The sequence below is a fragment of the Giraffa tippelskirchi genome, chromosome 3 (genome assembly GCF_054371585.1).
Source record: "Giraffa tippelskirchi isolate mGirTip1 chromosome 3, T2T-mGirTip1v1.2.pri, whole genome shotgun sequence".
Taxonomy (NCBI): Eukaryota; Metazoa; Chordata; class Mammalia; order Artiodactyla; family Giraffidae; genus Giraffa; species Giraffa tippelskirchi.
The window spans coordinates 163,134,713-163,423,070 of record NC_137277.1 but is presented as its reverse complement, the minus strand read 5'-3'; the positions used below and the strand labels follow the sequence as shown (position 1 = coordinate 163,423,070).

Genomic DNA, 288,358 nt, shown 5'->3' with positions numbered 1-288,358 from the left:
ATTTTTCAGCAAAGACACGAATGCTGTTCAATGGGGAAAGGAAGGAAGGTCTTTTCAGTGAGTGGTACTAGAACAACTAAATATTAATATGGAGGATAAAAGAGAAACTCTAGCCCCAAGTGTATAAGGTACATACAAGTTAATTTGAAATGAGTCATAGACTTAAATGCAGAAATGAAAACATTAAAACCTTTAGTTGATAACATAAAAGAATACCTGTGGGGTGGGGGGAAGCCAAATTATCTAGGCCACAAAGTCACAAACTATAAAAAAATGGTAAACTGGATCTCATCAAAACTCAAAAACAAATTTCTGTTCATCACAAGATAATATTAAGAAAGTAAAAAGACAAGTTATAGTATGGGTGAAACTATTTGCCAAAAGACTAGTATCCAGAATATACAAAACAAAGTACCCAATTAAAAAATGTATACTTATTTGTAAAAAACCCAAACTATCAAATTAAAAAATGTGCACAAGATTGAACAGGATTTCCACAAACACAAATATTCAAGTGGTCAGTATGTTGCTCAATATTATTAGACATCAGGGCACTGTAATATAAATGACTAGAGGTACTACTGGATACATGTTAAAATGGCTAAGTTTAGAATGACTGGCAATATGAAGTGTTGGTGAGAGTGTAGAACATCTGGAACTCTCATAGCTGCTGATTGTAGGGCAAATGCTGCAACTCATTTTAAAAACCAGCCTTTTCTTATAGATAACAATATGCACCTACTCTCTGATCCAAGAATGCTGTCCTAAGCATTTATCCAAGAGAGATGAAAATATATGTTTAAGAAAGATTTGCACAGGAATGTTCAATAGCAGGTTTATTAGCAAAAGCCATAAATTGTAAACACTCCAAATGTGTCTCAACAGGAGATCAGGTCAACAAGTTATAGTACATTAATAACATGGAGTACTATTTAGTAAAATTCATTGATATAGACAATATACAGGATTCTCAGCGGTGACAGAAGTCAGTCACAAAGACTCTACATTGGATGATTCTATTTATATGAAGTCTGAAAGCAGCCAAAATGAATCTATGATGATAAACAAAAATGTAATTATCTCAGTGAAGGAGGAAAGATGCTATTGATGGGGCTGGGGTACATATATGCTGACCAGTTATCTGTTGTCAAGTAACAAATTATTCTCAAACTGGTGACTTAAAGCTATTGCTTTATTGTGTTCCACAATTTTGTGGGTCAGGAATTCAGGTAGGGTTTGACTAAGTGATTCTTCTCTTTCGTGTGGCGTTGATGTGTAGGCTAACTTTGAGAGCCCAAGATGGCTGACTTTGTGAGTTCAGGATGGCTTCCTTGCATATCTGACACCTTGGTTGGAAGGCTGGACTCAGCTGAACTGCTGACTGGAATATCTGCATATGGCCTCTGCACCACAGTGACTTCAGGCGGTCAGACTTTACACTTGGGCTCAGGATGTTGAGAATGAGTGTTCAGAGAATAAGACAGAACCTGCATGGCCCTTGCTGGCGTAGCCTTGGTGGTCACACTGTGTCACTCCTGCTGGATTCCGTGTCAAGGCAGTCACAAGCTTGCCCAGATTTCAGAGAAATGTGGATCCCATGTCTCAGTGGCAGACGGGTCAAAGAATTTGCAACCATGCTTTAAAATTGCCCTAGGAACTTTCTGGGGTTAATGGGAATATTCTATATTTTGATCTGAGTGGTGTGGTGGTTACATGAGTGTGTACAAAATTATTGAGCTGTATACTTAAGCTTTTCCCACTTTATGTAAATTACACTGCAGTTTAAAAATATCTGCAGAGTTTTTTACATACACCACTCTCATTATCTTCATAACAATCTTATGAGTCAAAAATTATTATCCCTTTTTACAGATATATGATTATCCTTATTAGCTTGGCTGATGCCAGACAGTATCAGGTTTCAAATCCAAATTTGTCTGATCCCAAAGTGTCTTGTCTTTCCACTAATATCATGTTACAGGGATGAAATAGTTCATTCATTCATTCATTTATTCTTCAATTAATGTCTACTAAGAACCTACTGTATGTTGGGTATCAGGCTAAGAACTAGGGATTAAAAGGGGAATAACATATCTTTGCCTTCAAAGGGCTCATGACCTAAAGGAGGAGACAGATCTGTATATAAATGTCAATCTATAATGTGATTTATATTATACTGAATCCATTTTCTGAACTCCCATTTTTTGGTACCCATGGACAGAAAAGGATAGAATACTTGAAATCAGAACTTGTTCTAGAAAATATGTGGTCACAGTAGACTAGCACATTTACCAAATGCTAATGGGGCTCAGAAAAAAGAGGCCTGGAGGGAGAACAACTTTTTCAGGACACCACTTGCCTAGAACTAGATTCTGACTGTCTTCGCTTAGTTACATCTATAATCTTTTTACTTTATATTGCAGAAATGCTCTTTGTCTTGTTAATTCTTGCATGTAAATTTTATTTCCTTAGATGATTTTCTCTTAAAACACTTCTTTTTCTTTGGCTTTAGGGTTTGGATTTGATTTTACCCCTTACTTTCTTATTCTTTCTGCTTTTTTGTCATTTTAAGCACATTTGAGATGGACTTGGTCCAGCATTGAGCTGTCACACCTTCCTCTTCTGTGACCACACAGGGCCATCTGCTCTGAGACCTCAGTCTCTGTGATTGCTGTTGTGGGATCCATCTTTCATGCCTTTTTCTTGTTTGGCATTCCAGGCTGCCGGAGTTAGCTAGCTTTGACTAACAGGTGTTGATGTGTTGATCTCTTGAAAACAGTTTTTTCTTCCTTGTCAGCTCCCCGATGTGTCTCGCCATTGTCACCAGCCACCCTGAGATACGGGGGCCTTGGCTAGAGATGATGGAGTGTCAGCTCTCTGGAAAGTGTCTAGGGCCCCATCAGTCGGCAGTTAGCTTGGAGGGCCTGCGGTGTCCAACTGGCCCGAGTTTACAGAGAGAGGGTGATGGGCGGCTGCTGGGGCTAGCACACACGGTGGGTTATTTCTTCCAGGAGTGGGCAGGGTGCTGATTTTCTAGTTTTTCTGGTCACTTGGATGGATTTGCCTCATCAATTTTCTGCTGAGGCTCTCCCAGGACCTAAATAAAGATAACTGGGAGACAGCCATTGAGGTGGGAGCAGATGGGCTCATCCATGGACTGACCCATGATACTGGCAGCCTGATCTTGCTGTTTCACCACAATTATTGAGTCTTTACTAAATGCCAAGTGCTCTGCCAAGTGCTTCAACAACATTGCTTCATTCAATTCTTTTTATTTAATTTTTGAAAAATATCAAAACTTTTCAATTATCCCAAACTAAACACAAATTATAAAATAAAATTAATTCCTCATCAGTAATAAGTTAACTTATTACAGTAATATGTTTTATTATTTTTTCTTTCTTTAAAAACCTTTTTATTTTGTGTTGGCGTATAGTTGACTAACGTGGCTTCCCTGGTAGCTCCGCTGGTAGAGAATCTGCCTGCAATGCAGAAAACCCCAATTTGATTCCTGGGTGGGGAAGTTCCCCTGGAGAAGGGCTAGGCTACCCACTCCAGTATTCTTGGGCTTCCCTGATGGCTTAGATGGCAAAGAATCTGCCTGCAATGTGGGAGACCTGAGTTTGATCCCTGGGTCAGGAAGATCCCTTGGAGGAGGGCATGACAACCTACTTCAGTATTCTTGCTTGGAGAATTCCCACAGACAGAGGAACCTGGTGGGCTACAGTCCATGGGGTCGCAGAGTTGGGCATGACTGAGCGACTAAGCACAGTATAGCACATAGCTGATTAAAAATGTTGTGATAATTTCGGGTGGACAGCAAAGACAGTCATACATATACATCTATCCACTCTCCCTCAAACTCCCCTCCCATCGAGGCTTCCACAAAACATTGAGCAGAGTTCCCTATGCCATACAGTACATCCTTGTTGGTTATCCATTTTAAAAAGAGCAGGTGTACATGTCCATCCCAAACTCTGTAACTATCCCCTCATCCTCCCCCTACTACTCTCCTCCCTCTCCCTAGAACCGTAAGTTCATTCTCTAAGTCTGTGAGTCTGTTTCTGTTTTGTAAATAACTCATCTATGTCATATCTTTTTAGATTCCGCATATAGGAATAAAAAATAATTTAAAAAAAGTTTGGCCTCACCCAGGGGCATGTGGGATCTTAGTTCCCTGACCAGGGATCAAACCCACACCCTCTGCATTGGATTCATGGAGTCTTAACCACTGAGCACCAGGAAAGTCCCTGCTTCATTCAATTCTGATGACAACTCTGAGGAAGAAGCTAGGCCTTGGAGAGATTAAATAACTTTTTCACGGTCACATCGCAATTAAGTATGTGAGTCAGAATTGGAACCAGGATTGCTTTATTCCAGACAACGTATTCTCCTGACCTCTTGCTGTGCTTTCCTGACTCTCTGAGGATACAACAATTTAACCATCAGTTAGTAATACCTATCTATGTGCTAGACGTAGGGCTAGGAGCATGTGAATACATGAGATAGATCCGTGCCTTGGAGAAGTTCTGAGTCTAGTGAATGAGACGCAGATTTGAACATAAATAATTCTAATCAGGGCATCAGTGGGAGTTCAGAAGTTGACGTGAATCGAGAAGGGCATAGACCTCTGTGTTTGGGGATGGAGTGAAACCAGTGATCCTTCCTAAAAGGGGACAGGTTGGTGGGGGAATGTCTGGGCAGGGTCTGAAGGGTACACTGTGTACAGAGACTCTGTCTTTATGGAGACAGAGAAAGCCCATAAACCACTCTTAACCTCCAGGTTCTCTTCCATGTCCCTTCTCAGGGAGAGATGCCAAGAATGTGCCTCCCTGGAGCCTATGAGTCACACCTGCTTCTGTTCCTGTTACCCAAGACTCTGAATGTCCCTGGCCAAATGGCCCTGAGCCTTTCTGTTCTCCCAAGGATGGACTGAACAGCCATGGCACACATCCTTGGTCCCAGAGGTGGCCAAGGAGAGGGTATATGTATGGTCAGGGGGCTGTGGCTTGAACTTGAAAGAGCAGCCCACCACGTCCACGTGTAGTCTATGTAGGTCTCCTTATTGTATAGGAATGAGCTGAAGGAGAAAAGAGGTGAGAGGTGAGTCACTGGCCAGAGTCCAGAGGCTGGGGCCCAGATACTAATGAAGACTTCTAAATTCAAACCTGGCCTTTGAGATCATTATGAAGGTTTTTTTTTCTTTTTAATTTTGAAAGAGTTTTACAGTAGTTATAAACATAGTACAGAGAGATCCTGTATATCTTAATCAGTTGCCCCTAATATTGATTATTATCTTATACAACCATAATACCATTGCCAAAATAAATCAACATTAGATAATACCGTTAACTAAATGACAGACTGAGAAATGGTAACTAATGCCTAAGCCAGAAAGGCCCTCATCTCTGAGGGGGTGACTGAACCTTCCAAAGCTAGAGCCGGGGCCCTGGAATTTGGGATTTTCAGGCACCCAAGAGGGTGCATCTTGTCAGCATACTTACCATCCTGGGAAGCCAGAGGCCCGAGTGTGGGAGCTTAGAGGATCACCCTAGAGGCCAAGCCTTAGCCTGGTGACAATCTGATACCCTTCAGTGCTCTGATTCCACCATTTATGATCTGATGAGGCAGAAAACAGTGTCCTCTTGGTCTGAAATACACTTCATGGGAAGCCCCCAGGGTCTAAGAATCAGGGCTCTGTGAATATCAGGTCCTGTTATATTTTAGAATATTAGATGATATTAAATGATATAGGTGTTTGAAGGAGCCAAACACCACATGCAGATGTGCATACATGAAAATTCTCATCTTGGTCTTAATTCCCCTCTCTTCACCCTTCTCTCTACTTGTTGAGGAGTGGAGAGCGCTAGGCTGGAGTCGGGAGGGCCTGGTTCTCTGCTCTGAGCTGAGTGATTTGGGGTAAATATTAATAACTTCACTGCTGCAGTTCCTGCTAGATACTGAAGAGGAAGCTGACCTCTATGATCTTTAAGACTTTGTTCTTCCTTCTCTGTACGTGGTTTTTCCTCTGCTCATCTTCCCACAGCCCACATTCTTCTCATTTCCCTCCGTTCTTCCCTCTCTCATTTTTCTGCTCTTTCCCCTCCCCCCCATTCTTTTTCCACCTCCCTCCTTGTTCCTCTCACCCCAATCCCTTTTTCTCCCCTCTTCCTCCACCCTTCTTTCCCTGTTTCTTGGTTTTCTCTTTCTCTTCCTTATCTCCCCCCACATCCTGTCCCTCCATCTAGGTATGATCCGTGTTACCCAAGGGCCTCCATGGCCCACAAAATGCTTGTGGCAATTTTTTTTCTAGTGAAGGGGGAAAAAGAAGGAATTAAATCATAGTATTGGCAGCTGGCAATCTGCTTCAATCTCAGAAGAATGTCCCCGGCTTCACTGAATATATTGAAACATTGATGAAGAACAGATTTTCCCTGGCCATGTGAATTCCCCTCTGTCTGAGTTTGGCAGAGGGACTGCCTTGCTTGATATTATTATAGGCATTTCGATGCATTCCCTGTTTAGCAAAGTTGGAATGCATTTTAACCAACCCCTGTATTGATGTAACACTATTTTTATTTGTAATGAGGGTGTATTAAAAAATATATATATTTCCACTGATTTCTGGCTCTGGGGAGGCTGGGATCTCAGGCTGTCCAGGCAGAAAGGTCTGGGTTTTTCCACCCTCTCTCCATGGGGAGAGTGCTGGAATTCAGGCATTCTTGCTTGTCCCCACCCCCTTGTTAGATTTCACCGATTTTAATAAACATTTTCCTTTCTTTGGTTTCCTCAGTGACTTAGAATCATATGTGTCAGTTAGATGGGGTCTTCCAGAGGTCACCTCTCTATGCCCTGCACATTTGGACAAAGGGTCTGAGTGAGGGTGTGTGTGTGTGTGTGTGTGTGTGTGTGTGTGTATGTGTGTGTGTGTGTGTTTGTGTGTGAGACTCAGTCATGTCCGACTTTTTGCAACCCCATGGACTGTAGCTCACCAGGTTCCTCTGTCCATGGAATTCTCCAGGCAAGAATACTGGAGTGGGTTGCCATTCTCTTCTCCAGAGGATCTTCTTAACCTAGGAATCGAACCCAGATCTCTTGCATTGCAGGCAGATTCTTTACCCTCTGAGCCACCAGGGAAACCCCAAGTGAGGGATTAGGGAGGACACAAAGAAAAGGAGAGTTAAGGACTTGCTTGATGGTACAGTGGATAGGAATCTGCCTGCCAATGCAGGGAACACGAGTTTGATTCCTGGTCCGGGAAGATCCCACATGCTATGGAGCAACTAAGCCCATGTACCTCAACTACTGAGCCTGTGTGCTGCAACTACTGAAGCCTGTGCCTAGAGCCTGTGCTCTGCAACAAGAGAAGCCAAGGAAATGAGAAGACCAGACACTGAAACCAAGAGTAGCTCCTGCTCACCCAGCTAGAGAAAGCCCACACTCAGCAATGAAGATCCAGTGCAGCCAATAAATAAATAAATGAATAATAAAAAAGAAAAGAGGAGTTAGACACATGAAGAACATGTACGGATACAGATATGCAGTTATTTGCCCCTGTACAGAAGGACACGGAGTGAGTGGGTAATGAGAGAAAGGGCAGAGAGGCCAGCCTGCACAGCTGGTGGAAGGAGCTGTGAAAAGGGCAGGGATGGTTCGATAGTGAGGAGCACAGGGACCCTGGAAAGGCCAGGAACAATGACTACTCACAGGGGGCTTTTTGTTTTTAGAAAAACTTTTAGTGCTTTTTCCATCCTCTTATCAGCAGGCAACTGCCCCATTCAAGCACACATGGATGCAAGCTCTTTGGATCATAGAATTCCAGAGTTCACTGAGATCTTAGAAAAGATGATCTAGTACTGGGGTCCTAAGGTGGAATTTACAAGAGTTCTGAGAATGCCCTTAAATGAAAGAAAGTGGCATTGGTGTCCTATTTTTTCTGCCCCCTGGAGCATGGGAGCCAGGTATAGCTTTCATCACACCTGAAAGAGACTGTGATCCAAATGTCCTCAAACCACTGGTCCAGTTCATTCTACATATTGACCATCTGGGGGAATTGAGGACCAGCAAAGTGATGTGGCTTAACCAAGGCCTCTTTGAGGATTTTTATAATACTTTCCATCTACAGGTGATGAAATAAGCCTGGGGAACTGTAGTGACTCAGCCAGCCAGCAGCAGAGTCAGGCTGATAGCTGGTGGCCGGGCTATTGCCTCCTCAGCCTTGTTATCCTAGTTGGGCAGCAGTGATGGCTGTCTGTCCCAGACTTCACTCCTGACTTCAGAGAATTGACAGAGATACCTAGAAAGGTGTTTGAATGGAGCTGGTATTCACTGTGATCTTATTTAAAGTCAGCATTCTAACACCCATTGTAGTGACCCCAGTGTCTTTGGTTTAGAGGAGCCTGATGGATAGAAACTCTGAGGCCTGACTTCATAGCGTGTGATGCAGCCCCACTAATCTCCACTTACTATTGCTAGAACTCATGCTCCATTTGATCCAAAGCAAATTCACTTTCAGAATCAGGAGGGGACTTCGCTGGTGGTCCAGTGGCCAAGACTCTGAGCTTCCAATGCAGGGGACCGAGGTTTGATCCCTGGTCGGGGAACTAGATCCCACATGCCACAGCTAAGTGTTTGCATGCAGTAACTAAAGATCCCCCTTGCTGCAATAAAGATCAAAAATCCTGAGTGCCACAAATAAGACCTGGTACAACCAAATAAATAAATAAATATCTAAAAGAAGTCGTTCTGTGGGAGGATAACACAAGGATCAGAAGGGCTTGGAACAGTCTGGTTAAATCCTTTGAGCTTTGTCACTTTTCACCAGGGCCTCTGAACTCCAACTCTCCCAACAGTTTTCTGTTCTTTGAATTCTCCACTCTCTTCCATGCTTTTGGTGTAAGCTTGAAATACCCTTCCTTATGTTTTTGAGTGCTTCAGTGCTCAGTCGTGTCTGACTCTTTGTGACCCCATGGACTCTGTGGAGCCCACCAGGCTCCTCTGTCCGTGGGATTTCCCAGGCAAGAATACTGGAATGGGTTGCCATTCCCTTCTCCAGGAGATCTTCCCGACCCAAGGGATTGAAACTGGGTCTCCTGTGTCTCCTGCACTCACAGGCAGATTCTTTAACGCTAACCCTTCAGGGAAGCCTGACTTGCCCCCAAAGCACCCCCACTGTGAAGCTTTTTCTGACTCTCGTTGGCAGAGCTGGGTCTCCCTCTTTCTTGTTCATGGTCCTGTTAGAGAACTTATCATGGGGTTTGGTGAGTATCGGTGTAGGGGTTGATGTCCCAGCTGGACTGTGAGCTCCTGGAGGATGGGGACTGTATAGAAGACTAAAGGGCAGTGATTCTTACTGAGGACCATTTTGTCCTGCAGTCCCTGAAAGGGAGGGAAGGAGTGCTAGTGGCCTCTAGTAGACAGATTTCAGAGATGCTGCTAAATATCCTATAAATTCCAGGACAATAAAGAATTTGGGGGCCCCAACTATCAATAATACCACTGTTGAGGGATGTGCCATAGAAGATAAATAACCTGTGGTCATATTCCTCCAATAGCTGGTGCAAATGTGTGAAGGGTTAATTCAGTCTGAGGAGAGGATTAACTGTTTCCACCTCCAAGTGGACAGACAGAGGTGTGGCCTTGGACAACAAACACTTCAGAGAAAGTTTTGAAAACTTGGTTTGTGTTCTAAGAATTTTTTGTGACTGTCAGCCCTCGGAGAAGATGGCATTGAGGTTTCCTTACAAATCTGGTATTCTAGAATTTAGTGCCCATTAAATATGTCTTTGAAAGGCAGGGATTGAGGCTGCTGGCTCTTTGTTGAGAGACCTCCTTTAGGAAGACTGCATTTTTATGAAACTCTTCTCATGCTATCAAAGGCACTAAAGTTCTTTAAATGAAGAGTTTCTAAAGTCCTGTTTGAGAACTTATTGCAAGATAAGAGACAGACTAGAGGTAGAATTTTAGGCATATTCCACCTAATCAGCCTTATTCTTGTTTATCTTGGAACAAACACATGGCTGAAGCATCCTTAAATAGTCAGTGTATAAGCCAAGATATTTTTTGTAGGTCCTCTGAGGCATACTTGTTAAGAAGGCTAAGGCAGAGATGGTGCCCACGTGAGAGTCCATTCAGGAGGAGCTGGAGCTGGGGTGCTGGGAGGGAAGAGATGTGTAAGTTATTGGCAAGAAAGGGATGTAGAGGGAAGGAAGGTTAAAAAAAAGAGTGTTGTTTGGTGAACCAAAAAGGTCAAGGGGCAAGAGAATGTTGTATGGGTGCTATAAAGAGACTGGCTTAACAATACGGTCTTGGATGAGTTGAGTTGTTTGGGGAGAATACACAGCCATGGGAAAATGTTGCTATATCTTTAAGTTCCCAAACCTAGCTACTCACCACAGTCACCTGAGCACCTTTAAAAATATTCAGACTCCAAGGCCCCATCCCTGAAGGTTCTTATTTTATAGGTTCGAGGTAAGATCCAGGAATCTGCAGCTCACAAGAAATCTCCAGTGATTCTGATACTCATGAAGGTTTGGGCATCAGCGCCGAAGGTTAGGCAAACCTGAGGAGGTGCTGATGGCTGAGGAGTTACAAGGATACTGATCACTTAGTCAAGGAAACTGACTAGATTTGGAACGACAACAGGTGTTGGGAAAGGTTAAGACATGGGGTTCTCTATCTTTTAGAAGCATGTAAAGGGATTCAGAAAAGGCAATGGTTACAAATGAAAAGAAATGACTGAGCAAATATTACATGAGGGCCTTGTAAGTGGCAAATAAGTGATTATTGTGGCTGGGGTGGTCAGAGCCTGTCAGGACAGGGGTGGTAGATGTCAGCCCTTCTGGAATGATGGGTATGATTTCAATGGGGAGGGACTCAACCAAAGGAGGAGGAAGGAGGTTATGGGGTGAAGGTGTGATGTATCCAGAGTTTGGACAATTGCCTTGGTTTTGGAGTCAGGCAGGATGAGCACAGTCCGCAGTTTTTTGGGAAACACAGCAGAGGGATGCTAGGCATTGCTGGGGAATCTCGCATCTCCTCCTTTTCTCAGGGCTGTGCTGTTATCTTTGTCAAACAGAAATCTTCTCTACACCAGATTATGTGGTTGCAACTCCCCAGAGACTTGGTGGGTACGTCTGCCACTGAGGAAAGCCCCTGGACAGGAGAGTTTAGGAGCCCTGGGGATCACTGCTGATGTCCACACTGTAGCCATTCTTCTAAGAGAGTGATCACATGTGTCCACAATCTTTATGCCCCTGTTTACAAGTCTTTCTCTTCCCTTAAAAAAAAAACCACCACCAACAAAATGAATTAGAGGATTTCACATTTTAAGAATGGGCTTATAGAAAAAAGCTTGCATTTACTGAGCATTTATTTGATACCAGACTCATAGCCAAAAGGCTTCAGTCACATTATCTTATTTAATCTTGATATAAGCTCTTGAAATAACACTGTATTAGGTTTCTCTAGAGAAGGAGAATCAATAGGGTCTCTCTCATCTATCTATCTATCTATCTATCTATCATCTAATGATATAGATTTACTATAAGGAATTGGCTCCTACAATTATGGAGGCCGAAAAAGAAAGTGAAAGTTGCTCAGTCGTGTCTGACTCTTTGTGACCCCTTGGACTATACAGTCCATGGAATTCTCCAGGCCAGAATACAGGAGTGGGTAGCCATTCCTTTCTCCATGGGATCTTCCCAACCCAGGTCTCCTGCATTGCAGGCAGATTCTTTACCAGCTGAGCCACCAGGGAAGCCCAAGAATACTGGAGTAGGTAGCCTATCCCTTCTCCAGCAGATCTCCCCAACCCAGGAATCAAACCAGGGTCTCCTGCATTGCAAGCAGATTCTTTACCAGCTGAGCCACCAGGGAAGTCTAAAATCTGCAGAGCTGGTACCCCAGCTCAAGTTCCAAACCCAGCAGGCTGCTATAGACTCAGAAAGAGTTGATGTCCCAATTCAAAGACTATCAGGCAGAAGACTCCTCTCTTCTTGGAGGAGGGGTCAGGTTTTGTTCTACTTAAGTCTTCCTTCAACTGATTGGATGAGGCCCACCTACATAATGAAGGGCATTCTGCTTTACTCAGTCTACTGATTTAAATGTTAATGTGCTCTAAAACACCCTCAAACAGACACACTGAATAATAATAATGTTTTTAAGTACCTGGGCCCCCTGTGGCCTAGCCAAGCATACACATAAAGTTAACCATCATAAGTACTATGAGAATCAGCGTCCTTATTTTGTAGAAGAGGCAGGGAGGCATGGATGAGAAAAGTTGTGTCCATAAGGTCACACAGCTGTAGATGACAGAACTGAGTTTCAGATCAAGCAGCTACTGCCTGACCTTCTTAAGCTCTGGCCTTACTATCTGTCTCATGAAGGCAAACTAAAAAAATTTCTCTTGATGTGATTCAGTATATCAGAGTACACATCTCAGATTTCTGAATGTCTCTGCTACCACTTTGCTCATTGCCTGGAGTTCCTCTAGAAAGTGAAATCTTTTTCAGGTTGCTTCTTTGTTTCCTGGGGCAGAGGATGTGTGTCTTCCATCAGCTTGTCAGTCAGGAAGCCTAATTCTGTCTGACTTATCTAGCAATACTGCATCCTCATGGGCCAAAGGATGGAGAGCTGGATAAGTAAATTCTGCTGGAGCAACCTTGCTCTTCTGTCCCTGAGTGTCCCTGTGGGGGTATCCTGACCAGTCCAAGAGCAGCAGAAAGACAGTGGACTTCAAGAGAAAGTAACAGGCTTCTGAAAGGAATCGTGTTTCATTAATATTTCTAGTAGTGAGGAACCCACCACCTCACAAAGTAATCCAATATGTTTTTAAGCATAAAGGAAATTTTTGCTTGAATTGAAATCTGCTTTCCTTTACTCTGGAGTAACAGAATAAATCATCTCTTTCTTATGTGAGCACTTTTCAAATATTTGAAAACGGGGATCGTATCCCCTTGAAACATTTCTTCTCCAGGCTAAGTGCTTCCAGTTCCTTCATTCTTTTTGTGATTCTGTTTATAGACCCTTTTTTTGCTTTGTCTTTCCCTCTCTATGGTTGATGCCCTTCTTAAAAGATCTTAAGTGTTCTAGTTCTTGTCAGACTAATGAATCTAGTAGAGTGGAAATATCACTTCCAATGTTTGGAAATATCATTGGAAATATCATATCCAATATTGGAAATATCATTCCAATATCACTTTGAATATTAGGTATTTTTCAATGTTTGTAGGTTGCGTTAACTACCTTGATAACATTTATCATTTTATATTGAGCCTGAAGTCAAATTGGGTCTCACCATATTATACTTCTGCACTTGGTTTTTGGATTTGAAATTTAGAATTTTACAGTAATTCTTGTTGATAGGTATCTTTGTTATTTAACCTATATTTCAGCCTGACTCTGCCATCTTACATTTCCCTGCTGATTTGTGGTGAGGGGAGAAAATGGAGGGACATCAAAGAGAAGGTCCTTTTAGCTGGCACCTCTGTCCACTGCTGTTCTGCTGGTGGAAGAAGAACTTCAGATAGTTGGAGCTACCTGGGGAGTCAGGGGATCCATGAGGTTAGGATCCAGACAGAAACGCTGACAGCAAGTTCCTAAAATGGAAAAAGAACACTGTGCTTCATTTTCATTTTCCATTTTCACTTGTCCCAGGGACCTGAGAACAAGGACGCACCCAGGGACTAAGATCTGGATGGAAAGGCCTTGTGCAAAGGAGCCTGTTGCTAGTCAAAGCTTTCATATGGACCTGTTAGGCTTCCTTGGGGGCTCAGTTTAATTAGCTTTCTGAGTCTTGGTCCAGAAGCAAGATGCAGTCCTTGCCCCCAGAAAGAAGCCTATGATGGTTTGGGGAAGGAGACTTGCATGGGCGAAGCCACAGTAAACTTGCTAGGAATGAAGACAAATTTGTAATAAGTAGCCTAGAGCTGATCACAGCCCACACAGGGGTCTACGGACAAGGAGGAGGTAGGAGGAGGATGAATCCACTAAGAAGTGTTCCAGAGGAAGTGGGAATGGAGCTAAATTTGGAAGGATTTGAAAGGAGAAGAAAGAAGGAAAGACTACAGGGTAAGGAAGGGCGTGAACAAAATGGGTGGTAGTGACAATAACTCCGCAGGAACTCAGAGAAGGAAAACAGACTTGTTCTTCCCCAGGCGATGGAAAAGCTCACCAATAGTAAGTGCCTTGTGACAAAGACTTTTCAAAGACCCCATGCTTGGATTTGGCCCAGTTTTGCCATTTCTCCTACCACCAGCTCAATCCAAGCTCTCTTCTTCTTATTTCCAGCTTTTTTTTAAGCCTCTCTTTGCTGGTCTGCTTGCTTCTAATGTCCTAAACTCTCACCCAAGACACATATTAACTTTTCCCCAAACATCGGGGGTGAGAAAGATATTAATACAAACAGACACATTAATGTGGTCCCAATTTCAAATATTCTGCCCAACTCTCCCTATTTGCTGATCTCCCCCATAGCCTTTGCCTCTCAGTTTTTCACTCAGAATATACAATAATAATATTATTAATAATGAATAATAGCTGCTGACATCCACAGTGAAACAGCGAGGTTTTAAAACCACAGCGAGGTTTTAAATATGCCATGTGTTTTAAATATCACCTGATAAGGTAGGTGCTATGATCATCCCTGTTTTAAAGGTGAGAAAATTGAGGTGCATAAAGGTTAAGTCAATTGCCCAAAGACATATAGACAGTAATTGGCAGCACTGGGATACGCACAGGCCATCTGACTCCAGGTTCTGCCCTATTTTCTACATACCACTTCTTCATTCTAGCGATACAGTGTTATAGTGTTTCAGGACAAGGAATGGAAAGAAAGGCAGTTTTTATTGACACTTAGTATGTGCCACTCCTTGCACTAAGACACCGGACACGTGTCATCTCAATTAATCCTTACCCCACTCCAAAGACATATTATTTCTCCTATTTTACAAAAGAAGGAGATGCACGGGAAATGAAGTAGCTGGTTGTGGGCACACAGCTGGTCCCATGAGTTGTTGTTATTGTTCAGTCACTCAGTCGTATCCAACTCTTTGCGACCCCATGGACAGCGGCACGCCAGGCTTCCCTGGTCTAATGGGTAATCAGATTAAAACTGAATTCCGTCTTTCCTCCAGAGGCCAAGTATTTCCGCTGCATATGTGAACTGGATCCCAAGTGGCTGGGATAAAGGAGGGTGAGAATGCGCCACATGTGAGCAGCAAGAGCCTAAGAAAACTTTCCTAAACATGAAAAAGCACAGCAGTCCATGGGACACAGCTGGGCACAGCTGGAAGATAGCATTTAGGCAGTCTTTGTGGCCAACATGTTGTTGATTCATGCATTTGAGAACAAAGGGTCTGGGCTGATCTTCTGTGTTTATGTGCAAAGAATCTGAGCGAGTAGCAGGCATAGCAAGCACCAGCTACTGAATGCATCACAAAGCACTTGTCCCTTTTGCACAGTATAGCAAGGGACTATCCACTCACAATGACCTCTTTAGCCTAAGCCACCACACAGGAGGTAAATGCCACCTGCAGAGTTATCTTTGGATGACCTTGGGGGGAGGAACCCCATTTCTGCTGTTTTGGAAAATCTGGATGCTCTGTTCTCTTATCTGGTTCCCTTCAGGATGGGATCGATATTGGCAGGAAAAAGGGAGAGAGAGATAGAAAGAGAGAAAGAGAGAGAGAGAGAGAGAGAGAGAGAGAGAGGTGCTTCTCATTGGACACATAGCTTCTGAGGTTTAGGACCAGTATTTCTGCAACTTCCCTGTGTGTCAGAATCACCCAGGAGGGAGTGCAAAAACTGAGATGTTCAATGACTTTGTAAAGTTAAATCTTATTTAAACTGAGGCCGTGGGACCCACTTCCAGAGATTCTGAATCACTAGGGCTCAGATCACCATACATTTGCATTTCTACCTAGTCCTCAGGTAGTGCAATGCTGCTGGTTCAGGGAGCACATGTGACCTCCTCAGGATGAACAGCCACCTCTTCTCTTTTTTTAACCTCCATACTTGTGCTGAACACACTGGGTACCTCAGTTGGAATCCTGGCAAGAACCATCTCAGAGGGTTCAAACAAGTCTCTGACAAAGGGGCTGCTTCCAAGGGTGTGGGCAGGATGTTAAAGGGGCACACAGGGAAGCAGAGGTGCCTGGAGACCCCACAGCAGGAGCAGTGACCATCTTAGGGCTTCAAAAATCCACCTTCAGTGGATTCAGAAGGCAGGGGACAGTGTTTCCAGGGCTTGGTGAGGACTGTCTGGGGAAGCTAGGGCCGGGGAGGGACATGGCAGAAATGCAGCAGGAGAGACCTTGGCACCTTTGCTCTCTAGCTGCCTCCTGGACTGCCCCATTGACTGACTCCTGCTGGGTGCCAGGAAGCAGTGCATTTGTGCTAAGTCGCTTCAGTCATGTCTGACTCTTTGTGATCTCATGGACTGTAGCTGGCCAGCCTCCTCTGTCCATGGATTTCCCAGGCAAGAATAGTGGAGTGGATTGCCAAGTCCTCCTTCAGGGGATCTTTCTCATCCAGGGATCTAACTCCTGTCTCTTATGTCTCCTGCATTGGCAGGTGGGCTCTTTACCACTCATGCCACCTGGGAAGCCCCTGCCAGGAAGCAGTGGGTGGAGTCATTTCCAGGGGCTCCAGGGCACAGAACAAAGCAGAATATGGATCTGGGGTGGGTGGAAGGCGAATGGAGAATGGCCAACACACTGGCCAAGATCCTATTCCTCTTCCTCACGATGCCCCATCTCTTGTCTACCTTTGCTTCTTCTAGGAGATTACTAGATGCCCACTGGCCCAAGAAAACAGAGGCACAACATCAGTCCTTGGGGCCCTGGACTCTGCCTCAGCAGTGCCTTGGGGACCACCGGACTACCAGATAGGCTGTAGGCAGAGCTGTGTCTCCCTGCCAGTGCTCACCCTCCTAACAAACCACTCCCCCTGATCCCAGTTTCAGATAGGATGGCAATATTTCCACTGGCCTGCTCTGGCTTGCACATGGTCAGGGCAGATTGGAAAAAGGCTCACTGCTGCTGCACGGCCTTCACAGGGCTCTGATAGGAGTCGGGGGGATAGTGGGGAGTGTTTGGCTGGCGGGGGGTGGGTGGTGAGGAAGAGAGTTTCAAGTTCTTTCCAAACCAAACCGTAAGGAACACACAGTGCTTGGCGTCGGCTCAGAAAGAGCTCCCTTTCCGTCTATGGAACAGTGAAGATGACAACTCAATCCTTTGGAAAGAAAACAGAGAGAGGGGAAAACAAGAGGCAAAGGAGAGCTGTTAAGAGGCGAGGACTGCCAGGCCGAGGGCCGTGTTGCAGCTGGCCCCTGCGGACCTGAGTTTGTGTCTCAATTTCCCTTTCTGTGGCTGTCGGAATAATTTTCTGAGCTATACAGCGAGATCTATGTGTCAGATAACCCCTCTGTGGTAAGATAATCTGAGATCATATTTAGGGAAACTGTTTGGGCTAGTCGGCTGTTTTATACCTTGACATGGAAGCTGGTGGGTGGCAGACAAGCTTGGAGGCTCTCACACCCTCAGGACAAGGAGGCTCGGGTTTCTCTGGGAGCAGGGAGGGGCCTCCTGGGCAAAGGGTGGCATGGTGAAGTGGTCCAGTTTCTCCAAGGATGGATTAAAAGAGTCTCTTCTCAGCTAAGCTTCTAGTTCCTTTTCTCCTTGAGATAAAAACAAAAGAAACTGAAGCCAGAATCTATCAAGGGGTCCCAAGCCTTGAAAAGGGGGCTGTTTTTGAATTAGGAACAGAAAGCTCTGGCTGGAGATGGAGAAATGGGTTCCCTGTGGATGGATGGACTTCCCTCCATGGGTCTTCATTCTCTTAGTGCCCTGGGTGGAGACTTTGTCTTCCCCCATCTTACTCCACAAACACAAACTCAACCCTTGAATTCACCCCTTGCCCAAACAAACAGAGTCTTTGTTCTGTCTCCTTTGACTCAGATGACACAGAAACGATCGGGATGCAGACAAGCTTCTGCCATGTGTTTAAGATGTTGGTGTATTTGGAAGAGGACAGAAGGCTTCTTTGGCTGGGTCCTGTTGAAAAGGAGATGCTGGGGTGGGAGGAAGCCAGGCAGCCTGATGGGGAGGGAGGGACAGACTTCTTTCCCCGATAATGGTGAGTGCTGGGCCTCACCCCAATGAGTGTTACATTTCCCTGTAACAGCCATTCTATGACCCCCATGGCATCCCAGAGGTGGAAGGAACCTAAATGTGTTATCTGATCATCTGACCTGGGACACCTGGGGGCTGCTGGATAGCAGTTCATGCGACCTGGCGTTCAGCCCACCTTCTGCCACTGTCCAACTTGGGGGAGCTACTAAATTCCAAGAAGGGGTCTGGCTAGGTGAACTCGGAGATCCTGATGTTCCGGGCTTGGTAGTCTATGATGCTATAGCCTCTGAATGTATCTTGTATTCAGAGATATTTCTAGGAGTCACAGTTGTGCTTTAAAGAAGAAAATAGAGAATTGAGAATCCACCTTTGGGAAATACATCTTCCTGACATCACTTTTGTAGTTACAGAGGCTGGGCGCAGGCCACTGCACACCGTGATTTTTAGAGAAGCTCGACTGTTAGTGAGTTGGGGCCCTTTCCTGGTCCCTGAGCCTGGGGTGCTGTGGCTAACATTTCTATCCAGACACCACATCTTCTCCTGGCAGCTTCCACACCCATAGTCTCAGGCATGGGTCTGACCCAGATCTAGGGGTTATCGCTAGTCTTCCAAGATGGCTACAGTTCAGTTCTGTTCAGCTCAGTCGTGTCTGACTCTTTGCGACCCCGTGAACTGCAGCATGTCAGGCCTCCCTGTCCATCACCAACTCCTGGAGTTTACTCAAACTCATGTCCATTGAGTCGACGCTGTTTATTCCTTCTGCTCAGATTCAGGTCAGATGCTCAGATCAGAGCAGTGGCAGAGGAATACGGCAGGCATGGGTTGGACCAAGGTTGGTAGCAGAGACTCAGAGGATAGTAGGGCCCTGAAGCCCTGCCCTTGAAGGCTTTCATATCCAGGGCCCAACTTCTGTGACCTAGGGCTACTCACTTCATTTCCCTATACTGTTTCATCATCTGAGAAATGTGTACCCCCACTTAGCCTTTGGGGGTAGCTAGCAGGAAGCATTGAAAATATTTATGTAAAGCATTTCTCTCACGTCCCAGCTCAAGTTAGATAGTCTTTTCTTTGTAAATTGCCTTTTAAATCTCTGGGAATAAAGTGGAAGGAGAGAGAACGTCATTTTGGAGAGAAGCAAGGCAAGGCGTGCTTTGGAAGTGACTGTGACCTAAACTGGAAGGTGACTCATAGGTATGTACTTTGTGTCCTTCAGAAAAGAGAGCAGGTGTGACCACCACAGAGAGAAAATAATTTTGGGTAACCACAAACACACAGAGCTCAGGGAATGGGAGGCTAGTGGCAAAGATGACCTTCCCTAAGGAGTGGTCTTTCAGCTGATAGCTTGTCAGTGTTGGTTGGGCATCCAGGTGTTCCTTCTTCACTTGCCCTTCCTGCTGCTCTTCTGCACGTGTAGGTCTTCTCTCCGCCTCTCTCGGCTCCCCTCTTGAATTCTTCCAACCAGAGGAGCCCTCTGGTCCTCTGTAGAAGCGGGCTCTGCTCCTTCAGTTCTGAGCACAGCCCTGATCACATCCAGACCTTTTCTTTGCTAATACTGCTGCAGAAAATTACCTCAGAGAATTATTGTACCAAAGGAATCTCTTCCCAGACAGGTCAGGAGGGACAGTTGAGGGAGTGAGGGGCCCACCGATGATATTCTATATATTGAAAGATGCCCAGCAAACTTTTATGAGTCTCTATGGACTCATATCATCAAGTGCTGGAGGTCTGAAGGCCAGATATCAAGACTATTCTGATAACCAAAAAAAAGACTCCTTTTTAAGCAGATAGCCTATCAGGATCAGGGGGAAGGGGAGAGAAGCCCTCAGGGCATTTTCCTTTATTTTTAAACTTTAGTTATTTATGTATGCATTTTTTCCTTCAGGGCTCCACACCTCATTTCAGATAGGGCTGAGTGCAGTGGGAGCCCAGTGAGAGGGCAGCTGGACCACTCAGGTGGGGAGTGTCCTCACATCCGTCCCTCGACCCCCCAAGCCCCCGTGGGCCTGGATCTCTGCACACGTGGGCCCAGACCCAGATTCACAGCAGGGGTCCTCCCTCACCCATGTTCTGCAGAGACCCGCCTTTGTTCCGGTGCCCACTCCCAGCTTTCTCTGAGAACAAAGAGGAAGTCCAGTGACAAATGTCCTCGTGCAAAGTAATTAAGCTCATGGCATGGGGGCCAGTGCTCGAGGGGGAGGGTTGGAGTCCACCATGGGTCTGCCCCGAGGGACCTGCTGGTTCTCACGTCCTTCCATCCCCCTGTGGAGGTGGCGCTCCCACATGTGATGGTCCAAGTGATGACGCTGTGGGCACAGGGACCTCAGGATGTGTCCGGACTCTGCTGGCACCGTGTCCTGGTCACTGGAGGGGGGAGCGCTGAAGGCTCAGCCACACGTGGCCATGGAGGGCGCTTGAGGGAGGGCTTTGTTCTCTCAGAACCTATGAATCAGCTCATAAAAGAGAAGGTTGGATTGCCAAGGGCACGTACTGGGGGAGGAGGAAAAGAGAGGCATTGGCTAGGCTTTATGAAGTGGACAGGGGCCAAAAGTTCTCATTCTTTACTGAAGGAAGCAACAGAGACTGCAATAAAAAGAATTTAAGTTAGAAGTGAGCGCTACGATGTTTCAGCATCAGAAACAAAGAGGAAAGGGCTGGCTTTCTTTCCTGTGGGTATTTTTCTGGAAGGAAGAGGATATATAGTTGAGACTCTTAGCTGGAGGCAGGGAAAGGAACTCCCTGGCTGTGCATGATACTTACCAGAAGTGACAGATCTGAGATGGCCCAGTGAGCAGGACCGTGGCAGCTTCCAGGATCTCTGTGATGAGCTAGCAGTATTTCAGAGGTGTTTTCTCCAGAGGGCACACCCTGATCCCACAGAGAGGTTAGCACGAAGAAGGCTTTCATCAACTAGGAGGAGGAATATTTTCACCGTCAAAGACTGTCTAACAGTGGAGGGAACTGTTTTATTAAGGCAGTAAACTTAATAAAAAAAAAAACTTTTAGGGAGTATGTAAATCAAAGGTTCAAATCTGGAATCCTTTGGAGGGATTTGCTGCATTGGAAGGGTAGAATTGATGCTCTTTCAGGCTCCCTTAAGTGCTCAGATACTGTTTCTTATTCTTCTGTCTTTCTCTAAAAGTTAACAGATTTAGAACTGCAGTTCCTTTTGGTGGAAAGATGGCTCCGTCAGGCCAGAGTTTGTTCATTAATTTAATAACATGTCCTCAGAATACCTTCGCACCAGGCCTGGAGATATAAAAATGAAAAAGACACAGTGACTCTGTATTTGGGGAGTTTGTTGTATCTGAGGGAGGCAGACATGGACACAGATCGATTGCAAGTTTGAATGGCAAAGGCTAAACAGAAGTACCAAGAGCGAGCTGTGAACATGCAGAGGAGGGTATAAAAAGCTGATCTCCCTGGGGAAAGTGGGGAAGAGGCAACATTTCAGCTGGCAGCTAGCTCCCAATCCAATTCCATTCCAATCCAGTTCAGGTAGACTTACTGAGTGTCTGCTTTGTGTAGGGCAAAGGGATTGGATACATCAGGCATTTTTTTTTTAATTTTAAATTAGTTTATTTATCTATTTTTTAACTTTACAATATTGTATTTGTTTTGCCATACGTTGACATGAATACACCATGGGTGTACATGTGTTCCCCTTCCAGAACCCCCCTCCCACCTCCCTCCCCATCCCATCCCTCCAGGTCATCCCAGTGCACCAGCCTCGAGCACCCTGTATCATGCGTCGAACCTGAACTGGCAATTCGTTTCACATATGATAATTTACATGCTTCAATGCCATTCTCCCATATCATCCCGCCCTCACCCTCTCCCATAGAGTCCATAATACTGTTCTATTTATCTGTGTCTCTTTTGATGTCTCGCATACAGGGTTATCTTTATCGATTAACTAAATTCCATATATGTGTGTTAGTATACTGTATTGGTGTTTTTCTTTCTGTCTTACTTCACTCTGTATAATAGGCTCCAGTTTCATCCACCTCATTAGAACTGATTTGAATGTATTCTTTTTAATGGCTGAGTAATGTTCCATGAACAGTCAGAGAAGGCGATGGCACCCCACTCCAGTACTCTTGCCTGGAAAATCCCATGGATGGAGGAGCCTGGTAGTCTGCAGTCCATGGGGTCGCTAAGAGTTGGACACGACTGAGCAACTTCACTTTCACAATATTCCATTGTGTATATGTACCACAGCTTCCTTATCCATTTGTCTGCTGATGGGCATCTAGACTGCTTCCATGTCCTGGCTATTATAAACAGTGCTGCGATGAACATTGGGGTACACTTGTCTCTTTCAAGTCTGGTTTCCTCAGTGTGTATGACCAGCAGTGGGATTGCTGGGTCATATGGCAGTTCTATTTCCAGTTTCTTGAGGAATCTCCACACTGTTCTCTATAGTGGCTGTACTAGTTTGCATTGCCACCAACAGTGTAAGAGGGTTCCATTTTCTCCACACCCTCTCCAGCACTTATTGCTTGTAGTCTTTTGGATAGCAGCCATTCTGACGGGCGTGAAATGGTACCTCATTGTAGTTTTGATTTGCATTTCTCTGATAGTGAGTGATGTTGAGCATCTTTTCATGTGTTTGTTAGCCATCTGTATGTCTTCTTTGGAGAAGTGTCTGTTTAGTTCTTTGGCCCACTTTTTGATTGGGTCGTTTATTTTTCTGGAATTGAGCTGCAGGAGTTGCTTGTATATTTTTGAGATTAATTGTTCGTCCGTTGCTTCATTTGCTATTATTTTCTCCTATTCTGAAGGCTGTCTTTTCACCTTGCTTATAGTTTCCTTTGTTGTGCAAAAGCTTTTAAGTTTAATTAGGTCCCATTTGTTTATTTTTGCTTTTATTTCCAATATTCTGGGAGGTGGGTCATAGAGGATCCTGCTGTGGTTTATGTCAGAGAGTGTTTTGGCTATGTTTTCCTCTAGTTTTATAGTTTCTGGTCTTACATTTAGATCTTTAATCCATTTTGAGTTTATTTTTGTATATGGTGTTAGAAAGTGTTCTAGTTTCATTCTTTTATAAGTGGTTGACCAGTTTTCCCAGCACCGCTTGTTAAAGAGACTGTCTTTTCTCCATTGTATATTCTTGCCTCCTTTGTCAAAGATAAGGTGTCCATAGGTGCGTGGATTTATCTCTGGGCTTTCTATTTTGTTCCATTGATCTATATTTCTGTCCTTGTGCCAGTACCATACTGTCTTGATGACTGTGGCTTTGTAGTATAGCCTGAAGTCCGGCAGGTTGATTCCTCCAGTTCCATTCTTCTTTCTCAAGATTGCTTTGGCTATTCGAGGTTTTTTGTATTTCCATACAAATTGTGGAATTATTTGTTCTAGTTCTCTGAAGAATACCATTGGTAGCTTGATAGGGACAAAAATGAAAACACAACAACCCAAAACCTATCAGTTCAGTTCAGTTCAGTTGCTCAGTTGTGTCCGACTCTTTGCGACCCCATGAACTGCAGCATGCCAGGCCTCTCTGTCCATCACCAACTCCCGGAGTCTACCCAAACCCATGTCCATCGAGTCGGTGATGCCATCCAACCATCTCATCCTCTGTCGTCCCCTTCTCCTCCCACCCCCAATCCTACCCAGCATTAGGGTCTTTTCCAATGAGTCAACCTTTCGCATGAGGTGGCCAAAGTATTGGAGTTTCAGCCTCAACATCAGACCTTCCAATGAACACCCAGGATTGATCTCTTTTAGGATGGATTGATTGGATCTCCTTGCAGTCCAAGGGACTCTCAAGAGTCTTCTCCAACACCACAGTTCAAAAGCATCAATTCTGCGCCAAAACCTATGGGACACTGTAAAAGCAGTGCTAAGGGGAAGATTCATACAGAATACAGGCTCACCTCAAGAAACAAGAAAAAAGCCAAATAAATAACCTAACTCTATACCTAAAGCAACTAGAAAAAGAAGAAATGAAAAACCCCAGGGTTAGTAGAAGGAAAGAAATCTTAAAAATTAGGGCAGAAATAAATGCAAAAGAAACAAAAGAGACTATAACAAAAATCAACAAAGCCGAAAGCTGGTTCTTTGAGAAGATAAATAAAATTGACAAGCCGTTAGCCAGACTCATCAAGAAACAAAGGAAGAAAAATCAAATCAACAAAATTAGAAATGAAAACGGAGAGATCACAACAAACAACACAGAAATACAAAGGATCATAAGAGACTACTATCAGCAACTATATGCAAATAAAATGGACAACTTGGAAGAAATGGACAAATTCTTAGAAAAGTATGACTTCCCAAAACTGAACCAGGAAGAAATAGAAAATCTCAACAGACCCATCACAAGCACGGAAATTGAAACTGTAATCAGAAATCTTCCAGCAAACAAAAGCCCAGGACCAGATGGCTTCACAGCTGAATTCTACCAAAAATTTAGAGAAGAGCTAACACTTATCCTACTCAAACTCTTCCAGAAAATTGCAGAGAAAGGTAAACTTCCAAATTCATTCTATGAGGCCACCATCATCCTAATACCAAAACCTGACAAAAATGCCACAAAAAAAGAAAACTGCAGGCCAATATCACTGATGAACATAGATGAAAAAATCCTTAACAAAATCCTAGCAAACAGAACCCAACAACATACTAAAAAGATCATACATCATGACAAAGTGGGCTTTATCCCAGGGATGCAAGGATTCTTCAATACCCGCCAATCAATCAATGTAATACACCACATAAACAAATTGAAAAATAAAAACCATATTATTATTTCAATAGATGCAGAGAAAGTCTTTGACAAAATTCAACATCCACTTATGATAAAAACCCTCCAAAAAGCAGGAATAGAAGGAACATATCTCAACATAATAAAAGCTATATATGATAAACCCACAGCAAACATTATCCTAAATGGTGAAAAACTGAAAGCATTTCCCCTAAAGTCAGGAACAAGACAAGGGTGCCCACTCTCACCACTACTATTCAACATAGTTTTGGAAGTTTTGGCCACAGCAATCAGAGCGGAAAAAGAAATAAAAGGAATCTAGATAGGAAAAGAAGAAGTAAAACTCTCACTGTTTGCAGATGACATGATCCTCTACATAGAAAACCCTAGACTCCACCAGAAAATTGCTAGAGCTAATCAATGAATATAGTAAACTTGCAGGATATAAAATTAACACACAGAAATCCCTTGCATTCCTATACACTAACAATGAGAAAACAGAAAGAGAAATTAAGGAAACAATTCCATTTACCATCTCAACAAAAATGAAATACTTAGGAATATATCTACCTAAAGAAACAAAAGACCTATATATAGAAAACTATAAAACACTGGTGAAAGAAATCAAAGAGGACACAGATAGATGGAGAAATATACTGTGTTCATGGATTGGAAGAATCAATATAGTGAAAATGAGTATACTACCCAAAGCAATCTATAGATTCAATGCAATCCCTATCAAGCTACCAACGGTATTCATCAGGCATTCTTGAAAGAGCTGTACAGATGCAAGTTCATCTTGTGCTCTTGGAGTTGTGTGCCTTGGGAAGGAGGATACGTGGATGAACAAAACCTAGTCCTTAAGGAGTTTCCAGTCTTCCAGCAGCATCCCTTTTCCAGGATGTGTGTCCCTGGTTGTAGTGTAGAAGCTGGATTGGAGAGTGTGGTTGAATAGGATGGCCACTTGGAAGAACTGTCAGAGGGTGATGGTAGAGAATTCATTTCAATGGCTGACCTGTCTTTTCTTGAGGTAGAAGTGATATCTGATATGTAGCTGTCCAAAGCAATGACATCCTGGACACAGAGGACAAAACACACTCTGTTGAGTCCTCATTTTTCCAGTTTGCAACCCTAGATGAAGTTCATTGAATGCCAGCAGGAGGCAGGATGTGTTTTATGGTTGTTTCTTGTTTGGATGTGGGAAAATAGGGAGGGCAAGGCTGCTGGGGGGAGGGAGACAGAGGTCATCTCTTTTTTTCATTCTGTTATTGGTACCATTAAGATGACCGAAGAACTGCAGGCAGCTCCAGAGTCATGAGACAAAACACTGGTGTGGTTTCTAACAGAGGTCATTTAACCCAAAGAATTATTAGGCTCCATTGGACTGTCGAGATGTCAGACCAAGAAAGTTGACAAACGAAGTCAAGTTGACTTCTGAATTAATGTAATACCAGCGGTTGAAACAAACACCAACTAAAAAATGTATTATCTCTTAAATATAATTCTTTCTAGCTCTCACAAGCCCAATATGGGCATTTCTGTCACTGGGTAACTTTCTTCTAGGCAATAGTCGTGACAAAGTTCCTTCCATCTGTTACTCTTTAACTTCCGTACCTGGCTTCCAAGTTAGCATCCTTATCTGTGTCAAGTCAGCAAAAGAAGAAAGCTCATGTGTCCACATTCCATTAGCTAGAACTCAGGTGGACACATCTCACTGCAAGCCTGAGGACTGTAGCCCAGCTGTGTGCCCAGGAAGAAGAGAAAAAGAGGAAATAAAGAGCCAATTTCAGCCACATGTTCAGCAGGTCTTAAATAGGTTAGCCTTTCAGCAGTCCTTTCCTGTGAATACTGGCTGAGCTTAGTTCACTCCACAGGTGTGTGCAAGGAAATCGAGCCAGAGAAGGTGAGAAAGAGGGAAGAAATGTCCTAAGGAATCATAATTTGTTTTTTCACTTCAGTCAAACAAAGCCTTGTGTTCCCAGGGGTACTTTTCTTTTCAAGAAGGGAAAACAACAGAACTCAAAGAGTATGTAGGTTGCAAATGTGTTTCTCCCATTTTTGTTTGTCCTTTGACTTTGTTGATGGTGTCTTTTGCAACAAATGTTTTATATTTTAATATTGTAAAGTTTATTAATTTTTTGTTATGTATTTCCCCTTTCCTATTCCAAAGTCATAAACACATTCTGCCATATTTTCTTCCTCTACTTTCATGTGCAGATTGTTAAGGATTTTAAATCCATCTGGATTTCATTTTTGTGAATGACATGGCATAGAAATCTGATTTCATTTATTTATTTTTAACCAGATGACTAGCTAATTGTTTATCCTTTTCCAGTTATTTGAGATGATGCTTTTATCATATCTTAATTCCTTCATATACATGATATATTAGTTTCATATTGCTCTTATAACAAATTACACAGATTTAGTGGCTTAAAGCAACACAAATTTATTGTCTTACAGTTCTAGAGATCAGAGTCTGCAATGGTATTATGGAAATGACAGGGCTGCATTTTTGGAGGAGGCTCTAGGGGTGAATCTGTTTCCTTGCTCTTCCCAGCTGCTCACATTCCTTGGTACATGGCCCCTTTCTATTTTAGAGTCAGTAAAGCTGTGAAAAGAAGAGAAGCGAAAAGCAAAGGCGAAAAGGAAAGATATTCCCATCTGAATGCAGAGTTTCAAAGACTAGCAAGGAGAGATAAGAAAGCCTTCCTCAGCGATCAATGCAAAGAAATAGAGGAAAACGATAGAATGGGAAAGACTAGAGATCTCTTCAAGAAAATTAGAGATACCAAGGGAACCTTTCATGCAAAGATGGACTCGATAAAGGACAGAAATGGTATGGACCTAACAGAAGCAGAAGATACTAAGAAGAGGTGGCAAGAATACACGGAAGAACTGTACAAAAAAGATCTTCATGGCCCATATAATCACGATGGTGTGATCACTCACCTAGAGCCAGACATCCTGGAATTCAAAGTCAAGTGGGCCTTAGAAAGCATCACTATGAACAAAGCTAGTGGAGGTGATGGAATTCCAGTTGAGTTATTTCAAATCCTGAAAGATGATGCTGTGAAAGTGCTGCACTCAATATACCAGCAAATTTGGAAAACTCAGCAGTGGCCATAGGACTGGAAAAGGTCAGTTTTTGTTCCAATCCCAAAGAAAGGCAATGCCAAAGAATGCTCGAACTACTGCACAATTGTGCTCATTTCACACGCTAGCAAAGTAATGCTCAAAATTCTCCAAGCCAGGCTTCAGCAATACGTGAACTGTGAACTTTCAGATGTTCAAGCTGGTTTTAGAAAAGGCAGAGGAACCAGAGATCAAATTGGCAACATCCGCTGGATCATCAAAAAAGCAAGAGAGTTCCAGAAAAACATCTATTTCTGCTTTATTGACTATGCCAAAACCTTTGACTGTGTGGGTCACAATAAACTGTGGAAAATTCTGAAAGAGATGGGAATACCAGACCATTTGACCTGTCTCTTGAGAAACCTGTATGCAGGTCAGGAAGCAACAGTTAGAACTGGACATGGAACAACAGACTGGTTCCAAATAGAAAAGGAGTATGTCAAGGCTGTATATTGTCATTCTGCTTATTTAACTTCTATGCAGAGTACATCATGAGAAACGCTGGGATGGGAGAAACACATGCTGGAATCAAGATTGCTGGGAGAAATATCAATAACCTCAGATATGCAGATGACACCACCCTTATGGCAGAAAGTGAAGAGGAACTAAAAAGCCTCTTGATGAAAGTGAAAGAGGAGAGTGAAAAAGTTGGCTTAAAGCTCAACATTCAGAAAACAAAGATCATTACATCTGGTCCCATCACTTCATGGGAAATAGATGGGGAAACAGTGGAAACAGTGTCAGACTTTATTTTTGGGGGCTCCAAAATCACTGCCGATGGTGATTGCAGCCATGAAATTAAAAGACGCTTACTCCTTGGAAGGAAAGTTATGACCAACCTAGATAGCATATTAAAAAGCAGAGACATTACTTTGCCAACAAAGGTCTGTCTAGTCAAGACTATGGTTTTTCCAGTAGTCATGTATGGATGTGAGAGTTGGATGGTGAAGAAAGCTGAGCGCTGCAGAACTTATGCTTTTGAACTGTGGTGTTGTAGAAGACTCTTGAGAGTCCCTTGGAGTGCAAGGAGATCCAACCAGTCCATCTTAAAGGAGATCAGTCCTGGGTGTTCATTGAAAGGACTGATGTTGAAGCTGAAACTCCAATACTTTGGCTACCTCATGCGAAGAGTTGACTCATTGGAAAAGATCCTGATGCTGGGTAGGATTGGGGGCAGGAGGAGAAGGGGATGACAGAGGATGAGATGGCTGGATGGCATCACTGACTTGATGGACATGGGTTTGGGTAGACTGCAGGAGTTGGTGATGGACAGGGAGGCCTGGTGTCCTGCGATTCATGGGGTCGCAAAGAGTCGGACACGACTGAGTGACTGAACTGAATGGCCAATAAGGTCTTTCTCACATTACATCACTCTGAAGTTGACTCTCATGACCCCCTCTTTCACTTAGAAGGACACTTGTGATTACACTGGGCCTCCCTAGATAATCCAGGATAATCTCCTCAACTTGTTCAAGGTCAGCTGATTAATTCCATCTGCAACTTTAATTCCTGGATGTATTATAGGCTGATTCCTGCCTCCCCATAATTTATGTATGGGAGCTCTAACCCCTAATACCTTGAAGGGTGTGTCTGGAAAAGGTGCCTTTGCAGAGGTAATTAAGGTTAAACGAAGTCATATGAAGTGAAGTGAAGTCACTCAGTCGTGTCCGACTTTTTGTGACCTCATGGACTGTAGCATACCAGGCTTCTTTGTCCATGGGATTTTCCAGGCAAGGGTACTGGAGTGGGTTGCCATTTCCTTCTCCAGAGGATCTTCCTGACCCAGGGATCGAACCTGGGTCTCCCACATTGAGGGCAGATGCTTTTACCATCTGAGCCAAATATGAATGGACCCTAATACAATCTGATCAGTGTCTTTATAAGAAGAGGAAATTTGGACATACAAAGAGACACCAGGGATGCATGAGTACAGGGGAACAGACAAAGTGAAGAGGCATTAATAATTTGGCCATATGCACACAGAGGAGAGAGGCCTGAAAACCAACTCTGCTGGCACCTTGATCTTGACGTTTTAGCCTCTAGAACTATAAGAAGGTAAGTTTCTTTTGTCTAAGCCACCCAGTCTGGAGTGCTTTGTTATGGCAGCCCCTGTAAACTAATACACCATCTAATGTAACGTATTCACAGACTCCATCCAGGGATTAAAATATGGGTGGGGGCTTCTTTGGAAGACCATTATTCTGCCTACCATGCATTAGCTGATTTGTAGTTGTTCTACCCTGTTGCATTGGTCTATTCATCTATTCCTGAGTTAATGCCACATTCAAACATTTCTAGGGTATTATAATTATTTTACTTGATGGCATGAATTTCCTTTTGTGTTCTTCTTTGTCTTCATTTAGGCAATATTGTCTTGATTACTTTTATGCAGTTGTTTTCATATCAATTTTTGGGGCTTCCCTGGTGGCTCAGTCAATAAAGAATCTTACTGCAATGCAGGAGATCTGGGTTTGATCCCTGGGTTGGGAAGATACCCTGGAGGAGGGCATGGCAACCCACTCCAGTATTCTTGCCTGGAGAATCCAAAGGGCAGAGGAGCCTGGTGGGCTTCAGTCCATGTGGTTGAAAGAGTTGGACATGACTTTGCGACTAAGTCACCACCATCATTTTAGAATCATCTTGTTGAATTTCCTGAAGATTGTTTGTATTAAATTTATAGATCAATCTGGGACTTTAACCTGTGTTAAAAACAAATAAACAAACACAGCATTTTTGCATTTAATCATATATTCTCTATGCCTTTCTTCATAATGTGTTTTCACATCTCCTGGTAGTAGGTTTTTCGGACGAGCTTTTATAATTGTCATTGATACTGGAAGTAAGTTGAGTCTTCCTCCTTTACAGACCCAGGGAAGGATGGAACTTATCTAGGCCCAGGCTCTGGTGGAACACAGTCCTATAATTCCAAACACTCCTGTTCCTCCTTGGCCACATGAAGCCTCTAGGCCAGCTTCCATTAGATCCAGGATGAAGTGATCTGCTTTCAGTTCTGCCACTCAGTCATGTCTGACTTTTTGTAACACCATGGACTGCAGCATGCCAGGCTTCCCTGTCCATCACCAACTCCTGGAACTTGCTCAAACTCAAGTCCATTGAGTAGGTGGTGCCATTCAACCATCTCATCTTCATCTCATCCAACCATCTCAACCATGTCATCCCCTTCTCCTCCTGCCTTCAATCTTTCCCAGCGTCAGGGTCTTATCCAATGAGTCAGTTCTTTGCATCAGGTAGCCAAAGTATTGGAGCTTCAGCTTCAACATCAGTCCTTCCAATGAATATTCAAGACTGATTTCCTTTAGGATTGACTAGTTTGATCTCCTTGCTGTCCAAGGGACTCTCTAGAGTCTTCTCCAACACCACAGTTCAAAAGTATCAATTCTTTGGTCCTCAACCTTCTTCATGGTCCAACTTTCACATCTACACATGACTACTGGAAAAACCAAAGCTTTGACTACACAGACTTTTGTCGGTCAAGTAATGTCTCTCTGCCTTTTAATATTCTGTCTAGATTGATCATAGCTTTTCTTCCAAGGAGCAAATGTCTTTTAATTTCATGGCTGCAGTCACCATCTGCAGGGATTTTGGAGCCCAAGAAAATGAAGTCTCTCACTGTATCCATTATTTCCCCATCTATTTGCCATGAAGTGATGGGACCAGATGCCATGATCTTCGTTTTTTGAATGCTGAGTTTTAAAGCCAGCTTTTTCACTCTTTTCTTTCACTTTCATCAAGAGGCTCTTTAGTTCTTCTTTGCTTTCTGCCATAAGGGTGGTGTCATCTGCCTATCTGAGGTTATTGATACGGCAATCTTGATTCCAGCTTGTGCTTCATCCAGCCCAGCGTTTCACATGATGTAATCTGCATATAAGTTAAATAAGCAAGGTGGCAATATACAGTCTTGACATACTCCTTTCTCAATTTTGAACCAGTCCATTGTTCCATGTCCAGTTCTAACTGTTGCTTCTTAATCTGTATATAGATTTCTCAGGAGGCAGGTGAGGTGGTCTGGTAGTCCCATCTCTTGAAGGGTTTTCCACAGTTTGTTGTGATCTTCACAACAGGGTAGGCTTCAGCATAATCAATGAAGCAGAAGTAAGTGTTCTTCTGGAATTCTCTTGCTTTTTCTATGTGATCCAACGGATATTGGCATTTTGATCTCTGGCTCCTCTGCCCTTTTAAATCCAGCTTGAACTTCTGAAAGTTCTCAGCTCATGTACTGTTGAAGAATTAGCTTGGAGAATTTTGAGCATTACTTTGCTAGCATGTGAGATGAGTGTAATTGTGTGGTAGTTTGAACATTCTTTGGCATTGCCTTTCTTTGGTATTAGAATGAAAACTGACCTTCCAGTCCTGTGGTCACTGATGAGTTTTCCAAATTTGCTGGCATATTGAGTGCAACACTTTCACAGCATCATCTTTTAGGATTTGAAATAACTCAACTGGAATTTCATCACCTCCACTAGCTTTGTTCATAGTGATGCTTCCTAAGGCCCACTTGACTTCACATTCCAGGATGTCTGGCTCTAGGTGAGTGATCACACCATTGTGGTTATCTGGGTCATTAGGATCTTTTTTGTACAGTTCTTCTGTGTATTCTTGCCACCTCTTCTTAATATCTTCTGCTTCTGTTAGGTCCATACCATTTCTGTCCTTTATTGTGCCCATCTTTGCATATCTTTGGTATCTCTAATATTCTTGAAGAGTCTTTTCTATTTTACTGTTTTCCTCTATTTCTTTGCATTGATCACTTAGGAAGGCTTTTTTAAATCTCTCCTTGCTATTCTTTGGAACTCTCATTCAGATGGATATATCTTTCCTTTTCTGCTTTGCCTTTCACTTCTCTTCTTTTCTCAGCTATTTGTAAGGCCTCCTCAGACAACCATTTTGTCTTTTTGCATTTCTTTTTCTTGGGGGTGGTTTTGATCACCATCTCCTGTACAATGTTACAAACCTCTGCCCACAGTTTTTTAGGCACTCTGTCCAACAGATCTAATCCCTTGAGTCTATTGTCACTTCCACTTATACAATCATAAGGGATTTCATTTAGCTCATACCTGAATGGTCTGGTGGTTTTCCGTACTTTCTTTAAGTGTGAATTTTGCATTAAGGAGTTCTTGATCTGAGCCACAGTCAACTCCTGGTCTTGTTTTTTGCTGACTATATAGAACTTTTCCATCTTCAGCTGCAAAGAATATAGTCAATCTGATTTTGGTATTGACCATCTGGTGATGTCCATGTGTAGAGTCTTCTCTTGTGTTGTTGGAAGAGGGTGTTTGCTATGACCAGTGTGTTCTCTTGAGAAAACTCTGTTAGCCTTTGCCTTGCTTAATTTTGTATTCCAAGGCCAAACTTGTCTGTTACTCCAGGTATCTCTTGACTTCTTACTTTTGCATTCCAGTCCCCTATGGTGAAAAGGACATCTTTTTTTGGTGTTAGTTCTAGAAGGTCTTGTAGGTCTTCATAGAACCATTCAACTTCAGCTTCTTTGACATTAGTGGTTGGGGCATAGACTTGGATTACTGTGATACTGAATGGTTGATATTGAATGGTTGATTCAATTGATATTGAAACAACCAGAGATCATTCTGTAGTTTTTGAAATTGCACCCAAGTACTGCATTTTGGACTCTTTTGTTGACTATGAGGGCTGTTCCATTTCTTCTAAGGGATTCTTGCCCACAGTAGTAGATATAATGGTCATGTGAATTAAATTCACCCATTCCAGTCCATTTTAGTTCACTGATTCCTAAAATGTCGATGCTTACTCTTTTTAGATGCTCTGCTTTAGGCCAGTGCTCATGCAGCCACTAGAACAGTTCTGGACCATGGCTGGGAACAGGTTTCCTTCAAGCTCAGGATGGTTGAGCTGTCATATAAGAGTCTCTTCTATTTCATAGATGGAAACATCATAAGGTAGTGAGTGGGTGAGAAGTTTGAGAAGGAAGCAAGGGAGCATCTGTAGAATCACTTACTTTTCACCCTGGCTTATTAAGCAACTGTCACCAGGGAAGGAGTGTGTGCTCATAAAAAGCAATAACAAATAGAGTACTTGTTCACAATTCATAAGAAATAAAACCCAATTTGTGCTCAATAGGGAGCAGTAAATAGGCCCCAAAGCTCTTCATTAGGATGACTAAAATGATTAAGAATGGTAAAAGAGAGACGTTAAGTTAATTTGACCACGGAAGAGAATGTGTGCTATGGGCCAGAGATACCAAGGGTCAGGGAATATAGAGGGGAGTGATGAAAGACTGTGTTTCTCAGGTTGCTGAAATCACCTCCCTACATGGGCATCAGCTGCAGGAGCAGCAGCAGGCAGCAAGGGTGAGCTTGATCTTGGCTGTTGACCCAGATGCCCTGGGGCCCATTTCAGGAGCTGCCCAGTTTGGACTCCCCCAGGCTTAGGCAGAGGTCATAACCCATTGGTTACACTTGAGGATACTATGCTTGCAAATACTTTGAGGGATTGTCCAGATATCTTTCAGCAGCTGCATTTTCTAGATGGGTAATATCTAAGAATTAAAGAATATAGCTTATTCTCAAACAAATAGGGGCTTCTGAGATCCCTCTGTTCCATATGAAGATCTTAATTTTACAAACTAGAAAGTGGAGGCTTGAGGAGGAAGTGACTTGAATCAATGTTGTTAATTATCCTTAGAAGTCTTACTGCCTAGGGCTCAGGACAGTTCACCATTTAGGGAGTGGCTTTTCCCCTGTGATAGGATAGATTATGAACCATGAAAACTATAGAGACCAAGATGTCAATAGTGGTAAAGGTGTGTGCAGGCAGAAAGGGGACTTTGGAGGGAAGGGGAATAAGGTTCTTCAATTTTCCCAGAGGCAGAAGACTGCTGCTCTCTCACATGCACAGAGAAAACGTTCTAACAGGAAACTGAGTATTGGTTCATTCGTCCATCCATCCATTCATTCATTTATCCACCTATCCATCTATCCATGCATCTATACACCCATCCAATACACTCATGCATGCACTACATGAATAGTGTTTGAATGGGATGGAATTGTAAAATGCCTTGTTGAGAAATTTGGAGTTAATTCTAGAATCAGTGAAAAGCCATTGAAGATGCTGGATAAGGGAGTGGCTCGATGTGAGAAGGGATTTAGGGAGAGGAATGGCAACAAAAGAGAAATCTAAGGGGAAGAAGCAGGTCTCACAGGTGATTTTGAATTTGTCTCTTTTCTGTTTGGAGTCCTGAGCTAGGTTCTAGTCCTGACTGAAAAGGGATCAGACCAAAATGAGAATGTTGTAAAAATTGCCTAGAAGCCTGAGAACAAGATATCTGATGTGATGTGTTCAGTGGACTCGTCTGGAAAATAATCAGTTCAACAAATATTTGCTGGGTACACTCTCAATGTTCCCTGTTGCTTTCTTCCACCCTGTAGCCCAAGGGGACTTGTGCTTTCTGGCAGGACTATTAGGAAGGAAAGGGGGTAGGTCTGGGTCTTGGGGCTATAGTTTTTGCACATTTCCAGCTATTCCAGCAAAGTTAGTACTCTGGCACATGGAATGACTTTGGGAGTTGAAGAGGGTACATTGTATATGAAGAGACAGGGAGCAGATTGGGGAACAAGAATCAAGGGTAACATTGGTGACGGGTGGGTGGGAAAAGAGACTCTCCTTGTCCATCTTTAGCTAAACAGCTGCCTGTGCAATATCTGTGATGGGGGCCCTGCAGAGTACATTGCCAGCATGCTTGTCTCCCAAAGGATTACGGCAAGGGGTCGGGGAAGGAGCAAGAGATTTAGAGTCACACAGATCTGCTTACCAGCTGTGTGACCTGGGCCCTGCTTGTCTCAAGCTCTCTGAGCCTCAGTTTCTTCACCTGGAAAATGAGGTCGTAATATCACCTGACTCATGGGGTTCTTTTGAGGACTAAATACAATAATGTATGTGAGAATGACTGCAGAATGTCGATCACTATTTAAAGATTAAATATGATTAATATTATGAAGATTAAATGTGAATAATTATGAGGAAGTTTCCAATGTAATTTCTGTTGTCTTTAAATGCAAGCACATTAACCCCCTTTCTGGAGGGGCAAACATCCAGCAGGGAAAAGACCACCCCTTACTATATATAGATGAAGGCTGTGTTCTCAGCCACAAAGTGACCAGTGAGTGTATGGATGAAGCACTTTGCCTTTTTGGGAATGTGTACAGGTTTGTTTTTTTTTTTCCACATTTCATGACCCTTTATTGGTTTTTAACATATGATTTATTGTGTTATTATATCTAGTTGACCTCATGTTTGTGTGTGTGTGAGTGTTTATGTTTTGCTTTGTTTCATTTTGTGAATCAAATTTAGAAAATCAGACATTACTTCCAAATGGTTGGAGTCAGAGGAAGTAGGGGAGGAAACATGGCCCCAGGTTGAACCTAACAAGATGAGAGGCAGAACTCCATTGCTTTCTGGAAATGTGGCACCTTCCACTTTATCCTTGTCTGGAAAGAAAGCCTCGCCGCTTGTTGGTTTCAGGTACTGGCCTTCTTCTCCTCTGCCCTGGGGAGAGCCTCCCACTTGCTGACATCCATCTACAGCTGTAGCGAGGGCTGGGAGCGTGTCACTTTGTCCAGAGACAGGGAACACTGGCTGGGAGGAGGGTCAGCAGAGAGAAGCAGCTTTCCTGGCGCCGGGTCTTGCTCCTGGGGGAATGAGGATGTGAAAATTTTCTGTTTAGTTTTAGTTGTTCCTGTTCAGCAACTGATAATCTCCTCTTCTGTTGAAGGCATGGATTCAGTTAATGCTGGGGTTTTAGGCCTGTTAAATTGTGAAAATGCAAAATGACAACCCCTTTGCTGGTTAAGGATATTTATTTCAAGTCCTAAATCAATTTCAGTTCCCCCTGCTCTTTCTCTCACTACTTTTCTCCTCCTAGTGCACCCCTCCCCTTTGGAACTTGGGAAAATCCAATTTCCTTCCTGCCTTAATCTCTCTCCAGCGTTTGCACTGGCTCTGCACTGCCGGCACCTGCTCCTTCCAGCTGTGAGATTCCTTTTGGTAAAATACTTTGTGTCCTGCCAAGTTGTCGATGGACAAGACCCCCATGGCCGCTTCCTGGCTCCCTTAATGAACACAGTTGTTCAGTCCCACCGGGTCCCCAGGAGCTCCCTGTTTTCGATCTGTTAGCCAGCAGTGGTTTCCACATTTGGAATGAGACCCCTGCCCTGGGCCCCCAAGCGCCTGCTCTTGACTGAAGAAAGAATTTGAAAGCTAGTCCTCCCCGTGTTGGTATTAAGTGCTTTGAGCTTTACAGCCCCTACTCTGTATCATAGGAATGTCAGGCTAAGCAGAGAGACTCCAGATCTGCTGTCTCCTCTGCCTTAGGGCTAAACTATCATTATTAATGACAGCAATCACCACCCAGAACTCAGGTCATAAATAATAAGTGTCTTTCAGCAGTCACAAGAATGGCTGCAAACATTCATCATCTACACACCTCTTCAAATAGCCATGGGAATGAACAGCAGAACCATTATGGCCACTTTCTATCTCTATGTCAGTGCTAACAACTTAGTTTTGTTTGAAAAGAAAAGTTTAGAGCAGCATGAACTTCATGTGACAGAGATAGAGATTCAACAAAAAAAGATTCTATTGCCAAATAACTTTGGAAAACTCTTTGTTTATAAAAAATAAGTTAAATATATTTCTTTATAGAAATATTTCTCTGAATCTTTAATATGCTAATGTGCACTGGGAATTTCCAAGAGTGGTAAGTTGTGTTTTCCCAAAGTCTATTTGACCTTAACATTTCCCCCCGTTGGCATATATATATATATATATATATATATATATATATAGCATGTCACATCTTATAGGACACTTCGGTGGTGTGCTGGAAATATTTAACAACTGACTCTCCAGGAAGAGGTAAAAGCCCCCATTAGTAGTGTTCGCTGGTTTCCATGGTGTAAATATTCCCATTATGACTGATTTCAAGTTGTCAGTATGGAGTCATGAATGTGGTGTTGGCTTCTTCACTTGCAAATCTAAATTCTTGGGTCCTTGAGTCCCAGTTTCTCCTCCCCTCCCCTCCTTTCTTTTCTTCCTAGATGATTGGATCTATTCTCGTGGGTTTAAATACCATCATCATTCTGATGACTCCCAAAAATATAATTTGAAATCAGACCTCTTCTCTGAGCCCCACAGTTCTGTTGATGTAACCAACAGAAGACTTGGTATCTCTGTTTGGATGTCTTACAGGTTTCCTGACTTTAAATTGTGCAGAAAGGAACTTGATGTACCTTCTGCCCTGTTTCTCCCTCAGTCTCCCTTATCTCATAGAATTCCTTTGATCTGGTTGCCTGAGTCTCAAATCTAGGAATCATTCTTTTTTAAAATTTTTAAAAGCTGATTTATTTTTTAATTGAAGGATAATTGCCTTACAGAATTGTGTTGGTTTCTGCCAAACATCAACATGAATCAGTCATAGGTGTATATATGTCCCCTCCTCTTTTTTTTTTTTATGTCCCCTCCTCTTTAGCCCCCCTCCCACCTCCCTCCCCATCCCACCCCTCTGGGTTGTTACAGAGTCCCAGTAAGAATCATTCTTGAGTCAACTTTTTCCCCCTTATCTTCCATTTCCAATCTGTAAGTCTTGAATAAATGAATTTTCCTCTATTTCCCCCTTTTATCTTGAGTGTCATTATCTTGTATTACACTCAAGCTCTGAAACAGTCTACTGGGTCCATGTTCTTCTGCTTTGACTTACCAAGGAGAAAAATCTAGAAGATGGACTTCAGCTTAATTACTCTTTGATTTTCTTTTGACTCTTTTCCAGACCTGTAGACCAGCAAGTTCTCCAAAGTGTCGTCCCTGCCTAACAGATCCCCAGATGGGCTTCTCTTTATTCAACAGGTCCAAGTTAGCCTGGATCTCTCCCCATTTCCCTTATACGCAGTCACTGTCCCAGTGGCTTTTGCCATATCATGCCAACCCTGACTCCCAAACATAGATGGGAGGGCCAGTGGGATAAAGCACCTTGTGCTGTGCTGTGCTTAGTCATGTCTGACTCTTTGAGACCCCATGGACTGTAGCCTGCCAGGCTCCTCTGTCCACGGGGATTCTCCAGGCAAGAAAACTGAAATGGGTTGCCATGCCCTCCTCCAGGGGATCTTCCCAACCCAAAGATCAAACTCAGGTATCCCACATTGCAGGCAGATTCTTTACCTTCTGAGCCACCAGGGAAGCCCAAGAATACTGGAGTGGTTTGCCTATCCCTTCTCCAGGCAAACTTCCTGACCCAGGAATTGAACCAAAGTCTCCTACATTGCAGGAGGATTCTGATTTTCCAGGCAAGAATACTGAAGAGGGTTGTCATTCCTTTCTCCAGGGGATCTTCCTGACCCAGGGATTGAACCCCGGTTTCCTGCATTGCAGGCAGATTCTTTACCTTCTGAGGCACCAGGGAAGCCCCTATGGGGCCTTATGCTCATTTAATTTGGTGGCCCCCTTTAAGAAAAAGAATGCAAAATTCCATACAAAAGTGAACGTTCAGTTAGAATGAGAAAAGAAATCACAACAAGTTGCAACTTAAAGAATGCATACAAACTACCATGAACATTTCAGAATCCAAAAATATCATTAATCAATTAATTAGTAGACCATATCTATAATGCTTCTTTTTACATTATGACTGTGTATTCTTTTATGGTTTTTTCATATGTCAACAATTTGATAATATTTTCTACAGCAAGAATAATTATAGAAAGATAATTTAGTTTTTTTTTCTTTACCATGATTATAATGCACTTTAAAAATTATTTTTTCTTATCAGTTTTTACAACTTGCCATTGGCAATGTCATGTAATTTTGGGGGTTTTAAATACTAAATTTGGGAACATTTCAATCACTTTTTTTTATCATCTGTGAGCAGGGAGATTTAAAGTATTTTAAGTTTCCTTTTCTAGATTTAAAAAAATTTAATTATGGTAAAGTACATATAACATAAAATTTACCATCTTAACCATTTTTAAGTTTGCAGTTTAGTGTACTAAACTTTATATCTCTGAAACCACAATTCCCCTTCACTGCTGCCCTTAGCCATCATTCTACTTCCAATTTCTATGAATTTGACTACCCTATACCACATTTAAGTGAAATCATACAGTATTTGTCTTTTAGTGACTGGCTTATTTCACTCAGCATAATGTCCTCAAGCTTCATTTTTGTCGTAGCACATGTCAGAAACTTATTCTTTTTAAGGCTGGATAATATTCCATTGTATGCATCAACCACATGTTGCTTACCCATTCATCCATTGATGGACAGTGTGTTGTGTTCACCCTTTGGCTATTGTGAATAATGCTGCTGTGAACACAGGTGTACGGTCATTTCTTTGAAATCAAGCTTTGAGTTCTTTTGAGTACATACTCAAAAGTGGAATTGCTAGATATTAATAATAAATTAATTTTGCATTTTTTTGAGGAAACTCCATACTGTTTTTCATCATTTTGCATATCAATAGTACACAAAGTTTCCAAATTTTCCACATCCTTGACAAAAATACTTGTTTTTTTTTTTTGTAATAACCATCCTATAGAGTGCGAGATGGTACCTCATTGTGATTTTGATTTGTATTTCTCTAATGATTATTAATGATTTTCTTGTGCTTATTGGCCATATGTATTATTTCTTATTATCTTTTTTGAAGAAATGTCTAGTCAAGTCTTTTTCTCATTTTTCAATTGAATTTTTTGTTGTTTATTACTGATCAAGTTTCTTGGGCAGTGACTCATTTTAAATGCCCCTGAATTGATTGCACTCGTTATCCAATTTGCCTTTCATGGTGTTGTTATAGTAGCATATTGCGATTTTTGTTATTTTTTAGTGGTGCTACAATCAGTAAGAAGTTAAACTTTTCCCCATTATGTTTACATAGTTTTCTTGTCTTTTAAAATTGAGCTACCTCACCATCCAAGGGGCTTCCCTGGTGGCCCTCAGTTGTAAAGAATCTGCCTGCAGTGCCAGAGATGTGGGTTCTAATTCTGGGTCAGGGAGATCCCCTGGAGAAGGAAATGACAACCCAGTCTAGTATTCTTGCCTGGAGAATCCCAAGGACAGAGGAGCCTGGCAGGCTATAGTCCATGGAGTCGCAAAAGAGACGGACACGATTTAGTGGCTAAACGACCAGCACAACAACCATCCAAGAGTCTATTCATCACTCCTATTTAAAATGTATCTCTGTTAATGAATTACTGCTTTTGGAATGATCAAAAATTTTTTTTGTTATCATCATGTGTTGATGTCAGAGTTTTCTCTTCTGGTTTCACATAGATAACTATGAAAACTAATTTAGATGTATAATATGTTTGTAACTACATACATAGAGTCATCAAGTGCACTTCTGGTAAAAGAACATTCCCATTATGTTTAGGGACCAATGAGAACTGAACTTCCACGTAAGATTCAATGCTTCCTATGTTGGTGTAATTTTCTACAGCCTGGATTCTGGCTCCTTATTTCAAACCTTAATTCTTCTACATTATGCAGATACTTCCAATTCTAGTGCCATAGGATACACTTGCAGGATAGCATCTGTGGCTTAGCACTTTTATGCCATGATACTGGGTAAATCAGTAGAGTGAGTGGAGGAAGTGTTTCCCGGAGCCATTTCTGCAATGGGGCAGCTGAAACTATAAATAGAAGGACTATGAACCACATAAAATTACCCCACTGAACCAAAACTAAATGCACCCTAAATTCAATTTTCTTTTATCTAAATCCTCCCAAATACCAATACCGCTTGTTATTAGAGGATGTGTGACTGAGGGAAGAGTCAGAATGGAAAAAGACTGGTTTTAACCGATTGTGGCTAAAATATCCTTCTTTTGCAAATTTTGAAAAAAAAAAAAGAAAAGCTAGTACACCCTTTCTAGTATTTAGGTAATTCTAATTTCTTCTTTAAATATAATGCTTCTAAGTATCAATAATTGAAGCTAATTTTTGTATATAGTTCTTATTAACCAAGACAAATGCTGCATGAAAAAAAAAAAAAAGTTCACTATGTAAAACATCTCCAATACTCTTTCCATGGCCTTGAAACTGGCCTGTGAAAGTGAGGGGCCCTGAACTTTAAACTTCATTAGCTTCAGGGTAAATCTGGTCTGGGAGTAGGGTGGATAAATAAAGCCCTTCTCTTTTTTGAGGTGGGTGAGATGAGGCAAGTGAGGAAGTGCAATGATCTGGTCGATTTGTGTCTTGAGAACTCAGGTTCCCAGTTCAGGGTTCAGCACATTTTCTAGTCTTCCTGCCCTTCTGCAATCACACACCACATGCTCTGTGTTCTTGGAATGGCCCAGCTTGGCTGGGGACTGTGGATTTCCTGGTAAGATGTCAGCAAGCTGTGATATTTTTATTTTACTATCTCACCATTCTTCACCTACAACAAATGTCCCTTTAATTGCTTCAGCATGAACCCCAGCTGACATTCCCCATTCCTAAGGGTCTCTCAGTCCCAACCTCACAGTAAACTCAAGACATCCAAACGAGGCTGCCAGACGTGGCAGCTGGAATCCAGACATCACGACTGATTTGAGCAATTAGCTGAGCTCCCATCCTGGGCTGGCCTCATTAAGGGTGTCCAGATGTCCATTGCTGGAGCTGCCTTCCACCCCTGGGGGTGGGCTGTCTCCCCAGGTGAGGCCAAACTCATGTTTGTGGGAGGCATGTCAGGACTCAGAGAGCCCTAGCTCGTTTTCAGGGCTGTTAATTGAAGTGGACCAGAGGGAATTGCAGAGGTGCAGCCTGTGGTGATCTGGTCTCCCAGGCTCTCTGGTTTCCCTTGCATAATCACTGTCTGCACAAAGCTCTCCCCATCTGGGGGCAAGTCCAACTGCCACAGCTCAATGGATCGTGAAGGGTGTCCAGGCACAGTCACGCTGTTCGTCTGCTGGGCTCCCAGCATGACTAAATGGGAACATCTGGAAAAGGGCAGGGCTGGGGCGATGGGGAGCAGGGTGGGAGAGGATTAAAACTGCTCCCTCTTTATGGGAAGATTTTCTCTGGTAATAATGTGGGCCACCTCTTTCCCATGGTGTGGGAGGTGGGGAAAAGAGAATTTCATCCCAGAAAAACCTTAGGGACAGCCCGGTCAAAGATAACCAGCTGTTATAAGGGCTTCTAGCATACTCCACTAGGGAGATGGTTCACATTGTAGTCTATGGGAGTGGCGCCCCCTGTAGTTTCGAGGTGCCCTACAGGTGTGGCCATAAAGTACTAGCCCTGTAGGCTAGACACAGAAGGATGGGACCATGGGCTTGTCTTAGTTTGGCTGTTCCTAGAAGCAGACCCAGAGATAAGTTGTTTAGTTGAAAGGTGATACCAGGAAGTACCAGTGTGGGGGGTGGGTAAATGAGATGGGGAAGGGAGAAGGGAGGGAAGAGAGCTGTGGTAGTGAGTAGGTAGGTTTAGGATGACTAGCCATCCGGTTTGCTGGAGACTGAGTCTCACTAGGGATGTGGGATTCCCAGTGCTAAAGCTGGGAAAATCCCAAGAAAACCGGAACAAGTGGTAGCCCTAGTTGTTTTAGTAGTAAGGTCACTGCTGCAGGCAACATGGCTCTGTCTGTTTCACGGGGATCACCTGGATGGCTGTGTAGACCTTGCCTTAGAAATGTCCCACCGAGGGGCAAAGAAGCTGGAGTGTTTATCCATCGGCTCCTGTCCGCTGATGGTTGAAGGCTGCTCCCTAAGGTGTTAATTCTGTGAGGTCTCTGGCCTACCTGCCCAGAGACAAGCATGCTCCCATGGCCAGATGAAGGAAAGGAAAGGAACCCAGAGATGGATACAGTATATACTCTGCCTTCAAACAGCCTGGGGTAAGGGCATCTCAGAAGGGAAGATATCCTCCTGGAATATGTCTTCTCCCTGGGATCCTGGTGGATTGGGCTCTGTGGTAGGGAGAAAAATTCTACCCCCCTACCCCTGGACCCAGTCTTGTGAAAGAAGACAAAGGGAATTAAAGCTACTGAAGGAATTAAAGTTGTTAATCAGATGACCATGAAATAGGGCAATTAATCTGGATTATCCAATGAGTCCAATGTAATCACAAGGGTCCTTAAAAGTGGGAGAGAGAGTGGGACTTCCCTGGTGGTCCAGTGATTAAGAGCCTGCCAGTGCAGGGGACACAAGTTTGATCTCTAGTCTGGGAAGATCCCATATACTGGAGGCAGGGGCCAACTAGATCCCTGTACCACAACTAGGGAGCAGCCACCCCCCACCTCACCCTCTGCAACTAGAGAAAGCCCACATGTAGCAACAAAGACCCAGCACAGCCATCAATAAATAATAAATTAATTTAAAAAAAAGTGAAAGAGAGAGAGGAAGCTGCGCCTGTGGAAGAAAAATTAAAGAGATGCAATGTTGTTGGCTTTGAAGACAGAGAAAGGGAGCCACATGGGATCATTTCTAGAAGCTGGAAAAGGTGAGGAAAAGGATTCTCCCCTAGAGCCTCCAGAAAACAACACAGACCTGTTGACACCTTGATTTCAGTCCGGGAAGCCTGTGTTAGACTTCTAATCTCTGGGGCTGTAAGATAATAAATTTGTGTTGATTTAAGCTACTATGTGTGTGGGGATTTGTTGCAGCAGCAATTTAGCACACTAGCACAGACTTTGGCTTCACAAAACAAGCATTGTTTTGCTCTATTTTACTCATTTGTAAACGTCTTACTCCAAGTCAGGAGTTCTAGGGCTGAAAATCTGAAATCCAATGAACCAAGCCAATTCAGTCTCTGCCTTCTTGACATTGAGAGTCTTACAGGAGAAACTGAGAAAGGCACTTGCCGTGGGCTACATAGAAGGTTTTTTAGGAGCAGAGTTCTTCACCTGCCTGGGAATAACTATGCATGGGTGTGTGCTAAGTTGCTTCAGTCATGTCCAACTCTGTGACTCTATGGACTGAAGCCTGCTAGACTCCTCTGTCCACGGGAATCTCCAGGCAAGAATACTTGAGTGGGGTGCTGTGCCCTCCTCCAGGGGATCTTCCTGACCCAGGGATTGGATTCATGTTTCTTACATCTCCTGCACTGGCAGGTGGGTTCTTTACCACTAGTGCCACCTGGGAATAGCTATGGGTTTCTGGAATTGGAGCCTCACCTTCAAGGTCTGAGCCTGGGTTCATGCAGGAGAATGACTTCAAACGGCCACTCAATAGGGCCCTGGAAGTATCTGTTAAACTGAGTTTAGTTGAACTTAGGGAAGTAGGCTCTTAATTTACATTACAATATTCCCCTACACCCTGAGGAAGCCCCCTGTCTGATTTCGTCTGGGAAGACTGTTCATGGAGATGCTGTGAGTACTCCAAGACCTCTCTGGAGGAGGAGAGTCAGCATTGCTGTTGGGTTTATCTCTGACAAGCCTGGTTCTTTCTGTACACATCAGTCACACAATTCCCAAGACCCTTTCTCATGGTCACTGATATTTCTTCAGTGGCACTCGTGGTCTGAATTATTTGTTGAGCCCATGAATCCTCTGTCCTAGTGCCTTCTCTGCCCCAGCACAATATTTGCATGTCCACCAGAGCAACTGTCATATTATGCTGTGGTTTGTGTTGTTTTATCAAACTGTCCTGTTGGGCTGTGAGCAACCCAAAGGTCTAACTGTGTATCATTCAATTTTGTGGACTGGCAGTTTTTAGCAAAGTGCTGGGGGCCTGTTTACAAATAAATGAATGAATAAGCCTTTGTCTTGCCTTGCTCTCTAAGTTTGTGTTTCCTTTCATGGTAATACAAAGGTAGGAGTTGTTAATACTCACTTAGAGTGGACTCCTTTATGGAACACATAGCAGTTGAATTGATTCCTTAGAAAGGAGCAGAGAAGATGGCTAATGATGGTAGTGGTGGTGGTGGTTTTATTGCAGGCAAGGAGAAGAACAGCATGGGCCCAAGTGCTTCTGGACTAAGGACCAGACTGGAGTGACTGGAGCCCAAAGTGCATGGAGATGCTTAATGGGAATTCAGTTTAGGTTTGCAGATTGGGTACAGATCATGGTCGGCTTTCAAAGAAGTGCCAGATTTAGAATTAATTCTTTGGGCAATAGGAAGTCAGGGAAGGCTTCAGAGGTTATGAGAAAGTGGGTTTTGGTGGCAGTAGAAGTTGTAGGGATTTAGTGTAGACATTTTTCAAAATTTTCCCCAAACTCTAGTGGGCCTCAATCACCAATCTTTTAGGCATTTAAAAATAACCATAAGTTATCTTCCTGGGGATCTTTTAGGCATGGTTCTGTTTTGAGACCCTACGAAAGAGTCTATGGACATTCTCAGTTATCTCCAGCCCTAAGAAACTCTGGTCTGTGACTTGTCCTCTTAGGAGTCAGCCTGTTCCATCCTGGGAGAGGCTCTGGGGCTGGGTGTCTCTTTTGGAATTAGCTGGAAGTCTCCAGGCCTTCTGAGGATATTAATGATCAGTCCCGTGTAGTCTCTTGGGTGAAGGAGCAATGAATTACACCTGAAGTGTGTGCAGTACAGGACAACGTGGCTCAGATGTGTGACCTCTGTGCTTTTGTGACATTACCCAGGAGGAATTCATAATAATTTCTAGGAAACTTCCAGGAAGTATGCCAAGGAACTGTTGTGCAATTTTGAATTTTCTCTCCCTGCATCACCACAGTGTGCCTGGTGCAGGTGGAGAGGGATGCTCCGTGAAGAAGAGTCATCTTAATCCTGGGATCCTGGGATACTGGGTCACAGTCCCACATCTGAGTTGTTCTCCACTTAGTGTCCTGGCCTGCAGGCAGGCTTGGGACCTGGACTTCACGTCATCCTCCAGCTCTGGACAGCTTCCCTTCCCCACAGAACAAACAGGGCACAGGTGTTTTTACTGCACAGGGCTTGTTTAAGAGAGGATGACCTGCTGGTTTGGGGGCAGAGTAGAGCCTGGGAAAGCTCAGATGGGCCAAGGGGAACTGGCGGGGGTGGGCATTAGAGAAAACTGATGAAGACTGAGGTCACCTGTTCCTACTCACCAGGAAAAGATGAGGCTCAGAGTCTATGCCTGTGTGGATGACCCTCTAGCATCCCCCAATTTGTCCCACCTGCCTAATCCTTCTCTTTCTTGGACCATCTTGACAAACAAGTGTTTGCTAGAGCAGAGATGAAAGAGGAGAGTGAAAAAGCTGGCTTAAAACTCAACATTCAGAAAACTAAGATCATGGCATATGGTCCCATCACTTCATGGCAAATAGATGGGAAACAATGGAAACAGTGACAGATTTTATTTTCTTGGTCTCCAAAGTCACTTCAGACAGTGACTGCAGCCATGGAATAAAAGATGTTTGCTCCTTGGAAGAAAATCTATGACAAATCTAGACAATGTATTAAAAAGCAGAGACATTTCTTTGCCGACAAAGGTCCGTATAGTCAAAGCTATGGTTTTTCCAGTAGTCATGTATGGATCTGAGAGCTGGACCATAAAGAAAGCTGAGTGCTGAAGAATTGACGCTTTTAAACTGTGGTGTTGGAGAAGACTCTTGAGAGTCCGCTGGACAGCAAGAGATCAAACCAGTCAATCCTAAAGGAAATCAACCCTGAATATTCATCGGAAGGACTGATGCTGAAGCTGAAGCTTCGATAATTTGGTCACCTCATGAGAAGAGCCGATTCATTGGAAAAAACCTTGATGCTGGGAAAGATTGAAGGCACGAGGAGAAGGGGACGACAGAGGATGAAATGGTTGGATGGCATCACTGATTCAATGGACATGAGTTTGAACAAGCTCCAGGAGATGGTGAAGGACAGGAAAGCCTGGCATGCTGCTGTCCATGGGGTTGCAAAGAGTCAAACATGACTGAGAGACTGAACTGAACTGAACTGGAGTGGTTAAGGTGAGACTTATTCTTTTGGACTTTTCCTGGACCCAGGATAGGAAGGGGTGGGCAAAATGTCTGCCATGATTGGTGGCCATTCATCATAAGAATGTTTCCATTATCTTTGCAGAATCATATGTGCTGGGTTAAAAAATTATATCCTGTTTGATATGTTTGAGTATACCTAGGTTTCAGCTGATAAAATACTCTGCGAGATGTTGGTCAGTCCTGTCTTGTTTGCTGTCAAACCTTAGATCGTGGGGTCTCTGAGTCATAGAACCAGAAGGCAGGTTAGATAGAAATGATTTTGTCTTCCCTTGGTCAGACACGTGGAGTGTGTGAGGCCCTGAGCCCTTGGGCTTTCCCAGGTGGCATTGAGGGAGGCTCAGTTTCCACATGAGGCTGGGAACTGTGCTGACAGCATGCTGCATTGGCAGAAAGCTTTTTTTTTTTTTTTTTCCCCTGGCTGTATTTTTCCAAAAGCTGGAGATGAGAGGCTCATTTGAATGCTAGTCCTGCCGGAGGACAGGAAATAGGAACTGACTTTGGGAACAACCCTCTGGGAACACTCCTTTTGCTGAGAGCTATCACTTACCTGGCTCTGGAGCTCCTTCCACGCTCCGCTTGCTCACAGAACACTGCGTGCTGTGCTGAGTCTGTGCATCCGGGCTTAGGAAGCTGTCAGAAGACAGGACAGGGTTTACAGATGGCAGGAATGAGGGACTGCTTGGGACCCTGCGGAACTTCCCCACTCTCTGGGATTTGGGTCATCCTCATGGTGCTGTCTGTCTTCTCCATGCCCAATGTGACTAAGCAAGAATTTATATTAGAATATGGGGCTCCGCAGGGGGGTCAGTGGTAAAGATTCAGCCTGCCAACGCAGGAGGCTCAGGTTCAATCCCTGGGTTGGGAAGATCCCCTGGAGGAGGAAATGACTACTCATTCCAGTATTCTTGCTGGGAAAATTTCACGGAGAGAGAAGCGTGGCAGACTACAGTCCATGGGGTTGCAAATAGACTGGGAAAACTGGACACGATTGAGCACACATGCACCTACCTATTAAAATACAAGGGCCACAAAACAGAGGCCCTTCCCTCTCTTTGGGTTTGAGTCTTAGGTGTCCAGGAGTGGGGTCTGGCCTGGTTTCCACCGGAACCTAGTGGCCCTCAAGTTGAAAGGTGGGATATTATGCTTAGTTAGACCAGAGAAAGATTTAGCTCAAAATTCCTCTTATTTCTCCTCCCCCCTCTTGGTTCTGTGTTCCAACAGTTACTCTGGGAAAATTAATCTGTTAAATCAGATTTAGTTATCTGTGTTACAGGAGAATCTAGAATGCAGATTGTCTTTCAAATTTCCTCCTAAGGATGTTAGCATCGTTTTTCCATCTTAGTACTGCACACCCCCCCGCCTCTAGAGAAGTGGGACCAAAAAGGGAGATGAAAAAAATTCTCCTACTCTCCAGTTTTCACTCTATTGCTGATATTGTCGTCTCCCCAAACTTGGGTGACACACTTTAATGTCTAAGAGCCCAATGAGAGGCATTTGTTCAAAACAGTTTGCCTGAGCTGCCCTGGATTTTGCTCTGTGATGACTAGCCCAGGGTTGTTCTATCGCTCAGTCACAAGTACACACTGTGGTCTTGGGTGAGTAAGGGGGCTTCTTTGGATCTCTGTCTCCTCTGTGCTAAATGAAGGAGCTGCTTTAGATGCTCTCTACAGACCTTCTTCTTTGTGAATTCCAGCTCCATGTTCTCTCCTGGCCCCACCTTTCAGCCTTGGCCCCGCAGCACGCAGGCTTGCTAACACGTGGATTTATGTGGAGCACTGGCTTTCCCCAGCAGCTCGTTTCCGCTGCTTATTACCGAGGGACGGGAGTCATTTGCCTTGCTTTGCTTACTGAGCCTTCACTCTCGAGATTTTATGTAGTGATGGCAGCTTTAACCCCTAGGACTAACAGCAGCAAAATTTCTGGTTGCACTTTATTAATCCTAGAACTGAAAAATGACTTTAGGGAGCACTGGTGGGGGGAGGAGAACAGAATGCCTCAAACCTTTAATGACTGCTGATCTCAACTGGGTTGAGTAAGGGTAGGAGCATGTGGGGAAACGTGCAGCTGGGAAGGTGAATTGTGCCTCAGTTTCTTCTTCCACCTGGGGTTTGCATAGACAGGTGGTTATTAGCAGGGCATTAGTGGGGGAGTATCTATAACATTATGTGGATAGGAAGTGGATGGATCATGAATAAAAATTCTGTGGATGGGAGAGAATAGTAAGAAGGAAGGAGTCAAATTAGTTCTTGATGGTTAACCTCAGCCTTTCTCAGTTCTATTTCGTTTTTGTCTGTATTTGTTGTTTAGTTACTAAGTACCATCTGACTCTTCTGTGACCCTCTTTTGTAGCTCGTTAGGCTCCTCTGTCCATGGGATTCTCCAGGCAAGAATACTGGAGCGCGTTGCCATTTCCTTCTCCAGGGACTCTTCCACCTAGGGATCAAACCCATGTCTCCTGTATTAGCAGGCAGATTCTTTACCACTGAGCCACCAGGAAAGTCCTTCTTAGTTCTGTAGTACTCTAGATAGTAGATTTTTAATATTTTCCCAAGGGAAGAAGAATAAGGATGATTATATGCAATGATGGTATTTTTAACAGGGACCCAAAGATTCTGTAATTTAAGGTCTGAAGAGTAGGGAGAATTTCTTCCCCAAAGCTGGTATATTTAGAATTTCTACCACATCAGTAAGCACAGGAACTGAGTATTTTGTGTGGCATCAATCCTGTGAGATGCCCAGGGAAAAAAGAGTGTGTCCTAGTAAACTCCAAAAAAGTTTCAAACTCCTCTCTTGGAGAGTACTATTATACAATATCTCAGAAATACTACAGGGTAAGGGGAACTACCTAATTTTGCTTAATCTTTAAGCACCCAAGTGCATTTGAGAACAAAATCATTTAGTTTTTAATATCGCACACAACTAGTGTTCTATGGATCAGAGTTTGGGAAATGTTACCCTAGGGTGAACTCTGCCATTGCAAACTATTGGTCTGGATCTTCTTTGCTGCACAGATGCAGACCTTGTTCAGGGTCTATGGGAATGGGATTTTACTTTTTTCTAGATCCTGGGAAAGAAAAGTACATGGATTTATACCTTATTTTTGATAAATCCACCAAGGGAATCCTTAAAGTCCAAGTTCAAGGTATAAAACCAAAAACAAAACAAGTGGGGGAAAAAAAGGAATAGAAGTCATTGGTGTAACAGCTGGAGAGGTACACTACACCACTTCCACTCCTTCCTCACAATTTGAAGAAGGAGGAAATAGAACAGCTGGGCATTGGGAGGCATACTGCCTAAATTAATTCCTCCAGCTGCGGGGGAGAGAAACTATAAGGGCTGTTCCAGGCTAGAGTCCTTGCAATATAGAGCCTGAGGCAAGCATGCTAATATTTTTTTTGGAGAGTGCAATCCGAGGGTAGCGAGAGTAAGGGGTAAAGATCCTCCACAGGGAAGAAGGGAACGAAAATGCAAAGGGGTGCATGAGTTGGCCACAACCTAACAAGACGACAAGCAGGGAGTTGTCAGGGCACATGAGAAGTCTTTGGAGAGAATGTAAGGAATAGCCTTTGGAGACTCTGGAGAGCAGAGAGGAAGGAAGACTTTATAGGCTAGATCCTTTCCATCATTTACCTCTCATCATTCAGAGTTTACTCCTTTAGGTAGCTGCTGGGAAAGGCAGCACCTCCGTGAATCCAGCTGCATTAGACCTGGGTGCTGGAGGTGCCAAGGCTCCACCATCACCAGCACAATCACCCCAGGACAGACATGCTAGATGTCTGGGGGCAGGTGGAGCCAAACAAATCTGGGGAGAAAGTAAACTGAATCTGATTGTTGTTGTGTTTCAGTCGCTAAGTCATGTCTGACTCTTTTGCAACCAAATGGTCTGCAGCCCACCAGGCTCCTCTGTCCACGGAATTCTCCAGGCAAGAATACTGGTGTGGGTTGCCATGCCATCCTCCAGGGCATCTTCCTGACCCAGGGATCGAACCCATGTCTCTTGCATTGGCAGGCAGATTCTTTACCACTGAGTCACCAGGGAATCCCATACTGAAAAATAGAAATGGATATAATCCTTCTGGAGGGAGAACACAGTAAATTACTTTTTCCAGTGTCAGACCTTGGGACCCAGGCATGGTGATATAAGATGGACAAGACAGTGTAGTATTGTCTTGTCAACCTGTACACAATGTCAACCTATCAACCATCCACATCTGGCATTTTGGCAGAGGCCATATCTGTATGATGGAGGGTAGACATGAGTCATTTTAGACTCTCTCACCAAGCAGTGCCCTCTAGTCCTGCCCAGGAGATGGGCAGTCTTGTGTAAGAGGAGTTGGTTTTCCAGTCCCAGCATTCAGACTATGACAAGTTTATTTTGGTTCAACCTTGGATCATCTATTTCCAGAGACCCATGCCTCCTTTGTGCAGAAACTCTCCTTCTCTTTGTGGTCTCCAGTCTGACACTTGGCAGGCCTGCCCCAGCTGGGAGGCCATCTAGAGTTACATCTTCATAGGGACTCATAAAGCTTGTTTTCCCCAAGCTTCTCAAGTGTTTTGCAAAAGAAAAACAAAAGGAGAGAGAAAGAAAGGAAAACAACCCTTCCCCTTCTACTGCATAACTTGGGCCAGAACTCAGTGACTCTGAGTCTCTGACCTGCAGGGACAGGGCACTCCTTCTAGAAGGTTCAGTACTTAGTGGAGTACTTTAGAACCATGGGGCAAAGCGAGGCTGAGTGGGGATCAGAGGCCTGCACGTGGGCATGAAGTCTCAGGGTTGCAGCAAGTTGGATCCTGAGGTCCTCTCCAGTTGCCATTGCCATTTCCACATTTTAAGCTGCTGGACGGCTCAGGGTGGTTATGGAACTAGCTTAAAGTCACACAGCAACATGCAAAGCATTGGATTCAAACTTAGGGATGCCTAAATCCACAGTCTCTTTGAATCTCTCTTTTTTTTTTTATCCTGTAGGCTAATTTCCTCTCTTCAAGATTCTTAAACTCAGAGAGGAGGCTCTTTGAGGTCTGAGATTTCTTGCAGATTGATAGCAAATACTGTTTCTAGGCATGAACATTACTAAGTTAAGGTATGCTTAGAAAATGGGAAATGTCAATGTTTTCCCCATTGCTATCTTCTCCTTGTCTACCACAGAGACTGACCTTCCTAGCAACATAGAGACAATCCTTAGGGTAGTGCTGCCTTTGATTAGGGCAGCTACTGATCTGTGCGTGGGCATGACATCCATTTACTGTGAATGTGCACTTCAGAGGTCACTGAGGCCATGCCCCAGCTTCTGAGTATGATGGTTCCTGAAAGAAGACCATGAGAAAAAATTGTTCTTGCTTGTTCTTCTTCTGGTTAGTAATTGTGTGATTCATCAAAGTGCTGTCCATTAATGCATTCGGATATAAGTAGAACATGTGAAAAAAATGGCTTTCATTTTTATTTCACTTTGAAGGACCTTCCAGACAATTTATATCACTGCTTGACAGACAGTTAAGGCCATTTTTAGCTTGATTATTCTTACATTCAAAAGAAATAGGCTCCCAGAACCAAAGTTCTCTAAAGAAGGCCCTTGTTGTTGTTGTTCAGTTGCCCAGTCATGTCCAGCTCTTTGCAACCCCATGGACTACAGCACGGCACGCCTCTCTGTCCCTCACCATCTCCCGAAGTTTGCCCAAGTTCATGTCCATTGCATCGGTGATGCCGTCCAGATATCTCATCCTCTGACACCCTCTTCTCTTTCTGCCCTTGTACTAAAAGGACAGGAAGGCCCTTACCATCCTAAATATGCAACACAAACTAGAAAGGTCATGTGTGTCCCCTGGCTTTTTTTAGGTATTATTTTATTTCCGAGGCAGAGGGTCCTTATTTTTTCTTTTACAAAGGCAAATATCATTTTTCCCTTTGGAAAATGAAAAAATATATATATTTTTCAATAAAATGTTGACTCTTTTTCCAGCATCAGAACGTGGGACCCAGGCATGATGATATAAGATATGGACAAAACAGTCTAAGAAGTCAGAAAGCCAACCTGTCAATCATCCTACATCTTGGCAGAGGCCACATTTGTACAATGGAGGGTAGACATGAGCCGTTTTAGACTCTCTCTCCAAGCACTGATCTCTAGCCTGATCTTTTTCAGTGATTTTCAGCTATATTTCATGAAGACCTAGGTCCTCATGAAGGAGTTTCAGGGATACCACAAATGTTCATTGGATTCACATTTCATTCTGCAAAAAACTTTTTGAAAGCTCTAATAAAAGCAATAGATATTATATACCTCATTTTAATGCAGTCAAGAACTCCAAATAGCAAGTTTGCATTGCCAGGTGCTGGATTAATGCTAGCTGCTGTAGAATTTTACAGAATGGATCAAGTACATTAAAAGAACAAAGCCTAAACTTGGTATTTCTGTATGCTGGCAGCTGTCATTCAAGCAGACATGTTGGAACCCAGGTTCCTTCCATCTGTGGTCTGCCATCTCTTACCCAGGACGTTCAAGTTTTTGTGTTCCTCTGTATTGAACCAGCAGGAGGGCAAAGAACATGAAAGATTGGGTGTCAGAGATTTTGGGGGGTCTATGTGCATCCACCACTCACATGGTATTGGCTGGAAATTTGTCATCTGTGAGGAGCTCTAGGAAATACAGTCTACCAACTTAACCAGTCTCTGCCTTATCAGGTCACTCTTTTAGGTACATCCTGGAAATCACAACTGTTTATATGAAGAGGAACCATTTTTAAACTGTCTATCTGTGTGAATCTGAATTTTGAGACTGTGTAATGAAATTAAACATAGGTTTTTATTCATAGCTCTGGATATGATGTTTTGGTACTCATTAAACTATCCTCATCAGTCTATAGTTTGTATAAATATCAAGTAAACATGCATTTGAATTAGGAAATATTTTATGTTAATGAAATGCTACTTTGATCTGCTCTATACAGTGTAAAGTTCTATTGCTAAAAAACCTTGAAAAAAAATACCAATCAGGTGCAATTTCCTGATTTTATAGGAAACAGAGAGCCAGGGAGAATAGGATACTTGCCCAAGGTCATGCATTGATCAAGAAACAGCTGGTATTTGAACTCAGACTTCCTGGCTCTCAGACCAGTGCCTTTTCTTCTATTTCAACTTGCTCCAGGGCCTCATGACCCTCATAACTTGGATGTTTTTCAGCCCATTTTCATTTTCTTCGTCTGCTAGTAAGAGAACAGCTGAAACTTGAGGGCTGTTAATTCTGTCATTAAGATTTAATGTCTGGCATTTTTGGTCCAGCTGTTTCATGAATCAACATTCAGGAAGCATTTATTGAACATCTATTATATGCCACACATTGTGCTGGAAGCCAAGGATGCAGTCGTTCAACAGACACCTTTCCGTAAGAGGCTTGCAGTCTAGCAGAGTGGCCAGATGATACATAATGGAACAAAAGTGTAAATGTATGCATTTCCAAATTGATGCTTTGAGGGAGGGAAACAACAGGATGAGATAGAAACTGGGAAAGTGAGCTTTTTCAGATGAGATGATGGGGGGCCAATAGCCTCCTTGGCCTGAGCCTGGACACATTCCGAGGTTGGCCATGTCCCTGAGTCAGGATCCTGGAAGAAATGGCTTCCTTGCCTTCCCTTCCTTCCGTTCTTATTACAGTGAGATTCTTGGCGTGGGGATGTGGATTCTCTGTCAAAGCCTGCAGAATGTGCACAGATGTTAAAATAAGTAAAGATAATTAAAAGATGAAAGTGAGTCAAGATTCCTCCAAGAACTAAAGAAGAAAAGGGATTTCCCTGATGGCTGCTGAAGTAGCTAAGTAAAATATAAAAGACAAATAGTTTTTCCATTTTTTAAAGGAATAGGTTGAGAAAAATTGTTTATTAAGTATTCATTGGCATACTTGTGGCCTTTTCCTTCTTCCTGAGTTTTCACATTTGCAACCTGTTCCAGAACCTTCCTATGCAGGTGAAAGCGAAGACAGAGGAAGCAAGACCATGTTGGGATGGGACTGAAGTGGATATAGATCATGGGATAGTGAACACAGAAGTATGTATGTCGTATGTGTTAGGTGTGTGCGGTAAGTGCTGATGAAGTGTGTGCATATGGGGGTGTGTGTTTGTGAGGGATGTGTGGTGTGTGTGTGTGTGTGGTATATGTATGCGTGCACGCTTAGTCACTTCTGTCATGTCTGACTCTTTGCGACCCCATGGACTGTAGCCCGCCAGGCTCCTCTGTCCATGGGATTTTCCCGGCAAGAATACTGGAGTGGTTGCCACGCCCTTTTTCAGGGGATCTTCCCAGCCCAGGGATTGAACCCACATCTCCTGTATCTCCTGCATTGCAGGCAAATTCTTTACTGCTGAGTCACCAGGGAATCCCTGAGGTATGCGTGTAGGGAATGTGTATTGGGTTGAGCAGGGCTTCACAGATGGACCAGTGGTAAAGAATCTGCCTGCCAATGTGGGAGTCTCAGGAGACATGGGTTCAATCTCTGCGTGGCTAATTATAGAAAAGGAGTAGAGACTAAGATGTAGCTCAGTGTGACCACTGGAGCCTTGTGGCTGCAGATCGTGTGCTATCAGATAAAGACTGGGTGAAAAAGTGCAATTAGTTTTAAACATTTCAAGTTGAAATTATGACCCCGGTGAGAACCATATATGTATCCATGTATTATGGGTACAATGATATTTTTATTTATTTTAATGAGATTTCCTCTGTTTTTAAAAATTTTTTCTCTCAAAACATTTAAGTTTGTACAAAGAATCTGAGTTCATTCATTTTGGGTGAAGCCTAGAAATTTAACACAATATCTAGAGTCTTTGAAGAATCTATGTCACCTCTCTTTCCCCTACCCATCCTCCTGGCCTCAAGTACCATTTTCATGTGGGTGATTCCTAAATCCTTTTGTTGGTACCCTCAGTTGGGTATCCATCTTCACCTCTTTGTTCTATAGTAATCTCAAGGTCAACATCGTTCCTCTATCTTAGGCTGGGTTCTGCAGAAAGTAGAGCCTGAAACAGACATTTATGTGTTGTGTTAGGGTTCTTCATTTAGACAGAAAAAGATTTACTTTAAGGAATTAGTTGATGCCATTATGCAGATTGAAAAGTCCAAAATCGGCAGAGTGGGCCGTCAAACCCGGGAAGGGCTAATGTTGCTGTTCAAATCTGAGGGCCGTCTGCTGGCACAATTCCCTCTTGCTTGGGAGAGGGTAATCTTTTATTTTATTCCATATTGTCCTTCAGTTGATTGTATGAGGCCCACCTACACGATGGAGGGTAATATCTTTATACAAAGTCCATTGATTTAATATTAATTGCATCCCAAAACATCCCTATAGATGCATCCAGAAAAATGTTTGACTATATACCTGGGCATTGTAGCCCAACCAAATTTTGATATGTAAGATTAACGGTCACAAGTGTGAAGTTTATGTGGGAAAATGGATCCAAAGATGAATGAGGGAAAGGAGAATGAAACAAGGAGGAAGGCCTAGTACAGAGAGGGATCACCCATCTGGCTACCGAGATCCAGCCTCTGCAACCTTTTGAGAAGAGGAAGCATTTTTCATCGTCTTCCATCCTCTAATCGGGTGCCCACTGGGTGTTCATTCTCTCATGAGGTCATGTGAGCCCCCAGAGGTTGCCTTAGGCATGGAAGCCATTGCAGGCTAGAGAAGCCCAAGGCAAGGAGCCCCAGTGAAGGGGCACAGGCTGGAGGTGGGGTGTCTTCAGGTTACATCTGCTCAGAACTGGCAGCTGAAGACTAGGCTTCCATCAGAGGTGAGGCTGAGATGGAGCTCAAGAGGTGATGGTTGCTTTCTTCCCCTGACACCCCTGTTTTGAGAACTGACATTACATTATCCAGCTGCCAATCCTTGGAATCATTCTAGAGTCCCCCATTTCGCTCACCACTCATCCGATTAAAGCCAGTTCTTTCGTTTTTTCCCTCTCTTTTATATATCTCATATACATATTCCTCTTTTTAGACCCCTGTGTTGTCACTACTGCCCATTAAATCATCACCAACTCTTCTCAGGATTCTTGAAATAATTTTCCAGCTGGTCTCCCTGCCTCCAGCCTTGGACATCTCCCAGAGGGATCTCTCTACAATGCATGCTTGACTGTGGAATGTCCCTCACTTAAAATTCCTCAACAGCTCTGAAGATTGAAGACTACATTTCTTCCAACTCCTCACATTGGCATAGCCCTTTATAACCTGACCTCCATCAACCTTTCATTTCATCTCTTGCAACATTGTTGCTTAGAGGCTCTGCTCCTCTAGGGGAGAATCCTTGGAAGTCCCTCAGGGTGACATGCTCTGTCATGCTCTGATGCCTTTAGTTACATGGCACCCTCTGCCTGTAATGTTCTCCTTCCTCCCTAGGTCTCCAGCCCCAGCCTCAGTTTACCTAGTGGACATGTTCTCCTCTTTTAAGACTTGGCTCATACATCACCTTTACGATGAAATTTCCCTGCACCTTCTAGAAGTAGAGTTGACTATCTTTGATATCCTTTCTGCATCTTTACAGATGCCTTCCACTAGGTCCACATGCTACTGAATCGCACTTGCTAGTAACATGTCTGTCTTTCTCAAACAAACTGTAAGTGCCTTGCTAGCAAAGGTCCTTTTCCGGCCATCTCTTTGCATCCACACCATGTAATGCTCAGCCTGGCACAAAACAGATGGTCAGTTAGATGGCTGCAGGTGAGCTGATGGAGTTCACTAGGGATTATACTTAGACTGATGGTGGAAGGGCATCCTACCCAAGACATGGAGGCAGGAGGCTGGGGAATTATCACATTATATTCTCTGGCAAAAGTGTAAGAACAGGTGAGGGCCTTGTTCACTCAATTATGTTAGGGGCAGACCTGGCTCAATGAAGTTGGGGGATATATTTATGCCTGGGGAGCCCCCTCCCTTAGAGCCTGAATCTGAAGAAGCCGAATGTAGCTTAAGTAGAAGCTGAGTTCTTAAGGTCTCGCTGGTTGTGTTGGCCTGTCTCCCAAGAAGCCAGTGCTTCTAGGTTCTGAGAATTTGTTCCCTAATCTCTGCTTACAGGACTCCAAGCAGCTGGAGTCTGCATGAAAGGGGCCTTTGTCTGATATGGGGATGGCTTTGGGGGCTAATCTCTCCTTGGATGCATTTTAATTCACTTTAATGACTCTGCCTCCTGTCAGGCTTTTCTTCAGTGGGAGGAGGGGGTGGTGGTTTGTTAAAGTGATTAGAAGGAGTGAACCTGAGCCTCCCAATCCAGTCTTCCTTGGAGGGTGCTGATCTGGGGAAAACAATATTCTGCAAAATGTGTTAGGATGCTCTGAGAGTGAGTGGGGAGGGAGCGGAGTGGAGAGCAGGGAAATTATATCTCTAATAAATGCACACACGCATAAACACTCCACATGTCTTGACACCATATGCGTCCAGTCCACCAGCCCCTGCAACTTTCCCCATGCACCCTCTTCCTGCCGGCAGTGGTGGGAGTCTGAAGCAGACAAGACAGAATGATGTCATCCCTAGGACACTGTCCTTCCCCTCGCTCCCTCTCCTCGAGAGTTTTGTATAAACACAGCTGTTTGCGAGGAATGCTGGCTTGGGAAAACATAAAGCATCGGCATTAATGACCTTTCCTCCCCACCACACACCCCTTCCTACTGAATGTGGGAGACTGGAATGCTTTCAGCACGGCAGCCCCATTGTTCTCATGTTTGCAATACCAGGGCTTTCGGCTTTCTGGTTGGGGCCTGGGGTGCCTGGGATCAGGGACCAATCGTGCAAAGCCCTGCAGGCCAGACAGGAGCTCCGGTGGCAGGTGACACCTGAGATGACCTGTGGAAGATTCTGGAAGGGCACAGAGAGAGGAGGGGGGTTGCCTTCTTAGGTCGGGGGATGCCGGGTGGAGGTTGGCGGGGAGGAAGGAGTCTGTGTAGATGTAGGCTCTCGCTGATCTGTGTGCTTTGCCCACATAGCTGCCGGCCTCTGGGGAACTGAGGAGAGCAAAAAATAGTGGTGATGGACTTTTACCCCTGGCTTCACGGCCAAACTATTGAGGAGGGGTAACTCCATGCTCATGACAGCAGCCCATCCCCTTTCCAGTGCATTCACTGTCCCAATTTGGGACCGAAAGCCTTTTATCCTTTTAGGGAATAGAGGAGGGAGCCACTAAAGGGAGAGATGAAGCCTGAATTCATGTAGTCTAGCTTCTGTTGAAATCCAGTGGTGCAGCAGCCCAGGGCAACTCACTGGTGGTGATTTTCCATTTCCAGATGGCGACCTCTGGGCCTTAGGGGTTTTTCTTTTGGCTACTGAACTTGGCATCTTGATTGAGAACATGCTGGCTTCCTGGCCCTCTGCCCCATCCCAGTCTACTCTCTCAGTGCCCCCTTCTCCTGTGTGGTTTTGTGGTCACAACTGCAAAGGCAGGAGGAGAAGTATGGAGTGCTCTCTGAGACGCCCTGTCCAAGGGCTAGATCCCCTAGAACACGATCCAGAACAGATGTCATTGTGGAATAATGGGATTCAGTGCTAGAGAGATGGGGGTGAGTGGTCAGCCAGTGGTCTTAGTTGAGTCCTTTCTTGGGTTTCCATGGGGAGAGAAGACAAGCCTTTACCTACTTTTCCATGTTAAGCAGAAATCTCAGAGACCACACTCTCGGAGATACTGCAGCAACCTTCAGTGCCTCTGTTGCCTGCAGTTTGCCAAGGCAAATGTTGATCCACACCCTTATATTTCCTGGGTCCCTGCTGTGTGTCAGGTTGGGTGCTAGATGCTTTGTATCTGTTCCAGTTTTATCCTTGCAAAACCACAATGTTATTAAACAGTGTTATTTTATAATGAGCAATAAAGAAACTGAGATAAAGGTAATTAAAGTAGCAGTATCCAATGATAGTGATGGAGCCAGGGTTCACTTCCTTCAAATTTCAACGTCCATACATTCCAGGAATTCAGAATGAGATAGAAGGGGTAGGAACGACCAGAACCGATCTGATAGAGATGGCAATTGCCTATGTGAGGTGATTTGAGGAATAAAATTAACACCCCTTACCTCCCTAAATATTCCCCTTATAACCTGAAATCTTGCATTATAAAGCCATTCCTTTGAGCTAAGCAAAACTGTTTTTGAATGGAAATATTTCTGGGAGTGGAAGTCATTTAGCCATTAAAATGCTCTGTTAAAAACAAAACAAGACTCTCATTTTCTTTTGAAATGTTTTACTTTAAATTAATTGTGTTCCTTTGTAAAGTAATCCTTAGCAGAAAGTAGTTTCTATCAGAATAAATGTCTGGGAGGACACCTCTTAAGGGAGTTGAAAAGCATTAATCTTTGACATTTACTATTATAAGCACATTTTAAGTAATTCCTAGAAACTGATAAAAATCTGTTTGAAGAAAAGGATTTCTCTCTCTTTTGTTAAGTAGTAGAATATTTCACCATTTTGATCTGAAAAAAAGATAGACATGGGTGTTAGCTTTCTGGGATACACCTATAGAACTGAAATCTCTTGGGAGTCTGTTCAAAGAAGGAAAAAGAAGGAATGTGAAAGATAGTTTGAAAGCTTCAAATATTATAAAGTGAGAATGTATTTGTTAAAGCACTTGGAAAAACCCTAGAGTTAAATGAATAGAAGCTATTATTATTCCTCCTAGAAATTGCATTGACAACAAAGGAGTGAGAGAAATAATGTCCCAAAGCAGTATTTCCCAAGACTTTTCAGCAGATGACTAGACCTTATGTTGTCAATTTAGTGCTACATGAATGCAGAGTTTTCTGATTAAACGCATTTGGAAAACACCAGGTTAGACAAAGTTAAACATGTTTCTTTATAATATGAGTTATCAGAGCTTTTAATATATAATTTTGCATGAGAAGAATTACCTCTATATTGTACTGTACAATATAGAGGGTTTCTTAAACTCATTTGACCAATACATATTTTTTAGGGGTGCTGGTGGTGAAGGGGGTAACATTTAATAAGACCAGCATTCTGTGGAACACAGTTTGAGAAACACAGCTTAAAACAACAGTCAATATACAATATGATCTGGCAGTTCAGATGATCTGAATGTAAATCCTAGTTTCACCTCTTGAAAGAGATGCAATCTTGGGCAAGTTACTTAACTTCCCTACCCTCAGTTTCTTCCATCTGTAAAATGGGAGGAGTAACATTACCTGTTTAGTCTGCCATGAGGACTAAATCGAATACCTGCCATATAATAAGAGCTCAATAAATGTTAGTTACTGTTGGTATTGAGCTTCCCAAGTGGCTCTAGTGGTAAAGAACCTGCCTGCCAACGCAGGAGACATAAAAGATGTGGATTCGATCCCTGGATCACAAAGATCCCCTGGAGGAGGACATGGCAGCCCCCTCCAGTACTCTTGCCTGGAGAATCCCATGGATAGAGGAGTCTGGCAGGCTGCAGTTCATAGGGTCGCAAAGAGTCAGGCACTACTGAAGTGACTTAGCATGCACGCATACTCTATTGGTATGATTACTGACCTTCTGTCTCCATCTCTGTGCTTACACTGAGCTCCAGATAAAAGGGAAAACGTCTACATGTGTTTCTCTATCTACGTTCATGTCTTTTCCTCCACTTAGAAAGCCTTGTCCACCCCCAGCTACGTCTGCACAAACAACAGTAAGTATATCTCAATGCTACTTGTGCCATGAGAACTTTCTGGCTTCTCCCAGCTTTCCCTTTAAATTCCCAGGTTTTCTTCTGTAGATTTCTTAGACTTATAACAGTTGGCTTTGCTTTTTTTGTGTAATTTAACCTTGGAAAGATGTCTTATTTACCTTTGATTTCCTGATACCTGGTAGGGTACCTTCATTGCCAGGATCTCCCTTAGAGGTTGGCAGAATTGTTAAATTTCAGAGTCCACTACTTAGATGCATACACCCTTTAATAAGATCGTCTCTTAAGGCCTTACCTGTATGTGATCACCAAATTTTTTATTTTTTGGCAAGTGCTGCTGAAAATGGGCCTTTGGCTAGGCCAGGTGTAGGAATAAGGGAAGAATCCAGGAAGAAAGAAAAGGATTAATTGTGTACTATGATTGTATATCTTAGTATTTTTGTTCCTCAGGAACATTCCATTGAGAAATGGTGTTTTTTATTCTCCCTATCTATGTCCACCATGTGTCTGGATTTTTGCTTCTTTGGTTTTTCCAGTAGTCATGAATGGATGTGAGAGTTGGACCATAGAGAAAGCTGAATGCCAAAGAATTGATGATTTTGAACTGTGGTGCTCGAGAAGACTCTTGAGAATCCCTTGCACTGCAAAGGAGATCAAACCAGTCAATCCTAGAGGAAATCAATCCTGTATATTCATTGGAAGGACTGAAATGCTGAGGTTGAAGCTCCACTACTTTGGCTGATGAGAAGAGTCAACTCATTGGAAAAGACCCTGCTGCTGGAAAAGATTGAGGGCAGGAGGAGAAGGAGGTAATGGAGGATGAGATGGTCGGATGGTATCATTGAGTAAATGGATGTGAGTTTGAGCAAGCTCAGAGATATTGAAGGACAGGGAAGCCTGGCATGCTGCAGTCCATGGGGTAACAAAGAGTTGGACACGATTGAGTGACTGAAAAACAAATTGTATGGTTAGAAGAAAATCGGAGACCACTGCCTACTTTTTATACTAGTGATTTTAGAAACATGGCTACAAGTTTCTGTTGCCTCTGAGACGTATCGTAGCTGCTGTCAGCTCTCAGAGCTCTCAGCCCTTTGCACCTACCATGTACCACTGTTAGCAGTTTTGTCACCTTGGATAAGTCTGTCCCCTCGCTCTGGGCTTTGTGGGACCCATCCTGGTATCCCCTGACCCTTGACCCAGAGCCTGACATGTAGCAGGTACTCAGCATGTGGTAACTGGAGAAGTGAGAAGGATGCCTTTAAACAGAGGCTCAGAAATAGTCTTCCAGCTCCTCTGTGTCTGAAATCTGAAACCCCTTTCCCTGACCCTGACTTGAACTTTAGTCTGCTGGGCTGAACAGAGGGAAAAGTGTAGAATGGGAAGAGGTGCAGACTTTTTCTTAGCCTCATGGACCATCACCCCCGCTCTGGCCCATGCATTCCAAGGCTGATCAGGAGCCAGGTGGAAGCTGGCTGATGTGCACCCCAATCCCTGACAGGGAGCAGAAATGCCTGCTCGAGAGTCTACACAGCCCACAGCATGTGTGTGGGGCCTGCTGTGAACCCCGGCTGAACTGCCAAGGTCCTTTCTTAATACCTGCACAGATGCTCCAGGGGTGGAAGGCCTGGGGGAGGAGTGCCTGTGTGAAAGGCCAGACCTGGAGTGCTGGCAGAGGCTGCTCTTTGCAGGAGGAATACTTCTGGAGGACTGGGTTGTGTTTCCCAGCTGGTGAGACTTGTGGAAAGAGTTTCCGAAGTCCCTGAGAATACTGAGACTGGAGAGGAAACATGGAGGGAAGACCAGAGTGGGAAGTCAGCTGCTTTGTATACTCCCTGGAGGTAGAGGGGGTGAGCGAGAGAGAGAGAGAGACAGAGACAGAGACACACACACACAGAGAAACATCTGGAGACATCTCCATAGTATTCAAATATGAAAACAAGTCAGAAATGATTATACTTCATTTCTCCCATTTGCTCATCTCTTCTGATTCTGGGTAGGCCCTGGGAAACAGGTAGAGCTCCACAGGTAGAGCTGAGGACACTGAGGCCAGAAGGAAGTTCCTAGGCTCACATCTTAAATTCCAGGGGTCTCATGAATTCCTTCTCATGAATTCCTTTCTATGAGATGTTATAACCAAGAATATGTGGTCTGAAGTGACTTTGATGATTCTCTTTTAAAACCTCCTTGTTTTTCAGATAAGGCATCTCAATGCCATCGTATCTTGTCCCAAGGGAATGGAAAAATATTTGGGGATGGAATCCTTGCCTAGGGGGTGAGGTTGGTCAAAGAAAAGAGATTGCCTCACTCATCCTTGGTGAAGGAGGAGGTTTGTATAAGCCTTTCAGTCTCCATCATGCCATTTGTTGGCTCTGTCCTTACAAGGTTGTCTTTTGCGTTCATTTAGCCCAAAGGCCCCTGGCTGAGATGCTTAGAGATGGGGGAGGGAAGCAGGAGTTGCATCACTGCAATCTGATGTACTCCTCCCACTTAGGGGGATCCTATTCTCAGAATCTGGCCTGGTCTGTGCCTGGCAGAAGTTCTCAGGGAAGTATTGGAAGTGACTTGCTGAGTTTCAGCACCATTTTGGGATGGAATGTATGGAGTTCCAAAGGCCAAAAGGACTGACAGAGGACATGCACTAAGGATTGGAGCCCAAGGCCATTCTGCAAGGTGTCCCCAGGGAGTGGGCTGAGGCAGAAGGGTGATAGGTGATGGTTCTAGCACCACAACTTTTCATCCCAAACATATGATTCCCTCTACATATGATTTTACTCTTGGTTGAGATGATCAGGGGAACAAAGAGAGGATGAGTAGAAGAGAAATAGTTGAAGTTTTAGAAATGGCCCATGATGCATCAGGTGAACTCTAAAGGTCAATTTGATGAATATCTTTGACCTTGTTTTACAGGTGGAAACTGAGGGCTAGAGACTGTAATAAGTGATACACTAGGTCAAATTTCAACTCCTGGAGTTTGTTTCAGAGATACAAAGGAATGTGGGGTTACATGGAACGTGGTCTCTGCAGCAGCATGGTGCATGGGGCCCTATGCTCCCACGACCATGAAGAATGGTACTGGAGCACCTCTTAACCTCAATTCAGTTCAGTTCAGTTCAGTCACTCAGTCTATCCGACTCTTTGCGACCCCATGAATCGCAGCACGCCAGGCTTCCCTGTCCATCACCAACTCCCAGAGTCTACCCAAACCCATGCCCATCAAGTCGGTGATGCCATCCAGCCATCTCATCCTCTGTCATCCCCTTCTCCTCCTGCCCCCAATCCTTCCCAACATTAGGGTATTTTCCAATGAGTCAACTCTTTGCATGAGGTGGCCAAAGTGTTGGCATTTCAGCTTCAACATCAGTTCTTCCAATGAACACCCAGGACTGATCTCCTTTAGGATGGACTGGTTGGATCTCCTTGCAGTCCAAGGGACTCTCAAGAGTCTTCTCCAACACCACAGTTCAAAAGCATCAATTCTTCAGCGCTCAGCTTTCTTCACCGTCCAACTCTCACATCCATACATGACTACTGGAAAAACCATAGTCTTGACTAGACGGACCTTTGTTGGCAAAGTAATGTCTCTGCTTTTAAATATGTTATATAGGTTGGTCATAACTTCCCTTCCAAGGAGTAAGCGTCTTTTAATTTCGTGGCTGCAAGCACCATCTGCAGTGATTTTGGAGCCCCCCAAAATAAAGTCTGACACTGTTTCCACTGTTTCCCCATCTATTTGCCATGAAGGGATGGGACTGTATGCCATGATCTTAGTTTTCTGAATGTTGAGCTTTCAACCATGATTTCCAAGGATTGCCTTCTTCTATATGCATTTTCTCTTCCCTGATAGCTCTGTTGGTAAAGAATCCACCTACAATGCAGGAGACCCTAGTTCAATTTCTGGGTTGGGAAGATCTGCTGGACAAGGAATATACTACCCACTCCAGTATTTTTGGGCTTCCCTGGTGGCTCAGCTGGTAAAGAATCTACTTGCAATATGTGAGACCTGGGTTCGATCCATGGGTTGGGAATATCCCCTGGAGAAAGGAAAGGCTACCTACTCTAGTATTCTTGCCTGGAGAATTCCATGGACTGTATAGTCCAAGGGGTTGCAAAGAGTTGGACATGACTGAGCAACTTTCACATATGAGTTTTAATTGCTTGCATCTAGATAGCATATTTAAAAACAGAGACATTACTTTGCCAAGATTCACACTGTTCCATCTCTGAGGTCATTCCTACACTGAGCTTACATGTGGTTGCCTTTAACTGCTCCCCTCTTTCTGGCCAGGAAAGGTGGTAGGGTTGATTTTGATCTACACTTGAAGCATAAGCTATAGCAATATTTGCAAGAAATGATTGCATGAAACCATTTTCCTCCAAAGGGAGTCATATGATTGGTGGGCTCCTAAAAGCTTTACAATGGACCTGGGTTGAAAGGGTTAAGTCCCTTGACCAAGGTCATACACTGCTGGGTGTCAGAGCCTGCATTAGAAACAGATCTTGTAGCTCATACTCCAGTGCTCTTTACATAATACTGGGGAGATGTCATTGTGGTAGAAATGACATCAACCCTTTGGTAGCAAGGGTATGTGAAGAATGCAAATTTTGACTTTCGGCAAGTTCCTTAACTTCTCTAGGCCTCCATTTATTCACTATATAATAAAGGGACCTTATTAGATGATATTGAAAGTACCTTACAATTCTAAGAATCTGTGAATAGCTTTAGGTCATGGTTCTCTTCCAAAAACCTGACAACACTTGTTCTATTAGATCATTTAACTGTAGATTATTTGTTTAAATAGTTTCCCAGGAGAGACCCAAAACATCCTACATAATAAGCCAGTTGTTAAATCATAAACAATATGGGCAGGATTCATCATCATTACACTTCCCAACTGAACATCCCTGGGGTCTCCTAGTTACTTGGACATTCTGGCTAATGGAGTGTTGTCAGGGATTCCCTATGTGGATGACCATTTTTCCAAGAATTAGAAAGCAACAGACTGTAACAAATATTAGAGCTCTCCTGGAAAAATGTGCTTTTTTTTTGTTGAAATAAAACTGTGAAAAATCAAAGGGCTTTGTGTTCTTTCAATTTCCTTCTTATCTTGGTGTTCATGTTTACTACCCTACACTCTGTTATAATCAACCTCTGAGCATGGACCACTAATCCCCATTTAGCTAGACAAGGTTTAGAGTGTTAATGTTTCCTGGAACATTTGTAGGAAATCTTAAAGCCCACAGACCCAAAGGAATATATGCTAATGGGAGAATTTCTGGTCCTATGATAGTCCAGAATAAGAGATATTACAAGGACAAGAAAGTCTTCTTAGAGAATCTCAAAACATAGAACTTATTTTGTATCCCAGGAGGGATAACAGAATTCCAAAGTTTCAGGCTTCCTTCAGAATATTAGTTGGTGCTATAAGCAAGGTGTGCAGGAGAGGAAGAGGAAACATTATTTGAATTTCAGAGAATTTACATTCAGTGCTCTCTATTAATTCCCTTCACAACAACTCTATGATATCCTGATGAAGAGAAGAGAAATGACTTGCATATCAAAGATATAGTTTCTCCAGTAGTCATGTAAGGGTGTCAGAGTTGTACCGTAAAAAAGACTGAGCACTGAAGAACTGGTGCTTTCCAATTGTGGTTCTGGAAAAGACTCTTGGGAGTCCCTTGGATTGCAAGGAGATCAAACCAGTCAATCATAAAGGAAATCAACCCTGAATTTTCATTGGAAGGACTAATGCTGAAGCTGAAGCTCCAGTACTTTGGCCACATGTTGTGAAGAGCCGACTCATTGGAAAAGACTCTGATGCTGGGAGAGATTAAAGGCAAAAGGAGAAGGGGGCAGCAGAGAGTGAGATGGTTAAATAGCATCACTGACTCAATGGACATGAATTTGAGCAAACTCTGGGAGATAGTGAAGGACTGGAAGCCTGGCGCGCTGCAGTCCATGGGGTTGCAAAGAGTCAGACAAGGTTTAGCAACTGAACAACAACAAAGGAAAAAAAAAAGCAAAACAATAGCTAGAGTATGATTTTATTTGTGTCAGAATAGTCCGGGGCCATTCTTCAATAACATGTAAACATCAAATCTGGGATTTAACATTACCAAGTTTTATTTCTTGCTCATGTCACAGCCCAGTGTGGGTCAGTTGACTCTCTGGTATGGCTCTCTTCTAAGCAGGGACCTGGCACCCATGCTGCCTCCATTCTATAATCCCATAATCTCAGAATACTTTTAGCCATGGAGATGAAAAACAGGCAACATGAAGAAACTATTCCCAATCATAACTGCCTTGGACCAGTAGTGACACGTGACTTCTGCTCACATTCCCACTGGCTGTAATTCAGTCATATGTTCCTCACCTATTTGCAAGGGAAACTGGGAACTATTTTATCACTGTGTGGCTCAGAATTAAGTAAAGATGTGGTAAATACAAATTATGATACAAATTCTGCTACATTATTTATGTAAGAAAGAAAACATTAATAAAACTATGTATATGTATGTGCATGCATTTATATAAATACAAAGAAAAAAGTCTGGAAGGACAGTTACCTTCAGGGAAGGAAATGGGCTTGAGATAATAAGATAACATGTGACTAACGGGGTTTTTAGAGATTTATTCTTTTTTTTTTGTATTAAATTAAAAATTTGTATAATGATGTATTGATGAATTACCTGCATTATTAATATTAAACTAAAGCTCTCCTCCCCATGCATATAATTTGGTTTCACAGCAAGAGAAAATTGCCCAACTCCAAAATTCATGCTGTTTCATTCTTTAAGTCCATTCACTATGTCCTCCCACAGTTTCTGTGTTTAGGAGGATTTTTCTCTAGCTTTCTGTGGGCTAGTGTTGGTGACTCAGATAATTTAGTGATTGCCTTTGGGAAGGAAGAGGGAAGGGCTCAGTTTTCTCGCACAGAGAAGCTGGAAAAGATCTTGGAAACAGTATCAGCCCTCTTTGCTTCCAGCCCAGAGATGGAACGCTCAGAGGAAAAACCACTTAAGCTCTGGCTGGATCCAGACACTCAAACGATGACACTGAGAATCTGCCTCTCTCTGTCATTTTGCTCTGTTCTGCACTGGCTTCATCCTCTGAGAGTTTCCTCTCTATGGTGACGGAATGGATGAAGTTCTTAGCTTGGGTAATGGCAGCTGAACGCCCCAGTCTTTTTGCAACAGTTTCACCCAGAAGTTCGTGTTCTGAGTCCCTTTGGCGTATTTTGGGTCATGTGCTATGACCAAGACTTTGATTGGCTAGGTCAGGGTCATGGAGGTAAGGAGGACAGCAGAGTTGGGCAAATGACCCAAACACAGGACTAAGCGTGTAGGGAGGGATGGTTCAAGTGGCCTTTACAGATTGAAAAAGTGAAAGTGTTAGTTGCTCGGTCATGTATCCTTGTGACCCCATGGACTGTAGCCCCCCAGGCTCCTCTGTCCATGGGATTTCCCAAGCAAGATTACTGGAATGGGTTGCCATTCCCGCCTCCAGGGGATCTTCCCAACCCAGGGATCAAACCTGGGTTTCCTGAACTGCAGGCAGATTCTTTATCATCTGAGCCACCAGGCAAGCCATTACAAATTGAGAGAGGACTCTTTATCCCACTGTGACAGCCAGTGAGGAGGACAATTCCTACCAGGAAGGCCTTTCAGAACTTGTGGCATAATCCTAGGTCTCATGTGAGAGCAGCTTGCTCTCCCTTCTAAGGAGGGGCCCCAGAAAAGGTGAAGGTCCCTCAGTGTACATGGCGAGGTAGGTTAGGAGTGACTGGAAGGCCGGGGGAGTTCTGCTAGGATGGTGATATCTGTGTTGAATTGAGTTTAGGCTGCTTAGATGAAAACTCTGGCTCAGTCTGAGTCATTTTTGCACTTCCATCTCAGGAAGGTGGAGGAGGGCCCAGCAGGAGCCGGGATCTGTAAATAAAGCCGCCATCCGGTGAAACTCGCCCTCGCGGCATTTTGATGTGAGAGCATGGTGCCATGGGCATGCTGGCCTCCGGGTCACCATGGGGCTCCGGATTTGCCAATCCCTGCTGTCCGCTTTACCATAGCATATGTTGACCCACGCAGGCTGATAATGCACCCCAGCGGGTCTCCAAGAATCCTATAGAGGCTGTCCTTCTTCTGAGCCCTCCTGGTAGCTGGCTGCCTGTCCCTGCCCTCTTTTCCCAGTGCAGGGACCCTGGGATGTCACCTAAGATCCAACTTTGCTCTGAGGACACATGGAGACCTTCTTAGAGAGGTCCAAGACCACCCTGGCCCCCAGGCCTCTTCTAGATGGGATGGTGGAAATCAGACAGCTCCTAATTTCTGGGGGGAAACTCAGTGACTCTTACCTCCTCCCAGTGAGAAGGTAAGAAGATCTATCGGACACCAGGATCCAGAGTCAACACCCGTGGGTGGTCACTGAGCGTGAGTCACAGCGCCAAGGGGGGCATTCACTTTATGAAGGTCATATGGTTACTGAGTTCATTTGTTGTTTTTGGCTGATGGAGGTGACCAGAACTCAGAACTTTGTTCTGTCTTAGTGGTTATTTCCCTCTGTGACTCCATCTCCTTGATGATTTTCCCTGAATGAAGTGACAGAATGAAAACCAGACAAGGGCAGGAGGGAAGAAGAGCCTGGGGCTCTTGAAGAACATGGGCATGAGGCTGTGCCCATGTTTTAGGCTAACTGTGTTCATCTCTTTGTGCTTCTTTACTGTCATAGTGTTAGAAGGCCAGATCCCTGGGGCACCTTAGGGTTCCCCTTGTCTTCATTGCTTATTGAACTTTCTCCAGCAGAGCTGATGAGTGGAGTCACAGAGAAGGGGTGTCCAGTCACGGAGCTGAAGGGGGATGGAGGTCATGCTTATGCACACATTTCATTCTATAAAAGTCCAGAGGGCACTTCTCAGGCTCCTTGGAGGCAGTTTTGGTTCAGTCCATGGAGGGATGTTTAGTATCGAAATGAAGCAAGCTGTGTTGTGAACACCCTGCCAATGGAGGTAGTCGAGCAGACGGGACATCATGGAGGAGGCGGCTCCTGGGTGAGAGCGAGCTTTAAAGGCTGATGGAATTCCATGAGTCTGTGACTCAGCAGAATGAGATTCCCTTAGGCTCATGGCGGCTCCCTTGCTGTCCTTTCTCTGGGTCTGCTCGGGCTCAGATGCCTGGGCTGGCGTCCAGGAAGTGTGGGCACCAGGCCAGGCCAGGCGGTGCCTTGCGGAGTGCGTGAACCCGTGGGGACTTCCTCCCAGGTCTTCAGCAACAACTGCCTGAATTAGTCTCCAAGATGGGAAGCACACCAGCGTCCTCCTCCTCCAGAGCCATTTGTGCTACTCCCCAGATCCACAGAGCTATTTATTTTATTTTACCCTCAAAGAAGACAATGGTGAGGAGGAGGCTTTGACAGTCTGATGAGGGTCCTGAAGAGAGCACGCTTTCAAGTGGTAAAGTCAGAGAAGAGCATTTTTCATCTATTTTCTGTCTTCTGCCCCATTGGAGTGAACACTGGGTAGGGAGAACATGAGAGTGAGTGGTGAGGGGCAGGCAGGTTTTTGGCTTGTCTTGTGCCTGGATACCTCATCCCCAATCTAGAATAGAGCTGAGAATGGACATGGAGACAAGGCCACCAGATAAGAGAGACTGCGTGCAATTGAACTCCTTGGGGCTGTACCTGGGCTGTGCTGACCCCACACTCCAAGAGGAGCTGGTGCTGTTGAATGCATGACTGTTGGGGCCAGCAGTGAACTTGGAGAGCCATGAACCTCATGATCTGATTGGTTAGAGAAGAGCACTGAGGTCTGAAGAGACCCATAGAGGCTGATGGTGGTGCCCAGGCAGGCCTCCGAGTTTCCTGCCATCTTGTGCTTCTTCTGTCATGACAAGCTGGCAGGACACCCCAGCTCTTACCTGGAGGGGGTGAACAGGATCCAACATGACTGAGCTGCAGGAAACACCCCAAAATCATCTGTTCCTCCTCCTATTGTCCAGATGAGGAAACTGAGACATGGAGAAATAAAACACTTTAAGATGCTCAGGAAGTGACTCACTAACACATCACTCACTAACAGCATCAAAGGCAGGCTGGGGTCACCTGGCCCACCCCTGTTGTCTTCCTTATACAAGCTTAGAAGAGCCGATTCAAAGAATGCTAAAACAGCTAACCTTGCCCAGTTCCTTTTCATTTAAGTGTTTTTCACAACCTCGATCTCATTCCATTCTCCCCTCAGCTCTCCCAATGAGTGAAGGCTTCTAACAGCAGGGAGTAAAGCCTTCTGTTCTTAAAAGACCCCTGCCCCGGAGTACAGGCACTGGGTGTGTTGGCTCATCTCGTGAACAGGGCTAGCACCTCCTCATAGCCTGGGTGTCAACATGCTGGACATACTGGTGCTTCATTTTTGCCCTTTTTTTGGAGAGAATGTGGTCATTTGTTCATCTTCTGTGTCACCCGGCAAGTCACTGGCAGCATTTTCTATCCATCTCCCTGACTATCAGCTTCCCAGCCATGGAGTAGACAGGAGACCCTGAGGGACACAGTTCAGTTCAGTTCAGTTGCTCAGTCGTGTCTGACTTTTTGCGACCCCATGAACTGCAGCACACCAGGCCTCCCTGTCCATCACCAACTCCTGGAGTCCACCCAAACCCACGTCCATCGAGTCCATGATGCCATCCAACCATCTCATCCTCTGTTGTCCCCTTCTCCTCCTGACCACAATCTTTCCCAGCATCAGGGTCTTTGCCAGTGAGTCAGCTCTTCGCATGAGGTGGCCAAAGTATTGGAGTCTCAGCTTCAACGTCAGTCCTTCCAATGAACACCCAGGACTGATCTCCTTTAGGAAGGACTGGTTGGATCTCCTTGCAGTCCAAGGGACTCTCAAGAGTCTTCTCCAACACCACAGTTCAAAAGTATCAATTCTTCGGTGCTCAGCTTTCTTTATAGTCCAACTCTCACATCCATACATGACTGCTGGAAAAACCATAGCCTTGACTAGATGGACTTTGTTGGCAAAGTGATGTCTCTGCTTTTTAATATGCTGTCTAGGTTGGTCATAACTTTCCTTCCAAGGAGTAAGCATCTTTTAATTTCATGGCTGCAATCACCATCTGCAGTGATTTTGGAGCCCAGAAAAATAAAGTCAGCCACTGTTTCCACTGTTTCCCCATCTATTTCCCATGAACTGATGGGACCGGATGCCATGATCTTAGTTTTCTGAATGTTGAGCTTTAAGCCAACTTTTTCACTCTCCTCTTTCACTTTCATCAAGAGGCTCTTTAGTTCTTCTTCACTTTCTGCCATAAGGGTGGTGTCATCTGCATATCTGAGGTTATTGATATTTCTCCCGGCAAACTTGATTCCAGCTTGCGCTTCATCCAGCCCAGCGTTTCTCATGATGTACTCTGCATATAAGTTAAATAAGCAGGGTGACAGTATACAGCCTTGACGTACTCCTTTTCCTATTTGGAACCAGTCTGTTGTTCCATGTCCAGCTACCCCGCATCTGAGGGACACAGACCAATGGCAAATTCCTGGGGCTTCTGATGAAGCCCAGAAAGATCATTTTCTGCTGGCTCAGGAGGTTTCTCCTGCCAGGTGGCTACAGGCCCCTTAGGATGTGTGCTGTGACCTTTGACAGGTGTCAGGCGGGGCAGGATGGAGTGCACAGGGTGGCCCTGTTGTCGTGTTTGTATTTCGTCACTGTGGGTTCATGCTCAGTTGCTCAATCTGTGAGACCCTATGGACTGCAGCCCGCCAGGCTCCTCTGTCCATGGAATTTTCCAAGCAAGAATATAGGAGTGCGTTGCCATTTTCTACTCCAGGGGATTTTCCCGACCCAAGGATTGAAACTGTGTCTCTTTAGTCTCCTGCACTGGCAGGTGGGTTCTTTACCACTGAGCCACCTGGGAAGCCAGAATGTGATTGTAAAAGGACTATCGGGACACCAGTCTCCACAAGAGGTGTCCTCCTGAGGGCTCAGGGCTGGAAAGGGTTCTGGGCAGGGGTGTTGCAAACTCCTCTCTTGCCCGTGGCCCTGGCATGGTGTCTGGCACAGCTGGGCTCTCACAGTGCCCTGTGTTGATGCCTAACCTCCTCTTGCAGGTGACTGGGGCCCATTGTCCCTCTCTCCTGGGCACCATCCATTGCCTGCCATCCTCATGAGCCTAATGCACCCGCTGTCCAGGTATGCACACAAGACCTCGCATAAATCACCCCAACATATGGAAATTGATCCCACACTCCAGGAAGGCGACTCCCCGGTCCTCCCTGGGCACCTGTTCCCTCTCCTCTCCCACCTCACTGTCCGGAAATCCTTTGCTGCTGCTCACATCCCACAGGCTGAAGGTATTTCCTCTCTCTAACCCCTCAGCTGGGCAGCAGCATTGAGGGGGAAAGGAGAGCAGGAGAGATCCCAGACCTGGCAGCGTGCCTCCTGTCACCCGGGTCTATTCGTCCTCCCTGCGGGATGCTCACATTTGTTTCTACTACAAGTGCTTCTCCACCCACTGTTTCATTTGGTCTTTACTGCTGTGATGAATGCTGAGCAGGAATTCCTAAGGTGGAGATGACAATTCAGTGAAGGAACTGATGTTCCCAGAGGTTAAGGGACAGAAATGAGAGAGCCAAGGTCACAAAGCCAGTGAGTAGCAGAGTCGGGTTCTAGACTCTTAACTCCCCTTTGATGACATTTGCTGCTGAGCCTTTCTTTTCTCACTTTCCTGTGCAGCCTTTCAACTTTTCCTCAGGTCTTTTCCAGGCCTGCACCTTCGTGGTGTTTTTTAGTTTCCTGCCATGTTCCAACTCCCTCCCATTCCTGAATTTCATGTCACTGAGTAATACTGACACATCAGTTCATCTCAGCCATAGTGTAGACACACTCACACACACACACTACATACCCCCCCACACACACACTACGGCCCCCTCCCCCACACCCACACCCACCCACGCCAACACTCTCATCGGAGAGCTAATCAACAACACGAGGAAGAGATGGACAAAGAGAAAGACTCATAAGCAGAGAAACAAAGAGAAATAGAGAACAAAAGAGAGGTAAGTGAGAGGAGAGGAAAAGAAGACAGGGGATAATGAAGGAAGAACAAAGAAAGATTAGAGCTTTGGAGCTAGAAGCCCAGAATTCCAGCTTCATCACTTCTTGGCTGAGCCACTTGGGAAAGTCACTTAACCTCTTAGAGGCTCATTTTCTTACTATAAAATGGTCATTGTTTACTTAATTAATGTTAATCACATGTCACCTTCTAGGTGCCTCAGATACATCAAAAAACAGGATAATTAAAAAAAGCCTGCCTGCTTGTGGGTGGAGGTGGAAAATAAAATAAATAAAATAAATAGAGGATTTGGCATATTAGTAGATCAGTGTTTATAGGGTGTTAGTCTGGGTCTTCTAGAAGCAAACACCAAAGTCAGAACTGAACCTGCGAGGAGTGTTTTAGAGGAAATGCCTGGGTAAGAGGAAGTAGGGAGGCTGCCAGAGAAAGCTTGGCAGACCCACAGGACCGCTGTGCCAGTTTAGGGGCTGGGGGTGAAGCCTCCTGGTTTGACCAGATTTGACTCAAGCCAAAGCCAGACATCAGGAGTCCCGCTGTCTCCCTGACACACTTGGTCATTGGCTGGGGACCACCTGTGGAAGGTGTGGTCTCAGCACTAATGCAGCAATGGGTTTTGAGTCAGACACCTGAGGCCCTTGGCCAGCTGCCCCCAACCCGCATAGCTGGATATCTTCTGGGGGCATTCTCATGGTTGCTGCACAGGAGAAAAGAAAATGTGAAAAAATGGGGCAGCTTAAGGAAGAAGAGGAGTGCTGGGATGTGGACAGATTATAGTGTTCACAGGGTGGTCGGGACAGGCTTCACCAAGAAGGTGATGTTTGAGCAAACACTTGGGGGATATGTCGGGGAGTCATTTAGATGCCATCGCCACCCTCACGTTGATATCATCCAGCCGCTGGTCATGCGTGGGAAAGCACTTTGGAAACAGTAGACTCGGCCAACAGCAAGCAAACAAACAACCTGGCCATTTGTCTTCATGTCTCAAACTGACGTGTCCCCTAGAGAGGAGATGCTGGCCTCTGTCCCAGACCATGCTGGACTCCTCTGTTGGGAAGGAGCAGGCTGGAGGACCACGCTCCCACTGGGAAAGCAGGGTATTCTGTTTGCAGGACATGCCACTCCCAGGAGTCCAGAGCTCTCTGAAGACACAAAACAAATAGCCCTAAGATCCCCGGAGAATGGAGTCTTATTTTCAGCCTAACAATGGGAAATAAAACAAAATCCTCTTTTCTCAGGCAACTAGATGAATATGTCATTATCCCTGACAACTGAAGTTAAGGATAACTTCTGATAAGATTACATTTTTGTCTCCGTGGCATCCTGGCAGACAGAGTATCATTAGCAATTTCAGGGCAAGAAGGAAAGAGCTGAGGTCACTGAAGATCTGCTCTGTGCCAGGCTCTATGCTGGAAAGTCATTTATTTGCTTTTCATGAGTCTTCGAGTATTCAGTTCACATTACAAAACTAGGAAACTGAGGCCCACAGGAATCCACAGTTGGTAAGTAGTGGACTGGGGATTAAAACCTAAGACTATGTATTTCCAAAGGCCATGCTTTTTCCTCCCTGCTATACTGCTTTCCCTAATAGTCCATCCTATTTAACCATTTCTCTTCGTGTGTGCTAGTTAGGTCTCTCAGTCATGTCTGGCTCTTTGTGACCCCAGGCTCCTCTGTCCATGGGGATTCTCCAGGCAAGAATACTGGAGTGCGTTGCCATTTTCTACTACCGGGGATCTTCCTGACCCAAGGATTGAACCTGCATCTCTTGTGTCTCCTGCATTGGCTGGCAGGTTCTTTACTACTGTGCCACCTGGGAAGCTACTACTGAGTTGTATTTTATTTACTTGTCTGAGGGCCTGTCTTCCCTACTCTCTCATATCTACACACTGCATGCCCCTGAGAAAAGAGTGGGCCATATTGGTTTCTGCTCGGCCCACACGTGTATAATGGGCCATCCATTGATGGCCAAGCCCCACTCAACCAACTCTCTCTATCTTTCCACTGAGAGAGGGATGACCATATACTTTAGTACTCTTTGGAGCTAGTTTCTTAAATAGGAGTCTTTATCAGAATTATCTAAGAGAAGTTGTTAAAAATACAGATTCCCTGGTCTTTTCATTGAAAATTCTGATTTGGTAAGTTCAAAGTAGGCCTAAGAATCTACATGTAAAAAAAGATTTATTTATTTTTGGCTGTTGCTGGGTCTCCGTTGCTATGTGTGAGGTTTCTCTAGTTGTGACAAGCTGGGGCTACTCTTCATTGAGGTGTGTGGGCTCCTTGTTGAGGTGGCTTCTCTTGTTGTGGAGCAGAGGTTCTAGGCGTGTGGGCTTCAGTCGTTGCAGCAAGTGGGCTCAGTTGCTCCACAGCAGGTGGGTTCTTTCTAGACCAGAGGTTGAACCTGTGCCCCTGCACTGGCACGCAGATTCTTAACCACTAGACCACCAAGGGAGCTCAAGAATATGCATTTTAATAAGCACCACTACTGTGCAAGAACATACAGTGATTGTAGGTCACCATTAGGTTGGGTAAAGTTCCATTTGGTGGCATTCCTAGGGGAATGCATGCTATTTGTCCTCACGTCCTCTGGAAAAAGGCCAACGAGCAGATGACTCTGCTGATCCCTAGAAAATACCCAGTGACCTCTCCCTAGCTCCAATCATAGGGCAAGGACCTGGATCAAATCAGAAGGAAATCTGGAGATCTGTGGGGGGCTCATGCAGTTCCTTTCTGTGGTCGAGTTTCTGCAGCCTGCTCAGAAATGCCCCTGTAATCCCTCAGAGAAAGGTAAGCAAACTTGCTGAGAAACTGGCCCGGTCCCAGACATGTACTGTGTTAGCCAGTAGAAACCAGAGAGATTTTTCATCCCATTCTCCTGATTGGCAAATGGACAGCTGGTGCTAGAGAGTGGAACTGATGGTTTGTGGTCACATGACTAGTATTTGTGGAGCCAGTATCCTGATTCCCAGGTCAGTCCTCACTCCCCACTTCTCTGGAAGCCCATTGATGAGTGTTGCCTGCCTGTCCAGTGTCCAGCAGCCCAAGTCTCTCTGAAGATGTACAGGGAAGACAGTGGGCTTGAGTACTGAAGAACTATGTGAGTTGACACCCCTAATCCCCAAATCCTAAGTGTGCAGCTGGAGTAATGTCCATGTTACATCCCCCTCTCTCTCCACATTTGCTTCTGTTAATGGATTAAAACTCACCCTAAGTTTATTGTTTTCAGAAGTTTTGTGGTGTATGAGGTGATTTTGGATGGCAGCATACGTTTTAATAGCTAACAGGTATTTCTCAGTATATGACAGGCTCTAGGGGCTCTGGATGCATTAACTTTTTAAATTCTCACAACTACCTCATGAGGTGAGTACTCCCAGCGTCTGTATTTATGATGAGAAAACCAATGCCCAGAGAGGTTAAAACTTTCCCAAGGCTGTGGAGCAGGTGTGTGATGGAGGCAGGTTTCCAGGCCAGGCTCTCTGAGTCCAGGGCCTATACATTTATCTGCTGTTCACTGCTCCAGTTCTATTTTTATTTCATTATGTCTTAGAAAATAATAAATACAATTTGAATGCTAGTTGGGAGACTTGAACTACAGCGCCAACTTACTGTTGGAATTTAGATAAGACAAGGATATGTTTTAAAAGAAGAAGAACTTGAAAAAACTTTAAAGAACAGGTCCTGTACTTTCTAGATGAGGAAACTGAGGCTGCAAGAGCCAAAATCACAGCCCCATATGCTGTTGTGGTGAGTTAGTGGCTGACCTGGAGCTGGGATCCATCCTCCCAGTGCCAGTTCCATGTCAATTCCATTTCCCCTGAACGCTTATTTATGTAGATTTGATGGAAGTCAAGTCTTTGAAAATTTAAGTTGTTTAAACTTTCTACCAATAGTTTAAGTGTGGAGCCAGGTACACACCATGGCTTGTTTTCATGAGAAATTTTAAAATCAATTTTCCAAAGCTGTTTGGCTAATAACACAGTTTAACATCTGATGGGATTCTGCATAAACCATCATGAAAATATCTCAGGCCCATCACAGCTGATTTCTTAAGCTTGGTGTTGTTAAGTGCTACTGTTAAGTGTTACCAGCCTTTCATTCTCCTGCCCATCCTCTCTCCTTCCTAAGGCTCTTCTCTCCAAAGAGGCTGCTGCCATTTGCCTTTGTCCTCTCCTCTCTCCCCTGTCCAAGGACACTCACAGTCTGAAGCATGCTCTGCCAGGCTGCCACTTACAGATCTTTTTATTCTAAAGTCATCCCCTATACCTTAAGACCACCCATCTCAAATTCTTATCAGAATCTCCAATAATCTCACACCCTCATCCTGCACCCTAAATGGCAGAGCTAGGATTAATAATACCTTAGTTACTTTATTATCATTTACTTTTTTGGGGTTCTTCATGCTCTGGAATTGCCATGATCTCTTTTCCTTTTGTTGTGCTTCAGTTTCTTCATCTGTAAAATGATGATTGTATTTGATGGCCAAATTGACCAGATAGCCTATTATTGACCTGATAGTGTCAACACTGTAAAATCATTTCCCCTTGCCCCTCATTTGGTTTTCTCTCCTCCCCTGACTTGGCTGTCACAAGCATGCCATGCAATTTCTAATTCCCCAGGAAGTCCTCAAATAAAACTTATTTTTCAATGAGGGTGGGAGGAGCTGTACATTATTCTCTTTTCAAAATAATGACAGGAGTAGAAAAAAAAACCCTCCAACAAAAACAAACAAAAACAGAAGCGAATCAAAACAGGAAAATCCACCCTTGCTGGAGGAGGTGAGGGAAAAAGGTCAGCACCCACCACATTCCGAGGAGTCTTCAGCCCTGACTTTGTGGTTTTATATATTATTAGAGATTTTACAACAGATACATGAAGAAGAGAAGCTGGATGGTGCTGACAAGCAGGGCTCTGGTGGGAAGTTACTCTTGCCCAACAAAGGCTCTGTCTAAAAATACCCAGCCGGGACCTTGCTGTTTCCATAAACAGATGGACACCCCGGGCCTGGCGGAGGGGCAGAGGCAGTGGGAGGAAATTGTATCTGACAATGATAACAATCTGGCATCTTCCAGAGCTTCACATCCTGGACAAGTCCAGCTGGCTGTCCAGATCCCCTGCTTGTGCAAATGAAGTGGCTGGAAATAGAATTCTCCTGGCTCCCACAATGGCCACCCCTTATGGGGGCCCACAGAATCTCTCTTCTGCCTACTCCATCCCCCCAGTGGTGTATGCAAACAGGAGGCAGATGAAATGTAGAAGCTGCAGGTGGGCAGAGGAGAAAGTGGGACCCTGGAGGATTCCATGGCTGCCCTCAGTCCAAGTTGTGGGCCTCAGCAGATAACATGGGTTGTGTGTCTGTCCATGGGACTTCCAGGAAGTCTTGCTTCACTTCTTTGGACCTAACCTTCCAGATCTTTAAGAAGGCTGGGTATAAGAAGAATAAATCCAGAAGCAGTGTTTCAGTTCTGAGAGATACACATTAATAATCAAAGAGTAGAGTCAACTAGAGAGGGGGTCAGAGATGTGAACACTCTATGGAGACCCATCTAAAGAGAAGATAGGATTTGCTCTATATAGTTCCTGAGGGCAGACAGAGAATCAGGAGGTGAAAATAAAAATGTATGCCATTAAGGTCCTGAGGGAGAATGTTTTCATTGTCAGAGTTGCCTGGATTGAGTGGGGAGTTCCTCATCGCAGACATAGCTACAGAGATCAAGAGACCATCTCCAGGTGTGTAAGCATTAGATGGCAGAATAGGTCAGGTGACCTTGCCTCTAAGTTTCCCTACTGAACTCTGATTATGGGAACTGAACTTATTTTTCTCCTTCATGAAAGTTACCTCTAGAATGGTTGAGGAAATATGAAGAAACTTAGCATGATTAAGAGAGAAAACATATTGGCAAGAGGTCATTGAATACTGGTTTTTGGTAGATAAGAAATGAACTCATAGGATAATGATGAGCTTCCCCGATGGCTCAGTGGATAAAGACTTCATCTGCATTGCAGGAGACACAGGAGACGTGGGTTCATTCTTTGGGTTGGAAAGATCCCCTGGGGGAGGAAAAAGGCAACCCACTCTAGTATTTTTGCCTGAAAAATCTCGTGGACATGAACCTGACAGGCTACAGTCTAAAGGGTCACAAAGAGTCAGACATAACTGAGTGACTAAGCACAAACACACACAGGATAATGAGGGTGGTGGTTCACTGTTGGGGGTTCAAGGTGTTAACTGCCTCTTTCCGGAATCTCTTCAAGCAAAATAGAGATGGGGTAGTAGTTAAAGATATAGATTGGAGTAAGACTTCTTGGCCTTGAACCCTGCCCTACTCATGCAGTAAGCTATGCATTCCTAAGGAAATTACCTAATTTCTCTGAGCCATTGTTTCTTCATCTAAAATGGGAATAATGAACGTTTCTACTTTATAAATTTATTGTGAAGATTAGGTGACATAGTTCATATAAAGTTGGGCTGAATAACATCTCTTTGCACCTCCAGATTCATGAGCTCTCCTTCTCTACTCTGGAGGCTAAGGACCGTACAATGGGTTCTCATTTCCTCTGGTTTCCCATTGGCCTGGCTATGGGGGGACTCCCACCAGAAGATCAGAGTGAAAGGAAAGTGAACTGGGTATTTATTGCCCCAACTTTCTCTCTGAGGGTCCATGAGGGACCAACTCTGACTGAAGGTCACAACTTCTGTCAGATGGTCCTCTCCACATATTCTCTGTGGGATCTGATAACTGCTAACTTCCCTTGACCCTTCAAATTTAGGGGTAATAATGGTGCTTACACTCAGCCCACATCTTCATCAATAGTGTTTTTATTAAACCCATCTCAGATGATCCCAGTTTGATTGTGCCTTTTGTTTCCTGTTGGGAACTGGACTGATATACTGTGACTCCCACGCAGTGAACATTCCATTTATTAATTCAACAAATACTAGCAGGTGCCCAGTGTGTTCCAGGGACTGTTTTGATGGAAAACAAAGTAGAGATTTCTGTCCTCCTAGAGTATTCATTCTAGTGGTGACTTGATTGATATTTATTGAGCACTTACTATGTGGCAGGTACTGTTCAAAGTGCTTTATGCGCATTAACTTACATGGTCTTTACACCTACTCTGTGAGGCAGAGACTACGAGGGTATGTTCAAATGAGGCAGATTGGCCATAGAGGAGATGCTGCAACTGCTGGAGATGCTTCCCTAGGAAGCAGAGAGAGAAAGAAGGAGCAAGACCTGGAGTCTCATTTCTACCTTCTGTCTAATCTCAAAGTGCTTCATATTGAGATAAGTTCACTGGAAGCTAGTGAACAGAGGACTCTGGAAACAACCTGCAAAAGTCAATCTATGTGACCTAGTCAGACAGGAAATGGTGGGGAATGGATCTGAGGGCCAATGGGCCAAGAGTGGCCCAGGGATCATGTGTAGGGTGAGCCTGCCAGCAGGACTGGAGAATTGTGTATGTCCAATTTCAAGGCAGGGACTGAGAGTTGAGGTCCTCTACTGAGCAGCATGGGGCACCAGGGTCTGAACACCAAAGCTGAGCCTTGGGGGCCTCAGGGAAAGACCCCTATGTTCCTGTTATGAATACAGGGTCCTGCCTTTGAATGAATCTTAGTTGAGGTTGCATCCTTAGCCTGTTTCCTCAGCACCATCTTGGGAGCTCCTCCAAATGTGATGGGGATGGAATAAAATGTGAAATGTGGCAACATTTTGCACTCAACTTGTAGAATAAAAGTGATCCCTGCTACAAGAGTTACCAAAGTTTCCCACACCCTGTCTTCATAGCCCAATCTTCTGGCCTGATTGAACCCATATTTCTTCATGGGGGAAGAAGAGATCTCCAGCCAAAAAAATGGGTGACCTTGGGGAATTTACTTCATCTGAGAAGTCTATAAATTTTGTGCTGCTATTTGACATAGTGCAAAGAAGACAATAGGGGAATAAAACTTCACCAGTTTTCATTCCAGTGACCAAGGAGACCTTCACTTCTGCCCATTTACAATGAGGTACAGTGGTAACCAGTTTCCCTGAGGCTTGTCCTTAGGGAATGTCTTTGTGTTGGAAGTTCATTTCTATTCCTCCATACAGAGATGGACAACTCATATGATTAGAAGATTTAAATTCAATTTTATTAAAATCATTTTTTGTTGAATATTCATTAGGTGTCAGGTAGCATGGGAGACTCCCTGACGGGTACAAGTTGAAAAATGGAAGGTTCACTGGATGGCCATCAGAGAACATCTAAGGAAAGTCTCAACTCTTCCTCGGCAAAAGAGTAGTTATCTTCCTGAAGGCACTGTATGGATCCACCGTTGTTTCCTTGCCTCTTTGCAGTGGACTTAGAGATGCCCCCCTCACCCATAAAATTTCACAGATGCCTTAATCTTTCTGAGCTCTGTTTGGAAAAGCTAGGTTAGATATATGCATGGAGTGCCTCACCATCAGAGACTCAGAAAGGCATTTGCTTGGGCTGTAGTGTCTCCTTAATGAAAAGGGAAGCTGTTTACCAGCAGTGACTTTAGATGCAGCATGGAGGCAGAGTTTGCACAAGATGATCTCCAGAGCCTCTCAGCCTTCAGAACCTTTGGTCCTTTGAGATCATGTGTTCACCATTCCCTTCCTAATCTGGCTTGTCAGTTTCCAGACTGCTGCTTCTTCTGTTAATTTATATGGTGGCTGAATGGAAGAGAGAAGGAGGAGGCGTTCCTTTCCCGTTCTCACACAGCTGTGCTCCATGGAAACACATCTGTACTTACTGGAGGGCAAAGTCTGCCAGAATCCCTGTCCCCAGCAATGCTTCCAGCAGCTTCCACATGGGAGTCCAATCTGTGGTCTTAGAAATCTGACAAAGCAGCAATGGCAGCAAAAGAAGAGAGAAGCAGAGGGAGTTTAGAGGACCTGAGTGAAGTGGGTCTTCTGCCCACCCTTCTCTCATCCCATTTGTTCTGTCCCCTATAGGGATATTTTCAGAAATGTGCAAGTTTAGTATCTACTTGTGGAGAAAGAAGGTTATGTACATAGTGGCCAAATGAGCTGTGCCAAGGATTTTATGGGAAAGATCATCATTATCTGAGCGAGGTAGCATGAGGGCAGTAAGTCAGGATCTAAAAGTTTTACTAAGGACTATTGGGATTGTACATCCCTTCCTATAAGCTTCTATGACCACCATGGTTCCTAGACATCATTTAGCTTTGCATTCAACCCTTCTGTTGAATTAAACTCTGATGGAAAAGAGATGTCAGGCATCTCTTCCTGCACTTAACTGCTAATGCTGGCCTCCTATCCCACCTCTGCCACCTAACTGTTAGTTGAGTGACTTTGGGCAACTTAACCTCTTGGAGATTCAGTTTTATTACTTACAAGATACAGTTACCAAAAGTATCTTCCAAACATTATTTTCATGAAGATTAGTTAAGAAAACATATGTAGAGTGATCAACACAATCCTATTCTGTAGTAGTTTACTTAATAAACTTTGATCTTGCATTAGTCATACTCCCAGAAAGAAAAATATGGTATGTTAGGTTAGGCCCTTCTAGAAACTGATCCAGAAGCCAGGTTTTGAGTGAAAGTAGTTTTATTTATTAATTTTTTTTGTGAGGGTGAAGATGATCCCAGGTGAGATCATCTGGGGAAAGTGAGATAGAGAAGGGGAGGAAGCCAATATTGAGTGTGTTGATGAGCAGAATATCATGATGGGAAGTGGAGCTCAACCCTACTGGGAACGTCTGGGGCATGGTGTAGAACACATTTCAGAGTTGTCTTGAAGGTCTAGGAAGCTGGGCCATTTACTTATTAACCAACAGTCATTTATCATTTGTTGAAGACTGCTCTTGGGGGTATGAACCATTGTGTAGGCCAAGCATATTCTTGTGGCAGAGAGAGCATATAGACCTTGCTGCAAGAAGACACCCGTGGGAATAGTGTGTGCCTCGTGTATGTGAGCAGAGAACCAGCAGTATCTGCTACAGGTGATATATTCAAAAAGAGGAGCCCAAGTGAGTTTAATGACAAGTCTATTGACATTGCTGCAGATAGGTTAAGCGAAACCAGTGAGGGATGCTGAAGCACTGGCGTTACAGGGTAAGAAGTGGCTGATCCACAAGGTAAGGCACACCTTGGAGATATTGTGGGTTTGGTTCCAGACTGAAAGATAAGGCAAATATCACTATAGAGTCACATGAATTTTTGAGTTCCTAGTGCATATAAAAGTTATGATTACACTATGCTGTAGTCTATTAAGTGTGCAGTAAGAAAACCAATGCTCAAGTTTAATTAAAAATTACTTTGCTTCTAAAAAATGCTATCATTTGAGCCTTCAGTGAGTTGTAAGTTTCTTGCTGGTGTGGGAGTTCTTGCCTTGATATTGATGGCTGCTGACTGATCAGTGTGGTGGTTGCTAGAAGTTGGAGTGGCTGTGGCAATTTCTTAAAATAAGACAACAGTGAAGTTTGCCACATCCATTGACTCTTCCTTTTATGAACAATTTCTCTGTAGCATGCAATGCTGTTTGATAGCATTTTATGCACAGTAGAAACTTTTTCATAATTGGAGTTAACTCTCACAAACGCTATGCTATGCTATGCTACACTTAGTTGCTCAGTCCTGTCTGACTCTTTGTGACTCCACGGACTGTAGCCCTCCAGGCTCCTCTGTCCATGGGATTCTCCAGGCAAGAACACAAATGGGTTTCCATGCCCTCCTCCAGGGAATCTTCCCAACCCAGGGATCAAACCCAGGTCTCCCACATTGCAGGCAGCTTCTTTACCATCTGAGCCACGAAGGAAGCCCTCACAAACCCTACCACTGTTTTATTAACTAAGTTACTTCCTCCACTGCAGTCTTAAACCCCTCAAGGTCATCAGTGAGGGTTGAAATCAACTTATTCCAAATTCCTGTTAATATTGATATTTTGACCCCTTCCCATGAATCATGAGGGCTTCTCTTGTGGCTCAGTTGGTAAAGAACCCACCTATAATGTGGGAGACCTGGGTTTGATCCCTGGGTTGGGAAGATCCCTTGGAGAATGGAAAGGCTGCCCACTCCAGTATTCTGGCCCGGAGAATTCCACGGGCTATATAGTCCATGGGGTTGCAAAGAGTTGGACCCGACTGAGTGACATTCACTTTGCTTCACTTCATGAATCATGAGAGTTCTTAATGACCTTTAGTGGTGAATCCTTTCCTTTCAATTTACGTGGCTCAGCTCCACCAGAGGAATCAGTATCTATGGCAGCTATAGCTTTATGTATTGATATTTCATTTTTTTTGACTCTGCCATATGGTTCACAGGCTCTTAGTTCCCTGACCAGGGGTCAAACCCAGGCCCTGATAGTGAAACCACCAAGTCTTAACCACTGGACAGCCAGGGAATTCCTTGAAATATAATTCCTAAAGGCTAAGACTTGAAAGTCAAGATTACTCCTTGATCCATGGGCTACAGAAGGGATATTGTGTTAGCAGGCATGAGGAGTGGTACATCTCCATCAAAGCTCTTGGGTGAACAAGTGCATTGTCAATGAACTGTAGTATTTTGAAAGGAGTTTTTTTTCCAAGCAGTGGGTTAAAATATTTTGTAAACCATATTGTAAACAGATGTGCTATCATCCAGGCTTTGTTGTCCCATTGATAGAGTACAGATAGAGTAGATTTAACATAAATTCTTAAGGGCCCTAAGATTGCAAATGGTAAATTTGCACTGGATTCAAATTAAAATCGCCAGCACATTAGCCTTTAACAAGAGAGTCAATCTGTCCTTTGAAGCTTTGAAACCAGGCACTGGCTTCTCCTCTCTAGCTGTGAAAGTCCTAGGTGGCATCTTCCAGTAATATAAGACTGTTTCATCTACATTGAAATCTGTGGTTTAGTGTGGCCACTTTCATTAATTATCTTCTGGATAACTTGCTGCAGCTTCTGTATCCCCTCTTGCTGCTTCACCTTGTGCTTTTATGTTATAGAGATGGCTTCTTTCCTTAAACCTCATGAGCCAAACTCTGCTGTCTTCAAGCTATTCTTTTGCAGCTTCCTCATGTCTCAGCTTTTGTAGAATTGAAGAGAGTTAGAAATTTGCTCCAGATTAGGCTTTGGCTTAAGGGAACGTTGTGGCTGGTTTGTTCTTCTATACACACTGCTAAAATTTTCTCCACATCATCAATAAGGGTATTTCACTTTCTTGTTATCCATGTGTTCACTGGAGAAGCAGTTTTAATTTCCTTTAGGAATTTTTCCTTTGTATTCCCAACTTGGCTAATTGTTTGGTGCAAGGGGCCTCACTTTTGGTCTATCTTGGCTTTTGACATACTTTCCTCACTAAGCTTAATAATTTCTAGCTTTTGATTTAAAGTGAGAGATGTATGACTCTAATGGCTTCCCAGGTGGTGCGGTGGTAAATTATCCATCCGCCAATGTAAGAGACACAAGAGACGTGGGTTTGATCCCTGGTTTGAGAAGCTCTCCTAGAGTAGGAAATGGCAACCCACTCCAGTATTTTTGCCAGGAAAATTCTAGGGACAGAGAAGCCTGGCAGGCAACAGTCCATGCGACTGAAAAGAGTCGGTGGACATGACTGAGCACGCATGCTCCTGCCGCTGCCACACATATGACTCTTTCCTTTCACTTAAACACTTACAGGCCATGATAGGGTTATTAATTGGCCTAATTTCAATATTTTTCAGTCTCAAGGAATAGAGAGGGAGGAAGATGGGAGAATGTTAGTTGGTGGAGCAATCGGGACACACAGCATTTATCAGTAAAGTTTTCTGTTTTAGATGGGGGCAGTCAGTAATTACAGTCAGAAAACATTTACAGTAGTTACATCAGAGATTGCTGACCACCGTAACAAATATAATAATAACAAAGATAGTGTGAAATATTGATAAAATTATCAAAATTTGACACATAAATTAAGAAAATGCTGTTGCAAAAATGGCCCTACTAGACTTGCTCGATGCAGGGTTGCCATAAACCTTCATTTGTAAAAACTGTGATTATCTGCAAAGAGCAAGAAAGTGAAGCATAAAGCAATGAGGTCTGACTGTACTGGGGAGAGTGTAATTGCTGGGACCTGGTGAGATGGTGGCTGTGAGAGAAGGCTTCCAAACGGCAGCTCTGTCTCTAGATAGGAAAATGCAGCCACTGCCAACCCCCTGGACAGGAAGGGCGACCTGGGGGACAAATATCTAGGCTTGCACTGCCTGCCCTCCAGTCTCCTACTGTCAACTCCCAATAGTTGAACTCAAGGGAGCCAGAGGGACTGGGGTTCTTGCAATCTCGAGACATCATTCTCTAGAGCACAGTGCAGGGAACAGGTGGAGATTGGATCTAGGGGAACTAGAAGAGAGAAGCCAGGATATACACCATTTCTTCTCCCTTGCTTTATTTCAGGAATCATGTCTTTGCACTCCACAAAGAGATTTTAAGTCTACAGAAGATACAGTTTTGTCTCATTTGATGATCTTTCTCTTTCTAGCCTAGTACCTTGCACATATTGGAAACTTAAATAGTAGCTGACTGAATGGGAGTAAGGGGAGCCAAGGGCTGTTGGAGAGAAGTGAGAGACTTCTGGGTGGGCGGTGGTCTTTGATGCCTGAATGAGGGAGTGGGTGTGAAGTAGTCCTGGGAGAACCAGTCCTATCCGAGTCCAGTGAGGTCACCCAAGGAGTCACGAGTATCCCATGGGGGTAGTGCTATATGGCGCCTGCTGCATCCCTATCACCATCAACAGGACTGTTTGCTCTCAGTCCTGTGGTTAGTGAGGAGTTGAGGCCTCTGTAGTGCTCTCCTAAAGGAGAGTCAGGACTTCCCTCCCCCAGATCATTATACCAGCTCACATTCCAACTGTGATTCTGCTTCTCCTGTGTTTAATTTCAGTCCACTTATTCTAGCTATTATTATCTTGGTGATTATTTATGAAGTGCTGACAGAAGGCTTAGCAACACTGCTGATAAAGAGATGCTGCAATACGTGCCTTCCAGCTGTTGGGACTGCTCTCACCTCCTCCTTTTGTTCTGGAAGATTCTGAAAGACTGCTCATTCCCCTGCTTGGTCTTGGATAGGAGTTAGCACGGCAGTATTTCCAAGGAGGAAGAGCATGTGCCATTTATAACACAATCAGTTTTGGAGTTGTAAAAATAGATGCTGGGGCTCTGTTCCACATCTACTGAGCCAGAATCTGAGTGTACCTTGGGGCTCTGTTGTTTAACATGTTCCCCAGGAGGTTCTTAGGTCCATGGAGAAACCTATGGGTTTCTTGCTGTGAGAAACCCAGAGTGGAAAGGAAACTGAGTAAACAGGCAGGGAATAAACATGGTATCTGTCTCCTGGAACTGGCAGGCAAGTCACAGGGAGAAACTAGCAAGAAAGGTCTTATGAAGAAATGCTTTTTACCTTTGTTTTAAAACACTGACAAATGGAGTATATTATAAATGAGAAAGCTGTGTGCTTGATTTCCTCAGTTTTAGATTCCAAACCATTTAAAGCAAAGGGCTTTAAATGTGAGAGAGGTCTTAGTAATGATATCTTGTAAATAATCTTTATAAAGTAATAAAGTAATCATATTATGAGAATAGTAATCATAGTTTATTGAGTCCTATCAGCTGGACATTATTTTAAGTGCCTTCCACACATAGAACTCATTTAATCCTCTGTACAACCCCTAGAAGTCTGTGCTAATAGTATCCCACTTGGCAGATGAGGAAGCTGAGTCATAAAGAGTTTAAGTAAATTGCTCAAGATAAGAAAGCAGGCAAGTAGAGCTAAGATTCAATGCTAGATGTTCTGCCCTCCTGAGCATACTCTGTGCTGACTTCTAATGTGATAAAATGAGACTGTGTTTAATAAAAATGCTTTGTACTATTACACTCACTATTCACTGAAGAAAGTTGGAATTTCCTCTGTGTGCTAGGCAAATTTATATTACTAGGGATGTACAGGAACTCATAGCCTGGGGTCAGAATACATCCAGCTTGACTGTATTTCTTTCTTTGTGTTTAAATGCAACTTTTGGGATTGTATGCAAGATGCTAAAGTTGCTTAGGCAAGTGGGGGAGGTGTCATCACAGAGATGACATGGCAACTGATTCTTTCTAAAAAGTTTATTTACTTTTAATTGAAGGATAATTGCAATATTGTGCTGGTTTCTGCCATATATCAACATGGATCAGCCATAGGTATACATATACCCCTCCCTCTTAAGCCTCCCTTCCACTTCCCACCCCATCCCACCCCTCTAGGTTCCTGGTTTGAGTTCCTTGAGTCATACAGCAAATTCCCAATGGCTATCTACTTTACATGTGTTAATGTACATGTTTCCATGATTCTTGAAAGCCATGTAGAAGTGCTTTGGGCAGAGGAAGGGGAGAAGTGAACCCAGGGGAGTAAATGACACATGCAAACAAACACAACAGAACAGGAAAAAAAAAAAGGGATATTTTGCATGAACTGTGGCTGTCTGGTGGATTGCAACAGAGGGTCTGTGGTGTTCAGGAGAAGGAAGTGAAATTAGTAAGATGGTCTTGGGACCAAATTGTGCCAACCTTGAAAGCCAATGAGGACACCTGAGCTTCTACTATAGGTTTTTGGAAACCATGGGAGAGAGAGCATAGTCATAAGATGATGGTAGCAGTGAAAAAGAGTTGGGGTTAGAGGAAGAAGAGAAAGGAGTCCAGGAGACTAGCCTTAGTTGGTGGAGAAACACCTAGGTAAGAGTAATGGGGACCTGAACTCACTACAGTAGAAGTAGGGATGGAGAAGAAATGAAATTGAAAGCTATCTGGGAAGATGGGTCAGTAGTTTTCAAAAAACGATCGGTACTAGAGGCTGAGGGGCTTTCCTGGTGGCTCAGATGGTAAAGAATCCACCTGTAATGTGGGAGACCTGGGTCTGATCCCTGGGTTGGGAAGATCCCCTGGAGGAGGGCATGTCAACCCACTCCAGTATTCTTGCCTGGAGAATCCCCATGGTCAGAGGAGCCTGGTGGGCTACAGTCCACGGGGTCACAAAGAGTTGGGCACCACTGAGCGATGATGAGAAAGAAAAATACAGTCTGGCTCTTGGGTTTCAGGCTTCAGTTCAGTTCAGTTCAGTCACTCAGTCGTGTCTGACTCTCTGCGACCCCATGAATTGCAGTACACCAGGCCTCCCTGTCCATCACCAACTCCCTGAGTCCACCCAAACCCATGTCCATCAAGTCGGTGATGCCATCCAGCCATCTCATCCTCTGTCATCCCCTTCTCCTCCTGCCCTCAATCTTTCCCAGCATCCGGGTCTTTGCCAATGAGTCAGCTTTTCGCATCAGGTGGCCAAAGTATTGGAGTTTCAGCTTCAACATCAGACCTTCAAATGAACACCCAGGACTGATCTCCTTTAAGATGGACTGGTTGGATCTCCTTGCAGTCCAAGGGACTCTCAAGAGTCTTCTCCAACACCACAGTTCAAAAGCATCAATTCTTCGGTGCTCAGCTTTCTTTATAGTCCAACTCTCACATCCATACGTGACCACTGGAAAAACCGTAGCCTTGACTAGTCGGACCTTTGTTGGCAAAGTGATGTCTCTGCTTTTTAATATGCTGTCTAGGTTGGTCATAACTTTCCTTCCAAGGAGTAAGCATCTTTTAATTTCATGGCTGCAGTCACCATCTGCAGTGATTTTGGAGTCCAGAAAAATAAAGTCAGCCACTGTTTCCACTGTTTCCCCATCTATTTCCCATGAAGGGATGGGACCGGATGCCATGATCTTAGTTTTCTGAATGTTGAACTTTAAGCCAACTTTTTCACTCTCCACTTTCACTTTCATCAAGAGGCACTTTAGTTCTTCTTCACTTTCTGCCATAAGGGTGGTGTCATCTGCCTATCTGAGGTTATTGATATTTCTCCCAGAAATCTTGATTCCAGCTTGTGCTTCCTCCAGCCCAGCGTTTCTCATGATGTACTCTGCATAGTAGTTAAATAAGCAGGGTGACAATATACAGCCTTGACATACTCCTTTTCCTATTTGGAACCAGTGTGTTGTTCCATGTCCAGTTCTAACTGTTGCTTCCTGACCTGCATACAGGTTTCTCAAGAGGCAGATCAGGTGGTCTGGTATTCCCATCTCTTTCAGAATTTTCCACAGTTTATTGTGGGTTTCAGGCTTGGGAGACTGAAAAGACAGTAATGCTTACACTCAGGTGGAGGATATAGGAGTGGAGGTAGTTTTGGAAGAAGAATAAGAATTGGGGTTGTGCCACGTTGCCTTCAAATGACCAAGAACTTTGAGCAGAGATCAGGAGAGAGATCAAGGATGGTGATATAGAAACATGATTTACTTTTCATGATGGAAAATATGTTGCCATCTGATAGTTATATTTGAAATTTTTGGGTCCTCTCTCCTTATCCCCATCTGTAGAAGTTCCTAAAACATTTCTGCCTTACTAGCTGATAGAGAACATATACACCAGGCAAAAACATCACTCACTCAGATTTTTAGAAATGTAAATTTATTTATTTTTTTTTTTGAAATTGAACTCAGTCACCATTTTGCTGTTGTTGAAACTTTTTACCCTTCTCCTCAATGTAAATTAGTTACTTCTGGTTTAATATTTGGTCTATTCCAGGTTAATCTTTTTGAGGCAGAATTTGTTTTTCCATTATTAAAAAAAAATCTTCCCTTGCCTATATCTTTGCTGGTAGCATTTGAGCATAGGTACGCTTATAAGGGCTTCCCTGGTGGCTCAGCTGGTAAAGATTCTGCTTGCAATGCGGGAGACCTGGGTTTGATCCCTGGGTTGAGAAGATCCCCTGCAGAAGGGAAAGGCTACCCACTCCAGTATTCTGGTACAGTCCATGGGGTCACAAAGGGTCGGAGACGACTGAGTGACTTTCATTTTCACTTTCACTTTCATTTTTCAAGTTTACATAGTGGGTTTCCCCAGTGGCTCAGCTGTAAAGAATCTGCCTGCAATGCAGGAGATGCAGGTTCGATCCCTGGGTCAGGAAGATCCCCTGGAGGAGGGCATGGCAATCCACTCCAGTATTTTTGCCCGGAGAATCCCATGGACAGAGGAGCCTGGTGGGCTACAATCCATAGAGTCACAAAGTTGGACTTAACATGCACACACACAAGCTTATTTAGTATCTCAGAGGTACTGGGTGAGTATCTAAGCCATGTCTAGGAAACTTATTCACTTACCTCCTAGTGAGAGAAAATAATTTTGAAATGTTAATTTGCATTTGTTTTAATCTGTATTTCTACCTTTTCCAGTTTCAAAGAGGTAAATTTTGTGAAGTAGAGTTTATAACATGGATCACAGACTATAGAGACAGATTGGGTTTCAAACTCTACTTCTGCCACTGCCCACCTGTGTGCCTTTGAATAAAGAGTTATATGTATGTATTCTATATATATAAAATAAGTATGATTTAGTTTTCTGTACCATTAGAAACAATCACAACATTGTAAAGCAACTATACTCCAATAAAAATTAATTTTAAAAAAGTTAGCCTCTTTGTGCCTCACTTTCCTTGTCTGTAAAATGGGATGACCCTAGGACTCACTTCATGTTATTTTGTGAGAATTAAATGAGTGAACATATATGATGTGCTTAAAACAGTGCTTAACACATAAAAAGTCTATGTTAAGTTTTATCTTTTATTAATTCCTTTCCTTGCAGAATGGATTATAGAAGTCATATTGAAATCAAAGTCTCTATTTTTTGTAAATGAATAAAACCACCTGGAGATTTTCTCAGTGGAAGTGGGAGGCAAAAAGGAGGGAGGCAAATGTCTTAGACAGTGGCAGGCAGGGTGTAGACATCCACAGGTAAGCTGGGAAGGAGGGTCCTGGTGGTGTCCTGAGAAGAGGCTGTCTTGGAGGGAATGGTGGTCTGGGGACCTAGGGAGGCTGGAGTCGGGGCACAGTGGACTTTGGATCTATAGGAACTATCCAGGCTGGCACAAGGGACATCCCATCAGGTATCAGCTGAATCCATTATCTACAATCATATGGGCCTCTTCAGTGTTGGCGCAATTCTGGGGAGAAAACTCTTATGAGAATGGAAGCTGATTTTTTCCCCCACCTGGTAGGTTAGAGACTTGGAATATGATACAAATAGATTTTAAAAGAAGAAAACTGAGGCTACTTCTTGCCCATGTGAGAGTTGGTGGGCTCTTTGAACCCATAGCCATTTTCAGGTCAGAATATGAAATGGTGGCGCACGCTGATATGGTCTGTATGACCCTTGGTTTTTAATGAAAGAAAAATGCTCTTTCCCCTTCCTCCTTATACCTCCCCTAGGAGAGCTGGAAGCGAAAGTCCTCAGTGTCTGAGTTTAACCAGGCCCTCCGCAGAGCAGCCTCAGGCAGGAAGATTTAGCCCCGTTCCCCTCCACTTCCCTCCGACCTCTCCCTGAGACTGACTGCCCTTCTGCGTTTCACTTCCTGTCCCGGTCTTAAATGCTCCCCTGTGCAGCTGTTCCACAGCTGGTGGCCCTCCAGTCACCTCCTATCCCCCCATCACTTCCCCGTTAAAGGGGGCTTGGGGAGCATCAGAAGGTGCTACATCAATGTAAGACATTTCCTCCCCTGTCCCCTCAGCTGTGCAGCTCAGCTGTGTGTCCTCTGGCACCTACAAAATCAAACAGCTGCCTTCCAGATGTTTGCACCTACAGGCTGCAAGCTGACTGCAGCAAGTCCCTGAGCTCGGAGACAGATATTTAGCAGAGGGCAGCATTTAATGGAATTCTTGCCCCCCGAAAAGACTTGGAGGGGCCATCTTTTTTGTTTCTCTGCCTTCAGGAAGGATGAAGCTTAATTGAGTTCTTTATGCTTTAAAGACATTTAATGGAAGACTCCACGACTTCCCCTGGGCTCATTGTCAGGGGTTTTTCTTTATGAGCAAACATATTTCTTTCTAATTTTAAGAGAGGTAGGCTGATACCAAGCAGAGCTTATATGTAGTAATGAGTCTTCTTTTTCCCCAAAGTCATTACTGGGAGGAGAGGAAGCGTGGAGTGAGTACCGTCTTTGGATTCACATAAGCCTATGCTCAAATCTGCTGCTGCTGCTGCTGCTGCTAAGTCGCTTCAGTCGTGTCCGACTCTGTGCGACCCCATAGATGACAGCCCACCAGGCTCCCCCATCCCTGGGATCCTCCAGGCAAGAATACTGGAGTGGGTTGCCATTTCCTTCTCCATTGCATGAAAGTGAAAAGTGAAAGGAAAGTCACTCAGTCGTGTCTGACTCTTAGTGACCCCAGGGACTGCAGCCTACCAGGCTCCTCCGTCCATGGGATTTTCCAGGCAAGATTAGCCAAATACCAACTGAGATGTAAATCTGTCCGTAAGTTTCCATTTTGTCTTCTTTAAAATGTGGACAGTAGCATCTGTCCAGACAAGGTTTGAGAATTAAACGGATAATGTGTGCTAGCATCATTAATCCTCAGGCAAGCCATAGCTATTGTTATTATTACTATTATTGATATTCTGTTTCTTAATTTAGGCAAAAACACTTATGTTTAGAATGAACCACCCTCAGCCCACTTACGCTGAGAGCTTATTGATCTAACAGTGGTACTGTACTCAGCTGTGTTTGACTCTTTGCGACTCCATGGACAATAGTCCACCAGGCTCCTCTGTCCATGGGATTTTCCCGGCAAGAACTGGAGCTGGTTGCCATTTCCTCCTCCAGGGGATCTTCCCTCACCAGGGATCGAAACGGCGTCTGCTGATCTAAGTGTGTGTAAAACAAGGCAAACCTACTAACACTTTTCTTTTAGGTCAAGATTTCTTAAGGTGTGCTATGATCCACCTGTATCAGAATTACCTGTGGGCACTTGTTAAAACTGCAGAATCCTGGTGGGATGAATAGAGAGAGTAGGACTGAGACATATACGTTACTATATATAAAATAGATAGGCAATGGGAATTTGCTGTATGACACAGGGAGCTCAAACCTACAGGAGTGGGAGGGGTGAGAGGCAGGAGGTAGGTTCAAGAGGGAGGTGACATATGTATACCTATGGCTGAGTCATGTTGATGTATGGCAGAAACCAGCACAGTATTGTGCAACAATTGTCCTCCAATTAAAAATAAATAAATAAATTGCACCAGGAAAAAAAAAAACAACTCTGCAGAATCCTGTGCCCTAGCACACCTATTGATTCAGCATCTGTTAGCTAGGCCAGAGAATCAGCATTTTGTCAAGCACACACATAATTCTTATCACCTTAAAGTTTGAGAGCTACTTCTTAGTATGGTCGGTGGCTCATAGGTCAAAGAAAGCACATTGCTTGACGTTTCCTCATTCACAAAGCAGCTTTTTCACATGTCTCTTTGCTCTTCACAACAGCTGGCCATCAGCTGATGCTACTTTCCTAGAATCACAGGGGCACAGAATATTAGCATGTGAAACAGCCTCAAAGGTCACAACACCCAGTATCTCATCAGATACAAGAATCCCCTTTATAGAATCTTAGAGAGTTGACTGTAGGGTCTCCAGAGGCGTGGGGAAAGTGAGATAAAAGAGCAGGTGCCCAGGAGCAGAGAAACAGGAAGCATGGACAGGCCAAGTCCTGGACCAGCTGGCAGTATTTATGAGATGCTGGTTGTATGCAGATCCCAGCACTGGCTGTGGTGGGAAGGCACAGAGGAAGGACTAGACAGGGTTTGTAGTGTCTCCACCATGCTCAGCATCTGGACGGAAACTGAAAAATCTAGCCAATCATTCCAATGTTTCTAACTGACCAGATGTTAGATGTCAGATTTCTGAGAAGTTCAGGGTCCCTTTGGAGGACACAGTGGGGAGCAAAGAAAATGACAGGAAGAAAAGGAGAAAAAACCCCAATAAGATATAGGCTAGTGTTTGTTATTGAAGTAATGAATCCATTTATGGCATCTACTGGGTGTAAAATCTTAGCTGTACAAAGAGTAATTAGATGTAAATACTTCCCCCAAGGGGCAGCATAATGCGTGAGAGAAGTAAAGACACTGGAGCTAGACTCAAATTGGGTCTCACCACTTAGTAGCTCTGGGAACTTGGGAAGTGCCTTAAACTTACTCAGATTTCTCAACTGTAAACGGTGCAAGTAATACCAATCTTCTGGTTGTGGTGAGGACCCTAGATTAAATAACGTGTGAACAGTGTCTGGTAAAGTGCCTGTACACAGAAGTACTCAACCACTGTTACAATTCTTTTCTGGAAGAGGGAACGTCAGTCCTACCTAACCACTCAGGTGCAGTGGCCCCATTCATATCCAGTTAAGGTTGGTTTTGCTGTTCCCAGGGCAGGGTTTACCTGACTCTTGAAAATAGGAACACAGGTGAATAACTGCTATGTTTTAATAAACCAATAAACAATTCAGACACCCCAGAAGTGACTGCATTCTTTGTTAGTTCCATGAAGTTTTACTTAGAATTTAGTTAGAGTCCTTATCAAATAATCTTGAGTCATGCGACATGGGACCCCATTCTTCTGAAGGACAAATCCAGGTTAGGCAAATGTTTTGGCTGCTTTGTCTTATTATTTTTAGTTAGAAAAATATGGGAAAAATTAAAATATAATTTTTTTCCCATTTAAAAACATTACAGAAGAGTGTTCTTTTTTGGGTAAGATGGAGTAAGCACACTCTAGTCTGTGTCTCCCATTGAATGCAAAGCCTGGACAATATGTATACCTGTGGCTGATTTATGCTGATATATGGCAGAAACCAGCACAAAATTGTAAAGCAATTATCCTCCAACTAAAAATAAATACATTTTAATTTAAAATGGGTGAAGGGGATCAAAAGGTACCCACTTCCACTTATAAGATATATGTCATAGGGATGTAATGCACAGCATGGTGACTATGACTGTAGTTCATAATAGTGTATTGTACAATTGGAAGTTGTTAAGAGAGGAGATCTTAAAAGTTCTCATCACAAGAAAAAAAAACTTTAACTATATGAGCTAAAGAGTTTAACTAGATTTATTGTGGTCACCATTTTGCAATATTCACATATATGGAATCATTATGTTATACATCTGAAACAAATATAATCTTATATGTCAATTGTATCTCAATAAAAAAAGCTATTTTCACTAAAAAAAAAAAAAAGTAAAATTAAGAAATTCTAAAAAAAACCCTGCATGGGGCAGCTATTTGAGATAAAGTAGGTCTCATAGAAAAATTAATTGCTGGTGATAAAGAGACACATTACATTCATTATCACATAATGAAAAAATAATCAATTCATAAAGAAGGCATACCAATCCTAAGTGTTTTGCCTCTAACAACAGAGCTCCAAAATATATGAAGGAACAAACTGGCAGAACTTAAAAGAGAAATAGACAGCTCTACATATATAGCTGGAGACTTCACAAGTCCTCTCTCCATAATTGATGGAGCTAGTAGACAGAAAATCAGCAGGTATATAGAAGAACTGAACAACACCATCAACCAACTGGACACAATTGCCATTTACACACACTCCACCTAGTAACAGCAGAAAACACATTCTTTTCAAGAACACATGGAACATTCATCAAGATAGACCATATCCTGGATCATAAAACAAATCTTAACAGATTTAAAAGAACTGGAATCATACAAAGTATCTCCTCTGATCACAATGGAATTAACTAGATAACAGAAAAATTTCCAAAACACAGGAGGAAAAGGAAAACCTTTGTGACTTTGGGTTTGGTGGAAGTTTCTTAGCTATGACAGCAAAGCATGGTCCATAAAAGTACTAACTGATAAGTTCTATTTCATCAAAATGTAGACTCACACACTAGTAAAGTAATGCTCAAAATTCTCCAAGCCAGGCTTCAGCAATTCGTGAACCGTGAACTTCCAGATGTTCAAGATGGTTTTAGAAAAGGCAGAGGAACCAGAGATCAAATTGCCAACATCCGTTACATCATCAAAAAAATAAGAGGATTCCAGAAAAACATCTATTTCTGTTTTATTGACTATGCCAAAGCCTTTGACTGTGTGGATCACAATAAACTGTGGAGAATTCTGAAAGAGATGGGAATAGCAGACCACCTGACCTGCCTCTTGTGAAAGCTGTATGCAGGTCAGGAAACAACAGTCAGAACTGGACATGGAATAACAGACTGGTTCCAAACTGGGAAAGGAGTACATCAAGGCTGTATATTGTCACCCTGCTTATTTAACTTATATGCAGAAACGCTGGGCTGGAGGAAGCACAAACTGGAATCAAGATTGCCGGGAGAAATACCAATAACCTCAGATATGCAAATGACAGCACCCTTATGGCAGGAAGTGAAGAAGAACTAAAGAGCCTCTTGATGAAAGTGAAAGAGGAGAGTGAAAAAGTTGGCTTAACGCTCAGCATTCAGAAAACTAAGATCATGGCATCTAGTCCCATTACTTCATGACAAATAGATGGGGAAACAGTGGCTGACTTTATTTTTCTGGGCTCCAAAATCACTGCAGATGGTGACTGCAGCCATGAAATTAAAAGATGCTTACTTCTTGGAAGGAAACTTATGACCAACCTAGACAGCATATTAAAAAGCAGAGACATCACTTTGTCAACAAAGATCCATCTAGTCAAGGCTATGGTTTTTCCAGTGGTCATGTATGGATGTGAGAGTTAGACTATAGAGAAAGCTGAGTGCCGAAGAACTGATGCTTTTGAATTGTGGTGTTGGAGAAGACTCTTGAGAGTCCCTTGGACTGCAAGGAGATCCAACCAGTCCATCCTAAAGGAGATCAGTCCTGGACTGATGGTGAAGCTGAAACTCCAATACTTTGGCCACCTGATGCGAAGAGCTGACTCATTTGAAAAGACCCTGATGCTGGGAGAGATTGAAGGCAGAAGGAGAAGGGGACAACAGAGGATGAGATGGTTGGATAGCATCACTGACTCAATGGACATGGGTTTGGGTGGACTCTGGGAGTTGGAGATGGACAGGGAGGCTTGGTGCGCTGCGGTTCATGGCAAAGAGTCGGACATGACTGAGTGACTGAACTGAACTGAAATGATATAGAATATAAAGATCTCAAAACTTGATAATAATGAAATTAAAAATGGGCAAATAACTTGGACAATTCACCAAAAAAGATACACAGATTAAAAATAGCATGTGAAAATATGCTGAAATGACAACCCACTCCAGTGATGTTGCCTAAAGAATCCCATTGACAGAGGAACCTGGTGGGCTATAGTCCATGGGGTCGCAAGAATTGGACGTGACTTAGCGACTAAACCACTAATCACCACCATTAGTTGTTAGAGAAATGAAAAACCATAATAAGATACCCCTGCACTCCTATTAGAATGGCTAAAATTAGTAAAGACCAAGGATGGTCAGGGGTCCAGCTTGGCTCTAGGTGAGAAGAGGCAGGGAGTCTGTAGGGTTATACGGTGTGTGTGTGGTCAGGTCATGGTGAGTCCAAGATTCCAGGTCTTACAACCTCTAAGTTACTTCTCAGTGTTTGCTAGAGAAGGGTCAGAATGAATGAAGGTAATGAAATCTTACGTTTCCTTCAGGACCAACAGGGCTTCATTTTGAGATGATCACTTTCTCCTTTTTGAATTTTTCTAGACTCTTGTGAAGGAGGAGGTACAAGTTCCCAAGGCTCCTTATTCAGAAGATGAAGGGCTTGCAGTAAGGTGTTGCTTAAGTAATACGAGGGAGGTTGGAATTTCTCTTAAAAAAGGATGAAAAGAAATGTCCTTTCTTCTGCAGGGACAAAAATCTTTGGCCATACCACGTGGCTTATTCCCTTAAGCACTTACCCTTACCTCCTCTTTCTGGCCCAGTCCCACCCATCCCTGATCTGTCTCTTAAAGGGATCCGTTCCTTCTTTGGCTGTATAGACTGCTCCTGTACCCTCCTCCAAGTTTTGGAAGCTTATCTCTAGATTCCAAATCCTGGTAGCTGTTGGAATTTGGGAATTATTTTCCTTTTGTGCCTTGATTTCTCTTAATGCTGCACCTAGAATCTCTGAGTACAGATCCAAGCACTTGTGAAATACTCAGTAATTATTCTCTAAGTTGGTGTAGAGGGAGTTCTGGAAAAAATCTGCACACAGAGTTCAAAGCCTGAAGTTATGAAGGAAAGAGTTAAGCAATACTTACACAATACATTTATTCGTTCAAGAAATGTTTATGGAATACCTATCACTTTCCTGGTACTGTTTAAGTCTAGTAATGAACTATAAAGGAGGTTTCATTCTGGCTTGGGAAGAGAGACAAAAAAACCCCAAATCAATAACTATGTGTGCATGCGCACTAAATCATTTCAGTCATGTCTGACTCTTTGTGACCCTATGGACTGTAGCCCACCAGACTCCTCTGTCCATGGGATTCTCCAAGAAAGAATCCTGGAGTGGGTTGCTATGCCCTCCTCCAGGGCATCTTCCCAACCCAGGGATTGAACCCGTGGCATCTCTTACGTCTCCTGCATTGGCAGGTATATTCTTTACCACTAGCACCACCTGGGAAGCCCCATCAATAACTATATGGTATGTCAAATGATAAAATGGATTATGAAGACAATCAGAGCAGGGAAAGAGAAGCGAAGAGTGACAAGTGCAAGGGGATGAGAAGAGGTTGCCATTTTACAGGGGTAGTCAGGAAGTGCATCTCTGATTGGGTAACATTTGAAAAGAGACCTGAAGGAGGCAAGGAGGTGAGCTGAGCAGAAATCTGGGAGATGAGCATTCCAGGGAAATGGAAAAGGAGATGCAAGGACCCTGAGACAGGGTCCTGCTTAGAGTATTTGAGTCACAGCTAGGAGCTGAGTATGCCTGGAGCAGGCAGGGTCCAAGCAGGAAACAGAACTTGTCTTAGATGGCTCAGTGCAGAGATGCTATTGAAGGTGCTGCTTCAGAAGGTGAGGATAGGATTCCCTTTCTTAAAGGGAAGGACAAGGAATGTTGAGCTCCCACAGAGGAGCATCTGCGGGGCAGCTGCTTCCGTCCCCAGGACTGAGGACAAGGTGTGGGGCATGGTGTCCTTGGAGCCCTGTAGGAAGTGGGTAGGGAAATGAAGCTTCTTGGCAAGAGCTGTGGGAGGATATGGGTGCAGTCAGGTCCCCAGAAGCAGGCTGAAGCAGGAAGGTGGTATGGCAAGAAAATTCCTGATCTTTTGATCTCCTACCATTGTCCTCATTGTGGCTAAACCCAGCCACACACCCACTGTAAATGCTGTCTCTAGGGCCCAGCCTCTGAGAGCACAGAGCAGGGCAGAAATGCAGAGGATAGCTCTGGGTGGGCGTAGGGGTGGGGCAGAGATTGTCGCACATTGAGAACAACAAGAAGAGTGGCTACAAGGTAAAAGAACAAGAACAAGAACAAGAACAAGTAACTTTTAGCTCAGAGGCATCCAGTGAAGCTGCCAAATTAGACCATACTGCTGAAAGCAAGTCTTCTTTGGTGTTTCCTTGAACCATCTGGACATGTGGTCTCTGCAGGGGACTCTGATTAGCCTGTTTTGCAATGGTGTGCTGACCATCTCTGTGGTCTACAGAACAGTTTGCTGTCCCAGTTGGCTCTGTACAATGAGTAGAACATTAAGTTCTGGTATGCCATTTTAAATTAATCTATTATTCTGTTCCTTTTTTTTTTTTTTAAATTGGAAGATAACTACTTTACAATGTTGCGTTAGTTCCTGTTGTACAACAACATGAATAAGCTTTGTGTATACATATATCCTCTGCCTCTTGAACCTCCCTCCTATCCTACCTCCTCAATTCCCCCCCTCTATGTCACCACAGAGCACCAAGCTGAGCTCCTGGTGCTATACAGCAGCTTCCCACTAACTATCTATTTTACACATGTCACGCTACTCTCCCAATTCATCTCACCCTTCCCTTCCCCCATCCCATGTCTGTTCTCTATATCTGCATCTCTGTTCCTGCATTTCAGTAGTTTTTCTTCTGCCCAGGTTGCTTTCCTGCCCAAAGCTCTTTGAGAAGAATATCATTCTGTTCAGTTCAAGAGATAGCCTGGGATTGATTCTCAAATTTAGACAAGCTTAATCATGAGTATAGGAGCTTTTAAAAATAATGAGAGTTTAGAAATAATAGTCAGGTCTGCTCCCAGCCAGTAGCACACAGGAGGGATGCCATGTAGAAGTCCCCACCCACCCAGAAAGCTAGTGGTACCAATTCCCAACCAAGATCTCACCCGACACTCTCTCCAAATGCAGCTTCTCCTCCAAAGGTGGTGCTGCAGATTAAGGAGAGACTTCCTGGGGTAGCTGGTGCTCAGGCCGTCCGGAGAGTCACTCTGGCAGGTCTTCGGGGATCTTCTGACCCTGGAGCTCACCCTGGGAGTGCCAGCATCTCCTGCAGACCTCAGGCATTCTCCCCTTGCTCTTAGTCTGGTTCCTAGCAGGCTGAATTGGTCATGGAGGGAAGGAAGTTCCAGTGGCTCATCAGATTTGCACTCTTGGGTTGTAGGGGAAGGACTGAAGCTACAGTAGGAAAGGAGAGAGGACAGGAAAAGCAAATTTGGAATAGAACACACTCTCCAAGGCTTCTACCTCAAGAAAGCAAGCAAACGATAGCCTTCTGGTAAGGGAAAGTGAGTCACGGTTATCATGGATAGCTCATAGGGAAATTTGGGTTGTGTAAGAAGTTTGGCACTCAACACAGTAATATGCATGGAGACTACTATCCCTTTTCTAATTTGTGAGCTCAGTCATGACTGACTCTTTGCAATCTCATGGACAATAGCCTGCCAGGCTCCTCTGACCATGGAATTCTCCAAGCAAGAGTGCTGGAGTGGGTAGCTATTCCCTTCTCCAGGGGATCTTCCTGATCCAAGGATCGAACCAGAGTCTCCTGCACTGCAGGCAGAATCTTTACCATCTGAGCCACCAGGAAAGCCAGGGATGTTGGACTAGTGGGTGTGTTAAGAATGAGTGGAAAGATGTACTCTTCATTTATTCTTGCAACTTACTACAAGAGGAAGCAGAGGTACAGGAATGTAAGATGCTGCTGGTCCATCTATAAGAAGTCCCACATTCAGAATGTAAGTTGGTTTAGCCACAATGGAAAACAGCGTAGAGTTTCCTTAGAAAGCTAAAGGTGAAATTATCATATGATCCAGAAATCCCACTCCTAAGCATATACCTGAACAAAACTGCAGTTCAAGGAGATACACGCACCACTATATTCATAGCAGCACTATTCACAATGGCCAAAGCATGGAAACAACCTAAATGTCCATCAACAGATGAAAGGTTAAAGAAGATGTGGTACATGTATACAGTGGAATACTACTCAGCTGTAAAAAGAATGGGATAATGCCATTTTCAGCAATGTAGATGCAATTAGGGATTATCATACCAAGTGGAGTAAGTCAGAAAGAGAAAGACATACACCATATGACATCACTTGTATGTGGGATCTAAAATGTGGCACAAATGAACTTATCTACAAAACTGAAACAAACTCATAACATCAAAAACAGATTTGTTGTTGCCAAGGGGGAAGGGGTAGGAGAGGGAAAGATTGGGAGTTTGGGATTAGCACATGTAAACTATTACATATAGGATGGATAAACAAAAGGTCCTACTGTATAGCACAGGGAAGTATATTCAATATCCTATGATAACCCATGATGGGAAAAAATATAAAAAAGAATGTCTATTTGTGTATAACTGAATCACTTTGCTGTACAGAAGAGATTGGCACAGTATAGTAAATCAACTATATTTCAATAAAAAATAAAATTAAAGAAAATAACATGAAACTGTACTCAATGTTATGTGGCAGCCTGGATGGGAAAGGAGTTTGCAGGAGAATGGGTGCATGTACACTTATGGCTGAGTCCCTTTGCTGTTCATTTGAAACTATCACAACATTGTTAATAGGCTATTGTTGTTTAGTGGCTAAGTTGTGTCCAACTGTTTGTGACCGCATGGACTGGAGCCTGCCAGTTTCCTCTGTCCATGGGATTTCCCAGGCAAGAATAATGGAGTGGGTGGCCATTCTCCAGGGGACCTTCCTGACCCAGGGATCCAACTTGAGTCTCCTGAATTGGCAGGTGGATTTTTTGGATTGTTTACCGTTGAGCCACCAGGGAAGCCTGTTAATAGTCTATACCTCAATACAAAATAAAAAGTTAAAAAAAATTAAAAATAGATGGATATGATTAATTTACTTTACAAAAGAAAAGTCTTTTGCATAGCACTCCATATGGCCTGGAAAAGGAAATGGCAACCCACTCCAGTGTTCTTGCCTGGAGAATCCCAGGGACAGAGGAGCCTGGTGGGCTGCCGTCTATGGGGTCACACAGAGTCCGACGTGACTGAAGCGATTTAGCAGCAGCAGCAGCAGCCATATGGCCTAATATTGTTGTAACACGTTTTTATCCTTTATTAAAGAGAGACAAAAGAAGAAAAATAGAAATCCTACATTCAGTCATGGGTCCCTGGGTTGATTCCTGGGTTGAGAAGGAAATGGCAACCTTCTCCCCTGGAGGAGGAAATGGCAACCCACTCCAGTATCTTGCCTGGAGAATCCCACGGACAGAGGATCCTGGTGGGCTGCAGTCCATGGGGTCACAAAGAGTCGGATAAGACTGAGTGACTTCACTTTCTTTCTCTTAAATGATGGTTTAGGGCTCTCAAAATGAATTTTAGAGCTATCCAATGAAGAAAAGTGAGTGCTGAGTCAGTTTATTCTGTAACAAAAAATTTGTCTTTCAACTTTATCCAATACAAGGTTTGCAGTTTTCAGTGGAAATCTTTAAATTTCAGATTTCTTGTCTATAAAATGGGGTCAATATTATTACCACACTGGATGGCTGTTGGGAATAAAGAGAAAATGGAAAGAGAGGGTCCTCAACCAGAATTTGCAAAATAAGAATACATACTCACCATGTCCCATGTCAAGATCTTTCTAGGGAGGAGGACATGGGAAAATATCAGGAAGGAAATAAGCAAGATTCTTGGAATAAACATGCCTGAATGTTAATTTTTTTCTTTTCCAAAACAGTGAATTAGAGGTCAAGGCTAAAGTGAAAGGGACTAATAATGACCGGAAAGGCTGATAAAGGAAGATCTACTAGAAAAAAATCAGACACCAAATTTACTGCTGTTAAGGGGGGAAGAGTGATAAGCAAGTTAGCTGTGGCTTTTACAACTCCCCACTCACTCTGATCAAGAAAGAATCTTTATGTCAAATTTGTGCCTTTATGCCTTTGTATTGAGTTGGCCAAAAAGTTAGTTTGAGTTTCGCCATAATATTGTATGGATAAATCCAAATGAACTTTTTGGCCAACCCAATATTTATGACTATGTTTTTCACAACCAATTGTGGAGAAGCTGCTTGGATTTGCCAAATGTGATACAGGATGTATTGTTGTTGCTGTTTAGTTGCTGAGTCGTGTCCGACTCTTTGCGACAACATGGAATGTAGCCTGCCAGTTTCCTCTGTTCATGGGATTCTCCAGGCAAAAATATGGGAGTGGGTTGTCTTTTTCTCCTTCTGGGGATCTTCCTGACCCAGTAAGCGAACGTGTGTCTCCTGTTTGGCAGGTGGATTCTTTACCACTGAGCCAACTGGGAAGCCCCATAGGTTGCACACCCACATGCACATTTAATTCCATGTTAGGAAGCTGCTCGTAAGCAACAAATGGAGAAGCTGATAAGAGTTCTCAAGTAGAGGGTCTCTGTATTTGTTTTTTTAGATTAAAATTTTATTATTTTAAAATTCTTTGGAATTTTTCAAACATATGCAAAAGTGAAAAGAGCAGTACAAAGAGCCTTCATATACTAGTTCCAACAGTGATCAATTCATGGCCTTTCTGGTTTCTTCAGTGTCACTTTGCCTCCCTCTCTATTTTGTGTGAAACAATTTCAGACGTATAATTTCAGCTCTAAATATTTTGCATGTATCTAAATAGGGGCTTCCCTGGTAGCTCAGATGGTTAAGAATCTGCCTGCAATGCAGGAGACTCCAGTTCAATTCCTGGGTCGGGAAGATGCGCTGGAGAAGGGATAGGCTACCCACTTCAGTATTCTTGCCTGGAGAATTTCATGGACAGAGGAGCCTGGTGGGCTGCAGTCTGTGGGGTTGCAAAGAGTCAGACGTGGATAAGGACTCTTAAAAGACTCTCAGTACCATTATTAAATAAAAAATTAAAATTTAAGACCTTAATGTCATCAAATATATGGCCAATGTTCAAATTACTAATTTTACAAGTTCATCTTCATTGTTTAATCAATAAATTTATATCAACACAATATAATTAACTAGATATTAAATTTTTACTGGCTTTTGTATACACTCATTTTTCTTGTGTGTCTTTGTGGGTAATTCTATGATATTTTAGGGCTTCCCTGATAGCTCAGTTGGTAAAGAATCTGCCTGCAATGCAGGAGACTCCAGTTCAATTCCTGGGTCAGGAAGATGTGCTGGAGAAGGGATAGGCTACCCACGCCAGTATTCTTGGACTTCCCTTGTGGCTCAGCTGGTAAAGAATCCGCCTGCAATGCGGGAGACCTGGGTTCGATCCCTGGGCTGGGAAGGTCCCCTGGAGAAGAGAAAGGCTACCCACTCCAGTATTCTGGCCTGGAGAATTCCATGGACTGTATAGTTCATGGGGTCACAAAGAGTCAGACACGATTGAGTGACTTTCACATTCACTATAACATTTTATCCTACTAACAGTGCATATTGTCAAGATACAGAACTCTTGTCACCATGAAGCAATTCTCTCATGCTAGTCATGTCCCTTGAAAGTCACAGCCTCCCTTGCCTTCTCTAACTTCTGGAAACCACCGATCAGTCCTATGTCTTCGCAGTTTTGATTTTTTTAAAATGTCATATAAATAGAATCATATAGTATGTAACTTTTTGATTTCTCTGTATTTTCATTGCTTTTAAAGACATTTTTCATGTGAGCAGAGACTACGGAAATAATCATCTAAGAAAAGAAAATGCCTACCTGCCAATTTTAAACAAATGGATGTGTATCCATTCAACACATATTTACTGAGGCTCTATGATGTGCTTATAACTCAGTGATAAATTAAAAACAAACTGATTCCTTACAATAGTGTCTCATGTGTGTTGTTTGGTGTGGTTGTCAAAGCAGTATCTGCAGATCATACAAGCATTCACTCTCTCAGGAAGAAAGGTTTTGCTGGGGTCAGAAAATCTTTGTGTTTCCTTCTGGTATCATATCTGGGACTCTCTAACTCCACACAAAGGATTGGTCCTATCCCAGGCTTTTGAACCCATTTTTCCTTGAAACAGAAATGATGTCAAGAGATCTGAGCCAGAATCCTGGTATTTGGAAGACTGTTCCTTATTCTGCTCACTTTGCTTGGACTCTGTGCCCTGGTTCTGATAATCAGTCTGTGTGTTGAGTCCAAGCTGGTACTCGCTTTGTATACCATTCTTGATAAGTAGATTTCTAGCACCCGGTCACAGTTTTAGTCATATCTTTGTGTCCAAGTGCCTCTAGAGCTGTGTTCATGCTTTTCTGTGCCAGTTTAGAGTCCTGATTCTGATCCCAGCCTTGAGGGATGCAGAGATCACACTGGCCCCTTGTCAGACTGCCTGCTGGTCTGTAGGTCTTAATCTGCCCTGCTTCTAAATTCCTGGTCCCTATTACCCAGCCTGCCAATTGTCCCTCAACCTGCTTCCCTCTTACCTCCCTGAACTACCACTTCTCTCAAAGCTGGTTCCTCTGCAAACCAAATTCTTCTTGCCATTGTGGATACAACTTATACATCTTTGGCTAGCTCTCTTCCTATCCATGGAAGGATCTAGTTTCCAGATCTCAGCCCTCTGACCGGCCCTGTACCACATGACTGGGTCATAATCTGCTATGTCCCAAGATATGGCATGATTCTTTTTTCTTTACAAATGTCTGTCTATGAGCTGAAATGACAACAGAAGGGAAACCAGGCTAGGTCAATTCCTTCCTGAATAGCAGTGATGTGATGTAGGAAAAGAGGCACTTTTCATTGGTGGAATGAAAAGTATATTGAGAGTCAAAAGCCCCAGATTATAGTCTTAACCTGTCACCAAGTGGCTGGTGATTTTGGAATGACACTCCCTTTCTGGAGCTTAGAAGTATTTATCTGTATTACTCTGCCATTAAAAAGAATGCATTTGAATCAGTTCCAATAAGGTGGATGAAACTGGAGCCTATTATACAGAGTGAAGTAAGTCAGGAAGAGAAACACCAATACAGTATACTAATGCACATATGTGGAATTTAGAAAGATGGTAACGATGACCCTATATGCGAGACAGCGAAAGAGACACAGATGTAAAGAACAGTCTATTGGACTCTATGGGAGAAGGCGAGGGTGGGATGATTTGAGAGAATAGGACTGAAATATGTATATTATCATACGTGAAACAGATCATCAGCCCAGGTTCGATGCATGAGACAGGGTGCTCAGGGCTGGTGCACTGGGATGACCCTGAGGGATGGGATGGGGAGGGAGGTGGGAGGGGTTTCAGGATGGGGAACACATGTACACCCATGGCTGATTCATGTCAATGTATGGCAAAAACCACTACAATATTGTAATTAGCCTCCAATTAAAATAAATAAATCAATTTAAAAAAGAAGTATTTATCTGTAGAATAAGGGAATACTCTTTAGATCTACATCTGTTTATAGATCTAGTCTAGATCTATAGTCATTATGTCTCCTCAGGCTCCTCTTGGCTGTAACAGTTTCTCAGACTTTCTTTGTTTTTGGTGAACTTAATAATGTTGAAGCATGCTTGTCAGAAATTTTGTAGAATGTCCCTTAATTTGAGTTTGGCTTCCACACTTGTCATAGTTGGAATGGGGTTATGGGTTTTTGAGGGGAAGATTATGGAAGTGAAGTATCAGTCTCAACATATCATATCAAGAGGACATGCCATCAACTTATTGCTGATGTTGTTGACCTTGACCATCTGGTTTAAGTAGTGTTAGCCAGGCTTTTCCACTGTAAAGTTACTTTATTTTCCCCTTTCCATACTGTAATCTTTCTAAGCAAACCGCTAAGTACACCCCATACTTAAGGGATGGGGAATTCATTCTGCTCCTTGAGAGGGTAGTATTTACATAAATTATTTAGTATTCTTTTGTATGGGAAATTTATCTACACTCATATTTTTATATCTATATATATATATTGAGCAAAAGTTGCTCAGTCATATCAGACTGTTTGTGACCTCATGGACAATAGCCTGCCTGGCTCTTCTGTCCTTGGGATTTCCCAGGCAAGAATACTGGAGTGGGTAGCTGTTCCCTTCTCAGGGGATCTTCCCAACTCAGGGATTGAACCCAGGTCTCCCACACTGTAGGCAGATTCTTTACCATCTGAGCCACCAAGGAAGCCCAAGAATACTGGAGTGGGTAGCCTATCTCTTCTCCAGGGGAGCTTCCCAACTCAGGAATCGAACCGGGGTCTCCTGCATTGCAGGCGGATTCTTTACCATCTGAGCTACCAGGGAAGCCATATATATATACACACACACACACACACACATAAACATATGTATCTATATATTAGTATCTATATTAAGATAATCTAATATCCATTAGTATCTATATTAAGTCAAACATGAGTTCATACTGGGTATCTCTGACTATTCTAGTATTACTTTGTTCATTCTAGATTTACTCCCTTCCTTATATTTAACCTCTCACTCTGACAGTGAGAAATTTTGCTCCTACTATCTGAAATCCATTTACTTATTTGTTCAGCCTAGTACACATGTATGGTGGTTTCAGAATTGTTAATTCGCACCACCATGAACAACTTTACCAACCACGGCATAGGTACAGGGCTTATGCATAGTCCTCTTTTTAAAATTAAAAAAAAAATTATTTATTTAAAACAAAATTTTGGCAGTGCTGGGTCATCATTGCAGTGTGGGCTCTAGAATGCAGGCTCTCTAGTTGCAGTGCACGGGCTTAGTTGCTCCACGGGATGTAGGATCTTAGTTCCCTGACCAGGAATGGAACCCAGCATTAGAAGGTGGAGTCTTAACCATTGAACCACCAGGGTAGTCCCTAGTTCTCTTATATATATTTTAAGGTCAGATTATTTTTCCAAAGAATTTTTCCATCACTGGTAGGCATCTAATGGCTCCTTCTCGAAAATATTGTGAATGTACTCAATGCTACTGAATCATACACTTAAAAATGAGTAAAAAAAAGTCAATTTTATGTTATGTATATTTTACCCAACAAAAAATATTGCTTCATTTTCCTCTAGGTAGCCCAATGAATTCGTTTCCAAACCTAGGCTGATAATTGAAATCAAGATCTTTATAGTACAAGTCAATAATCTGTATTTTTAACAAGTTTCCCAGGTGACTGGCAGCCACTGGATTAATGGACTTTACCTTTTCCTGAATCTCCCCTGAGATCCATGCCTCCACCTCATGGCAGATGCAGGGGTGCTCTGGGACCTGTCAGCAGTGTCATTTGTCCTGCTGAATGATGATAAGGGGTGTGGCCTTCTCCACAGGATGGCCGGAGGACCTCAACCAAGACTGGCTCATCACCAGCCCAGCTCTCCTGCAGTCCTGACTTGGCTGCTGCAGTTTTGAGCTGCCTGGGCATCTCCCACAAAGGTTGTGCTGAGTTGCAAAACATTCAGAACTCTGCCTCCCCCACCTTCAGCGTGATTTAAGCATGTCAGAGTTGCCACATGAAAGAGAACTGCTTGTTTCTCAGAGCAGTTTGCCAATCGGATAACCAAGCGTCACCTCCCAGTCCATAATAAAACCCGCATTAAAACTTTTATTACATTTCCCAGTCTGTAGAGCAGGCTTGCCTTGGACCAAGGACTGCTGAAGGAGGTTCCAAGTGGGTCACCTGCCCCTTCCTCATGACTGTCAGCTCTGACTCCTTAGAGGGCAGCAGCCTGGCACTGGGCAGGGCTTTGATTCCAGAACCTGACCTGGCCTGTGTAATTAAGTGCTCTGGCCAGGCCCTATCTCATGTTTGAGTCAGCCAGGGGAGGTGTGGTCACCAGGTGTTGGGAAGTCTTGTGGTGAGAGCTTATGTCCACTGGGAAAGCACGTAGAGACCCATGCAACCATCTGGGTAATTTTAGGCCAAATCATTTTCACCTGCACAATCCAAACCTGAAGTAAGAGAACTTCGTTTTTGCCTGGATGAATCAATGAACTATCTTTCTTTTATAGGCCACTTCATGTGCTTGAGTGTTGGGCAGGTAAAGAAAAAGCTGTAATCTAAAGAGCTGACCCTTCACAGATGAGACAATGTTAGGGCAGCTGGGGACAAACTTGTGTGTTCTCACCTGTCAAAGGTCAAGATAGCCACCATAGGACTCTTAGGAGAGAACTCAGGGTCAGAAGACAGGTTGGCCCTTCATTTGGCACGAAGATCTTGGGAAAGTCTTTGATTTTCTCTTTCTTTGAAAAAAAATGGAGTTCAAAATATTGATGCAAAATGAGAGTGGGTAGACTGGTTTGGATAGATAGTATCAATCCACTTTCTCTAATGTGCTCTGTGCTTTTTGCCCCTGGTCCTTCTCTTTCCTGTGCAATTACGCTGAGTGGTCTTCATTCACTCCTTGTGGCACAAAGCACTCTCACGCTCTCCCCTTTTCATAATCTTTATAACAATCTCCTTCTCTAAAAATATGCCCCCAACTTAATCTCCTTCTTAATTTCACCCTATTAGCTACTTCTTCCCCAAATTCACTCATATGCCTCTTACAAACTTCATTCAGATTTTCCTGCACCACTGCCCACCCTCCAGAATGCCCTGTGCCCTTTGCTTTCCCCCAGAACAGCTTGTTTCAGAGCCATGTCCCACTTTGACCATACCCTGACTATTTCAGCTCTCAATGAGTCTCTCCCCTCTGAATACAACCCTTACACCACACTGTTATTTGCTGCTGTTCACATGTCTTAGCATAGTCTCACCATACAGTTGTATGGTCCAGCTGCCCAGAGCAGTGTGAGATCTATAGTACTTGCTCAATAAAACAGTATGTTGATGGGTTGCAATGCCATTGCTATAAGGCTCTTCTTCCAGACTTCGGGGTACAGCTTCTTTATCCAATGTCATCTCTGTTTCTCAGCTTTGATTGGTAATTCCACACCATTTCATAGACAGTGGACATTCTTCAGGTAGGTATCCTAGCTAACTTCTCTTGTCTCTTCCAGCACCTCAGCTCATCTCCCCCTTCCTCTTTCTGCCTATTGGCCTTCTTTCTGCTGTGGGTTCAGATGTCTGGGAGCTGAGTTTCCACATAGTTCCTAGGATTCAGTGTAGTAGAGAGACATCAGGATATAGTAACTTGGGCATCCTAGAAAATTCTCAGTGGTGTCTGAGCAGAAGGGTTTGAGAGATGTTGATTGGTGAGTAAATCAGGTAGATTATCACTATAATTCTACATAGATGTAATGTGTAACATCCTAGAAAAGAGTGAAAGCAGGGTTTGAAATCCTGCAAATGAATGGGGCAGACTATTAAAAGTTTATGAGCCAAGCCCAGTGCTTTCCCTCTTCTCTGAGATGTGACATCTGGAAACTTCCTCTACTCTCAGCAGGAGAGTGAGTGGGCCCCAGAGTCAAATTTATGATTTTCCAATCCTATCTCTGCCACTTAGCAGCTGCAGGATTAGGGGATATTTTCTTGACCTAATTAACCCTCAGTTTCTTCTGATGGATGATAGTTATGTTTATCTCAAGGGGTTAACTAAGCTTAACTCTGTTAGTGCACATAAGAAATGCTCGGTAACTGCAAACTATTATCACTATTACTGAGTAACTGGGGCCATTTCTTACTTTGCAAATGAGTCTGTGTCCTTAAAATACTTTGTTATCCTTTCTTATAACTCTGATCATCCCTCAATTTTTCTCCTTTCCTCCATGGCCAAATTTTTCAAAAAGCATAACACAATGTGAGATGATACCTCATTGTAGTTTTGATGTGCATTTCTCTAGTAATGAATGATATGGGACATCTTTTCATGTGTTAATTAGCCATCTATATGTCTTCTTTGGAGAAATGTCTTGTTTAAGTCTTCTTCCCGCTTTTTGATTGAGTTGTTTGCTTTTTTGGTATTGAGTTGCATGAACTCTTTGTATATTTTGGAGACTAATTCTTTGTTAGATATTTCATTTGCTGTTATTTCCTCTCATTTTGAGGGTTGTCTTTTCACCTCGCTTATAGTTTCCCTGTTTGTGAAAAAGCTTTTAAGTTTAATTAGGTCCCATTTGTTTATTTTTGCTTTTATTTCCATTACTCTAGGAGGTAAGTTATAGAGGATCTCGCTGTGATTTATGTCAGAGAGTGTTCTGCCTATGTTTCCTCTCAGAGTTCTATAGTTTCTGGCCTTACGTTTAGGTCTTTAATCTATTTTGAGTTTGCTTTTGTGTATGGTGCTCAGAGGTGTTCTGATTTCTTTCTTTTACATGTAGTTGACCAGTTTTCCCAGCACCACTTATTGAAGAGACTATCTTTTCTCCATTGTGTATTATTGTCATATAGATAAGGTGACCATTAGTGTATGGATTTATCTCTAGGCTTTCTATCTTGTTACATTGGTCTATATGTCTGTTTTTGTGCCACGACCATACTGTCGTGATGACTGTAGCTTTGTAATATAGGACTTTGTGAAGTCAGGAAGATTGAATCCTCCAGTTTCATTCTTCTTTCTCAAGACTTCTTTGGCTATTTGGGGTCTTTTGCGTTTCCATACAAACTGTGAAATTATTTGTTCTAGTTCTGTGACAAATATTGTGGGTAGTTCGATAGGGATTGCATTGAATCTATAGATTGCTTTGGGTAGTATAGTCATTTTCACTATATTGATTCTTCCAATCCAAGAACATGGTATATCTTTCCATCTTTTTGTGTCATCTTTTATTTTTTTCATCAATGTCTTACAGTTTTCTGCATATAGAGTTTCTTTCTCTTAAGGTAAATTTATTCCTAAGCACTTTATTCTTTTTGTTGCAATAGTGAATGGGATTGTTTCCTTAATTTCTCTTTTTGAGTTTTCATTGTTAGTATATAGGAATGCAAGGGATTTCTTTGTATTAATTTTATATCTTGTGGCTTTACTAAAATCATTGATTCAGTTCAGTTCAGGTGTTCAGTAGTGTATGACTCTTTGCGACCCCATGGACTGCAGCATGCCAGGCTTCTCTGTCTTTCACCAACTCCCAGAGTTTACCCAAACTCATGACCATCGAGTCAGTGATGCCATCTAACCATCTTATTCTCTGTCGTCCCCTTCTCCTCCTGCCGTCAATCTTTCCCAGCATCAGGGTCTTTTCAAATGAGTCAGTTCTTCATATCAGATTGCCAAAGTATTGGAGTTTCAGCTTCAGCATCAGTCCTTCCAATGAATATTCAGGACTGATTTCCTTTAGGATGGACTGGTTGGATTTCCTTGCAGTCCAAGGGACTCTCGAGTCTTCTTCAACACCGCAGTTCAAAAGCACAAATTCTTTGGTGCTCAGCTTTCTATATACTCCAACTCTCACATCCATACATGATGACTGGAAAAACCATAGCTTGACTAGATGGACCCTTTGTTGGCAAAGTAATGTCTCTGCTTTTTAATATGCTGTCTAGTTTGATCATAGCTTTTCTTCCAAGGAGCAAGTGTCTTTTAATCTCGTGGCTGCAGTCACCATCTGCAGTGATTTTGAAGCAACCCAAAATAAAGTGTCTAATTGTTTCCATTGTTTCCCCATCAATTTGCCATGAAGTGATGGGACCAGATGCCTTGATCTTAGTTTTATGAATGTTGAGTTTTAAGCCAACTTTTTCACTCTCCTCTTTCACTTTCATCAAGAGGCTCTTTAGTTCTTCGTTTTCTGCCATAAGGGTGGTGTCATCTTCATACCTGAGGTTATTGATATTTCTCCTGGCAATCTTGATTCCAGCTTGTGCTTCATCCAGCCAGCCATTTCACATGATGTACTCTACATATAAGTTAAATATACTGGGTGACAATATACAGCCTTGACGTAATCCTTTCCCAGTTTGGAACCAGCCCGTTGTTCCATGTTCAATTCTAACTATTGCTTCCTGACCTGCATACAGATTTCTCAAGAGGCAGGTCAGGTGGTCTGCTATTCCCATCTCTTTAAGAATTTTTCACAGTTTATTGTGATTCACACAGTCAAAGGCTTTGGCATAGTCAATAAAGCAGAAGTAGTTGTTTTCCTGGAACTCTCTTGCTTTTTCTATGATGCAGTGGATGTTGGCAATTTGATCTCTGGTTCCTCTGCCTTTTCTAAATCCAGCTTGAACATCTGGAAGTTCACGGTTCACGTATTGGAAAATTTTGAGCATTACTTTGCTAGCGTGTGAGATGAGTGCAGTTGTGCGGTAGTTTGAGCATTCTTTGGCATTGCCTTTCTTTGGGACTGGAATGAAAACTGACCTTTTCCAGTCCTGTGGCCACTGCTGAGTTTCCCAAATTTGCTGGCATATTGAGTGAAGCACTTTCACAGCATCATCTTTGAAGATTTGAAATAGCTCAACTGGAATTCCATCACCTCCACTAGCTTTGTTTGTAGTGATGCTTCCTAAGGCCCACTTGACTTCTTATTCCAGGATTTCTGGCTTTAGGTGGGTGATCACACTATCATTATTATCTGGGTCATGAAGATCTTTTCCGTATAGTTCTCCTGTGTATTCTTGCCACCTCTTCTTAATATCTTCTGCTTCTGTTAGGTCCATACCATTTCTGTCCTTTTTTGTGGCCGTTTTTGCTTGAAATTTTCCCTTGGTATCTTTAATTTTCTTGAAGAGATCTCTAGTCTTTCCCATTCTGTTGTTTTCCTCTATGTCTTTGCATTGATCACTGAGGAAGGCTTTCTTATTTCTCCTTGTTCTTCTTTGGAACTCTGTATTCAAATGGGTATGTCTTTCCTTTTCTCCTTTTGCCTTAGCTTCTCTTCTTTTCTCAGCCCTTTGTAAGGCCTCCTCAGACAACCATTTTGCCTTTTTGCATTTCTTTTTTTGAGGGGATTGTCTTGCTCACTGCCTCCTGTACAATGTCATGAGCCTCCCTGCATAGTTCTTCGGGGACTCTGTCTATCAGATCTAATCCCTTGAATCTGTCTGTCACTTCCACTGTATAATCATAAGGGATTTGACTTATGTCATACCTGAATGGTCTAGTGGTTTTTCCTAATTCAATTTAAGTCTGAATTTTGTAGTAAGGAGCTCATGATCTGAGCCACAGTCAGCTCTTGATCTTGTTTTTATTTTTCATTGATTAGCTAATATTCATCAATTAACTCTAGTAATTTCTGGTGGAATCTTTAGGGTTTTCTATGTAGAGAATCATGTCATTGCAATGAGAGGTTCACTTTTTCTTTTCCAATCTGAATTCCTTTTACTTCTTTATCCTCTCTGATTGCTATGGCTAGGACTTCCAAAACTATGTTGAATAATAGTGGTGAGATGGGAACCCTTTTCTTGTTCCTGATTTTAAAGGAAATGCTTTCAGTTTTTCACCGTTGAGAATAATCTTTGCTATGGGTTTGTTGTATATGGCCTTTATTATGTTGAGGTGTGTTCCTTCTATTTCTACTTTCTAGAGATTTATTTATTTATTTATTTTTTACCATAAATGGGTGTTGAATTTTGTCAAAGGCTTTCTCTCCATCTATTGAGATACTCATATTGTTTTTATCTTTCAATTTGTTAATATGGTATATCACACTGATTTGTGTATATTGAAGAATCCTTGCATCCCTGGAATAATGCCCACTTGATCATGATGTATAATCTTTGTAATGTGTTGTTGAATTCTGTTTGCTAGAATTTTGTTGGGGATTTTTATGTCTATGTTCAACAGTGACACTGTCCTGTAATTTTTTGTGTGTGTGTGTGGCGTCTTTGTCGCACTTGTTTTTGGTATCAGGGTGATAGTGGCCTCATAGAATGAGTTTGGAAGTTTTCCTTCCTCTGCAATTTTTCTGGAAGAGTTTGAGCAGGTTAAGTATTAGCTCTTCTCTAAACTTTTGGTAGAATTCACCTGTGAAGCCTTCTGGTCCTGGGGTTTTGTTTGTTGGAAGATTTTTGATTACAGTTTCAATTTCTGTACTTGTGATTGGTCTGTTCAGATATTCTATTTCTTCCTGGTTTGGGCTTCCCTGGTGGCTCAAATGGTAAAGATCTGCCTTCAATGTGGGAGACCTGGGTTCGATACTTGGGTTGGGAAGATCCCCTGGAGGAGGAAATGGTCACCCACACCAGTATTCCGGCCTGGAGAATTCCATGGACAGAGGAGCCTGGCAGCCCTATAGTCCATGGGGTTGGACATGATTGAGTGACTTTCACTTCACTTAGTTTTGGAAGGTTATACTTTTCTAAGAATTTGTCCATTCCTTCCAAGTTGTCCATTTTATCAACATATAGTTGCTCATAGTAGTCTCACTATCCTTTGTATTTCTGTGTTGTCTGGTATAACTTCTCCTTTTTTTGTCTCTACTTTCTTATTGCTCAAATCTGCACTTTCATAACTTGGCTTACCTTTTCATCATTCTTGGATGTTTCATGTTTTAACATGTTTAATAATATTCCAGTTTCAGATTCAAAAGATGACTTTGAAGTCTCTTTCTCTTTATAGAGTTTAACTCTGTTGAAGGTCCTCTCTTTCTCAATATTCTTCACTTCCTTGTTATTCCATGTTCTACATAATGCCTTAATCATCTCTTAATTCTCCTTCTTTGATTCTTCTTTGGCTCCTCCTCCTTTGATCAAATTTCTTTAGTTAGCTTCTGGCACTTTCCCACCCTCAGCACTTCTTGACCACTTGTCTCTCCATAAGCATTTCAAGGGCTTGAGGTCATTTCACTACACAGATAGGCCCATGGTGTCTAGCTCTGTATCGCATCAATTGCATGTTGAACAGGAAACATAATGTAGTTCATGCAGGTGGTTCTGGCCACCATTCTACTCCATCTACAGGTAATGGGAAATGGACATCTAGTGTTTCCCTTTTAACAGATCCCCAAGCACACACCTACTAATTCTTTTGGTGCCCTGATGACACTTGTTTCTGTAAGAATCATTGGCCCATGTGGCTGTCAGTCCCCCTAGGGGACTGGGACATTTTGACTCTGTTCAACATTCACCTTAAGTGCTAGCCTCAGAATCTGACCCCCAGATAAGTGGCATTGCACTGCTCCCCAACACAGATTTCTGCCTTGCCTCTTGGTGAGTAACTTTTCCTGGGCTCTAGACCCTTACATCAATCTGCAGATTCCACCTGTGTAAAAATAGTTTTGTCTCCATTTCACTCTCCCAGTTTTATGCTGTCTATGCTCTTTATTGGCACATCCTGGAAAGCCTTAAAATAATCTTTGATTTTTTAATCTCACTGCTTCTTTACTTTTTAGGATGCTGTTGATTTCTCTTCTGGACTCTGATAAGAATGTTCTAAGAAGTCTCCGCCACTCTCTCTTCTACCGTAGCTCTCCAGCTTTGCTACTTATCTTGGCCCAAAAGCTCTGTTTAAAGAAAAGGACCAGTTCTATTGCACCCTTGTCAAAAACACTTTTTTGACTCTACACTGACTACAAAATGAAGTCCCAAACCATCAACTTATTCCTTGAACAAAATGCCACTTTTGCCAAAGCTTTGTTCATGATGTTCACTCATTAAAGCTGAATATTCCTTCCCAGAATGCTAAAATTCATCTTAGTGTGAGGACACTAATTCAGATGGCACTTCATCTGTAAAGGCTTCTTGGATCCCTTTGATGCAGAATTAATGACTATCACTTGGGTTCTTGTTGCATTTTGTTTGTAATTTTGTGATGACACTTAGCACAGTCTCCAGGGGCTCCCTTCTAAGAGGCCATCTTCTGCACTAGGTGGAGAGCAGGGCATGATGTCACAGTGCATTTGTCATCTTTGGGTCCTGTCTTCTTTCTATCTCTTCCAAAACAGCTCAATGATTTGCACATGGAGATTCTCCACAAATATTTGCTGTTGGAGTGAATTTATTTTGAGTGTTATTGGATTAAAATATTTTCAAATGGCCAGTGTGTTTCCTTTGAGAAAGAACTCTAAGATCCTCATCCTGTTTTAAGGTAGAAGGTCTTAAAGGCTTTGAGGAGAGAAGACCCTGACTCTGTTTGATTGTGGTGTGCTTCACTCCTTCTCCAGGCTCACATTTCCCTTTGGAGTCATTTGTCGGAGTAACTGGATGCACAGCCCACACTCTCTGAACCCAAGCTACTAAGGGATCTGGATAAATACTAGCTAATAGCCAGCACAGAGAAGTTGTGTGAAATGCCCAGTGTCACACAGCAATCTACCAGGGAGGTATGGACTAGTTCTACAGTTCTCTCTGAGCTTATAACTAATGTTATGTATGTTTCCAGATCACAAATATCCTCTCCTCTGATATCACTTTTTTCTGCTCTGCTTGACCCCTGCTGTGCTTTGGGGGGTATGTAAGAGGTAAGAAAGAAACCCCTGGTGGCTCAGATGGTAAAGAAATGCCTGCAATACAGGAGACCCAGTTTGATCCTTGGGTCAGGAAGATCCCTAGAGAAGGGAATGGCTACCCATGCCAGTATTCTTGCCTGGAGAATTCCACGGACAGAAGAGACTTGTGGGCTACAGTCCATGGGGGTCACAAAGAATCGAACACGATTGAGGGACTAACACTTTCACTTTCTTTCAAGAAGAATGAAACCTAAATTCTTAAGAAATCTGCTTGATACAAATGATGATTTTCTCAGACTACCTCTGTTTAGCTTTTTATAGCTCCACTCCTTCTCAGTATTTCCTTCTTGATTCTCCCTTGTGACCCTCATCCTCTGCCTACCACTCAAACACTGGTATTCCCGGGCTCACTTGTCAAGCTCTTTTGCACTCCCATGGCTTGAGTTTGCATCTGTTGGCTAAGGACTCCCACACCTCTGACCCTGGTCCAGACACAATTCCTAATTTCCCAGATCCACAAAATCCACTCAGTTCTATCATTTCTTGAGTCTTAACTCCACTAAGGTGAGCTGAGCCAAAAGATTCTTATTTCCATTTTATAGGCAAATAATGCTGAGATTCAGACTCAAAGATAGGCTTGAAGTCCCACAGTGTGTCTGCCACCTGGTGATACCAGGACTTGGCCCCTTGCTCTCTGGGCAGGGCTGTGGGTTTGTAGACGTGACACAGGACTCTCACTCTCTCAGGGCCAGGCACGGAGCTCCTCTTCAGACCTAGCAGGCTGCATCTTAGAGTGGCTGTCTCCTCTGATCAGATGGAAGACTCTCCACACCTATTCCTTTCTCTTTGGTCCTATATAAATTGCTTTCTCCTTGACCTTTCTGTTGTCATGTGGAATCTATTTACTCATGAGAAACTCAGCTGGACTGTCTTATATGTTTTCTTGCTTTCTACTCCAGGATTCCCCACTGAGTGTGCAGGCAGGAGGAAGCTGAAGGACCTGTACAGTTGTTGTCATTGTATTTGGTGGTAGTGGTGGGGTGCGTGTATGTGTGTGAGAAAGAGAGGAAGGGAGAGACAATGAAAAGGTTGAGGGTTGTTTACTATTTCTACCTGGACCTTGAACACTCTAAGGCTTTTCTAGATGTGGGAGCCAGAGGGGTGGGTAGTAGCCTCAGCTTCCAGGCATCTCAGGACTCATTCCAAAAGTCCGCTTGTTCCCTTGCCCCATCCTCCATTCATTCCCTCTTCCACTAGGAGGAGATCTGAGTGGCTTGCTCTCTCAGTCAGCTTCTCTGAAGTGGAAGCACTTCATCCCCATCTGTTCCCAGCTCCTATTGGGCCAGGTTTTGGAGCCAAACCCGAATGGGGGATCTCTGCCTTTCTCGAACCTCTCCCCCATTCCTCAGAGCTCTTCGGGAGCAGGTACCCTGTCCGGCACTACCTTAGTTCTCTGGAATAATTTCTGTCCTCAGCCTGGGTGAACCAACAGCATATTCCTGTCTGAAGCTCAGTTCCCTTTGCTCTTTCCTTCAGCTTCTCCTTTCTCTCCTCCAAGGCCTGTGAGTACTGATGCTGTGTGAGTCCTGGTTGTATATGGGAAGGAACTCAGATCACACAAGAGGCAGAACTCGGACATTCTGACCCCAACGTGTTTTTTTATTTTTTCGTCCCCTCCATCCCCCTGCCAGAAGAACAAGGAGAGAATGATGAAATGATAGGAAGTAATTGTAAGAGAACCATACGTGGGATGGAACTTTTGGTGCTTTTAGTCCTTTCCCAGAAGATTGAAATCAGAGGTTCCCATCCAGAAGTTCCAACACCTCTCATGGATTTGCTGACACATGTGTGGTCAGTGACTACATATGATGGAAGCTTCTGGAAGGAAGAGAGTCCAGGAGAAAATGGGCTCTCTCTTGGGTTCTTCTCATTTATCCAGGGCCATTGCCTGTGTGGGTCAGCCAGCATCCCCCACCTAATACCCTGCAATGGGCAGATCAAGTGTAGAATGTACACCCTCTACACTGAGATAACTCATGGTTTTTTTGAGGAGATGGAAACTGTAAAGTGGCTAAAGTGTACAAGTCAGCATTAAAAACCAGTTGAATAGCCAGTTATCTCAAAGATGTACTCCTAAGAGGGTGAGGCAGACTTTGGGGGCCAAGCTCCCCTTGAAAAGAATCTATCTGCCCTCATGCCAACCACTGCCTTTGATGAATTTCCTCTCTGTCCAGTGGTATGCTTTGTTAGGAAGCAAAACATTTGGGGGAGAAAGTAAGAATGGATGGATGAGAAGAGAAGAGAAGAGATGGGAAGAGAGGGGATGGATGCCTGATGGATGGTGGAAGGCTCAGCCCAAAGGAAAAGGGACTGAACTTGGGGTGGACAGGGTGCCAGAAACAGCTGGTGCAACAGATGTGAAAGGCTCTACACTACTCAAGGGATGGAATTGTGTCTGAGACCATTCAAGCTCTATAGCAAAAGACCACAGGATTGACCTAAATGGGAAAGAAATCCCAAAGAGAGGGGATATACGTACACGTATAACTGATTCACTTTGCTTCACGGTAGAAACTAATACAATATTGTAAAGCAGCTACACTCCAATAAAATAATGTAAAAAAATCCACTAAATCATTGACAAAATAGTAATAAAAGTCCAAATACCACAGGCTGAGTAGATTATCAACAACAGAAATTTCTTTTTTTCCCAATTCTGAGGGCTGGAATTCCGAGATCAGGGTATCCATATGACTAGGTGAGGACCCTCTTCATATATGGATGTGAGTGTTGGACCATAAAGAAGACTAAGTGCTGAAGAATTAATACTTTCAAACTGTGGTGTTAGAAAAGACTTTAGAGTCCCTTGGACTGCAAAGTGGTCAAACAAGTCAATCCTAAAGGAGATCAATCCTGAATATTCATTGGGAGGACTGATGCTGAAGCTGAAGCTCCAGTACTTTGGCCACCTGATGCAAAGACTGTACTCATTAGAAAATACCCTGATGCTAGGAAAGGCTGAGGGCAGGAGGAGAAGGTGATGACAGAGGATGAGATGGTTGGATGGAATCACCAACTCAATGGACATGAGTTTGAGCAAACTCCGGGATATAGTGAAGGACAGGGAAGCCTGATGTGCTGCAGTCCATGGGGTCACAAAGAGTCAGACACAACTGAGTGGCTGAACAACTTTTCTAGGTCACAGTCTTCTCACTTATTTTTACCTGGTGAAAGAGGTAAAGGAGCTGTCTGGGGTCTCTTTTACAAGGACACTTACCTCATTCATGACCTGATCACCTCCCAAAGGCCCTACCTCCTAATACCATTACCTTGGGCATTAAGTTTTCAGTGAATGAATTTTGGGGGTGACACAAACATTCACACCATAGCAAATGGGAATTGCCTTTCCTTATAATAAATTTACTCTAGTAATAACATTCTTGTATGCTCAAGAAAATCCATGTCTAAGCCCCAACTTGCAGGAAGAGTAAAAAAACCCATTTTTGTGTCTCCCTTACATTTTTTTTTTGTATTTTATCTTATGCCAGGAAATAATGAATAGGCCTCTGGTCAGTAGTCTTTCAGGACTTATTCTGAAGATGGCCATTGGACAGGCCTCCATAGCCACTTAAATTCAGTTTTCTGGTTGCCAGTTCAGCCATAGGACCTTGCACCAGCTCCTAGGTGTCAATTTCCAATGCTTAGTCAGTAGCTAACTGTGCAGGAGCCCTATCAGTTTCATTCAGGATGTAGTCTTTGAAGAAAGGCACAGCTTCCTTCATGCTCTCCTGGAACTTGTCACTCCCTTATCCTTCCATTATGAGATTCCAACTCCTTCCTCTCTGAAACTGGGCCACTGTCTTCTTCCCTTGGACAGCAGCCTCTACCCCCTCCCTTCTCTTGGACAAACAGTCCGGAAATATTTCAGTTGACCTAGACAATAACACTACCAAAACCAAGGCCTTGAACCTGTGAACCATTTTCCCCACTCAAGGTTCTAGTAAGCATTGGCTCAAAGGGACTTAGGCAGTTCTTTCAAAGATGTTGAGTGCCCTCCATAATAATACTCATCTTTGTGGCTACTGAGCTCCAGATGACTGACTGAGTATTTCAAATGAACTTCATCATTCTCACTGATGGACCTGATATTGAATCAATGTTAAAAAATCTAAACAAAATGCAGAACTGATCTTCTGTTTTAACTATTGAAATTCTTCATAGAATTCTAGTCAAAGAAAATACAAACATGTTTGGAAGTCACTGGAGAAGGCAGCCAGATTGCTCCTAACTGGGGCAGCTTAGGGTTCAAAGCAGCTGTCCATATGCCAACTTCATGGACAACTGGGAGACCCCTGTCCCTTCTTACCCCTGACCAATCTTCCCTTAGCCTCCTTGCATCATGGCAAGGCAGAAATAAAGGGATGATGAAGCCAGCAGGAATTCAGGGTCAGTGAGATAATGTCTGCAGAAGAGCCTCTGCAGGGAACTCTGCTCTGCAAAGAAAAGGGGCACGCTTGTTATTGCTGGGCCTCCTGGAGCAGCCCAGGTAATTCGGCCCTTTCATCTTAATGGGCAGCTGATGCCGTGTCTAACTCCTTTCTCCTAGAGTTAAGGTTTTTCTTTAAAGAAATAATTAGCAGGTACTTTAAAACCTTTCCAGTGACTCATTCTTCTTTGAAATACTAACCTGAGGTAGTCTCCTTCAGAGAATAAAATAATGATGACAGCAATTTATTTCATAGCTAAAGCCAGGCCAATAAGCACATGCCCTATGCCTAGAACTTTAAAAGATCTCTAGTCTTTTTTAGCTCCAGTGTGTCCTGAAAGTCCATTACCAGGGCTTGTCCTTCGGATGCCCTTTGTTTGTGTTTCTGTAGTAGAGGAGGGGTCAGGAGACAGGGATCAGAGGTGGAGACTCTGCAGGCAGAATCTTGGAAGTCTAGTATATTTTGAACTTCTGCCCCTCCGGCAGACAGGAGGAAACCTGTGTAGGTCTCAAGAGTCCACTATCCATCCAAAAAGAAGATGGAAGAGGTTTTTTTTTTTTTTTTTATCATGGAATTTCACAGAGTGTTTCATCAGTCTTTATGAAGTCTCAAGGATGGTAGGAAGGCTGCATGGCTGCTGAAGACACAATGTTCTTTGTACTTGTAAATACAAAACCTTATTGATTTTCTTTTTAAGAACCCATTCTTTTCTTTCTCCCTTTACCAACTTTGATTTTCATTGCAGCTTCTGTGATATGTGTAAGGCAAAGGTCATCATCATCCAAGACCCAGAATGAGAGTAAGAGAGGACTCCTTAGAGACTGTTGTTTTTGTTGTTCAGTTGCTCAGTTGTGTCTGACTCTTTATGACCCCATGAACAGCAGCATGCCAGGCTTCCCTTTCCTTCACTGTCTCAGTTTTCTCAAATTCATGTCCACTGAGTCAATGATGCCATCCAACCATCTCATTCTCTGCCATCCTTTTCTCCTCCTGTCCTAAATCCTTCCCAGCATCAGGGTCTTTTCCAATGAATTGGCTCTTTGCATCAGGTGGCCAAAGTGTTGGAGCTTCAACTTCAGCATCAGTCCTTCCAATGAATATTCAGGGTTGATTTCCTTTAGGATTGACTGGTTTGATCTCCTTGCTGTCCAAGGAACTCTCAAGAGTCTTCTTCAGCACTGCACTTTGAAAACATCAATCCTTCTGCGCTCAGCCTTCTTTATGGTCCAACTCTCACATCTATGCATAACTACTGGAAAAACCATAGTTTTGACAAATTCTCCCATTTTACAGATGGGAAAATTGAGGTCCAGAGAGAAGATACAGTCACTTTGAAACGTGATTAGATGAGTTTTGGCAGAACTGAGATTAAACCCAAGAAGTCCCCTGACTTCTTTGCCATTCCATTGTGTAGCCTCAGATAGTAAAATTTTACTGTTTTTATAGGAACATGGGTCAGGTTTGAGAGTTACAGAGCCTATGATCTTGTAAAAGTATTTTGATTTCAGGTTAAGTTAAATCCTACTGTAATTTGGGTCCCCAGTCTCTAGTTCCATCCTTAATGGGAATGAAAAGTGGTTGTTGCAACATTTTGGTTAGTTTATAACCCCAGGACATGTTAATCACAATGGTTCCTTTCCCCAAGCTTCCTCTTTTTCTTCCAATGCAGGACAGACAGGACACAGAAATCTTGGGAAAGCTGAATTTTCAGTCTTTGGCAAAGTGCTCCCATGGCCAGAATTCTGAACTATTTCGTGAGTTGGAGATTAGACCAAGGTGGTCAGCTGTTTAGCCAAGAGAACCGAGTCCTGATACATACGAGTGGAGTTTTACTCCATGACATTTGTAACCAAAGGTAACCTCATGTTACCTTGACATTTATCTAACAGTATTATTTATCTATGTTCTGGCCTGCAATGCACTAAATTTGAACAAATTGCTTAAACTTGCTCATACACAGAGCAGCCTCAACTTTCTCAAATATGGAATGGGAGTAAAAATAATACCTACCTCCTAGGTTGTTAAGAGGAACAAATGAGATATGGCATACACAGCATAGCAAATATTTCACAACAAAAATTTTTATTGCTATTGTTTCTTGATATTGCTATTGGTTTCTTCTTTTTAAGAATTAATCCATGATTCATCTTGTGGGGTGGTTGGGTTGTGAATTAGGGGTCATATGTGGGGGGCTATGATTTTATGCTCTGTGTCTTTCTTTCTAATATCTGTTAACTAGCTTTCTAGGGCTTTTCCCTGGGCCTTTCATCTGTGCTGTCTTGTGCGAAGGATGGCCAGATTTATCTTCTCTCAGCTAGACAAGGACACTAGGCCAATCTTTCTCTCTTCGTGGCCAAGGCAGAAGAAATCCAATTGGAGGGGGACAGCTCACCATCTTCCATGCTTGTAAATGAGAGCTTTCTTCCCTCACCCCAGGCTACGTTATTCGGAGGTTGTAAAAAAGATCCCTGTCCACTTCAAAGGACTTTTTATCAGCTCATCCATACAGATCCTGTTCAACTCTTCTCATTTTCAAAGGCAGAACAAAACCCCCTTGGCTGAACTTCCAGTTAGGCTCTTACCTTCCTTAAAATATCTTTAACTTCAATTAAACTGATCCCTCTTGGCTCCTTTTAGTAAATAAGTTGTCTTCACAAAGAGTTCTCTGACAATCTCTCTCTACTCCACCTCCACCTCCAACCCAGTCCCTGATATGTCTTTCTTTTCTGCAGGTGAATTTCTTTAGAGTTGCGCAGTGTGACTCAGCTGGGACCTGATGCCTCCGGATCTTTAAAATTACTCTTGTTTCAGAACATAGTCCACCCTAAGCCCCTTCTGCACTTTTTGGAGGGGGAAGTAAATTAAGCATTGACTTGGCAATGAATAAGCGGGGGTTTTAGGTCTGCGTTCTGTCACATACATCCAAGTCTAGGTTTCATTTTTCAGTAAGTACAGTGGGGGAGGTAAGTGTAAGCATCGTGATGGTCTGCTACTTCCATGTAAGCCTGTTTCTAAGTCTGTCTGTCCAGTAGGGTGTGTCCCTCGATGGAAGGTTTTTCCATCTCTCTATACAAGTTTCTTGTATGTATGGATGTGAGAGTTGGGCTATAAAGAAAGCTGAGCACTGAAGAATTGATGCTTTTGAACTGTGGTATTGGAGAAGACTCTTGAGAGTCCTCTGGACTGCAAGGAGATCCAACCAGTCAATCCTAAAGGAAATCAGTCCTGAATATTCATTGGGAGGACTGATGCTGAAGCGGAAACTCCAATACTTTGGCCACCTGATGGGAAGAACTGACTCATTTGAAAACACCCTGATGCTGGGAAAGATTGAAGGCAGGGGGAGAAGGGGATGACAGAGGATGAGATGGTTGGATGGCATCACTGACTCAATGGACATGAGTTTGAGTAAACTCTGGGAGTTGGTGATGGACAGGGAGGCCTAGTGTGCTGCAGTCCATGGAGTCACAAAGAGTCAGACATGACTGAGCAACTGAACTGAACTGATACAAGTTTCTTGGAAAACATTTATTGAATGAAGGTGCTTGGGCTTTCTCCCGGTACACTTTCCATCCTATCCATTTCTCCCATCGGTGCCAGGCATGGCTTCTGTGCCACCTCAGTATCCCTCAGCTTTGTGATCTCCCAACCACTTAGCTGCCTGCCTCTGCCAGGGCAACAGGCTCCAGGTGACCCTGCACAATTCCATGGCAAGAGGTGGATCAACTGAATCCCAAAATCTCTAGCTTCCCACAACATCCAGGTTGGGTGCAGCACCATACGTCAAGTTGAAGGATCTGGCTTCCACAGTGGCTCTTGAAGGGTTCAGATGATGCAACCCTGAAGAGCAATCAAGATAACCCCCCTGGGGGTGAACTTTGTCCAGTGAGAAAAAGGAAATAGAAAGGTGTTTGCAGATAAATCCCTGTTTATTTTTTGTTCTCTCTAAGGCTCTAATTTTTTTCTGTACAATATGTGCAGTGATGTCCAGTGTGATAAATGATCCTTTGGGCTTCTCTGAAGCATGTAGAACTGTGGCTAGGTTGCTGTGGCTTGCAAGCATGTTCATTTGCTTTGGTCATGTCTGACTCTTTATGACTCTATGGACTGTAGCCTGTCAGGCTCTTCTGACCATGGGATTCTCCAGGCAAGAATACTGGAGTGGATTGTTATGTCCTCCTTCAGGGAATCTTCCCAACCCAGGGATGGAACTATGGCATCTCTTATGTCTCCTGCATTGGCAGCTGGGTTTTTTACCACTAGCACCAACCTGGGATGCCTAGGTTGCTGTGGCTTGCTATGGTCTAAATGTGTCCCCTCCCACTAATTCATACATTGAAATCTTAACCTTCAAAGATGAAGCCCCTTTTGGGTGGGGGCTTCGGGAAATGCTGAAGTCATTAGTCAATGGGATTTGTGCCTTATAAAGAGGCCCCAGAGCAATCCCTAGCCCCTTCTACCATGTGAGAACACAGTGAGAGAGCACTGGCTATGAACCACTAAGAAGGCCATCTTCAGAGGGTGACCATGCTGGCACCTTGGTCTTGGACTGCCAACTTTCAGAAGTGCAAGAAATAAATTTCTGTTATTTATAAGCTACCTAGCCTGTGGTGTTTTCTTTTAGTAGCCTTAATGGACTAAGACAATGATATATCACTTTTGCTTCTCATTCTTCCTTGTCTCAAGTCTCTATCCCCTCACTTTTGCTAACTTGGGATTACACCTTCCAGTAAACCATTAACATGTAAGTCTCTCCTCAGATCTTATTTTCTGGGGGAACCTAAGTTAAGATGCCATCTGCCCAAATCAATCTACCCAGATCCTATCATTCTTACAGGTTCATGGGAAGTTAGAACTAGAAAGAATAATGGTATCCATTTACTCACTTGAATGGATATTGAAACGAGGTCTAGAGAAAGGCAGTGACTTGCTCAGAGTTAGTGGTTGGACTAGTACTAAAATTCAAGGTCCCTAATTCCTACCCCAAAACCTAGGAACAGGAGCATGAAAAGGGAGCAACAAGCATTTTCTTCTTGCCTTGTGATTGATGCTTCAGTAAATGAAAGCTCCTTACAGTAGTGGCAGCAGCAGATGGAACTTGTTCTTAGCTGGTTCCTGGGCTAGATGATTTGTGGAGCATGTAGGGCAATGTAAGGGAAAATAGGACAAAAGATATTTTGTAAAGGAAGGATCCATCTGCTTTTGATCAGGAAAACAGAAACACCACCCTAAAAGGGAATGAGAGCTTAAAAATCTGCCATACACAAGGACTTAGGGAGCAAAGCAAAAGGAAATGGTATCTTCATTTTCTCATTTGGGCTGCACTGCTTTCCTGGTTAAAAGCGAGGGTCTGGGCAAGACCTTTGGAAGGGACTTTAAGAGCTAACAAGTGAGTCTTTGTGCGTGGCACCATCTGAGCTCCTTCCCCTTTTTCCCAGGGATAAGACTGACAATTGTCAGAACGAGGGTTCATCCACGTGACCTATGTCTGTTTCTAGGATAAGAGAAGCAAAGAGAACAAGGAGCTCATAGAAACCCAAAATAGAAGGGAGCTTGGGATTCTGTAGTTAACCCATCTTTCTTCATGCAAATGAAGAAACCACAGACTTGACCAGGGTCAAGCAGTGGTTAGGGGAAGATCTGGGATCTGAAATAGCTTAATTTTCTATTTGAGAAAGGTAATTTAGAAAAGAAACAAGTTTTCTAGAAGATTGGATAGAGTGGACTCTCTCCGGTCCTTTTTCCTCAATCCCAGGGCTGAAGACACATTCTGCTGTGTCATCCCTTTCTACCCCCTTTCATCCTCATGCTACATTTTAGCCAGTTTTGTAGTCTTGAATACCATGGCCATCCCTCCTTCTCTCGCCTTTTTCTGAGCTGTGTTGGGCAAAGAGAATAGGCTGAAGGATGCACTAGTGTGTTAGAGTGTTGTGGAAAGTGGCTCTGAATCCAAAGACAAGGGTCATCTTACTATCTTGGAGCTTGGGTGAGTCATGGAACTCTTCTCACTCTCTTATTTCTTATCTCTATAGTGAGGATAAGAATATTTGATTCACAGGATGTTAGAGAGGAAGAGGTGAGATAATGTATGTCTGTCTGAACATTTCAGTTAGGGATCTAGGAGAAACTAAATTAGAATAATTTGAGGAAATACACTCAACTTAAGACAATTGGAGGAGGATTTACGAAAGAAAAGATTCTTTATAAAAAGTATGGGCAGAATTTAGAGAAATCACACAGGCAGAGCTGACCCAGCATCAGGACCATGGAGGAGTGGGGGGTGAGGAAGGCCTGATATAGCTCCAAGGTGGAAGGGTGAGGGGGGAGAGTAGTTGGAAGAACCTGGAAGGAGAAAATCAATGTTCTGTGTGAGGGTTTTGGAGAGGAGCCACTGATTTTCAAGTTGGAGGAGGCATCCAACCCAAGTGGACCTTGTAGAGAAAGAGCCAGGAAGCCCCCCGCCCCCATGACTTAACTCCCTTCTCTCCCTTTCGTCTTCTGCCAGGCCTCTATTGGCTGAACCCAAGGGGGAGTTGAGGGGCATGGGAGACTACACATAGACGTGGATCTACACAGTCAGCCTCCCTGGGCAGAGAGCATCATGGACAAAGAGAGAGAGTGGATCTGGAGGGGCAAATAAAAGCTCTTTGGCACAGCACATTCTTGTTAAACTAAGAAGTATTTAACATAAGGTAGTGGATTGTGTCCTGTGCCATCCACAACCACCCCAACTGAAGCTTGTATTCCCCCAGAGGATGCCAGTGCTGTTGGCTGACCGCTTACCACTGAGTCCGTCTCAAGACTTGCCCTTGCATTTTAGGTCTCTTTTTTTCCCAAGGTCACACCCCTTCTCCAATGACAGCCTATATCTGTGACTAATCCACAGAGGTCCAGCCAACTTGCCAAAGTTCCAAGCAATTCAGAAGGGCCATGCCTACTTCATGGGCTTCCCTGGTGGCTCAGATGGTAAAGAATCTGCCTGCAATGCAGGAGACCCATGTTCAATCCCTGGGTCAGGAAGATCCCTTGGAGTAGGAAATGGCAACCTACTCTAGTATTCTTGCTGGAGAATTCCATGAACAGAGAAGCCTGATGGGTTACAGTCTCTGGAGTTACAAAGAGTAGCTCTACATGACAGTGTGACTAACACACATGCCTACTGCAGAACTCCCAAGAGAGTGGGCTGAGGCCTTTGTTACAATTGCATCACCGTTCAACTTCTCCTTCTGCCCAACACTGCTTCCTTTCCTCCTCCAGTTGTTGACCCTGAAGTTACAACCTTGAATGCAGATCTTCAGTTCTGATTCTGGTTCCTGGGGAACCTGTGACACAGGGCGATATACCATTATTGTTGACCTGTAGAATTTGAGCAATTTCTGCAAGCCTAGCCCTGCACTTCACCTATAGTTTGTGCAGGTTGTACCAGGTTGTACGGGAGCACCCAGTCAGGCAAGTCAAGTGAAGGCTGAAATCCACTCTGTACAACTCTCTGTATGCTGTTTGGCATAGTTTGGTGTCTACCTAACTTATGCTGTGTGGCCTTTCCTAACTTACACAATTTCTTTATAGGCTCTTGCAGCATTGGCTTTAGGCACTTTATTTACAATGAAGTGTTCCCAAGGATGAGAGAGAAAGGAAGAACAAATTGTCTGGGATGAATCCTCTAGGAAATTAAAGACAGATTGATTCTTTTTATAGACTCTAGGAAGATGGCATCAAGCGTGAGACAAACCTCCTCAATCAGCCCTAAGGAATCTAGTTTCTGTTTTCTTTTGATCCCAGCTGGTCTCATTCATCAGTGTGGCCAGTTAGAGGTAAGGGGTGGGATTTGCCTCTCATTCTGAATGAAATTCCCTTGAAAAAGAGATTTCTTTTTTAGGTTTAGTTTCCTGACCTCCAGTTCAATGCTCCTATTATGAACTCCATCAGGCTTCAGCCCCGTGGATGCACTTGTATCTTTTCTGGATGGTGAAGAAGTGTCCTACAAAGGAGACTAGGGAGGGGGAGACTGCAGTTTCCCTGCAGCCCCAGGTCACCCCTGTCTTGACAAGGAGATCACTTAACAGTGGATATGCTTTCTTCCCTCCTTGGCTCCAAGAAACTGCTGAACTCCTAGGGCAGGACTCATGGAGGCCACAGGGAGCAGACAGAACTGGGCCTTTGATGTAGCTCCAGAGAGATCAGTCTCCTTAACAGTGGCTGGGGTTCTGCTATAGACATTTCCTGTCTTTCTTTTTCTTAAAACATTCTTGCCAGAGATAAAGTTTTGCACATTTATAGCTTTGGTTTGCCAAGAACAGAGCTCATCTCTCCCCAAAACTACCTAATTTCATAAATCCCACCAAGCCTCCCTCCAGTAGCAAGTCATGGCCAGTCCTGCCAGACCTGGGCCAGAGCAGGTGACACTGATGGGCCAGTCTTGGGCCACTGGTAGAGCCACTCTGTATCCTTGGGAGCGTATGTCTCTTCATCCTTGCTGCCCTCTGAGTCACAACATTCCCAAGGTAGTCAACTATTACCTCCAGAAATAATTTATGTTCATTCTCTCTCTCCCTCTCCTTCTCCCCACCACACCCACGATTCCATCCTGGTTTGTCATTCTAAATTTACATGAAATGCAAGCTCTTTCTAGTCACTGGTTCAGAAATCTCAGGCCAGGCTCATGCCTCCCCACTCAAATCATAGTACTTAATATTTATAGATCAAAACTTGTCTTCTTAGTGAGCCACAAGACTTGGACAGATATTTTCCCATGCTAGTTGAATGTCTCTACCTTCCTTGAAGAGGAACAGGATTTTGGGGCCCTGAACAGATGGGAAGAGAGGAAGGCAGCTCTTGCTTCTCTTTCTACTCTCTTTTCTTTTGCCAGCATTTGGTTTCCTTAGAGACTGCAACTTCAAAGTTGTATTTAGTTGTAAGTACAATTGACATAATGTACTCTGATTCCAAAATATTTTCTTCTTTGGATGGTCTTTCTGGCCTGTCTTTTCCAGGTGTTCTTTCTCGAGCCATCCATCAACTTTATTTCTCTGGTTGTTACTGATGAGTCGTTAAGTTGTGTCCAGCTCTTTGCGACCCCATGGACTGTAGCCAGCCAGGCTTCTTTGTCCATGGGATTTCCCAGGTAAGAATACTGGCATGGGTTGCTACTTCCTTCTCCAGGGGATCTTCCTGACCCAGGGATTGAACCAACATCTCCTGCATTGGCAGGTGGATTCCTTACCGCTGAGCCACCAGGAAAGTCAATCATTTCTCTTGCTCCTGTCTACTTATTCTGAAGCTCCGCCTGCCCTCCTATGCTCTCTCTCCTTTTGCCTCATTCTCTTCCCTTTTAGTTTCTCCAGCTCATAGGGAAATAGGTATAGTAGAATGTAGTTAGCTGAGTTACTTTAGAGGTTAAGCCAGATACTCTCATGTCACAGAAGAGTCTGAGACAGGAGGGGAAAGAGTCTTGTCTACTGTATTTCAGACAGCAGATGCTGCAGACGTAGCAGATGCTATGAAAACCTCCCACAATGCCTTACTTGGCAATCAGTTCTCTTTCTATGACACCACATGGCTTCTCTTTTTCCCTTGTTTTCAGGAATTTCTCCCTAGTCACTGCTTTTTGCTCAAACTTCTATGTTGGTCTTTTTTGGCCTCTATCTGTATCCTAATCCTTGTGGGCCCTGAAGTGGAAGACAATGAGAGACATCCAGGGCCTCAAGTAGGAAGACTTTGCCTTGATCACTAAGGTAGGAGGTCTGAAGCTTAGGTTCCAAAACCAAGTCACATTTCTGATGTGATATACCACAAGTTTGGGTCCCGGATGCTTTAGCTGTCTGGGAGGATGAACAGTGATGAAATAACCTTGTCTGCCTGATGCCTGAAAGGAACAAATGCTAAGAAACATTCTTGGGATAAAGGGGAAAACAGACATTTTTTTCCTTTCTGAGGCATCCAAGGAGCACGGCTGGAACCTTTTTCTTGGAAAGGGTGGGGAGCTGGGGTGGGGGCAGCAAATGGGAGACTTCCAAGTAATCAGAGAGGCCATGATTCATCTCCTCCCTGGGAATGACACATGCCTTGTCTCTCCCTCTTTTTTTCTTAAGAAATAACATCTCCATCTGGGTACTGCTGTGCAGATCTGTATTCCTTCTAGGCAAGCTGAAAATGGCAGAGCTGAGAGAGAGACACCTATTGCCTGAGGACACAGGAAGCCAGTTGTGTGCTGATTTCCTCAAATAACTCGTATTCATCCCTAAGATCTCAGTGTTGATGTCCCTTTCTCTAGAGGGTTTTCCCTGGTCCTTCAGAACTCTCAGCTACCTCCCTATCTGCTGTCATTGCCAGCTCCAATTTTTGCTCTTACCACAACTATGATCAGATCACTTACCATATGATGCTCTTGAATGTTCATCTCCCCTTTCTTGAAGTTCGCCGCATGAGGGGTAGTGCTTATCTTTGTCATCCTGGTAACCCCAATATACGACAAAGTGCCTTGCCATTGTAGAAATTTACTGGATATTTATTGCAGACAAATGAATCAGAAAGTTTGAGTTTCACTGCAGGAGCCAAGTTATCACATTAGACAACAATGTTGGTCACCAGGCAATGACTGATATATTATCCAACCAGTGGAACAGTGGATAGAAGAAGAATGCTTTGAGTTCAGAGATGTAGAGGTCATTGTAAATTGGGAAGGCTTCCTGGCTGCAGATCATAAGCGGGCGTGGGCCCCTTCATTCCTCTCACATTCCAGTTCATCAGAGTTTAAATCTACTGACAACTCTGCCCAGATTCTTAGGATGTTTCCACAGGCCAGAATACCAACATGACTAAGCACTGCCACTGTCGTGCTAAGTTTATCCAACAGCAGATGCTGTGGTGTGTTGGCTGGGATTTGTTGATCTCTTATCATGGCAAGGTCCAAGTACATGTTCCAGCAACTGTTTTCCAGTATATTCTTAGGGTCATACTTCCTGGAGAGTGTTAATCCTCTTACAGCCTTACAGTGGGCAGCCAGAAGTTGGTGTGCCATCTTAGAAGCGTCTTGCCTCTGGAATAATCCATAATGCCTGAGGGAACATATTTTAGCACTTGATCCCTTTAGTCCTTTCCATGTCACTATAGATACTTAATATTAGGGCAGGTACCCGTGGAGCCCTGAGCACGGCTACCTTCTTTGGGGACAGGGACCAATAGTGGTCTGGGGTATATAAATGGAAGAGCAGATATGACCCCTGCCTGCAAAAAAAAAAAGGCGATCTAAAGTAGGAGGCAGAATATGTGAGAAAGTCTAGATCTCTTTGCTATCATCATATGGTTAGAGTGTACTGGAGTGCTATTTCACCTGCAACTATGAATAACTTTTTAATTCCTTAGCTGTATGAAAATTAGCATGGTGATTATTTTGTGTGTTCTTTTGTTCTTTTTAAAACTGATGTATAATTGACATACAACAAATTGCATGTTTAAGATCACAAATTGACAAGTTTGGACATATGTGTGTGCCCATGAAAGTATCACCACAATCAAGATAATCAATATCTGTACCTTTACCCTTTGCCTGTTACTGTCAATTCATCCTCAAGCAGCTGGGCTGCTTTCTGTCATTATGGGCAAGTTTTCACTTTTTAGAATTTTATACAGGTGAACTCTTACGGTATGCATTCTTTGTGGTCTGGCTTCTTTTACTTAACACTTTTTTGGGGGAGATTCATTCATGGTGATATGTATGTATAGCAATAGTTTATTCCTTTTTATTGCTGTGTAGTGGTTCATTGTATGGATATAGCTTCATCTGTTTGTCTTTTCATCAGTTGATTGATGTCTGGGTTGTTTCTGATTTTGGTTATTAGAAACAAAATTATTATGAACATTTGTGTCCATATGGTATTATATATGTCTTTATGGATACATGCTTTAATTTATCTTTGGTGAATATCTAAGAATAGAATGACTGAATCACGTATTTAATTTCCTAAGAAACTGCTAAACTTCTTTCCAAAACGATTGTACCATTTTACATTTCCACTAGCAGTGTATAAGTGTTCCAGTTGCTCCACCCTTTCACCAACACTTACATGGTCAATCTTTAATTTTAACCATGCTAATGAGTGTGAGTAGTATCTCATGATTTTAATTTTCATTCCCTAAAGACCAATGATGTTGGTCTTCTGTTTAATCACCTATTTGCCTTCTGCGTATCTTCTTCATTGAAGTGTTTCTCAAATCTTTTGCCTATTTAAAATTTGTCTCTTTCAATGAGTTTGAGAGTTCTCTACATAGCTAGATATGTGATTCCTTTGCCACATGTATGACTTGAAAATATTTTCTCCCGGTTTATGACTTGTTTTTGCCTTCTCTTAAAAGTGTCTTTCAAAGTACAGAAGTTTTGAATTTTGATGAAGTTAATATATCAATTCTTTCTTTCATGAAAATCACACTTTCAGTGTTGTATCTAAGAAGTCTTTGTCACAAAATTTTTTAATACATTTTCCTCTAAAAGCTTTATTATTCTAGACTTGTTCTATGATCCATAGATCTATGATCTATTTTAGGCTAAGTCTATGATCCATTTTAAGCTAATTTTTGCATATGAAATATGATATGAATTGAAGCCCCCCTTTTGGCATATGGATATCCAATTGCTTTAATTTTTTGAAAATGTTGCATTTTCTCTACCAAATTGATTCTGCATCTTGTCAAAAATCAGTTGTTCATGTATGTATGGGTCGACTTATGTTTCATTGATCCATGTGTCTATGCAAACAGTACGCTGTATTGATTATTTTGGGTTTATATTAAATCTTGAAGTCAGGAAGTGTTAGATCTCCAAGTTTGTTTTCTTTTTCTTTCTTTTTCTCATTTCTATATGAATTTTAGAATAAATTTGCCAATTTCTACAAAACAGGCTGCTAGGATTTTGACTTGGAATGCATTAAATCTATTGTCTGATTTGGGAGAGAATTGATATCTTAACAATATTCAAGCTTCTGACTCACGAACAAGGTATATAGCTCCATTTATTAAGGTTCTCTTTAATTTCTCTGAGCAATGTTTTGTACAATAGTTGAGATTTGACTGAGATTCTTTATTGAGTTGATTGAACTTTTTTATAGTCTGTCTGAACTGAACAGTGCTTTTGGCATCAACTAGACCTCACTGGGCATCTTTAGCAATTGTACATTTGTGAAGCAAGAGAGGACCAGGCAGGGCAATCTGGGTGTCTGAATGATTCCATTCATTCCATGGAAGCATTACCTCCTGCCTCACAGCCTGCCCCAAACCCCTTCCACTTCCTCCCTGGTTCTTCACGGCTCTGCAACTTCAGCCTTCCATTCCCCTGCTGCATGGGTTATTTCCAGTCTAAATTTATGTAGGCACAATCTCTTTCTTCATATACATGTATATGTTGGGTTTTTCACTGTGTTCAGCATCCTCTCTTGACCAGCTGCCTTTTCTATGAATGACAGCAAATGGACTCAAACAGGAAAGAAATAAGTCCTCTTCCATTCCTGTGGGAGCCACCTGCCACAGGCTCCAGAGCTCTCCTGTTCCATTCCGTTGATTTTGGGTAAACTGTGGAACTGGTTATGGTGGAACAGAATTTCAGAGTCATTTACCTGAACAGTTATATCCTTTGGATCTCTCCCAGCCAGCTTGCTGTATCTCAAGTAAGGTTCAAATTTTTATTCTGATCTCTTGTGGCTCATAAATTTTAGCTTATATGTGAGCTTTGTATCCACATTTCTTAGTTTGCTTTGACTCACATCAGAGAGGTAGTTAGAACTGATGAGTGACCCATTAAAGCAACCATTATGGGCGTTTAAAACATATATACACATTTCTATGTACACATACATTTATTTAAGCTTTTTCAGGGGCATTGACAAGGCAGAAAGAAGCACATATCCTGCACAGATAACCCTAGTTCATTCATTTATTCCTTCAAAAACCATTTCCAGTACAGCTAGCATCTTTGGGATGGTGCTAGTGGTAAAAAATCTGTCTTCCAATGAGGAGACATAAGAGACATGGGTTCAATTCTTGGGTCAAGAAGATTCCCTGGAGGAGGAAATGGCACCCTACTCCAGTATTCTTGCCAAGAGAATCCCACGTGCAGAGGAGCCTGGTGGACTATAGTCCATGGGGTTGCAAACAGTCAGACATGACTGAGCATCAGAGCATACAGTATTGTGGCCGTAAGGCTATAACACGAACTCATTCATTAACTCAGTCATGCACCAATTACATGTCAGTCTCTACTCAAAGTTCCAGGATGGCAAAAATAAACAAGACAGGAAAAGAATTCATGTTCTAGTGTATTCACACAAAATGTGAAGGAATGAAGGGGGAAAAGAGCTAACACTTGTGTTGGGCAATTGTATGTTAAATTCCAACTCGTTAAATTCTCACAAACATCCTATGAATTATTACTGATGCTTTTTTCCGTTCTTTTTTAAAAAATTATTTATTTTTAATTGAAGGATAATTCCTTTACAATATTATGTGAGTTTCTGCCATACATCAAGATGAATCAGCCTTAGGTATACATAAGTCTCCGCCCTCTTAAATTTCCACCTCCTACCCCATCCCACCCCTCTAACTTGTTATATCCAGTTTGAGTTCCCTGAGTCATACAACAAATTCTCCTGAGTCATACAACAAATTCCCATTGGCTATCTATTTTATGTACGGTAGTATTTAGTTCAGTTCAGTTCAGTTGCCCAGTCGTGTCTGACTCTGCGACCCTGCAGGACGCCAGGCCTCCCTGTCCATCACTAACTCCCAGAGTTTACCCAAACTCATGTCCATTGAGTTGGTGATGCGATCCAACCATCTCATTCTCTGTCATCCCCTTCTACTCCTGCCTTCAATCTTTCCCAACATCAGGGTCTTTTCAAATGAGTCAGATCTTTGCATCAGATGGCCAAAGTATTGGAGTTTTAGCTTCAGCATCACTCCTTCCAATGAACGCCCAGGACTGATTTCCTTTAGGATGGACTGGTTGGATCTTGCAGTCCAAGGGACTCTCAAGAGTCTTCTCCAACACCACAGTTCAAAAGCATCAATTCTTCAGTGCTTGGCTTTCTTTATACTCCAACTCTCACATCCATATATGACTACTGGAAAAACCATAGCCTTGACGAGATGGACCTTTGTTGGCAAAGTAATGTCTCTGCTTTTTAATATGCTGTCTAGGTTGGTCATAACTTTCCTTCCAAGGAGTAAGCGTCTTTTAATTTCATGGCTGCAATCACTATCTGCAGTGATTTTGGAGCCCAAAAAAATAAAGTCTGACACTGTTTCCACTATTTCCCATCTATTTCACATGAAGTGATGGGATCGGATGCCATGATCTTAAGTTTTCTGAATGTTGAGCTTTAAGCCAACTTTTTCACTCTCCTCTTTCACTTTCTTCAAGAGGCTCTTTAGTTCTTCACTTTCTGCCATAAGGGTGGTGTCATCTGCATATCTGAGGTTATTGATATTTCTTCCGGCAGTCTTGATTCCAGCTTGTGCTTCCTCCAGCCCAGCATTTCTCATGATGTACTCTGCATAGAAGTTAAATAAGCAGAGTGGCAATATACAGCCTTGACATACTCCTTTTCCTATTTGGAACCAGTCTGCTGTTCCATGTCCAATTCTAACTGTTGCTTCCTGACCTGCATACACATTTCTCAAGAGGCAGGTCAGATGGTCTGGTATTTCCATCTCTTTAAAATTTTCCACAGTTTATTGTGATCCACACAGTCAAGGGATCTGGCATAGTCAATAAACCAGGAATAGATGTTTTTCTTGAACTTTCTTGCTTTTTTGATCATCCAGCAGATGTTGGCAATTTGATCTCTGGTTCCTCTGCCTTTTCCAAAATCAGCCTGAACATCTGGAAGTTCACAATTCACATATTGCTGAAGCCTGGCTTGGAGAATTTTGAGCATCACTTTGCTAGAGTGTGAGATGAGTGCAATTGTGTGGTAGTTTGAGCATTCTTTGGCATTGCCTTTCTTTGGGATTGGAATGAAAACTAATCTTTTCCAGTCCTGTGGCCACTGCTAAGTTTTCCAAATTTGCTGACATATTGAGTGCAGCACTTTCACAGCATCATCTTTTAGGATTTGAAATAGCTCAACTGGAATTCCATCACCTCCACTAGCTTTCTTTGTAGTGATACTTCTTAAGGCCCACTTGACTTCACATTTAAGGATGTCTGGCTTTAGGTGAGTGATCACACCATCGTGATTATCTGGGTCATGAAGATCTTTTTTGTATAGTTCTTCTGTGTATTCTTGCCACCTCTTCTTAATATCTTCTGCTTCTGTTAGGTCCATACCATTTCTGTCCTTTATTGAGCCCATCTTTGCATGAAATGTTCCCTTGGTATCTCTAATTTTCTTGAAGAGATCTCTAGTCTTTCCCATTCTGTTGTTTTCCTCTATTTCTTTGCACTGATCGCTGAGGAAGGCTTTCTTATCTCTCCTTGCTATTCTTTGGAACTCTGCATTCAAATGGGTATGTCTTTCCTTTTCTCCTTTGCTTTTTGCTTCTCTTCTTTTCACAGCAATTTGTAAGGCCTCCTCAGACAGCCATTTTGCTTTTTGGCATTCCTTTTTCTTGGGGATGGTGTTGATCCCTGTCTCCTGTACAATGTCACGAACCTCCGTCTGTAGTTCATCAGACATTCTGTCTATCAAATCTAGTCCCTTAAATCTATTTCTCACTTCCACTGTATAATCAGAAGGGATTTGATTTAGGTCATACCTGAATGGTCTAGTGGTTTTCCCTACTTTCTTCAATTTAAATCTGAATTTGGCAATAAGGAGTTCATGATCTGAGCCACAGTCAGCTCCCGGTCTTGTTTTTGCTGACTGTATAGAGCTTCTCCATCTTTGGTTGCAAAGAATATAATCAATCTGATTTTGGTGTTGACCATCTGGTGATGTCCATTTGTAGAGTCTTCTCTTGTGTTGTTGGAAGAGGGTGTTTGCTATGACCATTGCACTCTCTTGGCAAAACTCTATTAGCCTTTGTCTTGCTTCATTCTGTACTCCAAGGCCAAATTTGCCTGTTACTCCAGGTATTTCTTGACATCCTACTTTCGCATTCCTGTCCCCTATAATGAAAAGGACATCATTTTTGGGTGTTAGTTCTGCAAGGTCTTGTAGGTCTTCATAGAACCATTCAACTTCAGCTTCTTCAGCGTTACTGGTTGGGGCATAGACTTGGATTACCGTGATATTGAATGGTTTGCCTTGGAAACGAACAGAGATCTTTCTGTCGTTTTTGAGATTGCATCCAAGTACTGCCTTTTGGACTCTTTTGTTGACCATGATGGCTACTCCATTTCTTCTAAGGGATTCTTGCCCACAGTAGTAGATATAATGGTCATCTGAGTTAAATTCACCCATTCCAGTCCATCTTAGTTCCCTTATTCCTAGAATGTCAATGTTCACTCTTGCCATCTCCTGTTTGACCACTTCCAATTTGCCTTTATTCATGGACCTAACATTCCAGGTTCCTATGTTATATTGGTCTTACAGCATCGGAATTTGCTACTATCACCAGTCCCATCCACAACTGGGTGTTGTTTTTGCTTTGGCTCCATTCCCTTCGTTCTTTCTGGAGTTATTTCTCTACTGATCTCCAGTAGAATATTGGGCACCTACTGACCTGGGGAGTTCATCTTTCAGTGTCCTATCTTTTTGCCTTTTCACAATTTGTAATAGTGTACATTACAAAGAGTGTTCCATTCATCCCACCTTCTCCTTCCTCCACCACTCCCCCATGTCCATAAATCTGTTCTCTGTGTCTGTTTCTCCTTTGCTGCCCTGCAAATAAGTTCACCAATGCCATATTTTTAGCTTCCCCATATATGCATTAATATATGATATTTGTTTTTCTCTTTCTGACTTACTTCACTCTGTATGACTCATCCACCTGTATAGGCTCATCCACCTCATTAAAACTGACTTGTTTAGTTCAGTTCAGTCGCTCAGTCGTGTCCGAGTCTTTGCTACCTCATGGACTGCAGCACGCCAGGCCTCCTTGTCCATCACCAACTTCCAGAGTTTACTCAAACTCATGTCCATTGAGTCGGTGATGCAAAATGCACTCCTTTTAATGGCTCATATGTTGTTTATAGGTACCAGAGCTTCTTTATCCATTCATCTGTTGATGGGCATCTAGGTTGCCTCCATGTCCTAGCTATAACAAACAGTGATGCAATGAACATTCGGGTACATGTATCTTTTTCAGTTTTGATTTCCTCATACTGATCCTTTTATATCACCTTCTCAAGACCCTCTAATTCTTCCACTTGATCCCTTTCTTGCTGCCTATTCCATAATGAAGTTCACATGTGTCACATGGATGACACAGATGGGCAATCAAATATCATGCAGTGAAATGTGCTGTATAGAAATATGGTCAAGATGCTAAGAGTGAGAAAAGAGAGGCAGGTAAAGAACCTCAGAGTTTATTGTGCATATGGACTACTTGGAAAGCTTGTTTAAGATTTTGATTTCTGGACTTCCATCTTAGACATTCTTATTCAGTATACCTAGGGTAGGAAACAGGGATCTGCATTTTAACAAATATTCTAAGCTATTCTAAAGAAGAGAAATTAATTGGATTGATGAACAGTGGTCTAGGAGGAGGTAAGACTCTTAGGTTGAACAGATGATTCTATCCGGGGTCCAGTGTAGCCACAATTATTTCTTACTGATATTCAATGTCATTACAAGGTGGATTTATTTATCCATTTCTTGATTTTTCCAATATCACTGTCATTGAACACTTTAATGTGAATTACATTATCAAGTGCACTGATCCTTGACAGGAGGAATGAAGGCAGTATAACACACAAAGTGAAGGCCATGAATAGTGGGGAGAGGCAAAGACTCCATTTCCAGGGCTCAGTTGAGAGATAAAGTGTCAGGCTTTGGTTGAGATCTTCTTATAAGTCACTGTTTCGTGGCTTCATCCAAAGAGGTCAAGTATGTGGAGACTAGCTCAGTTCCCTTTGCCTAGTTTCTTCTGCCTGAAACTTCTTTTATGCACCATTCCCTCTCTTCTTTTCTTGATTCTTCCCTCTTTGGTCAGAGAAGCCTCAGAATTCTGTCTCCCTGTAGCCTTCCCAGACTTACAGACATAACTTTACTTCTTCGCATAATCTCAGGAAATTCCTAGGCCTTTTGTCTGTAGGGCTGACCAATGTGCTCCTGAGTATGTTATTGATGTACATACATGACTCTTAGCCCTCTAACTCAGGTGTGCAAGAAACACTGCATTATTTTCTTCAAATCATGGTAAATACAACTCTTCACGTTGTTGGGAAACCAAATATGACATCTTGGATCTTCTTGGACTCCAGGGTTCCAGGGTCTTATAAGCACAAGAACTTTAAGAAGGCCCTTTTGGTTATGGATGATGATCCACACTGGTTAGGGCTGCTGATTGTCCCTTCACTGTGTTCCTTCAAGTCCAGTGGGTCTGCTTATATGTGTCACATGGAGAACATGGGGTCTGCTTATATGTGTTTGTGGAGGCTGGACGCTTGGTGCTCATGCACTAAGTCCTTTTCGTGCACACAAAGCTCTCCTTTCTGAGATTTTGCACTGTCTCCCCAAATGATGCTATCAAGAAGTGGGGTATGGGCCTTATTCACAGTGGGAGCTTGCACAATCTATTTAGTTTAAATTAAGCTTTGTTTAGAGGTGAAACTAAGAGTCAATTTATTTTACCTTTTGTATAAGTCACTAATGGAAGAAATACTGAGAAACTGGGTAGTTTTACACAGCTAGGAAAGAAGAAGAATGGATTTTTTTGACTTTTGCTTTGGAGAATGATATTGATATTGAAAACTTACTACGTATCAGGACATTGACTATGATATTCCATCTAATCCTTGTAACACATGTAGGGGGAGATATTAATATCAACCTCAAGATTTTGCAGTTATAGGGGAAGAAACAGAGACAGAGAGGGTAAGAGATTTGTCTGATACAAAAAAATAGGCTCAGAAAAGTGAAGTGACTTGCCAATGCTGAGAGTCAACATGGATCTCTTGAGTCTAAGACCAATATTTGTTTTCCCACATCATGTAGATCTGTCTGCTGTTGCTACAGATTTGACTAAAAGGATTATTCCTTAAAAGCTCCATTTCTTTCTTTGTGCTTTTAGGTTGTTAAGATATTTGACTATTTATAATGACAGCTATAAAATATATTTAATATTTAAAAAATAAAATTTTAGCAGAAGTCTAAAGCTTTTCTTTCAAGTCTTTTGTCATTTGCTTATAGGTATAATTAGTATGAGAAAATTGGCTTTTAAATGTTATATTCTAAATTGCCATAACCATTGAGTGTCACCCTCTTTCTATCCTTGACTCCTCTTCGTGAAGTAAAATGTATAATTTATTATAAAAAAGATGAAGTTCATCTTCATGTGCAAAGTGATCCTTCAGTTTTGATGAAAATCCTCCAGCATCCAAAGTCACTTTGGGAGGTTTAGATCACACATTCTAGTATACATTCTGTTCCCCAGTGACCTATGCCTAGATCAACCCAGACCCGTGGACAGCCTCCTTCAATTTCAAATTCTCCAGAGGAAGAAAACCTTCAACTTTCCTTTTTCCATGACTTTACACTCCTTTATCTTAGGCATGCTTTTCTACCTGTGCTGCTTATATCTTGCCCACTGTGATTTCAGTGACTTTTTTTTTTTTCTTGAAATGTCTTCTGAAAAGACGGAGAACAGCTGGCCTCTACTCTGCATGTAATAACCCCTCTGAGACTTGAATCCTGTTATTCATTTCCTTACCTTTAGTGGAAGAAATTTTTGCGGGATATTTTGGAAGGCCTACCGGATGCAGCTTTTAATAAAATATCCATAAGCTGAAATAAAGCCACTAGATAGGAGATGACCTCTCTTGGAACCAGAGCATCATCGGGACCATAAAATTCAAAGGCAGAACCCATATGGAGGAGTGTATGCTGCTGGGACAGCCATTGTTTTATTTGCTTGAATAAAACAACAAGGCAAGGTTTTATTCTAATCAGTGTGGTTAAAACTATTAGCCAATGACAAGAAATTGGCACCATTTATTTACTCTCAAATAATTAATTTAAGATTAAAGGGAGAGAAGTTATGATGTGAAGAAATCAGCACAAAGAAAGCAAAAGAAAATGTCAAAATGTAGGAGTCATTGTCTTTTATATTTTTGTTCTTGTAACTTCCAATATTGCATCATCATCTCATAATGATTTATTGAGTCCCATGATGTCCCAGGCACTATCACCATGGCTACAGTGATGACAAGAAAGAAGTCATGATAATTATTATTCCCTTAAAGTAAATATCAAATTCACTCAAACAATTCTTGTTAATCACAATCCTGGCCATTTAGGATTTTTAAACCAAGATAGAAACACTGATAAAAATTGATTCAAAGAAGGTGGAAGAAAATTAAAAAAAAAATAGAGGAATTGTAGGCAGCAAAATATTTAAGAATCTTAGAATGTATTGTAATAACACACTCTTAAAATTGGAGGATATCTGAGGCACCTTCATATGAGCAAAGGCCCTGAGGTCTTGATGTAATCAAGGAAAAGCAAGGGCAGTGTTCTAGGAACACTTGCAGAGACACAGAGAGAGAGAGAGAGAGAGAGAGAAATGGTATGAGACAATGTCAAAGAAAGAGTCAAAGGGCCTTGTAGACCAAGGTACAAACTTGGGAAGCTGTTGGAAGACTGAATGATAAGCAAGGATATTTAGAGTCTCTGAGATGGCAGAGATTTGGCTATATCCTCAGCTTACAGAACAATATCTGATGTGGAAAGAGATCAATAAGTATTTCTTAAATAGATGAATGGATTTGCTCTCATCATCCTGACCACACCCTCTCAGATGCCCTCTTCTTTGTCAGTAGCTTTCTTAAAGCAGGAAGGGGATTGAAATCACCTGTCTAGAGCTCTCAGGTCATTGGACAAGACTAGTGCTTCTTTCAAGGTACATTTTACATCTATCCCTACGGCCCTAAGACATTTGCTCTTCAAGGAGCTTCACCATGCTGCTCATCTTTGTGTAGTAAAATCAAATGCTAGACTCCCTATACTGAGCCAAAGATGAAGACTTAGGGGCTGCTCATCTCCCCATTACAGCCCCTTCCCATGACCAGCCTGAGCCAAGCTGCTCTAAAACCTTTCTACATAATTTTTGGTGTGAACCAAAATGTAGCACTTTACATTTATTGCCATTAAATTTCATCCTCTTGGTTTTATTCCTCACTTTCTGGGGAAGGCAGAACATAACTTGTCTTTAGAATGTGAGTGAGAGGCCATGTCATCTTCAAAGCAAAAGATTCAAAGTGTTTTCTTAGGACTCAGTTATGGTAAGAAGAGCATTTGGTGGGTAGACTGGAGCAGCAGGACACACTAGGAAAGGCAACAGCTGGATAAAAAGCAGACTTTGAAGTCAGGTCTGTTTACATTTAAATCCAAGACCTGCCACTTAACTGTGATTGGGCAAGTTAAATAATCTCTCTGAAACATAACATCAGTGAGCTGGGAACAGTAAACTTCAGAGTGTTATTTTGACCATAAAAAGGCAAAGAAGAGAATTGGTTAGTGGTGTAACACACAGCAGGTCCTGAATAAATGCTGTCATTACTTCTCTCTGTCTTTGGGCATTGTTTAGAGAGACTTTTAACACTCACAACATCCTTGTGCAGAAGACATTGTTATTCCCTTTCCTAGCTGTGGAAGCTGTGTAGTTAAGTAATCACTAGTACCTGGTTGAAGTGGGTTTGTCATTCATCCAGGCTTGTCACACTCTTAAACCTTGCCTTTTTGCTCTGATCATCCTGACTGAAGTTTTCAAGGGCTGGTAGATCTCAACCCTAAAAGCAATTTGGTAGAGGTGCACCACTCAGAATGGAAACAAAAATTGCAGACTTGAATCTCTCACTGGTATTGGGCTTATACAATGACCATGTTTTCCCAGGGCCAGTGTCAGAAGAAAGTGTCAGGGTGGAGAGGAGACACCTTGCAGGATACCAATGGGAAGATATAGGATATGTTCTGGTTGTTTTAAATGTTCAAATGCTTAAAGCAGGAGACTGGGTATGTATGTATGTTGCTTCTCAGCATGCCATTCGTGGTTTGTGGAAAATGAATGGTTTATTGAACTAGAAAGAGCAGACATAAGCACTACCATTTTCCTCACAAGTGCTTGATTGAAATCCAGGAACTTTAAGTTGGCTGTCCTCAGCCTCCCAATCGCCAGCTGATTGCTACATGTCTATGTCTATGTCTCATTCTCCTATCGGTGAGATATGGGGAGAGGAGGACTGTGAGATTAACATCAGGTGGGCCACTGGCGAGTTACAAGATGGAGGAAAGGGGAAGCAATAATCTACAGTTTTTGAGAAAACAGTTTTGCATTCAGGCCAGGCTCTCTCTAGGATTCCCAGGAGAGAAATCTTGGGGCTGAGTCCAGTAGAGTCCCCTGAGAGGGGACTTAGGGAGGATTATATAACAGGTATCTCTATTTCCCAGAAATCTATGGGCTCAGCTTCTGCAATTCTCTAAAAAGGCAAGCATGGAGTCTGCCCAAAGTTGAGGTTCTGTGGTCTGTTTGGGGGTTGGGGGTGCTAGGAGAGATTTTGTAACAGCAGGATGGTGGCCAAGTCTGAGAGAAGAGGCTGTAAGCCATGTGGTAGCCAGGGTCACGGGAATTCTATAAACAGGAATGCTTAGATGAGACCCTGGAAGCGGAGTTAGCACAGGGCTGGGCATATATAACTGCTCAGTAAATCGTAGAAAGTCGGAGCATCAGTTTGAGCTTGCAGTGACCTCAGGCTGTTATCTCAGAAAAATTTAATTAGCCCAGTTTATTCCTAAGGTTACCTGGAAATGGCTAGGGTCTCTTTGGGATAGACTTGCTCTGTTCAAAGGAGTGAAGAAAGAGTGAGAGGAAGTATTAATTATAATAAGTATGAAATCTTATGATGCACATTACATATGCATATTACATATGATTAGGCACATTACGTATGATCACATTTAACTCAGTTTCCTTGCATTAAATACTGGTTATGTGACCTGTCCGTGAGAGAGGTAGACTTGGAAATCTGACCCTAGACTATCTGATTCAGAAGCCCAGGTAAGGATGGTACAGCAAGGGAGAGGTTGTGTGGCCAGGTGCTTAGGTCATCGGTATACCCTTTGGCCAGCAAAGATCTTTTGCAAAGCAGGGCTAGAAATCACCTTTACAAATGGCTAGCCACTTAGAACGGAGAAGGCAATGGCACCCCACTCCAGTATTCTTGCCTGGAAAATCCCATGGATGGAGGAGCCTTGGTAGGCTACAGTCCATGGGGTCGCTAAGAGTCGGACACGACTGAGCGACTTCACTTTCACTTTTCCCTTTCATACACTGGAGAAGGAAATGGCAATCCACTCCTGTATTCTTGCCTGGAGAATCCCAGGAATGGCGGAGCCTGGTGGGCTGCCATCTAGGGGGTCGCACAGAGTCAGACAAGACTGACGCGACTTAGCAGCAGCAGCCGCTTAGAAGGTCTGGTGGGGACCAGGGCTTTGGATGAATCACTTGACTACTTTTTCCAATCAACATTCTCAAGCCCACTTGGGTAAAGTGTTCATATCTTGCATTTAGATTAGGCTGCTTGGACGGGTCAGGAAAGCATAAAAAAGCTGAATATAAAATTAATGATTTAGATTCTTTTTCAGAGAGAAAATGGGAGATCAACTCTTTGAGATAACACATTCCTTTTTTTTTTCAATGTTTGGGGGCTTGAGTTTTATTTTAACCACCGCATGTCTCATGGGGCTCTCACAGCTGATGTAGTAGCAGGGAATAATTTAGCAGGCTTTGAACAAAGTTATGCAGTGTGGTGGTGGTTGCCGGGGGTGGGGTGGAGTTTCTCTATTTCCTTGTTTTCAGTTCCAGAAGAATCAGACCTTCTGTGTCGGTGGCCTGACATAGGCCATGGCTTTGTCAGTGGCTCCTTAATTAACAAAGAGGTTTTTATTTACCCAGTGCAAAGCTTGTCTTACCTCACGTCTCCGGCCGCTAGACTAGCCATGCACATCCGCACGTACAGAAACCTCAAAGAAGTCCAATAGTGGACTTGAAAGAATCCTCACAGCCAGCAGAGGGGAGTTTAACAAGCCTGGTCTCTCCTTTTCTTCTTCTTGGATTCAATTTTTACTCGCAATGTGTTTGCTGCAGAAAAATGCTGGCATTCCCATAGGCAGTCAGATAATTGGGGTGATAGGTGTGCACCTGGAAGGTAAAAAGAAAAGTGACTTGGGCCACAGCCAGTGATGGGATAGTTTAGAATTTTAGCAGCCTCAAGCTCAGGGGAAAAACTTGGTGAGCTATAGTTTAAAGTATAGGCCTAGCTTGTTAGCCCCCAGGGCCTCCAAGTGCCTATGTTTACTTCCCCTGAAAGCCTCAGGCAGCTTTAATCTCTCATTCAGAAAGTCACAGGCTGGTGAGATGAACTGGATTTTCACCTGTAGGCTAGGGCCCCTCTCAACAGCTATGAGGCATCTTAAGCTGTCAGCCTCTTGGGAGCAGCCCCCACTCCTGGCAGACAGTACTAAAGCTGGCAGCAGAACTTATGTTGTAACTGGCGGGCTTCATACATTCCAGACAGGGAGGGCCTATGTTCTCCAGGAGATAGTGAGATGAGAGGGGTTGCCAGGTTTTCTGTGATTTTTGCTTCTCGACTGAGTTTGTGGGAGGGAATCAGCCACAAAGACACCATGATGGTGCCCTCAATCACCCCATCTGAAAACCACTCATTGGAGAGGGAGGGAAAAGGGTGAGTGGTAAGCCAAGTAGAGGATTGTTCCCAGGGCCAGCACTACTGGGCCTCTGTGCTTGAGTATCTTGTCTCAATGCCTCCCTTAGGACCTCCAGTTAAGCCTTAGAGTATAGCGAAAGGGGATCCAGAGCTTCCTGGCTGTCAGTGTGGTGAGACACCAGAATTCCCACCATTGAGTCCCTGCGGGTGGTGGAGACCTTCAGCGTTCATGTTCCCTTTGCAGTTGGATTGTAGCCCTATGAGAAGTTCTGGCCAGTGGCTGTGATCAGAAATGATCCATGATCATTTCTGGGCTATGATATGATCTGGGGTAATGCAGTGAAGAGCCATAGTGCCACCTCATCTCTCCTTCCTCTGATGGGGCAGCCTTGAAAGAAATCTGCAGAGATGAAATCCAATTAGACCTTTAGACCCCTGTGTCATTGGTTGGAGGAAGAATCCTACCAAGCCATATTGGACTTTCAGTGAGTGAGAATTACACTTCTGTTGTGCAAAGATGCTGTGTTAAGAGTTTGCCTGTGCCGATTACTAACAATAACTATCCTAATAGGATGGTGTTGAGCTGGTTGTTTCCAGGTAATGTCTTCTGGCATGCAACTGCTTCTCCAGAATTGGCTGATGGAGGCTCATTTCTGTCTGGTCCTACCAAAAGTCCACTATTTTTTGCAAGGTTCTTTTTGTGGGGTCCTTGAGTATTAATCCCCAAAGGACATCTTTGAATTGTTGAGATCCCTGGGGCTTGATGGTTGGGGAAAACTTCCTAGGTGTCTAGAGACCTCTTACTCATGTCAGTTTACTAATGTTCTGGCTGTACCAGCCATAATGAATGGATTTGGTTGCATTAATTTATTTGGCATATCTTTATTGGGTGCCTACAAAGGTCCAGACAGTTTTCTGGGAGTTGGGATGCCATGACTTTTGGCCTGTTCCATGGCCTTGCCCCCGTTGTCCTATGATGCTTGGTTATGTAACATGATGGAAGGTGCCCAGGAGCTGATTGTAGCAATGATCTTCTCCCAACTTCTCAAGAACCTCATTAGGTAAAAATTCTTCTGCTTTTTCTTATAGATAAAGGAGTCTGACTCCCAGGTCACAAGGCCAGGAAGCATAGAGCCTTCTCAGTTCCAACTCTGCAGCCTCTGTACTCTTTTTACTACATGTGGACATTTCCATATACCTTTCCAGTTAGTCACAGGAAAATGTAGGGATATTCTCTCCATGGTCAACTTTGTTCAGTAAGCAGAGACCTTTACTACTGGTAACAGGTCTGCTGATTCGGATCTACAGGAGAGGAGGTGTTTTCCGAGAATCAAAAATTGTGTACTTATTTCTAAGAGACATGAATATGCACCTTGTAGAATCTCTGACATAGGAGTCAACCTGGCCCAGACCCTTGACTCTTTCTGGGACTGTACCACGTCTTCTTGCTCTGCCTATTCCCCCGTTAGTGTATTTGTTGAGGAGGAGATAGATACATCTCTTTGGATGTCTATTTTCCAGGGTCTTCCTCCTTTGGGCTGGTGCAGAGGTTTTGTTTTCCATTCCAAGTTCATTTCCTTTGATTTAGACTTCAGTGTAGGAGAATAACCACAAATTAATCCATCAAAGGATCACTGTAAAATATATCTAAGGCCCTGGTGTGAAGATTTAATAATAATGATTACTAGATCGAAGATGGGGAGAAAGGCAGGAATTAGAAGAAGCTGTCCAAAGTCAAAACGCATATTCTTCAAGTCAGAAAGAGAGAAAGGAACAGACTCAAGATGCAAACTAAGGAGTCATCTTGTGCCAGAGCTAAAGAAACTGCCAACTCAGTAAAATATTGCCTTTGATGCTTTTGCTCTAGGGACTTTCTCTTTAATGGGGGGTAATTAATTATCATCATCCACTCTTACTTAGTAATAATCTTTTTACAGGCGCTTGCACATTCCACATGCATGCCGTTGTCTAATATCTAGGCTGGAGGGAAGTGGTTCTTGGGTGGATGAAAATTGCATCCCTGGAGAGCTTCTCCCTTGGGGCACATTCTCCCCACAACTCTGTGACTCACCACCTATATGGAACTTTGAAACCTGGACATTCTCTGCAAGACCTGTAGAATCCTGGATCCATACATGCAGGATGACCTAAGGGAGTAAGAAAGAGTAGACACAATCCAGTTCTTGCTCAGAATCAGGACAGTGAGCAAACTCTGGTTATTATTGGACAATTGCCCTTTTATTTTGAAAATTTTATTTTTTAGTTGCCCCATGCAGTTTTCAGGAACTTAGTTCCCCAATCAGGGATTGAACTCTGGGCCTTTGGCAGTGAAAGCGCAGAGTCCTAACCACTGGACTGCCAGGGAATTCCCTGGACAATCACTCTTGCTATACCAACCTTGGTTCTGTCTCTGTTCTATCTGAATGGTATGGGGCAAATCATTTAACTTCCTAAGTTGAACTCTCCAACCTGATCGAGGTCTATGCTTTTCCTCTTGACCTCACTCAGCTGTTCATGAAGATGACTGAGCTCATCTGGCAGCTGAAAGGGATGGGGCTTTTCAAGGACAGGTGCAAAATAAATACAAGCTGTGACGGTTGACTTCACGATGATTACATGCCTTGAACCAATGTTGCAGCAACCTGCATCTCTGCCCATGGCTTTCTCTCTGGTTACTCTTTGGCTGAGAGGTTGTTCTCTCTTGCAAAGGTGGGTGGTGAGGAGGAGGAAGGGGGAGAAGAGCTAGCATTTAGACATCATCTGAACTGGGCAAGTTCTTTCCTGAGCTATTTGTGTTTTCTTATTTAATCTTCACCATAACTCTTTGAACCACTCATTTTACAGACAGAGAAAGTGGGGCTCAGAGAAGTTAAGTGACATGCTCAAGGTCACAGAGCCAAAACCTGGTGTTGATGGGGCACAGAGGCTGGGCTCTTTTCACTCTGCAAGGCCTCCTCTTAGGTAGGAAAATAAGGGCAATCATGCCAAAGCCAGGAAGAGAGTGAAGCTAGATTCATGATTCATGCACTTTCCCGTCTTACGCCACTCTTTTAGTCTAACTGTTAAATTATGTCCATTTTGAGGGATCAGAAAAGGCAAAACAGCAGGGCTGACCTTATCCCATCCCATCCTGCATTCCTGATTATGACATCCCTGTTTCCTCACTCTGTACCTCCAGTTGTGTCTAGGCGAGATGTCTGCTCACCTCTCTACTCCAGGGCCAGAGCACATGCCTCCCCTCTCTCTGCTGCTGCCTCATCCAGAGCATCTCCCTGGCTCTCAGAGTTGCCAAGCTTCTGGCGACAGAGAAATCAGAGGAGGAACTTGGGCTGCCAGGCAGTGTCAGGTACCTGAGACTCATCTGGGAAGATAAGTGAAGTGTCCTGAACTTTTTCTGAGATTTCTGAACCACTGAGAAGATGGAATTCCAGAGATAAAGTTCCCTCCCTCTCCCAACCATTGACTGTTCCCTGCTGATTATTTAGTCTTTGGAACGGGGTGGAGAGAGATCTTCAGAAGGGCAGTGCTGTGGGTACTATGAGCTCCTCCTGCACAGGGCAGCCCAGGTGCCACCCTCACAGTCCTCAGTCCCGGAACTCCCCTTACTCTGCCTCTCCCTCTGTTTCTGCCACTCATATCATTTTCCCACCTAAAACGTGGTAAGAGAAACAGCAGCTAAGGATCCAGTACTGGATAGAAAGTGCTTTGATTCTAGGAAATTGATGATCTTGTTCCAGCTTTTATGAGTATTAAACTGAGATGAGACGTGTGGGAAGTGTATATGTGTGTGTGTGTGTGTGTGTAAGAGACAGGGAGAGAGTTCACTGAGAATTTCCAACTTGAGAGATGCGACAGCTGCTACCCCCAGTGATGGAAGAAAAGTAGAAAGTCATTTCTTTTTTTTAACCATTAAAGCAATTAAAGTATAGTTAATTTACAGTGTTGTGTTACCTTTAGATGAACAGCAAAGTGATACAGTTATATATAGATATATATGTAACATATATATGTGCAATAAATATATATGCAAAAAGAATCTTTTTCAGATGATTTTCATATATAGGTTATTACAGAATATTGAGTAGAGTTCCCTGTGCTATTTATTTTATATAGAGTAGTATATATATGTTAATCCCAAGCTTCTAATTTACTCCCTCCCCATCCCATTACCCCCTTTGGCAACCATACATTTGTTTCCTATGTCTGTCAGTCTATTTCTGTTTTGTAAATAAATTCATTTGCTTCATTTTCTAGATTCTACATGTAAGTGATATCATACGATATTTGTCTTTGTATGACTTACTTCACCTAATATGATAATCTCTAGATCCAGCCATGTTGCTGCCAGTGGCATTATTTTACTCCTTTTTATGGCTGAATAATATTCCACTGTGTGTGTATGTGTATATGTGTGAAGTGAAAGTTGCTCAGTTGTATCTGACTCTTTGCAACCCCATGGACTATAAAGTCCATGGAATTCTCCAGGCCAGAATACTGGAGTGGGTAGCTGTTCCCTTCTCCCGGGGATCTTCCCAACCCAGGGGTCAAACTCAGGTCTCTGGCAAACTCATGTCTGTCTACATTGCAGGCAGGCAGATTCTTACCAGCTGAGCCACCAGGGAAGCCCGTGTGTGTGTGTGTGTGACATCTTCTCAATCCATTTATCTGTCGATGAACTTTTAGTTTGCTTGCATGTCTCGGGTATTGTGAATAGTGATACTATGAACATTGAGGTGCATGTACCTTTTTGCATATTAAGAAACAGAGACATTACTTTGCTAACAAAGGTCCATCTAGTCAAAGCTATGGTTTTTCCAGTAGTCATGTATGGATGTGAGAGTTGGACTATAAAGAAAGCTGAGCGCCGAAGAATTGATGCTTTTGAACTGTGGTGTTGGAGAAGACTCTTGAGAGTCCCTTGGACTGCAAGGAGATCCAATCAGTCCATCCTAAAGGAAATCAGTCCTGAATATTCATTGGAAGGACTGATGCTGAAGCGGAAACTCCAATACTTTGGCCACCTGATGGGAAGAACTGACTCATTTGAAAACACCCTGATGCTAGGAAAGATTGAAGGTGGGAGAAGAAGGGGATGACAAAGGATGAGATGGTTGGATGGCATCACCGACTCAATGGACATGAGTTAGAGTAAACTCCGGGAGTTGGTGATGGACGGGGAGGCATGGTGTGCTGCAGTCCATGGGGTCTCAAAGAGTCGGACATGACTAAGCGACTGAACTGAACTGAACTGAACCTTTTTGAATTACAGTTTTCTCTGGATATATGCCCAGGAGTGGGGTTGCAAGATCAAATGATAACTCTAGTTTTTTGAGTAACTTCCATACTATTCTCCATACTGTACCACTATGCATTCCCACCAACAATGTAAGAGGGTTCCCTTTTCTCTGCATCCTCTCTAGCATTGATTATTTATAGACTTTTTAATGATGGCCATTCTGACTGTTTTTTCCAGTAGTCATGTATGGATGGACCATAAAGTCATGTGAGAGTTGGATCATAAAGAAGTCTAAGTGCCAAATAATTGATACTTTCAAACTGTGTTGCTGGAGAAGACTCTTGAGAGTCCCTTGGACAGCAAGAAGATAAAACTAGTCAATCGTAAAGGAAATCAACCCTGAATATTCACTGGAAGGACTGATGCTGAAGCTGCAGTTCCAATGCTTTGCACACCTGATGCAAAGAGCTGACTTATTGGAAAAGACCCTGAAGTTGGGAAAGATTGAGGGGAGGAGGAGAAGGAAGTAACAGGAGATAAGATGGTTGGATGACATCACCAACTCAATGGACACGAGTCTGAGCAAACTCCAGGAGACAGTGAAGGACAGGGAAGCCTGTCATGCTGCAGTTTGTGGGGTTGCAAAGAGTTGGACATGACTTAGAAACTGAACAACTATTCTGACTGGTGCAAGGTGATACCTCATTGTAGTTCTGGTTTATATTTCTCGACTAATTAGCAACATTGAGCATCTTTGCATGTGCCTGTTGGCTATTTCCATGTCTTCTTTGGAAAAATGTCTATTTAGATCTTCTGACCATTTTTTGGTTGAGTTGTTGGCCTTTTTTCACATTAAGCTGTATGAGTTGTTTTTATACTTTAGAAATTAATCCCTTGTCAGTAGCATCATTTGCAAATATTTTCTCCCAGGCTGTAGGTTGTCTTTTTATTTTGTTTATGGTTTCCTTTGCTGTGAAAAAGCTTTTGAGTTTAAGTAGGTCTCATTTGTTTATTTTTGTTTTTATTTCCACTGCTCTAGGAGACAGATCCAAAAATAATATTGCTGCAATTTATGTCAAAGGGTGTTTTGCTTATGTTTTCCTTTGGGAGTTTTACAGTATCCAGTCTTACATTTAGGTCTGTAATCCATCTTGTGTTTAGTTTTGTATATGGTGTTAGAGAATGTTATAATTTCATTCTTTTATGTGTAGCTGTCTCATTTTCCCAGCACCACTTATTAAAGAGACTGTCTTTTCTCCATTGTACATTTTTGCCTCTTTTGTTGTAGACTAATTGACCATAAGTGTGTGGGTTTATTTCTGGGCTTTGTATCCTGTTCCATTGATCTATATGTCTGTTTTTGTGCCAGTACCATATTGTTTTGATTACCGTTGGTTTGGAGTATAGTCAGAGGCCAGGGAGCATGATTCTTCCAGCTCCATTCTTCTTTCTCAAGATTGTTTTGGCTATTTGGAGTCTTTTATGTTCCATACAAGTTTTAAAGAGAAATTGTCCTAGTTTTGTGAAAAGTGCTGTTGGTAGTTTGATAGGGATTGCATTGAATCTGTAGATTGCTTTGGGTATTATGGTCTTTTTTTTTGCTTTAAAAAGTTTGTTTTTTTAATTGGGGTAAAGTTGGTTTATAAAGTTATATTAGGTTTTCCTGTACAACAAAGTGAATCAGCTACAAATATTGCCCTCCTCTTGAACCTCCCTTCCACGACTAACCCGCCTCACCCCTCTAGGTCACCACAGAGCGCCAAGTTGAGCTCCCTTTGCTATACAGCAACCTCCCATTAGCTATCTATTTTATGCATGATAGTGTATATATCAGTGTTACTCTCCCAGTTCATCCCACTCTCCCTTACCTGCCTCTGTCCCCATGTCTATTCTTTCTGTCTGCATCTCTGTTCCTGTACTGCAGATAGGTTCATCTGTACCATTTTTCTAGATTCCATGTATATGTGTTAATATATGATGTTTTTGTTATATTTCAGGTGCTCTACAGCTATTAATACATGTAGCTGGTGGCTACTGTATTGGACAGTGCAGATACAGAGCGTTTCTATCATTGCAGAAAGTCCTCTTAAATGGTATTGTTAGAGTCACATAACCAGTCTAATCTAGTTGAGAGCTGAGTCCTAGTCTGGATCTCCCTCTTCTTTTGATCAGACCCTGAAATTTTCTGCAGAGAGGCCTTAGTGAATTCCAGGGGCTCGAAGCATATCTCAAAGCCCAGAGCTTTCCTCTTCTTTTTGCCTGTGGATTTCAGTCTGCCTGACTCTCTGGCACCTCCAGGTGTGTGAAGGGCTTGGGTTGAAGGAAAGAGGAATGGCAGGCCCTGGGGTGCATGCTGGGGATAGGGAAGACCCAAGAGATAAACTTAGTTAGCAGCACTATGGGGTCAAACTTCAGAGTGGGGATAGACCCCCTCCTCCCACTCACTGCAGTAGAGACAGTTGTAACCAACATTCCTTTGGCTACAGTCTTAGCCTGTCAGGAGGCCTCCACCCCTACTCTTCAGCCTGGCAGCTCTAAGATGTCACCCCCCATCTTGTACAGGGTACCAAAGCCAAATTCCCTCCCTTCACAGGCCTTCTAAATCTGCAGACACCAGCATCCTCCTGTCCCCTTTATGCCCACACTGCTGCCCTTTTAGCTGTTACAGCAGAGAGAGAGAGCTGTCAGCACTCCCCCCATTCCATTGCCAGGTACAAATGAGGCCTCTATGGGCTTATGTCCGCTTGAAGGCTGAATGGCAGAGTCTTGGTTCTGCTCCACTCCCAACCCTGTATGAGACCTTGGCGAAGTTAGTTCACCTCTACAGACTTCAGTGTCTCAACAGCAAAATGAAGGTGGCATAGTTTGGGTCAGTGCTTTTCAAACTTTACACAGATCTCCTGGGAAACATTGTTAGAATGCAGATTCTGATTCTGTAGGTCTGGGTTGGGGCCTAGGATTCTGCGTTTCTTTTTTTTTTTTTTTTTTTTTATTTTAGTTGGAGGCTAATTACTTTACAATATTGTGGTGGTTTTTGCCATACATTGACATGAATCAGCCATGGGTTTACATGTGTTCCCCATCCTGAACCCCCCTCCCACCTCCCTCCCCATCCCATCCCTCTGGGTCATCCCATTGCCCCAGCCCCGAGCATTTGTCTCATGCATAGTGTTACATAAAGAAACATATTTTATCATTAGTAATGCCAGATCAGAATTTCACATGGGGATTTTTCAATTATGCTAATATTTATGTGGAACTGTTTTAAACTAATAGCTACTTTTGATTTTCTTTGTATGCTTTGGAAGATTTTAGTTTAATATAGCTTAAATGGATTTAGTTTGTATGTTTTCAAATTTAAAATTGCAATTTTGATTTACTCCATATTGAAGATTTAGTTTAAATTTAAATTTAATTCAAAATTCTTGTATATGTCTAGTGTTTTCAAACATAATATAACATTAAATGTTGAATTGCCAGGAATATAAAATTAAATCAGATATGCAGTTTGAAGAATTGGTGAATGCTACTGAAAGGTGCTTGATATTTAGAAAAATGGAAAATGACATCATAGTACAATAGAAATCACAAGTGTCTAAAAAAGTCCATACAGTGTCAGTTGTAGCATTCAATAAGGAGAAACTGAAATCTATTGATCTTGTGATTCTTATGACAAGTAATGCATATCTGGTAACAAAAGTGACATTGTCCCTTTTTGGTAAGCCAGCTAATCAAACTAGAAATATATTTTTAGATGTCAATTTTGGTTTTTGCCAATCTTCTTTCGTTTTTAGTATCTTTCAGATAGTTAACCTACCTTGGTTTATTATTTCCAGTCATTAGTAGCCACATTTCAAAATACAAGATGATTAATCCTGCTGCTTTCACATTGATTCTTCCTTGACTACATGCCTGATACTTGACACATGACTAGTGTGGGAAATCTCTTCTGGTCATACTCAAATCCCTTTCACTGCTTTGGTTGTGCCCTTTCCCCTTGGATGTTTCTGCAAACTGTTGCCAAGTGGATGTACATTTTAAATTAATGTTAAATTAAAATATGAATAAGTTAATTTTAAACAGTACTCAAAGCAGAATTTTATAATGTTAATTTGTAATTTAAAATTTAATTACTGATTCAAAACCATCCAAAAGGAATCAGAATTAGTTGGAAGGAAATTCTTGGTGAAAATCTGAAAGCATTTCTTCTAATGTAAAAAACAAGACAAGGATGTTAATTCTTGACACTTATTCAACATAATATCGAAAGTCTTAGCCACAGTGATCAGAAAAAAAAAGAAATGAAAGGAATCCAAAATTGAAAGAAAGAAGAAAGAAAGAAAATTGCTTGCAGATGACATAATATTATACATAGAAATTCCTAAAGACTGCCCCCCCTCAAAACTATTAGAACTCATCAACGATTTCAGTAAAGTTGCAGGGTAGCAAATCAATCTTTGCATTTCTGTACACTAACAATAAATTGCCAGAAAGAGAAATTAAGGGAAACAATCCCACTTACAATCACATCAAAAAGAATAAAATACCTAGGAATAAATCTAATTAAGGAGATTAAACACCTGTACTTGGAAAACTGTAAGACACTGATGAAAGACATAGAAGATGACACAGACAGATGGAAAAATATATACCACATTCATGAAAAAGAATTCATATTGTTAAAACAAGCATACTACCCAAGACAATCCACAGATTCAATGCAATTTCTATCAAAATACCAATGGCACTTTTTAAATAACTAGAGTAAATAATTCTAAAATTTGTGTGGCAACATGAAAGACCCTGAATAGCCAAAACAATCTTAAGAAAGAAGAACAAAGCTGGAGGTATCATGCATCCTGATTTCAAACTATATTACCAGTGAACAATAATCAAAACAGTATGGTGAACTGGCACAAAAACAGACACATAGATCAATGGAACAGAATAGAAAGCCCAGAAATGAACACACACTTATATGGGCAATTAATCAATGACAAAGGAGGCAAGAATATATAAAGGGGAAAAGACAGTCTTTCCCATAAATGGTGTTGGGAAAACTGGACAACTACATGCAAAAGAATCAAACTGGACTCCTTTCTCATACCATGCACAAAAATAAATTGCAAACAGATAAAGACTTAAATGTAAGATCTGAAACCATAAAACTTTTATAAATAAACATAGTATACTCTTTGATACCGGTCTTAGTGATTTTTTTTGGATGTGTCTCTTTAGTCAAGGGAAACAAGCAAAAATAAACAAATTGTACTATATTAAACTAAAAAAAGCTTTTGCACAGTGGATTCAGTTCAGTTCAGTAGCTCAGTTGTGTCCGACTCTTTGCGACCCCATGAATCGCAGCATGCCAGGCCTCCCTGTCCATCACCAACTCCCAGAGTTTACCCAAACCCACGTTCATCGAGTCAGTGATGCCATCCAACCATCTCATCCTCTGTCGTACCCTTTTCCTCCTGCCCCCAATCCTTCCCAGCATTAGGGTATTTTCCAATGAGTCAACTCTTCTCATGAGGTGGCCAAAGTATTGGAGTTTCAGCTTCAACCTCAGTCCTTCCAATGAACACCCAAGACTGATCTCCTTTAGGATGGACTGGTTGGATCTTCTGACAGTCCAAGGGACTCTCAAGAGTCTTCTCCAACACCACAGTTCAAACGCATCAATTCTTCGGCACTCAGCTTTCTTCACCGTCCAACTCTCACATCCATACATGACTACTGGAAAAACCATAGCCTTAACTAGATGGACCTTTGTTGGTAAAGCAATGTCTCTGCTTTTAAATATGCTATCTAGGTTGGTCATAACCTTCCTTCCAAGGAGTAAGCGTCTTTTAATTTCATGGCTGCAATCACCATCAGCAGTGATTTTGGAGCCCCCCAAAATAAAATCTGACACTGTTTCCACTGTTTCCTCATCTAATTGCCATGAAGTGATGGAACCAGATGCCATGATCTTAGTTTTCTGAACGTTGAGCTTTAAGCCAACTTTTTCACTCTCCTCTTTCACTTTCATCAAGAGGCTCTTTAGTTCTTCTTCACTTTCTGCCATAAGGGTGGTGTCGTCTGCATATCTGAGGTTATTGATATTTTTCCCGGCAATCTTGATTCCAGCTTATGCTTCTTCCAGCCCAGCATTTCTCATGATGTACTCTGCATAGAAGTTAAATAAGCAGGGTGACAATATACAGCCTTGATGCACTCCTTTTCCTATTTGGAACCAGTCTGTTGTTCCATGTCCTGTTCTAACTGTTGCTTCCTGACCTGCATACAGATTTCCCAAGAGACAGGTCAGATGGTCTGGTATTCCCAAGGAAGCTATTAAAAAAAAAGCCCAAAGACTGCCTACCAAGTGGGAGAAGATATTTGTAAACAAAGTATCTGATAAGGGGCTAATATCCAAAATACATACAGAATTCACAACTCAACATCAAGATACCAAGTAACATAATTAAAAAAATGGGAAGAGGAACTGAATAGACATTTTTCCAAAGAAGACACACAGATGGCTAACAGACACATGAAAAGATGCCCAACATCACTAATCATTCAGGAAATGCAAATCAAAACCACAATGAGGTATCACCTCATACCTGTCAGAATGGCTATTATCAAAAAGACAACAAATAAGTGTTGACAAGGATGTGGAGAAAAAGGAAGCTTCATGCATTTTTGGTGGGAATTGGAAAACAGTATGAAGACTCCTCATAAAATTAAAAGTAGTTCTACTTTTGAAACTGTATTTGGTACAGCTTTATATGATACAGCAATTCCATTCCTGGGTATTTATCTGAAGAAAAGAAAAACACTAATCAGAAAAGATATATGCACCCCTATGTTCATTTCAGTATTATTTACAATAGCCTACATATGGAAGCAATACAAGTATCCATCAATAGATGAATGGATAAAGATGATGTGTAAATATATACAATGAAATATTAGTAAAAAATAATGCAATTATCCATTTGCAACAGCATGGTTGGATCTGGAAGGTATTATGTTAAGGGAAATAAGTCAGACAGATAAAGGCAGATACTGCATAGTTTCATTTATATGTGGAGTCTAAAAAACAAAACAAATGAACAAACATTTCAGAACAGAAGCTGAATCATAGATGCAGAGAATAAACAGGTATTTGCCAGAGGGGAGTAGGATGGAAATCACAGGGGGTAGGATGGAAATCAGTGAGGGAGATTAAGAGGTACAACCTTCCAGTTGCAAAATAAATGAATCAGAAGATGTGAAATGTACTGTGTGGGGAATATAGTCAATAATTATGTGATATTTTATATGGTGACAAATCACCGCTAGACTTATCATGGTGCTTATTTTGAAATATATAGAAATATCTTATTATACTATGTTGTGTAACAGGAACTAACATAGTGTTAGCTATGCTTCAAAAACAAACACACATAGAAAAAGTGATCATATTTGTGGTTACCAGAGGTGAGGGGTGGGAGAGGGGAAACTGGATGAAGGCAGACTAAAAGTACAGACTTCCAGTTATAAGACAGAGAAGTACTGCGGATGTGATATACAGCATGGTAAATATAATGAACACTGATGTAGGTGAATATAAAAGTTGTAAATCCAAAGAGTTTTCATCACAAGAAAATAAAAAAGAAAATTCCCAGTTAAAATTATAATATGCTAAAGAGATTTCCTTATAACTCACAGAAATTCAGTAGATAAATATTTCAATTAAACATCACAACATGTGAATTCGGTAAATTTAGTGAATTGGTCATTTGGCAAGTTGACCTAAGAAGTGGCTTCCTGGAAATTAGCTTTCAGCAAATTGGCCTTTCATAGAATTAGCTTTTACCACATGGGCATTCATTTAAATGATTTTCATGAACTGGTGATATCTTCCATTTTCCACCCACCCATCTTGAGTTTTCTAGAATCCCCTATCCACTCTCTACCCTCTAGCAAGCTTTTGTGAATCTCTTAACAAGCTGGGTTTCTCAGGGGTGCAAGATTCATCTTGAGAACACTTCATCACCATGTCTTTAGGAGGTATTGACACTGTTTATGTAAGTTTTTTGGAGCCTGTGGAATGCTAGAAAATTAGGGCTTTATTTATTTATTTTATTTATTTATTTATTTTTTTTTTTTATAAATTTATTTATTTTAGTTGGGGGCTAATTACTTTACAATATTGTAATAGTTTTTGCCATACATTGACAAGAATCAGCCATGGGTTTACATGTGTTCCCCTTCCCGAACCCCCCACCCACCTCCCTCCCCCTCCCATCCCTCTGGATCATCCCACTGCCCCGGCCCCGAGCCCTTGTCACATGCATCGAACATGGAATGGTGCTCTGTTTCACATATGACAATACACATGTCTCAATGCCATTCTCCCAGAACGTCCCACCCTCACCTTCTCCCTCAGAGTCCATAAAATTGTTCCATGCATCTGTGTCTCTCATTCTGTCCCGCATATAGGGTTATCGTTACCATCTTTCAGATTCCATATATATGCATTAGTATACTGTATTGTTGTTTTTCTTTCTGGCTTACTTCACTCTGTATAATGGGCTCCAGTTTCATCCATCTCAGTAGAACCGGTTCAAATGTATTTTTTTTAATGGCTGAGTAATATTCCATTGTGTATATGTACCACAGCTTCCTTATCCATTCATCTGCTGATGGACATCTAGGTTGCTTCCATGTCCTGGCTATTGTAAACAGTGCTGCGATGAACATTGGGGTACACGCGTCTCTTTCAATTCTGGTTTCCTCGGTGTATATGCCCAGCAGTGGGATTGCTGGGTCATATGGCAGTTCTATTCCCAGTTTTTTAAGGAATCTCCACACTGTTCTCCATAGTGGCTGTACTAGTTTGCATTCCCACCAACAGTGTAAGAGGGTTCCCTTTTCTCCACACCCTCTCCAGCATTTATTGCTTGTAGACTTTTGGATAGCAGCCATTCTGACTGGTGTGAAATGATACCTCATTGTGGTTTTGATTTGCATTTCTCTAATAATGAGTGATGTTGAGCATCTTTTCATGTGTTTGTTAGCCATCTGTATGTCTTCTTTGGAGAAATGTCTGTTTAGTTCTTTGGCCCATTTTTTGATTGGGTCATTTATTTTTCGGGAATTCAGCTGCAGAAGTTGCTTGTATATTTTTGAGATTAATTGTTTGTCTGTTGCTTCATTTGCTATTATTTTCTCCCATTCTGAAGGCTGTCTTTTCACCTTGTTTATAGTTTCCTTTGTTGTGCAAAAGCTTTTAATTTTAATTAGGTCCCATTTGTTTATTTTTGCTTTTATTTCCAATATTCTGGGAGGTGGGTCATGGAGGATCCTGCTGTGATTTATGTCGGAGAGTGTTTTGCCTATGTTTTCCTCTAGGAGTTTTATTGTTTCTGGTCTTACGTTTAGATCTTTAATCCATTTTGAGTTTATTTTTGTGTACGGTGTTAGGAAGTGTTCTAGTTTCATTCTTTTACAAGTGGTTGACCAGTTTTCCCAGCACCACTTGTTAAAGAGGTTGTCTTTTCTCCATTGTATATTCTTGCCTCCTTTGTCGAAGATAAGGTGTCCATATGTGCGTGGGTTTATCTCTGGGCTTTCTATTTTGTTCCATTGATCTATATTTCTATCTTTGTGCCAGTACCATACTGTCTTGATGACTGTGGCTTTGTAGTAGAGTCTGAAGTCAGGCAGGTTGATTCCTCCAGTTCCATTCTTCTTCCTCAAGATTGCTTTGGCTATTCGAGGTTTCTTATATTTCCATACAAATTGTGAGATGATTTGTTCTAGTTCTGTGAAAAATACCATTGGTAGCTTGATAGGGATTGCATTGAATCTGTAGATTGCTTTGGGTAGAATACTCATTTTCACTATATTAATTCTTCCAATCCATGAACACGGTATATTTCTCCATCTGTTTGTGTCCTCTTTGATTTCTTTCATCAGTGTTTTATAGTTTTCTATATATAAGTCTTTTGTTTCTTTAGGTAGATATATTCCTAAGTATTTTATTCTTTTTGATGCAATGGTGAATGGTATTGTTTCCTTAATTTCTCTTTCTGTTTTCTCATTATTGGAGTATAGGAATGCAAGGGATTTCTGTGTGTTAATTTTATATCCTGCAACTTTACTATATTCATTGATCAACTCTAGTAATTTTCTAGTAGAGTCTTTAGGGTTTTCTATGTAGAGGATCATGTCATCTGCAAACAGTGAGAGTTTTACTTCTTCTTTTCCTATCTGTATTCCTTTTATTTCTTTTTCAGCTCTGATTGCTGTGGCCAAAACTTCCAAAACTATGTTGAATAGTAGTGGTGAAAGTGGGCATCCTTGCCTTGTTCCTGACTTTAGGGGAAATGCTTTCAATTTTTCACCATTGAGGATAATGTTTGCTGTGGGTTTGTCATATATAGCTTTTATTATGTTGAGATATGTTCCTTCTATTCCTGCTTTCTGGAGGGTTTTAATCATAAATGGATGCTGAATTTTGTCAAAGGCTTTTTCTGCATCTATTGAGATAACCATATGGTTTTTTTCTTTCAATTTGTTAATGTGGTGTATTACATTGATTGATTTGCGGATGTTAAAAAAACCTTGCATGCCTGGGATAAAGCCCACTTGGTCATGATGTATGATCTTTTTAATATGATGTTGGATTCTGTTTGCTAGAATTTTATTAAGGATTTTTGCATCTATGTTCATCAGTGATATTGGCCTGTAGTTTTCCTTTTTTGTGACATCTTTGTCTAGTTTTGGAATTAGGGTGATGGTGGCCTCATAGAATGAGTTTGGAAGTTTACCATCTTCTGCAATTTTCTGGAAGAGTTTGAGCAGGATAGGTGTTAGCTCTTCTCTAAATTTTTGGTAGAATTCCGCTGTGAAGCCGTCTGGTCCTGGGCTTTTGTTTGCTGGAAGATTTCTGATTACACTTTCGATTTCCGTGCTTGTGATGGGTCTGTTAAGATCTTCTATTTCTTCCTGGTTCAGTTTTGGAAAGTTATACTTTTCTAAGAATTTGTCCATTTCTTCCAAGTTGTCCATTTTATTGGCATATAGCTGTAGGTAGTAGTCTCTTATGATCCTTTGTATTTCTGTGGAATCTGTTGTGATCTCTCCATTTTCATTTCTAATTTTGTTGATCTGATTCTTCTCCCTTTGTTTCTTGATGAGTCTGGCTAATGGCTTATCAATTTTGTTTATCTTCTCGAAAAACCAGCTTTTAGTTTTGTTGATTTTTGCTATGGTCTCTTTTGTTTCTTTTGCATTTATTTCTGCCCTAATTTTTAAGATTTCTTTCCTTCTACTGACCCTGGGGTTTTTCATTTCTTCCTTCTCTAGTTGCTTTAGGTGTAGAGTTAGTTGATTTATTTGATTTTTTTCTTGTTTCTTGAGGTACGCCTGTATTGCTATGAACCTTCCCCTTAGTATTGCTTTTACAGTGTCCCATAGGTTTTGGGTTGTTGTGTTTTCATTTTCATTCAATTCTATGCATAATTTTATTTCTTTTTTGATTTCTTCTGTGATTTGTTGGTTATTCAGAAGCGTGTTGTTTAGCCTCCATATGTTGGAACTTTTAATAGTTTTTTTCCTGTAATTGAGGTCTAGTCTTACTGCATTGTGGTCAGAGAAGATGGCTGGGATGATTTCAATTTTTTTGAATTTACCAAGGCTAGATTTATGGCCCAGGATGTGATCTATCCTGGAGAAAGTTCCATGTGCACTTGAGAAAAAGGTAAAATTGATTGTTTTGGGGTGGAAACTCCTGTAAATATCAATTAAATCTAATTTGTCTATTGTATCATTTAAAGTTTGTGTTTCCTTGTTAATTTTCTGTTTAGTTGATCTATCCATATGCGTGAGTGGAGTATTAAAGTCTCCCACTATTATTGTGTTATTGTTAATTTCCCCTTTCATACTTGTTAGTATTTGCCTTATATATTGTGGTGCTCCTATGTTGGGTGCATATATATTTATGATTGTTACGTCTTCTTCTTGAATTGATCCTTTGATCTTTATGTAGTGTCCTTCTTTGTCCCTTTTCACATCCTTTATTTTAAAGTCTATTTTATCTGAAATGAGTATTGCGACTCCTGCTTTCTTTTGGTCTCCGTTTGCATGGAATATGTTTTTCCATCCTTTCACTTTCAGCCTGTGTGTGTCCCTAGTTTTGAGGTGGGTCTCTTGTAGACAGCATATATAGGGGTCTTGTTTTTGTATCCATTCAGCAACCCTTTGCCTTTTGGTTGGGGCATTCAACCCATTTACATTTAAGGTAATTATTGATAAGTATGATCCCGTTGCCATTTACTTTGCTGTTTTGAGTTCGTGTTGAAACATCCTTTCTGTGTTTCCTGTTTAGAGAAGATCCTTTAGCATTTGCTGGAGAGCTGGTTTGGTGGTGCTGAATTCCCTCAGCTCTTGCTTGTCTGTAAAGCTTTTGAATTCTCCTTCATATCTGAATGAGATCCTTGCTGGGTACAGTAATCTGGGTTGTAGATTATTCTCTTTCATTACTTTAAGTATGTCCTGCCATTCCCTTCTAGCCTGAAGGGTTTCTATTGAAAGATCAGCTGTTATCCTTATGGGGATCCCCTTGTGTGTTATTTGTTGTTTTTCCCTTGCTGCTTTTAATATTTGTTCTTTGTGTTTGATCTTTGTTAATTTGATTAATATGTGTCTTGGGGTGTTTCGCCTTGGGTTTATCCTGTTTGGAACTCTCTGGGTTTCTTGGACTTCTGTGACTATTTCTTTCCTCAATTTAGGGAAATTCTCAACTATTATCTCCTCGAGTATTTTTTCATGGCCTTTCCTTTTATCTTCTTCTTCTGGGACTCCTATGATTCGAATGTTGGGGCGTTTCATATTGTCCCAGAGGTCCCGGAGGTTTTCCTCATTTCTTTTGATTCTTTTTTCTTTTTTCCTCTCTGCTTCGTTTATTTCCATCATTCTATCTTCTACCTCACTTATCCTATCTTCTGCCTCCGTTATTCTACTGTTGGTTCCCTCCAGAGTGTCTTTTATCTCCTTTATTTCATTATTCATTCTATATTGATTCCTTTTTATTTCTTCTAAGTCCTTGATAAACATTTCTTGCATCTTCTCAATCTTTGTCTCCAGGCTATTTATCTGTAACTCCATTTTGCTTTCAAGATTTTGGATCATTTTTATTATCCTTATTCTAAATTCTTTTTCGGATAGATTCCCTATCTCCTCCTCTTTTGTTTGGCTTTGTGGGCATTTCTCATTTTCCTTTACTTGCTGAGTATTTCTCTGCCTTTTCATCTTGTTTAGATTGCTGTGTTAGGCGTGGCCCTTCTGTATTCTGGTAGTATGAAGTTCCTCTTTGTTGTGGAGGTTCCTCACTGCGGTTGGGGTTGGACAGGTGGCTTGTCAAGGTTTCCTGGTTGGGGGAGCTTGTGTCGGTGTTCTGGTGGGTGGAGCTGGATTTCTGCTCTCTTGAGTGTAATGGAGTGACCAGTATTAATTTTTGAGATGTCTATGGATTTGGTGTGCCTCTGGGCAGCCTGTATATTGATGCTCAGGTCTATGTTCCTGCGTTGCTGGAGAATTTGCGTGGTATGTCTTGCTCTGGAACTTATTATCTCTTGGGTGGAGCTTGGTTTCAATGAATTTATGGAGGCTATTGGATGGTCTCTTATTAATTAATGTTTCCCCTGGCTTTCAGTCTTATTCTTGCAGTAGCCTCAAGACTTCTCCTTCCATACAGCCTCAATAATAAAACTTTTAGGTTAATGGTGAAAAGATTCTCCACAGTGAGGGATACCCAGAAAGGTTCACTGAGTTACATGGAGAGATGAGGTGGGGGGGGTGGGTTGAAGTGACCAGGAGGGGAAGAGGGGAATTCAAATGTGGAGAGAGCAATCTAGCCAGTAAGCACTTCCCTCTGTGCTTTCCACAGTTTGGAACCCTCAGAGTGATTCACAGAGATACATAGAGAGGGGGGAGGAAGGTAACAGAGGTGAGCATGAGTAGAAAGGGAGGAATTAAGAGGGGAGAGAGAGATCTGGGCAGTATCCTGTTCCTGAAGTGTTCTCCGGTACCCAGAACACCCTCAGAGATTCACAGAATTGGGTTGAGAAGAGAAGGAGGAGGGTGGGAGATAGAGGTTCCCTGGGGGAGAAGAAAGAGCATCAATAGGGGGAGAGAGTGATCAGGCCAGTGATCACACTCCTGAGTAAAAATGGGTCCTAAAGATTGGGTTCTTAAATGTACAAAGTTGATATCAAATATGTAAAACACAGATTAAAAATCTAGAGTAGAGGTTAGACTCTTATAAAACTTACAATCTAAAAAAAAAAAAAAAGAAAAAGAAAAAAGGGAACAGTGTAAAAAGAAAAAAAAAACAGTAAAACAGTAAAAAAAGAAACAGTAAAAAAATGTAGAACAGGAAAAAAACATTAAAAAAAAAAAACACAAAAGGTATAAGATATATGTATGTAGTTTGCTTCAAAAATAGGGGTTTTTTTTTTTTTTTTTGCAAGTTAATAGTGGGTTATGAAAATGAAAGTTAAAGGTGTAATAGAGGACTTGAAGAAAAAGGAAAGAAGAGAAAAAAAAATTTTTTTAATTAAAAAAAAATTAAAAAAAATAATAATAGTAAAAAATATATATATCCCGGACTTTCTCTGGAGCTGTTGTGAGCAGTGTGGGATCTGCTCAGTTTTAGATAGATCCTTATTCCTGCTTATACTTTTCAAGATCTGTAGGTCCTTTTTAATGCAGTCGGTATTAGCTACAGGGATCTTAATCTGTTGGCCTGTCCCTTCCAAAGCACTTCCCTCTGTTTATTTGGCTTCTGTTTGGAGATCTCTTCAGTATCTAATTTCCGCCCTGCAACAAAGCGGTGGAGGTGATCTCTTTAGGTTCGCTTGTTCAATCGTGCTGTGGGGAGGAAGGAACACTGCAATTCTGGCGTGTGTGTGGTAAGCTCGCAGTGTCTCGGCCGCACTGGGTTCGCCCCCGCTCACGGCGTGTGTGCTTTCCCCGTCTACCCTGCTCAGGCTTCAGGTTACTCGGCCGGGGAGCGGGCCCTGAGCTGCGTGCACTTCCCAGGACTAAGCCGCTCAGGTTCAGGCTCCCGGTTACTCCACAAAGGCGCAGACTCGATTTTGCCCGCGGCTTGTGCCGTTCCCGGTCGGAGCTGCCCAGGCGGCCAGGAGTTTGGCGAGGGCGCTGTCCCCTGTTGGGGCGGTGCGGCTTATCACCTCCCTGGTCCCCGCCTCGGTTTACGGGCGCGCCCGGCTCCGGTGTGCTTTGTGTCGGTTCTGGGGAGCTGGTCTCTGGCTGCGACCCTCCCGGCTGCTGTCGACCCTCCGGGATCTCAGGCAGTCTTTGCTTAAAAACTGGGAGCCTGTTTGCAGTTTGGTAGGGGGTGCCCTCTCTGGAGCCGAGTTTGCCCCTTTCCGGCTCTGGCGGGCCCCGCCTGCCCGCTGTGTCCGGCGGGGGATGGCGCAGTCCGCAGCCGGCTAGCTCTCCTCTGGTATCGCTCAGTCCTTTGTTCTGTGAGCGGGCCGGCAGTGCCTTAGAGTTGGGCTTTTCGCGGGATAGTTCTCTCTCTCTCTCGCTGTCCCACAGTTTAGGTTACTATCTCACGTTAGCTCCCTCAGATTGCCCTCGGGGCACTCGGGCCCGGTCCTTACCCTAGGCAATGCCGCCCGCTCCTCTCCGTTCAGCCCCCACTTGCTGGTGGCGGATGATGCGAGCGTCTGGGGTTCTTTGCTGGGAGTTGCTTTAGGCACGTAATCTGTCGATTTTATTTATTTTTTCCTCCCAGTTACGTTGCCCTCCGAGATAAAAAATCCTCCCCCACACCCGCCGGTGAGAGGGTTTCCTGGTGCTTGGAAATTCCTCCTCTTTTACGACTCCCTCCCCGGGACGGGTCTCCGTCCCTAACTCTTTTGTCTCTCTTTTTATCTTTTATAATTTCTCCTACCTCTTTTGAAGATAATGCGCAGTTTTTGTGAAAGCCTGACGTCCTCAGCCAGCCTTCAGAAGTAGTTTTGTGAAGTTTGGTCAGCGTTCAGATGTTCTTTCGATAAATTTGTGGAGGAGAGAGTGGTCTCCCCGTCCTATTCCTCCGCCATCTTCTGCTCTCACCTATTTATTTTATTTTTAATTGGAATATAATTGCTTTACAATGTTGTATTAGTTTCTGCTGTACAACAACACAAATCAGCTCTAAGTATACATATACTCCCTCCCTCTTGAATCTCCCTCCATTCCCCTGCCCCCTGCTCCATTCCACCCATCTAGGTCATCACAGAGCACCAGGCTGAGCTCCCTGTACTATATGGAATTTCTCTGGGGTCTGTGGCATGCCAGAAAATCAGGGTTTTACAAAGGTCTAGTGAAATGAGTATGGTATCCTCATATCCCCTCCCTGGCTCTGCCTTGAGAAATATGGGATTATAGAACTGAATCTCATCTATGCAGCTGAAGGGAAAAATTAAGTCCTTTAATGTAGCTCTGAAGTTGGAAGACACCTTAAGATCATCTAGTCCAGAGTTTCTTAACCTCAGCACTATTGGCATTTTGGGCCAGATGTTTCCTTACTGGGGACTTTCCTGAGTATTGTAGGATGATCAGCTGAACCTCTGGCCTCTACCTACAGAAAGTAGCTCGCTCTAAGTTGTGACAATCCATAATGTCTCAAGACATTGCTGAGTGTCCTGGGGTAAAGTATAGGCTGAATAAAGTCATCCTTGGATGAGAATCTTTGATCTACTCTCTCATCTAATCTAATCATCTCTCATCTAAACAAGCAAATTTGGCCTTGGAGTACAGAATGAAGCAGGGCAAAGGCTAATAGAGTTCTGCCAAGAGAATGCACTGGTCATAGCAAACACCCTCTTCCAACAACACAAGAGAAGACTCTACATATGGACATCACCAGATGGTCAACACCAAAATCAGATTGATTATATTCTTTTCAGCCAAAGATGTAGAAGCTCTATACAGTCAGCAAAAACAAGACCAGGAGCTGACTGTGGCTCAGATCATGAACTCCTTATTGCCAAATTCAGACTAAAATTGAAAAAAGTAGGGAAAACCACTAGACCATTCAGGTATGACCTAAATCAAATCCCTTCTGATTATACAGTGGAAGTGAGAAATAGATTTAAGGGACTAGATCTGATAGAGTGCCTGATGAACTACGGACGGAGGTTCGTGACATTGTACAGGAGACAGGGATCAAGACCATCCCCATGGAAAAGAAACGCAAAAAAGCAAAATGGCTGTCTGAAGAGGGCTTACAAATAGCTGTGAAAAGAAGAGAAGCAAAAAGCTAAGGAGAAAAGGAAAGATATTCCCATTTGAATGCAGAGTTCCAAAGAATAGCAAGGAGAGATAAGAAAGCCTTCCTCAGCGATCAATGCAAAGAAATAGAGGAAAACAATAGAATAGGAAAGACTAGAGATCTCTTCAAGAAAATTAGAGATACCAAGGGAACATTTCATGCAAAGATGGGCTCAATAAAGGACAGAAATGGTATGGACCTAACAGAAGCAGAAGATATTAAGAAGAGGTGGCAAGAATACACAGAAGAACTATACAAAAAAGATCTTCATGACCCAGATAATCACGATGGTGTGATCACTCACCTAAAGCCAGACATCCTTAAATGTGAAGTCAAGTGGGCCTTAGGAAGCTTTCTTTACCAAGAAAGCTAGTGGAGGTGATGGAATTCCAGTTGAGCTATTTCAAATCCTAAAAGATGATGCTGTGAAAGTGCTGCACTCAATATGTCAGCAAATTTGGAAAACTTAGCAGTGGCCACAGGACTGGAAAAGGTTAGTTTTCATTTCAATCCCAAAGAAAGTCAATGCCAAAGAATGCTCAAACTACCACACAGTTGCACTCATCTCACACGCTAGTAAAGTAATGCTCAAAATTCTCCAAGCCAGGCTTCAGCAGTTCGTGAACCGTGAACTTCCAGATGTTCAAGCTTGTTTCAGAAAAGGCAGAGGAACCAGAGATCAAATTGCCAACATCTGCTGGATCATCGAAAAAGCAAGAGAGTTCCAGAAACACATCTATTTCTGCTTTATTGACTATGCCAAAGCCTTTGACTGTGTGGATCACAATAAACTGTGGAAAATTCTGGAAGAGGTGGGAATACCAGACCACCTGATATGTCTCTTGAGAAACCTATATGCAGGTCAGGAAGCAACAGTTAGAACTGGAGATTGAACAACAGACTGGTTCCAAATAGGAAAAGGAGTATGTCAAGGCTGTATATTGTAGCCATGCTTACTTAACTTCTATGCAGAGTACATCATGAGAAACGCTGGGCTGGAAGAAGCACAAGCTGGAATCAAGACGGCCGGGAGAAATATCAGTCACCTCAGACATGCAGATGACACCACTCTTATGGCAGAAAGCAAAGAAGAACTAAAAAGCCTCTTGATGAAAGTGAAAGAGGAGAGTGAAAAAGTTGGCTTAAAGCTCAACATTCAGAAAACTAAGATCATGGCATCTGGTTCCATCACTTCATGGCAAATAGATGGGGAAACAGTGGAAACAGTGTCAGATTTTATTTTTTTGGGCTCCAAAATCACTGCAGATGGTGATTGCAGCCATGAAGTTAAAAAACGCTTACTGCTTGGAAGGAAAGTTATGACCAACCTAGATAGCATATTAAAAAGCAGAGACATTACTTTGCCAGCAAAGGTCCATCTTGTCAAGGCTATGGTTTTTCCAGTAGTCATGTATGGATGTGAGAGTTGGACTATAAAGACAGCTGAGTGCCAAAGAATTGATGCTTTTGAACTGTGGTGTTGGAGAAGACTCTTGAGAGTCCCTTGGACTGCAAGGAGATCCAACCAGTCCATCCTAAAAGAGATCAGTCCTGGGTGTTCATTGGAAGGAGTGATGTTGAAGCTGAAGCTCCAATAATTTGGCCACCTGATGGGGAGAATTGACTCATTTAAAAAGACCCTGATACTGGGAAGGATTGGGGTCAGGAGGAGAAGGGTACGACAGAGGATGAGATGGTCGGATGGCATCACCGACTCAATGGGCATGGTTTTGGGTAAGCTCCGGGAGTTGGTGATGGACAGGGAGGCCTGGCACGCTGAGATTCACGGGGTCGCAAAGAGTCGGACACGATTGAGCGACTGAACTGAACTGAACTTATCTAATCTAGAACTTCCCTTTATATTTTATACCATATTCACACTGAATGCTGCAGGGGCCTGGAATCTCACCTTTTCACTCTGATTTTCTTTGGAGACAGCTTCATGAGATCATGGACTCTGGACACACTAACTTGGGGTCAACTTCTGTCTCTGTTACTCTTTAGATATGGCCTTGAGCAATCCTCTTAAACCATTTCAACCTGTTTCCTGATGTGTCCTGATCCCTGCTTCATAGATTTATTGCAAGAACTAACTAGCTATGTATATAAAATGTCTTGCCCTTTGAGGTGCTTGATAACTATATTCCACATACTGGGCCCAAATACCCCTTCTTTAATTTCTCCCTTGGTACTGTGATTGTTTGTGTCTGCCCAAATTCATATGTTGAAGTCCTAGTTGCAGAAGACTCTTGAGAGTCCCTTGGACAGCAAGGAGATCAAACCAGTCAGCTCTAAAGGAAATCGACCCTGTATATTCATTGGAAGGACTGATGCTAAAGCTGAAGCTTCAATACTTTAGCCACCTGATGTGAAAAGCTAACTCATTGGAAAAGACCCTGATCCTGGGAAAGATTGAAGGCAGGAGGAGAAGGGGGCGACAGAGCATGAGATGGTTAGATGGCATCACCAACTCAATGGACATGAGTTTGAGCAAACTCAAGGAGAAAGTGATGGTCAGGGAAGCCTGGTATGCTGCAGTCCTTGGGGTCACAAAGAGTTGGACATGTCTGAGCAACTGAACAACAACAACAACAGCATGATGGTAGTAGGTGGGCCTTTGGGGTGATTAAATCATGAGGGCAGAGCCCTTATGAGTGAGACTAATGCTTTTATAAAAGAGGTTCCAGAGAGAGCTCCCTTGTTCCTCGTACCATCTGAGGCCACAATGAGAAATCGGCAGTCTGCAACCTGATAAAGGACTTCCACCAGAATCCGATATTCCAGCACCCTGATCTTCAACCTCCAGTCTCCATATCTGTGAAAAATAAATGGCTGTGGTTTATAAGCCATCCCATCTAAGATGATCTGTTATAGTAACCAGACAGACTAAGACACACTCCTTGATCATTCTCCTGTACGCCAGTGCTATGCAGACTCTCAGACCTTTGGACCTTGTGACAGCTCTGAATTCAGCTATTGAGAGCTATTATCTCATGCTTATTCCTTCTTAGCAGAGCAAGCTCCATAAATTTTGATTCCTTCTCAAACAGTTCAGAGATGACAGCACATTTCAAGAGGAAGTTAATTGTTAAGTCAGTATAAAGCTGGACAGAGAGGAGACTTAGGGCTGGTATGGTGATAGAGAGAGGGAGCTCCTAAAAGACCTTGCCTGGAAAGTTTGATCCTCCACAGGCTACAAAAGTCACTGCAGAAAGGCTGGACACTCCCTCAGCCCGTGTGTGGAAGAGCTGGCAGATGAACCACCTGAATAGAAACGAAACCCCACAAGCATGCATTTCTGCAATGACATACTAGTGCTGGGAACCCCCATGAGGGCCCAGGCTAGGAGACTGAGGTCACATTGCCCTTGACATCTTTCTTTCTCTACCAGTTGCTCATTTGGAATGGGCTTTTGAAAATTTGGAGAAATATAAATAAGACTCATACCCTCCAGCTTGGAGATCTGAGAAGTCACATGACTCCTTGGAACAGCTGGCATTTGCCGAGCAGTTTTAAAAACAGCACTTGTGTCAGAGAGCCACCACATAGCCCTCCTAGGGGACTTGTAAATGCATCTTCCCTGGGGAAGCCACAGATCGGGCTCAACTCATGGGCTCCCACATGTAATCTGGATACAGCTCGATTTCTCTTTCAGTTTCATGCCTGGAAAATACAGGCCAAAGGTTGATCCCTTGTGTTGGGGGAGGGATTCTGAATCAAAGCACTGGGGAATCCATCTTGCTGGTGCCAGAAAGCTCCCCCAGCCAGTGATGGGCAGACCCTGGAGGTAGCAGGGGACTTGGGCGTTTTCGTCAATTTTGATATATTTGAGAACATTTTTTTAAATGCCAGGGCTGGCTTTTATTTCTCCTTGGACAGGTGAAGATAAATTGGTGTGAAGTGACTCTGACTTGAGAGGATGGTCTCCCAAAGCCCCACTAGAAATAGACTGAAGTTATGGATAATGTTGGGACTTGCACACGAGGCAGTCCTGCCTGCCATTCCCTGGAGCAGGAGAGCCTGTTAACCAAGGGGATTAAACCAGATTGTTTAAACAACAGGCTGCTGCGTCTGGCCTAAGGCTCTGTGCAATTTACTTTTAGACAGTCTCTCGATTTATGAGCCTAAATCACATGGAACACTACTGGGAATCACCAGCGCCCATCCCTTGCAAGTTTCGAAGATAAGAACTCTGAATAGGAGGCTTTTCTGGACCCAAGAAAGAAGAGAAGGACTGCATTTTCTAAGACCATGAAAATACATTAAACTGTTTTTTGGGTATCTCTTGGAGGCTTCGGAACTGCAAGGAGGAGGAGAGAGATATTTTTAAGATCTCTTCTTCGCTGTCATCTGACTTTGTTGCTATGAAGAATGGGGAAGAGTGAGAAACAGCCACACCTGTTGGAGGTACTCAGTTAGGAGTAGTCTCTTCTCTCTACTAAAGGCCTTCATGGTACTGAACCCTCTTGAAACAAATGTGACCTCAGTCCTTCCAGAAGCATTGTCTTTGGCTGGAAAAACTGTCCATCTGGATTCTCTAGTTCAGTCCCCTGCCTCACCTGTAAGACTATACTCAAACTTTTTCTCAAAAACCACGCACAGTGGGTTTCAAGGGTCTTTAGATATCATCAGCTTTCATCTCATAACCTCAGAGAAACAGAGAGCTAAAGGAATTTGGAGGCTAGTCAGTTTCACGTGGTAGTTCTAATGTTAAAAAATCTGAGGATTGGAGAAATGTGATTTACCTAAATCTGCACATCACTTAGTGTCTGGACCATGACACAGAAGACTTTCCCCTCCATCCTGAGCCCCTGCAGTAGCATCTCACCAAGCTCTCCAGTTCCACCAAATCTGTGTTTGTTGAGGGATGTTTAATTGTTTCTGTGGGTTTCACTTTTTTTTCTCTCTTCTGAACAGCTATCCTCAGCCTTGATGGGGATGGGCCTCACAGAATAGTGCCATCTATATGTTCTCCTTTCTCTTTCTTTTTTTTTGTGGATATGTTACTTTTTAATTTTTTTAACTAAGACTTAATTTTGCTGGAGCGGTTTTAGGTTTACAACAAGATCATATAGAGATTTTTCACTTGCTTTCTGTCCCACACAAACATAGCGCCACACAAGCCTGTGCTAGCGTGTGTGCCCAGTCGCTTCAATTGTGTCCAACTCTTTGCGAACCTATGGATGTGTAGCCTGCCAGGCTTTTCTGTCCGTGGTATTCTCCAGGCATGAATACTGCAGTGAGGTTGCTATGCCTTCCTTGAGGGGATTTTCCGGATCCAGGGATTGTTGCGTTCTGCGTTGGCAGGCAGCTTCTTTACAACTAGTGTCACCTGGGAAACCCCTCATGCAAGCATAGCCTCTCCCATTACCAACATCACTCACCAGAAGGGCACATTTGTTTTTTTCACAATAGATGGACCTATATTGATACATAATAATCACTCAAAGTCCATAGTTTACCTTAGGAGTATGGGTTTGGATGAAAGCATAATGGCATATATTGGTTGTTATAATTTTACAGAGTATTTTCATTGTCCTAGAATCTCTTTGTGTATTTCCTGTTCTACTCTCCCCTGTCGCTCCCGGCAACCACTGACATTTTTGTTTTCAAAATATGTTATTTATGTTGAACATTCATGCATACAGTATGTAGCCTTTTCACATTGGCTTCTTTCATGTAGTAATATGCATTTAAGTTTCCATCATGTCTTTTCGTGGGTTGATGCTTTGCTGTGCTCAGTCGCTTCAGTCATGCAACTGAGTCTTTGTGAACCCTGGACTATAACCCACCAGACTCCTCTGTCCATGGAATTTTTCAGGCAAGAATACTGAAGTGGGTTGCCATGCTTTCCTCCAGGGGATTGTTCTGACCCAGGGATTGAGCCCACGTCTCTTGTGTCTCCTGCATGACAGGCAGATTCTTTACTGCTGAGGCACCAGGAAAGCTCATTTCCTTTTTAGTGTTGAATGATATTTCATTGTCTGAATGACCATAGTTCACTTAGTTATTCACCTACTAAAGGATATCTTGATTGCTTCCAAGTTTTGGTAATTATGAATAAAGTTGTTAATATCTGGGCACAAATTTTTGTGTGGACATAAAATTTAATTCCTTGGGCAAATAGCAAGGGGATGTGATTATTGGAATGTATGATAAGAGTATGTTTAATTTTGTTAAGACATTGCCAAGTTGCTTTCCAAAGTGGCTGTACTATTTTGCACTCCCAGCAATGCATGAGAGTTCCTGTTGCCCCATGTCCTCATCCTCATTTGATGTTGTTGGTGTTCTGGATTTTGTCCATTCTAATAGGTGTATAGTGGTATCTCATTGTAGTTTTAATTTGCATTTCCCTGATGACATGTGATGTGGAGTCTCTTCATATGCTTATTTATCATCTGTACATCTTTGATGGGGTGTCTGTTGAAGTCTTTGGCTGACTTAAAAAAAATCAAGTTGTTTTCTTATTGTTGAGTTCTAAAAGTTCTTTGTGTATTTTGGATAGTAATCCTTTAGTAGATGTGCCTATTGCAAATACCTTTTCCAAGTCTGTGGCTTGTCTTCTAATTCTATTGATATTGTCTTTTGCAGAGCAGAGGTTTTTAATTTTAATGAAGTCTAGCTTATCACTTGTTTCTTTCATGGATTGTGTCCTTGGTGTTGTATCTTAAAAAGCATCACTAACCCAAGTTCATCTAGGTTCTCTCCCATGTTATCTTCTAGGAGCCTTATGGTTTTGTATTTCGTGTATAGATTTATGACCCATTTTGAGTTAATTTTTGTGAAGGGTATAAAGATTTGTGTTGAGATTTATTTGGGGGGCACAGATGTCCATTTGTTACAGCACCATTTGTTGAAAAGACTATCTTTGCTCCATTGTATTATCTTTGTTCCAATGTCAAAATCAGTTGACTATAATATTTAAGGAGGTTCCTTTCTATTTACTGACATTTATTCAGAGTTTATTTTCTCAACAACAATCAGTTCATACTTATAAGCCAGGGATAATGCTAAGAGCTCTGTTTATGTTACCATATTTAGTCCTCTAAGTAACATACAGACAAGGACACAGAGACTTGGACATGTTTACACAGCAACTGCCCAAGCTTGCACAGCAAGACTGGAATTTGAGTCTCAATTTTGCCTTGAGTTGATGATATTGACCATTATGTTATTAGATCACCTACTTATTCAAACTAGCTGTAGCTTTAGTTCAAAATAGCACTAAGGTCAAGAATGGCCTTAAGTGCTTCTACCAGGTGGCCATTTGCAGACTGGCTTACAGTGGTTTACATTGCCTGTATTGCCCCTCTGCATAGGGACTTTCCTACTATTTCAATATCAAACAAAAATTAGCATGCCCATCTTCAACTAAGCCAGTCATTCAAATATGAATGTGACCCTTATTTCCCTGCTTAGAATACTTCATTGGCTTCTCATTTCTAAACTCAGAGAAGCTAAGACATGTTGGTAAATAGCTACTTTACCAAGCAAAATGTGCCAAGTGTGATAAGAAGTTAGAAAAAGAACTCAGTAAAATGGGAAATTTCTTCCAAGTAGAGATCCAGGGAAAGTTTCACAGAGAAAGTGATACTTTACCAAGCTCTGAAGGAGACAGAGATATAAAGACCTTTGGGAACAATATTCTAAGAAACATGTCTGGAAAAAGTGAGTGATTAAATTGGTCTGTAATAGAGTGGCATATAGGGAGAAAGCAGAAAATATTTGCTGTCTGAGAAGTGGGCTGGGGCCATGTCTGGGAGGATCTGGAAGGTCAAACCTCTTTTGACCTTGAACTACTTTTGGGGGGCTTGATTTTTCCTTGATGTCCCCAGGTTTGGTAAACAGGGTAGTCATCATATACCACAAGCCTACTAATGTTTAATTCATAGCTTTTAGAATAAAATATGCTTTTTTTGAATTAGAAGAAGATAAAAATAAAAACTATTCCATTTTTGGCAATAGTATGGTTAACCTCAGTCAGCCATTCTGATAGCTTCATGTGGCCTCAAGTGTTTTCCCGCCAATGAAGGATTCTACACAGTAGAATTAAAGTAGGATTCATGTTTGAATGTTGTTCTGGTTTTCTTTGCAAAGAGGCTGGCCAGAGAGTGAGATCAGAAAGAGCCCTCTTGACCTCTGGAATGAAGCTGGTTTGGTGGAGACAACAAAAGTAGATCAGCTACTTGGAGCCTCAGGGGACTGTGTGAGTCTGTTCTTTCTCCCTCTGGTTTCCTAATCCTTTTTCCAAGGATATGTTCCCTTTTGACACATTTTCCTCTTTTCTCTGACATTAAACCTAACTACATGGGCACACGTGGGTGGACATGTGTCCGTGTGTGGTACATGTGTGTATGTGAGTGTGCACATGTGTGTTTGTGTGCACAAGTGTGAATGTGTGTTGGTGAAAGTGAAAGTTGCTCAGTTGTGTCCAACTCTTTGTGATCCCATGTGCTACACAAGTCCATTGAATTCTCCAGGCCGGAATACTGGAGTGGGTAGACTTTCCCTAATCCAGGGGATCTTCCCAACCCAAGGATTGAACCCAGGTCTCCCACATTGCAGGTGGATTCTTCACCAACTGAGCCACAAGGGAAGCCCAAGATTACTAGATTGGGTAGCCTATCCCTTCTCCAGCAGATCTTCCTAACCCAGGAATCGAACCGGGGTCTCCTGCATTGCAGGCGGATTCTTTACCAACTGAGCTATCAGGCAAGACCTGTGTGTGCTGATGCTGACCCACTATTTTTGTCACCATTGCAGCCAGTGTTCTGGACACAGATGCAAAGAGATAGAAAGCCTACGAGTGACAGTTGGACGTAGCTTTGGAATGAATAGGCTGGGTATTAGATGCTGATAAAGGAAGTCTATTTCTGCTTGGCTTCCTGAATGTCAAAGTGGTGGGAACCCATGAGCAGGTGACTGAGGGGGCAGCAGCTCCTGACCTTGACAGCTTTAAGAATAGGAGGATCTCTCTATCCGCTTAGTGCTCACATCGGTTCATAACGAGTGAGGGCCATTTCAGTGTGAAGCAAGGGCATTGGCAAGATGACTTCTGGAGGGCCTTTCTGGGATGAATCATCTGTGATATTGTCTCTTCAGCCACTATGAGTGGGGAATATGTATCATTATTTTAGCCGCATGAAAACTGAGAACACTACATAAATTCTCATTATTGAGAAAGAGTGGTTATGGTGACCTTGTAGGTTTTCACATTTACCCTTGCAGTTCCCCTGCTTCTTCTTGGTTTTGGTTTATTTAAAATTATGGTCTCCTCTTAGAATGGAGATATTTCATAGAGTAGGAATTGGTTAAAGGGCAGGACCCTGAGCCCCAAAGAGTGTGGAGATGGGGGAAGGAAGGCACATGTGGCAGAGACTTCTGCCTGGACTTTCTGGGGACTGTGTGTGTTTGAGAAGGAACATCCTGACCTTGTAAAAGAAACCCAACACAGACACGTGGCAGCTCCTAACTGAGCTCTCCTCCCTGGGAGGGCTACAAATTGAATTAGCAGAGACCTCAATTCTCTTTAAACCAGCAGGGGAAGCAAGTTGATATTTACATTTTTCCAAGACTCAGTTAACACTGGACTAGTTTTCTTTGTGATGCTGACACCCGAGTTGTGTGATGCAAGTTAATTCCATGTGTGTGCATCAAACAGGGAAGGGAGCCAAGGATGGTAAGAGGGATGGAGGAGTCTAAACTTATTGAATATCAGTGGCATGACATTTACAGATATTCTTCCATTAAGAGAAAACTTGCATCCAGGGAAGTTAAATGACTTGTTCAAGGCCACATGGGGTGTTAGTGGTAAAACTGGACTGCAAGTCAAGGGACCCGACTCTAATAAGGCTTTATAAGTAATCCTAAAAATAAAATTTCTTATGGTCAAAACAGTTTTAAGAATACCCTGAGTAAATAAAAACTTTGAGTCTCTCTTTTTGCCTGTCTCTCTAACATGTATATATTTATAATAATACACATATATAAATTACACATGTGTAATTATATATGAATTATATATATGCACATATACACACACATTTTTTTTGGTTACTAATGAACTGTAGACTGCCAGGCTCTCCTGTCCATGGGATTTCCCAGGCAAGAATACTGGAATGAGTTGCCATTTCCTTCTCCAGGGTATCTTCCTGACCCAGGGACTGAATTCACATGTCTTGCGTTGACAGGCAGATTCTTCACTGCTGAGCCACCACATATAACATAACCAGGAGAGAGAGAATGCTCTAAATTTCACGTTACACTACAGTAGAAGAGTAAGCTTCTAAGTTCAACAAGATAAATTCCAGATTCCATCATGCTGGAACAAAGAACCAGGTTGAAGACACAGGGAAAAGAGGAGACAAGTCTGGGGGCCTTGATCACTGATAAAATAACCCTCAGAAAGAGGAGTTCACATTTGAGTGAAAAATAATGAGCACAGCTTTGAGACCAGGTCACTGAAATACAGGTTTCCTGGGAATGGAATGGAAGGGCTCGGCTGTGCATGGGTCAGGGACTGGTGGTGTGGGTAGAAGGAGAGGGGACACTTGGCAGGGGTACTTTTGGAAGCTTGTTAGAGAAAGGAAATAAGGAAGTGATGTTATTCTGCCAAACAAAAGTGAATCTCAAAAATCAGAAGAGACACCAATCCCTCCTCCCTCAAGTGCCATCAGTGAAAAAAACTACACTTTGCTATACCAACAGAAGAGGGTGCTCTTGAACTAAGAAACACTGTCAGTCACCCGACCGCCATAATTGTGCCTACATACAACCGTTTATGTAAACACTTAAAAATAAACAAAAAATGTCAGACAACATATGTACAAGGCCACTAAGGAAACAAAGTATGAGAATCCAAACATTTCAGCAGATGTAAATGTTCCTATCTAAATCAAACATGAAGCAGAAGAAAACTTTAACATAACACCCGAATTGAATATCCTAAAACAGGCATTTGAACATATGACACTGAAATCTTGTCAGAAGTTCCAAAGTTTAGAACAAAAATAGACAAAATAAGAAAGAAAATGGAAATAGAAGTTGAATAAACTCAGGAAAGAAATGGAAATAAAAGACAAGATCATCTAAAAAAAAAGGGCTAAATTGAATAAGGTACTCATGGGACAATAGATGATGAGACATTGAGAACATAAGAGGAAGAGGATGAAATTTAATAAAGAATGAAGGAAAAAAGATCAGAACAAAAATAATTGATAGAAGATAGGTTCAGAACAGTGTGAAAAAGAAAAATATTTCAGTGCAAAATAAGTAGTATTTCAAACTATAAGACAAATTTTTAAAATTAAAAGAAGACTTGAATCTACGTCTTTAAAGAATCCATTGTGTTCCTGGGAAAATCAACCTGAAATGATGAAGTCTAAGACTTCTTCCAAGAAAATATTACACTTTAAAGATAAAGAACATGTTCACCAGGTCTTTAGACAAAAGGAACAAATGACTCACACAGAAAAGAAAATCAAGTAAACATCAGACTTTTCATGTAAAATAAGAGAACCATGGAGTCTCACTTTCAGAAAACAAAAGGAAGTGTACAGGAATACTCTCTTTCTAGATGAGCTCATCACTGAGGGCTAAGACTGTAAGAAGCAGTTTTCTCCTAGCAAAAACTCAGACCACTGGCTGTTGCTCTGTAAGTCATCTGCCAGAGGGTGAACATGATTCAACCAACATAGGACCAGGACTAGGATGCTCAGATAGATGGGTTGAGAGTGAGGGTCAAATATATTTCAGTGTACATCTGTACCTAAAGCAAGGATGGGGACAATAGTGGAAGCACAGTGTGACTGCTGTGTGTTCTGACAAAACTGAAATAACAGCTTGTTGCATAGAAAATAGGGCAGAGTGAAGGATATCATTTAAAGCAGACAGACCAAAATGTAGAAGGGAAAATGAGAAAAAAATGGACTAAGGGCATTAAGATGGCTATTATTAGTGAAAAGGCAATCACTACAATGAACACACTGAACTTCCTGAATACCAAAAGAAATATGAAATGGACACAGAAAACCAACCACATAGAGAATAGAAATATATACACAGTCAATTTTACAAAAAAAAAATCAGTTGAGACCAAGTGGTCATATTAATAACTTATATTTATCATGTTAATATAGTTAATTTAAACATTTATTGCATTACCACTTCATTAAAAATATGTTGACATTGACTCACAGCAAGGCTCAAGTCCATGAAATAAATGGAAAGATATACCTACAACAAAAGACACCTATCATCAATTGGTTCAGAAAGGCTAAAAATAAAAAGATTAACAAAGATAGTCCAGAAGAATGAAAACAATAAAATAAATAAGAGTGTAAAGACAAAATCAACATAATCAATAAGGTGGGTTTATATCAAATCTCAAACCTTGCAAATACAGAGTATATACTTCCTTTTTAAAACACAAATAGAACGTTCACAAAAATTGACCACATTTTGGGTCATAAAGAAAGTCCTAGTAAGTGCCATAAAGTAAAAATTAATAAGAAAAATTTAAAATGTCCTTCCATTTTGAAATTAACAGCAACACCAATTCTCCATTAAACTAGTATTGGGTGAAAGTAGATGTAAAACTGAAGTTTCAGAGTTTGTAAAAACCATAATTAGAATGAAAAATATGCCCATCAGAATTTGTGACACAATTAAAGCAATGATCTGATGAAAATCCATGGTCTTAAGTCAATAAGAAACTAATTAAACAAGTCTAATTCCTAAGTGAAAAAATATAGAAAAATAACAAAGAAAAGAAGCACAAGTAAGAAAATAATAAAAGTAAGAGAAGAATTTAATGTGATAGAAAACAGTAAAAGAGCAGAACTAATGAATAAATCAAAATGCTGGTTGTTTGGGGAAAAAACGGTTAAAATATACATACCAATAGCTAACCTAATCAAGAAAAAAGAGACAAAACACAGACTCACAAAATAAGGAAAGATTAGAGGGAAATAACTATTATAAAGATAAAATCAATCATAAATAGACTACTTTGCAAAATTCTATACAAATACATTTGAAAACTGTGAGATTGGTTATTCTCTGTTAAAATGTAATTTATGAAAACAGATCCCATTTTATATAGAAAGCTCAAACAGATCACTCTTCAGGGTGGAAAAAAGGTGGAGAAAATAATCAGCAAATTATTCCATGTAGAAACACCAGACACAGATTGTTGCACAGGGAAAACTACAAACCTTCAAAGATGAGATAATCTCAACGCTTCATAAGGGCTTCCCTGGTGACTCACTGGTAAAGAGTCCCCCTACCAGCGCAGGAGACCTGTGTTAGATCCCTGGTTCGGGAAGATACCCTGAAGAAGGAAATGGCAACCCACTCCAGTAATCTTGCCTGGGAAATGCTATGCAGAGGAGCCTGGCAGGCTACAGTTCATGGGCTCACAAGAGAGTTGGACATGACTTAGTGACTAAACAACAACACTTCATAAATTGCTTCAGAGTGTAGAAAATGAAGGAAAACTTTAAAAATTTTTTTAAGAAGTAAGTGTAATGTTGATACTCAAATCTAATAGAGATTATTAGTAAAAATGATAACAACAATATAGTTTATAGGGAATGAAAAAGAAGTGTGGAAATGTGTTAACTGCTCAGTTGTGTCTGACTCTTTGTAACCCCATGAACTGTAGCTCACTTACAGACTAATTTTCTTTATAATTATAGTTGCAAAAAACTAAATAAAACTCCAGCAAAAGGAACCCAAAACCATCTTAATGAAATAAAACATCAAGATCAAATTTCAGGAATGCAAGGAGTTTCAGTATGAAGAAATCCACTAATATAATTCACCTTATGGTGAAATTTAAGGAGAAAAGTCATACGATTATCTAAATGGATTTGGAAGACCTTTAATAATAGTAAACATCTTCCCACACTCAAGTTACAAAAACAGTCATCCATGTTTTCTTTAGTACTTCTATGGTTTGTTTACTTTGTATTTTTACTTTTAAGTCTCTCATCCTGTTATAGTTTACGGTATATGGTATAAGGTAGGAATTAGTTTCATCTTTTACTCAATGTGATTCAAAAACCCATATGCATTCCCCCATAATATATGCATGTGGAATTGAGAGAAATGGTACAAATGAGCCTAGCTGCAGGGCAATAATAGAGGCATGGAGAATGGAAATAATGGAAAGAGTGACAGACTTTATTTTTTTGGGCTCCAAAATCACTGCAGAGGGTGACTACAGCCATGAAATTAAAAGGTGCTTGCTCCTCGGAAGAAAAGCTATGACAAACCTAGACAGCATGTTAAAAACAGAGACACTGCTTTGCCGACAAAGGTCTGTACAGTCAAAGCTATGATTTTTTCCAGTAGTCATGTATGGATGTGAGAGTTGGACTATAAAAGAAGGCTGAACGCTGAAGAATTGATGCTTTTGAACTCTGGTGTTGGAGAAGACTCTTGAGAGTCCCTTGGACTGCAAGGAGATCCAACCAGTTAATCCTAAAGGAAACCAGTCCTGAATATTCTTGGAAGGACTGATGCTGAAGCTGAAGCTCCAACACTTTGGCCACCCAAAGCAAAGAGCTGACTCATTAGAAAAGACCCTGATGCTGGGAAAGATTGACGGCAGAAGGAGCAGGGGCCTACAGAGAATGAGATGTTTGGATGGCATCACCGACTCAATGGACATGAGTTTGAGCAAGCTCCAGAGATGGCAAAGGACAGGGAAGCCTGGTGTGTGCAGTCCATGGGGTCGCAATGAGTCAGACACGACTGAGCGACTGAACAACAAGACAATGGATGTGTGGACACAGGGTGGGAAGGGTAGTGTGGGATGAACTGGGGGATTAGTTTTGACATAAATACCATGTATGAAATAGTTAGTGGGAACCTGTGGTACTGCATAGGGAGCTCAGCTTGGTGCTCTGTGATAACCTAGAAAAGTGGGATGGTAAGCAATTGAGAGGAAGGTTCAAGAGGGAGGGGATATGGCTGGTTCACTTTGTTATTCAGTGGAAACTAACACAACATTGTAAAGCAATTACGCTCCAATTAAAAAAACCCACATACAACAGCAAAAGATTGATAAATTCTACTACATAAGATTAAGAAAGAACCGCATGGCAAAAAATAAGCAAAACCAAAAGAAAAATGGCTCACTAGGGGAAAATATTTGCAACATGATGTGGTGGAGATAAATGGCTGTCTCCTTAACATATAAAATATTTTTAAAAATTGAGAAAAAAAAATTCCAAATCACTAATCTCCACAAAAGTATAGGGAAATGATCCTTAAACATATTGAAATGCTCAAAAATGTTAGTGTAGCTGTGGAGAAAATGAGCTGTATTAGTTTGCTCAGCCTGCCATAACAAAATTCCACAGATTAGAGGCCTACGCAACAGAAATTTATTTTCTCACACTCTGGAGGCCAAAGTCCAAGATTAAATTGTTGATTCTTTTGATTTCTTTTGAGACCTTTCTCCTTGGCTTGCAGAGGGCTGCCTTCTCACTGCACACTCACAAGCTCTCTCTTCTGTACAGGCACTTCCCTGGTATCTCATTGTGTGTCCAAATTTCTTCTTCTTGTGACAGCAGTCAGATTGGATTAAGGTTTACTTTAATGACCTTATTTAACTTAACCAACTCTTTAAAGGCCCTATCTCCAAATATAATCGCATTCTGGGATACTGGTGGTTAGGGTTTCCATATAGAATTCAAGGGGAGATAATTCAGCCTATTAACACAAGCACATATGTTGGTAGTAGATATTTAAATAATATAATCTATTTGGAGATATAATCTCTTGTGGCTCAGGTGGTAAAGAATCTGCCTGCAATGCAGGAGACACAGGTTTGATCCCTGCGTTGGGAATATCCCCTGGAGAAGGAAATGGCAACCCATTCTAGTATTCTTGCCTGAGAAATCTCATGCACAGAGGGGCCTGGCGGGCTACAGTCCACGAGGTTACAAAAGAGTCAGACACAACTTAGCGACTAAAGAGCAACAGCAATCTATTTGGAGGTAAATAAATCTAAACACCTAAAATTTATCTGTGCAACATTTACCCTTTGACTCAGCAATATGACCCATAGAACTTGACCCTGAAACCCTCGTAAACAAGCAAACAAAAAAACATATGAACAAGGTTACTCATCACTCCATGATTTGTAGGAGTAAAGTAACTGAAACAACTTGAAGACAATATATAAAATACTGGTTAAATAACCTAGGGTATATTCACACATCGGAGCAACTATTAAACTATAAAGAGAATGGAGAAGATCTCTATTAATTACTCAGGGTCACTTCTAGGATCTGTTTCAAATAAAAAATACAAAGTGAAAAAATATACAAATAGAAGGGTACTTTTTACATAAGAAAGGAGAGTAATCAGAAAGAAGAATACACACACACACACTTATTGTTGCAAAAAGAAACTTGGGAGGATTACACTAGAAGCTACTACAATGGTTGCCTAGGTACAGGACAGGAGTGAGAAAAGGATAGAGGAGATGAGGAAGCAGTGACACATTTTACTATAGTTTTGACTTTTAAATCATTACAAAGTTATGTATATTTAAAAATAAAATTAAATAGACAAGGGCACACTCCTAATTTGAACAAAAAGAGAAATGAACGAACCCTACTGTACAACCAGTTGATAACATAGTCCCGCAAAAAGAAAGAATTAACCCAACTAACTGAATGCAGAATTCCATTGCACATGTTCAGTGAGATAGAGTCTAAGAGCAAAAAGAAGTGCAATGAAATGTATATATTATTTGGTGTATTTGTTGTTAGTTGTGGTACTGTTGTACCAGTTCCCATACTACTTTGTGCAAATTGTATGACAGAGCAAACCAGGCAACATTGGATTTTTTTTTTATCATGATATAAAGGAGTTAGAAATAAGGAGTGAGATGAAATGGTGAGCTCTCTGAATTGGATTTGAAGATGTCTGTATGAACTCATGATTTAAACACATAATTATTTGCTCTGTTCAATGAGGTATGAGGAAAGAACAGTTCAAATTGAATCTGGAGTATTTTATTGTCTCAGAAAGCAAGAAAATTGGAACATATCAAATGAACACAAGAGACAGCTTAAAAATGTCCCCACTGGCCAGATTAGAGGAAAACTAAGTATTAAAAGAACAGCAATAATAATATCTTTTGTTAAGCTGAATTAAAAATAATGATATTCAAAAACAAGCAAACAAAGCAAAATGAGGTAGAAGGGTAAAGAAAAGCTCTTTTTTTTTTTAATAGCAGAATGCTAGTGGAGTGTAGAAGGAATAATAGAATTAGAAAATAACCACTTTGTCACCATTGATGTAATGGCTGATTCAGACAAGTACTAACAATAGAAACTAAAAATTTGGGTAAAGTCTCTTGAGTAACAAGATATTTGTACAGTCTTAAAGTTTAGCCTCACAAGTTACTTACTAATTGCAAAAGAGAAAAAGCTATTTCTACTTTGGAAAAAAACTGTTGGACATTATCTTAACCAGTAATGGAACATCATTACCCATAATGGAATAATCTGACATTATATGCTTCCTGATGTGATGCACTGAGAAAGACCCAACACCATTTATGTTATATTCTTGCCAAATATGTCTAATTGGAATTTAAACATGAGTCAACAATTAGAAAAACCCATATTTATGGAACTAGCTACAGGAGAACTTGCTAGGGTGTTGCAAATATCTCACTGTTATGAAAGACAAAAAGAAGAAAAGAAAGCAAAAAAAGCAAAGGAATTTTTAATGAAGAATAAATGGACATGGCAAACAACTGCAATCTGTAACTTTAGATTTGACCTTTGTTTGGAAAAATTACTCATTAAATATATTATTAGAATAATTGGGAAAACTGACTGTTAAATGTATTTAGATAATATGGCACCAGTGTTAAACTTCTTGAGATTGATCATGGTATTTTAGATATGTGGGAAAATGTTTCAAAGAGGAAACTTGTAGTAGAAAGGCTATTTAGAAGTAGGAACATAAGATGATGAAATCGGGGGAATTGAAGACCTATTCCTCTGGAGTATTTCTAAACTATAAGTGGGATTTGAGATCCAATTGGACAATGAGAGAGAGAGTAGATTTGAAGATATAGTTGAAATTCTAATTTGAGTGAGTGGATGGATAGTGGTGCCATTCACTAAAATTGCCAAGTGTGCATACTGAGTTGAGATATCTATAAGACATGCATGGGGAAACTTTGATCGTACCATTAGAAAGTTTTGTTTAAAAGTCAGGAATCTAGTTAGAAACAGAAATCCCAAACTGATTAGTTATTTGTTCAGAGATGATAGCTGGAATCATTGTGGGCAATGAAATTTCTTAAGGAAGTAGCTAATGGGATAACAATGGAGAAACAGGATATTGGAAAACATCAGCATTCCTTGAGAATCTTATTGTCCTATCCATTCTCCATGGGAACTTATTCCATGGAATCAGAGCTTCAAATAACATTTCTTCATGGTAAGTTGGGACCATCTGTGTATCAGTCAGCTCCCATCAGAAAACAGAAGTCTAGTGGGATGGTCTGTGCCTTTAATGGAAGGACTGCTTCCAGTGGTGTCAGAAAGCTTAAGGAAACAAAGAAGTTGAGGGACCCAGAGAAGAGCAAGAATGGGACACCATTGCCACTTCTAGCTGCTGCTAAGTCGCTTCAGTCGTGTCCGACTCTGTGAGACCTCATAGATGGCAGCCCACCAGGCTCCCCCGTCCCTGGGATTCTCCAGGCAAGAATACTGGAGTGGGTTGCCATTTCCTTCTCCAGTGCATGAAAGTGAAAAGTGAAAGCGAAGTCACTCAGTAGTGTCCGACTCTTCGCGACCCCATGGACTGCAGCCTACCAGGCCCCTCTGTCCATGGGATTTTCCAGGCAAGAGGAGTGGAGTGGGTTGCCATTGCCTTCTCCAGACCAAGGGGCAAAGAGAAGAAAAAAAAATGTTCCTGGAGTCTAGTATGGGTTGAAGCTCTGAAGAAGGGACAGCTTAGTGGGAAATGTAGAACATGCCTGCTTCCAGAAAGGCCCAACTGAAAAGTAAGAGAAAGGAGAAGAAATATCCCAAGCTCCCCTACTCCCACATTAAAAAAAATTGTGATATAATTCACATAAAATTTCACATAACACAAAATTCACCATTTTATAGCATACAATTCAGTGGTTTTTGTATAGTCACAAGGTTGTGCAACATAACAATTATCCAATTCCAGAACATTTTATCACCTCCAAAAGAAATCCCATATCAGTAAGCAGTCACTGCCCATTGTCTTCTTTCTCCAAACTCTGGCAGGTACTAATTTATTTTCTGTCTCTATGGGTTTGTCTATTCTAGACACTTCTTCAAAGAAATAGAAGTATGTGGCCTTTTGTGTCTTCTTTCACTCAGCGTAATGTTTTCAAGTTCGTCCATATTATAGTATGTGTCACTACTTTAATAGTTGTATAATAGTTGTGACATTCAGGATAGGCTCCCCTGGTGGTTCAGCTGGTAAAGAATCCGCCTGCAATGCAGGAGACCTGGGTTCAATCCCTGGGTTGGGAAGATTCCCTGGAGAAGGGAAAGGCAGTATTCTGGCCTGGAGAATTCCATAGACTGCATAGTCCATGGAGTCACAAAGAGTCAGACTTGACTGAGCGACTTTCACTTTCATCACTACTTTATTCCTTTTTAAGAATGAATAACATTCCATTGTATGGATATACCACATTTGTTTATGGATTTATCAGCTGGTGGGTATTTGGATTGTTTTCACTGATTTCCTGCTAGAACAGAGCCTCAAGGTCAGCCAGGGCCTTCTCAGGTCTTTTGTGATCATGCAGATAACCTTGGGCTTACGCTTGGCTTTACAGATTTTTAGGGGTAAAGTAAAGTCTTTCCAAGCCCTGGTAGGCAACTCATTGTTTGGCTTTTAAGTTTTTGGTTGTCTGTTGTTTTCCCCACATTGCTTCAGGCAGAATCTATCTTAAAATACTACCAGATGTAAGATTTCAACAAACACCACTTCCCTCTAGGGCTTGCAGTACTATGCAAGTTCTGAGACAGGTGAAATAAAGACTTTTGAGTGAAATGAAGCTTTTTGACTGATTCTACCAGAGAAGTATAGGATAGTTCATATGATTATTGCTCTTCGGGAATAAATCTTTGAAAGTGTTCCAGCTTCATTTGCTCCTCGAAATGCCAGGAATGCATGATGTTATTTTTCAAGGCTATCTCTAAGTTAGGTGAATGAAGATAAAACCAGGTTAAAAGATGCTGCTCTTACTGAGATTCAGCTTATTTTTCTTGGGTGAAAGCTACTGGATTGCTACAAGTCTTTGATTAATTTCTAGAATTCTGAAAAAATTTATTTTGGCAGGTTTGGTGACTTTTTAGGGATTGCTTTTATGGAATGGAAATTATTTTTTTTTAGCAAGAATTTTTAAAATAATGTTTATTTGTCTATTTATTTGACTGTTTCAGGTCTTAGTTGTGGCATTCAGGATCTTTGTTGTCATGCAGTATCTTTTGTTGCAGTGTACGGACTCTCTAATTGTGCTTTACAGGCTTAGCAGTTTCTAATTTCCAAGGAAGAATTTTAGAACAGCATTGCTTTTTAAAATCCATGTAACAAATATTGATTCAAGATGGAGGAGTAGAAGGATATGCACTCATCTTCTCCTGCAAGAACACCAAAATTGCAACTAGCTGCTAGTGTTGGAGGGGCTCTCATAGAGGCATGGGTGGGCAGCGGCTCACTGCGGGGATGGGGACACTGGTAGCAGCAGTCCTGGGAGGTGCCTCTTTGTAAGGGAAATTTTTTGAAATTCTTACTCTACCATTTTGCTGACATCATCTCTCACCCCTACTTTTAAATAATCTGTCAGTGTCTTCCATTGGCCAAACCCAAAACATCTGAAGTCAGCTGCCAAGGGAGTCTAGATAAAGAAATCTGTGGGGAACAGATGGCCAGAGAGGAAGATAGGGCATAGATGGCACAAAATGGAATGGAGCAGGGGTGAGTGGTCAAAAATTAGCCCATCCTACAAGTGATCAGGCTTCAGTACAGGACCTTGTATCAAAGTAGTCAATGGGAAACTATCCAGGGCTCAGCGGAAGAAATCAAGGTTTCTTTTTTGATACATACAAGTCAAACAGAAGTACTTTTGGCCAAGAATGCTTTTGAGACTTTGGGAGAACAATATGGCCCTAGTTTCAACATCTTCTTATAGACCTCAGACCTACTGTTTAATCCAATACCCTTACTATTGCCTAAGGAAAACAGCTCTTGCTGTTGGAGCATTTCTAATCAATTCTGGTTGCCCAAATCAAATCAGTTTTTGCTCAAATAAACTCTTGAAAATGTAACATGCTTCAGTTTATTTTTTACCACTAGCATAACCATGTTTTGAAAATTTTCTCTTTTCTTCTAGGCATTAAAATCTATCAATCTTATGTTCCTATAGCATCCGAAAGCTTGGCTGACATGCTAACATATATTAAGGTGGAGGTCTCTAAAAGAAATTGTCATGATTTCTTCTAGGTAACCTATTTGATTTTTAACAATAACTTTCAATTTTTAACTTGAAAGAGCAAATAATAAAAATTCCCAGAAAAACAGCAAGGTGTGTGAGGTATGTATTTTATAGCTACCATTCTACTACCTTCCACTCTGTGCCAACTCTATATTAGACATTTTAAATACATAGAACATTCAATCTTCAAGATAATCCTGAGAAAGTTATTATTAATCCTAGTTTGTAGGTGATAAGCATTGTTGCTCATAAAGATGAATGGCATAGTTAGTAAAAAGCAGAGGTGTGATTTGGACCCACGTCAGTCTGATTTCAAAGCCTTTACTACCCCTCCTATGAAGGCCCCTCTGGATGAATTCAGACTGAACAACTCATGTCAATATGGTGGGAATTCATGTGCTAGGTGTCACTGCATCTCATTTTCATTCTAGTCAAATGGGTAGCCTCTTCCAACTCAGGAACTTCCTTCTTTAATTTTTATTTATCTTTCCAGATTTCAAATTATTATTGTTATTTCCATTTTGGGACTGAATTAACAAGAGAAACCTCAGCCCATTCTCTTTTGATGGTGTAAGTTACTCGGAGACCAAGGAGAAACAATAAAAAGTACTGTTCCCCTGGAAATTGTACTTTCAGAGTCTTGAAATTAGTGAGGTTTAATAGCTAGGTAGCCCAGAGTAGGGTTCTGGATGAAATGAAGGGACATAAATAATAAAGTGGTCTCAGTGGAAACGTGAAAAAACACCTTCCTGCCCATCTTTTCTCCTCCATATATTGTGAGTTGTGGGACTCAAGGGAAAGACACGGTGTGCCTTGAGGGATGTGGGGGAAACGTGAGCTCCAGGAATGATGTTTACGAGCACTCTGATCTTAATGAAACACTAGGTTGGGAATGTGGTAGGCATGAGGAAGGAAATACTAATGCCTGGCTTGTGGTACAGTGAGGACAGCTAACTGCTGACTACTTGTGAACAGGGTATCCATGAACAGGTCAAGACCACCTAGCTTCTTCTCCTACCATGTATCCAGTTGGCAAGAAAACAGGGACAAGTGGGCTAGAAATAAATGGTTCTCTGTGTCTCACATGTTGGTGAGATTCAGGCTCAGGCAAAGAAGGAACTGTGTGTTTGTATTTACCTGAGTTTGTTACAGAGAAATCAAAAGCCAAAGTTGGATAACAATTGCTTGCATGATTCTTCTTTCACCTACTACTGACTGATGTAGATAATTGAGTTGGTTGAAAGTGATCACATTCAGCTTGAAGTAGTCTAAAGATAAAACTCTGGGTGAGCATATGGATTGTATGAAATTTGGTCATATTTGCAAATGTCTCCATGATTTTTGTCATTAGTGTGTAGGTTATTATGTTCTGTTTACCTCTGTAGGATTATATTTCCTGATATTATTCTCTTTTTCACCATTCTCCACTACTCTTTACAAATTAACAGTGTCTCCTATACATTTGGACTATAGCAGAGGGAAAGAGAGCCACTCAGAGCCCCAGGGTAGGGAGAGGGCAGCCACTGGGGAGGACATTGGGACCCAGTGCCAGAGACCCACACGTGCTCAGCACACAGCTGGAATAGGCTCTCAGTCCATATTTGTTGACTTTTCAAAAATGGTGGTCCTTGGGGCTCAGATTATTGGCAAAAATTAAATAAATGCAAGGTGTGGCAATGTGTCTGGCCAAAGTTAAAATTTGTTGGCTGTGGCGAAATCTGAGGGCAAAGTCAAAATCCTATATTGCTCCCCCAACTAAAGCCACCAAAAATAGTTCCTCATTGTGGTTTCTGAGATTCAAAGAAAAGGTGGCTCCAAGCAGTTTACTGCACACATTTCAGAAGGCTCATGGGCATCCAATCGTTCCTGTCGAGTTGGATTTTAATGGGTTAAGTGTAAGTGAATCAGGAGCATAAGGATTAAATTTCCTCTTCAATACACATGGGTTTTAAATGAAGGGAAAAGGTGCTTGAGGGCATGATGCATTTATTTGTCAAGCCCCAAACATTCAAAAAATAATTCAAGATGTCTGAGTAAATCCAGCCAGCTGCCCAACCTCCCTCTATCTCAGTGATTCTCTATATAGACATTCTCTATGTGTCTATATAGATAGGTACACAGAAAGCACTGCCCATCTTCTGGAATGCGAATTTTATCAATAGGTCTTCTAGTCTCTGGTACAGATAACTCTAAATTTCCAGATGGCCTAGTTGGTAGAGTTTTGACACTCTTTTCCCCAAAATATGATACAGAACTTCCCCAATCCATCTCCCTCATTTCAACGTCTCTTCAAATGTATGCTGTCATAAGGTGAAGAGAGTTCATATTTACCAAAAACCATGTCTCAAATATTTAGATCAAAACCATTTCCTTTGTCTCCTGTTTACATGTGGTAAGCATACTAAAAATTATTTGTTGATCTGGTAAGACCAAATGGTGAAAACCTGGCTCAATTTCTCTGGCTCTAAATCTAAATCAGCTTAATTATAGTGGTTAGGGTAAGAGGGAGATACATGGATATAAGTTGGAGGCTAACTGAGGCATTTGGTGGTAAAGACATGGAGAGAAGAGAGAAGGTAAGACCTAGGGGATGATGCTAACTCTACATGTCCTGTGGCAACCAGATTGGAACAAATGGTTCCACCAATCTAATTTGTTTTGGCCAATTTACATGATGAAAAGTAAGGATGGGAATTTATTGTTCCTTTTTACAGGTGGATTAGACTTTCATAGGTTAAACTTGGTATACTGCAACATCACAATGGTCACATCTGAATCTACTGTGCTCATGCCTGGCCACACACTGTGGTGTTGCCAAAGTTTAGATAAAAAGTGGAAATGGGGTGGGAGGTGAAGGAGAGAGAAGATGTTTCCAAGTTATAAGTCTGCTGTTGGGTAGATTGAGGTGTCATTGCTGGAGATGAAGAAAGGAGATGAGGTGATGATAGACAAAAGTGGTGCCTTGAAGACAATATCAGCAGTGAAGATTTATTTTGGAGTTGTCTGCTCTCTGGTGTTAGTTTAAAAACTGTTGGAATTTAAATCATATAAATAGACGATGCTGTCCTAAATCCCTATTCTACTTTCTAAGAAAAGTGCAACTTCCTTGTTATGGCTAGGATAGTACAGAGAAAATCTGAGCAAGTTAAAGTTTTATGGTCACTTTCATTCCTAACTTCCCACATCCCCTGGATTCTTATTCCTCTCTGTTCCTTGGGATGGCCTATATTTTTATCCATTCACCAAAACATGGAACTATGCTTCTTTCTTTAATTTTAATAACAATGATAAAGTATTCATATTAGTCCTTTACTGCTCTGCTTCACCAAATCCATCAGTTCAGTTCAGTTCAGTTGCTTAGTCATGTCTGACTCTTTGAGACCCCATGGACTACAGCATGCCAGGCTTCCCTGTCAATCACCAACTCAAGGAGTTTATTCAACTTATGTCCATTGAGTCAGTGATGCTACCCAACCAGCTCATCCTCTGTCATCTCCTTCTCCTCCCACCTTCAATCTTTCCCAGCATCAGGGTCTTTTCAAATGAGTCAGTTCTTCACATCAGGTGGCCAAAGTATTGAAGTTTCAGCTTCAGCATCAGTCCTTCCAATGAATATTCAGGACTGATTTCCTTTAGGATGGACTGGTTTGATCTCCTTGCAGTTCAAGGGACTCTCAAGAGTCTTCTCCAATACCACAGTTCAAAATCGTCAATTCTTCAGTGTTCAGCTTTCTTTATAGTCCAACTCTCACATCCATACATGACTACTGGAAAAACCATGCTTTGACTAGACAGATCTTTGTTGGCAAAGTAACATCTCTGCTTCTTAATATGCTATCTAGGTTGGTCATAGCTTTTCCTCTAAGGAGCAAGCATCTTCTAATTTCATGGCTGCAGTCGCCATCTGCAGTGATTTTGGAGCCCCCCAGAATAAGTCTGTCACTGTTTCCACTGTTTCTCCATCTATTTACCATGAAGTGATGGGACCAGATTCCATGATCTTAGTTTTCTGAATGTTGAGCTTTAAGCCAACTTTTTCACTCTCCTCTCTCACTTTTATCAAGAGGCTCTTTAGTTCTTCTTTGCTTTCTTCCACAAGTGTGGTGTCATCTGCATATCTGAGATTATTGATATTTCTCCCGGCAATCTTGGTTCCAGCTTGTGCTTCATCTAGTTCAGCATTCCTCATGATGTACTCTGCATATAAGTTAAATAAGCAGGGTGACAATATACAGTCTTGATGTACTCCTTTCCTGATTTGGAGCCAGTCTGTTGTTCCATGTCCAGTTCTGTTTCTTCTTGACCTGCATACAGATTTCTCAGGAGGCAGGTCAGGTGGTCCGGTATAAATCTCCTACATATACAGAGTGATGATACTTCAGTATTCATATTCAGGCCTAAGACTTAGTCATCACTTTAAAATGACTACTCATATAAGACCTGATTGAGCTCCTTGATGAGGTGGCACTTTATTTCCAAATATCTCTCCATATAAGGAAAAATGAGTTGAGGTTACCATTGTTCCGGTTGTGGAAATGGTTATAGAAATGTACTGAACCTGAGTGATGCTGTGATTAATAGGTGAAGCTAATTTAAGAAGAGAAGCTGGAGAAATTGAAGACTACCAGAGAAAGGAGAAGAAAAATAGGAAAGAGTAATAAGGGAGGTTAGGATGAAATAACTTTCAAGTGATCACCAGGACAACAGGCATTTTGACCAATAAATAATATGAGAAAGTGAAGACTCTGGTCTCAGGTAGGTGTATGAACGGCTGCACAATTGACTGCACATCTTGCTTTACAATGAACAGGGGTCTACCTGGGAGAGGTCAAAGCTGGGGTGTGATAAGTGAGCTTCCAGAAAACTCAGAGATGGAAAGTGATTGTTAAACCATCCCTGCATTCTGAATCTTAAACATGATAATAAATTTGTTGCACCTGAGAATGATACCAACCAAGAGGTTGGAAAAAAGCAAAGGTAACAGGAAGTGAGACACAATTGTAAAGTGTTGTAAATTAAGAAAAAAGGCAAGGACTTGATGACCCACTGGGTGGAAAAGCAAACTAAGTTTCTTACAGACCCTAAGTTCTCCTCCAGTCAAGTACAATGACAAAGCATTCATGAGGCTGCAAAGCTTGGAGAACATGTGCTAGGACCAGAGGCTATGCCCCATATTTTCAAAGGTAGCATTTGAAAGTCAGTGAAAAAGATTTGATGACTTTTTTTTTTCATTGACAGTTGAGGAAGCTGAGGTTTGAACAGATGTGCCTTGTCCAAGGTAAAACAGGTTGAGAGTATCAGAGCTGGACCTGGAATGCAGAGTTTATGACTGCACATTTACTGTTTCTTTACCACACATCTCTTCCACTATTTCATGGGAAGGACATTTCCATGGTGCTACTGAAGAAGAACGGGCCTTTAAAGGACAGAGAAGTCAGAGGTTGTCTGTCCCTTCCTTAGCTGTTGAGGGCTATTGATTCTCTTGGGACCTTATTTCTGAGTTTTATTTCTTGTTCTGATACTGTCCAGTGTGTGTGTGTTAGTTGCTCAGTCGTGCCTGACTCTTTGTAACTCCATGGACTGTAGCCAGCCAGGCTCCTCTGTCCACAGAATTCTCCAGGCAAGAATAATGGAGTGAGTAACCATTCCCTTCTCCAGGGGATCTTCCCAACCCTGGAACTGAACCCGGGTCTCCTGCATTACAGGAAGATTCTTTACTTCTAAACCACCTTATAATAACCTGTAATGAAAAAGAATCTGAAAAAGAATATATATAAATACATACATATATACACGCAACTGAATCACTTTGCTGTATACCTGAAACATTGTAAAGCAATTATACTTCTTTTCTAAAAAATGAAAAAATCTTTAAGAAAGAAAATAAAATAAATTAAAAAAAAAATTCAGAGGCAGCAAGGAATGGTGGTGAGATCAGAGTTGGGATTCCCCAACTCACTGCCTAGTTATCCTGGGAACGAGTCTGTGCCCCCGTCTTTCTCATTCTCATTTGTTGCCTCAGACTCAAAGCTGGTGGATGAGTAGCAACTCACAAGATTCTTGCAGACATGAGTGTCACAGTGGCCAGGGCTCAAGATAGGACTCAGTTCTTTCAGTTTTGAGGCTAGGAGAACTCACACCTCAGTGGCTATATGGTTATATATGATTATATATAAATATATCTTTATTATATATAAATGTATATGCATAAATATCTTCTTTTTCAGATTCTTTTTCATTATAGGTTATTACAAGATGTTATATATATTATAGTTCCTTATGCTAAATAGTAGAACCTTGCTGTTTCTCTATTTTATATATAGTAGTATCTATCTATTAATCCCAGATTCCTAATTTATCCCTCCTCCTTTTCCCCTTTGGTAATCATAAGTTTATTTTCTATATCTGTGAGTCTATTTTGGTTTTGTAAATAAGTTAATTTGTATCATTTTTTAAGATTCCATATATAAGTATACCATATAATTGTCTCTTTCTGACTTACTCAGTATGATAATCTCCATCCATATTGCTACAAATGGCATTCATTCATTCTTTTTTTATGGCTGAGTAACATTCCACTGTATATATGTACCACATCTTAATCCATTCATCTGCCAATGGAAATTTAGATTGCTTCCATGTTTTGGCTATTGGCTATGAACATTGAGGTATATGTATTTTTACAAATAGAATTTTCATCCTTTCCAGATGTATGTTCAAGAAAGGGTATTCTGGATCATATCTTAACTCTATTTTTAGATTTGTAAGGAACCTCCATACTGTTCCCCATAGAACCCATACTAATTTACATTCCTACCAACAATATAGGAGAGTTCTCTTTTCTCCATACCCTCTCCAGCATTTATTATTTGTAGATCTGTTGATGATGGCCATTCTCACTGGTGCAAAGTGATAATTCATTGTAATTTTGATTCACATTTCTACATTTTTCTATCAGTTAACATTACTGCCTCTTTGGTTCTCCAAATGCTCACTGTGAGCTTAAACCCAGGGTTCCTGATTGCCAGTGACCAGTCCGTCAATTCACTCAAAAGTTTGTCAACATGGGTTTTAAACATTACTTTCACCCTGGAGTGCTTACTCTTTAATAATTGATTCTAGTAAATAGAAGCTAAAGATTAAAAAAAAAATAAGCCAATGGATTTTTAAAATGCTAGTAGTTTTATCACTGTGTTTAATAATGGCACAGAGGAGATGGTTGCAGGAGAAGATGCAGTAATTGGAAAGAGACTGCCATGATCACATCCAAGTCTGAATCAGAGGAGGAGGAGGGAGCCCAGAAGCATGCCTGCAGCACCTGCAAATGGGCAGGTAGATAGAATCCAGCTTTCTGGCCCATGGACTGTTGCTCATGACCATCCTGTCTTGTGCATTTCTCTTCTGCTTCAGCACTGGGAAGGTCATTGGAACCAAAAGCTTCAGATCTTAATTATATAATTTCTTATTTATATAATCTTTGCAAATTACTTTGTCTCTTTCAGCCTTAGTTTCCTCAAATTGGTCAAATGGGAATTGTTTTGAGGAGTAAGTCTGGTGACTTTGTAAAGCACCCAGCATAGTGCCTGCTATATTCAAAGCAGGCAGAGGAGTGGTTACGAGAAGCAAGTCTGGAACTAGACAGTTTGTGTTAGTCTGGGTTCCCTCATTTACTAGCTAAGTGAATGTGAGCAGGTTAGTTTACTTTCCCATGCCTCAGTTTCCTCCTTGACAAAGTGGTGCTGGTAAAGACATCCACGCCACGGAGTTGTCAAAAATAAATGAGTCAAAATGTGGTTAGGACAGTGCCTGGTTCCTACTGAGTGGTACACAAGTGTTTGCTCTCCTTACTGTCCTTGTTATGCACAATTGCCTCTGCAATCAGAAAAACTGCTCATCAGTTTGTCCCCACTCATGTCTAGCCTACACTCAGTCTGCTATAGGCAAATCCCATTTCATTTGTCCCATGGGTATGACACAAAGATGAACAACCACCGGATGACTTGAAGTCTCCCGACTTCACAGTTCGAGGAGTCAGGAGAAAGGCTCTCAGCTCTTCGCTGGCATGAGTCTGTGGGTGACTCACAGTGTGTAAGAGCCCAAGTAGTCCCCATCCCCCAGTGTCCCTTGTAAGTGTACTGCAGAGAGAGAGGCTCTGGGGGTTCTGTCACACTCTGGGCTTGCTGTTCACCGCCTCAGAGCACACATGTGGATTTAAATTACAGCTCTGCAGCCATTGCACAGCTCCCAGGGCATCCCTCAGATACCACCGAGCACTGAGGGGTCTGAGCTGGGAGAACATGGATTAAACTCTGTCACTCAGCAGCTTTGAGGAACCAGACAACAACCAGAGGGAAGCCAGTCTGAGGCTCAGAGAACCCTGTCTCCCAGGGTGCCAAATAGCCAAGTAGTGAATTGCTCGCAAATTTGAGTAGGGGGTGGAAGGCAGAATAAATCACAGTTAAACCTGTAAACATTTCCTGCCAACATCCCGTGATCACAGAGAAGGAAGCCACACAGCTGGCTCTGTGCAGGGCGAGCATGGCACGCGTGTGCGCAGGCATGCCCCCTCATGCACAGGCACACGCGTGCACAGTCATCTGCGGTGACCTCCACGGAAAACTCCTCCGCCATCCTTCCCATCCACGGTGTTGGAGCAATTAGGTAGGACTTGGACAGAATGATTCATGCTTCAATAAATTCAATTTCAACAAAACATAATTATGGTGAGTCACCTAATCACAGCTGTAATCACGACCCGCCCCTCCAGAAGTCAAAACAGTTGAGGGCATTCAGCAAGGGCGTCTGTTCCCTCATTACAACTGAAACCTCCATCTTTTGCCAAGCAGCCATATCTAGGGCTCTAGTTTCTTTCTAAGTTTTAAAATTACACTATATTTCATACATACAAAAAGGTGCAATGCATACTAGAGTGAATACCACACCAATCAGCCTAAAAAGGAAGCATTACAAATATGCTTGAATCTCTGATCCCATCCTCCTTTCTCAGTTGAGACAAAAATTTGATTTTGGTCTTTATCATTTCCATCTCTGCTTTTTTATATCCACTCTGTATCCTTCAAGTTATATAGCATTGTTTTCATATATTACATGTTAAATAAAAAGCCTCATTTGTGTATCCTTCTGCTGCTTGGTTTCTATAACTTTTTGATATGTATTTGCATCAAACATATATCTCTAGTTCTTTCAGATTAACTGCTGTTTAAATTTCCGTACATGACTATATCAAAATGTATTTTTTATCTATTCTCCTATTGATGGACATTTAGCTTGCCTTTCCAGTGTTTTCTGTTACAAATGAAACTTGCATGAACATCCTTATACACATTTCCTGTGAACACATGTGCATCTCCCTAAAGGTATACCTACAAGTGGAGTTGCCAAATTATTGGATATATGCTTTGTCAACTTTACTAGATGCTGTCAAATTGCCTCTAAAGTGTTTGTACCAATTTGCGTATCCATCAGAAGTTTATCAAAATTTCTTGTTTTTCTTGTATTCTCACTAATATTTGTTGCCATTAGGATTTTAACTTTTGCCTATTTGATAAATTTGGAATGTTTCCTCATGTGATTTTTACTCACATTTTCCTATGATCAAGCATCTTTTCATAGGATTAGGAACAGTTTAGATTTTTTCTTTTGTGAATTGTCTGTTCCTGTGTTTTGCCATTTGATTGCTTTTCTTTTGGAGTGTTTTTGATAATTCATCAGTTTATTTCAAATATGGCAATTCTTCATTTCTGTTTCTGTACCAACTTTAATGCTTTATTTTTCAAGAAATCATTTATTTCACTTAAGTTGTAAACTATGATGATACAAAAGTGTTCCAAAATTCACTTATCCTTTCAAAGTCTGTAGGATTTGTGGCGATAAATCATTTTTTATTCCCAACATCTCTCCCCTACTCCCTCCCCTCCCCATTTTTTTGGATGAGTTTAGGAGTTTGTAATTTTTTTCCCCAAAGAACCAGCTTTCAGCTTTGTTGATTACTCTATAAACTATGTTCAATTTCACTGATTTCTATTCTCATATTTATTTCATTCTTTCTACTAACTATGGGCTTACTTCACTCTTCTTTTTAGAACTTATTAAAGTAAATTAGGCCATTGCTTTCATACCTTTATTCTTTAGCATTTCAAGCCATGTTTCCCTCTAAGCCCTACTTTAGTCCTATCTTACAAATTTTCATATTGTGTTTTCTTGGTCATTCAGTTCAAAATATTTTCTAATTTCCTTTATGATTTTTGTCTTTGACTCATAAAATATTTAGAGTATGTCATTCAATTTCTGAATAATTGAATTTTTCTAGACACATTATATGAATTCTCCTTGATCATAGGTCACACTCCACATGATTTCAGTTCTCTGAACTTACTGACATTTGTTTTATAGCACAGTATGTAGTCTATCCTGGTGAATGTTCTATGTGTGCTTAAAAAGAATGTGTATTTGGATAGAATTCAGAAAATATCTATTAGATCAGGAAGGTTAGTAGTAATGTTTAGATATTCTGGTTGTTCTTTCATGGATGACAGAAAGGTGTTAAAACCTACTCTGATTGTGAAATTGTCCTTTTTTCTCCTCTTTATTTTTGTCAAGTATTGATTCATGTGCTTCTCTTATTAGGTACAAACACATTTATAATTATTGTCCTCCTGGTGAATTGTCCCTTCTAAAAATTACCCCTGTCTATACTCTTTGTCCTGAGTTCTACTTTTTAAATTGAGGCTAATATAGTCACTCCCATCTTCTTATGCTTACTTTTTGCAGGTTATAGCTTTTCCATCCATTTACTTTCAAACTACACATATCATTATATTTAAGGTGCATCTCTTGGGGGCAGTACATGTGAGTCTTACTTTTTAAAAATCTATTCTGGCAATCCCTCCCTTTTAATGCTTAGACCATTAACACAATGTAATTAGTGATATAGTTGAATTTAGGTCTACTATTTTATTATATTGCTGTTAGTTTTTTGCTGTTCTGTTATCCTTTCCTGCTTTGTTTCTTCTTTATGTACGTATCCATGGCTTATTTATTGTGTAATTGAAAATTTGTACTTTTTTGCTTCCTTTACTCGTTTTGCTCACCCCATCCTCTATGTTTGGTAGCCATAGATATGTACTCTGTATCTGTAAGAATAAAGGGTCAATCTTATGGTTCCCTTTATTCCATGCCCACCATGATTTGTGATACAGTTGTCACATGTTTACAAACATTGAAAATTCCACCAATACAAAAATTTGTAGTTTAAGCAATTATACATATTTTAAAGGGCTTAAGATAAAAGAAATTAATTTTATTTATTCTTTATTCTTATAGATACAGAGTACATATTGGTGGCTCACCTCAGAGACACAGATGACACCACCCTTATGGCAGAAAGCAAAGAAGAACTAAAAAGCCTCTTGATGAAAGTGAAAGAGGAGAGTGAAAAAGTTGGCTTAGAACTCAACATTCAGATCCTGGCATCTGGTTCCATCACTTCATGGCAAATAGATGAGGAAACAATGGAAACAGTGAGAGACTTTATTTTTGGGGGCTCTACAATCACTGCAGATGGTGACTGCAGCCATGAAATTAAAAGACACTTGCTCCTTGGAAGAAAAGCTATGACCAACCTAGGCAGCACATTAAAAAGCAGAGACATTACTTGGCTGACAGTGGTCCATCTAGTTAAGCTATGGTTTTTCCAGTAGTCATGTATGGATGTGAAAGTTGGAATATAAAGAAAGCTGAGTGCTGAAGAATTGATGCTTTTTAACTGTGGTGTTGGAGAAGACTTTTGAGAGTCACTTGGACATCTAGGAGATCAAACCAGTCAATCCTCAAGGAAATCAGTCCTGAATAGTCATTGGAAGGACTGATGCTGAAGCTGAAACTTCAATACTTTGGCCACCTGATGCAAAGAACTGACTCATTGAAAAAGACCCTGATGCTGGGAAAGATTGAAGGTGGGAGGAGAAGAGGATGACAGAGGATGAGATGGTTGGATGGCATTACTGACTTGACAGACATGAGTTTGAGCAAGTTCTGGGAGTTTGTGATGGAGAGGGAAGCCTGGCGTCATGCTGCAGTCCATGGGGTTGCAAAGAGTTGGACATGACTGAGCGACAGAACTGAACTGATTTATCCAGATGTGGCGGCTTTTTGGTGTGTCATCTTAGGTAGGCTGAACTACAGTTCCAGCTATTTAGTCAAATATGGATATAGCCACTGTTATGAAGAAAATTTGTAGATATAATTAAAGTCCTCAGTTAATACCAGTTGACTTTAATCAAAAGGAATATTATCTTGGGTTAGACCTTTAAAACAGGGCTTAGGCTTTCCCTGAATGCAGAGACTCCAAATCTGCAAGGTTCTAACTTACTCATTATCTATCCTTCTTGATCATCTGCCCTTGCCAGATCCTGTAATTGTACAAACCAGTTCTTTCCAGTAACCCTCTCTCTCTCTCCTCCCTCCTCTCTCTCTCTTCCTTTCCTTGTCTATCTCCATCTCCATGTCCGTGTCCATCTCTATCTCTCTGTCTATAAACTTTTCAGATTGAACCATGAATTATACGTTTACCATTTTTGATGCTCTGTCCTTTCCTGAAGATGCAATTTTACTCTAGGACCATGTTCTTGCAGCCTGAGGAACTTCCTTCAGTATTTTTTGTTGTGCAGGACTGTTAGCAGTGATTCTTTTAGATTTTCTTTACTTGGAAATATATTTATTTTATTCATATATTTATCTTCATTTCTAAAGAATAGTTGGTTGTATATAAAATTCTGGATTGGTAGCTTTTTTTAAAAAAAAACCCCTTTCAGCACTTTAAAGGATGTTATTCTACTGTGTTCTCATATCCATGGTTCTTGATAAGAAATCTCTTATCATTTGGATCATTATTCTCCTGTATGTGATGTGTCATTTATCTCTAACTACTTTCAAGATTTGTTCTTTATTCATAGCTTTCAGCAGTTTGATTACAATGTGTGTAGGTAGAACTTTATTTGAATTTTCCAAATTTATGACTGGTGTTTGCTGAGCTGCTTTCTTTTTCTTTCACCAAATTTGGGAATATTTTTGCCATTATTTCTTCAAATATTTCTTTTGCCCTAATCGCTGTCTCCTTCCTTTAGAGAGTCTAATAGCATGGATTTTAGACCTTTGGATGGTTGTTTTTCTTTTGCCTATTGATTTATGGAGTTTTTTATATGATGTAGATGTTAATATTTTGTTAGTTATATGTTTACAAACATCTTCTTCCAGTCTATTGCTACTCTTTCACTTTTTAGTGTATTTAAAATATATATTTTGTATTAATTTTAATACAGGTAAATTTACCAAGCCTCTTTAAAGTAGTTGCTTAAAAATATTTTTAATGTATATCATGGATTCAAAAAATTCTTTCCTACTACTGATTTTAAATATGCTATACCTTCTTGTAAAAGGCTTTAATTTTTGTTTTTCATGTTTATATATTTAATCAACATTAAAAACAATTTTGTTTAAGGGGAGCTGTATGGATTCAAAGTTTTTTTGTATATTAATAACCAATTATCTCAGCACCTTTTATCCACTGATTTTATATTGCATTTCTTAATATGACTTTCTTCTTGTTTCATTAGAGAAATCTTCATCATCATCATCAGAGGGAAGACATTTTCCATTCAAGAAACATGTCTAGCATTCAACTGATACCAAAAGACAGGACAAGTAAACTGTGTATGATTTTATTAAGACCACCAGGCACTGAATTGGCATTCCAGAATGCTCTTTTATTTCTTATTTTCTTAAGAAAGAAGTTAAGGGAGGGAGGGGAACTGATCAACTGGTAAATGCAGTCTCTTTAGTTGGTGAGCTCTGGAAGGCAATGGATGTTAATCAGTTTTATAACCCACAAAGAACATCAAGCTTATTAAAAATCAGTTCACCTTGAGAAAGAGCTTTTGGCTAGTCTTTTCCCAACTAGCAAAAGCTATTCACCAATTGAATGACAATTATGAATGTTTCCATGGAAACAGGGATATTTAGAGGTCTTCAAACTTAAACTAAACTCAAATATCTCAAGTAAAAGTCATGTCTTTGCTCTTGGGATAAAGGGCTCCAGCCCTTCTTGGTTATGATCGAAGAGCTACTACAAGAAAATCTGAAAGCCTCTTTTGGCCGTGTTTCTCCATGTTGAGCCACATTCACAGCCAGAAACTGTTTCAAAGGACAAATTGATACTTGACTAAACTAGCTGGTGACTGTTATGATGCACTTAATTCTTCAGCTGTTTGACCAGGTGATAAATAACCTATTCAGAGCCTGAACTGACTGTAATGAACAGGTACTTTGGGGCTCTTTATGTTGCCTTAATGTTTAACCTAGTTTTTTCTTCCATGTTGCAGGAGAGTGTTAACACAAAATTCTTATTCTTCCCAGTGATCACTCCCTCTTCAATGGCTTAAAAGACTGTTTTATGTTGTATCTACCTAGTACCAAAAAAACTAGTTCAGGAAATCTCTTGAGCAATATACTATTCAACTTCTACATTTGCTGAATTGACCTCTAAGTTTAACAGCCTCTTATAAACATACACTTAGATTGGAATCATTGTTTTTTATGTTCTTGTTAGACAACCCTCCCCTCAATATTATAATCTCTGTAAGTCCTCTCTTTGTCTTTTCCAAACTATGTTTGAGCTGGAAATGGGCATACCACCGTTCTTTTATTTTTCTTTCTTTCTTTTTTTCTGCATTAAAAACACTGAGAACCATCCTTTAGACACACACACACACACTCACACACACTCTTCAACATAAAAATGAGCCTGGGTCTTCTGAGTTTTCCTATTGAATCTTTCCTCTGCTATTCCCTGGGTGTCAGCCAGGTATCTTCCTTAGTGGTCATAGGGCACATCTCTAACAGCATACTGCTGAGCTGATCCAAGGACTATAGTGACAAGAAAAATGAAAATTGTAGTTTTTGTCTTTTATTATGTCCATTCCTCATTTTCTATAATTATTTTTCTTCCGCTGCTTCAGATCATCATGGCTACATCCTGAAAGAAGTGACCTACAGGAGCAGAGCATTGGACCAAGAGGGATGAGTCCTGGGTTTTAGTTCTTGTTACATGAAGAACTCAGCTGATGAACTCAGTTGACACATGTTTCTGACTCTCAGTTTTCTTGTCAGCAAAAAGCAGGGATCACAAACTGAAATGCCTATAGGGGCTAGTATTTTAGAGAAAATGAGACAAGCAGGCCTGGTTGGATTTTTGATGTACTAGAATTAATTTTCTCCCTACTACCGCAATGTAAAGAGGAGTGTCCAATTCTGGATGTTGCCATGGGAATGAGAATCACAGTGCTTCCAGATGTTCTGATCTTTTTTCTAGGGTTATAGCTCTATGGATTTTTAAAAAAGAAATATCTTAGTATCTAAGCATGGTCAACTAATTCAAAAATTCAACTTTCTGTGACCCTAGTAAAATATGTCTCAATCCCTGGGTCACCAGTTGTAACCTCTAGACTAGATGGTATTTAAAGTACCTTCCAGTTCTGAAATTTTATACTTTAATTATCCAAATGGTCTGAATTGGAGAAAAAAAAATGAGTGTTTGAGTATGAGGAAGATTTTCCTGGCACCCAGTTCTTTTATTTTGAAACAGGTGACCAAGGGGCATTGTGAAATGTCCTTCAAGTGATTTTGAAGAATAAGAGACACCTCCTTTTGTCTGGGATTAGTTAGGAGCAGTTACTGGGAGGGGGATGGATGAGATGCTCTCTTGCAATTCTTCTTAGTTGAGATGTTGTGAAAATGATATTTTATGAGTTTTGTTTCTAATGTCCTCAGGTCCTTTTAGGGATGGAAGGAGACAGTAGTTTGGTTTCTGATTCCCAGGACCTCTCCCAGCTCAATTCCTGGAATCATCCTGGGGAACTCTGTAAAATGAAATTTAAAGTTATAGCTTGTAACTTCCCTTCTAAGGTTCAGATTAGGTTTCATAACTTGGAACTGAAATCAGGGCAGTAGTTGGAGTGTGGATGAAAATGCCTGGAGCTCCAGTTGTCAGCATGCTAATGAAAACCAGAGAGGGAAATACATGAAGGTGGAGATGAATGATGGCAAAGATAAGAGCCTTTAAGCTCACTTCATTTTCACTATAATTCTCTCCTTAAGGAAATTGATTATGATGGCCTTGATCCATTTTCTTATGGATTAGGGACACCTATGAATCCCAGAAGCAACTTTTATGCACTAAGTATGCTCAAGCTGAGAGTCAGCAGTTCAACAAGCAGATAGGCTTCAGTGTAGATACTGATTGTATCAGCATAAATACTAGGTCTCTTATTCTAATGTAACCACAGCAAAATAAACCCTTCATCACCCATAGAAAGAGACAGAAATAGAGGCAAGAAGGCAGGATAGAACATGCATACATTTGGTTATTAATCAAACCTATTTCAATGGCACAGTGCATATTAAAAGAGAGGAGGTTGATTGAAACCCAGGGAAGCAAGCTAGGTAAACAATCCACTTTCATGTATAAATGAATAACATGGGTCATTGACAGTTTCAAGTGCTTTTGATGCCTAGATAGCAAGACAGGGCTGTATAACAGTAATTTTCTCCAGCACCAGTGTCATCATCAAAATTTAAGTGCTAATCTGTGTACTCTGATAAATGGGTTAAGTGTCAGAAAGATTCAATTAGATACTGTGCATGGTGGCCACGTGTTGTCTTGCCTTTCCAGTATCAATTCTCTCTTCTTTTAACTCCATGGTGAATTTCCTTTGGGGTACCGCTCCTCCAGAACTGCAGTATTGGGGGCCTGTCAATTTAGTCAGTATGGTTGATGGTTGGATCTCAATAGGGGCAACAAGATTCGCATTATGAGGAATTTAAATCTTAAAAGGAGTGACACAAAGAAAGTCTAGAGTTCATCCTGATGGAGCATCCTGAAGGAACAGTTGATTTGTTCTCTGGTGCTGTGCTGAGGGCTTCCCAGATGGCTCAGTGGTAAAGAATCCTACCAATAACAGAAGACACAGGAGACATAGGTTCAATCCCTGGGTTGGGAGGATAACCTGGAGAAGGGAATGGCTGCTCACTCTAGTATTCTTGCCTGGAAAATCCCATGGACAGAGAAGCATGGCAGGTTACAGTCCAGGGGTTTGCCGAGTCAGACACAATTGAATGACTAAGCGTGCGTGCTGTTTCTGGGCCCTGTCCTTTCCTGAGGCCTGGTAGTTCATTTTTTTCATGTGACTCACAGAACTATCCTGTAGCCTTAAGGTAAGTAAATCCTACTTTACATTCAAGTTAGCCAGAGTCGCTGTTGCTGCTTGAGACCCAAAGAAGCTTAACAAATATATCAAGTATTTTCTCTGTGATCTTACCAATTGATAACTGATGGTGAGTAGAAGACAAATTGAGAATCTACAGGTAAATTGTTAGAATTAAGAAATGATATAGTGAAGTTACTGTGTTCAAATTCAGCATACAAAAATCAATTGTCTTTTTATATACTAGCAACAAATAATTTAAAAATAAAGTTAAAAACATATATCATATTTAATAGCATCAAAATATCAAATAGTTGGAGTAAATGGGACAAATGTATATGTATACAATATGTATATATAAATATATATATATAAATAAAACATTATTTAAATATAGAGTTCCTACAAAAGCAGATTGTTACATAGCAGATTGCTATGTCCACATTAATTTGGGGATAGCGATAGACTCCTCAAACAAAATCTCAGGGCTGATGTAGTTGAAGTTCATCTTTTTGCAGGCAAAGAAAATAAAACTAGAAGGGTCCAACAGCCTATTCAAGTTAACCCAGAAAGTGAAGTTGCTCAGTCTTGTCCGACTCTTTGTGACCCCATGGACTGTAGCCCACCAGGCTCCTCCGTCCATGGGATTTTCCAGGCAAGAGTACTGGAGTGGGTTGCCATTGCCTTCTCCAGGGATCTTCCCCACCCAGGGATCGAACCCAGGTCTCCCGCATTGTAGGCAGATGCTTTACCATCTGAGCCACCAGGGAAGTCAGAAAGCCCTCTAGTAGACCTCTTCTACCACCAGCTTGCTGACCTTTGCTGCCAATCTGGGCATCGCTATGGTTGGGGCTAGTACCACATGCTTTTCCTCCCGGGGCCAAGGCCTCATACTGACTTTGAGCTGGCTCTGTCATTTTTATCAGAGCTTGCTAGCACTGGGGACTCTGCCTGCTTTCTGTCCATCTTTCTTGAATATTCTGTGCCTGCTAAATCACTTCAGTCAAGTCCGACTCTGCAACCCTATGGACTGTAGACTGCCAGGCTCTCTGTCCATGGAATTCTCCAGGCAAGAATACTGGAGTGGGTTGCCATGCCCTCCTCCAGAGGATCTTCTCCATCCAGGGATCGAACTGGAGTTTCTTATGTCTCCTGCAATGGCAGGTAGGTTCTTTACCACTAGCACCACCTGGGAAGCCCCTTGAGTATTCTAGTACCCATGAAAAATCATCAAACTGAACTCACTGTCTATGAGACTCTCTGCCTGAATTGGGCATGTAATTCTACATTGATTTCCAAGGTTGGTAATCTATAGTTCTTCTGACTCTGAAAGTAGCATGTACTTGCTAGGACACTCACCCATTACCCATAGCTCAAGGGCCCAAGTTCAAGTAAAAGGCATCTTTTCATCACATTTTTCCAGTGTCTGGTCACAGACATTGTATAAACTTCATTTCTATTCCTCTGAAATAACCAGACTTAAGTAACCAAACTCAGACTAGGGACTGCAGTTTCTCCCAACCCCCACCCTCAACTTTCCCTCTGCTGTTTTTTCCTCTCTTCCATGGGTTATTTTTTCCAACTTGGGAGACAAGGAGAATGTGTATCCCAGGTAAAGTGAGGAGGGAAGGGGAGGAGCTATGGCATAGACACATCAAAAGAGCCCTTTGTGCTCAGGGCACATTATTCCTGGAATCCAATCAAGTGCCCCAAAACCCAACCAAGCTTTTCAGACGGCACAGAAACCAGTCATGCAGGCCTCTTGGGCTCTGCTTTTTTTTTTTTTTTAAGGCTTTATAGGGTACACTGAATTATTTGGTTGGGTCTTTTCAACCGTGTGACATTTGGGTTTTCAATGGCCCAAATGGAGTTGATCATTAATTATTTAGACGCTTTAATTAAAAAAAAAACAACAACTTCCCTGTGGATTTATGAGGGTCTGCTGGGGGACAAGGACAAGGGGACCTATAGTGCTTCTTTCATTTGAATGAGAGGGAGGGTTGGAAAGGTCTAGAAGTGGAGGCTAGAGAATCATCTTCCAGGAAGGTCTTAAACCCAAGTTAGGGTTTATTTGAGAGAGAAGGGCTTAACAATGAAGAAAATGGAAAAGAACACAAGAGAACAGAATTCTGGGATCTGTCAAATGCATGAAGGGGCAGGATGATTAATGCAAATCAATGGTTTAGCAGGGAGACATTGGGAGTTTCTGAATCAATACCTTTCACATGAAAACCAGTAAGTCTGATGAATTGGGATGGGAGAAGGGCTAGTTTCTAGAACATTTGGTTAACTGAACCAGAGAGGGTAATCAGGGAGGAGAATTTGTGAGTAGAATTCTGAATGCCCAGAGGAACTGGACTGGTGTCCTCTGGTTTCAAAACAGTGAGGTAGTGAAGGTATAACATCTGCTGTCTTCTTTTCCAGGGCGTATTTTGCAACTTCAGCCTTCTGCTCTAACACACATGGGTGTCATTCTTCAGTCATACACATTGTCCAGTTCCTGACATCCTGAAAAACTTCCATACTCTCAGAGAGTTCTGCTCCTGAGTGACTCTCCATGAAGTTTCATCTCAATGACAAGTGACCTTGGGTAGGGTTGTTGGTGGTGGTTTAGTCACTAAGTCGTGTCCAACTCTTGCAACCTCAGAGGAGCCTACCAGGTTCCTCTGTCCTTGGGATTTCCCAGGCAAGAATACTGGAGTGGGTTGTCATTTTCTTCTCCAAGGGATCCTTTCAGCCCAGGGATGGAACCCACGTCTCATATATTGCAGGTGGTCTCCTGCATTGCAGGCAGATCCTTTACTGGCTGAGCCACCAGTTAGGGTTGGGAAGCATGAAAAAGGAAATAAACTCTTCTACAGAAACACCAGCAGCTCCTATCTATTTAGCTTCTTTCATCCAGGAGCCTCAGGAAAATAAGACCCAGCACATTTAAAAACTAGTGATGAAAAGTACTTATCCTTGGCATCACAATGCTTAGTGATACCATTTTCCAAGAAGAAGCACAGTGATTTGTGTGCACATCTTTGTTGATTTTCTACTTGGATTTTTTTTAAAGCTCCTGCCTCTGTGTGCTTAGTTGCTCAGTTGTGTCCAACTCTTTGTGACCCCGTGGACTGTAGCCCGCCAGGCTCCTCTGTCCATGGGGGTTCTCTAGGCCAGAATACTGGCATGAGTTGCCATGCCCTTCTGCAGAGGATCTTCTCGACCCAGGAATCAAACTGGAGTCTCCTGCATTGCAGGCAGATTCTTTACCAGCTGAGCTACCAGGGAAACCCCTGCCTCTAGTTGAAGTAATTTAATCTGAAAGAAAATTACAAAAAATGTGGATGTCCCTGACATCAAAATGCACAAAATTGTTTTAGGAATTATTCCTATGGTGCCATTGACTAGACAGTATTATTTACCCCATTTTGAAAAGGAGAGAAACTGAGTCTGAAGGAGCTCAAGCAACATGCCAAAAGTATTAGTGGACTAGAACTCTGTTCTTCTGGAAAAAGACATTTCTCACAGAAGATGTCACAGTGTTAACTATGGGATTATAGAACTCGGCTCTCCAGTGGTGCTTCAGGAAGAAATTCAGAGCATTTACAAATGGGCTATTTGTTTTTCTTTACCACTAAGTTCATGCAGAGGTTGGCTTGAATGCAACCATTTTAGAGAAAAAGAAAAGGAAATAGATCCAAGTTTTGGTAGCAAGTCTGTCTGAGATGCAGAGGTGGTGTTTGCTTTGTCTAAAGTTAAGGTCTGGAGGGGTCATGGGAACTGAATATAATCCTGGTTTCAGTTAATATTTGAAAATAATATGATGGAATTATTGACTAGGAAGCATGATATGATGGATTTTCTGTACACGAAAGCAAAAGTAAGCTTTAATGTCTCCCCCACAATGTCAGAAAATCAAGGTGGGAGGCAAGGGATAGAGAGGAGGCTCAAAGCTCAGGAGAAAGGCATGGGTCACAGTTCTTACCCCTGCAGTTGAGTGGGGAGTGGGCCATTGTCCAAGGAAATTGTAGGTTCCCAGAAGTGTGCTATCTACCTGTTAAATTCACCATAGTAAAGTATTTTCACTAGGGAACCTGGCAAATGCTGTAAATCAGAGTTTCTCCCTCGGAGAACCCATTGTTACACAGTTACTGGCACACCATTGTCTAAGCTCCTCCAACCAGGTTATCATCTAGTTTAGGAGGTTGCGTTCATGCTTGTGTGCTCAGATGTGGCCAGCTCTTCACAACCCCATGGACTATAGACCACAAGGCTCCTCTGTACATGGGATTTTCCAAGCAAGAGTACTGAAGTGGGTTGCTATGAATATTCAGAAAACTAAGATCATGGCATATGGTCCCATCACTTCATGGCAAATAGATGGGGAAACAGTGGAAACAGTGAGAGACTTAATTTTTTGGGCTCCAAAATCACTGCAGAGGGTGACTGCAGCCATGAAATTAAAAGACGCTTGCTCCTTGGAGGAAAAGCTATGACCAACCTAGACAGCATATTAAAAAACAAAGACATTACTTTGCTGACAAAGGTCTGTCTAGTCAGAGCTATGGTTTTCCCAGTAGTCATGTATGGATGTGAGAGTTGGACTACAAAGAAGGCTGAGTGCCAAAGAATTGACGCTTTTGAACTGTGGTGTTGGAGAAGCCTCTTGAGAGTCCCTTGGACTGCAAGGAGATCCAACCAGTCCATCCTAAAGGAGATCAGTCCTGGCTGTTCATTGGAAGGACTGATGTTGAAGCTGAAACTCCAATACTTTGGCCACCTGATGTGAAGAGCTGACTCATTGGAAAAGACCCTGATGCTGGGAAAGATTGAAGGCATGAAGAGAAGGGAATGACAGAGGATGAGGTGGTTGGATGGCACCACTGACTCGATGGACATGAGTTTGAGCACGCTCCAGGAGTTGGTGATGGACAGGGAAGCCTGGCAAGCTGTAGTCCATGGGGTCGAAAAGAGTCAGACGTGACTGAGCAACTGAACTAAACTGAACTCCAGGGGATCCAACCCTGGGATTGAACCAACATCTCTTGTATTTCCTGCATTGGCAGGCAGATTACCACTGAGCCACCTGGGATGCCAATCACTGCCAAACATGAGCCTGGCAAGGGGAGCTGGAAGAATGCTCCATCTCCATCTTTTGTCAGTTTTCATATTCCTACTGTTTTCTACTGGCCAGACTGAAAGGGCAAGGGAGCCCTGGCAATGCCATTTCTAGTGGTCAGCATTTTGCCTGAGAATGAATCTAAAGGAAGAATAGAATTGCCAGTATACCTCCAATAGAGGCACTGCCACATTTTGCTGTGAGCTAAGTATAGGCAAGTCTGCTTATCTTTCTGGAATGGAGGTACCCAGGACCCACAATACTTTTAGGGACCCATGCAAACATTTTCAGGTTTTTTTTTTTTTTGGCTATGCCCCAAGGCATGCAGGATCTTAGGTTCCTGACCAGGGATCAAACCCATGCTCCCTGCAAAGTGGAAGCTCAGAGTCTTAACCACTGGAAGTGGTTGAGTCTTAACCACCAGGGAAGTTCCCATTTAGGAGCCTGGTTGAACTCAAAGATTCTTCATCATTGAACTTATAACGTACATAGTTTTTAATTGCTTATAATGTATGCCAAGGAGTAGGGGCTGAAAAAGCTTCATATAAAATGGTAGCTTTATTGGTCAAGATTCAGCCAGAAAAACAGAACCTATCTATGACAGGTAGGTCAAGAGAAGAATCTTAATATGGAAAATATAAATCTGTAAATTTTTCCAGTAGTCATGCATGGATGAGAGAGTTGGACCATAAAGAAGGCTGAGCGCCAAAGAATTGATGCTTTCAAATTGTGGTGCTGGAGAAGACTCTTGAGAGTCCCTCGGATAGCAAGGAGATCAAACCACAGTCAATCCTAAAAGTATCAACCCTGAATATTGATTGGAAGGACTGATGCTGAAGCTGAAGTGCCAATACTTTGGTCACCTGATGCGAAGAACTGACTCCTTAGAAAAAACTCTGATGCTGGGAAAGATTGAAGGCAAAAGAAGAGGGTGGCAGAGGATGAGATGGTTATATAGCATCCCTGACTCAATGGATATGAATTTAAGCAAACTCACAGAGACAGTGGAGGACAGAGGAACCTGGTGTGCTGCAGTTCATGGGGTCGCAAAGAGTTGGACAAGACTTCATGACTGAACAATACAATACAAGTAATATGTAAATAGCTGTATATTATGTTTGATGGAACTAAAAGGGCAAATGAGTGAGGAGAGTCCTAGATAAGCAGGAAGCTGCTTCTGCCTCTAGGGCTGGTGTGACAAACAGAGGAGCTGGCGTTACCAGAGTTTCAGAGTTAGAATTGTTAAGGGAGAGGTTTCCTAGCAGGTGTGGAGCCCCAGAGGAGACTAAGTTGCTGCTAGAATGCCTCTTAAAACATGGAATGAGGGGGAGTACCTGGGCTTTTTCCTTTCTCCAGTGTTATGAGGCCTCCTATTGGCTGAACATAATCAGAAGCCAGTTGGAACAGGAGTTGGTGAGAATGTAGCTGGCAGGGATCAGCTCCTATGAGGCAGAACAGGACAGAGCAGGCCTGGTAATGAATCTGATAAAAGACAGATCACCATCCTGGTAACTAGTCATATTCTTAATAATAATATCCCTGAAGGGACAACCACTACCTTCAGTGGTAGTCTCATTGATTTCCTAGAGTCCCCAGTCCAACCTCACTCTGCGTATGCTTAGTTGCTCAGTTGTGTCCGACTCTTTGCAACCCCATGGACTGTAGCCCACCAGGCTCCTCTGGCCATGGGGATTCTCCAGGCAAGAATACTGGGGTGGATTGCCATGCCCTCCTCCAGGGGATCTTCCCAACCCAGGGATCGAACCCAGGTCTCCCGCATTGCAGGCAGATTCTTTACCATCTGAGCCACCAGGGAAGCCCTCTAACCTCACTCTACAAACCCAAATAATTCCCTAGAATCTGGCTCCCCAATCCATTCTACAGTGAAGAGTGGTTAAGTTACAAAAACTCTTTGTAAGACACTGACAATTCTGATATAGCTTCATAAAGTTGATTCCAAGAACCAGGGACCATCACATTTTGTAGAAAGATGGGAACTTTCCCATCCATAAATGATAATGACTAGGGACTTTCTTTTTGTTCTTATCTTTCATTTGTTTCTTTGTTTATCATTTTCTAGGACTCCAGACACTGTACTGGAGGCCGAGCTTACTAAGATGTTTTAGAACTTGTGCTCAAGCAACTGACCATGTGGATGGGAAGCAGAGGGGACAGGCAATGCTGAATTCACAGACTAATCCTAAGGAAATAAAAACTGCTGCTTTCTGCCCTGTTTTCACATGAGCAGGTTGCAGGGCCGGGTCAGGACCACTGGGTTCTCCCAAGCAGCTTCAGTGTTCTCCAACATTTGGACACTTTGGGGGTTAATCCCTTTCTTATTTTTGTAAGGCTCACCTTCTCCTGAGGATGTCTCCATATTGACCTTTCAGAAAATACTTTCTTCCCTGGGCTCTCTGCTCATCTTCCTTTAAGGGAACAATGTCAGCATCTTGTCTCATGAATTGCCAGAGACTACAACTCTCAGATCTTATCAGCTCAGCAAAGGTCAGAAGATTTCTTCCTTCTCTTGTGAGTCTCCATTTTCAGTGTAGATGGGGCTGGTCTTCATGATGTGTTGGAGAACTATGTTCATGCTCTGGTGTGTTCCTGCTGATGACATACTCCCAGAATTGTGGCCCCATGGTGTGTCTATCATTACAGCTTGTCAAGTGATGTTAGAGCTAGCCAGTGCTTCCCGTGCAGCTCAGACCTCCAGTCTGAGCCCTCCTAGAGAGTCAGACCTAGGGATCAAGAAGTGAAGGGTGGCAATGGTAAGAGAATGTGGATAGAGTGTGGTAAGGGGTCTGCAGAAGGCATGGTGAGGACGGGGAGAGGGAGAGGGAGATGGGGAGGGAGGGAAAGGAGGAAGGGAAGAGGAGATGGAGAGCTGCTGCTGCTGCTGCTGTCGCTTCAGTCATGTCCGACTCTGTGTGACCCCATAGACGGCAGCCCACCAGGCTCTATCGTCCCTGGAATTCTCCAGGCAAGAATACTGGAGTGGGTTGCCATTTCCTTCTCCAGTGCATGAAAGGGAAAAGTGAAAGTGAAGTTGCTCAGTCGTGTCCAACTCTTAGCAACCCCATGGACTGCAGCCTACCAGGCTCCTCCGTCCATGGGATTTTCCAGGCAAGAGTACTGGAGTGGGGTGCCATTGCCTTAGGGAGGGAAGGAAATGGGAGGGTCAGCTTACCAATGCTGTCCTATGGGATGAAACGGTCCCAACTCACTTAATTTTCCTTTTGCTAAATTGGAAACAAAACCCTTAGGGCTAATCATTGAAGACTGCTAAAAGGTGCATTTTTTTTTTTTTTTGTAGAAATTCCTACAAAAATTCCACTCAGCTTGGTTTACATTGTCTACAGTGTGAAGGAGGAAGCCACAAAGGTTTCTCCAGAAGGAAATATGTGACTCAGGCATTGGGGGTTAGAGCCTTGAAGGGCTGCAGGCCCTAGTGGCCATGGCACCCTCCAAAGAACAATAGAGCCATAACATTTCTCAGGTTTTCAAGGGTGTGCTCTGCAGCCCAGTTGCTCAGTGTTTGTGTGTACACGTGTCTCTGTGTGCTAGTGCATTTATTAAAAGATGTGGTGCTGGCTTAGGGCAGGTAGGTTTCCAAGCTTCTCAAAAAGGGTTTTCTTTGGCTCCACTGCTAGCTGCTTTATCTGTTTTCATTTTAAAGATGTGTTTCCAAAACACCGTTTCCTGAAATCTTTTGGCTGCAGCTAGGTATGCGATTCCCAGTTGTAAGTCCAAGGAGAAGGTGAGTTGCCAGGCAGAAGTTTACACTAGGGCGGGTCACAAGTGATGCCTGGCCAGGAGGTGGAGAGTGAGCCAGCCACAAGGACCCTCCATGGGAAAAGTTCTCCCTCCTGCTCTGCCTGGAAATTCATGTCTAATAGTATTAGTTTGAATAACCAGACTGAATTCTTGTATTTGAGGAGGGGATATCCAGCTTCACACCTAACACAAGACAAGTTGAAATGAGTCCTTTTGCATGAAGGTGCTTTGTTAACCACCTTTATAACATCTTCCCAGATTTAGTGTCCACTCTGTCTAGCTGACTTTATTTTTTTGGGCTCCAAAATCACTGCAGGTGGTGATTGCAGCCATGAAGTTAAAAGGCGCTTACTCCTTGGAAGGAAAGTTATGACCAACCTAGACAGCATATTAAAAAGCAGAGACATTACTTTGTCCACAAAGGTCTGTCTAGTCAAGGCTATGGTTTCTCCAGTGGTCATGTATGGATGTGAGAGTTGGACAGTAAAGAAAGCTGAGTGCTGAAGAATTGATGCTTTTGAACTGTGGTGTTGGAGAAGCCTCTTGAGAGTCCCTTGGACTGCAAGGAGATCCAGTCAGTCCATCCTAAAGGAGATCAGTCCTGGGTGTTCATTGGAAGGATTGATGTTGAGGCTGAAACTCCAATACTTTGGCCACCTGATGCGAAGAACTGACTCACTTGAAAAGACCTTGATGCTGGAAAAAATTGAGGGCAGGCAAAGAAGGGGACGGCAGAGGATGAGATGGTTGGATGGCATCACTGACTCAATGGACATGGGTTTGGGTGGACTCCGGGAGTTGGTGATGGACAGGGAGGCCTGGCGTGCTGCGGTTCATGGGGTCACAAAGAGTCAGACACAACTGAGCAACTGAACTGAACTGAACTGAACTGAACTGTCTTATCTTGATCACTTTTTGGTGCACTTATTGCCACTTGGGTAAACATCTTACCTACCCTGCCAGAATTTGAGCTCTGAGCTCATGTCAAATTTATTTATAAACTTTCTTGAGTCTAACACAGTACACCAAAGGTGCTGAATAATGTGTAAATGAAAGACGCAAAACTAGAGCTATTAATAAGGTTATTAATGAAGATTCATTCATTTCACATATTTATTGAGCACCTGATACAGGCCAGGCCTTGTAATGGATGATGAGAAGAGACTGAGAAAAATCATACGTGAGCATAATAGCACTGACCTTAAAGCTAACTTTTCTCCCCTGTTTTTTGATATCCTTGGCTGTTGAGAACTCCTTTTCTATGCTCAGGATTGGGTCTTGTAATACCCATAATCCTGGCTGCTTTGCTCTATCCAAGGGCTATCCTAGGTTTTGGGATTTGCCTTCTCGACTTTCAACAAGGACTTTAAGCAGCCCCAGGTCAGTTAGTAAACTGAGTACCTGTATCTCCCAGCACTCCTATCACTCAACGTTATCTCCAGGATTTTTACGAAATTTCCTCACTATTAAACTGGTAAGGATAAACCATACAATTGATCTTAGCTAACAGGCTGAGTGTGTGTTAGTCATTCAGTCATTTCTGACTCCTTGTGACCCCATGGACTGTAGCCCGCCAGGTTCTTCTGTCTATGGAATTCTCCAGGCAAGAATACTGGAGTGTGTAGTGTTCCCTTCTCCAGGGGATCTTCCCGACCTAGGAACTGAACCTGGACCTCCTGCACTGCAGGCAGAAGAAAGGCTGAGAAGCCACCCCAATTTCCAAGCTATTAAAGCTCATATGCTTGCAATGTAGCCTATTTCTTGAGATGTTTACCTATGTTTCTCTCGAACCAGACAGGTGAAATATAGAGAATGGAAAGCTGCCATAAAGGAGAACGGAGTTGCTGAGAAACCTTCGGAGGATGTACGTAAAGATTGGAAGGCAAAGATAGAGTTCTGTACAGGGGAGCATTGGAAAGACTAACAGTATCAGCACCAGGATCCTCTGCTTTTCCTGCGGTGGCTGAAGCACTCTTCACATTTCATTGGTGGAGAGCCCTCAAGAGCTTGGCAAGTGATGCCTGTTCTTTCTTTCTTAGATTAGCAGAAGTGAGCGGGTCCATGAAGTTCAAACTCCTCCCACTTCAGAGAGAGAATACACCCTACCCAAGATCACATGGCTTAGTGACATATCAAAAGTTTTATCTTTTAGAATCAAAAGGGGGGGAAATTATCCTTTGTCTCTGATTCAAACAATACAAGCAATTCTCCAGTCATAAGATTATTATCATTCCAGATTGGATTGGAAACCATGCTGAATGGAGGACAGCTGAAGGACCCAGGCATGCCTGGTCTACAGAAGGTGAGGTGGAGGGAGACATGAGAGGTGACACCAAGCTTTAAAAACTGGCACAAGAAAGGAAGTTACCTATCTTTCCTGTGTAGCCCCAGAGGACTGACTTGGGGTCTGTAGGTATGAGTTACAGAGAGGTAACTTTTTCTCAACTCTAAGAAACCTTTCAATTAATAATAGAGTGCTCTAACAGTAAAGCAGTTTCAAGACAAACAAGCTGCTTGCTACTGGAAGTTCTCAAAAAGTGACTAGATGGAAACCTGGTGGGTTATACAGGTGGCTTTTTTCTGGACTGGCAGGAAAAGCATTGCACTGCTCTGACCCCTTAGAATTGAGGTGACCACAGTTCATGCATTTCTATCTCTGGTAGTGGTTCTGGTAAGTTGACATCAGGGTAGCTCTTTGTTTTCATGCTCAAGTTGTCAGAGGAGCTCTGTGGCTTCTTTCTAACTTTTGTCTGCTAGGGTCTCAAACACAAATTGCTAAGTATAGCCTAATGGATGGCAAGAAGGCTCAACATCCTCCACCAACAGATCAATGGTGACAGCTCCCGGAGCTGTATTGAGAAGCAATTTAAGACAGCAGGGAGAGCTCTCATCATTTAGCCAAGTCTTCCAGGGCTGGCAGCCTGCTGGATACACACTTGCCATCCCTGTTCATCTCAGGTCTTTTTGCCCTGCATGTCCTAAACAGTAGTCTTTTTGTCCAATCTTTCCTTTTGTGGTAATTCCCACCAGTATTTTTTTTCCCACTTCTTTCTCTCTCGACAATTCTAGACTATGGCTCCCTTCCTAAACTATAAAACAAGTCTGTCCAGAGCCATTTGTTCATAAAAATGGCACATTGAAGCTTAATTCAGTTCTGTAGCTCAGTCATGTCTGACTCTTTGCGACCCCATGGACTGCAGCACACCAGGCCTCCTTGTCATCATCAACTTCCAGAACTTGCTCAAATTCATGTCCATTGAGTCAGTGATGCCATCCAACCATCTCATCCTCTGTCATCCCCTTCTCCTCCTGTCTTCAATCTTTCCCAGCATCCGGGTGTTTTCCAATGAGTCAGTACTTTGCATCAAGTGGCCAAACTATTGGAGCTTCAGCTTCAGCATCAGTACTTCCAATGAATATTCAGGACTGATTTCCTTGAGGATTGACTGGTTAGATCTCCTTGCAATCCAAGGGGCTCTCAAGAGTCTTCTCCAAAACCACAGTTCAAAAGTATCAGTTCTTCAGCACTCAGATTTCTTTATGGTCCAACTCTCACATCCATACATGACTACTGGAAAAACCATAGCTTTGACTAGATGGACCTTTGTTGGAAAAGTAATGTCTCTGCTTTTTAATATGCTGTCTAGTTTGGTCATACCTTTTCTTCCAAGGATTGAAGCTTAAGGGGTGAGCTAAAGTTCTCTGAGAAACCTACACTTGCCTTTTCCTTTATTTTCTTCAGTTGGCTGGATGGATGTTGAAATCCGAGGGGACTTCATAAAATGCAAAAATGATGCTGCCCCTCAACCAGAAGACATCACCCAAATGAGGACAAGACTCTGATTTTTTTAGTGCAGAATTTCATTCCCTCTGAGAACGTAGAGGCCTGGGTGGGGAAGCCAAGAAGCAGGAGGGAGGACTCAGAGTCTTACCACAGGTTAGAGAAGGGAGCTATGAGGTCTGGGACTGAAGACCTGAGGACCACCCAAGTTGGCAGGGGCTTTGGAGGTCTGGTTTGACTTCTTCTCTGTGCAATTGGGGAACCAAGGACCCAGGGTGGAGCGAATAGATTTGACCAAAGTCACGGGTGAGAAAAGCACACTCCCACTTTTGCCTGGGCTTCCCAGGTGGCACTAGTGGTAAAGAATCTGCCAGTGCAGGAGATGTAGGAGACATGGGTCTGATCCCTGGGTCGGAAAGATCCCCTGGAGGAGGGCAGGGCAATCCACTCCAGTATTCTTGCTAGGAGAATCCCATGGACAGAGGAGCCTGGTGGGCTATGGTCACAGGGTGAAAAAAAGTAGAACACGATTAAAGCAACTTAGCATGCACACATGCACCTTTGCCCAGTCTGCCTTTAGGAGTCCTTGAAAGTTTCTACATAGGGGCTCTTGCAGGGGAGTAAGGAATTTCCTCAAGTTGAAAAATTTGGAGAAATGATGGTCATCACCGATTTGCAGAAATGAAGAGAACATTGTAGAGCTATACCTCAGCCACTGAAGCCAAAGCAAGGCCAATCAGGGCTTCTCTCTGGTTTGTAGATGTTGGGAAAAAAAGGAATAGTTGTTTCCTCTTTCATAGGAAACATACAAAAGGATGCACTTGGGTTTCTATTGCTGGATAGAAGATCTTATATTACACATCTTATAAGAAAAAGGCTAGCCCTTATCTTCAAAATGTTTGCCCATGTAATTTCTAACACAAAGTAGGTACTTTCCAAATGCTTGCAAAATGGGTTGAAAATCTACCTTTCCCATGTGTGGGGAGTGTAGGGTGGGAAGAGAAGATAGAGAATTCCAGAAGATATTGCCTACAATGGTATGAATTCACTATGCATCTCAAAATAAGACTTACCAGAAAAATTATGTTGGGACCATTATGCTGCATTCCAAGGGCTCAGTGGAATAGTATTAAGGCACTCTTTCTTGTCTAGGGGTCAGGTTGCCCTGTATAACCATATCACTACTGAGCATCACCGAGGCTCCAAATGTTCTTCTAATTCCTTTCTCCTTTGGAAGAAGTTGTCAATGTATTTTTTCAGCACTTTCAAAATCACAATTGTTTATAGTAACAGGAGATGGCAGAACCTGGCTGAAGTGGGAAGGCTGAGATTTATCTAACCTCTAATTTAGTTCTCCTCTTAAGTTTGTCCAAGTTCCTGAGACGCCTTTCCCCTGTAAGTTAAACCATTGTTTGTCAAGGGAAATATAAATTAAGAGCTCTGTTTTTCAGTTAAATGGAAACTTGGGCTAGGAAATCAGATTCTTGCTGTGCTCCTCAGATCTCCAATATAACATAGAAATTGGAGTCAGTGTGGACGTAGATTTGACAAATTGTAGAGGAATCCCAAACTGAAAGAATGTAGGGGTTATGTAGAGCCAGAAACCCAGGCTAAATTGGATTCACCAAAGCTCGTAATAATCAGATCGAAAATTCCAGGGCATTGAAAGACAAGATGGATTCTGAAACCATCCATATTCACTATAGACTCTTGGATGGATGAGCCAAATGCCATACCCAGACCAAGAACAGTGATGCCATGGTCATCCCCATGTTTATTGTAGAAGGGAAGCTAAATTTCTAGTACTACATGAGCTGTCCAATTATGGATCTCTGGATTGTATGAATTGGAAGACACACAATTAAGGGAATAACTCTGGCCAAAATTGAGTTTGTAAAAGTGATATGGAGCCAATGAGAAGTAACACAAACCTCTTTCAATTTCTCTTTGCAGGGCTAGAAATCAAGATCGAGGCTTTGAATCTTTACTGTGAAAGACAATTGGAAATGATGTACTATAATAGACACTCATTAGGCACTAAATTCAATCATTTAGCCAGTCCCCAGCCTGATGACCAAGCCATTAAGCCAGTATTTCCCATAGTTACCTTCATAGGCCTCAGAAGCCATTAAGGATAGATGACAAGCAAAGCTAATCCTAAATTGGACAACAGCCATTGAGTTAAATTATGAAGAGCTGCCACAGTTGGTAGACAGGTAATTCAAATGTAAGTCCCCTTAGGATAGTATCCCTCAAGAGCAGTCAGGAAACAACCACCATTTTAAAAGCTTGTTGAGGGTTAAAATCAGATTCCAGAACTCTACTTTCAAAACCATTGAATTAGAATTTCTGGAATTGGGTCCAGGAAAAAATTACATTGACTGAATAGATGGTAAACTTTGCACATAGGTATACTATGACTTTTAATTCAGTAGATGTTGTTGTGGTTAATGATTACAACTCATATTCAGAGGAGTGCTGGTTTATACAGCTTTGTGTTCTGAGGTATTCTCTTAATTGATAGATATTAATCATAAGATAGTGGTTTATAAAATTTCTTGGCTTTAAAAAAAGTTGGGAGCCATGCTATAGAACAAGTAGGTGCTTGAGGTACAAATTACTGATAACAGAATCTTTCTGGGATCCTAGATGGATTCAGATGTTCAGTTATTTATTGGAAGTCTTCCATGTGCCAATTACCAAGCTTCCTAGAATCATCTAGCTATTGACAGGGTCTGGGCTCCAGTGCAATTCTTAAGACTTCAAGTTCAGCATCTGCTTACCCACAGCTATCTTCTGGAAGTAATGAGAGCCAGAATATTCTGATCTTATATGGAGGTGGGATGCCAAGAAATAGAGTAAAGAAAGGATTGTAAGCGAATACAGCTGGAGACATTTAGATTTAAAGGGACTCAATACTTTACAAAGGCTTGCTCTGCCTAGAGATATAAATTACGTGGTACCAGCTACAGCTCCCACTCCACACTCTGGCCTGATGTCCTGCATGTTCAAGTAGGAGTCTTGGATTGTGTTGGGACCAAGGGGTTGGGAGGAGGCCTGGGGCTGGCAGGAGTGGTTGGCTGGAGTGATCCAAGGCCTGGAGGATTATGACTGAGGGATGAGGTGGAAATTGGCACCTCATGACTTTGTGAGGCTACTCTGACTCGTGCCTTTCCCTTTGCTGATGCCAAGTTGCGAGATTAGCTCTATTGCTTTGGGGCGGGACTTGGTGCTTGGAACACTGATGACTCCTTAATGTCACAGCACCACCACACCCTTCTCCTGCTGCTCTTTATGTTGACCACCCAGCCCGGCACACCACCACCTACTCCTGGGACAATGATGTGACCTGACCTCTGGAGCAGAGGGCTGGGAAGTCCTGTGGGTGGTGCTCCTGAGGTTACTTCAGGACAAGCGTCTCCAGTGCCTTCATGTGGGCTTACATGAGAAAGTCAAGGGTTCTTCCCACTCTAGTTCTATGCCAGTTTGCTGAATCCATGCATATGTCGTAACTCAGCTGGAACAATTTCAGAGAAATAATGTATCTATACCACTCAGTTTATCTAATTGTTTTCTAAGAGCTGAAAATGACAATTTTCTATAGTCATTTTCTTAATGCTAAAGGTATTGAGAGTTTATCACCTTTTTGGTACCTTTATAAACATAGTAGAAAAGTTTCAAGATACTGACTTTTCTCCCCAAATGGCTTAATCCATCCATTGCATGTGTGTGTGTGTATGTGAATGCACACACACACACATGCACACACACACCTTTTTGTACCTAGTGAAACGTTTTTGGGTCAAAGTAAGGCCAAGGTGGTGCCAGAGAACAGAAATGAACTATCTGTAGCTCTAGTTTTTTGTTTTTTTTTCCAAGTTGAGATATAACTGACATGCAGCATTATATTTGTTTCAGGTGTGCACATGATGATTTGATATTTGTATACACTGAGAAACAATCTCCATGGTAAGTCTAGTTAACCATCACCATACATAGTTATAAAACCCACAATCATAGGGAAATGGAGAAGCATGGTAAAAGCATAGTAAAAAAATGCTTGAGAGAACCATTACTAGAAAATATACCACCATCACCCCCACTCCAGGCAGAAGCAGAGAAGAAAATGGATGGGAAAATGATGAGACTTACCTTTGGTTGTACAGGAAAGAGAGGCCTTGCTTCCAGGACTGAACCTCAGGTTAGGAATGTCTACACTGTGAGTCTCAGCAGAAGGTGTCTTCCTGATTTTTCTGAGTCTCAGTGTGGCACAGAGATAGCAGAATGGGACTTAGGTCAACAAAATTTCTTGGATGGATGGCCACTGGTGGGTGACCGAGTGCTCAATGGGTATGTATACAGATGCCCATGTGGACCAATTGCCTGAGGTCTAAATGGGCCTTGGGGTGTCCCTGATAGCTCAGCTGGTAAAGAATCTGCCTGCAATGCAGGAGACCTGGGTTCGATCTCTGGATTGGGAAGATCCCCTGGAGAATGGAATAGCTACCCATTCCAGTATTCTGGCCTGGAGAATTCCATGGACAGATGAGCCTGGCAGGCTACAGTCCATGTGGTCCAAAGAACTGGACATGACTAAGTGACTTGCACTTTCACTGAATGGGCCTTGTCCTCTGTGAGCCTCTAAACATTGTCTCTGCCTTGGGTAACATGCAAGATTCTTAAAAAGATTTAGTGTAAGCACATGAATTTTGTTTTTATCCCCTTAAATGGGTCTATTTCCCATGTACCCTGATGGTGGCCTGCAAGTAGACACACACTGTGTAAGAAAGCCTACAGAGAGCTGGTAACCACTAGATCAGTTCACTTGTCTTTGTTAAGCAGTTATTATGCCAAATGGAGCCCATTCTAGATTTAGAGGGGGGCTCCATGGTTACTTGGGGCCTTGAGTCCTTTTTTGCTGCCCAGGCTTCAGAGTAAGGGCCAAGGACAAAACATATTAATACTCTCCTAGTCATGATATGTCCCCTTGAATCTATATGATTTGGGAAAATGTGAGTCAGGACAAATGACAAAGACAGAAAGAAATATAACATCTGAATAGTTCTAGTTACACTCATTCTGCAGTAAAATACTCAGACCCACAAATTAACATTTATTTTAATCCTTTTATCTCTCATTCGGTTCCTCAGATATGTTCTTTCTAAAAAGCAATTTCAAAGGTGGGGAGGGGTAATCAATTTCTGCTGTTGTAGGGTGGGCATCCTCCCCAGAAGTCTAGGAAATCTCTTGCAGATTTCAAAGCCTTCTTAACCTTTTCTGACATTTAAAAGCAAACAGAAACTCTGCCAGATAAAAGTGAGCTGAAAACAACGGTCAAGTGGATGTCCAACTGGAAGGAGCCTGGTTCCTCCAAATTCCTTCCCTTTTACACACTCTCCATTATGAAACAGGACCATAGAACACTGATATTTCTCTCGTAAAGTAGATACGCGCGTGCGCACACACACACCACACATACACATTAAAATTGCTTGTCATGACTAAAATGAGGCCAGGGCAAGCTGTCAACAGAACATGGTCCAGATAATATTTTATCCCTTTTTCTATCATTACGGTTTTTAGGGTGGGATTGAAAACTGGGAGGATTCGAGCTGAGCTGTTGGGAAATTTATAGCTGAGCACGAACACTCACATTCACTCTCTCTCTCCTCCCTCCCCTTCTCTTGAACAAGTTAGCAGCATGTGGCCTGCCCTGGTTCCAGCAGCGATTATTAAAATAAAAAACACCTTTGGCCATAAACACAAGTGAAAATTGAAACACGCTCATGAAAGTTTATTATTTTTCGCTTCAATAACTTCACCCTACATGAAGAACTTTATTTGCCTCCAAGGCCTTTGGGTCTGGTAATGAAAAAGCACAGGGGGTTCAGGGGATCCCAAGTCATACAGGGTTGGGAGGCAGCTGGGGTGGTGGGCATCTTGGCCTTGGGCCTGCAGGGTTGCTCAAGCATGTGGGTTTTCCCGTGGTTGGTAGCCCACTTCCTCTCTCCTTTCCTTGGGGCTGCCCTGCCTTTAAGGTCATATCCAGGGAGCTGGGCATCGAGTTGATTTTAAGCCAGGCTGCCCCTCTGCTGGCTTGCTGGCCCCACAGTCAAGTCATCTGGCTGATTCTATAGATGTCCTGGAGCTTTGCTTTGATTTAAGGCACTTTGAGCCTCTGACTGGAATCTTCTAGATTCCCCAACTCATAAAGACTATGGGAAGGAGTGGGAAGGCAGGTATTAAGGGACAATGCAGAGACACAAGGGTGAAAGGAAGCCTACAATTGAAGAAGGTTGGTCAATTTGGGATCATTTACTTCAGAGAAAAGAGGATTGACTGTGTTACCTGATAACGATCTTTATTTTTAGAGAAAGAAAAAAAGGATTTAAAATGCAGGAGGTGAACTTTGGTTAATGTGAGAGAGAAATAAAATATTTACATGACAGTTAGTTTAGGTGTTTTTGCCACTTGCAGCCAGAACTGGCCCTAAATGTACAGTTGTCCATTCCAGAGTATAGGCTGTCATGCTCTAAGAATAAACACAAGGTTTGAAGGTGAAAATTTTAGGACCAGTGTGATAATTCTGCTCCATAACATTCTTGAGGACCAAGGTTCCACTGAGCTCATCACTCCACTGTCCCTGGGATGTGGCCATTGTCAACATGGCCAAGATGGTCCCATCTATACTAAAGGTAACACATGGCAAAATGGAGGATAAAGAAGGAAATAAGAGGGCATGTCTGACTCCTAAGGGAGATTCCAGGTGCTGCTACATGATCCTTGAGCTTCTTCTATCCCACCAGCAAGAAGTTAGCCTTTTGGCCACATATTGCAAAAGAGTCTGGAAAATTATCTTTATTATGACCAGCAATACTCTCAGCCAAAAATCTTATTTAAAAAGAAGGTGAGAAGAGATATTGGAGAACAATGAGTAGTCTTTGCCACAGCAGTTAATAAAAACCCAATCCTTACCTATTTTATTGTCCAGTGATGGTTTACTCACTATTCCTTCCATTGTTCCACAAATCTGTATCTTCACAGAGAATTGAAGATCATCACTTCCTCATTCATTTTATCTCTGTGACTTTTTGTCAATAGTGCTTCATCATGCTTTCACATTAATTATTATTCTTTGTCCCACCAAGTTCTTCCATGAGTCAACTTTGTATGAAATCAAGAGCCTCATACTTTATACTAAGAACTCAGAACAAGTAGCATAAGAGAAAGATATGAAGTGATATTGATCTCTTCTGTAGCATTACCACAATGTTTTTTTTTAGGATATGGATGTAGGAATATGCGCCATTTTACATGGCTTATTTTGCACTCATCAATGTAGTATAAACCCAACTAGCTTCTCAAAGCCTTACTGGGGAAGGATTGGGACAAGAATCACCTAGGATTCTGTCTGGATCAAGGATTGCTGTTTTGTTTCCCTAGGGTGCTGCATGGTTTTAGCCCCTCATTTTGAGTAGCATGACTCACAGCCATCAAGTCTCCTTTTGCTTGTTCACTCTCTCCCGGCTGCTTCTCTCTTGCTCCATATGAGATGTTTCTGGCTGCCTTGCTTTCCAGCATAATTAAATCCAGTTAGGCATTCCAATTGACCTCATGAGTGTGAGTTAAGCCCATTTATGAAATATGAAATGATCCCAAATGCTCATGATCCAGCTTTCCCAGGGGGCTGCGGAGGCGGATCATAAGCTAAGAGCTTCCTGCTGGTGATGCTGCAGGAAGGCAGATGTATCATCCCTAGAGATAAGCAGTGCTTTCCATGGACTGAGCTCTAGTCTCAAGCGGTAGTGACGATTCTCAATGTTCTCTAAGAGAATTCTCTCATTTCCCTGTCCTACTTCTCTCTCCACTCAAGGGCACTTGCTCTTATTTTGAGCAAGTGAGGAAAACCACATGTCATGTCATACTAGGTTGATGCTTTGAGCTGAACTCTCCATTTTGATCAGAGGCAATGGAACAGTATTGAGTTAACTGATCTATATGTGCTCAAAGGCATTGCTTGCATGCCTAGGTCATCAGCCTGAGTTTATTCTATCTATGATTCAAGGTTCCCTTGGTCACAAGAAGGGAATAAAGAGAGTAGGAATGACTTAGGGCAAATAAGCTCCACTAGGGAAATAGAGCTCAAAGACTCTGCACTTGTGGAATTATTAGTACATAGACAGTTCTGGAGTAGATCAAAGACAAGACCTGGGATTAGTAGACAGCACTCATTATTTGACTTATACTTCTGTAGAGAAGAAGGGATTTCTGCTACATCATGCAGGAGGGAATAGAGCTGGAGGAACATTGCTGGCTCCTTCCCAATCCCCCATAACCCTTACCTATTGCCTGTTCCCATTTCCAACAAGCAAGGAGGAAGAATGGCCCATCTGATTGGTGAGATCATGTCCAAGGTCACTGCTTTTGGTGGCTCTTCTTTCATAGTAACTGGCACAGAATTTGCTCTCCCTTCTCTATTTTTCGCAAGATAGATCCTTGTGTCTGGATTATACGGGGTAGGGATGGTGGTGGAAAGGAAGTTTCCTGTAGAATTTTTTGAAGCAAAGAAGGTTTGAGTCACGTCCTCCAACACAGTAAACCAGAACCCCTCTACTTGAGGGCAAAGGAACAAAGCTATTGCTTACTTTGATCATCATCTGAGACCTGTTTTCAATTTTGTAAGGACCTGGGGGAGGGGGAAAAAGTATAACAATAATTGGCTGTATGCCTGGCTCACAGATCCACTCTTAAAAGGCCCTCCTGGCATAGAGTTTCTGTTGAATGTTTCTCCTTCATTCCAGGATAATCCTGCCATTCTCTGTAGTATGTATAAGCAGGTGTAGAGGTCAGTAAGGGGAAGACTTGAGGTCAAGAGAGGTAATTTACAACGGGAAAGTATTCTGTGACCCAAAGGTGAAGTGCTAAATTGCACATGAGAAAATGTTGAGGATGTTGGCACTTCCTGCCTTCTGCCAGTCCTGAGCTTAAATTCCAGTCCTACCTTCTTCTAGCTGTGTGACCTTGCAAAACTTCCCTGACCTTTCTATGCTTCAATTCTCCAAGCTATAAAACGGGCAAATTGTAGTGTTGACCTCATGGAATTGTTCTGAGTATTAAATAAATTATTCTACAGGGTCAAACACCTAGTAAATGTTGGGTAAATATTAGCTATCATGACTATTTCCATCATCGGAGAAGGCAATGGCACTCCACTCCAGTATTCTTGCCTGAAAAATCCCATGGACGGAGGAGCCTGGTAGGCTACAGTCCATGAGGTCGCTAAGAGTCAGACACAACTGAGCGACTTCACTTTCACTTTTCCCTTTCATGCACTGGAGAAGGAAATGGCAACCCACTCCAGTATTCTTGCCTGGAGAATCCTGGGGACGGTGAAGCCTGGTGGGCTGCCGTCTATGGGGTCGCACAGAGTCGGACCCGACTGAAGCGACTTAGCAGCAGCTACTTCCATCATATCACTGTCACCATCATTATAGCCATCACAAATGTGGCATATCTAAAGGTAGACTTAGGTCCGACTTAGGTGGTGAACAGGATTCAAGATTTACTCTTACTTTAAAGGAACGTCTAGGTGCAGTCAGGGTTCTGGACTGGGAAGTGACATACTCGAGTTCTAGTCCCAGTTGCATATGGCCTTTGGCAGTGACCTCCCTCTCTTGAGTCTCAATTTACATAGTTATAATAAAGGATTTGGTGTTCAGTGGCCTCCAATTTCTTGTCTGGAGACTGGGGGCTGGCCTGGCCACGTGAGAATTATTTGGAAATTTGTTACAAATGCAGATTTCCTGGTCCCATCACCCCCAGAGATGCTGATTAGGTGAATCTGGGAAGACTTGGGAGCCTCGGTTTTTCTTAGGTTTATGCTGGCTCTCCACACACTTCACTTGCACCTGGGGTATAACTACCACTTGGGCATCACAGTCCCAGCTTGTCTTTGAGGCCTAAGCTCTAAAATGCTCTTACAGTGTTGCAAGATGTGTGAGAAGAGATGAAAGTAGAGGGTGATCTGAAAAACAAGTGATGAAGTGCAAGTTAGCTGGCAGAAATTTATCAAAGGATTATCCTTTACCACTTTGCTCATTCAAAAGCCAAGATTTTCAGCCCAAATGCAAAACAGATCTCTAGTCTGCAGTTCACTGTTCACCAGAGCCAATCTGACCCATTCTTTTCTGTTCTGAGACACAGAGCCAGGAACCATTGTCACTGCCAACGCCAGGTCCCTGAAGAAAGAGAAACTGTCCCTGATAAGCAAGAGGAATTCTCTTCCCAAAGCCAGTTCCCAACATCTCATTTCCCTTGGGCCAAATGCTCATTTGATTAACCAGGATCTTTGGCGACAAAGAGCAGAAAAGAGAATCCATCTTGTCACTCTAACATGGGGTGAGGCTGTTCTCAAACTATCCCATCTCTGAGACTCTTTCTTGGCAAACAAGATAGCTTTGCTGTAATCCCACAGTGTTTTTCTCTTTAATCCAAAGAATGAAACAGAAAAACAAAAACAAAACAAAAAAAATGGGTCCTTCCACCATATAAACTGGAACCTCTTTCATCCATTGAATGACATGGTTTCTTGCTTCTTCCCTTCACCATGGGGACAGGGTGGAGCCCACATTCCCTCAAGGAGCCCAAGGTCACGACACTCATGGTGAACAAACTGCATCCTCTAGAATGCATTTCCAATTAACACACACAAAGCGTTTCCTACTGTCTCTTAAATTATGGTTCTATATTTATCATGGCCAGCACACCCCTCCCTCCCTTCCCCAGCTCTCCCCCCACCCATGATCCTCACTCTCCCTTTAATCATTTGCAGAAGTGTTTCCATTCTTCTTTTTTCCATTTTCAAAACCAATTTTTTTATAAGAAGAATGTAATTGTTGCTAACATTTTGATTTCCCTGTTCAGTGAGATTTACATGACACAGAGGTTTTCTGATACAGTTCCTCATTTGCTTCCAAGTTTTCTATCAGGCATTTAAATCTGTGCAGAATTTCATTATCGTCTGATTTACTGTGGCTTCAACATAAGGAAAGGCTTTTCAAGTGTCAACTTTCTTTTCTCTTCCCCCCTTTCTCTCTTTGTCATCCTTTTACACACACACACACACACACATACATATACACTCACACATATAAATACATGTACTCTCTTTCTATTCTCTCTTAGTTCTCTCTCTCTCTCCTATTTGTTTTCTCTTCATCTCTCTCTCTCCCCTTGTGTCATCCACCTACACATACACATTCACACCACACTCACGCACACTCACGCATGCATGTGCAGGCGTGCGCACACACACACACACACACACACACACTTTCCCTTTCTCTGCTCCGTCTTCTCTTTTTCTTTCTGTGTTATCTCTTCCATTAATACTTCTTCTCTGCTCTCTCTCTGTTTCTCTCTCGCATATTCTCCATCTTTCCCACATCCCCATTTCCAAAGTTCAGGGTTCACATTTGATGACTGACATGTTAGCTTGGTCCTCATTCCAATTTACTCCTCTAAGCTGAAGCCCAATTCCCCTCTCTCAAAGATGGGTCCAGCTTTGTGACTTCAGTGACAAACAGAATAATAGCATATGTTATGCTGTGTGACTTCTAGGTCTGAGCTATACAACATGATTTGCTTTGTGTTTGTGTGTGTGTCTCTCTCTGGGAACCCAGACTCCATGCTCTGAGTAAACCACATGAAAAGGATATACGTAGGGTCCTGGCCACAGCCCCATCCAATGTCTCAGCTTACGGTCAGCATCAACTGTTAGTCAAGTGAGTGAACCAGTCTACAGATGGTTCCAACGTTTCAGCTGCCCCACTTGAAGTGTGATGGAGCAGAGATGAGCTGTCATCACAGAGATCTGTCCATATTTTAGACTTAGAGCAAAATAAATGTCCTTGTTATTATAAGCCACTAAGTTTTGGAGTGGTGTGTTACACATCAGTAACTGAAACACCTATCCCTTTACCTTATCCTTCCCAACAGATAAAGTATCTTCATATTTTCTGAAATTCCTGACTCTGTTTTAAGACCCTCCTTCCTGAGTGTTCTAGTCCTAAACTGGCTGGCTTCCATGAATTAATCTTATGGAACACATCCTGATGTGGAAGCCAGTTTTCCGGTTCCCACCAGTAATTAACTTTGCAATGACAATGGTAGCCTCGGGAATCAATTTCTTTAAATGTAAAATGAGGAGGTTGAGCTACATAACCTCTAAGGCTTCTTCCAGTTTAGTTTTTGTCTCTTTTCCCATGGCATGGGATCTGCCATCAACGGTGAGCCTGCTTTATAGAAGTTTAACTGCCAGTGATTGATGATGGCTAAACATCATGTGACCTCTCTTTGTTTGACTCACTGGCCATGTATCAGCTGCCTACAGGGCCTTTCTTCAGTGGAATGGGAGTGTGGTTTAGACTCTGTAGTAGGCGTGGGGAATGGCTGTTCTGTACTGGATGTAGGGCTTTAGTCTTGATCTAACTACTTCTAGATATTGGGGAGTTGGCTTAGTCACTGGTTTCCCTCTCCTTTACATGTACCTTGAGATAAGTGAATCAAAATATTCCCTGTCTGAGTATGGAAGTTTAATGTTCCACTACTTCTAGGAATGACCTGTGAGGACCTGGAGGGCAGATGATGTGCCTCCATGCAGAGACAGTGTAGATCTCTGAAACGCTCCAGAGTTCTGGACCTTTTCCTGGTCCCATTCAAAATGTGGGCCCGAGCAGTGTTTCTCCCTTCCTACAGAAGCAGGAGAGAACTTGTTATCAAGTAAGGAAACTCCATGAGAAGTATTCATGTCCAGAGAGCAATCACTTCTTAGTTTCTCCTGAGAAACAATGAACTGGCTCAGAGAGATGAGGGGAAGGCCAAAGTATGTTGTGAAACCAAAAGCAAAAGAAGAATGAAAAAGAGGCTGGAAAAATAATAAAAAGGATTGGAACTCATAAAAGTCCAAACCAACAGTGGTAATTCTGAAAAGTGTAGGATTTGATTACACTGCCTCATAAAGAGTTTAGTCCTGAGGATGTGCTGCTAACCACACCCTCTCCCTCATACCTTGGTTGCTCAGGCAGAGGGTCAAGCCTGCTGACTGGGCACTTTTAGTCCTGCTTTGAATCTGGGGTCTCTCCCTCACAGTAATGTTGCTGAAGGCTAAGATTGGTCTGAATTTACTAACTCTCAAATGCAAGATTTTGAGCCTGAGACTAGAAACTTTCCTTAGCAAGCAGCTGAATGTCATGTTCTTATCAGGGACACTATTGCCAAATCCAGATACAACTTGCCTCCTCTGTGGGACCTTTTCTGACCTTTCAACCTCTGGAGGTGTCTGAAGTCCTCAAGTTCTTCCAACACTCCTTCATTCTCTCCAGGCCTGTTACCCATGGGTCATTTTAAAGCTATCTCAATGTTAATAGGAGTAATAAATAAAGGATAAATGGGAAAGATTGAAGGCAGGAGAAGGGGACGACAGAGGATGAGATGGTTGGATGGCATCACCGACTCAATGGACATAAGTTTGAGTAAACTCTGGGTTTTGGTGATGGACAGGGAGGCCTGGCATGCTGTAGTCCATGGGGTCACAAAGAGTTGGACACGACTGAGTGACTGAACTGAAAATAAACGATGGGAAGAATAAATCCATTCTATGATTTAAAAAAGGATACAAAGGGATATATGGGTGTGCATGTGTGTGTGTGTAAGTGTGTCTGTGAATCTTTCCAGGGCATTTGTCAAGTACACCATCCTTTTAAGATTTGTAGGTTTATGGCATTTGCATGCTATTTTGTAACTATAAGACTTAAAAAAAACCTTTTCAATGTTTACATGAATATTAAAATCAATAAACCGGATTGGCAAAATATTATTTCCTCCAGGCCTGGTAGTGTATTTGGACCTACAGAGAAAGAGCAGAATATGTCTCTTGTCACTGAAAAGAAAATGCTTCAAGGCTCAAGATCCAATAGATACTGTTTTTAGACTTATTCTTATGCAGATTTATGCCACACATGGTGATACAAAGGGAGGAACACAAGTAAAGAATCCTGGAAGATTCTAAGATAGATAACTGAGGTCAAAGGAATATAGAGAGTGGAAAATGATCACCAGTGTTTGCTCATCCAGGGACTGCAGCAAAAGAAGTGAGGACAGAGAGAGAAGAGAAGCAAGATGCTGAGCAGATGGGGTGGTAGGCGGAGCAGGCCTTAGGCATCCCAAATATGGAGATATAGGGGCTGCCCCAGTGGCTCAGTGGTAAAAATCCACCTGCAATACAGAAGACGCGGGAGACACAGGTTTGATCCCTGGATCAGGAAGATTCCCTGGAGGAGGAAATGGTACTCCACTCCAGTGCTCTTGCCTGGGAAATCCCATGGACAGAGGACCCTGTGGGGCTAGAGTCCATGAGGTCTCATTGAGTCAGATACCACTGAGCACACACGCACCATAATAAAGGCTGAAGGCAGGGAAATCTGTCCCCTGTCTTTCGGAGGGGCCCACCTGAGAAGCACCAACCAGGAGGTGGTCACAGTAAAATCAAACTGATGATGCCCGACAGTTTGGGAGTGAGAAGGCCTGGATTTTGTTGTCTCAAGATGCTCTGGATTCCTGTGTGACTTGAGCAGGAAGTGAATATTCTGGGCTTGCAACTGGGAATGAGAAGTTGGCTGAGAAGCTGGAAAGGAGCTTACTGACGGCATGAGAGTGGATTTCTGGAACAGGGCTAAAAAGCCTTGTAGCTATGGAATAGGTTGCTGTGCGTGCATGCTAAGTGGCTTCAGCCGTGTCCGACTCTGTGACCCCATGGACTGTAGCCCGCCAGGCTCCTCTGTCCATGGGATTCTCCAGACAAGAATACAGGAGTGGGTTGCCATTTCCTTCTCCAGGGGATCTTCCTGATCCAGGAATTGAGCCTGCATCTCTTATGTCTGCTGCATTGGCAGGCAGGTTCTTTACCACTAGAGCCACTTGGGAATTTCTTGGAATAGATTATCTGAAAACATATTCTGGTTCAAAAACCAGAGGAGTTTCCAGCTAGATCTCAACAATATCGATAGAGACAGTAGGAGCTCAAGTAGGACCAGGCCAACCAGGGAGGGATTCTGGGCTGAAAGAGGTTAAACCTTGAGGTCTACCAGCTAATGCCCTGAACAGCCAATTCCAGCAGTTTGCCCTCAATAGAACAGTCTTCCTAAAAGTTCCTTCTCTACCTCTAAGGTCAATAAGGATTCAGGGAACACTATATGGATTCAAAAAAGTGTTCTCTCTTCACTGATTTGGGGACATAACAATTCATCCTCATAAGTCTTATTGGGCAAGGAAATGGCAGGAGACAAAGTCAAAGTCTAAGATGGACCTAGAGATTAGCGTGCTAAGTGAAATGAGTCTGACAGAGAAAGGTGTCTATTATAAGACATCACTTTCATGTGAAATCTAAGTTCAGTTCTGTCGCTCAGTCATGTCCAACTCATTCTGATCCCATGGACTGCAGCATTCCAGGCTTCCCTGTCCATCACCAACTCCCAGAGCTTGCTCAGACTCATGTCTTTCAAGTCAGTGAAATCTAAAATGTAGTACAAATGAACCTATTTATAAAACAGAAACAGACCCAGAGACACAGAAAAAAAAAATGTTACCAAAAAGGAAGGGAAGTGGAGGTATAAACTGGGAATATGGGATTAACAGATGCACACTACCATATATAAAATAGTTTAAACAACAAGGATTTACTGTATGTATACAGTAACTATAGTAACTATAGTGAATATAGTAAATACAGTGAACTATATTCAATATCTTGTAATATGCTACAATGGAAAAGAGTAGAAAAGCAGAATATAGATATATACATAAATCATTGTTGTTTTGTTGCTAAGTTGTGTCCAACTCTTTTGCGACCCCATGGACTGTAGCCCATCAGACTCCTTTGTCCATGGGATTTCCCAGCCAAGAATACTGGAGTGGATTGCCATTTCCTTCTCCAGGGGATCTTCCTGACCCAGGGATTGAATTGGTGTGTGCTGTGTTGCACATGGATTCTTTACCACTGAGCCACTAGGGAAGCCCATACACATATATATTTATAACCAAATCACTGTGCTGTACACTTGAAACTAACACAGTATTGTAAATCAACTCAGTTCAGTTCAGTTCAATCACTCAGTCGTGTCTGACTCTTTGCTACCCCATGGACTGTAGAACACCAGGTCTCCCTGTCCATCACCAAATCCCAGAGCTTACTCGAACTCATGTCCATTGAGTTGGTGATGCCATTCTAACCATCTCATCTTTTGTCGTCCCCTTCTCCTCCCACCTTCAATCTTTCCCAGCATCAGGGTCTTTTCCAATGAATCAGTTCTTCCCATCAGGTGGCCAAAGTATTGGAGTTTCAGCTTCAGCATCAGTTCTTCCAATGAATATTCAGGACTGATTTCCTTTAGGATGGACTGATTGGATCTCCTTACAGTCCAAGGGGCTCTCAAGAGTCTTCTCCAACACCACAGTTCAAAAACATCAATTCTTCGACGCTCAGCTTTCTTTATAGACCAACTTTCACATCCATACATGACTACTGGAAAAACCATAGCTTTGACTAGATGGACCTTTGTTGGCAAAGTAATGTCTCTGTTTTTTAATATGCTGTCTAGGTTGGTCATAGCTTTTCTTCCAAGGAGTAAGCGTCTTTTAATTTCATGGCTGCAGTCATCCTCTGCAGTGACTTTGGAGCCCCCAAAATAAAGTCTCTCACTATTTCCATTGTTTCTGCCTTCATTTGCCACGAAGTGATGGGACCGGATGCCATGATCTTAGTTTTCTGAATGTTGAGTTTTAAGCCAACCTTTTCACTCTCATCTTTCACTTTCATCAAGAGGCTCTTTAATTCTTCTTCACTTTCTTCCATAAGGGTGGTAGGTCAACTACACTTGAATAAGAAAAGGTCAAAGTCTTAGAACCTGAGAATTTTACCTAAAAGCATTATTATTGCTTATTGTATTTGACTGAAATGACCCAATTGGATTCCATTTACTTTTTTCTTTTCTCAGCACACGTGGGCATCTGGGGAGGATCATATCAGTTACAGAGACATGAAGCTACCCTTGCTCAGCACATCTGGGCGTAGTATGAGTCTCTGACCACAAGAGGTCTGAGTTGTTGTTAGATGTTGTTTTCTGTAACCACCCAGAGCAGAAATATCTGGCAAACATCCGCTGGCCTAAGTAGGCCTGTACTGTCCTATAATAGAGTTGGGATTATTCACAGTCATGGGGGACAGGGAGGGGCTGAATCACTGAAGCTTCTAACAATAATTCAAAAATCTCATTTTTGCTGAGTGTTGATCATTGACCAAACTTTCCAGTTTCTCAGATGTCACCAAGTGGACTGATTTTAACTGTATCTCTTTATTGCCTCTATCAGAGGAGTAAAGAATCTGTGAAACAATTTAACACGATCACAGCTCCCTCTGGGCACTGAAACTGGGCATGGGGGTGGGAATTGAGGATGGTGTTTGGGGGCTTGTGCTGGATTGGATCTCAGAGTCACTCTAGAACAACACAGGGATTTCTCTCAAGGTACACACAACCTTGCTCAGTGATTCCCCAGTGCACCTAGAATAAAATCTAAGCTCTCCAGGCTGCCTGCCTTCTCATCTCACTGTGTCACTGTCTTCTGCCTCATTCTCCAAGGACTGGAGGTGCCGTTTTATGTCAAAATAATTTTTGTCTTTTATACAATTCTTAGAAAACTGCAAGCTCTTTTCTGTCTTTCAGAGTTGTTTCTCTATTTTCTTTTCCAAGTCTCTTCACTTCTTTCTTTCCATTTTTTTTTTTTTTTCTATCTCCATGTCATCCTCAATATGTGTAAATCTCTTCTCTACAAAAAAGCCTGATGTGACCTCCTTGGACTTCCATGACCTCTTTTGACCTCCCATGACTCTGACCCCATTATTTCCTTTCACAGCACTCAAGTTATTGCCTAATTAAGCACTTATCACAGGTTGAAAGCACATTTATTTACAGACTGACTCCCTTCCCTGTCCCCATGTCTGTCCTGCTTGTCACCATGGGTCTGTGGCTAGCATAATGCTGGGCAGGAAATTTGCTCCCAGTAGACAATCGTTTTCCTTTTTCTTCCCTCTGTAAAACATACAATTTGTTTATTGTATGTTTACAATATTACAATTACAAAATATACTTCTCATACATCTATTATTTTCTAGGTCATTGAAATAGTACAGAGCATATCAGGTTTATTTCAGTGTGCAAAGACATCTTGTATGTATCTCTTGGGTCTTTGAAGATCAAGGGAACCTCTCTAATCTTTGCTGAATATTTTTTTTTTCCTGGTTTTTATGGAAATATAGCTGCTGACAATTGTTGCATGAATAACATGGGCAGACATTGTTTAATTCTCTAAACTCAGTTCAGACACAGAGTAGCCAAAGAGAGGAGGAGGGACAAATCATCTCAGGTAGTCTGTAAACAAGGCAACAACCCTCAAAGAGACTACCTTGGTTGCCCTTGGGGGAAATGGATTAAGTGTGGAGGACAAGACAGGCTTCCCAATGGCAGAGGGAGGGAAGCCCTCCTCCCTTGACCCCTCCTGCCTCACAAAATGAGACATGGCCAAAGTGTCTGTGCAAAGCGCAAGTGAGTGGCAGAGGTGAGAAGGCTGGAGAAAAACCCAGGAGCTGGCTTCTGGAAGGCTCTGAAGACATTCTGATCTCCAAGGGGCAAGTGTGTCTGCCTTCCAGGCCCCAGAGGGAAGTGTTGTGCCTGAATGCTAGATGGTGGACCCTCAAGAACTGTGTAGTTCTGGGGAAAATCAGGACAATTCTTTAAATGGTAAGGTTCCTATGTGTCAGGCATGAAAAGCAAGAGACCTCCCCTTAGTCTGAATGGACAGAAAATCCATCTAAAGCAGAAAAGAGTCAAGGTACCTGGTCTTTGGCAGGATGATTGATCATTGACAGGGTTATTATGGGGTGTAACACTACAGATACACACAAATGTACTCTGACACAGCTGTTTATATTCAACACTCAAAGAATATTAACTAGGTACCTACTGTGTGCCAGGACTTGATCTCATGATCTTATCCTTGAGAATCCACAGTGAGTAAATGACAAAATCTGACCCTTATGATGCTTTCGTTCCAGTGGGCTAATGCTTTATGAAAATTCACAGGGTTTATGTTCTATGTGCTCATATTTGAGGGGCACTCTAATGCTGAGAGCAAGCTCTCCCCATTTGGAGCTCTCTAAACAATTGAGATATTGGTGGCATCCAATAGTTGCAGTGACAGAGGCAGTGGCAGTTAAGATCTCCAAAGAGGGAAAACCAGGAGAAATGACTGCTGAAGCCCATCATGACATGACAAGTCATGACAACAAGGCACCAAAGAGCTCCCTGAAGCCAGGATGAAAGTGGTCCCTGGAACACAGTGAGGCCCTTGGCAGGTAGGGAGCATCTAGATTTGCTTATTTGTTTCCTTGAAGAAGGTAGGATTATCCCTGCTACTCACTCTTGCTTCTAGACCCCTTGCAATTTCCCCACCACCCCTTGCCTCCTGAGAGGTATCAACATTTAATTCTGCCAGCCTGCTTTTCTTCTCAGGTCTGCACCTGCTGTTTGGTTATCCTATATTCAGGGCGGGCTGTTACCGGTGGCCTTTCTCCTTTGTTCTCACCACCTCCCACCTCTTCTCTCTTATTGTTGTAGATGTGATTTGTTGGGTAAGGCACAAAGGGGGTGTGCTGCGGCCAGTCAGGAGATGGAGTCTCTAGGGGGCGCTGAGAAAGGATCAAGGCCCAGAAAAGCAATCATTAGTGCCTTGTCTCTTTTCACTGCACTTTAGCAACTGCTTCTCAAGACCACATTCGGAGTGTCCTTGTCTCCCAGAGCTCTTCTTCTGACGTTGAAACCACTCACTCCCATCACTGACTACAACTTGCTTTCCTTTGCTCTTGCTCTACTACTTGAGCAGAGTCTTGGATGGCATCATGTTTCTTTGCTCCCTCAAATACCCTAGTTGACCACCAATCCCCTCTGGTCCAACTTTACTTCTTTCCTACTAAGCCTAGACCCTGTGTTAGAACAATTCAGCTCATTGTTATAAGAGAAAAATAAACCCCTTTTAACTTAAGCCGTTATTATATTATCTGTTACTTGCAGCCAAATATTTCCTAACCAATGTATCTGATCTTGCTCCGTTTGGTTTTTGATGTTGTTATATTGTAGCTGCTATGAGCTCCCATGTATCTCTTCTAATTTTAAAATTTCCATATTTTATGAGACTGTCAGAACTGGAAGAGCCCTTAGAAGTTGACACCCAGACTCCTAGCTTTATATATGGTAAATCAAAATGCACAGAAGGAAAGAAATATGGAGAGTTGCTGGGACAGCCCGGCCCGGAGCCCAGAAATCTTAGAAATGAGCTCAGTGTCAGTGCCAGCCATCTTCTTATCTCCTTTATTTGAAATAATAACAAATGTTGAGGGTGTGAAGAGAATCCCCGCTCTCCTCCTTGTGGCCGCAATGGCTACATTGTGGATATACACTGAGTGTAGCCATGTGCCCGGAAGCTCTGACCATCTTGTGGACAGACAGACCTTAAAAGCATGGGCAGTGATCACTGCCTGGAGAGCTGGGGGCCCCAGGCGTTTGCTCGTTGTGCTCTTTTCTCTGCTCCTCTAAACTGCTTTCCTGGAGACAGATTCAGCTGGCGCTCAGAGCCTTAGAATTCAGTCCCCCAGTGCAGCATTCAAGTGTGAGCTGTGTGAGCTCAAATGTGAGCTCTTACAGGCTCCACGAGCCCAGGCTAATTAACTAGGACAGTAGCCCACACAGGAAACCTGCTGCTCACCGGCTGTCCAGTTCTCTTTATCTCTCTCTTAATCTTGATTTGTTAAGTCTCATAGAAGCATTCAATATCTTACTTTTCTCTCTTCCGTTTCCATCTGTATGTGTGATATCTTGGACACAGCCGTTGCTCTGGACATCGAACACTTAGCAATAACTACCACCTTATTAATTTTCTTTTTATAAATCCCAGCCTCAGGTTAAAGCTTTAAAGCCTCAGAAGCTGCTCCTTCTTCCAGGAAGGCTCTCCTTAGGTTCTTTGGCTGTTCAGTTTGTGCTATTCCAGTCTCTGCATAAACACTAACTCTATAGGCACGGTTTTGCCCATCATCCCAACCTGCATGTTGCCCACCACTCTCTAGCAAGGTCCCTTCTTTCTCTGCTTAGTCTAGACATTTTCTTTCCTTCATAGTAATTGGCAGCAGTGGAAATTGTCTTATTCATATGTTTTCTAGCTTAGTTTCCATTTCTCTTGTTAGAATGCAAGGATCTCTTCTAGGGTACCATCTTGATGCTTTCCAGTGCCCCAAACTGTGTCTGTCTTGACCTAGATATCCATAACTTGCTTGTAGAACTAAAGTGGACTGGAGAAAATAGACTTTTGAAATGAGTCTGTTCCATACAATGGGTTGTTTGTGCTGTGGGTATAGGGCAGTCAGTTCAGTTCAGCTCAGTCGCTCAGTCATGTCCGACTCTTTGTGACCCCATGAATCGCAGCATGCCAGGCCTCCCTGTCCAATAGAGCAGTCATCAGACAGCAAATGGCCAACTCTCATACCAGCTCTTAGTCTTAAGTGCCAGTATAGTAAAGGACCTTATGCAGTGAATTCCCTCTACCTGCCTCCTTCCTAGTGTTCTTTCTGCATACTTGAGATATCAGATGTAACTCACAGATGTTACAGCAAGCCCTTTTATATCCATTCCCACCCAAAGAGTGATGTTTTTCTTTTTTTCTTTTTTTGATTCCTTTTCTAGGATAGGAGAGATCTCTTTCAAAAGCTTGATTAGAGGTACGTGCTCTCACTTGCTGGCTGCTAATCCCACCTCTGCCTGATTGAGCTCTTTTGAGAAAGCACTTCTCCTCTCCCCTTGATCTGCCTGCACTGGAAACCCTCAGGCACCAGCAGAGTCCTCATGATTCTCCTTAAGAAATCGTAACTTCTTGCGTGCCTCCACAGATGTTTGGGTGGATTTCCAATTTGGCTGCATAAGTCCCCTTGTATTAAATCTGATCTCTTCAATTTGGGCTCTAAGAGGTCCATCTCCCTCACTCCCCCAGCCCAGTTTCACCATGTACCCATCTCCCACAATTTGCAGCTCTCCTAAAATTCTTCCTGGTCCTTGTCTGCATGCCTCAGTCCCATGCATTCCATTCCCTGCCCAACACAAGGACCTACAGAGAACTGTCTTGTTCAGTCACTAAGCAGTGTCTGACTCTTTGCGACCCCATGGATTGCAGCACGTCAGGCTTCCCTGTCCATCACCATTTTACGGACTTTGCTCAAACTCGTGTCCATTCAGTCGATGATGCCATCCAGATGTCTCATTCTCTGTCGCCCTCTTCTCCTCCTGCCCTCAATTTTTCCCAGCATCAGGGTCTTTTCCAATGAGTTAGCTCTTTGCATCAGATGACCAAAATATTAGAGCTTCATCTTGGCCTCTCCTTATATCTTCCTCCTTGTCTACAAATCCACACTCAAAAAATTCATCCTGTGGGAGAGCTTTACTGATTCCTGCTATCTGACTTTCCCTGCCTTGACTAATTTGGTGACATCTGCAACCTATCTATCTGGCTGCACAGAGCTATCTCAACAGGGTACCAATGTGCCAGATGTGGAAGAGGATCAGATTTTGGGTCTCCACTTAACCTTCTCATTTGATGAAGTTTTCTTCTGGGAAAGAGGTTTGATTTTCTGAGTCTGGAATGGTAACATGTTTGCATTTTTTTTTAAACTAATTCCTTTACTCTTTAGTGGACATCAAAGTGGAAATAAATAGGAAGACCATAAATGAGTAATCGTCATGATTTCAGCCTCTATTCCTCCTTGTCATTCTCACCACTGCTGATCAGCTCATCCTCTCCATAGTCCTGTGGCTGACAAGTTGCGACTCAGAAAAACGACCTTGAGTTAAACAGTAAGTCTTCTTCTTAAGGCAACCCAGCACAGCTTGGCAGGAGGGGGCAGAAAGGGAAAAAGTCTCTGCCCTCAGGGGTCTTACAGTTTATCAGAGAAGGGAAGTCAGCAAACAGACATAAAGGAAAACATAGGAGAGGACTGAAGGGAATGGCTGGAAACTGGGAATCTTGGCTCCTGAATCTTTGTTTCACCCACCATTGACTCTCCTGGCAACTGTCTAGGAATATTTCAGAGTCACTTGGGTAGAGCCCGAGAATGAATCAAACATCTCTTTTCGTAGACCCACCGGGCTGGGCTGAGAGCTATGAAGGTCATTCTGTCCATTCCCTTGCCCCTAGGCCAGACCACATCAATTCAGCCTGCCTAGTCAGGGGCATCTCCTGTTTCCAAACCTCATCGGAGACAGATCCTGCCCAGATCTCTCCGTCTGCTCTTCCTGCCCAGTGGTTTTGAGCCTTGGTAATGAATGACTGAGACGGCTGCATTCCTTGGACAGCTTCATAGCTGTGCATATTTGTCAAATGCTCCCAGGGAGGGAACTCAAGGGGATCTAGAGGCAAAGGTCTGTATGTGTCTGCAGAACCATACTCAGTTTTTTCCATTGGAGCTCTCAGCTCCTTGCTACAAGGTGGAGAGGTGGGTCCCATTTGCAAGGAGATGAATGCTTCTGTTTGACTTCTTGCTGTATCAAGGTCCAGAAGCCCTGGCAGAGAAAATGTCTCTTTAATTTTAGGGGGAAAAAGGAGTTTGAATTCCACTTGCCTGCTCAGTCTTTAGCACCTCTTTTTCTTGTACCCTACTTTTCTCACTTCTCTCATATGTCAGAGGAATGAAGGGGCAACTAGAGATAGGACTTTCTGACTGCCTTGTCTTTGCTTAGGGCCCTACAGTTCCGATGCCCTGCAGGATGGGATGTTGTCAGCTCATACTGCTTCAGAGGCACTGAAAGGAAGAGGGAATATTCTGGGTGAAGAAGTTCCATCAAATAGACAGAGTGCTTATGGAAAGCTAGGGTTTACATACTTTTGAAAACAAATACCTCTCAGATACTATATGTCTTTGCTATAGAAAATTCCATTCCTTCCAGATCCCTTCAGCTTTTCTCATCCTGAAGAAGGACTCTGTGGAGTTTTATGGTCAACTTTGTAGCTACTGATTGATATAAGAGACACCAGTTCAATCCCCTGGGTTAGGAAGATCTCCTGGAGGAGGGCATGGCAACCCACTCCAGTATTTCTGCCTCGAGAAGCCCATGGACAGAGGAGCCTGGTGGGCTACAGTCCATAGGGTCGCAAAGAGTCGGACACAACTGAAGTGACTTAGCACTCACTGATGGCAAACAAGAAGTGATGGCCATTACACATGCTGCTTCTTCTTCTGGGATGTGTTCTCCACCCTCACCCCTTTAACCCCTTAACTACACCTCTATCCATGGCAGTTCTCTCTGTCTTGAAGCCTTCAGGTCTTACAAAGGTGCTGCTTCTTCAGCCCAGGTACCTGCTCCTCCTACATGCTGCCATTTCAGTCCCATAAGAGAAGGACTGGGAGAAAGTGGTCACACAGAAACGAAGAAGGGAGGGGGCTTCAGAAGTACCTCAGTGAAGTCGTTAAGAGTTGAGAAGTTTGGATTGAGTTGATAATTCAGCAGGAAATCAGTAATTTCTCTGAGAGAAATTTCAGGGTTTAAAAGTCATTCACTGGACTATAGAAGGTTGAGAGTGAATGAGAATAAATTACCAAATTACCAGTGCATTTAGACAACTTTTTCAAGAAATGATTTGTGAAAGAAAAAGGGCAAAAAGGCAGAAGCTAAAGAGGATATGTGAAAAAGGAAGAAGACTTCTTTTTGTATTTCAAAGATGGAGATGTATATGACTTGAGAAATGTGTCGTCTTGGGATAGGTGGTATTTTGGATATTCTCTGTTTACAACATCCAGATCCACTCTTTTCCATTCTGCTGTGTGTCCTGAGCAGCTGACTTTTGTGACATTAAGGGGCCTTTTGTGATCCAGCTTCCAGTTGGGTTTGGCCAATGGGAAGCACCAACAGGAGATCAGAGACAAGGGGAAGGAGTGTGGGGTATCAGCTCCCTTGCCCCTGTCTTTGCCTGGCTAAGGTCTGACAATAGGCCATTATTGTCTATCAAAGTTCACAACTCATTCTGGGCAGCTCTCTCCTGTAGCCACAGCTCTAACTTTCTACTAGTTCCGTTAGTAGATTTTTTTTTCTCCCTGCTTCTTTAAGCCTAGGTGGTATTGGGTTCCTGCTGTTGCTATTCTTGGGAGCTTCACCAACCCTTTTTGATTTCCCTTAACTTTGACAACACCCTTGTTAAACTCTCTTGAATTATCCCATTTTAGTATTCCATCTCGGAGAAGGCAATGGCACCCCACTCCAGTACTCTTGCCTGGAAAATCCCATGGACAGAGGAGCCTTGTAGGCTACAATCCATGGGGTCGCTAAGAGTCGGACACGACTGAGCGACTTCACTTTCACTTTTCACTTTCATGCACTGGAGAAGGAAATGGCAATCCATTCCAGTATTCTTGCCTGGAGAATCCCAGGGACAGCAGAGCCTGGTGGGCTGCCGTCTATGGGGTTGCACAGAGTCGGACACGACTGAAGCGACTTAGCAGCAGCAGCAGCAGTATTTCATCTGTTTCTTGTTGGGGACCTAACTGGAAAAGGTGGGGAGGTGATTAAAGGCTCTATTTTCATTATAAGACTCTAGAGAATGCTAAGAATATGGAGCAAATATATTAGAAAGGCTGAAACAATAGAGCTTGAAAAACAATAGAAATGGGGGAATTTAGGTCAAAATGGTATTTTTGGTTCACATTTGAGGCATTCACTCTGTTCAGACACATCACAGTGATCAATAAAATACCAGACATGTAGATATGGCTGAATCTCCAGCCCTGTGAAGCCACAGGTCATAAAACAGGCAGGGGCAGCTGCATATTCAATCCTGTCATTGTAATAATGAGTATAGAGAACTTTATCCCTGCCTTGGTTATCAAGTCATAAAGAGGTTGGAGAAAATTGCACAACCTGAGTCTGTAGCTTATATAAAGCTATATGCCTAGGGAGGCAGAAGACAGGACTGAGCTAAGACCTGAGTCAAGATGCCTGCTGGCTTTAAGATTAAGTCTGTAATAACCCTAAATTCACACAAAGATGGAAATTTCAAGCTGTCCACACACAACCTGGTTTTGAAATAGACTCATACAAAGTGAACTGGTAAACCAAAATTCTGAAATACATGAGTAACATTAATAAGCTAGATATCTAACGAAATAGAAAATAAGAAGATGAATTAAAATTAAGTTATAATAATAGGGAAATCTGAAATAATTTAAAAGTAAGTCTGTTTAGGATCATCAAAGAGACAAAGGAATAATAGCAACAATAAGAAAAATACTAAAAGGATAATGAAACAAAGGAAGCAAAAATTAGATGCATGTAAGAGAATATTTAAACAATAGTAAACTATGATACTAAAAATGTGGCATTTTATATTATTGCTCTCTTCTTGACTGTATGTAGCTTACAGTTTATTCCATTTGTTGAGTAATTTTTTTCAATATTATAAATGCTGCATTTTTAGTACCATGGGTATGATGATTAATTTCATGTGTCAACTTGACTGGGCCATGGGATGTCCAGATAATTAGTCAAAAGTATTTTGTATGTTTCCATGAGAGCGTTTTAAATGAAATTAATGTTTTAATCAGTAGAGGAAAGCAAATTTCCTCCATATTGAGGGTGGGCTTTATCTAGTTAGTTGAAAGCTTGCATAGAAAAAAAGTTCAGTATTCTCCTAAATAAGAAGGAATTCTCCAGCAGACTGTCCCTTGAACTTTATCTGCACAATTGGCTATTCTGAGTCTCAAGTCTTCTGGCCCACATTGCAGATTTGGACTTACCAGTGTCCATAATTGTGTGAACCAACTCCTTATAATCTCTCTCTCTTCATCTATCTACCTACCTATCTACCTACCTACCTACTTACTATTGATTTTGTTTCTCTGGAAAACTGACTAATACAATGGAAAAATAAAACTCAGAGATGTAAACAAAATACAGATAGAATAAGAAATTACATATACGTATACAAACATATGATGGACAGTTAAGAGGCATAGGAAATGGACTGAGAGCATACAATATATGTTTTATTAGGAGTTTCGGGGGGAAAAACAGAGGATGATATAAATTTTGAGAAATAAACTCATGAATCCTCAGGTTGAAAGTTCACATAAAGTGCAAATAGAACAAGTAGAAATGAAATCACATCTATTATGTTGTAGTGAAACTGTAGAAATACTAAATATTAAAATACTAAAAGCTGACCTAAAAATTATACAGTGGAGGTGATGAATAGATTCAAGGGATTAGATTTGGCAGACAGGGTGCCTAAAAAGCTATGGATGGAGGTTCATTACATTGTACAGGAGTCAGTGATCAAAACTATCCTCAAGAAAAAAAAATGCAAGACTGCAAAGTAATTGTCTGAGGAGGCTTTACAAATAGCTGAGGAAAGAAGAGAAGTGAAAGGTAAGTGAGAAAGGGAAAGATATACCCAACTGAATGGAGAGTTCCAGAGAATAGCAATACCTTCTTAAATGAATAATGCAAAGAAATAGAGGAAAACAAAAGAATGGCAAAGACAAAATCTCTTCAAAAAAAGTGGAGATATCAAGGGAATATTTCATACAAGGATGGGCACAATAAAGGACAGAAATGGTAAGGACTTAACAAAAGCAGAAGAGATTAAGAGATGGCAAGAAGACACAGAAGAGCTATACAAAACAATTTCTTAAAGACTCAGATAACCACAATGGTGTGTTCACTCACTTAGAGCCAGACACCCTGGAATGTGAAGTCAAGTTGCTTTTAGGAGCATTACTACGAACAAAGCTAGTGGAGGTGATGGAATTCCAGCTGAGCTATTTGAAATCCTAAAAGATGATGCTATTAAAGCGCTGCTCTCAATATGTCTGCAAATTTGGAAAACTCAGCAGTGGCCACAGGACTGGAAAAGGTCAGTTTACATTCCAATCCCCAAGAAGGGCAATGCCAAAGAATGATCATACTACTGTACAATTGTGCTCATTTCATATACTAGTAAGGTTATGCTCAAGATCCTTCAAGTGAGACTTCAGCAATATGTGAACTGAGATCTTCCAGATGTACAAACTGGGTTTAGAAAGGGCAGAGGAACCAGAGATCAAACTGCCAACATTTATTTGCTGGATCATAGACAAAACAAGGGAATTCCAGAACATCTATTTCTGCTTCATTGACTATGCTAAAGCCTTTGACTGTGTGGATCACAACAAACTGTGGAAAATTCTTAAAGAGATGGGAATACCAGGTCCCCTTACCTGTCTCCTGAGAAATCTGTACGTGAGTCAACAAGCAACAATTAGAACTGGACATGGAACAATGGACTGTTTCAAAATGGAGAAAGTAGTATGTCAAGGCTGTATATTGTCACTCTGTTTATTTAACTTCTATACAGAGTATATTATGTGAAATGTTTGGCTGGGTGAATCCAAAGCTGGAATCAAGATTGCTGGGAGAAATATCAACAACTTCAGATATGCAGAAGATACCATTTTAATGGCATAAAGTGAAGAGGAACTAGAGAAACTCTTGATGAGGGTGAAACACAAGAGTGAAAAAGCTGGCTTAAAATTCAACATTCAAAAAACTAAGATCACGGTATTCGGTCCAATCACTTCATGGTGAATAGATGGGGAAAAAGTGGAAGCAGTGACAGATCTTGTTTTCTTGGGCTCCAAAATTACTGTGGATGGTCACTGCAGCCATGAAATCAAAAGACGTTTGCTTGGGAGGAAAGCTATGACAAAGCTAGATAGCACATTAAAAAGTAGAGATGTCACTTTGCTGACAAAGGTCCATCTAGTCAAAGTTATGATTTTTCCAGTAGTCCTGTATGGATTGAAATTTGGACCATAAAGAAAGCTCAGCATTGAAGAATTGATGCTTTCAGATTGTGGTACTGGAGAAGACTCTTGAGAATCTCTTGGGCTGCTAGGAAATCAAACCAGTTAATCCTAAAGGAAATCAACCTTGAATATTTATTGGATGCTGTAGCTGAAGCTCCAATACTTTGGCCATCTTATTCAATGAGCAGACACTCTGGAAAAGACTGTGCTGCTGGAAAAGATTGAAGGCAAAAGAATAAGGGGGTGGCAGACAATAAAATGTTTAGAAAGCATCACTAATTCAATGGACATGAACTTGAGCAAACTCCAGGAGAGAGTGAAGGATGGGGGAGCTTGTCATGCTGTAATCCATAGGATTGCAAAGAGTCAGACATGACTTATTGACTAAATAACAACAACCACAACCTACAAAGAAATAACGAAATTGACAAAGAATGATCATCAGCCACATAAGACCCCTGTGTAACTGAATTAATATCTTCAAAGCACTAGGGAAAAAAGTTAACCTAGAGTTTCATGCCCAGCTAAAAATTATTATTCAATTGTGAGGACAAAACAGGGACACAATCAGCTACCTGAAGAACAAGGAAATTTACTACTCATGGACCCATGTACATAAGTCAAAGAGGAGAAAAGTGAAATTAGAGTGAAGAATTGGAAACAAGAAAAAATAGTTGCAAAGTATTTCAATAAGTCTATTAATTATTAACAGTATAAAAATAAAATATGCATTTAAAAAGTAGGGATGTAAGTCTAGACAATTGGAGCAGGAAATGGCACTCCACTCCAGTACTCTTGCCTGGAGAATCCCATGGATGGAGGAGTCTGGTAGGCTACAGTCCATGGGGTCGAGAAGAGTTGGACACGACTGAGCGACTTCACTTTCACTTTTCACTTTCATGCATTGGAGAAGGAAATGGCAACCTACTCCAGTGTTCTTGCCTGGAGAATCCCAGGGATGGAGGAGCCTGGTGGGCTGCCGTCTATGGGGTCACACGGAGTCGGACATGACTGAAACGACTTAGCAGCAGCACCAAGTCTAGACAATAAGCTCCAAAGAATGTTGGCAGTGGGAGGGCTGAGCAGTTAGAACACACTGACATCCTTCTCTTGTCTCAGGCGGTGCTAGAGATAATGAATAAATTTAGATATTAGAAAAAAATGTATATATTAAGTATGTGTATTAAAAGTGTATGATTGATCATTAGAATAACAGAAATACAACCTAACTTCTAAACCAGAAGCCAAGTGGATAAAAAGTGGTGGAGAAGGGAAGAATAGCTACAGCTCTATTAATATAGAAAAAATTGAGGATTTTAAAAAGAAAGCATGAAAAGAGCAAATGCAAAATAAGTCAAACTGAACATTGATTTTTTTTTAAAAAAGCAAGCTCCAGAATCTTACATACAATATGATACCATTTATCTTTAAAGTTACTGAACATACAAAATAATAATAAATGCTTTTTATAAAAATGTAGTAAAAATATAAAAACCTATGCAGATGGGATACATACATTTAAGAGCATGGTTACCAAAAACGAGAAGGTAAAGAGGATAAGGGGGCTTCAGTTTTATCTTTTTAATGTTTTATTTATTTTTAAAAGGCCTGAAATACACAATGTTATTAACATTTAACAGTACATGTGGTGGTGCAAGTGCATGTATGTTTTATTATTCTTTATGATTTTCTCTATCATGAAATATATCATGATTTTTTTAAAGACTTTTTTTTTTTTGCATCACGTGGTATTCAGGATCTTAGTTCCCTAAACAGAGGTTGAACTTGTTTCCTCTGCAATGGAAATGTGGAGTTAGGGAGTCTTAACCACTGGACCACCAAGGAAGTCCCAATATCTCATGGTTTTTAAGGGGAAACAACTGAAGGGTAGAAGAAATCTGCAGAACCAGATTTAACATCAGTATGGGTTGAAGGCAATGGGGAATTTCCTTAGACTCAAGATAAGACTTGGAAAGGATTCCCAAGGTCACAGCCAGGTAGATACATGCTGATTTTGTTGATCAAGGAACTTTATACTTATGGAGGTTTTTCCTCAGTCTTTAAAGAGCTAAGCAAATATAAGGAGTGAGTTACAAGTAAACTAAGGGTTAGTTCAGAACAAGAAGTAGCCAAGAGAGAGATCTGGTCTAAGGGAAAATCAGCAAGGGGCTATTTAACTTTCTTAACCATACTCTTGAAGTGACTGCAGACTTTTTACCTCGTGTTCATTGAGTACTTGTTATGATCCTGCTATTCTGCTAAATGATTCACTTGTATTATCTTATTTAATCACGTTCATCCAATGAAAAGGTAAGCACTGTTTTTTATAGACTGTTTCATTAAGAGGCAGTAAAATGCATGGTTTGGTCATGAAAGCTAAAAAGTTAGATCACAGCTTTGTTCCTTATGAGCTGTGTGACTGTGGCAGCTCACTTAATTTTTCTGTGGTTTATTTTCCTTATTTCAAAGTGAGAAGAGTAATGGTATCTACCTCACTGCATTGTTAGGGCTTCCCTGATAGTTCAGCTGGTAAAGAATCTGCCTGCAATGTGTGAGACCCCAGTTTGATTCCTGGGTTGGGAAGATCCCCTGGAGGAGGGCATGGCAATCCACTCCAGTATTCTTGCCTGGAGAATTTCATGGACTGAGGGGCCTGGTGGGCTACAGTCCATGGGGTCACAAAGAGTTGGACACGACTGAGCGACTAAGAGCAGCACTGCATTGCAGTGTAGATTAAGTGCAGAGACATATGTGCAATCTTAGAAGACTGACTGGCATATAATCACTATAAGCTGTGCTTAGTTGTTGCCCAGTTGTGTCCGACTCTTTGTGACCCCATGGACTGTAGCTCGCCAGGCTCGTCTGTCCATGGGGATTCTCCAGGCAAGAGTGGGTTGCCATGACTACCTCTAGAATCACTAGGTAGGTGGTTACTATAATTTACTGCTATTTTGGATGAGAAAATAAAGGTCCAAAGACAAAGTAACCTGCAAAAATTCACAGCTAGTTGGACATTGTGGTGTCTGGGTAAGAATGTGGTAGCCTCTTTAAAGCTAAGTTAGCCCAAGGATGAGCTCACGTAGTGAGGGTAGTAGACCAGAAGGATGGTAAGAACTGGAACCATGTTGAGGTCATTGAGCTCTGACTTAGCCAACCTTGGAATTCCCCTGCCCAAAGACTTGTGTTATGGGAAATAAACATGCTTTTGTAATTGTTAAAACCAGCTGAGATGTATTAATTGCTGCTCAAAGCACACAAATTAATTCAACTACTGTATTAAACTCTTTCTTTACTTTTTTGGGCTCCAGAATCACTGCTGATGGTGACTGCAGCCATGAAATTAAAAGACGCTTACTACTTGGGAGGAAGGTTATGGCCAACCTAGATAGCATGTTTAAAAGCAGAGACATTACTTTGCCAACAAAAGTCCGTCTAGTCAAGACTATGGTTTTTCCAGTGGTCATGTATGGATGTGAGAGTTGGACGGTGAAGAAAGCTGAGCGCCGCAGAATTGATGCTTTTGAACTGTGGTGTTGGAGAAGACTCTTGAGAGTTTCTTGGACTGCAAGGAGATCCAATCAATCCATCCTAAAAGAGATCAATCCTGGGTGTTCATTGGAAGGTCTGATGTTGAAGCTGAAGCTCCAATACTTTGGCCACCTCATGCGAAGGGTTGACTCATTGGAAAAGACCCTAATGCTGGGTAGGATTGGGGGCGGGAGGAGAAGGGGACGACAGAGGATGAGACGGTTGGATGGCATCACCGACTCGATGAACATGGGTTTGGGTAGACTCCGGGAGTTGGTGATGGACAGAGAGGCCTGGCGTGCTGCAATTCATGGGGTCGCAGAGAGTCGGACACGACTGAGCGACTGAACTGAACTGATTTAATATGGGGTAGAGAAAGACATGGCACTATTGGATCTTTGACCGTTGAAGGGACAGCCCCAGACCTATGGTTTTGTCCCTGAGAGTAGGGAGTGGTTTGTAGTATCGCAGGATGACAGTGGAGCTTGGTTTTTTACATCACACTAGAAAAGGTCATACCATGAACTGGGTCATGAGGTGCTAGAGAAGCAGAGTTCCTCCAACTCTTTAAACTGAACAGCTCCTGTAACAACTAAAAAAGCAGGAATCTAGGCTGAGGGATGACAATGCTCCCTACTCAGATTAAGATGCATGAAGGTAATAAAAAACACCCCAAAGGAACTGTGAAAAGAGGCTTTGGGAAGCATATCCAAGAGGGTGAAAAGGAGGGAGAACAGAAGGAACCCGTGGCAAGAAAATGTTCCAGACCAAATGATGGTCCAAAAATAATGAGACCAAGTTTCAAAGAAGTAATTTAAACCAAATACGGCAGGGGAAGGCTGAGCCAGCAAGGGGCGGGCTCTCTCTGCAGGGAGCAGCAGGTTTGGAGCTGAGCAGAGTTCAATTTAGGACATTCCTTGGGTCAGAAATGAGAAAGGAGCTCATCTGATGGCCTGGAGCTCCCACTGCCCAGGTCAGTGAAAGGGGTGGGGCTAGATGGTGTTGTAGAGCCTCCCCAACATCAAGGAGACTGAGTCGTGGTCTCTGCCCCCACCACTGGCAAGACTGCTTGAGTTTGCAAGGCTTGTCCCATCTGGGTGGGCTGCCCTTGCAAGAGAGAGCCCCAGAGAATAGGCAAATAAAGGAGGAGAACTTGCCTGTTTGGAGATAAACTTCTTTTAGGCACTATTTTACATTTCATTTCATCAAAGAATTATAGGGACACTAGGAATGGTGGATACTAAGCTCATTAACTGCCTGATTAATTTTGGATTTGGACTCTTGCTGATCCTACATTCTAGGTAATTGAGTGAGCGAAACAGTGAAAGTCGCTCAGTTGTGTCTGATTCTTTGCGACCTCATGGACTGTGTCTGCCATGTGGCAGGCTACCCTGTCCCTGGAATTCTCCAGGCAAGAATACTGCAGTGGGTTGCCATTTCTTTCTCCAAGGGATCTTCCTGACCCAGGGATTGAACTCAGGTCTCCTTCATTGCAGGCAGATTCTTTACCATCTGAACAACCAGGGAAGCGTGGTAGAAGGCAAAAAGGGTGTTCTGAGCCAAAAGAGCATCCTCTGTATTCCCACTAATCCCCACTGTGGAGTGGATGGTCTGCTCTGATTCTTGGATGGGTGACCACAGGTCTCAAGTGGCCCATGGGGCCAATGTGGCATCTTCTCAATTCTCTTAGCTCTCTCAAGACCTCCTTGGCCCCTCTTTGGAGCAGTTGTGAAATTTGGGGTACACTGCTCACCACCAGCGTTCTAGGTAGTGGGAGAGAGAGAATGCTATGTGTTTGCCTATCTAGGCACTTCCCTGTTCCACTGCTTAGCTATTGCCTGGGCCACACTGACTAGGGTTTTGTGTGAGGTTCTGCCAAGAGGCTCACATGCTCCTTTAGACTCTTCTTGAGAAAGAGTGGCCCTGGTAGCCTACCTGAATGTTCTCAGGTTCCTTCTATATCTGCTTAAAAATTTACACCATGCCTCCTCTGGCCTTCGGGTTCACCCAAGAGTGAAAAATAATGACACACAAGCCTGACCTCCTTGCCCTGCTTCTGTCTTTCTTTTCTCTGCTTGGAACATGCGGTTAATTTCCTGGCTATTCTGCTTTGCAAGGTACAATATTTTTGGAAAGTTCCTCTACCCTCTTCCCATCTTGGATATTCTTTACCCATTCTAACCTTCTGAGACATAAAGGCAAACATGGTGCAAAGAATGAGAACTTGTTTTCACAGATAAGTGTACATTGCTTTTGAAATATTTAGAAAAATATAGCAATTGCATTAGCATATATAGACCCTTGAGGTTGGCTGGATCCCTGAGCAGATAAGGAACTTAATAAAGTCTGTTTTCTGGCTGAGAAGGGACGGGAAGGGAAGCAGAAGGAGGTCAGATAGCATGAAGTAACTTGTTTAAGGTTTCTACAAGTTTCTTTTCTTTCTGAAATACAGGACTCTTAACTGTTCCTATGTTCTTTTAATTTCAAAATAGCTTACACATCTTTATTTCTTAATCTCCCTTATGGTCCTATAGGAAGTTCCCAGGATCAATAGCCCCTTGGATTAGTTTCTAGGCATCACATGTTCAGGGTGGCATGAATGAAGATGCCTGCAGGAAGGACTTTCCTTTTTTTAATTTAAAACTGTTGAGAGAATAATATAATAAACACATACATCTATTCACTCATATTTGAAATGTTTACTTGCTGTCATTTAGCCTTCAGATAATTTTTTAAATAATGTATTTCATTTAATTCTCAATTTCATTAAAAAATGGATAATCTAAATGTAGTTTGAACAAATCAGTGAGAGGAAGTTAAATATCTCATAAAAAGTGAACAAAGGACACGAATAGGCAATTCACAAAGAATACAAATGAATAGTAAAACATAGGAAATGATATTCTCTCACATGTATTCAAAGAAATAAAAACAATAAGAGAAATATATTGGAAAGAAAAAGATTACTCAGTCTTAGAGAAGATGCATTCTAACTAACATTAAAATGAAACACATAAATGAAATGTTAAACAAGCATTCTCACGCACTCTTGATAGGAGTATAACAGTATGTTTTTGTAGGACATTTAACAAAATGTATCAAAAACCTTTTAAAAAATGTATATACCCACATTCCAGGCACTTCTATTGCTAGGAATTCACCTTATAAAATAATTTTATGTATCTTCAGTGATTTAACCATATAGATGGTCATCATACCTTTAATTATAGTAAAGAAAATTGGAAACAACTTATATGTTCAAGAAAGGAGGATTAAATAATTTTTATCATATCAGTAAGCCTCATACATTGAACGTTGTTCTAAATAAAAAGCCATAGCCTTATTTCTTGCATAACTGTAATGTCTATTTTCCTTCTTGTGTTTATAACATTTGTAATAGGATATTTAATACTGAAGTTGCTCTATCATCCTCTATATTCCCCAAACTAGCTCCCCTCATATTCAGAGAGCTGCATTTCCTATTGAACCTAGACCTTGCTTCTGAGATCACATTTTCCTTCCAGGACTACATCTTTTATATTATCTATTTTTAAGTTATCTGAAAAGAGTCTTTATTTCACTCTTTTTTAGAGGATAATTTTGTGAGGTAAACAATTAAAAATTTACCATTCTTTTTTTCTCACACCTTTGTAAAATTATTCTGGTATCTCTGGCTTCCAACTGTTACTATTAAAAATACATAGTTAACTTGGTTGTCATTTCTTTCTATGTGGTGTCTCGTTTCTCTTTACATGCTTTAAATATATCTTTTCCTTTGGTGTTGTACAGCGTCCAGTCATGAATTGTTGTATTCTGATTTATCTAATCATGAACAGCTTAAAAAAAAAAAAGCAACATGGTATGCAATGCTTCTTCAATATATGAACTCATGAACATGAGCTCAATTTCCTCAATTTCAAAAGTTCTCAGCCGTTATCTCTTCAATTGGTCCAGTTTTTATGTTCTCTAGGCTTTCTTCTGGGACTCAAATTAGATATATATTAGACCTTCTCATCTTATCTTCCACATTATACAGTTTTTTCATATTTTTCCTATCTTTTTTCTCTATGTGTGTGCTGAATTCTAGGCATTTTCATTGGTTCAACTTCTGGCTCATCAGTGCTGTTTCGATTTCTTCTAAAGTGTTTGTCCATCAATTATATTAGTTTCCACAATTATATTTTCATTTCTAGAAATTTCAATTGCTAGCACTAAAAATATGTCTTGTTGGTAATTCCCTGATGGTCCAGTGGTTAGGACTCCACGGTTTCACTGCCGTGGGTTCAGATTTGATCCCTGGTTGGGGAACTAAGATCCTACAAGCCATGCAATGTGGTCAAAATAAATAAATAAAAATATTTGTCATTTGTCATTTGTCATAGTCTCTGGTGGCATAACCATCTTTGTAAATCCATGGTTTATGTCCTTAAACATTTAACATATAGATCGTCTATATATCTGAAAATTTTAATACTTGTAGTCCATATAGCCTTAAATGTATTGGTTATTGTTTCTGCTGACTCTTCCTCATGATGCCTTATCTCCACGAAATGCTTAATGACCTATGATTCTCTTCTCTCTTAAACTTCTAAGAAGGAACAAAACCCTAAAGACTATTTGGAAATTAAAGTGTGTCTCCCTCTCCCCTCAGTCCATATGTTCTCTCATCTCTGCTTCTCTCTGTATTTCTTTATAGTATTTTCTCTTTCTAAGGACATGCAGTTCTCTACTTCTCTTTACATTTGATGTAACATGCTACTCCACAGTTCCAGTCACACACAGAGACTGGCTGACTGAGAAAGAGAGAAACTTGATTGGTCTATCTTAGGCAAATATATCCCATGATCCAATCAGCTGTGACAATAAGGTGAGGGACATGTAGCACAAAGATGGCTATGGACTCTCCAACCTTCAAGAAGAGAGGACTACGTTTTGGGGAGAATGAGTTGAACAGAAACATGTGGTGTCTATCTAAATGGTGTTTTCCTAACATCTTTTTCTCTCATTCCTATTGTTCCTGCCTTAACTATTCCACTGTGAATAACTGCAATAATTTCCTAATTTCTTAATTCCAGCCTTTTCATTCTCAATCCATTTTCCACCAGAGTGAGCTTTAAACAATGAAAATCTCAATATATCTCTCTCATAATAAAAACCCTTCAAGAATTTTCTATACCTTCTAAGACAATATCTACTCTTCTTACCTTGACCAGAAAACCCTAACTAGTTTGAGTACTAAGATCTACTCCAACCTAATTTTTCTCTTTACTACAATCCTTTAACTCTAACTTCTAGACATTCCAAACTACTTTTTGCTCCCACAAATTAATTGTGTGAGACTGTTATTACACTATGCTTTTACTCATGCTGCTCCATCTACCTGCAAGGCCCTTCTTCCCTTGCTAACCTGACCATTTTCTGTTCACCTATCCAAATCAAGCTTCTTTTCTCTTAAATGCCTTTTTGAACTCTCTCTTAGGACTGACCACATCCATGGAATTTTCCAGGAAAGAATACTGGAGTAAGTTGTCAGTTCCTACTCCAGGGGATCTTCCCCACCCAGGAATTGAACCTGCATCTCACGTGTTTCCTGAATTGACAGGCGGATTCTTTACCGCTGAGCCCAGTTCATCCTTTTTAAACTGCTAGAAAGTATTCAATTTGTGAATCTATCATGTATTTTTTATTAACTTCTCACTGAAAAATATTCAGATTTTTTCCCCATCTTTTCTCCTGGCATTTTATTTTAAACAGGAACTACTGGCTCATCCTAATCTTTCATCTCAGGCCAAGATAGGCTAGAAGACTTTGTTATCTAATTGTCCTTCAAGTTGTTGTCAACCAGCAGGTATCTGAGCACACACATGGGCCCCACACACTTACTGACTGCATATCCCTGGACCCCTCTGTGACTCAGTTCCCTTATCTGGAACATGGGATAATTGTTTCCATATACTTCAGTTGTGTGAGCCTTGTGTTAATGGGAAAGTATACAGTAATTGGCACTTCCCAGATGGCTCAATGGTAAAGAATATGTCTGCTAAGCAGGAGAGGTGGGTTTGATCCCTGGGTCGCGAAGAGCCCCTTGAGAATGAAATGGCAACCCACTCCAGTATTCTTGCCTGAGAAATCCCATGGACAGAGGAGCCTGGTGGGCTATAGTCCATGGGGTTGCAAAGAATCAGGCATGACTTAGCGATTAGGTAACAAGCAGCAGCAATATCTCTTTTCATTAATATTAAATGAACAGAAACTTTATGGGCTTCTTAGATAGCTCAGTGGTAAAGAATCCGCCTGCCAATACAGGAGATGCAGGAGACGTGGGTTTGATCTCTGGGTCCGGAAGATCCTCTGGAGGAGGAAATGGCAACCCACTCCAGTATTCTTGCCTGGGAAATTTCATGGGGAGCTTGGCGGGCTACAACCATCCATGTTGTCGCAAAAGAGTCAGATATGACTTTGCGACTAAACAACAGCAACAGCAACAAATAAAGTGATTAACATTGGGGTAGAGCTAGAAGCCAGGGACTTCCTGGCTGATGCTCTTTCAGAGACATTCTCTGCCTGTGTTATCGTGGTTGATAAGACCCTGTCTCAAATAGTTTGCAGTCTGTGAGGACACAAATTCAACCCATGGCAGGCAGGGGCACCAGGCAGAGGCAGTAGGCTGTTGTGGTAAGTGCTGGGCCAACAATGCCAAATGCCCTGAGGACTCACAACTGCTGTCAGCCGGCAGCTGTACTCTAAAGTGCTCTGAGTACAGCCTTGCAGGGCCTGCTTGGACCTGCTCCAGTTCAGCTGCCTGTAGGAGGAGGATTCACGGATCTTGCTCTGGGCCTATTTGCACAATTCTGGCCAATCAGAGTTCTGTTGCTACGCAGCCCCTGAAGGCAGTGCCTTCTCTCCATTTCTGCTCACAGCCAGCCTACTGTCCACAGACATCCCTTGGCTGTTTTTGTTTGGATTTTTTTTTTTTTTTTAAAGCACCTAATACATACTTTTCATTGTTTTTCTTTTTTTATTATTCCATTCAACCCCCAACCAAAGCCCTACTATACACACACACACACACACACACACACACACACACACACACACACACACACACACACAGAGGAATCAAATCCAGAATGATTAACAAAGAAAACTTGGTCTAACACAGAGGAAAGTCTTTAAAAAGACTCTTACTCTAAGCTTGGCAATGCTGGGAAAATCTGCTCTTTCTGATATTTGGGAACACTAATTTAAAAGTAGCTCCATCGCCACATATTTACCTTCCCACTCTTCCAGCTCCCAGGAGTAGAGAAATCAACAAGACAGAGATAGATGATAAGGTTTCAGACAATCTGCCTCCCACCCTTTATTACCACCTCTCCCAAGATTCCAGCCACAAAGCTATTGTCACCAGACACAAATCATCAGCCTGGCTGCGCTCAGGGCTCTGCCTCTCTCCTCCTGTGAGAGGACATTTAGATGCTGTCTGCTCATCTTCTCTGCTTCCTCCTCTCTCTGATAAGAGAACGGACAAGCACTTGCTTGAGAGTGAAGGGGCTGCAGGCAGCCGGGACTCCTGATAACACCTGAGCCCTTCCCCTGCCCCACCAGGAGGGAAGAACGGCAGAGAGAGGATTGAGAGACCAAGACGGGGGGATGAAGTGGCATGGATGAAAGGGAAAGTTCTCTGGAGGGAGAAAGGCAAGAGGGATCAGGGTGTTTACAATGGTAAACAACAGGAAAAGGTGAGGATTTTAAAAGCAACCTTGGTCTATCTCCTTAAACCTCCTGAAATATTAAGAGAGATGTGAGTAAAGGCTGAAAGACTTGTGTAGCTGTAGTGTTTTGAACTCAGTACTGCTTTAGCACTGAATGAATTTTTTAAAAACGTTTTATTTTATACTAGAGTATAGGTTATTAACAATGTTGTGATGGTTTCAGGTGGACAGCAGAGCAACTCAGCCATACACATACATGTATTCACTTCCCCCAAAACCCTCTCCCATCCAGGCTGCCACATAACATTGAGCAGAGTTCCCTGTAGGAAACTACACAGTAGGTTCCAGTTGGTTATCCATTCTAAATATAGCGGTTTGTACATGTCAGTCTCAAACTCCCTAACTATCCCCCACCCCCATTTCCCTGAATGCTTTTTAATTATTACAGTTACTTACTCTGACACCTACCTCCTTCAGGTTTTAGGTAATTTTATTAAAACATACACACATAAATAAATGCCAATAAAATAAGGGTTAATATTTTAAAAGTCACAAGGTACTGGACAGGGTTTGGTGAGGAGACTAATTTTCTAGAAGCCTGGCTAAAGCAAGTTATTATTGCTAAAAGAAACAGGGAATTAGGCAGAAAGCCAGACTACCTTCCTTCCACTGGGTTTTCTCCAGAGATCTGATCCTTTTAGTCTCTTTCTTACCCTTTTCTCTTACTGTGTAGCTGTGCCAGGGGAGTTTTAGTGCTGCTTAGACAGCAAGCACAATGGAAAAGTTTCAAAGCAGAAATGTGAATAATAGTTCAAACACTTGGTGAGTCCTGATTTTATTTTTAAAGAACATAGCTTAAAACACTGTAAAATACAAGCTCTAGCCTGAAAAGCCAGAGTCTAAAATAAATAAGAGTTTTAAAAGATAGTGATTCTCATATCATAACATTTAGCAATTTCTTTTTCTCACCTCCCTAAACAAAGGGGGTTCTTTTAGGAATTAAAGTCTCGTGTGGAAAAGAAACATTTTTCTGCTATTCAGCAATTTCTTAAGTTTCATAATAGCCTTTTTCTTCTTTTATATTCAAGCAAAATTAATACTTTTGATTTTTTGAAAGTAGAAAATGGTAAGATCTTATTTTTAAAAAATTATACTTATCTCCATACTTTGAGAGAATGATTCCTACCTAACATTGATGAGGGCTATTTTGATAATGAAATATTAGGAGCCTTTTTTTTTTTTCACTTCTTTTGTACTTTTCAGTTTTGTGTGATTCTAAAAATAAAGACTGTGTATTGTTTTCCTGAGAAGTAGCATAATTTTCTTTAAAAATGGAGAAGAAATTAGACAATGTCTTGAGGAATAATTGAAAGCCAATGACTTCTCCCTGTAGATTTCATAAGGGGTGTGTGTGTGTGTGTGTGTGTGTGTGTGTGTGGTGAAGATAGCAGTGTTTCAGTGCCTTTATTCCCAGGAGACACCGCAGTATCTGAGTTCAGTGGAATGAGGATCCAACAGGGCGTGGAAGTAGTGAATGTGAGGAAAAATGGAGACCAGAAAGCTAAGCACGACTCAGCAAAAACACACTATGAAATTTTCATAAAGATTAAAGTCTCAGTTATCCATCCCCTTGTTTCTGAATAGAACGGCCATGGCCCTAGCAAAGTCAGGTGAGCACTCCAGCCTAGGCTGAGTGAGCATTGAGAGGGAATGGGAGAAGAGACTGAGGGGAGTGGAAGAGCAGGTGAGTGAGTTCTCACCTGTAAAGGTGCAAACAGGGGACAAGCATCCTTCCTGCAGTGTGATTGAATTGGAGGGGTACCAGAGGCTTGAAGGTGCTTCTCAACAGCCAGGACTTCTCAGAAATACAGCGGAAATCTCCCAGACAGGGCAGACAGGCTGGCATCCCTTTCTGAAAGTCAGAAGGAGGGGAAAGAGTGAGACAGGCCCAGCCAACATACCAGGGACAGTGGTGAAATCTTGGGAATCTGGGGATCTGCCAGCCTTGCTTTCCACTGCCACTTGGACAGCAGCTCTCAGTGCCCTCACCTGGAGAACCCACATGAACTTGGCTGCCAGACCATAAAGGGAAGTCCCTGGACTGCAGGACCAACTGCCCCTTGTAAATTCCCTTACTGGTGCCCTTACTGGTAAATTCCCTTACTGGATCTATGTAGGTCTGGGCCCCTCTGTGGGAGTCCTAGGACCCTTAGGAAGGTCCATCCTTGTGCCTGCCATCCTGTATTACCTTCTCTGCTTTGCCTGTTCCTCTTTTCTTGCCAGAAACACACTCTTCCCCACCCATCAACACCCAAATAACACCTGTATCTGGTATAACCAAGTGCTCAGACTTATAACTGAAATCCAGTTTCCCCAAAGTCTCTAGCTCACTACCCTTCCTCTTTTACCCTAATTCTTCATAACCTACAAAGACAAAAACAAGCAACACATATAAACAAAAAGTAAACAAAGAACAGAAGGGGAATTTCCTGGCCTTAGGCTGGAAACATAGAAGGAAGCGGTAGCCACACAAACTGTGCTCCGTGGCCAGACTCATGCGTCATGACCCTTAGGTTGAGCAACTCAAATGTAACACGAGGGTGTTGAGGTGCTGAAATCCACTCTCTTGCCCTCTAGTAGGTCAGTCCTTGGCTGTAATGTAATTTTATAGATGGAAAATTCCAGAGAGAAGTGACCTTCTCTGTGTTATGCAGCCAGGAATGAGTAAAACAAGGAGAAGTGACGTGGGCCTAGAGCTAATTATTTGACATCTTGAGACTCTTCTTTTATGGTTTGCAGTGACTTAGCTGGGATGGAGGTTCAGCAAGCTATCAGATAGGGGACCGGACTGACAGACCCCATTCTCTTCAACTCTCTCATTAAGTTACATTAACCTTCCCCACCTGATTTACCTGAGTTTAGGATGTAAAGTGGAAAAAATACTTTGCTTGGAATTAAACCTGAAACAGAAAGTAGAAATCCATGTTATATTAATGTTTCCTTGGTCCCAGGGTAGCTGATCTCTTTTCTTCTGCACATAGTCTCTAATTCAGGACCATTTCTCTTTTACTGTACATGAAATATCAACCAGTCTATTCATATATATCACTGGTAATTTAATGGACACTCCAGTTGACTCAATTTGTGCATCACAAAATGAGCTTCCCACCAAGACAGAAGAAGAGGTTATATAAATGAATATAAATTTATAAAAGTAAAAAAAAATATGTAAGGATGATGTAGTAACATCTTCAGAGTAGTAGAACTTGCTATGAGGCCATGGCAGCTTCTACAGAACCACAGCCTAGACCCAGAGATATCACTCATAAGGTGTGAAAGCAAAGGTAGTACCCAGTCTCTTGGTCACCACCTAAGTGATCCACTAATGGGTGTTCTCTCTTCACTACAGGTGAATGTAGCTCAGGATAAGAAGCTTCAAAGGCTTACTCAAATTCCTTATTGGCACTACTGTATTTCACTCTGTAGTGTTATATAAAATTGTTTAGCCAGACTCTTGTTTCATACATTCCAGGCTCCTGGCCAAGGACTCAAAGTTTGATTAGATGCCATCTATCCTCAATTAAATTTTATTTGATGTGCAGTTATGTATTGAAATATGTTGTGTTCTGTAGAAGTGAGGAAGGTGAGAAAAAGGAGATGAAGAAGGATTGTGTTGAATACCCTGGATCAAATCATTAGAGGAGTCTTATAGGTAGACCAGAGTGCCCTTTACACTAAATAAATAAATAAACCTATAAAACTCAGTCAAGAGCCCGTTAATAGAGAACCCTATTGGTCACAATTTCCATGTTAGTACTGCTTAAACTTTAACTAGTCCTCTCTTGCTTTGGCCTCAATAAATTGGTGTTATAGATGCAGGTCTTACTCTAAATTTGCCCATGTAGAAAGTGAGACATCAGAGGTTGGTATATAAAAAAATCTCCAAGCTAGTGATGAGTGGAAGCAGAGCAACACCCTACTTTCTCATCTTTTTTTCCCTCCTTGACCTCACTGCCCTACAACAAGATATCCAGAGAAGCCATAATCATCTCCTGTTTGTGGGACAAACATTGTCTATCTTGGCCTAGTACTCCCAAGGAAAGCAGAATACAAAAACAAAAAACAAAAAACAAAAAACATTTTCTCCGTCTTGCCAGATGGCTTTAGGATAAAATTCTTCACCAAACAAAATGTCAGAGTCCAGCTGAGTGTTTGAGGGAGAGCAAGAAGAAACAAGGAGAAATATTTTTAATCCTCCTCTTCCACTAACACACCACTTCATCCAAGCTTGATGGGAGCATGTCCTGCCAGGGCAGGCAAGATTGTTGAGCTGAAATCAAGAGGATGGGTCTTTGGCAGAGCAGAACTTTTTAGGGAGGAAGATTGGATGTGGGGAAAATCCACAGTCCACAGCCCTCAAGTTGCATGCTGAACATTCTCATTTTCCAGACCTCCTAAAGAGGTGGCTGGGCAACACAATGAATAAACTGAAGTGTACTGAGCCCTATCCAAACTGTCTTGGAACCCACAGTGGAAAATAATGGGGGTAGTTACCTTGGGACAACCCTGACTTCTTGAGATCAATGCAAACCTCTGTGCTTGTCTGCATACTTTGTTCAATTTTCATTTTGAAAAAAATGAACAGTTAGCATCAAGAATGGTTACTCATTCTTAAAATGTGTTAGGAGAAGCCAGAACTTGGAGAAGCCAGTTCAAGCAAGGGCGGGATAATCAAGGAAAATAGCTTTCCAAGCAGCATAAAGGACCTGGATGTAAGGTTTCAAACTGTTATACCAAACATTTCAGTATTTGTGCTTGTTTGTTGTTGTTGTTACTATTTTTAATATTTACTTTTATTTGTTTATTTATTTGGCTGTGCCAGGTCTTAGCTGTGGCATATGGGATCTTGGATCTTTACTGCAACTTGTGGTATGACCAACCTCAGTTCAGTTCAGTTCAGTCTTTCAGTCGTGTCCGACTCTTTGCAACCCCATGAATTGCAGCATGCCAGGCCTCTCTGTCCATCACCAACTCTCAGAGTCTACCCAAACCCATGTCCATCGAGTCAGCGATGCCATCCAACCATCTCATCCTCTGTTGTCCCCTTCTCCTCTTGCCCTCAATCCTACCCAGCATTAGGGTCTTTTCCAATGAGTCAACTCTTCTCATGAGGTGGCCAAAGTATTGGAGTTTCAGCTTCAACATCAGTGCTTCCAATGAACACCCAGGATTGATCTCCATTAGGATGGACTGATTGGATCTCTTTGCTGTCCAAGGGACTCTCAAGAGTCTTCTCCAACACCACAGTTCAAAAGCATCAATTCTGCAGCGCTCAGCTTTCTTCACCATCCAACTCTCACATCCATACATGACCACTGGAAAAACCATAGCCTTGACTAGACGGACTTTTGTTGGCAAAGTGACGTCTCTGCTTTTAAATATGCTATCTAGGTTGGCCATAACCCTCCTTCCAAGGAGTAAGCGTCTTTTAATTTCATGGCTGCAGTCACCATCAGCAGTGATTTTGGAGCCCCCAAAAATAAAGTCTGACACTGTTTCCACTGTTTCCCCATCTATTTCCCATGAAGTGATGGGACCAGATGCCATGATCTTAGTTTTCTGAACGTTGAGCTTTAAGCCAACTTTTTTCACTCTCCTATTTCACTTTCATCAAGAGGCTCTTTAGTTCTTCTTCACTTTCTGCCATAAGGGTGGTGTCGTCTGCATATCTGAGGTTATTGATATTTCTCCCAGCAATCTTGATTCCAGCTTGTGTTTCTTCCAGCCCAGCGTTTCTCATGATGTACTCTGCATATAAGTTAAATAAGCAAGGTGACAATATACAGCCTTGATGTACTCCTTTTCCTATTTGGAACCAGTCTGTTGTTTCATGTCCAGTTCTAACTGTTGCTTCCTGACCTGCATACAGGTTTCTCAAGAGACAGGTCAGATGGTCTGGTATTCTCATGTCTTTCAGAATTTTCCACAGTTTATTGTGATCCACACAGTCAAAGGCTTGACCAACCTAGACAGCATATTAAAAAGCAGAAACATTACTTTACCAGTGAAGGTCCATCTAGTCAAAGCTATGTTTTTCCCAGTAGTCATGTAAGGACTTTCTTTTCTTAAAAGAAAGCTGAGCACTGAAGAATTGATGCTTTTGAACTGTGGTGTTGGAGAAGACTCTTGAGAGTCCCTTGGACTTCACGGAGATCCAACCAGTCCATCCTAAAGGGGATCAGTCTTGGGTGTTCATTGGAAGGACTGACGCTGAAGCTGCAACTCCAATACTTTGGCTACCTAATGCGAAGAACCTACTCATTGGAAAAGACCCTGATGCTGGGAAAGATTGAAGGTGGGAGGAGAAGGGGATGACAGAGAATGAGATGATTGGATGGCATCACTGACGTGATGGATATGCGTTTGAGTAAGCTCTGGGAGTTGGTGATGGACAGGGACGCCTGGCGTGCCGCAGTCCATAGGGTCGCAAAGAGTTCGACACGACTGAGCGACTGAACTGAACTGATTGGGATCTTTAATTGTGGCATGTGGGATCTAGTTCCCTGACAAGGGAGGGAATCCAGGCCCTCTGCATTGGGAGAGTAGAGTCTTAGTCACTGGATCATCAGGGAAGTCCCTATGCTTGGTTTTTGTAATAGAGTTAACATTAGGATCCTTGAATTTGTTCATTCATAGGACGTGCATTATGCTGCTGCTGTGTGTGTGCTAAGTTGTTTAAGTAGTGTCCAACTCTTTGTAACCTTTTGGACCGTAGTCCACTAGGCTCCTCTATCCATGGGATTCTCCAGGCAAGAATACTGGAGTGGGTTGCCATACCCTCCTCCAGGGGATCTTCACAACCCAGGGATCAAACCTGCATCTCTTACATCTCCTGCATTGGCAGGCAGGTTCTTTACCAGTAGCACCACGTGCTCCTAATTGACACCAAACACTGGTAAGGTAAAAAATGAATAAGACATGACTTCTGCACCTAAGGAATGTTAAAATTGTAAGTAGTTTCTGATCAAATGAGACTGAATTGCTGAATAATATTGAGAAACATTCAATTATTAAAAAACAACAATACACACAAAATTAGTGGCAAAATCTCCTCTTAACACTAACCAGTGTGGCACCGACATCTCCTGAGAATGTCCTATTTGTTCTCAGTTTGCTTACATCCAGTTAAACTTACAAGTAGGCTATTAGAACAGACCAGAGACCTAAGATACTAGTTTGCTACAATCCTCCCTTAGAAGATTCATGAATTGGAAAAGTGGATGAAATAGCTTCTTGAATGGCCTTTCCGATTCAGTGTCTTCCACTTTATGGGTTAGCAGCGTCTAGAATAACTCAATCTCAATTTTTCTAAGACAAAACTTCAGTTATGAGTCTTATAAATAACAGAAGACCTGCAATGGATCCCCAGTCTTATCCTGATCAAATGAAAATTGTCTAGTGAAAATGAAAGCCTAGAATTTCCTAAGAAGTCTTTATTCTTTCTCTGCTCTGTGCTTTCTCTCCTGAAATTGCTATTACCTAAAATATTTACATTAACTTCACATCTCTGAACTTGATATAAATATGAAAACCTGAATAGGAACTTGAACTTATCTATGTTCTCCCCAACTGCACCTGCTATTTTGCAGGTTTGGAAAATAACACTTAAAGCAAATTAGCAGTGCACCACTAATTCCGTGTACTTTCTATTACAATCTGCTTCCTAATTGCATGTGGATTTCCTTATTCCCCAGAGCCAGGGAGCATCAACATTTGGCTTCTGAAATGCTGCTAAATCCTGAATAAAGCAAAGAGAATATGCAAGGTAGTGCTCAAGATCTCTTACTCCTAAATCAGAGGCAATACTTGTGTTCAACCCTAGGCTCCAGGGTTGCTCCAGTGCTTCCCCAACTTTCCTTTTATAAGTAGGGGAGGAAATGTGGGGCTGTCAGACATTCTCATGGCCCTCTGGCCCCTACCAAGGCTCCACATTGACTTTAAAAGATGGGAGTGTTTTTGTTTGTGCGTATGGAGCAGAGAAAGACTTTCCTCAGTTTTGGTCAGCAGAGTTTGTCTTGGATCTGGACCGGATGGAGGAGGGCTCCGTTGAAGTGACTTCATGGAGGACTGGGAGGGCTTTTCTTTTCCTTCCCACAAACCACAGTTTAAGTTACAGTTCACCAGTGAAATTCTTCTAAGTAAAATATTGGGAAACATACTAGGTTAGGAGTCATAATTCCTAGTTTCCAAGCCTAGTTTCCTCCTTGTAACTAAAAACCTCATCCACACTTTCATTTATTTAGGAAACAAAATAGTCATTGAGTATGCTTAGTATTGGGCTTCCCTGGTGGCTCAGACAGTAAAGCATCCACCTGCAATGCAGGAGACTCGGATTTGATCCCTGGGTGGGGAAGAGCCCCTGGAGAAGGGAATGACCACCCACTCCAGTATTCTTGCCTGGAGAATTCCATGGACAGAGGAGCCTGGCAGGCTATATAGTCCATGGGGTTGCATAGAGTCAGACACGACTGAATGACTAACATGCTCAACTTTTCACTTTTCATGCTTTTTATTCTAGGTGCTGGGTTTTCAGTGTAGGATAATGCAAATTTCCTGTTTGCAAGGAAAGAACTGGCTTCTTTCACTTAGCATAATGTTTTCAAGGTTCATCCATGTTGTAACATGTATTAATGCTTCATTGTTTATTAATATAATAATTTTCAATTGTATGGCTATAATGCATTTTGTTGATCTCTTCATCAGTTGATGGGTACATGCTTTTTTTTTTTATATAGGTCTTACATTGTGGTAGGGAAAGTCAACAATTGCCATGCAAACATGTAATGTAATAATATCAAATGCTATGAATAAGACAAAAATTGAATGAAGCAATAGAGAATACTATACAAGAAGGTGGGCTTGTGTAAGAGTGCTTTATGGCGCTTTAAAATATGCCCACAATTTCTTTTATGCTCTCTTCTTTGCATGTGTGCATGCTTAGTCGCCTCAGTCACGTCCAACTCTTTGTTACCCTATGCACTGTAGCCGGCAACAAGAGAAGCCACAGCAATGAGAAGACTGCACGCCACAACTTCTAATGACATAATGAAGTTGAAGTGAGAGGGTAGGAGTTTTAAATAAAATGCATAGTTGATTTACAAGAAGGAGTATGACTTTGGAAAATAAAGTCACTGTGTCTTCTCTGGTTTTTCTTGGATTATTTGCTTTGGGGGAAGTTTGGAGAGGACACCTTAGCAGCTTAAGAAGCTCATGTGGCAAAAACCAGAGGTCTCTAGCCAGCAGCCATGTGAAGGAGACATCCTGGAAACTGATTCTCCAGTCCCAGTCAAACCTTCAGATGACTGTAGCCACAGCCAATATCCTGACTGCAACTGAATGAGAGACCCTCAGTCAGAATCTCCAGATTAAGCTGATCCTAGATTCCTGGCTGAAAGGAACTGTGGTATACTAAATATTTGCTGTTTAAAGCCAGAGCTTATGGGGATGATTTGTTAAATAGCAATAGATAACTAATGTATACACTTTAGGAAAGCTTTCTGATAAATAGTTGAGCAGAAACTAGAATGAGAAAATGAGCCGGATTATGACATGGATGAAGAAAATTTGACGCAGAGGGAATAGACCTAGAAAGACCTTGGGTTAGGAACATACTTGGAATTTCCAAGGGCAGGATGATACTGAATATCCTTTCAGTAGAGAGCTGGGAATTTTCTAGGGTGTTTTCTGGAGATTATCTGATTATACTGAGATATTCCCCTCTGGCTGGATTTCTGTTACCTAAGTTATTTTATAATTTTGTAGAGACAGAATTCAACTTGTAGAAAACTGAGAGTGATGCAAGTGATTCTTTCCCAAAGCATTATAATGAATTTTGTCCAGTACAGATACAACTGAATTCTACCCTGTAGAAAAGATGGCTGCAAACAACATATTTTAAGCAGCTTTATTGAGATAAAATTTTCATACCATACAACTCACTCTTTTAAAATTTACTATTCTGTTTTTTTTTTAGTATATTTACAGGATGTACAAATATCACTACTATCTAATTTTTATCCACCTTGTAAAGAGACATCATACCCACTAATAGAAACTCCATATTCTTCACCACTATTTCCCTCCCCCTCCAGGAACCCTAAGAAACTGCTCAATCTACTGTCTGTCTATATAGATTTGGTTGTTCCGAGAATCTCATATAAATGTAACTATATAATATGTGGTGTTTTGGAACTGGCTTCTTTCACTTAGCATAATGTTTTCAAGGTTCATCCATGTTGTAACATGTAATAATACTTCATTGTTTATTAATATAATAATTTTCAATTGTATGGCTATAATGCATTTTGTTGATCTCTTCATCAGTAGATGGCTATACGGTTTTTTTTTGCTACTTTTTGGATACTATAAGTAGTATTTCTATAAACCTTCACATATAATTTTTGTATCATATATGTTTTAATTTCTTTTGGGTGTATACTTAGCAGGAGAATTGCTGGATCATATGGTAGGTACATACTTAGTACTTTGAGGTATTATCAAGCTATTTTACAGAAAGATTGCACCATTTTATATTTCCTTAATCAATGTATGAGGATTCTAAATTATTGACATTCTTATCAACACTTATTATCATACGTCATTTTAACTACAGACATTTTAGCTAGTGTGAGGTGATATTGTGATTTTTAATTTGCATTTCACTAAAGATTAATGATGCTGAACATTATTTCATGCACTTATTGATAATTTTAACATTTTTCTTGGAGCAATATCTATTTAAATATTTTGCCCATTAAAATTTTTGACCTTTGCTATTGTATTTTAAGAACGTATATCCTGATGATCAATTAATCTGCTACAAAGAAGGCAAAAAAAATACCATGGAGAAAAGACAATCTCTTCAATAAGTGGTGCTTGGAAAACTGGACAGCCACATGTAAAAGAATGAAACTTAAAGATTTTCTAACATCATATACAAAAATGAACTTAAAATTGATTAAAGACCTGAAATGTAAGATCAGAAACCTAAAACTCCTAGAAGAAAACGTAGATGGAACACTCTTTGACATAAATCATAAGCAATATTTTTTTTGGATCTGTTTCCTAAAACAAAGGAAATAAAAGCAAAAACAAACAAATGGGACTTAATTAAACTTAAAAGCTTTTGCACAACAAAGGAAACCACTGACAAAATGAAAAGATAACCTACAGAAAGGGAGAAAATATTTGCAAATGATATGACAGATAATGGGATAATATCCAGAACAAATAAACAGCTGAGACAACTCAACACCAAAAAAATAAACAACCCAATTAAAAAATGGGCAGAAAACCTAAATAGACACTTTTCTTTTAAAGAAACACATAGACAGCCAAGAGCACATGAAGAGATGCTCAACATTGTTAATCATCAGAAAAATGCAAACTAAAATCACAAGAAGATATCACATCTTACCTGTTAGGATGGCTATCATTGGTTATCAAATAACAAATGTTGGAAAGGATATGGAGAAAAGGGAGCTCTACTATGCTGTTGGTGAGAATGTAAATAGGTGTGGCCACTGTGGAAAACAGTATGGCGCATTCTTAAAAAACTAAAAATAGAACTACCATATGACCCTGCAACTCAACCTCTGAGTATATACCTGCAAAAAACAAAAACACTAGTTCAAAAATATACATGCACCACAATGTCCAGAGCAGCATTATTTATAATTTACAATATATGGAAGCTTCTTAAGTGTCTAAGATGAAGATGTGGCATATATAAATATATGTGTGTGTATATATATATATTATATATATATATATAATGGAATACTACTCAGCCATATAAAAGAATGAAATTTTGCCATTTGGAACAACATGGATAGACTTGGAGGGTTTTATGCTGAGTGAAAGAAGTCAGACAGAGAAAAACAAATACTGTATGATATAACTTGCACATAGAACCTAAAAAAAATTAAAACAAGCTAGTGAATATAACAAAAAAGAAACAGACTGACATCTATAGAAAACAAACTAGTGGTTATCAGTGAGGAGAGGGAAGAAAGGAGGAGCGAGATAAGAGTAGGAAGTTAGGAGGTACAAACTACTATGCATAAAATAAATAAGCTACAAGGATATATTGTACAACATAGAGACTATAGCCAATATTTTAAAATGTAGCCTTCAGTATATAATCCATAAGGCTTATATATTGAAATATAACCTTTAAACTTGTGAATCAGTATGTTGATGGTTCTTTTTGCAGAATAAAACTTTTAAACTATAAGTTTACTTTATCTATTTTTTTCTGTTGTTGTTTGGGCTTTTGGTGTTATTTTGAAGAAACCATTGTCTGACCCAAGACCATGAAGATTTACTCCTATGGTTTCTTGTAAGAGTTTTAGTATTTTAGTTCTTACATTTAGATATATGATCCATTTTGAGTTAATTTTGTGTATGTTGTGTGGCAAAGGTCCAGATTCATTCTTTTGCTTATGGATATCAAGGGGGCCCTCCACTGGTTGTTAAAAAGCCTATTCTATACCTACTGGATTGTCTTTGCCCTGTTGTTGAACATCAATTGATCATAAATATATGGGTTTATTTATGGAATCTCAGATTTATTTCATGGATTAATATGTCTATTCTTGAAGTTGTATTCTGGTACCAATGTACCAAGCATTGGTTTATAGTAAATTTTGAAACTGGAAAATGAGTTCTCGAATCTTGTCCTTCTTTTTCTAGATTACTTCAGCTTTGGGGGGTTCCTTGCATTTCTATATAAATTTGAGGATTAGCTTGTCAATTATTGTAAAAAGGCATCTGGTACCTTGATAGTAATGGTTTCATATCTGTAGATCAAAGTGGGGAGTAAAATCATCTTAACAATAGTAAATTGTCTGATGTGTGACCATGGAATATCTTCCCATTTATTAATATGTTCTTTAATCTCTTTCAAGGATATTTTGTAATTTCCCCTGTATGTCTTGTTTTTATTAGATATATTACTAAGTATTTTATTACTTTTGGCACTGTCATAAATAGAATTGAATTATTAATTTCATTTTCAAAATTTTCACCACTAATGTGTACAAATACAAGTGACTTTTGTATATTGATCTTATAACCTGCAACCTTGCTGAACTCATTTGTCAGTTTTAATAGTTTTTAGTGGATTTCTTAAAAGGTTCTATACAAAAAATCTGCTATATGCAGATTGAGTTTTACTTCTTCCTTTCAGATTTGAATGGCTCCCCTTTCTTGTCTAATTTCTCTAGCTAGAACTTTTATATTGATGTTGAAGAAGTTGCAAGAGTGGACCTTTTTGTCTTGTTCCTGATTTTATGGTGAAAGCTTTCAGTCTTTCAATATTAAATATGATAGCTGTGGGTTTTCCATAGATGGTCATTATTATATTGAGGGAATTCCTTTCTTTATGGTTTACTGAGTATTTCTTTTTTTTATCATCTAGAGTGTTAAATTTTCATCACTTTTTTATCTTTCCAGATAGCCATATAGCTTTGTCCTTTATTTTATTAATATGGTATACATACATTAAGTGATTTTCAGTTGTTAAGCTAGCCTTGCATTTCTGAGAGAAATCCAAGTTGGTCTTGGTGTATAATCCTTTTATACCTTACTTGATTCAATTTGCCAGTGTTTTGTTGAGGTTTTATGTGTGCATGTGTGTGTATGTGCGTGTGTCTGTGTTCATAAAGAATATTTGTCTGTCAATTTGTTTTCTTATGGCGTGTTTGTGTGTGAAGACCCAGTAATAATGGTCTCAAATAATGAAATGAGAAATGTTTCCTATTTTTGTATTTTTTGAAAGGTTTTTCTTGAAGGGATGTTATTAATTCTTTGTTTGGTAAATTTTAAAATTACTATTTAATTTGTTTGACTTGTTATAGATCTATTTATATTTTCTGTATCTCTTGAAGAAGTTTCTATAAGTTATGTATTTCTAGGAATTTGCCCATTTCATGTAAGTTATCTTAATTTTTGGTTTACAGTTGTTCATAGTATTCCCTTATAAATCTTTTTATTTATATAAGATTGGTAGTATGTCTCTTGTTTCATTCCTGATTTGTATGTCAACTTTATTGATGCAAACATTACGCTTTATTGTCTTGTATAATATTAGCCAGTTTTGTATCTATTAACAAATTTGCTTCATTGTTTCTGACAGTCTATGTATACGTATATCTCTGTTCTTCAAATTTGTTTTTGAACCAATCTTAAGAGCTTTCTGATTCTCATTAATTAGTGAGTTGAATAAAATATTTGACATGTTGATTTCATATATTTATTAAAATGATGTTTTTAGGCCTTGGAAAAATATATGTTAGCAGAAAGTATAAAAAGTAAATGAAGAGTCAGAGAGTGGTGGGAAATGAGGTTGCAGAGAAAGATATAAGACAGATCACATACGTCCTTGCAGCCACGCTCAGGACATTGGTTTGTATTCTAGGTGAGATATAAAGTTATTGGCATCCCCTTAGATGAGTCTGTTTTAAACTGGGGCCACAGTTATCTGTAATATGTTTCTGCGCTACCTCACAGGATGGGTTTGAGAATGGTATGAGATTACAGAGTTGAAAATTGTGCTGCTATCCTTAGAGCTCTGTCAAGTCACCTATAAGGTCAGTTTTCAGGCACTCGTGACTGGGTCTAAATTTTTGTTTTCAAATCCTTACCTATTGGCAGATTCCTGAGGAAGGAAAACATAGGAAATTCCAGAAAGCTAGATCCTAGATCCTGAGAAAAGTAGTCTTGTCCATGAAGATGCTGGGAATTCACATATTAATATAAGGTGCTACACTTAGTCACTCATTGACTCTTTGCAATCCCATGGACTGTAGCCCATCAGGCTCTTCCATCTATCAGGATTCTCTAGGCAAGAATACTGGAGTGGGTTGCCATGCCCTCCTCCAGGGGATCTTCCCAACCCAGGGATCGAACCCAGGTCTTCCATATTGCAGGCAGATTCTTTACCATCTGAGCCACCAGAAAGTGAAGTGAAAGTGTTAGTCACTCAAATGTGTCTGACTCTATGTGACCCCATGGACTGCAGCCCACCAGTCTCTTCTGTTCATGGAACTCTCCAGGCAAGATACTGAAGTGGGATGCCATTTCCTTCTCCAGGGGATTTTCCCAACCCAGGGATTGAACCCAGGCCTCCCGCATTGCAGGCAGACTCTTTACCGACTGAGTCACCTGGGAGGAGCTGAGCCACCAGGGAAGCCCATTAATACAAGATATAGATCATTAAATCTCCCAAAGAACAGGAGGCTGGAGCTAGGGAAATTTGAGGGCTCAGAAAGTAGGCTTGCCTTATCTCACCATCTTTGGTTGGGACTGATTCTTGGTGATTTGAGGGCTAAGATGGTGAAGATGCAAGTCTGAGATATGGACATTCAGGTCAAAAGAGGGAGGCTCATGTGTGTTAAATGAGGTTGACAGAAAGCCTCAAAATTCAAAGGTCAGAAGTTGAGCTTGAAAAGGAAAGTAAATGCTAGAAAGGGACTAATCCACAAAACATATTTAAGACATGAGGATATTATGGTGCTTTGGACTGAGAGAGACAAAATCCAAAAGAAAGGATAGCACAGAGAACAAGAAGGGAAAAACATCCCTTTAGAAAGTTTGCCTTGCACAAATTTTTGAGCATCTCTCCTTAGCCTGCATCTCAGAGTATTCATAGATGGGAAAATAAATTAGATAAGCATCTCTGTCATTTATTTTATTTTTATTTTATTCTACCCCTGGCTTAACCTACATCTTAAACTATTCACAGAGATTTAAAACTATTTTGGCACTCAAAATACTCCTTGAAAAACTTTTGCTGATTGTATAAATTAAATTACTGTTTCATACTAACTCTTATTTTCTCTTATTGGGTCCAACTCTTTGCAATTCCATGAACTGCAACACATCAGGCTTTCCTGTTCTTCACTGTCTCCTGGAGTTTGCTCAGATTCATGTGAATTGAGTCAATGATGTTATCTAACTATCTCATCCTCTGTCTCTCCCTTCTCCTTTTGCTTCAATCTTCCCCAGCATCAGGGTCTTTTCCAATGAGTCAACTTTTTACATCAGGTGGCCAAGCTTCAGCATCAGTCCTTCCAATGAATATTCAGGTTGATTTCCTTTAGGATTGATTCTTTTGATTATCTTGCAGCCCAAGAGACTCTCAAGAGTCTTCTCCAGCACCACAATTCCAAAGCATCAATTCTTCAGTGCTCAGTCCTCTTTATGGTCCAAATTTCACATCCATACATGTCACTGGAAAATCCATAGCTTTGACTGTATGAACCTTTGTCAGCAAAGTGCTGTCTCTGCTTTTAAATACACCGTCTAGGCTTGTCATAGCTTTCCTTCCAAGGAACAAGTGTCTTTGATTTTCATGGCTGCAGGCACTGTCTGCAGTGATTTTGGAGCCCAAGAAAATAAAATCTGTCACTGTTTCTACTTTTTCCCCTTCTATTTGCCATGAAGTGATGGAACCGGATGTCATGACCTTAGTTTTTTGAATGTTGAGTTTTAAGCCAGATTTTTCACTCTCCTCTTGATTAAGGTGACTTCATCAGGCAGCTCTTTAGTTCCTCTTCATTTTCTACCATTAAAGTATTATCATCTGCATATCTGAGGTTGTTGATATTTCTCCCCAAGCATTCTTGATTCCAGCTTGGAATTCATCCAGCACAGCATTTCGCATGATGTACTCTGCATATAAGTTAAATAAGCAGGGTGACAATATACAGCCTTGCCATACTCTTTTCCCAATTTTGAACCAGTTGTTGTTGCACGTCTGGTTCTTACTGTTGCTTCTTGACCTGTATACACATTTCTTAGGAGGCAGGTAAGGTGGTCCAGTATTGCTATCTCTTTAAGAATTTTCCATAGTTTGGTGAGATCCACACAGTCAAAGGCTTTAGCATAGTCAATGAAGCAAAAGTAGATATTTTTCTGGAGTTCCCTTGGTTTCTCTTGTCTCTTTCTCAGTAGTTGCACAAGCTTTTTCAGAGTCCAGCTAACATCCTGAGAACTAGATGAATTTCAAGGCAGTTTTACCAGGCTAAAACGGATGAGCCCTCTGGAAATGGTCTAACCACATGATCCTGGTTGCTAGATGGTGGTAACCTAAATCTCTCTGCTCTCAAGCCTAGTAAGAGTGTTGAATTTATCAGCATGATCTATGCACACAGACCTATAAAGTGTGTTCTTCAAAGATTTTCTTTTCTTTCTCTTTCTCTCTTTTCAGTTAAAAGTAGAAATGCCCTGGAAAGAATCATATAAACATAAGGGTAGAATTAAGATAAATGCATTATTTTTGCCTAGGAAATTTTCTATGATGAATGAACAGCTCTTTAGCCCTTAGTGAGCGAGGTCAAGAGCTGGCTCTTTTAAGGAAGACCTGCTTTTCCAGAGCTGACGCTGGGGTTTGGGGCTGGGAACCTCGACGCTGAAAACCTGTTTCTAGAAAAGGGAAACCAATGGCCAGTGCTGATTTCTCCCAAGATATTGCTGTTCCTTGGAAGTTTCAGAGTTGCTAGAGGATGCTGTATGAATGACTTGGAGCCTCTCTCCTGGTGGCCCTCTAAAGCTGACCTGACCATTCACGGCTGAAGCTGTGAAGGCTGAGAATACTTTTCAATAAAGGGTATCATTCTTATCCCAGATGGAAACAAAGCTTGTCTTTCTTCTTTGAGTCAAAGAGTGAGCAAGTTACATTACATCTAGGTAATGTAATTCAGAAATCTTCGTGGAAGAATGGTATCAGAAAACCTGGGTCCCAGATCTGGCTTTGTCACTCAAGGAAACCCAGAGAGCACAAACACTGTCCCTGCTCACCTGGCTGACTCCTCAACCCATGAAACTGGCAGGAGTCGAATCATAATTTTAAGTTCTTTCCAAATTCTAGCATTCCATGTCTGAGTGTCACAGAGAGCCCTGGAATGTTCCTGAATGTCCACTTGCTTTTTCTAATTTCCCCTCTATGTTCCTTCTCCTGTGGCAGCTCTTTAGAGGGCTTGGTCTAGCAAAATTAGGAAGCAGATAAAACAAACTACCTGGGCTATCTTAGTCTGTTTTATTTATGGCATACTCTTAGTTGGGAAAAAAATGTAGAGACATAAAAACCTAAAACGTAGGATGCTGGATATCTAAGAATGTCAGGCCCAAAAGGCACAGTAGAGTGAAATCTTACACAATAGAAAAAACATATGGTTGGAGGTGAGATAAGTAGAGGAGAGTGGAGAAGTCCATCTTTATGGCTGTGCTCATTGCTTGCTAATGCAGAGATTCTAGTCATCAAGGGAAGAGATACAGAAGGAAGCACAGCTGTGCAAGGAGAAAATGAGGTGGGAATGCAGTGATGAGTCATTTTGTAACTTTGAGTGGGTTTTCAGGATCTTTGGCCAGCACTCTAAGAGGTGAATCTCCATGTGGGCCACACTGTTGCCAAGAAGCGAATGGGATCCTGGATCCATGGTTGAGATGATTGACTACTGCAGCCTGGAAAGTTAATGGGAGTGGATTATCATGCCATAGACATTATTAAAATGAAAATTGAAAAGAGAAAGAAAAAGGAAAAGGGGAATAGTTCTATCAAAACAGGCTAGTTCTCTATCAACACTTAAGAAACATTGTTTCATCTTTTAAATAAATACATTTATATATCCCTTGGTATCTTTCTCACCAGTTCTTAAATACTGTTAATCATTCCTGAATATATCCAAGGTCTTAGTACCATATTTGTTTAAAATATTCCTTTCCACTTACACTGAACCCTTTCTTGAAGTCCAGCTTCTTAGAAGCTTGTCTGCTTCCCTGAAACATTTGGCCATATTTCCATAAAAATAATCTCAAAAATTTTCAAATATTTGGCAGTGGTAACCCAGAAAGAGTCCAGTGATGGGCAAAGCTGGAGAGGCATGACTAAACTTTCTTAGAACTCATGGTTTTCAAACAGTCCTGGAAAGTAGAAAAAGAGAAGTCAGCATCCTGCCTTCTCCACCTATTTCTTGGTTCTTATTCTTTTCTTTGTCTATCTCTATTAATTTGCTTCTTCAATAAGAATGTGGCATTAATACAAACTGCTATGTTGGCATTATTGAGAAGTCATAGGGTTACATAGTTTTTCTGATTTCTCAGGAGTTAATTAACTCTTTGAGTTGCTAACAGGCAGTATTCAAGTCCTTCTCCTACTCATTTAGGCTACAGCTTACAACCCAGAAATTCTCACTCTCTTTCTCAGTCATGGTTGAGGGCAGAAAATGAAACCAGTGGGTTGAATTGGAGGGCAGTGATAGGGATTGGAGACTACTGGGAGAAGAGTTTAGAGACAGATGGTCTAGCCAGTGATGATCCTTTTAAGAATATGTACCTTACATGCAACCACTTGGACTGGAAGAGGTATAAAGAGTGCCTGTAAGTTGGTTCTAAACATTCTCTAATACCTATGGGTGTGCAACTCCTTCAACTTAAGAAAATCAGAGAAGGAGGGTGGAGAGCAGCATGGAAACTCAGGGCCACTGCTGAGTGGTTGGATTCCCTCATTAGAATGTAGTAGATGGAATGGGAGATGTTGACCATAAAGGCAGGCCACAGATTCCCCTGGGATAAATTTAGTTGGGGGTTTTAACAAGAAAACCAGTCATAAAATTGTGAAGTAGAAGATTAAAAAATAGAACTAGAAATTAAGACTGGTTTTAGAAGGTGTGAAGAAAACAACCCACAGGCCACACTGGAGGGGTAAGGCAGAAGCATAAGGTAGAGACTCACTGCCATATACCTACCCGACTTGTCCACACCAGGCAAGAGCGGATCTCCATTCTTCTAATTCTCAGGAAACAGTAAGGAAGACAAAGGAGTCATGATATAGAATGAGGCTACATCTCTGGAGAATTTGACTTTGGAGGTTTCTAGTAGGAGTACTCTAAGGTCATTGATTTTACCTATCTTGTGGATCATCTTTAGATGATCAAATTTTCACCAGTTCCAGCTAGAATCATCAAAGTTGGAACTCAAAGTTTGTACTAGATGCCTAGAATATGGTTCTAGCAGCTCCCAAGTTCTGAGTTACAACTCTGGAGATTACCTTGTGGTAGATAGGAAATGGTAGAAGGGGAAAGAGATGTCCAAAGAAATGTCAGCTACCTAAGAAATGGCCAGTAAAAAGATGTGATCCCAAAATGCACACTAGAGAATAAGCTAGGGTCTGAAAGCAAAATCAGATGGTATGGGTTTTGGCATATTCTAAGTGTTTCATGTTGTGGATATAACTAACAGACAAAAATAATCTGAATTCCATCAGCTGGTTGGAGTAGAGCATTGGATATTTTTCTACCTGATGATGGCATCTTTTTTGAGGAGTTTGGTTTCTTTCACTCAAAGCAATTATTTTGAGATTCATGTATATTGTGAATTATATTAATAATTCTTTTTATTATCATTATACATAAAAGATATATCACGTCTTGTTTAATCTTTCACCCATTGGAGGACATCTGGATCATTCCTAGTTTGTAGCGATTATAAATCAAGCTGCCATCTATAGGTTTTCTGTGTGAAGATAGATATTTAACCTATGAGATTGCTGGGTTTTATGGTAACTATATATACTTAACTTTATATGAAACTCTCAAACTATTTTCCGAAGTGAATATACCATTTTGCACTCCTACCAAAGATATATGAATGTTACATTGCCCCAGGTCCTTTCTACTATTTGATAAGTATCAGTGTATTAAGTGTTAGTGATTCCAACAACTTGCACTTCCTCAATAAACAATGATGTTAATCACCTTTTCATATGCTTATTTGCCAATCATACATTTTCTGTAGTGAATGTCTGTTTAAACCTTTTGACTATTTTTATTGTTGTTGTTTTGCTTTCTTATTACTGAATTTTGAAGGGTAAGAAGGAATCAGCTAGATAGAGTAGAAGCAAGAGCATAGCAGGCTTAGGGACAACAAGTATAAAAGCTCTGAAGCAGGAGAGAAGAAGAAAGAATTTAAGAAGGCAAGAGCAAAAGAAAAATTGACTTAATTTTATCATCAAAGCATGCTATTTCCAAATCTACAAAGTACAGGAACACATAATAGCCATAAGGACTGAGGACTTCCATATTTGGCCTGACTTCAGCTCTTCTTAGAGTCAGCGTAATGGATAAAATAACCTCTGGAGAAGACTTGCTGTCCCAAGAATTCTATCCCTATTAAGTTGTAGAGATGTTGTTCCATCCTTAGAATGTGCTGCTGTACATCCTTAGTAAATTAAATTCTTTATTCTTGAAAGCTTGCCATAAGAGATCACTGGATTATTATTCTTTCTTTCTTTTAAATGGTTTTTTTTTTTACTCTAGAGAAACTTTCCAGATTGACCTCAAATAACTGATTCATATCAAATATATTTCTTTGCTTTTTCCTTTGCTCTAGCCTTGCTGAATGGGGCTCTTTGATTCTTGGTGACAAGACTAGAATGATAAATCATGGACACAATCTGGTGCCATCCATTTTCAACTTTATTCTTTTTCATCACAAAGGATCTGTGATGGAAAATGTTCCCTATTACAGCCACAGCTGGCTCCAGGACCACAGTGAGTTAGTAAACATCTGTGAAAGACAAGCTGAAGACGTGCTTCCCTTAGATTGTTTTCTCCAAGCTGACTCGCTGAGGAATTGTTCTTTCTATCTCTGGAAATCTTTTCCTGTACTTTTTCTCCCCTTGGGTTTCTCTGAGCTTTCACAGGCTCTTCCAGTGCTGTCCTCAAGTGAATGATTCACATTTTGAATATTTCTCTCATGTCAGTCTTGGGAAAGTCTAGATAGCATTCTATCTTTTCTCTTAGTCATCAGGAGCCTTCTCTCAGGGTCTTATATCACAGGTACCTTAGACCATTGCTTCACCTTGCAGTAGAAGATCAGCGAAGAGCCAGCTTTCATAATTTTTGCCCATCCTTCAGGACCAATCTGGAAGACTGCAAGATGGAATCAGTCAGAGAAATCTTACCATGCATGCAGTTTCCAGGATGGAACCATTTCAAGAGGGGAAATTATGAATTCTGTTCCAGTGGGGATGTCCTTGGTCTCAAATACAGAATGATATGATTCTCTCCTGGTCTTTAAATATTCTGAGGAAAGGTCTTTTTAAAGTTCCCTTTTCTGGGTATTTTTCTCTTTCCTCCATTTATTCTTAGAAAATCCTTCCTGATAGCTAAGGGAAGAAACAATTTTATTCCTCACCCCACATTCGCTCTTTGGCTCATACAGAAGGAATATAATACTTCATCTCATCCCTCCAACTGCCTCTTTTCTCCTCCCTAAAGGTGGGGGATGGTGAAGTTGACTAGTCGGAGCTTGACCTTCATTGAATCACAATGATTAGTGGGAAGAGTGACAGTGTTAAATGCTGCCCACAGTTTACACATGGTATTGCTTCTGTGTTCTCTCATGGGAATTGAAGGCTCATGGTCTTGGGTCTTCTCTTTGTGGTAAACTTCATGTGGTAAGTTTCCCTGAGAAAACTCTCCCAGTACAGAGGGGGAAGGGAGGATCTCCATTCTTTCTCTGTTTTCTAGCTGTTCCAGGACAGGCTTGTAGAGACAGGCCTGTTGTCCTTGAAACTAGCTAGACAGATGGGTTCATGTCAGGCTCAGGGATCAGCTGTTCAAACAGATGGCTCCTAAGACCAAGATTTGGGTAGTTGGAATAGGAAGCCCCATTAAGCTTAAAGCCTAAGTCCTGCTCTCCAAAGTTGTCTACAAATCCTACTTTCACAGAGTGATTGGGTACTTCCTTCACCAATGAAGAGTCTGGTCCTTTGACTTCCATTTCAGTCTCATAAACCTTATATATTTTTTCTAAATGAGCCAGAGCCTAGAGGAAGAAA

General features: G+C 41.9%; 1 long non-coding RNA gene across 1 annotated transcript; it reads left to right on the top strand.

Annotated features, from left to right (window-relative positions):
* The first annotated feature begins 78,201 nt into the window (after nt 1–78,201).
* Nucleotides 78,202–208,816, top strand: LOC145542533 (uncharacterized). Its single transcript, XR_014079910.1, has 2 exons — nt 78,202–78,331; nt 206,637–208,816. It is a non-coding gene; the product is annotated as an uncharacterized LOC145542533 (long non-coding RNA).
* The last annotated feature ends 79,542 nt before the right edge of the window (nt 208,817–288,358 follow it).